At 42.0% G+C, this 282,872-nt stretch overlaps 1 protein-coding gene and 2 long non-coding RNA genes across 15 annotated transcripts; 1 reads left to right on the forward strand and 2 right to left on the reverse strand.

Annotated features, from left to right (window-relative positions):
* Window positions 1-3,943: 3,943 nt before the first annotated feature.
* LOC139745812 (uncharacterized) lies at window positions 3,944-54,577 on the reverse strand. 9 transcript variants are annotated; one of them, XR_011711976.1, is made up of 9 exons: window positions 54,477-54,577; window positions 50,308-50,466; window positions 40,548-40,802; window positions 38,029-40,376; window positions 35,907-36,060; window positions 21,878-22,031; window positions 8,589-8,843; window positions 6,067-8,417; window positions 3,944-4,111 (listed from the first exon to the last, which is right to left on the reverse strand). It is a non-coding gene; the product is annotated as an uncharacterized lncRNA (long non-coding RNA). The 9 variants fall into 9 exon arrangements; XR_011711977.1 differs by lacking the exon at window positions 54,477-54,577 and adding an exon at window positions 53,895-54,014; XR_011711978.1 differs by lacking the exon at window positions 54,477-54,577 and adding an exon at window positions 51,442-51,456.
* On the reverse strand, window positions 25,628-32,648 carry LOC139745813 (uncharacterized). Its single transcript, XR_011711984.1, has 3 exons — window positions 32,490-32,648; window positions 26,510-26,764; window positions 25,628-26,337 (listed from the first exon to the last, which is right to left on the reverse strand). It is a non-coding gene; the product is annotated as an uncharacterized lncRNA (long non-coding RNA).
* A 3,447-nt stretch (window positions 54,578-58,024) lies between the features above and the next one.
* On the forward strand, window positions 58,025-238,038 carry zda (peptidyl-prolyl cis-trans isomerase zonda). 5 transcript variants are annotated; one of them, XM_071656150.1, is made up of 9 exons: window positions 58,035-58,163; window positions 133,965-134,117; window positions 143,412-143,546; window positions 143,725-143,798; window positions 177,996-178,130; window positions 201,583-201,697; window positions 229,060-229,230; window positions 229,348-229,563; window positions 237,627-238,038. In XM_071656150.1, the coding sequence occupies exons 1-9, from the start codon at window positions 58,074-58,076 to the stop codon at window positions 237,720-237,722; spliced, it is 1,185 nt and encodes a 394-aa protein (XP_071512251.1). In that variant the 5' UTR covers window positions 58,035-58,073; the 3' UTR covers window positions 237,723-238,038. The 5 variants fall into 5 exon arrangements, with proteins under 5 accessions (XP_071512250.1, XP_071512251.1, XP_071512248.1 ...); XM_071656147.1 differs by lacking the exon at window positions 58,035-58,163 and adding an exon at window positions 58,260-58,300; XM_071656146.1 differs by lacking the exon at window positions 58,035-58,163 and adding an exon at window positions 58,604-58,760.
* The last annotated feature ends 44,834 nt before the right edge of the window (window positions 238,039-282,872 follow it).

Here is a 282,872-nt window from a genome sequence, read left to right on the forward strand (position 1 = left end):
ATTTCTTTCCCTGGAAACGTGAAGCTTAAAAAAGGACCCGGTGGTCTGTTACTGTTTGTATGTTGGACATCCATAAGAAAAAAAAAAAGTTTTTCAAATGAGTTAAACCGCCAATTTACCAAAACCATGTTAACTGTAATAATGTGATTGGCGGGTTACACATTCCGGGATGAATAATCATAAGCTGTCATCTGAGTGAATAGTAATATACTACGAAGTGTCTGTCTACAGAGTTCATAGGTTTTCTACATTTTCTAGCTGTGCTAATTATACTAAGTACACCTAACTCTAGTTCACCACTCACTCTACATTGGTTACAACCATTAATCTCCAAATGTTACTCATACCTGGCTAGAAATAAGACCTTTGTTTATGCAAACATCATTCAACTCCGAGCCGGGAGCACGAAGCCAGCTGGCAGCTACCGAGCCGGCGACCTGACACCTGTGGCCACATATCCTCATCTTTCCACCACCACAAGACTTGTGTCAGCAAATTGGGTTTTACCCCGAGTATCTCAGTGACCAGTACCTTACCTCTTCTCTAGTCTCCTGAAGTCTCCTCCACCACTACACTTCCCGGAACCCTCACCGCGATATTGTCACTCACCACAACAACCCAGGAAATGAACGCATGAACCAGAAACATAGTAATCTTCGGTTTTGTGAATGACCGCGCTCCTCCGCCATCTCGAAGCAGAAGCGGGGCTTTACTGTATGGCAAGGCGTTGTCTCAATCCAATGAAATGACGTGCATGGCCTTTTATCGTTTTGTAACATTCATTTATGACTATACATTTACTAATATTCCATGTACTCGTGCTACATGCGTGTGTTACTAAAAGTTTATGTAGGAAAATTTCTTTTGCTCTATAATAAAGTATATATTTTGGATGTCAGTCCGACCAATTCAAAGTCAATGTAACAATTCGGATTCAGACGTCGTCCACGTTTATGATATATTCCGACTCTTCTGACGTCAGTCAATTTCTAAACAATGTTTTACTTGTTTGTTTTTTTACGGTAAACCACGACTGAGACAAAATGTGATCTTAAGAATAAATTTTGTCCTCGACGATGGAAATATATTTTTATCGCGATTATAGATAGTACATCTCCGAGGACGGCCATAGCCAGGACTACCAACCTATATCACCATTTACCACACTCACCATAGAATATGGAATTTCACCGATGGTTTCCAATGACCCCATATGTATTTATAGTACTTCCCTAACGTGTAATAATAAATGGACACAGCATCAACAGAAGTGTGTCAACAGACCAGACTAAAACATGAGCAATATGCTCGTCCTGCTTTTAATGTGGTATTTCCCAAAACAACCTTTGTCGACGGGAATTTCCAAGACACGTATGCGAACTGTTGTGGTCTATTTATTTTTCATACGATGTTCGAGGCAGCAGGGGCACCTGAATGCCCTAATCAAGGCATCTTGTTAACGAGTATATATATATATAGTACGTACGTCTTGACGTACGACAGTGCACTACGACGGCTTGTTGTCTGAGAAAATTAAGGTATTCCTTCCCTGTTAAACAAGAACGACTGTACCATCGGAGCCGCTTTTTCCAATGATGTCTCACCAGCTGACATACGTCAGCATCTCACAGCCTGGCGCGTGTTGGTCCGTGTCTTGCTGACACAGGACGTCAGCGCACTCCAAGACTGACAATGAAGCCCGACACATGCCGGCGATTCACTCCCTGACAGTAGGGTGTCAGCCACCACCATCCCCTGCAGTGGCTGTCTCCTTGGGGGACTACGGCAACTCGCTCCCTAACACATAACCTACCGACTAATACCTTAAGCTCATATCACTCCCTAAAAGCTAAATATAATCGCCAGTCATGTACCAAAAATATATAATTCCCAAAGTGAAGCTTATTTTGATGACCTGTGGAGCTCGATAGAACTGCCGAATATCGTTTGGCATTGTTCAGCATAAACTCAGTAAGGCTTTACTTTGATTACCTGTGTTGCCCTCAACAGCAAAATGAAATTGTCTGGCGAAGCCAGAGTAAAGTCACCAACGTGCAGCTTTTCTTTGATGACCCATGTAGCACGCACAAGTGTTAGCCAGAGGAAGCCATTTGAGGAAATTTCCTCAAATAAAACTTTAATTCGACGACTCACATATGTGTCCCATAAAACCTATATAAAACCGTCTACCGTTAGCCAAAATAAAAGACTGAATGTAAAGCTTTACTTTGACGACCCATAAACCATGCAAGTGGAAAATAGTCGTCTGGCATTAGCTATAACAAATGTCCTAAAGGGACGCTTTAGTGTGGCGTCGTTGGTTCATTCCTCGACAATCTACTTCGACTAATTCGTTTATACATACATTGCGGCTTCCTGCCTTACACACTACAAATGTGAAAAGAAAGCGTTACTCACTCTCGACAGGCGTCGGTGGTTCAGTTTGTGATACATGTCGTTAGCTTACTTGAACACACGTTACTTCGACGAACTCAAAAACTTTGCCTACTCTCCAACAGTCATCGATGAGCTTCGTCTCTAACACACGTGTGTCGGTAGCTCACTTCATGGCAAACCAAATTCGATCCTCTCTCTCTGACACGCAACGGTATGGCTTCTTACCTGACACACTAAAAACACTGCTCACTCCCTGATAGACGTCGGTGGCATCGTCTCTGATACACATCGGTAGCTCACTCCCAGATACACTACATGGCCTAACTCCGTTACGATTACTTCCTGCCTGACACACACGCCTTAGAGGCAAAAACACGTCGGTGGTTTTGTCTAACATACGTGGGTAGTTCACACCATGAAACAATACATGACTAACTCCCTGATGCAGAAGGCTGGCTTCCTACCTCACACTATTACAGTGGCGACAAAACAAAACCGCTGCTCACTTCCTAACAAACTCCCGTGGCAAAGAATGGCTGCTCACACTGACAGATTCTCTGGCTCTTTCTCTAGCACACGTTGGCACCTCACTCTAGGACACACTGTTCCCACTAACTCCCTGGTACACAAGGGCGGCTTCCTATCTAACGGTGGAGGAACGCTACTCACTCCCTGACAGAAGTCAGTGGTTTCGATTTGACCACACGTCGTGGGCTCATGCCCCGATGTACGATAGTTTACCACGGCGGTCTGTTGTTATCTGGCACACGACGAGAGGTTCTCTTCCTCAACCCCCCTCAACAATGATAAACAACAACACCCGACTCGTCCTCTAAAATCAAAGCCGTTCAATTTCAAACGACGATCTCACCAACTGACATGCGTCTGCACCTCATATCCTGGCGCATTGGCACGTCCCATCCTGATACACGGCGGCGGATCACTCCAAGACAGACGAAGACGCATGACACATAACGAGCGAGTCATTCGCTAACACGCAACAGTCTTACTGCATCGCGCCGGGTTTGATGTCTCTCTCTCTCCCTCCCTCCCTAGGGTGCTACGGCAACTCACTCTCCGACACAAGATCATGGTCTCCCGGCTAACAATACCATGAGAGTATAGCGCTCCCTGAGGAACCAAATGCTCCCAATCGTGACACAAGTCACAGGGAGGGTCCCAGTCTGCCACATACCGTCATGTCAATCATTTATGTCGGTGGTTGACGCCTCGACTCGACGAAGGTTTACCCCCCTATGAAACTTACACGTGAAGGAGGTACCACCCTCCTTGAATCCACGAAGGTTTACCCCCTATCAAACGTACACGTGAAGGAGGTACCACCCTCCTTGACTCGACGAAGGTTTACCCCTAATCAAACTCACACGTGAAGGAGGTACCACTCTCCTTGACTCGACGAAGGTTTACCCCTAATCAAACTCACACGTGAAGGAGGTACCACTCTCCTCGACTCGATGAAGATTTACCCCCTATCAAACTCGCACGTGGAGGTACCACCCTCCTTGACTCGACGAAGGTTTACCCCACTATCAAACTTACACGTGGAGGAGGTACCACCCTCCTTGAGGCAAGACACTTGATTGCTCTCATGACGGCTTCCTCCCTCTCTCTTGCGACGTCAGCAGGCGACTGAGGGTGGTCCTCGACGGTGGTCGTAGTGTCATCATATCCAACCCGTTGTTTGACTGGAATTCTGGAAATGAACGGTGTCTTAATTTTCCTTTCAGCTTGAACACATTAAGGCATATTTTTCTATTGATATTAAGTTAAATTAAGAAATATTATATGTAACATCTACCAATGTTTGTGTGTGGGTCATGATAGATCTGAAATTATGGGTACATTATAGTTTAATCTATTATCATCCATCTTTAAATATATGCTTCAAATTGGTGGCAACTGCAAGGACAAAAGCCTCTCGCTAGCAATGTTATCCTTACAATTCTTGATCTGTGAAACGTTAGGGTAAACAAGATGCAATTGTATGTCATCATTTACCAGTAAAAGGAGCTTCAAAAGCTGGTCTCTTATTGTTTGTATACTGCAAATACAAAAGGTCATTATTCCCATGTTGAGCTCTACTGCTAATTAAGGCTAACAACCATATAACTGTAATAACCTATTTGGAGGGGTCAGACGTTCCAAAAGGCTGTGAGCAATTAAAAGCTGTTGCCTGAACGAATCGTAACATAAACCAAAGTTCCAGACGAATTGCTTTACTCTACATCTTTCTTGCAGTAGGAACTACAGAGTTGGCCACACTTCCACCATGTTCACCTATAGTTGACCAGTCATTCACCAGTGGTTACAGCCAATGGTCTCCCATGACTCATTAACCTGGCTATAAATAAAACCTCTTTTTCATGGAGCAATCAACTTTGGTGATGAGCCAGGCAGCGATAACGTCCTCGTTTGCTAGTTCCTTCATAATGTCGTCCTCTGACATATCCATGACATCAGTTCAGTAGATGACTCCCCTGCATGAATTTATGGCAACGGGTATCGAGACCACGTCATGAATATGGAACTTCGTCAACTTAAGTAGCTCCGCTACCTGTTTCATCGACTTATCAAATCACCACTAACCAGTTTCCTAATCGTTTCAACATGTCCAAACCAACCATCAATGACGTTTCTGATTAGGAAGAGACTGAGGGAAGCAAGAGTCGTTGCTCTGGTCGTATGGGTCAACACAAAATCAGCGTTTCTTCTTTTTTATGGAAGCGTCCGTTACCACTACCCCCTACGGGGGCAGTGGATGGCTTACCTATGTCCATCCTAAAGGGGCCTAACCTCAAAATCTGGAATGCCAAACCACCCCAGATGGTGGAAAAAAAACTAACTATCCCGAAAAAAGAAAGATCGGGCAATTGTTTTATGCAGAAAAGTTTCAAGGCGGAGCCGGTCGCACAAAGGCCAAGCGGAGTTCTCTTGCGGACAACCGTCAATGAAAGATCGATTTTGCATAGAACAACCTTATAAAAGATATTGATGAACAATAACTTTCAAAAAACTTACAAAACTAAGCAAGGGTAGCAACAACACAGGGAGGAATAGCTACAACCTAGCTCTGAAAGACCGGCAACAGCTCCGTACAGGTCAGTAGCTGGTACGAGACTGTGGTCGGAACAACTACGACTGCACATTGCCCTGCGCAATGTCACTGCGCATGTAGTTATGGCTACCACCGCTAGGGATCAGTGGTGGCTTGCCTGACTGGCGTTTCTCTGTATGTTTATCCTGATCCCAGCCCTGAGCATATGGACAAATAGCAAAATATTGCATTGATTTTTAAAAATCACTTTCTTTATAAACACTGCACCGAGTGAAAAACACCTCTATAAAGACTACAGTTAAAACACGAACGTACAAGGCTACCGGAAGCAGCACTTCACATATAATTAACACTAGTAAACATACATCAAATTTAGATATATGTAAATAATCCGAAGAAAGCAGTGAAGATAGAAAGGCTGAAAGTAGAGAGTTGATCATGGCATTCTAAACGAACCCAAAATGGCATCCTAGCTAGGAGCTGTGTAATCCTTCCTACGTATTGATACGCGGAATAAAAGCTCATGGAAGCCCCACTTGTCAAGGAAAAATGCACAGAAACATTGCCATAGTGGTAAGCAAAGTCTGACTTACCGAAAAGACGAGTAGACGCTACGACAGCAGGCAACACAGACTTTAAATACAGAGCGTAAGAACACGTCCGTCTTGGGAGACGATACAAATAAGACTGCAAATGGCGGCCGAGCTCAGCGATAAACACATACAAATAAGCGCAACTTAAAGACTTTGACATACTGATTTTTGTGATGCTGGCAGTAACGCCATCTGGAGGTCGATTAAGAACTATTAGAAAACGGGAAATATACACCTTAACTACCAAAGAAAACGGGAAACCTAAAGGTAATTGTAAGCTACTCAAATCTGCCATAATTTCTGCAAGGAATAAAGTCCTTTGTTCTACTTTTATGTGGTATAAATGTTATGTTTTGCTTTAGCAATGGGGAAAACTTAATATAAACTTGACGTTTTGTTAAATGACACAGAATTTTCTTCATGGCTCAAGAACATAATTTTCTTTTTTCGTTTTCCTTTCTTGAATTTGTACTGGTAATTTATTGTAATTTAGATTTCCCTAATACTCTTACATTTCACCTCATTCTTAAATATTGTGATAAAAGGAAACAATTGATCATGTGATATTCATTTAGTGCAAAACAGTATTGATTAGTATATATCAGAACACATTTTGTTCTCACCTTATGATAGACTGTATGTACATGTATATTTTCAATTGCTGAAAACGTATGGAAAACTTCTTGTATGAGAAATAAATACTGTTTATATAATAAGAGATGTAGTAAAGTATTTAGTCATCTTTGTATACTTCCTATAAAATATTCTTTTGTATCTCTGAAAAATGTTCAAGATTCTGTATTTCTTTTCTGTTATTACCCTTATTCCACTGAGAATTTGTATGCTTCTCACTGTTGGGAGCAAATAGATCTATCATTGTATCTACATTTCTTCTCAGCAAAATTTCTTAAACATTGGCACACAGTATCCCTCTTATAATCACTGTTTCAACATTATTTGCTTCCAATTCTTTCGTATAATATTTGCTTCCAATTTGCTTCCAATATTTCCTTCCAATCCTTTCGTATAACTTTTGTGTTTTTGGTACGGTAAGAGCAATGATTATCTATAGATATCTGTGGTACATGTATACAACTATACATAGTATCATTATCCTCAGTGGATGAAAGTAGAACTTATCTCTATACCATCAACTTCTACGATGGTCTAGTGACATTCATCCTCATTCATCATCCTAACCATTAAAATGTACCTCAGACATTTCAGTTAGAGAGGGTGTAATATCTATCAAGCTGAAGGTAGGAGAAGGCTGCAAGTGGCTAATGCAAACCACTGAACCAAGTGCTGCTGTAGTACGGTTTAGTATCTGAGCAGCAAGGTGTATACTTAACTGAACACTGCTGATATCATGGAAATAGGTTACAATTATGCCACACGATTTCCCCATTATGATATTCACTTGGATACTCCTATCACTATGAATTTGTCCTTCTCGTAAGCAGGACATGGATACACTCCATCATTCGTCAGCAGTAAAAGTGGCCGATACTCAAATCATTGATTTCTTTCTCTTTACTGACGACTCTTCGATCGTATCACACTGGTGCGTTGCTATGTGTTGGTGGAAGGCTCTGCCTTTAATACAGCTTAAAAACAATAGACATAAAATCAAACAAAAGATCAAATATCTTATTGTAATCGTTATCACTCGATCATAAATTCATACAGCTGGAGAGACAAACAAAAATGTTGGTGGCTGCCATTTAATTCACAACTGGGCAAGAACAACCCTCCATAACGTGAATAAATCACATACACATATTTTCCTCTACATATCGTATAAGTACACATTGTCCTCTGCTTATTATTGACACTAATGTATACTAAGCAATAATAAACTTATCAATTTCCAGAGATAAACAAAACCCAACTTTTAGGTACAATTCAATACCCTGTCCAGCCTGCAGAGTTCCCGAAGGGCGTGGACGTGGTTCAGTAGTTGATGGCTACACTTCTCGTCTCCTGGTGGCCAGGTGTACGCCATTTCTGCCCAAATATGTTCAATGACAATCAGGTCCACTCCTTTGCTGGCCTAGTCCAGGAGCTGTAGGGTGTCTTGTTCCTAGGGAACAGCGTTCAACAACACGAGCAGTGTGGACGGGGAACCTGTCGCTAATAGAAATGACATGCCCGGCAGGGAGAGGTAAACCCCTCGCCCGCAGAGACGGCAAGAAACGTTCCTTCAGCAGTTACTGCGACAGTGGTTGCGGTAAAGCGACCTCCAATGTGGAAAACGTCACCCAGGCCATGTAATGTCACTTTCCTCTAGATGCAGTAGGTAAAGTGACATGTACGGGCCTCCTCGCTCATGTTGGCTCGGTCATTTGTGCCTGTGGAACATTGTATGATTTTAACGTTTATTGTACTGGTTCGGCAGGATTTATATCATTTGTGTTGTATAAACAGTATATGATTAACATTTGGGTATCCGCATGAATTTTTTATTACCATAAATACGACGTTCTAAATTTTTGAACAGCAACAAATCATTAACTTCCTGCCTGGTACAGTTCCTCCTCCAGCAGTGAACCTTGCCATGAGAGTTGGAGACACACACATCACCTCCGTGAACACTGCTTCAGACAAGAATCTGAGTTTCGCTCGGGATGTGTGCTGTTCCCTCAGGAGTTCATTCCTCGCTGGAGTTCTGTGGTGTGTTCCTTTGTCGTGCAATATTCGCCTGTCGCTCAACGGGGAGACGTCTTATGCCCATCACGTTCGCTGGAGGGAGGTCACCTTTGCAGCTCCTGTTCTCTCTGCCAAACAATAAAACACAACCATGTTCACAGGGAATGGATACAATCAGTTGCCTAAATTGAACATTTCAATTTCAATTATCAAGTTTAGATAGTTATAAGCCTAATTTCACAACTTTTACATAATCTACATAATATCTTTAGTATGAAATTGTGGTTACAGTAATGATGATATTTCCAGATATATTGCCTACTTCATTGTTATCAAGGTTTAGCCATACTCAAATACAGTCACCCGAAGTATTTGGCTGCTAATAAACTCTGATGCAGGGACCTCATTCTCTATGCAGCCTTCATTATTGCTGAAATTTCCCCCACTCCTTTTCACAGACACTCATAACTTCCATTAAGTTGTTAAGGTTACTGCTCTCCACCACCCGTATGGACAAAACATTATCAAGGAGAGTGATCATGCGACCTCTGAGCACCAGCCTCTCGTCACTCCGGTTCACCTTAGCCTACCTTATCGCGCGATCCAGTAGACAAGCTGCCGCTCCCTGGCCAGCCGACCCTAACATACCTCAGTGCGATCCAGTAGACAAGCTGCCGCTCCCTGGCCAGCCAACCCTAGCCTACCTCAGTGATCCAGTAGACAAGCTGCCGCTCCCTGGCCAGCCGACCCTAGCGTACGCACAACAAAAAAAACTATCGCGCAGAGGAGGTCTGAAGACGTCTGTAATGATCACTGACCTACCTCTTCTACCATGCCGGTAGGGTTGGTATACGTGCCTGGAAGCCACAGGTTTCCAGAGTCCTATGCTAGACCCATGGAAGTTGCGTGCCACAAGAGCGGCATTATATCATTAACAATAAAATTACATCATACAAGGCAGTACGAACTCCTACTTTTGAATTGGTGTGTGTAATATAGCTGTGAGACACACACAGCTATATGCGGCAACCCCCGTATGTGGTAGCTGCAGCATACCTCAATGTGATGCGAGGTAAACACAATAGCTTCATATTGTATAGGTGTAATTTGGGAAGAAGATGTTTTACTATTGATATTGTATTATTCTATAGCACATCTGGGTTCGTGGCAGTCCATAAAGGTTATCTTACACCGCCATTTCGTGTCCAGCCAGGAAATGTAATGAGACATGCGATATATTTTTGAAACAATGAAACAGCGCGGGTATAGTTCACTGCGAGTCAATGTCGAAAGGTTGTTTTTGTGGCATATCTAATTTTACCATGGAGACCTCACAAGAGACACGTGAAGCTATTCTACAGCTTCAAAATGAGGGCTACAGCGACTCTGAAATTAGGAAACGTCTTGGTATTCACCGGTCAACCGTAGCACGATGGATTCGCCGACAGGCAGAGTTGGGCAACACAGACAACAGGCATCGGCGTGGGCGCCCACGTTGCACAAACCCGGAAGATGATCCGGTAATGATGTTGCATATATAGGTATACTGGACCACTTGATGTTATGTAAACAACCACATCACATGTTATATTTGCAATATGTCATCCTTTCCCTAGGCCATAGCAGCTGTCATTGCTGCTGCCCCCTTCACGCCCGCTAGCAACATTCGGGATACTCTTGGTCTGCAGTGTACCACTCAAACTGTCCGAAACAAACATCACTCTGAGGGGCTACGTGGTCGTATACCAGCAACAAAACCTATGTTAAGTGAGGCAAACATGGAGAGCAGGGTGGAGTATGCGTTGGAGTATGTGGACAAGCCACATCAGTTTTGGGAGAACGTCATCTTTTGTGATGAAAAACCTTCTGCAGCGATGGTCCTCCTGCAACAAACATGTTTGGCGGCATCCTAACACCAGGTTAGCTCTTTCTCTGTCTGTCTGTCTCTCTCTCTCTCAGAAACACACACACACACACACACACACAAGTTATGCTATATAACATATTTTCCATTTTATAATGACAATTTCTGGTGAGGCCAACATGAACAACCGTTCCGGAAGTGCTTTGAGACCAGGGTGCCACGGCCAGCACAGTCGTTTGCTGCTTGAAACGTCCTGTTGTGCTGCAGTATTACATTTTAGTTATACACAGTCATTATTTCTTAAGTGAATAACAGTGATCATGATCACTTTATACGGCATATGTAACTACTGTAGCAATAATCTCCATTTACGATGTGATTTCATAATGAATAACTATTATATATTGTTAGTTGATATTTTTTAATTTACTTAGTTACTATCTTAATCTATATTGCAGCATCAGTTGCACTAATACGAGTAAGACACAATGTCTTATGTAATTTTATACATTTTATATAACCAGATACGAGACACATGTGGTGGGTAGCAGGAGGAGTGGGCGTGTCAGTGCAGGACTATTTGGTTGGATCCATGGTGCTGGTGTCGGTGAATTGGTGGATGTCGGGCCTGGCCAGTTGACCGGACCTAGATACGTTGAGATACTGGAGGAGGTCTTCCTACCTTCAGTGGGGGCTATGCCGTTTCCAGAGCCGCAGCCATTTTACCTCGTCCAAGATAACAGCCTATTTTACACATCCAGGGTTGCAAAGGCGTGGTATGCTCGCCATCCACGTATAACAGTGTTGCCACATCCTGCAAAATCGCCTGATCTCAACCCGATAGAGCACGTATGGGCTGCCATGCAGAAAGGATGCCTGACCGACAACATCGATGTCGTGCTACAGTCGTAAATGATGCTTTACAAGCATGGGAACATCTGCGAAGCCCTTCTGGTAGGAACTTAACGCAGACGTTAGTGGCATCCATGCCTCGAAGGCTCAATGAAGTGTTGGCAACGGGAGAAGGTTATACCAAGTATTGAAATAAAACTTAGTCAAAAATTACTTTCTTAACCTCCAACAACATGTCTATGGTCATGTTAAATAGAAATCTGATTTTCACTGTTAAAGGGAAGTTAACTAATGCAGATCCATGAAAAGAGTCATTACTTTTCATGTTGGTTTACTAAATACTAAGATGTGGTGCCAGGTTTGTGACTTACTGTTATCAGTCACACAGGTGATACTACATATTACGTGAGGTTGGTGATTAAACCAGCAGACAGATAAATCACCGCCGGTATGAAGCAGGGTGTCGTAGTTACCATGTAGTATATTATTTTACACCACGAATTTGACACTTTGCAAGAGATAATGATTACTGCAATATGCATTTCTGTGCAGAATATTACATTCACATGCTCAATTCACGTATCCCATCTACTGTACTACATACGGAAGGATATATCGTTGCCATTAGATAGGTGAGGACACCAACAGGCAGGGACATCAGGGCTACCACCATCTCACAGGAAAATGTTGACTGTTCCATTATTCCACGTCTGGTGCGTCATTTTGTTTCGTACAAAAAACGTGCGATAGTTTTTTTTGCTGTGTGTACCTCAACGTGATCCAGTAGACAAGGTACCGCTCCCTGGTCAGCAGACCTTTGCCTACCTGAACTCTATACAGTAGACGAGCTGCCACACCCTGGCTAGCCGACAATTGCCTACCTCACCGCGATCCAGCAGACAAGCTGCCGCTCTTTGGCCAGCCTACCCTTGCCTACCTCAACGCGATCAAGTAGACGAGCTGCCACTCACTGGCCAGCCGACCCTAGCCTACCTCAATATACTCCAATAGACGAGCTGCCACTCTCTGGCCAGCCGACCTGAGCCTACCTCACCGCGATCCAGTAGACAAGCTGCCGCTCCCTGGCCAGCCGACCCTAGCCTACCTCACCGCGATCCAGTAGACAAGCTGCCGCTCCCTGGACAGCCGACCCTTGCCTACCTCAAAGCGATCCAGTAGACGAGCTGCCACTCCCTGGCCAGCCGACCCTAGCCTACCTCACCGCGATCCAGTAGACAAACTGCCGCTCCCTGGCCAGCCGACCTTAGCCTACCTCGCCGAGATCTAGTAGACAAGCTGCCGCTCCCTGGCCAGCAGACCCTAGCCTACCTCACCGCGATCAAGTAGACAAGTTGCCGCTCCCTGGCCAGCCAACCTTAGCCTACCTCACCGAGATCCAGTAGATAAGCTGCCGCTCACTGGCCAGCCAACCCTTGCCTACCTCAACGTGATCCAGTAGTCGAGCTGCCACTCCCTGGCCAGCCGAGAAGCTGCCGCTTCCTGGACAGCCGACCCTAGCCAACTCAACGCGATCCAGTAGACAAGCTGCTGCTCCCTGGCCAGCCGACCCTTGCCTACCTCACCGCGATCCATTAGACAAGCTGCCGCTCCCTGGCCAGCCGACCCTAGCCTACCTCAACGCGATTCAGTAGACGAGCTGCCACTCCCCGGCCAGCCGACCCTAGCCTACCTCAAAGCAATGCAGTGGACAAGCTGCCGCTCTTTGGCTAACCTACCCTTGCCTCCCTCAACGCGATTCAGTAGACGAGCTGCCACTCCCTGGCCAGCCGACCCTAGTCTACCTCAATATATTCCAATAGATGAGCTGCCACTCCCCGGCCAGACGACCCTGGCCTATATCAATATAATCCAGTAGACGAGCTGCCACTCCCTGGCAGCCGACCCTAGCCTACCTCACCGCGATCCAGTAGACAAGCTGCCGCTCCCTGGCCAGCCGACCCTACCCTACCTCAAAGCGATCCAGTAGACGAGCTGCCAGACCCTAACCAGCCGACCCTAGCCTACCTCACCGCGATCCAGTAGACAAGCTGCCGCTCCCTGGCCAGCCGACCCTACCCTACCTCAAAGCGATCCAGTAGACGAGCTGCCAGACCCTAACCAGCCGACCCTAGCCTACCTCAACGCAATCCAGTAGACAAGCTGCTGCTCCCTGGCCAGCCGATCCTAGCCTACCTCAACGCCATCTAGTAGACGAGCTGCCACTCCCCGGCCAGCCGACACTAGCCTACCTCACCATAACTCAGTAAAGTAGCCACAACTCTCATCGCCCATTTCTGGGCCACCTCACCGTGATCCAGTATACTAGCCACCGCTTCACGGCTGACTGAAGCTACCCTACGTCACCATGATCCAGTACAGAAGCCACCACTCACCCACTTATTCTAGCCTACCTCACTGTGACCCAGTGCAGTAGCTCCCAGCAAAGCCGACCACAGCCTATGAAAATCTTACCTAACATCCCCAGAAGTACATGATCATAATGGAAATGTACCATTATTTTTGTGGTCTGCTGCTGTGATAACGCATGAAGTGGCCCTGTATAAGGGATATTTGGCAGTGGGGCGAACTCTTACTGCAGATTTCTAATTTCTTTCCCTGGAAACATGAAGCTTCAAAAGGACCCGGTGGTCTGCTACTGTTTGTATGTTGGACATCCAAAAGAAAAAAAAAAGTTTTTCAAATGAGCTAAACCGCCAATTTACCAAAACAATGTTAACTGTAATAATGTGAATGGCGGGTTACACATTCCGGGATGAATAATCATAAGCTGTCATCTGAGTGAATAGTAATATACTTCGAAGTGTCTGTCTACAGAGTTCATAGGTTTTCTACATTTTCTAGCTTTGCTAATTATACTAAGTTCACCTAACTCTAGTTCACCACTCACTCTACATTGGTTACAACCATTAATCTCCAAATGTTACTCATACCTGGCTAGAAATAAGACCTTTGTTTATGCAAACATCATTCAACTCCGAGCCGGGAGCACGAAGCCAGCTGGCAGCTACCGAACCGGCGACATGACACCTGTGGCCACATATCCTCACCTTTCCACCACCACAAGACTTGTTTCAGCAAATTGGGTTTTACCCCGAGTATCTCAGTGACCAGTACCTTACCTCTTCTCTAGTCTCCTGAAGTCTCCTCCACCACTACACTTCCCGGAACCCTCAACGCGATATTGTCACTCACCACAACAACCCAGGAAATGAACGTATGAACCAGAAACATAGTAATCTTCGGTTTCTGAATGACCGCGCTCCTCCGCCATCTCGAAGCAGAAGCGGGGCTTTATTGTATGGCAAGGCGTTGTCTCAATCCAATGAAATGACTTGCATGGCCTTTTATCGTTTTGTAACGTTCATTTTTGACTATACACTTACTAATATTCCATGTACTCGTGCTACATGCGTGTGTTACTAAAAGTTTATGTAGGAAAATTTCTTTTGCTCTATAATAAAGTATATATTTTGAATGTCAGTCCGTCCAAGTCAGAGTCAATGTAACAATTCGGATTCAGACGTCGTCCACGTTTATGATATATTCCGACTCTTCTGACGTCAGTCAATTTCTAAACAATGTTTTACTTGTTTGTTTTTTTACGGTAAACCACGACTGAGACAAAATGTGATCTTAAGAATACATTTTGTCCTCGACGATGGAAATATTTATCGCGATTATAGATAGTACATCTCCGAGGACGGCCATAGCCAGGACTACCAACCTATATCACCATTTACCACACTCACCATAGAAAATGGAATTTCGCCGATGGTTTCCAATGACCCCATATGTATTTATAGTACTTCCCTAACGTGTAATAATAAATGGACACAGCATCAACAGAAATGTGTAAACAGACCAGACTAAAACATGAGCAATATGCTCGGCCTGCTTTTAATGTGGTATTTCCCAAAACAACCATTGTCGACGGGAATTTCCAAGACAAGTATGCGAACTGTTGTGGTCGATTCATTTTTCATACGATGTCCGAGGCAGCAGGGGCACCTGAATGCCCTAATCAAGGCATCTTGTTAACGAGTATATATATATATATATATATATATATATATATATATATATATATATATATATATATATATATATACACGTACACACAACAAAAAACTATCGCGCAGAGGGGGTCTGAAGACGTCTGTAATGATCACTGACCTACCTCTTCTACCATACCGGTAGGGTTGGTATACGTGCCTGGAAGCCACAGGTTTCCAGAGTCCTATGCTAGACCCATGTAAGTTAGGTGCCACAAGAGCGGCATTATATAATCAACAATAAAATTACATCATACAAGGCAGTACGAACCCCTACTTTTGAATTGGTGTGTGCAATATAGTTGTGAGACACACACAGCTATATCCGGGAACCTCCGCATGTGGCAGCTGCAGCATACTTCAATGTGATGCGAGGTAAACACAATAGCTTCATATTATACAGGTGTAATTTGGGAAGAATATGTTTTACTATTGATATTGTATTATTTTATAGCACATATGGGTTCGTGGCAGTCCATAAAGGTTATCTTACACCGCCATTTCTTGTCTGGCCAGTTGACCGGACCTAGATACGTTGAGATACTGGAGGAGGTCCTGCTACCTTCAGTGGGGGCTATGCCGTTTCCAGAGCCGGAGCCATTTTACCTCGTCCAAGATAACAGCCCAGTTCACACATCCAGGGTTGCAAAGGCGTGGTATGCTCGCCATCCACGTATAACAGTGTTGCCACATCCTGCAAAATCGCCTGATCTCAACCCGATAAAGCACGTATGGGCGGCCATGCAGAAAGGCATGCCTGACCGACAACATCGATGTCGTGCTACAGTCGTAAATGATGCTTTACAAGCTTGGGAACATCTGCGAAGCCCTTCTGGTAGGAACTTAACGCAGACGTTAGTGGCATACATGCCTCGAAGGCTCAATGAAGTGTTGGCAACGGGAGGAGGTTATACCAAGTATTGAAATAATAAAACTTACAGTCAAAGATTACTTTCTTAACCTCCAACAACATGTCTATGGTCATGTTAAATAGAACTCTGATTTTCACTGTTAAAGGGAAGTTAACTAATGCAGATCCATGAAAAGAGTCATTACTTTTCATGTTGGTTTACTAAATACTATGATGTGGTGCCAGGTTTGTGACATACTGTTATCAGTCACACAGGTGATACTACATATTCCGTGAGGTTGCCGATTAATCTAAACCAGCAGACAGATAAATCACCGCCGGTATGAAGTAGGGTGTCGTAGTTACCATGTAGTATATTCTTTTACACCAGGAATTTGACACTATGCAAGAGATAATGAATACTGCAATATGCATTACTGTGCAGAATATTACATTCACATGCTCACTTTACGTATCCCATCTACTGTACTACATACGGAAGGATATATCGTTGCCATTAGATAGGTAAGGGCACCCACAGGCAGGGATATCAGTGCTACCACCATCTCACAGGAAAATGTTGACTGTTCCATTATTCCACGTCTAGTACGTCATTATGTTTCGTACAAAAAACGCGCGATAGTTTTTTTTGCTGTGTGTACCTCAACGTGATCCAGTAGACAAGGTACCGCTCCCTGGCCATTAGACCTTTGCCTACCTCAACTCGATCCAGTAGACGAGCTGCCACACCCTGGCCAGCCTACCCTTGCCTACCTCAACGCGATACAGTAGACGAGCTGCCACTCACTGGCCAGCCGACCATAGCCTGCCTCAATATAATCCAGTTAACGAGCTGCCACTCCCTGGCCAGCCGACCCAAGCCTACCTCACCGCGATCCAGTAGACAAGCTGCCGCTCCCTGGCCAGCCGACCCTAGCCTTCCTCAAAGCGATCCAATAGACGAGCTGCCAGTCCCTGGCCAGCCGACCCTAGCCTACCTCACCGCGATCCAGTAGACAAGCTGCCACTCCCTGGCCAGCCGACCCTAGCCTTCCTCAAAGCGATCCAGTAGACTAGCTGCCAGTCCCTGGCAGCCGACCCTAGCCTACCTCAACGCAATCCAGTAGACAAGCTGCTGCTCCCTGGCCAGCCGATCCTAGCCTACCTCACCGCGATCCAGTAGACGAGCTGCCACTCCCCGGCCAGCCGACACTAGCCTACCTCACCATAACTCAGTAAAGTAGCCACAACTCTCATCGCCCATTTCTGGGCCACCTCACCGTGGTCCAGTATACTAGCCACCGCTTCACGGCTGACCGAAGCTACCCTACGTCACCATGATCCAGTACAGAAGCCACCACTCACCCACTTATTCTAGCCTACCTCACTGTGACCCAGTGCAGTAGCTCCCCGCAAAGCCGACCACAGCCTATGAAAATCTTACCTAACATCCCCAGAAGTACATGATCATAATGGAAATGTACCATTATTTTTGTGGTCTGCTGCTGTGATAACGCATGAAGTGGCCACGTATAAGGGATATTTGGAAGTGGGGCGAACTCTTACAGCAGATTTCTAATTTCTTTCCCTGGAAACGTGAAGCTTAAAAAAGGACCCGGTGGTCTGTTACTGTTTGTATGTTGGACATCCATAAGAAAAAAAAAAAGTTTTTCAAATGAGTTAAACCGCCAATTTACCAAAACCATGTTAACTGTAATAATGTGATTGGCGGGTTACACATTCCGGGATGAATAATCATAAGCTGTCATCTGAGTGAATAGTAATATACTACGAAGTGTCTGTCTACAGAGTTCATAGGTTTTCTACATTTTCTAGCTGTGCTAATTATACTAAGTACACCTAACTCTAGTTCACCACTCACTCTACATTGGTTACAACCATTAATCTCCAAATGTTACTCATACCTGGCTAGAAATAAGACCTTTGTTTATGCAAACATCATTCAACTCCGAGCCGGGAGCACGAAGCCAGCTGGCAGCTACCGAGCCGGCGACCTGACACCTGTGGCCACATATCCTCATCTTTCCACCACCACAAGACTTGTGTCAGCAAATTGGGTTTTACCCCGAGTATCTCAATGACCAGTACCTTACCTCTTCTCTAGTCTCCTGAAGTCTCCTCCACCACTACACTTCCCGGAACCCTCAACGCGATATTGTCACTCACCAAAACAACCCAGGAAATGAACGTATGAACCAGAAACATAGTAATCTTCGGTTTTGTGAATGACCGCGCTCCTCCGCCATCTCGAAGCAGAAGCGGGGCTTTACTGTATGGCAAGGCGTTGTCTCAATCCAATGAAATGACTTGCATGGCCTTTTATCGTTTTGTAACATTCATTTATGACTATACACTTACTAATATTCCATGTACTCGTGCTACATGCGTGTGTTACTAAAAGTTTATGTAGGAAAATTTCTTTTGCTCTATAATAAAGTATATATTTTGGATGTCAGTCCGACCAAGTCAGAGTCAATGTAACAATTCGGATTCAGACGTCGTCCACGTTTATGATATATTCCGACTCTTCTGACGTCAGTCAATTTCTAAACAATGTTTTACTTGTTTGTTTTTTTACGGTAAGCCACGACTGAGACAAAATGTGATCTTAAGAATAAATTTTGTCCTCGACGATGGAAATATATTTTTATCGCGATTATAGATAGTACATCTCCGAGGACGGCCATAGCCAGGACTACCAACCTATATCACCATTTACCACACTCACCATAGAATATGGAATTTCACCGATGGTTTCCAATGACCCCATATGTATTTATAGTACTTCCCTAACGTGTAATAATAAATGGACACAGCATCAACAGAAGTGTGTCAACAGACCAGACTAAAACATGAGCAATATGCTCGTCCTGCTTTTAATGTGGTATTTCCCAAAACAACCTTTGTCGACGGGAATTTCCAAGACACGTATGCGAACTGTTGTGGTCTATTTATTTTTCATACTATGTTCGAGGCAGCAGGGGCACCTGAATGCCCTAATGAAGGCATCTTGTTAACGAGTATATATATATATATATATATATTACGTACGTCTTGACGTACGACAGTGCACTACAACGGCTTGTTGTCTGAGAAAAGTAAGGTATTCCTTCCCTGTTAAACAAGAACGACTGTACCATCAGAGCCGCTTTTTCCAATGATGTCTCACCAGCTGACATACGTCAGCATCTCACAGCCTGGCGCGTGTTGGTCCGTTTCCTGCTGACACAGGACGTCAGCGCACTCCAAGACTGACAATGAAGCCCGACACATGCCGGCGATTCACTCCCTGACAGTAGGGTGTCAGCCACCACCACCCCCTGCAGTGGCTCTCTCCTTGGGGGACTACGGCAACTCGCTCCCTAACACATAACCTACCGACTAATACCTTAAGCTCATATCACTCCCTAAAAGCTAAATATAATCGCCAGTCATGTACCAAAAATATATAATTCCCAAAGTGAAGCTTATTTTGATGACCTGTGGAGCTCGATAGAACTGCCAAATATCGTTTGGCATTGTTCAGCATAAACTCAAGAGTAAGGCTTTACTTTGATTACCTGTGTTGCCCTCAACAGCAAAATGAAATTGTCTGGCGAAGCCAGAGTAAAGTCACCAACGTGCAGCTTTTCTTTGATGACCCATGTAGCACGCACAAGTGTTAGCCAGAGGAAATTTCCTCAAGTAAAACTTTAATTCGACGACTCACATATGTGTCCCACAAAACCTATATAAAACCGTCTACCGTTAGCCAAAATAAAAGACTGAATGTAAAGCTTTACTTTGACGACCCATAAACCATGCAAGTGGAAAATAGTCGTCTGGCATTAGCTATAACAAATGTCCTAAAGGGACGCTTTAGTGTGGCGTCGTTGGTTCATTCCTCGACAATCTACTTCGACTAATTCGTTTATACATACATTGCGGCTTCCTGCCTTACACACTACAAATGTGAAAAGAAAGCGTTACTCACTCTCGACAGGCGTCGGTGGCTCAGTTTGTGATACACGTCGGTAGCTTACTTGAACACACGTTACTTCGACGAACTCAAAAACTTTGCCTACTCTCCAACAGTCATCGATGAGCTTCGTCTCTAACACACGTGTGTCGGTAGCTCACTTCATGGCAAACCAAATTCGATCCTCTCTCTCTGACACGCAACGGTATGGCTTCTTACCTGACACACTAAAAACACTGCTCACTCCCTGATAGACGTCGGTGGCATCGTCTCTGATACACATCGGTAGCTCACTCCCAGATACACTACATGGCCTAACTCCGTTACGATTACTTCCTGCCTGACACACACGCCTTAGAGGCAAAAACACGTCGGTGGTTTTGTCTAACATACGTGGGTAGTTCACACCATGAAACAATACATGACTAACTCCCTGATGCAGAAGGCTGGCTTCCTACCTCACACTACTACAGTGGCGACAACACAAAACCGCTGCTCACTTCCTAACAAACTCCCGTGGGAAAGAATGCCTGCTCACACTGACAGATTCTCTGGCTCTTTCTCTAGCACATGTTGGCACCTCACTCTAGGACACACTGTTCCCACTAACTCCCTGGCACACAAGGGCGGCTTCCTATGTGACGGTGGAGGAACGCTACTCACTCCCTGACAGAAATCAGCGGCTTCGATTCGACCACACGTAGTAGGCTCATGCCCCGATGTACGATAGTTTACCACGGCGGTCTGTTGTTCTCTGGCACAAGACGAGAGGTTCTCTCCCCCCCCCCCTCAACAATGACAAACAACAACGCCCGACTCGTCCTCTAAAATCAAAGCCGTTCAATTTCAAATGACGATCTCACCAACTGACATGGGTCTGCACCTCATATCCTGGCGCATTGGCACGTCCCATCCTGATACACGGCGGCGGATCACTCCAAGACAGACGAAGACCCATGACACATAACGAGCGAGTCATACGCTAAGACGCAAGTCTTACTGCCACGCGCCGGGTTTAATGTCTCTCTCTCCCTCCCTAGGGTGCTACGGCAGCTCTCTCTCCGACACAAAATTATGATCTCCCGGCTAACAATACCATGAGAGCATAGCGCTCCCTGAGGAACCAAATGCTCCCAATCGTGACACAAGTCACAGGGAGGGTCCCAGTCTGCCACATACCGTCATGTCAATCATTTATGTCGGTGGTTGACGCCTCGACTCGACGAAGGTTTATCCCCCTATGAAACTTACACGTGAAAGAGGTACCACCCTCCTTGAGTCGACGAAGGTTTACCCCCTATCAAACGTACACGTGAAGGAGGTACCACCCTCCTTGACTCGACTAAGGTTTACCCCTAATCAAACTCACACGTGAAGGAGGTACCACTCTCCTTGACTCGACGAAGGTTTACCCCTAATCAAACTCACACGTGAAGGAGGTACCACTCTCCTCGACTCGATGAAGATTTACCCCCTATCAAACTCGCACGTGGAGGTACCACCCTCCTTGACTCGACGAAGGTTTACCCCACTATCAAACTTACACGTGGAGGAGGTACCACACTCCTTGAGGCAAGACACTTGATTGCTCTCATGACGGCTTCCTCCCTCTCTCTTGCGACGTCAGCAGGCGACTGAGGGTGGTCCTCGACGGTGGTCGGAGTGTCATCATATCCAACCCGTTGTTTGACTGGAATTCTGGAAATGAACGGTGTCTTAATTTTCCTTTCAGCTTGAACACATTAAGGCATATTTTTCTATTGATATTAAGTTAAATTAAGAAATATTATATGTAACAGCTACCAATGTTTGTGTGTGGGTCATGATAGATCTGAAATCATGGGTACATTATAGTTTAATCTATTATCATCCATCTTTAAATATATGCTTCAAATTGGTGGCAACTGCAAGGACAAAAGCCTCTCGCTAGCAATGTTATCCTTACAATTCTTGATCTGTGAAACGTTAGGGTAAACAAGATGCAATTGTATGTCATCATTTACCAGTAAAAGGAGCTTCAAAAGCTGGTCTCTTATTCTTTGTATACTGCAAATACAAAAGGTAGGTAGTCATTATTCCCATGTTGAGCTCTACTGCTAATTAAGGCAAACAACCATATAACTGTAATAACCTATTTGGAGGGGTCAGACGTTCCAAAAGGCTGTGAGCAATTAAAAGCTGTTGCCTGAACGAATCGTAACATAAACCAAAGTTCCAGACGAATTACTTTACTCTACATCTTTCTTGCAGTAGGAACTACAGAGTTGGCCACACTTCCACCATGTTCACCTATAGTTGACCAGTCATTCACCAGTGGTTACAGCCAATGGTCTCCCATGACTCATTAACCTGGCTATAAATAAATCCTCTTTTTCATGGAGCAATCAACTTTGGTGATGAGCCAGGCAGCGATAACGTCGTCGTTTGCTAGTTCCTTCACAATGTCGTCCTCTGACATATCCATGACATCAGTTCAGTAGATGACTCCCCTGCATGAATTCATGGCAACGGGTATCGAGACCACGTCATGAATATGGAACTTCGTCAACTTAAGTAGCTCCGCTACCTGTTTCATCGACTTATCAAATCACCACTAACCAGTTTCCTAATCGTTTCAACATGTCCAAACCAACCATCAATGACGTTTCTGATTAGGAAGAGACTGAGGGAAGCAAGAGTCGTTGCTCTGGTCGTATGGGTCAACACAAAATCAGCGTTTCTTTCTTTTTTATGGAAGCGTCCGTTACCTATGTCTATCTTACCTATGTCTATCCTAAAGGGGCCTAACCTCAAAATCTGGAATGCCAAACCACCCCAGATAGTGGAAAAAAAACTAACTATCCCGAAAAAAGAAAGATCGGGCAATTGTTTTATGCAGAAAAGTTTCAAGGCGGAGCCGGTCGCACAAAGGCCAAGCGGAGTTCTCTTGCGGACAACCGTCAATGAAAGATCGATTTTGCATAGAACAACCTTATAAAAGATATTGATGAACAATAACTTTCAAAAAACTTACAAAACTAAGCAAGGGTGGCGACAACACAGGGAGGAATAGCTACAACCTAGCTCTGAAAGACCGGCAACAGCTCCGTACAGGTCAGTAGCTGGTACGAGACTGTGGTCGGAACAACTACGACTGCACATTGCCCTGCGCAATGTCACTGCGCATGTAGTTATGGCTACCACAGCTAGGGAGCAGTGGTGGCTTGCCTGACTGGCGTTTCTCTGTATGTTTATCCTGATCCCAGCCCGGAGCATACGGACAAATAGCAAAATATTGCATTGATTTTTAAAAATCACTTTCTTTATAAACACTGCACCGAGTGAAAAACACCTCTATAAAGACTAGAGTTAAAACACGAACGTACAAGGCTACCGGAAGCAGCACTTCACATATAATTAACACTAGTAAATATACATCAAATTTAGATATATGTAAATAATCCGAAGAAAGCAGTGAAGGGTAACTGAAGATAGAAAGGCTGAAAGTAGAAGGTTGATCATGGCATTCTAAACGAACCCAAAATGGCATCCTAGCTAGTAGCTGTGTAATCCATCCTACGTATTGATACGCGGAATAAAAGCTCATGGAAGCCTCACTTGCCAAGGAAAAATGCACAGAAACATTGTCATAGTGGTAAGCAAAGTCTGACTTACCGAAAAGACGAGTAGACGCTACGACAGCAGGCAACACAGACTTTAAATACAGAGCGTAAGAACACGTCCGTCTTGGGAGACGATACAAATAAGACTGCAAATGGCGGCCGAGCTCAGCGATAAACACATACAAAGAAGCGCAACTTAAAGAGTTTGACATACTGATTTTTGTGATGCTGGCAGTAACGCTATCTGGAGGTCGATTAAGAACTATTAGAAAACGGGAAATATACACCTTAACTACCAAAGAAAACGGGAACCTAAAGGTAATTGTAAGCTACTCAAATCTGCCATAATTTCTGCAAGGAATAAAGTCCTTTGTTCTACTTTTATGTGGTATAAATGTTATGTTTTGCTTTAGCAATGGGGAAAACTTAATATAAACTTGACGTTTTGTTAAATGACACAGAATTTTCTTCATGGCTCAAGAACATAATTTTCTTTTTTCGTTTTCCTTTCTTGAATTTGTACTGGTAATTTATTGTAATTTAGATTTCCCTAATACTCTTACATTTCACCTCATTCTTAAATATTGTGATAAAAGGAAACAATTGATCGTGTGATATTCATTTAGTGCAAAACAGTATTGATTAGTATATATCAGAACACATTTTGTTCTCACCTTATGATAGACTGTACGTACATGCATATTTTGAATTGCTGAAAACGTATGGAAAACTTCTTGTATGAGAAATAGATACTGTTTATATAATAAGAGATGTAGTAAAGTATTTAGTCATCTTTGTATATTTCCTATAAAATATTCTTTTGTATCTCTGAAAAATGTTCAAGATTCTGTATTTCTTTTCTGTTATTACCCTTATTCCACTGAGAATTTGTATGCTTCTCACTGTTGGGAGCACATAGATCTATCATTGTATCTACATTTCTTCTCAGCAAAATTTCTTAAACATTGGCACACAGTATCCCTCTTATAATCACTGTTTCAACATTATTTGCTTCCAATTCTTTCGTATAATATTTGCTTCCAATTTGCTTCCAATATTTCCTTCCAATCCTTTCGTATAACTTTTGTGTTTTTGGTACGGTAAGAGCAATGATTATCTATAGATATCTGTGGTACATGTATACAACTATACATAGTATCATTATCCTCTGTGGATGAAAGTAGAACTTATCTCTATACCATCAACTTCTACGATGGTCTAGTGACATTCATCCTCATTCATCATCCTAACCATTAAAATGTACCTCAGACATTTCAGTTAGAGAGGGTGTAATATCTATCAAGCTGAAGGTAGGAGAAGGCTGCAAGTGGCTAATGCAAACCACTGAACCAAGTGCTGCTGTAGTACGGTTTAGTATCTGAGCAGCAAGGTGTATACTTAACTGAACACTGCTGATATCATGGAAATAGGTTACAATTATGCCACACGATTTCCCCATTATGATATTCACTTGGATACTCCTATCACTATGAATTTGTCCTTCTCGTAAGCAGGACATGGATACACTCCATCATTCGTCAGCAGTAAAAGTGGCCGATACTCAAATCATTGATTTCTTTCTCTTTACTGACGACTCTTCGATCGTATCACACTGGTGCGTTGCTATGTGTTGGTGGAAGGCTCTGCCTTTAATACAGCTTAAAAACAATAGACATAAAATCAAACAAAAGATCAAATATCTTATTGTAATCGTTATCACTCGATCATAAATTCATACAGCTGGAGAGACAAACAAAAATGTTGGTGGCTGCCATTTAATTCACAACTGGGCAAGAACAACCCTCCATAACGTGAATAAATCACATACACATATTTTCCTCTACATATCGTATAAGTACACATTGTCCTCTGCTTATTATTGACACTAATGTATACTAAGCAATAATAAACTTATCAATTTCCAGAGATAAACAAAACCCAACTTTTAGGTACAATTCAATACCCTGTCCAGCCTGCAGAGTTCCCGAAGGGCGTGGACGTGGTTCAGTAGTTGATGGCTACACTTCTCGTCTCCTGGTGGCCAGGTGTAAGCCATTTCTGCCCAAATATGTTCAATGACAATCAGGTCCACTCCTTTGCAGGCCTAGTCCAGGAGCTGTAGGGTGTCTTGTTCCTAGGGACCAGCGTTCAACAACACGAGCAGTGTGGACGGGGAACATGTCGCTAATAGAAATGACATGCCCGGCAGGGAGAGGTAAACCCCTCGCCTGCAGAGACGGCAAGAAACGTTCCTTCAGCAGTTACTGCGACAGTGGTTGCGGTAAAGCGACCTCCAATGTGGAAAACGTCACCCAGGCCATGTAATGTCACTTTCCTCTAGATGTAGTAGGTAAAGTGACATGTACGGGCCTCCTCGCTCATGTTGGCTCGGTCATTTGTGCCTGTGGAACATTGTATGATTTTAACGTTTATTGTACTGGTTCGGCAGGATTTATATCATTTGTGTTGTATAAACAGTATATGATTAACATTTGGGTGTCCGCAGTGAATTTTTTATTACCATAAATACGACGTTCTAAATTTTTGAACAGCAACAAATCATTAACTTCCTGCCTGGTACAGTTCCTCCTCCAGCAGTGAACCTTGCCATGAGAGTTGGAGACACACACATCACCTCCGTGAACACTGCTTCAGACAAGAATCTGAGTTTCGCTCGGGATGTGTGCTGTTCCCTCAGGAGTTCATTCCTCGCTGGAGTTCTGTGGTGTGTTCCTTTGTCGTGCAATATTCGCCTGTCGCTCAACGGGGAGACGTCTTATGCCCATCACGTTCGCTGGAGGGAGGTCACCTTTGCAGCTCCTGTTCTCTCTGCCAAACAATAAAACACAACCATGTTCACAGGGAATGGATACAATCAGTTGCCTAAATTGAACATTTCAATTTCAATTATCAAGTTTAGATAGTTATAAGCCTAATTTCACAACTTTTACATAATCTACATAATATCTTTAGTATGAAATTGTGGTTACAGTAATGATGATAATATTTCCAGATATATTGCCTACTTCATTGTTATCAAGGTTTAGCCATACTCAAATATAGTCACCCGAAGTATTTGGCTGCTAATAAACTCTGATGCAGGGACCTCATTCTCTATGCAGCCTTCATTATTGCTGCCATTTCCCCCACTCCTTTTCACAGACACTCATAACTTCCATTAAGTTGTTAAGGTTACTGCTCTCCACCACCCGTATGGACAAAACATTATCAAGGAGAGTGATCATGCGACCTCTGAGCACCAGCCTCTCGTCACTCCGGTTCACCTTAGCCTACCTTATCGCGCGATCCAGTAGACAAGCTGCCGCTCCCTGGCCAGCCGACCCTAACATACCTCAGTGCGATCCAGTAGACAAGCTGCCGCTCCCTGGCCAGCCGACCCTAGCCTACCTCAGTGATCCAGTAGACAAGCTGCCGCTCCCTGGCCAGCCGACCCTAGCGTACGCACAACAAAAAAAACTATCGCGCAGAGGGGGTCTGAAGACGTCTGTAATGATCACTGACCTACCTGTTGTACCATGCCGGTAAGGTTGGTATACGTGCCTGGAAGCCACAGGTTTCCAGAGTCCTATGCTAGACCCATGGAAGTTGCGTGCCACAAGAGCGGCATTATATCATTAACAATAAAATTACATCATACAAGGCAGTACGAACTCCTACTTTTGAATTGGTGTGTGTAATATAGCTGTGAGACACACACAGCTATATGCGGCAACCCCCGTATGTGGTAGCTGCAGCATACCTCAATGTGATGCGAGGTAAACACAATAGCTTCATATTGTATAGGTGTAATTTGGGAGAAGATGTTTTACTATTGATATTGTATTATTCTATAGCACATCTGGGTTCGTGGCAGTCCATAAAGGTTATCTTACACCGCCATTTCGTGTCCAGCAGGAAATGTAATGAGACATGCGATATATTTTTGAAACAATGAAACAGCGCGGGTATAGTTCACTGCGAGCCGATGTCGAAAGGTTGTTTTTGTGGCATATCTAATTTTACCATGGAGACCTCACAAGAGACACGTGAAGCTATTCTACAGCTTCATAATGAGGGCTACAGCGACTCTGAAATTAGGAAACGTCTTGGTATTCACCGGTCAACCGTAGCACGATGGATTCGCCGACAGGCAGAGTTGGGCAACACAGACAACAGGCATCGGCGTGGGCGCCCACGTTGCACAAACCCGGAAGATGATCAGGTAATGATGTTGCATATATAGGTATACTGGACCACTTGATGTTATGTAAACAACCACATCACATGTTATATTTGCAATATGTCATCCTTTCCCTAGGCCATAGCAGCTGTCATTGCTGCTGCCCCCTTCACGCCCGCTAGCAACATTCGGGATACTCTTGGTCTGCAGTGCACCACTCAAACTGTCCGAAACAGACATCACTCTGATGGGCTACGTGGTCGTATACCAGCAACAAAACCTATGTTAAGTGAGGCAAACATGGAGAGCAGGGTGGAGTATGCGTTGGAGTATGCGGACAAGCCACATCAGTTTTGGGAGAACGTCATCTTTTGTGATGAAAAAACCTTCTGCAGCGATGGTCCTCCTGCAAACAAACATGTTTGGCGACATCCTAACACCAGGTTAGCTCTTTCTCTGTCTGTCTGTCTCTCTCTCTCTCAGAAACACACACACACACACACACACACACACACAGGTTATGCTATATAACATATTTTCCATTTTATAATGACAATTTCTGGTGAGGCCAACATGAACAACCGTTCCGGAAGTGCTTTGAAACCAGGGTGCCACGGCCAGCACAGTCGTTTGCTGCTTGAAACGTCCTGTTGTGCTGCAGTATTACATTTTAGTTATACACAGTCATTATTTTTTAAGTGAATAACAGTGATCATGATCACTTTATACTGCATATGTAACTACTGTAGCAATAATCTCCATTTACGATGTGATTTCACAATAAATATTATATATTGTTAGTTAATATTTTTTAATTTACTAAGTTATCATCTTAATCTATATTGCAGCATCAGTTGCACTAATACGAGTAAGACACAATGTCTTATGTAATTTTATACATTTTATATAACCATATACGAGACACATGTGGTGGGTAGCAGGAGGAGTGGGCGTGTCAGTGCAGGACTATTTGGTTGGATCCATGGTGCTGGTGTCGGTGAATTGGTGGATGTCGGGCCTGGCCAGTTGACCGGACCTAGATACGTTGAGATACTGGAGGAGGTCTTGCTACCTTCAGTGGGGGCTATGCCGTTTCCAGAGCCGCAGCCATTTTACCTCGTCCAACATAACAGCCCATTTTACACATCCAGGGTTGCAAAGGCGTGGTATGCTCGCCATCCACGTATAACAGTGTTGCCACATCCTGCAAAATCGCCTGATCTCAACCCGATAGAGCACGTATGGGCTGCCATGCAGAAAGGATGCCTGACCGACAACATCGATGTCGTGCTACAGTCGTAAATGATGCTTTACAAGCATGGGAACATCTGCGAAGCCCTTCTGGTAGGAACTTAACGCAGACGTTAGTGGCATCCATGCCTCGAAGGCTCAATGAAGTGTTGGCAACGGGAGAAGGTTATACCAAGTATTGAAATAAAACTTACAGTCAAAAATTACTTTCTTAACCTCCAACAACATGTCTATGGTCATGTTAAATAGAAATCTGATTTTCACTGTTAAAGGGAAGTTAACTAATGCAGATCCATGAAAAGAGTCATTACTTTTCATGTTGGTTTACTAAATACTAAGATGTGGTGCCAGGTTTGTGACTTACTGTTATCAGTCACACAGGTGATACTACATATTACGTGAGGTTGGTGATTAAACCAGCAGACAGATAAATCACCGCCGGTATGAAGCAGGGTGTCGTAGTTACCATGTAGTATATTATTTTACACCACGAATTTCACACTTTGCAAGAGATAATGATTACTGCAATATGCATTTCTGTGCAGAATATTACATTCACATGCTCAATTCACGTATCCCATCTACTGTACTACATACGGAAGGATATATCGTTGCCATTAGATAGGTGAGGACACCAACAGGCAGGGACATCAGGGCTACCAACATCTCACAGGAAAATGTTGACTGTTCCATTATTCCACGTCTGGTGCGTCATTTTGTTTCGTACAAAAAACGTGCTATAGTTTTTTTTGCTGTGTGTACCTCAACGTGATCCAGTAGACAAGGTACCGCTCCCTGGTCAGCAGACCTTTGCCTACCTGAACTCTATACAGTAGACGAGCTGCCACACCCTGGCTAGCCGACAATTGCCTACCTCACCGCGATCCAGCAGACAAGCTGCCGCTCTTTGGCCAGCCTACCCTTGCCTACCTCAACGCGATCAAGTAGACGAGCTGCCACTCACTGGCCAGCCGACCCTAGCCTACCTCAATATACTCCAATAGACGAGCTGCCACTCTCTGGCCAGCCGACCTGAGCCTACCTCACCGCGATCCAGTAGACAAGCTGCCGCTCCCTGGCCAGCCGACCCTAGCCTACCTCACCGCGATCCAGTAGACAAACTGCCGCTCCCTGGCCAGCCGACCTTAGCCTACCTCGCCGAGATCTAGTAGATAAGCTGCCGCTCCCTGGCCAGCAGACCCTAGCCTACCTCACCGCGATCAAGTAGACAAGTTGCCGCTCCCTGGCCAGCCAACCTTAGCCTACCTCACCGAGATCCAGTAGATAAGCTGCCGCTCACTGGCCAGCCAACCCTTGCCTACCTCAACGTGATCCAGTAGTCGAGCTGCCACTCCCTGGCCAGCCGAGAAGCTGCCGCTTCCTGGACAGCCGACCCTAGCCAACTCAACGCGATCCAGTAGACAAGCTGCTGCTCCCTGGCCAGCCGACCCTTGCCTACCTCACCGCGATCCATTAGACAAGCTGCCGCTCCCTGGCCAGCCGACCCTAGCCTACCTCAACGCGATTCAGTAGACGAGCTGCCACTCCCCGGCCAGCCGACCCTAGCCTACCTCAATATAATCCAGTAGACGAGCTGCCACTACCTGGCAGCCGACCCTAGGCTACCTCAACGCAATCAAGGAGACAAGCTGCCACTCCCTGGCCAGCCGACTCTAGCCTACCTCAATATAATCCAGTAGACGAGCTGCCACTCCCCGGCCAGCCGACCCTTGCCTACCTCACCGCGATCCAGTAGACAAGCTGGCGCTCCCTGGCCAGCCGACCCTAGCCTACCTCACCGCGATCCAGTAGACAAGCTGCCGCTCCCTGGCCAGCCGACCCTTGCCTACCTCAACGCGATCCAGTAGACGAGCTGCCACTCCCTGGCCAGCCGACCCTAGCCTACCTCACCGCGATCCAGTAGAGAAGCTGCCGCTCCCTGGCCAGCTGCCCTTAGCCTACCTCACCGAGATCCAGTAGACAAGCTGCCGATCCCTGGCCAGCCGACACTAGCCTACCTTACCGCGATCTAGTAGACAAGCTGCCGCTCCCTGGCCAGCCGACCTTACCGATCCAGTAGACGAGCTGCCAGACCCTAACCAGCCAACCCTAGCCTACCTCAAACGCAATCCAGTAGACAAGCTGCTGCTCCCTGGCCAGCCGATCCTAGCCTACCTCAACGCCATCTAGTAGACGAGCTGCCACTCCCCGGCCAGCCGACACTAGCCTACCTCACCATAACTCAGTAAAGTAGCCACAACTCTCATCGCCCATTTCTGGGCCACCTCACCGTGATCCAGTATACTAGCCACCGCTTCACGGCTGACCGAAGCTACCCTACGTCACCATGATCCAGTACAGAAGCCACCACTCACCCACTTATTCTAGCCTACCTCACTGTGACCCAGTGCAGTAGCTCCCAGCAAAGCCGACCACAGCCTATCAAAATCTTACCTGACATCCCCAGAAGTACATGATCATAATGGAAATGTACCATTATTTTTGTGGTCTGCTGCTGTGATAACGCATGAAGTGGCCACGTATAAGGGATATTTGGCAGTGGGGCGAACTCTTACAGCAGATTTCTAATTTCTTTCCCTGGAAACGTGAAGCTTCAAAAGGACCCGGTGGTCTGTTACTGTTTGTATGTTGGACATCCATAAGAAAAAAAAAAAGTTTTTCAAATGAGCTAAACCGCCAATTTACCAAAACCATGTTAACTGTAATAATGTGATTGGCGGGTTACACATTCCGGGATGAATAATCATAAGCTGTCATCTGAGTGAATAGTAATATACTTCGAAGTGTCTGTCTACAGAGTTCATAGGTTTTCTACATTTTCTAGCTGTGCTAATTATACTAAGTACACCTAACTCTAGTTCACCACTCACTCTACATTGGTTACAACCATTAATCTCCAAATGTTACTCATACCTGGCTAGAAATAAGACCTTTGTTTATGCAAACATCATTCAACTCCGAGCCGGGAGCACGAAGCCAGCTGGCAGCTACCGAGCCGGCGACCTGACACCTGTGGCCACATATCCTCACCTTTCCACCACCACAAGACTTGTGTCAGCAAATTGGGTTTTACCCCGAGTATCTCAGTGACCAGTACCTTACCTCTTCTCTAGTCTCCTGAAGTCTCCTCCACCACTACACTTCCCGGAACCCTCAACGCGATATTGTCACTCACCACAACAACCCAGGAAATGAACGTATGAACCAGAAACATAGTAATCTTCGGTTTCTGAATGACCGCGCTCCTCCGCCATCTCGAAGCAGAAGCGGGGCTTTATTGTATGGCAAGGCGTTGTCTCAATCCAATGAAATGACTTGCATGGCCTTTTATCGTTTTGTAACATTCATTTTTGACTATACACTTACTAATATTCCATGTACTCGTGCTACATGCGTGTGTTACTAAAAGTTTATGTAGGAAAATTTCTTTTGCTCTATAATAAAGTATATATTTTGAATGTCAGTCCGACCAAGTCAGAGTCAATGTAACAATTCGGATTCAGACGTCGTCCACGTTTATGATATATTCCGACTCTTCTGACGTCAGTCAATTTCTAAACAATGTTTTACTTGTTTGTTTTTTTACGGTAAACCACGACTGAGACAAAATGTGATCTTAAGAATAAATTTTGTCCTCGACGATGGAAATATATTTTATCGCGATTATAGATAGTACATCTCCGAGGACGGCCATAGCCAGGACTACCAACCTATATCACCATTTACCACACTCACCATAGAATATGGAATTTCCCCGATGGTTTACAATGACCCCATATGTATTTATAGTACTTCCCTAACGTGTAATAATAAATGGACACAGCATCAACAGAAGTGTGTCAACAGACCAGACTAAAACATGAGCAATATGCTCGTCCTGCTTTTAATGTGGTATTTCCCAAAACAACCTTTGTCGACGGGAATTTCCAAGACACGTATGCGAACTGTTGTGGTCGATTTATTTTTCATACGATGTCGAGGCAGCAGGGGCACCTGAATGCCCTAATCAAGGCATCTTGTTAACGAGTATATATATATATATATATATGTACGTACGTCTTGACGTACGACAGTGCACTACGACGGCTTGTTGTCTGAGAAAAGTAAGGTATTCCTTCCCTGTTAAACAAGAACGACTGTACCATCAGAGCCGCTTTTTCCAATGATGTCTCACCAGCTGACATACGTCAGCATATCACAGCCTGAGCGCGTGTTGGTCCGTGTTTTGCTGACACAGGACGTCAGCGCACTCCAAGACTGACAATGAAGCCCGACACATGCCGGCGATTCACTCCCTGACAGTAGGGTGTCAGCCACCACCACCCCCTGCAGTGGCTCTCTCCTTGGGGGACTACGGCAACTCGCTCCCTAACACATAACCTACCGACTAATACCTTAAGCTCATATCACTCCCTAAAAGCTAAATATAATCGCCAGTCATGTACCAAAAATATATAATTCCCAAAGTGAAGCTTATTTTGATGACCTGTGGAGCTCGATAGATCTGCCGAATATCGTTTGGCATTGTTCAGCATAAACTCAGTAAGGCTTTACTTTGATTACCTGTGTTGCCCTCAACAGCAAAATGAAATTGTCTGGCGAAGCCAGAGTAAAGTCACCAACGTGCAGCTTTTCTTAGATGACCCATATAGCACGCACATGTGTTAGCCAGAGGAAATTTCCTCGAGTAAAACTTTAATTCGACGACTCACATATGTGTCCCACAAAACCTATATAAAACCGTCTACCGTTAGCCAAAATAAAAGACTGAATGTAAAGCTTTACTTTGACGACCCATAAACCATGCAAGTGGAAAATAGTCGTCTGGCATTAGCTATAACAAATGCCCTAAAGGGACGCTTTAGTGTGGCGTCGTTGGTTCATTCCTCGACAATCTACTTCGACTAATTCGTTTATACATACATTGCGGCTTCCTGCCTTACACACTACAAATGTGAAAAGAAAGCGTTACTCACTCTCGACAGGCGTCGGTGGCTCAGTTTGTGATACACGTCGGTAGCTTACTTGAACACACGTTACTTCGACGAACTCAAAAACTTTGCCTACTCTCCAACAGTCATCGATGAGCTTCGTCTCTAACACACGTGTGTCGGTAGCTCACTTCATGGCAAACCAAATTCGATCCTCTCTCTCTGACACGCAACGGTATGGCTTCTTACCTGACACACTAAAAACACTGCTTACTCCCTGATAGACGTCGGTGGCATCGTCTCTGATACACATCGGTAGCTCACTCCCAGATACACTACATGGCCTAACTCCGTTACGATTACTTCCTGCCTGACACACACGCCTTAGAGGCAAAAAGACGTCGGTGGTTTTGTCTAACATACGTGGGTATTTCACACCATGAAACAATACATGACTAACTCCCTGATGCAGAAGGCTGGCTTCCTACCTCACACTACTACAGTGGCGACAAAACAAAACCGCTTCTCACTTCCTAACAAACTCCCGTGGCAAAGAATGGCTGCTCACACTGACAGATTCTCTGGCTCTTTCTCTAGCACACGTTGGCACCTCACTCTAGGACAAACTGTTCCCACTAACTCCCTGGTACACAAGGGCGGCTTCCTATCTGACGGTGGAGGAACGCTACACACTCCCTGACAGAAGTCAGTGGTTTCGATTTGACCACACGTCGTGGGCTCATGCCCCGATGTACGATAGTTTACCACGGCGGTCTGTTGTTCTCTGGCACACGACGAGAGGTTCTCTTCCCCCCCCCCCCCCCTTCAACAATGACAAACAACAACACCCGACTCGTCCTCTAAAATCAAAGCCGTTCAATTTCAAACGACGATCTCACCAACTGACATGCGTCTGCACCTCATATCCTGGCGCATTGGCACGTCCCATCCTGATACACGGCGGCGGATCACTCCAAGACAGACGAAGACGCATGACACATAACGAGCGAGTCATTCGCTAACACGCAACAGTCTTACTGCATCGCGCCGGGTTTGATGTCTCTCTCTCTCCCTCCCTCCCTAGGGTGCTACGGCAACTCACTCTCCGACACAAGATCATGGTCTCCCGGCTAACAATACCATGAGAGTATAGCGCTCCTTGAGGAACCAAATGCTCCCAATCGTGACACAAGTCACAGGGAGGGTCCCAGTCTGCCACATACCGTCATGTCAATCATTTATGTCGGTGGTTGACGCCTCGACTCGACGAAGGTTTACCCCCCTATGAAACTTACACGTGAAGGAGGTACCACCCTCCTTGACTCGACGAAGGTTTACCCCCTATCAAACGTACACGTGAAGGAGGTACCACCCTCCTTGACTCGACGAAGGTTTACCCCTAATCAAACTCACACGTGAAGGAGGTACCACTCTCCTTGACTCGACGAAGGTTTACCCCTAATCAAACTCACACGTGAAGGAGGTACCACTCTCCTCGACTCGATGAAGATTTACCCCCTATCAAACTCGCACGTGGAGGTACCACCCTCCTTGACTCGACGAAGGTTTACCCCACTATCAAACTTACACGTGGAGGAGGTACCACCCTCCTTGAGGCAAGACACTTGATTGCTCTCATGACGGCTTCCTCCCTCTCTCTTGCGACGTCAGCAGGCGACTGAGGGTGGTCCTCGTCGGTGGTCGGAGTGTCATCATATCCAACCCGTTGTTTGACTGGAATTCTGGAAATGAACGGTGTCTTAATTTTCCTTTCAGCTTGAACACATTAAGGCATATTTTTCTATTGATATTAAGTTAAATTAAGAAATATTATATGTAACATCTACCAATGTTTGTTTGTGGGTCATGATAGATCTGAAATCATGGGTACATTATAGTTTAATGTATTATCATCCATCTTTAAATATATGCTTCAAATTGGTGGCAACTGCAATGATAAAAGCCTCTCGCTAGCAATGTTATCCTTACAATTCTTGATCTGAGAACCGTTAGGGTAAACAAGATGCAATTGTATGTCATCATTTACCAGTAAAAGGAGCTTCAAAAGCTGGTCTCTTATTGTTTGTATACTGCAAATACAAAAGGTAGGTAGTCATTATTCCCATGTTGAGCTCTACTGCTAATTAAGGCAAACAACCATATAACTGTAATAACCTATTTGGAGGGGTCAGACGTTCCAAAAGGCTGTGAGCAATTAAAAGCTGTTGCCTGAACGAATCGTAACATAAACCAAAGTTCCAGACGAATTACTTTACTCTACATCTTTCTTGCAGTAGGAACTACAGAGTTGGCCACACTTCCACCATGTTCACCTATAGTTGACCAGTCATTCACCAGTGGTTACAGCCAATGGTCTCCCATGACTCATTAACCTGGCTATAAAAAAAACCTCTTTTTCATGGAGCAATCAACTTTGGTGATGAGCCAGGCAGCGATAACGTCATCGTTTGCTAGTTCCTTCACAATGTCGTCCTCTGACATATCCATGACATCAGTTCAGTAGATGACTCCACTGCATGAATTCATGGCAACCGGTATCGAGACCACGTCATGAGTATGTAACTTCGTCAACTTAAGTAGCTCCGCTACCTGTTTCATCGACTTATCAAATCACCACTAACCAGTTTCCTAATCGTTTCAACATGTCCAAACCAACCATCAATGACGTTTCTGATTAGGAAAAGACTGAGGGAAGCAAGAGTCGTTGCTCTGGTCGTATGGGTCAACACAAAATCAGCGTTTCTTCTTTTTTATGGAAGCGTCCGTTACCACTACCCCCTACGGGGGCAGTGGATGGCTTACCTATGTCCATCCTAAAGGGGCCTAACCTCAAAATCTGGAATGCCAAACCACCCCAGATAGTGGAAAAAAAACTAAGTATCCCGAAAAAAGAAAGATCGGGCAACTGTTTTATGCAGAAAAGTTTCAAGGCGGAGCCGGTCGCACAAAGGCCAAGCGGAGTTCTCTTGCGGGCAACCGTCAATGAAAGATCGATTTTGCATAGAACAACCTTATAAAAGATATTGATGAACAATAACTTTCAAAAAAATTACAAAACTAAGCAAGGGTAGCGATAACACAGGGAGGAATAGCTACAACCTAGCTCTGAAAGACCGGCAATAGCTCCGTACAGGTCAGTAGCTGGTACGAGACTGTGGTCGGAACAACTACGACTGCACATTGCCCTGCGCAATGTCACTGCGCATGTAGTTATGGCTACCACCGCTAGGGATCAGTGGTGGCTTGCCTGACTGGCGTTTCTCTGTATGTTTATCCTGATCCCAGCCCTGAGCATACGGACAAATAGCAAAATATTGCATTAATTTTTAAAAATCACTTTATAAACACTGCACCGAGTGAAAAACACCTCTATAAAGACTACAGTTAAAACACGAACGTACAAGGCTACCGGAAGCAGCACTTCACATATAATTAACATTAGTAAACATACATCAAATTTAGATATATGTAAATAATCCGAAGAAAGCAGTGAAGGGTAACTGAAGATAGAAAGGCTGAAAGTAGAGAGTTGATCATGGCATTCTAAACGAACCCAAAATGGCATCCTAGCTAGGAGCTGTGTAATCCTTCCTACGTATTGATACGCGGAATAAAAGCTCATGGAAGCCCACTTGTCAAGGAAAAATGCACAGAAACATTGCCATAGTGGTAAGCAAAGTCTGACTTACCGAAAAGACGAGTAGACGCTACGACATCAGGCAACACAGACTTTAAATACAGAGCGTAAGAACACGTCCGTCTTGGGAGACGATACAAATAAGACTGCAAATGGCGGCCGAGCTCAGCGATAAACACATACAAAGAAGCGCAACTTAAAGACTTTGACATACTGATTTTTGTGATGCTGGCAGTAACGCCATCTGGAGGTCGATTAAAAACTATTAGAAAACGGGAAATATACACCTTAACTACCAAAGAAAACGGGAAACCTAAAGGTAATTGTAAGCTAGTCAAATCTGCCATAATTTCTGCAAGGAATAAAGTCCTTTGTTCTACTTTTATGTGGTATAAATGTTATGTTTTGCTTTAGCAATGGGGAAAACTTAATATAAACTTGACGTTTTGTTAAATGACACAGAATTTTCTTCATGGCTCAAGATCATAATTTTCTTTTTTCGTTTTCCTTTCTTGAATTTGTACTGGTAATTTATTGTAATTTAGATTTCCCTAATACTCTTACATTTCACCTCATTCTTAAATATTGTGATAAAAGGAAACAATTGATCGTGTGATATTCATTTAGTGCAAAACAGTATTGATTAGTATATATCAGAACACATTTTGTTCTCACCTTATGATAGACTGTATGTACATGCATATTTTCAATTGCTGAAAACGTATGGAGAACTTCTTGTATGAGAAATAAATACTGTTTTTATAATAAGAGATGTAGTAAAGTATTTAGTCATCTTTGTATATTTCCTATAAAATATTCTTTTGTATCTCTGAAAAATGTTCAAGATTCTGTATTTCTTTTCTGTTATTACCCTTATTCCACTGAGAATTTGTATGCTTCTCACTGTTGGGAGCACATAGATCCACATTGTATCTACATTTCTTCTCAGCAAAATTTCTTAAACATTAGCACACAGTATCCCTCTTATAATCACTGTTTCAACATTATTTGCTTCCAATTCTTTCGTATAATATTTGCTTCCAATTTGCTTCCAATATTTCCTTCCAATCCTTTCGTATAACTTTTGTGTTTTTGGTACGGTAAGAGCAATGCTTATCTATAGATATCTGTGGTACATGTATACAACTATACATAGTATCATTATCCTCTGTGGATGAAAGTAGAACTTATCTCTATACCATCAACTTCTACGATGGTCTAGTGACATTCATCCTCATTCATCATCCTAACCATTAAAATGTACCTCAGACATTTCAGTTAGAGAGGGTGTAATATCTATCAAGCTGAAGGTAGGAGAAGGCTGCAAGTGGCTAATGCAAACCACTGAACCAAGTGCTGCTGTAGTACGGTTTAGTATCTGAGCAGCAAGGTGTATACTTAACTGAACACTGCTGATATCATGGAAATAGGTTACAATTATGCCGCACGATTTCCCCATTATGATATTCACTTGGATACTCCTATCACTATGAATTTGTCCTTCTCGTAAGCAGGACATGGATACACTCCATCATTCGTCAGCAGTAAAAGTGGCCGATACTCAAATCATTGATTTCTTTCTCTTTACTGACGACTCTTCGATCGTATCACACTGGTGCTTTGCTATGTGTTGGTGGAAGGCTCTGCCTTTAATACAGCTTAAAAACAATAGACATAAAATCAAACAAAAGATCAAATACCTTATTGTAATCGTTATCACTCGATCATAAATTCATACAGCTGGAGAGACAAACAAAAATGTTGGTGGCTGCCATTTAATTCACAACTGGGCAAGAACAACCCTCCATAACGTGAATAAATCACATACACATATTTTCCTCTACATATCGTATAAGTACACATTGTCCTCTGCTTATTATTGACACTAATGTATACTAAGCAATAATAAACATCAATTTCCAGAGATAAATAAAACCCAACTTTTAGGTACAATTCAATACCCTGTCCAGCCTGCAGAGTTCCCGAAGGGCGTGGACGTGGTTCAGTAGTTGATGGCTACACTTCTCGTCTCCTGGTGGCCAGGTGTACGCCATTTCTGCCCAAATATGTTCAATGACAATCAGGTCCACTCCTTTGCTGGCCTAGTCCAGGAGCTGTAGGGTGTCTTGTTCCTAGGGACCAGCGTTCAAGAACACGAGCAGTGTGGACGGGGAACCTGTCGCTAATAGAAATGACATGCCCGGCAGGGAGAGGTAAACCCCTCTCCCGCAGAGACGGCAAGAAACGTTCCTTCAGCAGTTACTACGACAGTGGTTGCAGTAAAGCGACCTCCAATGTGGAAAACGTCACCCAGGCCATGTAATGTCACTTTCCTCTAGATGCAGTAGGTAAAGTGACATGTACGGGCCTCCTCGCTCATGTTGGCTCGGTCATTTGTGCCTGTGGAACATTGTATAATTTTAACGTTTATTGTACTGGTTCGACAGGATTTATATCATTTGTGTTGTATAAACAGTATATCATTAACATTTGGGTATCTGCATGAATTTCTTATTACAATAAATACGAAGTTCGAAATTTTTGAACAGCAACAAATCATTAACTTCCTGCCTGGTACAGTTCCTCCTCCAGAAGTGAACCTTGCCATGAGAGTTGGAGACACACACATCACCTCCGTGAACACTGCTTCAGACCAGAATCTGAGTTTCGCTCGGGATGTGTGCTGTTCCCTCAGGCGTTCATTCCTCGCTGGAGTTCTGTGGTGTGTTCCTTTGTCGTGTAATATTCGCCTGTCGCTCAACGGGGAGACGTCTTATGCCCATCACGTTCGCTGGAGGGAGGTCACCTTTGCAGCTCCTGTTCTCTCTGCCAAACAATAAAACACAACCATGTTCACAGGGAATGGATACAATCGGTTGCCTAAATTGAACATTTCAATTTCAATTATCAATTTGAGATAGTTATAAGCCTAATTTCACAACTTTTACATAATCTACATAATATCTTTAGTATGAAATTGTGGTTACAGTAATGATGATAATATTTCCAGATATATTGCCTACTTCATTGTTATCAAGGTTTAGCCATAATCAAATATAGTCACCCGAAGTATTTGGCTGCTAATAAACTCTGACGCAGGGACCTCATTCTCTATGCAGCCTTCATTATTGCTGCCATTTCCCCCACTCCTTTTCACAGACACTCATAACTTCCATTAAGTTGTTAAGGTTACTGCTCTCCACCACCCGTATGGACAAAACATTATCAAGGAGAGTGATCATGCGACCTCTGAGCACCAGCCTCTCGTCACTCCGGTTCACCTTAGCCTACCTCATCGCGCGATCCAGTAGACAAGCTGCCGCTCCCTGGCCAGCCGACCCTAACATACCTCAGTGCGATCCAGTAGACAAGCTGCCGCTCCCTGGCCAGCCGACCCTAGCCTACCTCAGTGATCCAGTAGACAAGCTGCCGCTCCCTGGCCAGCCGACCCTAGCGTACACACAACAAAAAAAACTATCGCGCAGAGGAGGTCTGAAGACGTCTGTAATGATCACTGACCTACCTGTTGTATCATGCCGGTAGGGTTGGTATACGTGCCTGGAAGCCACAGGTTTCCAGAGTCCTATGCTAGACCCATGGAAGTTGCGTGCCACAAGAGCGGCATTATACCATTAACAATAAAATTACATCATACAAGGCAGTACGAACTCCTACTTTTAAATTGGTGTGTGTAATATAGCTGTGAGACACACACAGCTATATGCGGCAACCCCCGTATGTGGTAGCTGCAGCATACCTCAATGTGATGCGAGGTAAACACAATAGCTTCATATTGTATAGGTGTAATTTGGGAAGAATATGTTTTCCTATTGATATTGTATTATTCTATAGCACACCCGGGTTCGTGGCAGTCCATAAAGGTTATCTTACACCGCCATTTCGTGTCCAGCCAGAAAATGTAATGAGACATGTGATATATTTTTGAAACAATGAAACAGCGCGGGTATAGTTCACTGCGAGCCAATGTCGAAAGGTTGTTTTTGTGGTATATCTAATTTTACCATGGAGACCTCACAAGAGACACGTGAAGCTATTCTACAGCTTCATAATGAGGGCTACAGCGACTCTGAAATTAGGAAACGTCTTGGTATTCACCGGTCAACCGTAGCACGATGGATTCGCCGACAGGCAGAGTTGGGCAACACAGACAACAGGCATCGGCGTGGGCGCCCACGTTGCACAAACCCGGAAGATGATCCGGTAATGATGTTGCATATATAGGTATACTGGACCACTTGATGTTATGTAAACAACCACATCACATGTTATATTTGCAATATGTCATCCTTTCCCTAGGCCATAGCAGCTGTCATTGCTGCTGCCCCCTTCACGCCCGCTAGCAACATTCGGGATACTCTTGGTCTGCAGTGTACCACTCAAACTGTCCGAAACAAACATCACTCTGAGGGGCTACGTGGTCGTATACCAGCAACAAAACCTATGTTAAGTGAGGCAAACATGGAGAGCAGGGTGGAGTATGCGTTGGAGTATGTGGACAAGCCACATCAGTTTTGGGAGAACGTCATCTTTTGTGATGAAAAACCTTCTGCAGCGATGGTCCTCCTGCAACAAACATGTTTGGCGGCATCCTAACACCAGGTTAGCTCTTTCTCTGTCTGTCTGTCTCTCTCTCTCTCAGAAACACACACACACACACACACACACACACAGGTTATGCTATATAACATATTTTCCATTTTATAATGACAATTTCTGGTGAGGCCAACATGAACAACCGTTCCGGAAGTGCTTTGAAACCAGGGTGCCACGGCCAGCACAGTCGTTTGCTGCTTGAAACGTCCTGTTGTGCTGCAGTATTACATTTTAGTTATACAGTCATTATTTTTTAAGTGAATAACAGTGATCATGATCACTTTATACGGCATATGTAACTACTGTAGCAATAATCTCCATTTACGATGTGATTTCATAATGAATAACTATTATATATTGTTAGTTGATATTTTTAATTTACTTAGTTACTATCTTAATCTATATTGCAGCATCAGTTGCACTAATACGAGTAAGACACAATGTCTTATGTAATTTTATACATTTTATATAACCAGATACGAGACACATGTGGTGGGTAGCAGGAGGAGTGGGCGTGTCAGTGCAGGACTATTTGGTTGGATCCATGGTGCTGGTGTCGGTGAATTGGTGGATGTCGGGCCTGGCCAGTTGACCGGACCTAGATACGTTGAGATACTGGAGGAGGTCTTGCTACCTTCAGTGGGGGCTATGCCGTTTCCAGAGCCGCAGCCATTTTACCTCGTCCAAGATAACAGCCCATTTTACACATCCAGGGTTGCAAAGGCGTGGTATGCTCGCCATCCACGTATAACAGTGTTGCCACATCCTGCAAAATCGCCTGATCTCAACCCGATAGAGCACGTATGGGCTGCCATGCAGAAAGGATGCCTGACCGACAACATCGATGTCGTGCTACAGTCGTAAATGATGCTTTACAAGCATGGGAACATCTGCGAAGCCCTTCTGGTAGGAACTTAACGCAGACGTTAGTGGCATCCATGCCTCGAAGGCTCAATGAAGTGTTGGCAACGGGAGAAGGTTATACCAAGTATTGAAATAAAACTTAGTCAAAAATTACTTTCTTAACCTCCAACAACATGTCTATGGTCATGTTAAATAGAAATCTGATTTTCACTGTTAAAGGGAAGTTAACTAATGCAGATCCATGAAAAGAGTCATTACTTTTCATGTTGGTTTACTAAATACTAAGATGTGGTGCCAGGTTTGTGACTTACTGTTATCAGTCACACAGGTGATACTACATATTACGTGAGGTTGGTGATTAAACCAGCAGACAGATAAATCACCGCCGGTATGAAGCAGGGTGTCGTAGTTACCATGTAGTATATTATTTTACACCACGAATTTGACACTTTGCAAGAGATAATGATTACTGCAATATGCATTTCTGTGCAGAATATTACATTCACATGCTCAATTCACGTATCCCATCTACTGTACTACATTTTTTTTTTTTTTTTTTATACTTTGTCGCTGTCTCCCGCGTTTGCGAGGTAGCGCAAGGAAACAGACGAACTACATACGGAAGGATATATCGTTGCCATTAGATAGGTGAGGACACCAACAGGCAGGGACATCAGGGCTACCACCATCTCACAGGAAAATGTTGACTGTTCCATTATTCCACGTCTGGTGCGTCATTTTGTTTCGTACAAAAAACGTGCGATAGTTTTTTTTGCTGTGTGTACCTCAACGTGATCCAGTAGACAAGGTACCGCTCCCTGGTCAGCAGACCTTTGCCTACCTGAACTCTATACAGTAGACGAGCTGCCACACCCTGGCTAGCCGACAATTGCCTACCTCACCGCGATCCAGCAGCCAAGCTGCCGCTCTTTGGCCAGCCTACCCTCGCCTACCTCAACGCGATCAAGTAGACGAGCTGCCACTCACTGGCCTGCCGACCCTAGCCTACCTCAATATACTCCAATAGACGAGCTGCCACTCTCTGGCCAGCCGACCTGAGCCTACCTCACCGCGATCCAGTAGACAAGCTGCCGCTCCCTGGCCAGCCGACCCTAGCCTACCTCACCGCGATCCAGTAGACAAGCTGCCGCTCCCTGGACAGCCGACCCTTGCCTACCTCAAAGCGATCCAGTAGACGAGCTGCCACTCCCTGGCCAGCCGACCCTAGCCTACCTCGCCGAGATCTAGTAGACAAGCTGCCGCTCCCTGGCCAGCAGACCCTAGCCTACCTCACCGCGATCAAGTAGACAAGTTGCCGCTCCCTGGCCAGCCGACCTTAGCCTACCTCACCGAGATCCAGTAGATAAGCTGCCGCTCACTGGCCAGCCAACCCTTGCCTACCTCAACGTGATCCAGTAGTCGAGCTGCCACTCCCTGGCCAGCCGAGAAGCTGCCGCTTCCTGGACAGCCGACGCTAGCCAACTCAACGCGATCCAGTAGACAAGCTGCTGCTCCCTGGCCAGCCGACCCTTGCCTACCTCACCGCGATCCATTAGACAAGCTGCCGCTCCCTGGCCAGCCGACCCTAGCCTACCTCAACGCGATTCAGTAGACGAGCTGCCACTCCCCGGCCAGCCGACCCTAGCCTACCTCAAAGCAATGCAGTAGACAAGTTGCCGCTCTTTGGCTAACGTACCCTTGCCTCCCTCAACGCGATTCAGTAGACGAGCTGCCACTCCCTGGCCAGCCGACCCTAGTCTACCTCAATATATTCCAATAGATGAGCTGCCACTCCCCGGCCAGACGACCCTAGCCTATATCAATATAATCCAGTAGACGAGCTGCCACTCCCTGGCAGCCGACCCTAGCCTACCTCACCGCGATCCAGTAGACAAGCTGCCGCTCCCTGGCCAGCCGACCCTACCCTACCTCAAAGCGATCCAGTAGACGAGCTGCCAGACCCTAACCAGCCGACCCTAGCCTACCTCAACGCAATCCAGTAGACAAGCTGCTGCTCCCTGGCCAGCCGATCCTAGCCTACCTCAATGCCATCTAGTAGACGAGCTGCCACTCCCCGGCCAGCCGACACTAGCCTACCTCACCATAACTCAGTAAAGTAGCCACAACTCTCATCGCCCATTTCTGGGCCACCTCACCGTGATCCAATATACTAGCCACCGCTTCGCGGGTGACCGAAGCTACCCTACATCACCATGATCCAGTACAGAAGCCACCACTCACCCACTTATTCTAGCCTACCTCACTGTGACCCAGTGCAGTAGCTCCCCGCAAAGCCGACCACAGCCTGCCTCAATATAATCCAGTTAACGAGCTGCCACTCCCTGGCCAGCCGACCCAAGCCTACCTCACCGCGATCCAGTAGACAAGCTGCCGCTCCCTGGCCAGCCGACCCTAGCCTTCCTCAAAGCGATCCAATAGACGAGCTGCCAGTCCCTGGCCAGCCGACCCTAGCCTACCTCACCGCGATCCAGTAGACAAGCTGCCACTCCCTGGCCAGCCGACCCTAGCCTTCCTCAAAGCGATCCAGTAGACTAGCTGCCAGTCCCTGGCCAGCTGACACTAGCCTACCTATACGCAATCCAGTAGACAAGCTGCTGCTCCCTGGCTAGCCGACCCTAGCCTATCTCAATGCGATCCAGTAGACTAGCTGCCAGTCCCCGGCCAGCCGACGCTAGCCTACCTCACCATAACTCAGTAAAGTAGCCACAACTCTCATCGCCCATTTCTGGGCCACCTCACCGTGATCCAATATACTAGCCACCGCTTCGCGGGTGACCGAAGCTACCCTACATCACCATGATCCAGTACAGAAGCCACCACTCACCCACTTATTCTAGCCTACCTCACTGTGACCCAGTGCAGTTGCTCCCCGCAAAGCCGACCACAGCCTATGAAAATCTTACCTAACATCCCCAGAAGTACATGATCATAATGGAAATGTACCGTTATTTTTGTGGTCTACTGCTATGGTAACGCATGAAGTGGCCACGTATAAGGGATATTTGGCAGTGGGGCGAACTCTTACAGCAGATTTCTAATTTCTTTCCCTGGAAACATGAAGCTTCAAAAGGACCCGGTGGTCTGTTACTGTTTGTATGTTGGACATCCAAAAGAAAAAAAAAGTTTTTCAAATGAGCTAAACCGCCAATTTACCAAAACCATGTTAACTGTAATAATGTGAATGGCGGGTTACACATTCCGGGATGAATAATCATAAGCTGTCATATGAGTGAATAGTAATATACTTCGAAGTGTCTGTCTACAGAGTTCATAGGTTTTCTACATTTTCTAGCTGTACTAATTATACTAAGTACACGTAACTCTAGTTCACCACTCACTCTACATTGGTTACAACCATTAACCTCCAAATGTTACTCATACCTGGCTAGAAATAAGACCTGTGTTTATGCAAACATCATTTAACTCCGAGCCGTGAGCACGAAGCCAGCTTTCAGCTACCGAGCCGGCGACCTGACACCTGTGGCCACATATCCTCACCTTTCCACCACCACAAGACTTGTGTCAGCAAACTGGGTTTTACCCCGAGTATCTCAGTGACCAGTACCTTACCTCTTCTCTAGTCTCCTGAAGTCTCCTCCACCACTACACTTCCCGGAACCCTCAACGCGATACTGTCACTCACCACAACAACCCAGGAAATGAACATATGAACCAGAAACATAGTAATCTTCGGTTTCGGAATGACCGCGCTCGTGTGGCATCTCGAAGCAGAAGCGGAGCTTTGTTGTATGGCACGGCGTTGTCTCAATCCAATGAAATGACTTGCATGGCCTTTTATCGTTTTGTAACATTCATTTTCGACTATGTACTTACTAATATTCCATGTACTCGTGCTACATGTGTGTGTTACTAAACGTTTATGTAGGAAAATTTCTTTTGCTCTATAGTAAAGTATATATTTTGAATGTCAGTCCGTCCAAGTTAGAGTCAATTTAACAATTCGGATTCAGACGTCGTTCACGTTTATGATATATTCCGACTCTTCTGACGTCAGTCAAATTCTAAACAATGTTTTACTTGTTTGTCTTTTTACAGTAAACCACGACTGAGACAAAATGTGATCTTAAGAATACATTTTGTCCTCGACGATGGAAATATATTTTTATCGCAAATATAGATAATACATCTCTGAGGACGGCCATACCCAGGACTACCAACCTATATCACCATTTACCACACTCGCCATAGAAAAAGGAATTTCGCCGATTGTTTTCAATGACTCCATATGTATTTATAGTACTTCCCTTACGTGTAATAATAATAAGTGGACACAGAATCAATAGAAGTGTGTCAACAGACCAGACTAAAACATGAGCAATATGCTCGTCCTGCTTTTAATGTGGTATTTCCCAAAACAACCTTTGTCGACGGGAATTTCCAAGACACGTATGCGAACTGTTGTGATCGATTTAATTTTCCTACGATGTCCAAGGCAGCAGGGGCACCTGAATGCCCTAATCAAGGCATCTTGTTAACGAGTATACATATATGTACGTACGTCTTGAAGTACGACAGTGCACTACGACGGCTTGTTCTCTGAGAAACGTAAGGTATTCCCTCCCTGTTAAACAAGAACGACTGTAACATCAGAGCCGCTTTTTCCAATGATGTCTCACCAGCTGACATACGTCAGCATCTCACAGCCTGGCGCGTGTTGGTCCGTTTCCTGCTGACACAGGACGTCAGCGCACTCCAAGACTGACAATGAAGCACGACACATGCCGGCGATTCACTCCCTGACAGCTGTGTGTCAGCCACCCCCACCCCAGCAGTGGCTCTCTCCTTGGGAGACTACGGCAACTCGCTCCCTAACACATAACCTCCCGACTAATACCTTAAGCTCATATCACTCCCTAAAAGCTAAATATAATCGCCAGTCATGGACCAAAAATATATAATTCCCAAAGTGAAGCTTATTTTGATGACCTGTGGAGCTCGATAGAGCTGCCAAATATCGTTTGGTATTGTTCAGCATAAACTCAAGAGTAAGGCTTTACATTGATTACCTGTGTTGCCCTCAACAGCAAAATGAAATTGTCTGCCGAAGCCAGAGTAAAGTCACCAACGTGCAGCTTTTCTTTGATGACCCATGTAGCACGCACAAGTGTTAGCCAGAGGAAATTTCCTCAAATAAAACTTTAATTCGACGACTCACATATGTGTCCCACAAAACCTATATAAAACCGTCTACCGTTAGCCTAAATAAAAGACTAAATGTAAAGCTTTACTTTGATGACCCATAAACCATGCAAATGGAAAATAGTCGTCTGGCATTAGCTATAACAAATGTCCTAAAGGGACGCTTTAGTTTGGCGTCGTTGGTTCATTCCTCGACAATCTACTTCGACTAATTCGTTTATACATACATTGCGGCTTCCTACCTTACTCACTACAAATGTGAAAAGAAAACGTTACTCACTTTCAACAGGTGTCGGTGGCTCAGTCTCTGATACATGTTGGTAGCTTCCTTCACCATACATTACTACGACGAACTCAAAAAGAAAAATCTGCTCTCTCCAACAGTCATCGATGGCTTCGTCTCTAAGACATGTGTCGGTAGCTCATTTCATGGCAAACAAATTCGATTTTCTCTCTGAGACACAACGGTGGCTTCCTACCTGACACACTTAAAACACTGCTCACTCTCTGACAGACGTCGGTGGATTCGTGTCTGATACACGTCGGTAGCTCACTCCAAGATATGCTACATTGCCTAGCTCCGTCACGATGGCTTCCTGCCTGACAGTCACGCTTTAGAAGCAAAAACACGCCGGTGGCTTTGTCTGTAACATACGTAGGTAGTTCACACCATGACACAATACATGACTAACTCCCTGATACACAAGACTGGCTTCCTGCCTCACACTACTACAGTGGCGACAACACAAAACCGCTTCTCGCTTCCTAATACACTACTGTGGCAAAGAAAGGCTGCTCACGCTGACAGATTCTCTGGCTTTGTCTATAGCACACGTCGGGTCACCTCACTCTAGGACACACTATTCCCAACAACTCCCTGGCACAAAAGGGTGGCTTCCTGTCTGACGGTGGAGGAACGCTATTCACTCCCTGACAGAAGTCAGTGGCTTCGATTCGACCACACGTCGTGGGTTTATGCCCCGATGTACGATAGTTTACCACGGCGGACTGTTGTTCTCTGGCACAGGACGAGAGGTTCTCTCCCCCCCCCTTCAACAATGACAAACAACAAAGCCCGACGCGTCCCCTAAAATCAAAGCCGTTCAATTTCAAACGACCATCTCACCAGTTGACATGCGTCTGCACCTCATATCCTGGCGCATTAGCACGTCCCTTCCTGATACACGGCGGCAGATCACTCCAAGACAGACGAAGACGCATGACAGGTCATAACAAGCGAGTCATTCCCTAACACACAACAGTGTCTTACGGCCACGCGCTGGGTTAACTCCCCCCCCCCCCCCTCTCTCTCTCTCTCTCTCTCTCTCTCTCTCTCTCTCTCTCTCTCTCTCTCTCTCTAGGGTGCTACGGCAACTCACTCCCTGACACAAAACTATGGCCTCCCAGCTAATAACACCCTGAGGAACCATATGTTCCCTATCGTAACACAAGTCGGAGGGAAGGTCCCAGCCTGCCACATACCGTCATGTCAATCATTTTTGTCGGTGGTTCATGCCTCGGCTCGACGAGGGTTTACTACCTATTAAACTTACACGTGAAGGAGGTACCACCCTCCTTGACTCGACGAAGGTTTACCCCACTATCAAACTTACACGTGATGGAGGTACCACCCTCCTTGACTCGAAGAAGGTTTACCCCCTATCAAACTTACACGTGAAGGAGGTACCACCCTCCTTGAGGCACGACACTTGAGTGCTGTCATGACGGCTTCCTCCCTCCCTCTTGCGATGTCAGCAGGCGACTGAGGGTGACTTGGTCCTCGACGGTGGTCGGAAGGGCATCATATCCAACCCGTTGTTTGACTGGAAGTCTGGAAATGAACTGTGTCTTAATTTCCATTTCAGCCTGAACACATTAAGGTATATTTTTCTAGTAAGTTGAATTACGACGTGTTATATATAACATCTACCAGTGTTTGTGTGTGGGTCATGATAGATGTGAAGTCATGGGTACATTATGGGCTGATCTATTATCATCCATCTTTAAATATATGCTAAAAATAGGTGACAACTGCGAGGACAAAAAACTCTCTCTAGCAATATTATCCTTACTATTCTTGTTCTGGGAAACGTTAGGGTGAACAAGATGCAATTGTATGTTATCATTATCAGCACAAAGAGCTTCAAAAGCTGGTCTCTTATTGTTTGTATACTGCAAATACAAAAAGTAGGTCGTTATTATTCCCATGTTGAGTTAAACTACTAATTGAGGCAAACAACCATATAACTGTAATAACCTATATGGCAAGGTCAGACGTTCCAAAAGACTGTAAACAATTAAAAGCTGTCGCCCGAATGAATCGTAATATAAATCAAAGTTTCAGACGAGTGACTTCAATGTACATTTTCTTGGTGTGGGAACTACAGAGTTGTCCACACCTCCACCATGTGCACCTATAGTTGACCATTCATTCACCAGTGGTTAAAGCCAATGGTCTCCCATGACTCATTAACTTGGCTATAAATAAAACCTCTTTTTATGGAGCAATCAACTCCAAGCGGAGAACACGAACCCGGCTGACTACGTTTGTTATTTTTTGGCTTTTACGGCCATCGACCTATGAGGAAGGTCATTAAGGCCTGCAACCCTATTCAATAAGCGATTAAAGTCACCCCTAAATGCCCATTCTAATAGAAAATGACAGAAAAAAATAGGTTATAATTCCGATATTGTGATAAAGATAAATTATAATTGAAAATAATAGGAAGAAAAGATTTTGTGGGTATTAAGCCAACGTGGCGGCAAACGCAGCCCAGACGGCACCGTAGCCATAGTTGCAGTTTACCCAAGAGAGCGAGGAGATAGGGCAGACTAAAGATAGTTCTCCACCACGTCATGCACATAGATGATGATAATTCATTTGGAGGTCCGCCGGCTCAACCCCATGGCGCAGCTGCTCTGGAATATAACCACCTCCCCTCAAGGCCGACCGTCTAATGTGAGGACATGTCCACCCACCATGCGACCAGCCTAAGTAGGAGCAGCCTCGCACCGAAGCCAAACCCGCCACAGAGAACCACCAACGAACCACCTTACATCATCTGGATCAATTCTGTTTCTCTGAGAACGACCATCAATTTGTCAATAGTACTCGAGTTGTCCCAGAGTACAGTGACAATGTTAAAACAGATGTTTTTCTTGTTGTAATAATCTAATAAGTATATCTGGCGATGACGAGGATAAATCAATTGCCAGTCCGGTCATCTACACGAGTTCCACTACCACCGTCCAGAAGAGTGAGATTGGCATTGATTATAAAATTAACCATTTGTTCCTCCCTGGCGTCTGCCCAGATACTTCCCAACTGATAATGATGAACATTGAAGTATCCTAAAACTACTTTACTGTGAGGTACTAACAAGCCAATTTGACTCATCATTATCAAGTGCGTTTGAACTGGAGCAATATATCCAACATATGGCCAGGTACGTATCATCAAATTTTACTCTACATGCGCCAGCGTCTAGAGTAGAATTTAAAGTCACTCGTGTGTGAGGCAAATTTTGGTGTACATAGATAGCTACCCCACGATTCTCGTCTCTTCTATACGAGTGATAGCTATCTACAAAGGATCAGTCATCGACTGTGTCGTTTAGAAGTGTCTCTTGTAAACAGATCACGGCTGGCCTATACAGTGCAAGCAACAATTGTAGTTGTGCTTGCTGTTGCCTAAGGCCTCTACAATTCCGCTGAATGATATTGAACGTGTTTGGTTTAAGAGTTATTCAACCGACCAGCTTTCTTAGCCCATTTATGTCGGGACTTGGCGAGTCCCAAGGTGACCATACATGGTCCCTGGATGTGGATTGTCTGGCATCCACCAAGTTTATGTCCTCCAACGAAGAAGACCTGTAAACCACAGGCCTCCTAGTTGGAGGTACCGGAACAATGACGTGCCACGTAGTTTTATTCCAAGTTTAGTCATGGTTTAAAGATGAGTTAGTTTTGTTCTTTTTCCTTTCTGTAGGACGGAATCAGGATGTAGTATTTGCATAGGATTTGTTATGGACTGTGGTTGGAGGATTAGGTGTAGGTGTAGGGTTGAATGGAGCTGGATATTTGGAACTGACGGTCGGAGTGTCACAAGGAGTGTGTCGATACAGTTCGCACAACCGGATTACATTTCAAAGCCGACGCGTAGAATTCATTAGGTTTACGGGTTTCGCGAGACTTCTTAACCCTCCTCCCAGCCTCATCATAAGAGATGTTACTTTGTGTCTGACTGCACAGACGGCATTCTCAAACTGGAACTGGGGACAGGCCAGGTTCCAGCTTGGGTGGTTGCCATCGCAGTTAACACATAACATCCTCTTAGCCATACAATCCTCAGCGGTATGACCCTCCTCAGCACACTTTCCTCCCATATTTAGCAGAAAGAGTACAACTCTTTAAGGGGCGGCCAAGTTCCTGGCATTCAGAGCAACGTAAGAGATTCGGAATGTAGGGACGAGCTTGACATCGCATATAACCAATTGAGATATTGTCCGGTAGCCGAGATTTCCCGAAGGAAGGTTAAGTTAATCAGGGGAGTTCTACGCCGTTGGCCATTGACAAATATAGTGATGAACCAGGCAACGATGACGTCCTCGTTTGCTAGTTCCTTCATAATGTCGTCCACTGACATATTCATGACATCAGTGCAGTAGATGACTCCCCTGCATGAATTCATGGCAATTGGTATCGAGACCACAACGTCAACATGAATAGGGAACTTCAACTAAGTAGTTCCGCCACCTGTTTCGTCGACTTATCAGCAAATCACCACTAACCAGTTTCCTGACCGTTTTAACATGCCCAAACCAACCATCAATGATCTTCCTGATTAGGAAGGGACTGAAGGAAGCAAGAGTCGTTGCTCCGGTCGCATGGGCCAAAACAAAATCAGCGTTTCTTTTTTATGGAGGGTCCGTCACCACTACCCCTACGGGAGCAGTGGATGGCTTACCTGGGTCCATCGTAAAGAGGCCTAACCTCAAAATCTGGAATGCCAAACCACCCCAGATAGTGGAAAACTAACTACCCCGAAAAAAAAACTGGCAATCGTTTTATGCAGAAAAGTTTCAAGGCGGAGCCGGTCGCACAAAGGCCAGGCGGAGTTCTCCGGCGGACACCCGTCAATGAAAGATCGATTTTGCATAGAACAACCTTATAAAAGATATTGATGATCAATAATTTTCAAAAAACCTTCAAAACAAAGCAAGGGTAGCGACAACGCAGGGAGGAATAGCAACAACCTACCTCTGAAAGAAAGGCAAAAGCTCCGTACAGGTCAGTGGCTGGTACGAAACTGTGGTCGTACCAGCACGATTGCACGTTGCCCTGCGCAATGTCACTGCGCATGTAGTTATGGGTACCGTCGCTAGGGAGCAGTGGTGGCTTGCCTAACTAGCGTTTCTCAGTATGTTTATCCTGATTCCAGCCCTGAGCATACGAACATATAGCAAAGTATTGCATTAAGTTAAAAAAAAATAAAAAAAACACTTCCTTTGTAAACACTTCACCGAGTGCAAAACACCCCTATAAAAACTACAGTTGAAAAACAACGAACGTACAATGCTACCAGAAGCAGCACTTTACATAAATTCAACACTAATAAACATACACCAAATTTAGATATTTGTGAATAATCCGAAGAAAGCAGTGAAGGTTAACTGAAGATAGAAAGGCTGAAAGTAGAGAGTTGATCATGGCATTCTAAACGAAACAAATCTGGCATCCTAGCTACATATTCATACGCGGAATAAAACCTCAAGGAAGCACCACTTGTCAAGGAAAAATGCACAGAAACATTGCCATAGTGCTAAGCAAAGTCTGACTTACCGAAAAGACGAGCAGACACTACGACATCAGGCAACACAGACTTGAAATACAGAGCGTAAGAACACATTAGTCTTGGGAGACGACACAAATAAGACTACAAATGGCGGCCGTGCTCAGCGAGAAACACGTACAAAGAAGCGCAGTTTAAAACTTTGACATACTAATTTTTGTGATGCTTGCAGTAACGCCATCTGGAGAGCAAATTAAGAACTATTAGAAAACGGGAAATATAGAGCTTAACCACCAGAGAAAACAGGAAACTTAAAGGTAATTCTAAGATATTCAAATCTGCCATAATTTCTGCAGGGAATAAAGTCCTTTGTTCTACTTAGTGTGGTATTAATGTTATGTTATGCTTTAGCAATGGCAAAACTTAATATATGATTTAGCAATGACAAAACTTAATATAAACTGACATTTTGATAACATACAAAATTTTCTCCATGGTTCAAGAACGATATATCTCTTTTCTTTTTTTTTTTTTTTACTAGTGTTGATATGAATTAGTAATAATGTATATGTAGTTCATGATCCTATCTTCGGTTTGTGTTGGCAATTTACCGTAAGTTAGATTTCCTTAATACTCTTACATTTCACCTCATTCTTAAATGATGTGATAAAAGAAAACAAATGATCATGTGATATTCATTTGATGGAATACAGTATTGACAGATATATATCAGAACACATTTCTTTCACCTTATGATAGACTGTATGTACATGCGCAAACACATGCACGCAGTAATACAAAATAGGATATCAAAGTGTAACTGTCTGACATGCAAGCATATTGAAATTCACATGCAACACAAGCAGTCATAATTCTGCTTAAAAGATAAACACAGACAGTGATACACCATAGTCTTTAAAGATTTCAACAGTGTATTGTACATGAATGTAAAATAGTTATCAATCCTTACAAATCAAGAAAGTTTTTTCAAAGTATAACAACCTGATATGCAAGAGTATTTCTATCTACATGGAAATATGATCAATCATACTCGTTGAAAATGAAAACACAGGCAGTACTATGCAGAGTCAATTAATAGTTCACAATTTTTTTTTAAATCGGAGTATAGGATCTTCCAAACAAATGAACAAAGACGAATCAAGGTAGCAGAAATTTAAGGTTTACTTTAAACCCCTTTAGGGGTGTCAAAGGCCAATAGAGTGACATCCAAAAATAAGAGGGAAATAGAAGGTTTATTTAAATCCTCTTTGGTGGCGCCAAAAGCCATTGCAGGGGCACAGCGGCATCCAGAAGGAAAGAGACAAATTGACTGTTTACCTTAAAGCCCCTTTAGGGATGCCAAAGATCAATAGAGTGGCGTGGCGGCATCCAAAAATAAGGGGGAAATAGAAGGTTTAATTCAAATCCTCTTTGGCGGCGCCAAAGGCCATTACAGGGGCATAGCGGCATCCAAAGGGAAAGAGACAAATTGACTCTTTACCTTAAAGCCCCTTAAGGGATGCCAAAGGCCAACAGAGTGGCATGGCAGCATCCAAAAATAGAGAAAAATTGAAGGTTTAATTTAAATCCCCTTTGGCGGCGCCAAAGAGGATTACAGGGGCATAGCGGCATCCAAAGGCAAAGAGACAAATGGAAGGTTTACTGTAAAGCCCATTTGGGGGTGCCAAAGGCCAATAGAGTGGCTTGAAGACATCTAAATATAAAGAGGGAAATTGAAGGTTTAATTTAGATCCCCTTTGACGGCGCCAAAGGCCATTACAGGGGCATAGCGGCGTCCAAGGGGAAAGAAACAGATTGAAGGTTTACCTTAAAGTCCCATTGGAGATGCCAAAGGCCAATAGAGTTGCGTGGCGGCAAACAAAGCCAAAGCGAGAGACTGAAGGTTAAATTTAGATCCAATTTGGCGTCGCCAAAGGACATTACAGGGGAATAGCTGCATCCAGAGGGAGGTAAATTGGATGTTTGTTTTAAAGCCCCTTTGGGGATGCCAAAGGCCAGTAGAGTGGCGTGGCGGCATCCAAAAATAAATAAAGAAATTGAAGGTTTCATTCAACCCCCTTTGGCGGCGCCAAAGGGGATTTAAATCAAACCTTCAGTTTCCCTCTTTATTTTTGGATGCCTTCCAGCAGTTCCATTGGATTTGGCACCCCCAGAGGACCTCTAAAGTACACCTTTCATTTGTCTCTTTGCCTTTGGATTCCGCTATTCCCCTATACTGGCCTTTGGAACAACCAAAGGGGATTTAGATAAAGCCTTCAATTTTTCTCTATATTTTTGGATGCCGCCCTGCCACTATGTTGGCCTTTGGCAGCCCCAAAGGGGCTTTTAAGGGAACTTACATTCTGTTTCTTTCCCTTTGGATGTCGCTATTCCCCTGTAATGGCCTTTGGCACCGACAAAGGAGATTTAAATTAAACCTTCAATTTCTATATCTTTTTTATTCTACCACGCCACTCTACTGGCCTTTGGCATCCCAAAGGGCCTTTAAAACAAACATTCAATTTACCTCTTTCCCTCTGGATGCAGCTATTCCCCTCTAATGGCATTTGGAGATACCAAAGAGGATTTAAATTAAACCTTCAATTTATCTATTTTTGGTTGCCGCCACGCCGCTCTGTTAGCCTTTGACATTCCCAAAGGAACTTTAAGGTAAACCTTCAATGTTTTTTTCCCCCCTTTGGAAGCCGCAATGCCCCTGTAATGGCCTTTGTCGCCGCCAACGGGTATTTATATCAAACCTTCAGTTTCACTCTATTATTGGATGCCGCCACACCACTCTATTGGCCTTTGACATTCCCAAAGGAACTTTAAGGTAAACCTTCAATCCGGTTCTTTCCCTTTGGACGCCGTTGGACCCTTGCAATGGCCTCTTGCACCGCCAAAGGGGATTTATATTAAACCTTCAATTTCCCTCTTTATTTTTGAATGCCGTCAAGCCACTCTATTGGCCTTTTCCACCCTCAAAGGAACTTTAAAGTAAACCTTCAACCTGTTTCTTTCCCTTTGGATGCCACTATGCTCCTTTAATGGCCTTCGGCGCCGCCAAAGGGGATACAAATTAAACCTTCAATTCTGCTCTTTATTTTTGGATGCCTTCAAGCCACTCAATTGGCCTTTGGCACCCTCAGAGGGGCTTTAGAGTAAACCTTCCATTTGTTTCTTTGCTTTTGGATGCCACTATGCCCCTATAATGGCCTTTGGCGCCGCCAAATGGGATTTAAATCAAACCTCTCTGGTGGAGTCGACACGTAAGAGGCCTCACTCCCCAGTGGGGTCTGGACACGTAAAAGGCCTCACTGCCCCCTCTCCAAGACGGGTTTTGGACAAGCGCGAGGCCTCACTCCCCAGCAAAGCCTCACACGTGAGATACCTCATCCCTTCCCCTCCCCAGCGGGTTTTGGACAGGCGCGATGCCTTACTCCCCATGAATCTGGACACGAGCAAGGTGTCACCAGCAGAGTCTGGACACTTGCGATACCTCACTCCCCAGCAGAGCCTGGACACACGGGGTGTCACTACCCAGCAGGGTCTGGATATGCGCGAGGCGGGTACAAGGGTCTGTTATCTATAGCAACAGCCATGTTATCTACTGCCAACAGCAGCAGCCAAGCCATCTACCAACTGCAATGCAACCACGTCTTCTTACGCTGCAGCCACAGCAACATCAACAGCCAAACCATCTACCACTTGAGGCAGTTTCATTCCAGATCCAGTTTGTACGTTTTCTCGTTAACTTTAAAAATTTACATTGTTTTCTTGCGAATGCTCCCGTATCCACCATGTCTTCTGGAACCTTCCTGGGTGTCTGTGATTAGTCATTAGGCTTTATAGCTCAACCACAACAGAAAACAGAGTAAGTTCTTCCTCAATCCAAAATAATTACTTATATATTGTTTATGAAATTAAAAAAAAACTATGAATTCGTGTAAAGTGCGGTCTTGACAAACTTTCTTCAGACAGAGAATTGCACCAGAATGAAATAATCTACAACGCGTAACATAACGGGACTACAAAAGTGATAATTTTGTTTTTGCTTTGAGCCTTATAAGTTTAATATGAAGAAAAAAATACGATAGGCCCTTTAGGCAGTCAGCATAAAATAAAAATCTTGGAGCTACTTTCTTGAGGCGTTAATGGTAATCTTAATAATCAGTGTGTATATGGCCCAGTTATCAAAATGACGACATATATCCGAAGCCGGAGTCAGGTAAAGGTTTGAGATAAGGGAGACAAGCCAGCTGTTGGATGTCAACACACACGCTTTTCATCTCGTGGCTTCTATCACTTTTACATCTTGTATACCTTCAAACTAGGTTAGTACTTGAATTAACGCAATAATTTTCCCAAAGAGAAGAAATTTGATAAATAATTAATTGATGTTTTGTGTAACAAGGGTATGATATCAAACTAATTAGAACTTTCAGGAGTTCAACTAACATCAATTTTCTGTAATATGGACGCGCGTTTTCAAGATGATAGAACGGAACAAAATTAATATGAATGGACTCCTTGTTGAGTGGAGAAGTTTAAGTGTAGTCCCTCCAACTTCATCAGCTGAAAAAAGAAATAGTTCTCAAAGTGGGCTGGGCGTTGAAGTAGAGGGAAACTTTGTGGTAAATATCGGAACATGAACATTTGCGAGTGTAATTAATGCATTCATCACACTTTCGTCCATTTCGGCCAACAGTAAACCATTGGGGTCATGACGTTATTTTCTGATGTCTTCCTTTTATGCCCAAGTACGTTATAAAATCGTGCAGACACCTGACAAAAAAAAATTCACCTGGCGCCTGTTGGGATTCTGTAGAGCTGTTTTAGGTATGTATGTCAATGTACAAACCAAATGAAGCTTTAATAAAAGAGTGCCTGATTTCGTCTTTATTGGTTCATTCACCGACGCCTGCTATGCTTCATAATTTTTGAACCAGACAGAATCTTAGTTTTGCAAATATGTTAGACAAATTGAAATGTCCATATAGCATATCTCTTGTGACAAATAGTGATGCTGTTTTTGGATAGTAACACTGTTGCCATCTATTGGGTTAGAAATGTATGGAATGATAGTTTCTATATTTTTATTTAAAACTATTTTTATTCCATATTTTTTATTTTGCCTTATTATAATAAGTTCATTTTTATAACAGAAGGGTGACCGTTCCAACCCCTTTGACATCTACCATTGCCAAACTCCCAAACTCTTTGAATCCCTTCTCAATCTTTAAATATTCTGAATCTCACAGTCTTCTTTCTTATCACCAGTGCGGCTTCCATAAAAGTAAGGCAGGATTATCTGATTTGATTTGTGCCGGTGTCCATGGCAAATTTATTGTGCACCCCATGCTCATCCTGTGAGAGGTAGCACAAAAGGATTACAGTGGTCACAAAGGGTTTTAGTCAGACCCCAGTAGGTTGATATTACATAAGATGTTACAATTCGTTTTTCACTACATACATTACATAATTTCAAATGGTAAATTTCACTGACTTGGTGCCAAAAGTGGTTACAAACTTAAGATTTCAGGTATGTTGATATTAACAATAATTTGTGACATTTCTTGCAAGGTTTGTTTAGATGTATACCTAAAAGGGTCTATTTTTTCCACATTCTAAGAAATATTGTTCTAGTTTGTGTCCAAATCTTTGACCACAAACTTTACAATTCACATGGTTAACATCTCCAGTTAGCCCAAAGCACCAATAGTACCTATATCCTAGCTTTAGTGTAGCAGTTACAACATCATGTCATCTGCTGATCTTATTACTTTCTCCATATGCATGTTTTGCTTTACAGATTTCACTGTGATGGAAAATATTTCTCCTTATGCTTATCTGAACTTGTCTTTGTGCTTTAAAGTCAGTTAGTTCCTTTCTAATTACAGTTTTGAGGCTTCTAACTGACAAACTGATGTTGTTTTCATCATCTTTACTAAGTGCAAGTTCGGCTAAAGCTTTGTCATGTTCAAGGAAGCCTATATGAGAGAGAATCCATAACAATTATATTTGAATCCCTTGAGCAATGATGTCTGTGTTTATGTGTCTGGCTTTCGACACCAGCAGGTTACATTCTGATCTCAGAGATAATGAAATTGTATGTGGCAGTGATTTCTACCTGCTCAAGAGCGATAGGTATGGTGAACAATTCAGCTTGTAGAGGTAGAGTATATAACATTTTTCTCTGATCTATTGCCATTGGGCTGGATCACAGCGGCAGCACTGCCTGCCTTCCCAGTGGCAGAGTTGTGAGAACTGTCAGTATAGATGCTCTGAGCAATGAAAATGTCAGTCTGGAGTTTCTGTATATGTTCAGGAACACTGGTTCTGGCTAAGTCTTTAAGGTGAAAATTATATGAAATTAGTTTTTTGGTGGATAAGTCGGTGTAGTGATGTCAAAGGGAGGAAGGAAATGCTGCTGCTTCCTAATTTTATGCAAATCGTGTACACCAAACATTGTTATTTGGTTAGGTGTTATTTGGGTCCTTTAAGATTCACTTGTCCCATGGCATATATGGATGTTCACGCAGAAGTTTCAGTCCAATCATAAGACTGATTTCAAGTATTCTGTCTTTAGTGTTGGAAATTATGGTTCAAATATCAGAATTGTTTAAATGATGTTCTTAGCTTATATTCAGGTCTCTAATAGCTTTCTCTGGTGATTTTCTTTCCAATCTTGTTAATGTCTGGTCATCATCCCTGTAAGATTTTGTGTAATCCCATGTAATTTCCCTTGACATATCCAAAGCTTTTGAAAGGGTTTGGCATCAGGGTCTCATCTCTAAGTTTCCTTCATTTGGCTTCCCTTCATCACTTTGCTACATCTCTAGCTTCCTCTCTGGTCAGTCTACCTCTGTTGTTGTTGATGGATCAACCTCCTCAGCTTTCTCTTATCAACAGCAGTGTTCGTCTTGTTTCTGTCCTATCTCCTACACTTTTTCTCCTTTTTATCAAAGATTTGCTCTTTTCCACATATAACTAAATGCACTCATATGACGATTCAACACTGCATAGCTCCACAGCCTTCATTTCTGCCCGTTCTTTTTTCACTCAGTCTGCATCTCATTTTGACACAGTTTCCTCAGTAAACATGGACAGGATATCTCTGTGTAGTAGACAAAATCTGGATAAGTTTATTGCCCTCAATACTCAGTTTCTACTCCTCACATTTGTTATGTTTATTATTTCTTATTATTATACTTTGTCGCTGTCTCCCGCGTTTGCGAGGTAGCGCAAGGAAACAGACGAAAGAAATGGCCCAACCCCCCCCCATACACATGTATATACCTACGTCCACACACGCAAATATACATACCTACACAGCTTTCCATGGTTTACCCCAGACGCTTCACATGCCTTGATTCAATCCACTGACAGCACGTCAACCCCGGTATACCACATCGCTCCAATTCACTCTATTCCTTGCCCTCCTTTCACCCTCCTGCATGTTCAGGCCCCGATCACACAAAATCTTTTTCACTCCATCTTTCCACCTCCAATTTGGTCTCCCTCTTCTCCTTGTTCCCTCCCCCTCCGACACATATATCCTCTTGGTCAATCTTTCCTCACTCATCCTCTCCATGTGCCCAAACCACTTCAAAACACCCTCTTCTGCTCTCTCAACCACGCTCTTTTTATTTCCACACATCTCTCTTACCCTTACGTTACTCACTCGATCAAACCACCTCACACCACACATTGTCCTCAAACATCTCATTTCCAGCACATCCATCCTCCTGCGCACAACTCTATCCATAGCCCACGCCTCGCAACCATACAACATTGTTGGAACCACTATTCCTTCAAACATACCCATTTTTGCTTTCCGAGATAATGTTCTCGACTTCCACACATTCTTCAAGGCCCCCAGGATTTTCGCCCCCTCCCCCACCCTATGATCCACTTCCGCTTCCATGGTTCCATCCGCTGCCAGATCCACTCCCAGATATCTAAAACACTTCACTTCCTCCAGTTTTTCTCCATTCAAACTCACCTCCCAATTGACTTGACCCTCAACCCTACTGTACCTAATAACCTTGCTCTTATTCACATTTACTCTTAACTTTCTTCTTCCACACACTTTTCCAAACTCAGTCACCAGCTTCTGCAGTTTCTCACATGAATCAGCCACCAGCGCTGTATCATCAGCGAACAACAACTGACTCACTTCCCAAGCTCTCTCATCCCTAACAGACTTCATACTTGCCCCTCTTTCCAAAACTCTTGCATTTACCTCCCTAACAACCCCATCCATAAACAAATTAAACAACCATGGAGACATCACACACCCCTGCCGCAAACCTACATTCACTGAGAACCAATCACTTTCCTCTCTTCCTACACGTACACATGCCTTATTGATTCATGTATATTTTTTTTTTTTTTTCCGCTGTCTCCCGCGTTTGCGAGGTAGCGCAAGGAAACAGATGAAAGAAATGGCCCAACTCACCCCCATACACATGTATATACATACACGTCCACACACGCAAATATACGTACCTACACAGCTTTCCATGGTTTACCCCAGACGCTTCACATGCCCTGATTCAATCCACTGACAGCACGTCAACCCGGTATACCACATCGATCCAATTCACTCTATTCCTTGCCCTCCTTTCACCCTCCTGCATGTTCAGGCCCCAATCACACAAAATCTTTTTCACTCCATCTTTCCACCTCCAATTTGGTCTCCCACTTCTCCTCGTTCCCTCCACCTCCGACACATATATCCTCTTGGTCAATCTTTCCTCACTCATTCTCTCCATGTGCCCAAACCATTTCAAAACACCCTCTTCTGCTCTCTCAACCATGCTCTTTTTATTTCCACACATCTCTCTTACCCTTACATTACTTACTCAATCAAACCACCTCACACCACACACACACACACACACACACACACACACACACACACACACACACATATATATATATATATATATATATATATATATATATATATATATATATTTTTGGCTTTCTCGCTGTCTCCCGCGTTTGCGAGGTAGCGCAAGGAAACAGACGAAAGAAATGGCCCAACCCACCCCCATACACATGTATATACATACGTCCACACACGCAAATATACATACCTACACAGCTTTCCATGGTTTACCTCAGACGCTTCACATGCCCTGATTCAATCCACTGACAGCACGTCAACCCCGGTATAATACATCGATCTAATTCACTCTATTCCTTGCCCTCCTTTCACCCTCCTGCATGTTCAGGCCTCGATCACACAAAATCTTTTTCACTCCATCTTTCCACCTCCACTTTGGTCTCCCACTTCTCCTCGTTCCCTCCACCTCCGACACATATATCCTCTTGGTCAATCTTTCCTCACTCATTCTCTCCATGTGCCTAAACCATTTCAAAACACCCTCTTCTGCTCTCTCAACCACGCTCTTTTTATTTCCACACATCTCTCTTACCCTTACGTTACTTACTCGATCAAACCACCTCACACCACACATTGTCCTCAAACATCTCATTTCCAGCACATCCATCCTCCTGCGCACAACTCTATCCATAGCCCACGCCTCGCAACCATACAACATTGTTGGAACCACTATTCCTTCAAACATACCCATTTTTGCTTTCTGAGATAATGTTCTCGACTTCCACACATTCTTCAAGGCTCCCAGGATTTTTGCCCCCTCCCCCACCCTATGATCCACTTCCGCTTCCATGGTTCCATCCACTGCCAGATCCACTCCCAGATATCTAAAACACTTTACTTCCTCCAGTTTTTCTCCATTCAAACTTACCTCCCAACTGACTTGACCCTCAACCCTACTGTACCTAATTACCTTGCTCTTATTCACATTTACTCTTAACTTTCTTCTTTCACACACTTTACCAAACTCAGTCACCAGCTTCTGCAGTTTCTCACATGAATCAGCCACCAGCGCTGTATCATCAGCGAACAACAACTGACTCACTTCCCAAGCTCTCTCATCCACAACAGACTTCATACTTGCCCCTCTTTCCAAAACTCTTGCATTCACCTCCCTAACAACCCCATCCATAAACAAATTAAACAACCATGGAGACATCACACACCCCTGCCGCAAACCTACATTCACTGAGAACCAATCACTTTCCTCTCTTCCTACACGTACACATGCCTTACATCCTCGATAAAAACTTTTCACTGCTTCTAACAACTTGCCTCCCACACCATATATTCTTAATACCGTCCACAGAGCATCTCTATCAACTCTATCATATGCCTTCTCCAGATCCATAAATGCTACATACAAATCCATTTGCTTTTCTAAGTATTTCTCACATACATTCTTCAAAGCAAACACCTGATCCACACATCCTCTACCACTTCTGAAACCACACTGCTCTTCCCCAATCTGATGCTCTGTACATGCCTTCACCCTCTCAATCAATACCCTCCCATATAATTTACCAGGAATACTCAACAAACTTATACCTCTGTAATTTGTGTAAATGAATTATACAAATCTCTTTTCCATAGCCAGAGGTTGAACCATTATGTGACATTCATTCTCTCATTTCATTTCAAGCTAGAAGTTTCAGTTTTCTAAATTATTTCTTACTTTTTTCATATGTATATATATGTATATGTGTGTGTGTATATATGTGCGTGTGTATGTGTGTGTGTATACATATATGTATATATATATATATATATTATCCCTGGGGATAGGGGTGTCGCGTGTCGTAGGCGACTAGAGGCGACGGGAGCGGGGGTCCAGAAATCCTCCCCTCCTTGTATTTTTTTAACTTTCTAAAATGGGAAACAGAAGAAGGAGTCAAGCGGGGAGTGCTCATCCTCCTCGAAGGCTCAGACTGGGGTGGCTAAATGTGTGTGGATGTAACCAAGATGTGAAAAAGGAGAGATAGGTAGTATGTTTGAGGAAAGGAACCTGGATATATATATATATATATATATATATATATATATATATATATATATATATATATATATATATATATATATATTTTTTTTTTTTTTTTTTTTGCCGCTGTCTCCCGCGTTTGCGAGGTAGCGCAAGGAAACAGACGAAAGAAATGGCCCAACCCACCCCCATACACATGTATATACATACGTCCACACACGTAAATATACATACCTACACAGCTTTCCATGGTTTACCCCAGACGCTTCACATGCCTTGATTCAATCCACTGACAGCACGTCAACCCCGGTATACCACATCGCTCCAATTCACTCTATTCCTTGCCCTCGTTTCACCCTCCTGCATGTTCAGGCCCCGATCACACAAAATCTTTTTCACTCCATCTTTCCACCTCCAATTTGGTCTCCCTCTTCTCCTCGTTCCCTCCACCTCCGACACATATATCCTCTTGGTCAATCTTTCCTCACTCATTCTCTCCATGTGACCAAACCATTTCAAAACACCCTCTTCTGCTCTCTCAACCACACTCTTTTTATTACCACACCTCTCTCTTCCCCTATTATTACTTACTCAATCAAACCACCTCACGCCACATATTGTCCTCAAACATCTCATTTCCAGCACATCTACCCTCCTCCGCTTAACTCTATCCATAGCCCACACCTCGCAACCATATAACATTGTTGGAACCACTATTCCTTCAAACATAGCCATTTTTGCTTTCTGAGATAATGTTCTCGACTTTCGCCCCCTCCCCCTCCCTATGATTCACTTCCACTTCCGTGGTTCCATCTGCCACCAAATCCACTCCCAGATATCTAAAACACTTCACTTCCTCCAGTTTTTCTCCATTCAAACTTACCTCCCAGTTGACTTGACCCTCAACCCTACTGTACCTAATAACCTTGCTCTTATTCACATTTACTCTCAGCTTTCTTCTTTCACACACTTTACCAAACTCAGTCACCAGCTTCTGCGGTTTCTCACATGAATCAGTCACCAGCAATGTATCATCAGCGAACAACAACTGACTCACTTCCCAAGTTCTTTCATCCACAACAGACTGCATACTTGCCCCTCTTTCCAAAACTCTTGCATTCACCTCCCTAACATCCCCATCCATAAACAAATTAAACAACCATGGAGACATCACACACCCCTGCCACAAACCTACATTCACTGAGAACCAATCACTTTCCTCTCTTCCTACACGTACACACGCCTTACATCCTCGATAAAAACTTTTCACTGCTTCTAACAACTTGCCTCCCACACCATATATTCTTAATACTTTCCACAGAGCATCTCTATCAACTCTATCATATGCCTTCTCCAGATCCATAAATGCTACATACAAATCCATTTGCTTTTCTAAGTATTTCTCACATACATTCTTCAAAGCAAACACCTGATCCACACATCCTCTACCACTTCTGAAACCACACTGCTCTTCCCCAATGTGATGCTCTGAACATGCCTTCACCCTCTCAATCAATATCTTCCCATATAATTTCGTAGGAATACTCAACAAACTTATACCTCTGTGATTTGAGCACTCACTTTTGTCCCCTTTGCCTTTGTACAATGGCACTATGCAAGCATTTCGCCAATCCACAGGCACCTCACCACAAATCATACATACAGTAAATAATCTTACCAACCAGTCAACAATACAGTTACCCCTCTTTTTAATAAATTCCACTGCAATACCATCCAAACCCACTGCCTTGCCGGCTTTCATCTTCTGTAAAGCTTTTACTACCTCTTCTATGGTTACCAAGTCATTTTCCCTAACCCTCTCACTTTGCACACCACCTCGACCAAAACACCCTATATCTGCCACTCTATCATCAAACACATTCAACAAACCTTCAAAATACTTGCTCCATCTCCTTCTCACATCACCACTACTTGTTATCACCTCCCCATTAGCCCCCTTCACTGAAGTTCCCATTTGTTCCCTTGTCTTAAACACTTTATTTACCTCCTTCCAAAACATCTTTTTATTTTCCCTAAAATTTAATGATACTCTCTCACCCTAACTCTCATTTGCCGCTTTTCACCTCTTGCACCTTTCTCTTCACCTCCTGTCTCTTTCTTTTATACATCTCCCACTCATTTGCATTATTTCCCTGCAAAAATCATCCAAATGCCTCTCTCTTCTCTTTCACTAATACTCTTACTTCTTCATCCCACCACTCACTACCCTTTCTAATCTGCCCACCTTCCACAAGCATCTTTTGCGCAAGCCATCACTGCTTCCCTAAATACATCCCATTCTTCCCCCGCTCCCCTTACGTCCTTTCTTCTCACCTTTTTCCATTCTGTACTCAGTCTCTCCTGGTACTTCCTCACACAAGTCTCCTTCCCAAGCTCACTTACTCTCGCCACTCTTTCCACCCCAACATTCTCTCTTCTTTTCTGAAAACCTCTACAAATCTTCACCTTTGCCTCCACAAGATAATGATCAGACAACCCTCCAGTTGCACCTCTCAGCACATTAACATCCAAAAGTCTCTCTTTCATGTGCCTGTCAATTAACACATAATCTAATAACGCTCTATGGCCATCTCTCCTACTTACATACGTATACTTATGTATATCTCTCTTTTTAAACCAGGTATTCCCAATCACCAGTCCTTTTTCAGCACATAAATCTACAAGCTCTTCACCATTTCCATTTACAACACTGAACACCCCATGTACACCAATTATTCCCTCAACGGCCACATTACTCACCTTTGCATTCAAATCACCCATCACTATAACCCGGTCTCGTGTATCAAAACTACCAACACATTCGCTCAGCTACTCCCAAAACACTTGCCTCTCATGATCTTTCTTCTCATGCCCAGGTGCATATGCACCAATAATCACCCATCTCTCTCCATCCACTTTCAGTTTTACCCATATCAATCTAGAGTTTACTTTCTTACACTGTATCACATACTCCCACCACTCCTGTTTCAGGAGTAGTGCTACTCCTTCCCTTGCTCTTGTCCTCTCACTAACCCCAGACTTTACTCCCACAAGTAGGTACACCTACTGACTGAAAAGTGACAGATGATCCTTATTCCTTATACATTTACATGGTGAACTACAGCAAAACTTGGAAGCTATTGGAGCACAAGAAAAGCAGATCAGCACCTGTAATCCTCCCCTGGCTGTTCAAAAAAAAAGAACTGCTGTCACTTTTCAACTTTGCTTACAGAATCTCTTAGTATCATATATAGATCACAGTCCATAAACTTGATTTAGCTGTTAACAGAATGTAATTTTTGATAACAGTTTCACACTTATTTCTCACATATGAAATATTGCATGTGTCATGTAAAAGGTTTAAAAACCAGATCATGATTGTGTACTTTATTTTTGATGACTGAAAAGCCCATTATCTTATAAAATTTATCATAGATAAGATGAAACAGTAGAATGGAAGCCTTTGTTCACTTAATATTATGAGAATTATGTGGCTGCATGCCAAGATATGCCTTATATATACTGGAATGGAAAGAAGATATAGAAAGACCTCCCTCTTGAAAAATACCATATGGATGATGCTGTCTGACCAAAATAAAACCAAATGTATTATATGATATGAGAAGTGAATTATTACTTCTGTAACATGGGCAAATCTTTTCCACTCCATCCTTCCACCTCCAGTTTTGTCTCCTGCTTCTCCTTGTTCCCTCCACCTTTGACAAATGTACCCTATTTGTCAATCTTTCCTTACTCATTCTCTCTAAATGTCCAAACCATTTCAACATACTCTCTTCTGCTCTCACCACCACACTCTTTTTATTTCCACACATCTCTCTTACCCTTTCATTAATTACTCAATCACACCATCTCACACCACATATTGTCCTCAAACATTTCATTTCCAACACATTCACCCTCCGCATAACCCTATCTATAGCCCACGCCTCAACACAACCACACTCTTTTTATTTCCACACATCTCTCTAACCTTTCATTACTAACCTGATCAAACCACCTCATACCACATATTGTCATCAAACATTTCATTTCGAACACATCCACCCTCCTCCATACAACCCTATAGCCCATGCCTCACAACCATATAACATTGTTGGAACTACTGTTCCTTCAAACATACCCATTTTTGCTTTGTGAGATAACGTTTTCTCCTTCCTCACATTTTTCATCACTCCCAGAACCTCTTCCCCACCGTGTGACTCACTTCTGCTTCCATGGTTCCCTCTGCTGCTAAGTCCACTCCCAGATATCTAATTTATTGATTAGGTGATGAGGGAGGCAATGCATGAGTCTTGGAGGGAGGGGCGAGTATGCAGCCTGTTGAGGATGAGAGGGCCTTGAAAGTGAGTCAGTTGTTGTTCGCTGGTGATACAGCACTGGTGGTTGATTATAGTGAGACACGGCAAAAGTTGGTGGCTGAGTTTGGAAGAGTGTGTGAGAGGAGAAAGTTGAGAGTGTATGTGAGGAAAAGCAAAGTTATTAGGTTCAGCAAGGTTGAGAGACAAGTCAGTTGGGAGGTAAGTTTGAATGGAGAAAAATTGATGAAAGTGAAGTGTTTTAGATATCTGAGAGTGGACTTGGCAGCAAATAGAACCATAGAAGCAAAAGTGAGTCACAAGGTGGAGGAGGGGGTGAAGGTTCTGGGAGTGATGAAGAATGTGTGGAAAAGAGAACATTATCTCGTAGACCAAAAATGAGTGTTTGAATGAATAGTAGTTCCAATAATATTATATGGTTGCAAGGCATGGGCTATAGATAAGGTTGTGCGGAGGAGGGTGGATGTTTTGGAAATGAAACGTTTGAGGACAGTATGTGGTGTGAGGTGGTTTGATCGAGTAAGTAATGAAAGAACAAGAGAGACGTGGAGGGAATGAGGAGAATGGGAGACCAAATTAGAGGTGGAAAGATGGAGTGAAAAAGATTTTGAGCAATCGGGGCCTGAACATGCAGGAGGGTGAAAGGCGTGAACAAAATAGAGCGAATTGGAATGCTGTGGTATGATGGGGTTAACATGCCATCAATGGACTGGAACAGGGCAAGTGAAATGTTTGGGGTAAACTATGGAAAGGTCTTTGGGGCCTGGATGTGGATAAGGAGCTATGGTTTCAGTGCATTACATATGACAGCTCGTGTATGGATGTAAATGGATGTGACCCTTCTTTGTCTGTTTTCTGGCACTAGCTTGCTGATGCTGTTTCCTGTGGGGCCAGATGACACTGGGAATGGATGAAGGCAAGCAAGTATGAACATGCACAGTGGATCAAAAAAGTATCAGTGCTCAGGGGAGTCCAATGCCTGATGAAAACATTTACACAGCCGCTGATGTTGTGGAAGGGTTGGTATGCCTTGTTGTGGCTGGTTTGGAAGGTCCGAACCACTGGGGCAATGTTTCAGAATGCTCTTCCAGAACCCTAACAAAGTCTTCATTGGGCACCAGTATGATGCTTGTGTCATATAATGGACACCTCACAGTCAACATGTGGAGCTATCATAGGTCTCCATGAAGCAGGCCACAGGCTTTGTGATATCGCATGTCATCTTGGTATTCACTGCAACACAGTAGAAAGGTGCTACAGTGACATGCAGACACTGATGCTACATACATGCCATGGATTGTCTGCCCACACTGCACCAGAACCAATGAGGACCAGGTAAATAATGTTATTGACATGGTATAAATGTTGATGGATTATGTTATTGAATATGGTTGCAGGAGGCATAATGGAGAAATATGCTGGTGTGGATATGATGTAAACAATGTTACACTATACCGCTAACCACCAACCATCCGGTTTTTTTTTTGTTTGGTTTTTTCCTAGGCCACAGCAAATGCCATTGCTGATGCTCCAAAAATACCTGCTGTCAGCATACGCACTGACCGAGGTCTACAGTGCAGCAGTGAAACAATCCGGCGTAGGAATCACAGCTGGGGATTGGAAGGTTGCAGGCCAGCGAAAGCCCGGAACTTAACGAGCATAATTTGGAAGACAGGATGGAGTAGGCGCTTGAGTGTGCCGATAAACCTGCTGAATTTTGGGATCATGTCGTCTTTTGTGATGAAAAGACATTCAGCTCAGATGGTAATTTAAAAACACATTATGTTTGGGGCTTGTATAACACCAGGTTAGTCTCTCTCTCTCTCTCTCTCTCTCTCTCTCTCTCTCTCTCTCTCTCTCTCTCTCTCTCTCTCATGGCTGCCTTAACAATTATCCCTAAAAATATGTGCCTCAGCTGCACCCATATCCATAGGTTTGTGTCGTCTGTAGGTTGTACACTACACAGTGCGTTACTGTTGCAATGTAACTAAATGTCAAACAAACTAAAGGGAACTACATTGAAATATCCAACATAGGAAACATTATCTGCAGCCTTTATAGCTTTCTACTGTATGTATGTCACACAGCTGTAACTAGATTAACATATTTACATGATTCGGCAACACCTTCAGAAACATCATTTATCAATAAAACCTCCATGATGTGGTTATGTTTTGGAGATACAATTCAATATCAGTGGTATAGTCATGGCACACGAGTCAGAAGGTTTAGTTAACGTGCCCTGGCAACCTACCGGACGCATTGTTGACCAGTATTTTGCCAGGGAAGGTTGATTAAGCCTTCAGATTCGTGCAGTGCAACTATAGAAGGGTTAAAAACCTGTGGCTACTCTATGATGGACTTTATGTTTCAGATATGAGGCACAACTTGTGGTGGCCATGAGGAGTGGGCACGTTACTGCAGAATTGTTTGGCAGGATTAACACCATTGGTGTTGGCGAGTTGGCTGTTGTTGACTGAGGACAGTTTACCAAAGTAAAATATGTTGAGATCCTGGAGGAGTTTCTACTGCCCATGGTTCAGGCTTGGATGTTCCCTGAAAATGAGCCTTTCTACCTCCTTCATGATAACATTCCAATCTACACGTGCCAGGCTATTAGGGAGTGGTTTGGCCAGCATCCTCACATCACACTGGTGCCACATCCACCCAGATCCCCAGATCTCAGCTCTATAGAGCATGTCTGGGCACAATGCTGCAATATATGCAATGACCCCAGACTTGTGCTGCTGTCATTGCCGGTGCTGTAGAGGCATGGGAACAGCTCTGATGTCCTCCTGGACAACACTTCACTAGTGAGTTTGTAGCACCTATGCCTGGATGGCGGAATGATGTGTTAGCAGCAGGTGGAGGATATACTTATTTTTGATTTATTGATAAAGATGTGAAGCATGTGGTACTTTTGTTTCCCTGAAAATATGACACAATATACTGTAAATATAGTATTATATAGCCATAGTGGATCGTAGTGTAATGATGGCCAGTCAGAGACCAATTCATCAACCATGCATAATTATCACACATTGCATTTCATAGGTGTTGTGTATTAACCTGACACATGAGGTGTGTGGTGTATTGTCACATGATAAGAATCAATGTAGTGTGTGATGGTAGTTAGCATATGACACCATTGATCACATCTTGGCAGTATTGGCACACTAAGATAGGCCTGAATACATAACCACCCATGTGAACCACTTTACCCTCTATATATATCTGTCTCCCATGATATATTTCCAACATCTCATTGTGTCGATGTGCTGTTAGTGGACTGAACCAGGGCATGTGAAACATCTTGGGTAAACTATGGAAAGGGCTGTGGGGCCTGGATATGGATAGGAAGCTGTGGTTTCAGTGCATTACACATGAGAGTTAGAGACAGAGTGAATGAAAGTGGCTTGTTACTTTGTCTATTTTCCTGGTGCTTCCACACTGAAGCAGAGGGTAGCTATGCTGTTTCCTGTAGGTCGGGTAGTGCCAGGAATGGATAAAGACAAGCAAGTATGAATATGTACATGTGTATATATGTATATGTCTGTGTATGTATATGTGTATATATTATCATTTTTCATTTTTATTATACTTAACTGCTGTCTCCCATGTTAGCGAGGTAGCGCAAGGAAACAGATGAAGAATGGCCCAACCCACCCACATACACATGTACATACATAAACGCCCACACACGCTCATATACATACATATACATTTCAACGTATACATACACATGTACATATCCATACTTGCTGCTTTCCTCCATTCCTGTCACCACCCTACCACACACGAAATAGCATCTCCCCCTAGTGAGGCAGCACCAGGAACAGACAAAAAAGGCCACATTCGCTCACACTCAGTCTCTTGCTGTCATGAGTAATGCACCGAAACCACAGCTCCCCTTGCACATCCAGGCCCCACAGACCTCTCCATGGTTTACCCCAGATGCCTCACATGCCCTGGTTCAATCCATTGACAGCACATCAACCCTGGTATACCACATCATTCCAGTTCACTCTTTTCCTTGCATGCCTTTCACCCTTCTGTATGTTTATGATCACTCAGAATCTTTTTCACTCTATCCTTCCACCTCCAGTGTAGTCTCCACTTCTTCTTCCCTCCATCTCTGACACATATATCCTCTTTGTCAATCTTTCCTCACTCGTTTTCTCCATGTGTCCAAACCATTTCAACACAACCTCTTCTGCTCTCTCAACTACTCATCTCTCTAGCTGTCATGTGTAATGCACCGAAAACACAGCTCCCTTTCCACATCCAGGCCCCACAGACCTCTCCATGGTTTACTCCAGATGCTTCACATGCCCTGGTTCAAATTATTGACAGCACATCAACCCCAGTATACCACATCATTCCAGTTCACTCTATTCCTTGCATGCCTTTCACCCTTCTGTATGTTTAGGCCCCGATCACTCAAAATCTTTTTCATTCTATCCATCCACCTCCAGTGTGGTCTCCCACTTCTTCCCTTCATCTCTTGACACATATATCCTCTTTGTCAATCTTTCCTCACTCGTTTTCTCCATGTGTCCAAACCGTTTCAACACACCCTCTTCTGCTCTCTCAACCACTCATCTCTCTAAACTTACCCTCCCATTACTTAATCAAACCACCTCAAATCACATATTGTCCTCAGACATTTCATTTCCAACACATCCACCCTCCTTGGCACAACCCTATCTATAACCCAAGCTTTGCAACTATATAACACTGTTGGAACCACCAATCCTTCAAAACGACCCATTTTTCCTCTCTGAGATGATGTTCTTGCCTTCCATACATTCTTCAACATTCCCAGAACTTTTACCCCTCCCCCACTTCAGCTTCCATGGCTCCATCAGCTGCTGAGTCCACTCCCAGATATCGAAAACACTTCCTCCAGTTTTTCTCCATTCAAACTTACTTCCCAATTAACTTGTCCCTCAACCCTATAGAACCTAATAACCTTGTTCTTATTCACATTTACTCTCAACTCTCTTATTTCACTACAAACTCCATATATACTACCAAACTCAGTCACCAGCTTCTGCAGTTTCTCACTCGAATCAGCCACCAGCACTGTATCATCAGCGAACTGACTCATTTCCCAAGCCCTCTCATCCACAACAGATTGCATACTTGCCCCTCTCTCCAAAACTCCTCCCTAACATCCCCATCCATAAACACATTAAACAACCATGGAGACATCATGCATCCCTGCCACAAACTGACATTCACTGGGAACCAATCACTTTCCTCCCTTCCTATTCGTAGACATACCTTACATCATTGGTAAAAACTTTTCACTCCTTCTAGCAACTTACCACCCACACCATGTACTCTTAAAACCTTCCACAAAGCATCTCTATCATCCCTGTCATATGCCTTCTCCAGATCCATAACTTTTACATACAAATCCAACTGTTTTCCTAAGTATTTTTCACCTACATTCTTCAAAGCAAACACCTGATCCACATATCCTCTACCACTTCTGAAACCACGCTGCTCTTCCCTAGTCTGATGCTCTGTACATTCCTTTACCCTCTCAATCAATACCCTCCCATATAATTTACCAGGAATACTCAACAAACTTATGCCTCTGTAATTTGAACACTCACCTTTGTCCCCTTTGCCTTTCTACAATGGCACTATGCATGCATTCTGCCAATCCTCAGGCATTTCACCTTGGTTCATACATACATTGAATATACTTACCAATCAATCAACAACACAGTCACCTTCTTTTTTGATAAATTCCACTGCAGTACCATCCTAACCCACCGCCTTGCCAGCTTTCATCTTCCGCAAAGCTTTCAATACCTCTTCTCTGTTTACCAAACCATTCTCCCTAACCCTCTCACTTCGCACAACACCCCAACAAAATGCCCTATATTTGCCACTCTCTCATAAAACACATTCAACAAACCTTCATAGTACTCTCTCCATCTCCTTCTCACTTCATCACTACTTGTTATTACCTCCCCATTTGCCCCCTTCACCAATGTTCCCGTTTGTTCTCTTGTCTTATGTACTTTATTTACCTCCTTCCAAAACATCTTTATATTCTCCCTAAAAATTAATGATACTCTCTCACCCCAACTCTCATTTGCCCTTGTTCTCACCTCTTTCACCTTTTTCTTGACCTCCTGCCTCTTTCTTTTATACATCTCCCTCTAAAAATTGTCCAAACTCCTCTCTCTTTTCTTTCTCTAACAATCTTACTTCATCATCCCACCACTCACTACCCTCTCTAATTTGCCCACCTCCCACATTTCTCATGCCACATGCATCTTTTGCATAAGCCATTACTGCTTCACTAAGTACATTCCTTTCCTCCCTCATTCCCCTTATGTCATTTGCTCTCACCTTTTGCTATTCTGCACTCAGTCTCTCCTGGTACTTTCTCACATAAGTCTCCTTTCCAAGCTCACTTACTCTCACCATTCTCTTCACCCCAACATTCTCTCTTCTTTTCTGAAAACCTCTACAAATCTTCACCTTTGCCTCCACAGATTGTGATCAGACATCCCTCCAGCTGCCCCTTGTAGCACATTAACATCCAAAAGTCTCTCTTTCACACGCCTATCAATTAAAACATAATCCAATAACGACCTCTGGCCATCTCTCTTACTCACATACTTGCCTTATAGGTATGTATATATGCGTATGTGGGCATTTATGTATATACGTGTTTATGTGGTTGGTTTAGGCCATTCTTTCCTCTGTTTCTTTGCGCTACCTCGCAAACACGGGAGACAGTGAATAGGTAAAATAAAATGTTTATAGATAAGCACATGAGTATTTATGTATTTATTTATTTTATTATACTTATTCGGTCTTCTGCATTTGCGAGGTAGCACAAGGAAACAGATGAAAGAATGGCCCAACCCACCCACAAACACATGTATATACATAAACGCTCACACACACACATATACATACCTATACATTTCAACATATACATACACAGACTTATACATGTATACACATGTACACACTAATACTTGCTGCCCCCATCCATTCCCGTAGACACCCTGCCACACATGAAACGGCACCCTTCTCCCCCCGCGCACGCAGGAGGTGGTGCCAGGAAAAGACAACAAAGGCCACATTCGTTCACACTCACATTCTCTCTTCTTTTCTGAAAACCTCTACAAATCTTCACCTTCGTCTCCACAAGATAATGATCATACATCTCTCCAGTTGCCCCTCTCAGCACATTAACATCCAAAAGTCTCTCTTTCTTACGCCAATCAATTGACATGTAATCCAATAACACTCTCTGGCCATCTCTCCTACTTACATGCGTACACTTATGTATATTTCTCTTTTTAAACCAGGTATTCCCAATCACCAGTCCTTTTTCAGAACACAAATCTACAAGCTCTTCACCATTAACATGTACAACACTGAACACCCCATGTACACCAATTATACCCTCAACTACCACATTACTCACCTTTGCATTCAAATCACCCATCACTGTAACCTGGTCTCGTGCATCAGAGCTGCTAACACACTTCCTCACCTGCTCCCAAAACACTTGCCTCTCATGATCTTTCATCTCATGACCAGGTGCATAGGTACCAATAGTCACCCATCTCTCTCCATCAACTTTCAATTTTACCCATATCAATCTAGAGTTTATCTTTACAACTCCTGCTTCAGGAGTAGTGCTACTCCTACCTTTGCTCTTGTCCTCTCGCCAGCCCCTGTCTTTACTCCCAAGACATTCCCAAACCACTCTCTTCTTTATCCTTGAGCTTCGTTTCACTTAGAACCAAAACATCCAGGTTCCTTTCCTCAAACATACTACATATCTCTCCTTTTTTCTCATCTTTGTTACATCCACACACAGTTAGACACCCCCAATCTGAGCCTTCGAGGAGGATGAGCACTCCCCGCATGACTCCTTCTTCTGTTTCCCCTTTTAGAAAGTTAAAACACAAGGAGGGGAGGGTTTCTAGCCACCTGCTCCCTTCCCCTTTAGTCACCTTCTATGACATGCGTGGAATGTGTGGGAAGTATTCTTTCTCCCCTATCCCCAGAGATATACTTGTGTATATCTCTCTTTTTAAACCAAGCATTCCCAATCACCAGTCCTTTTTAAGCACACAAATCCACTAGCTCTTCACCATTTCCATTTACAATACTGAACTCCCCATGTACACCAATTATACCTTCAACTGCCACATTACTCACCTTTGCATTCAAATTACCCATCACCATAACCCGGTCTTGTGCACCAAAGCTGCTACCACACTCACTCAGCTGCTCCCAAAAAAGATTGCCTCCTGTGATCTTTCTTCTCATGACCAGGTGCATAGGCACCAGTAATCACCCATCTCTCTCCATCCACTTTCAGTTTTACCCATATCAATGTAGAATTTACTTTCTTACACTCTATCACAAATTCCCACAACTCTTGCTTCAGGAGGAGTGCTACTCCTTCCTTTGCTCTTGTCCTCTCACCAACCCCTGACTTTACTCCCAAGACATTTCCAAACCACTCTACCCCTTTACCCTTGAGCTTCATTTCACTCAGAGCCAAAACATACAGGCTCCTTTCCTCAAACATACTACCTATCCCTCCTTTTTTCTCGTCTTGGTTACATCCGCACACATTTAAACACCCCAATCTGATCCTTCGAGGAGGATGAGCACTCTCCGAATGATTCCTTCTGTTTCCCCTTTTAGAAATTTAAATACAAGGAGAGGGGGTTTCCAGCCCCCCGCTCCCACTCCCTTAGTCACCTTCCACGACATGTGGGGAATATGTAGGAAGTATTCTTTGTCCTCTATCCTCAGGGATAAGGGATAGTTGTGAGGAGTAGAAACTGAGTATTGAAGGCAATAAACTTATCCAGTTTTTGTCTACTACACAGATATTTTGTCCACTTTGTGTTAAAATGAGATGCAGATTATGCAAACTGTGTGAGAAAAGAACAAGCAGAATTGAAGGCTGTAGAGCAATGCAGTTTTGAATCATAATCATACGAGTGCATTTGGTATATGTGGAAAAGAGGAAATCATTGATAAAGAGGAGAAAAAGTGTAGGAGATAGGACAGAGCCTTAATGAACACTGCTGTTGATGGAGAAAGGTGGGGAGGCTGATCCATCAACAACCACAGAGACAGAATGACTAGAGAGGAAGCTAAAGATGGAGCAAAGTGATGGAGGGAAGCCAAATGAAGGAAACTTTGAGATGAGAACCTGATGCCAAACTCTGTCAAAAGCTTTGGATGTGTCAAGGGAAACTACATTTGATTACACAAAATCTTTCAGGGATGATGACCAGACTTTAACAAGATTGGAAAGAAAATCATATTAGAGACCTGAATATAAGCTAAGAACATCATTTAAACAATTCTGATGTTTGCACCATAATTCCCAGCATTAAAGACAGACTACTGAAACTTCTTTGTGGTGATCCAGATAGTGTTGTTTTTAAAGAATTGTTAAATCATGTATGCCACTGCACAGGTGAATCTTAAAGGACCCAGGTAACACCCAACCACATGACAATGTTTGGTGTTTATGATTGTATAAAATTAGGAAGCAGCTGCATTTCCATCCTCCCTGGCAGATAACTCCTTTTGATGTCACTACACCAACTTATCCACCCAAGAAACTGATTTCATATAATCTTAATCTTCAACACTTAACCAGGACCAGTGCTCTTGGACATATATAGAAACTCCAGACTGACAATTTCATAACCCAGTGCATCTATGCTGACTTCTCACAACTCTGCCACATGACAAAGCTGATGCTTTAGTCAAACTTGCACTTAGTAAAGATGATGTTGAAAACAACACTAAGTTGTCAGTTAGAAGCCTCAAAACTGTAATTAGAAAGGAACTAACTGACCACTTTGAAGCACAAAGACAAGTTCAAGTAAGCATAAGTAGAAACATTTTCCATCACAGTGAAATGTGTAAAGCAAAACATGTATATGGAGAAAGTGATAAAATCAGCATCTGACATGCTGTAACTGCTACACTAAGACTAAGATATAGGTACTATTGGTGCTTTGGCCTAACTGGAGATGTTAATCATGTGAATTGTAAAGTTTGTGGTCAAAGATTTGGACACAAACTAGAACACTATGTCTTAGAATGTGAAAAAATTGAGTCTTTTAGGGATAGCTCTAGACAAACCCTGCAAAAAATGTCACAACATATTGTTGACATCAAGATACCTGAAACGGTTATAAACTTATAACCACTTTTTGCTTCTAGTTGGTGAAACTTAACCATTTGAAACTATGTAATGCATGCAGTGAAATACAAATTATAACATCTTGCGTAATATCAACCCACTGGGGTCTGACTTAAACCCTATGGGCTTTTATGAGTGGATGGGCCATTCTTCGTCTGTTTCCTGGTGCTACTTCGTTGGCGCAGGAAACAGCGATTGTGTGTAATTATTATTTATTCATTTATTCATTTATACCTGATCACCATTTCCTACATCAGCAAGATAGTGCCAGGAAAATGATGAAGAATGGCCCATCCACTCACATGTTTGGAAGTCGAGAACATTATTTCGGAAAGCAAAAATGGCTATGTTTGAAGGAATAGTGGTTCCAACAATGCTGTATGGTTGCGAGGCGTGGCCTATGGATAGAGTTGTGTGCAGGAGGGTGGAAATGAGATGTTTGAGGACAATATGTGGTGTGAGGTGGTTTGATCGAGTAAGTAATGTAAGGGTAAGAGAGATGTGTGGAAATAAAAAGAGCGTGGTTGAGAGAGCAGAAGAGGGTGTTTTGAAATGGTTTGGGCACATGGAGAGAATGAGTGAGGAAAGATTGACCAAGAGGATATATGTGTCAGAGGTGGAGGGAACGAGGATGAGTGGGAGACCAAATTGGAGGTGGAAAGATGGAGTGAAAAAGATTTTGAGTGATCGGGGCCTGAACATGCAGGAGGGTGAAAGGAGGGCAAGGAATAGAGTGAATTGGATCAATGTGGTATACTGGGGTCGACGTGCTGTCAGTGGATTGAATCAGGGCATGTGAAGCGTCTGGGGTACACCATGGAAAGTTCTGTGGGGCCTGGATATGGAAAGGGAGCTGAGGTTTCGGGCATTATTACATGACAGCTAGAGACTGAGTGTGAACGAATGGGGGCTTTGTTGTCTTTTCCTAGTGCTACCTCGCACACATGAGGGGGGAGGGGGATGTTATTCCATGTGTGGCGAGGTGGTGATGGGAATAAATAAAGGCAGACAGTATGAATTATGTACATGTGTATATATGTATATGTCTGTGTGTGTATATATATGTGTACATTGAGATGTATAGGTATGTATATTTGCGTGTGTGGATGTGTATGTATATACATGTGTATGGGGGTGGGTTGGGCCATTTCTTTCGTCTGTTTCCTTGCGCTACCTCGCAAACATGGGAGACAGCAACAAAGGAAAATAAAAAATAAATAAATCCTCCCCTCTTGTTTTTTTTTAATTTTCCAAAAGAAGGAACAGAGAAGGGGGCCAGGTGAGGATGTTCCCTCAGAGGCTCAGTCCTCTGTTCTTAACGCTACCTTGCTGATGCGGGAAATGGCGAATAGTTTGAAAAAAAAATATATTTTTTTTTTTTTTGCTTTGTCGCTGTCTCCCGCGTTTGCGAGGTAGCGCAAGGAAACAGACGAAAGAAACGGCCCAACCCACCCCCATACACATGTATATACATACGTCCACACACGCAAATATACATACCTACACAGCTTTCCATGGTTTACCCCAGACGCTTCACATGCCCTGATTCAATCCACTGACAGCACGTCAACCCCGGTATACCACATCGATCCAATTCACTCTATTCCTTGCCCTCCTTTCACCCTCCTGCATGTTCAGGCCCCGATCACACAAAATCTTTTTCACTCCATCTTTCCACCTCCAATTTGGTCTCCCACTTCTCCTCCCTCCACCTCCAACACATATATCCTCTTGGTCAATCTTTCCTCACTCATTCTCTCCATGTGCCCAAACCATTTCAAACACCCTCTTCTGCTTTCTCAACCACGCTCTTTTTATTTCCACACATCTCTCTTACCCTTACGTTACTTACTCGATCAAACCACCTCACACCACACATTGTCCTCAAACATCTCATTTCCAGCACATCCATCCTCCTGTGCACAACTCTATCCATAGCCCACGCCTCGCAACCATACTACATTTTTGGAACCACTATTCCTTCAAACATACCCATTTTTGCTTTCCGAGATAATGTTCTCGACTTCCACACATTCTTCAAGGCTCCCAGGATTTTCGCCCCCTCCCCCACCCTATGATCCACTTCCACTTCCATGGTTCCATCTGCTGCCAGATCCACTCCCAGATATCTAAAACACTTTACTTCCTCCAGTTTTTCTCCATTCAAACTTACCTCCCAATTAACTTGACCCTCAACCCTACTGTATATATATATATATTTTTTTTTTTTTTTGCTTTGTCGCTGTCTCCCACGTTTGCGAGGTAGCGCAAGGAAACAGACGAAAGAAATGGCCCAACCCACCCCCATACACATGTATATACATACGTCCACACACGCAAAGATGCTTGTGGCATGAGAAGAGTGGGAGATGGGTTGATTAGAAAGGGTAGTGAGTGGTGGGATGAAGAAGTAAGAGTATTAGTGAAAGAGAAGAGAGAGGCATTTGCACGATTTTTGCAGGGAAAAAATGCAATTGAGTGGGAGATGTATAAAAGAAAGAGACAGGAGGTCAAGAGAAAGGTGCAAGAGGTGAAAGAAAGGGCAAATGAGAGTTAGGGTGAGAGAGTATCATTAAATTTTAGGGAGAATAAAAAAATGTTCTGGAAGGAGGTAAATAAAGTGCGTAAGACAAGGGAGCAAATGGGAACTTCAGTGAAGGGCACAAATGGGGAGGTGATAACAAGTAGTGGTGATGTGAGAAGTAGATGGAGTGAGTATTTTGAAGGTTTGTTGAATGTGTTTGATGATAGAGTGGCAGATATAGGGTGTTTTGGTCGAGGAGGTATGCAAAGTGAGAGGGTTAGGGAAAATGATTTGGTAAACAAAGAAGAGGTAGTAAAAGCTTTGCGGAAGATGAAAGCCGGCAAGGCAGCAGGTTTGGATGGTATTGCAGTGGAATTTATTAAAAAAGGGGGTGACTGTATTGTTGACTGGTTGGTAAGGTTATTTAATGTATGTATGACTCATGGTGAGGTGCCTGAGGATTGGCGGAATGCGTGCATAGTGCCATTGTACAAAGGCAAAGGGGATAAGAGTGAGTGCTCAAATTACAGAGGTATAAGTTTGTTGAGTATTCCTGGTAAATTATATGGGATGTTACTGATTGAGAGGGTGAAGGCATGTACAGAGCATCAGATTGGGGAAGAGCAGTGTGGTTTCAGAAGTGGTAGAGGATGTGTGGATCAGGTGTTTGCTTTGAAGAATGTATGTGAGAAATACTTAGAAAAGCAAAGGGATTTGTATGTAGCATTTATGGATCTGGAGAAGGCATATGATAGAGTTGATAGAGATGCTCTGTGGAAGGTATTAAGAATATATGGTGTGGGAGGCAAGTTGTTAGAAGCAGTGAAAAGTTTTTATCGAGGATGTAAGGCATGTGTACGTGTAGGAAGAGAGGAAAGTATATATATATATATATTTTTTTTTTTTTTGCCGCTGTCTCCCGCGTTTGCGAGGTAGCGCAAGGAAACAGACGAAAGAAATGGCCCAACCCACCCCCATACACATGTATATACATACGTCCACACACGCAAATATACATACCTACACAGCTTTCCATGGTTCACCCCAGACGCTTCACATGCCCTGATTCAATCCACTGACAGCATGTCAACCCCGGTATACCACATCGATCCAATTCACTCTATTCCTTGCCCTCCTTTCACCCTCCTGCATGTTCAGGCCCCGATCACACAAAATCTTTTTCACTCCATCTTTCCACCTCCAATTTGGTCTCCCACTTCTCCTCGTTCCCTCCACCTCCGACACATATATCCTCTTGGTCAGTCTTTCCTCACTCATTCTCTCCATGTGCCCAAACCATTTCAAAACACCCTCTTCTGCTTTCTCAACCACGCTCTTTTTATTTCCACACATCTCTCTTACCCTTACGTTACTTACTCGATCAAACCACCTCACACCACACATTGTCCTCAAACATCTCACTTCCAGCACATCCATCCTCCTGCGCACAACTCTATCCATAGCCCATGCCTCGCAACCATACAACATTGTTGGAGCCACTATTCCTTCAAACATACCCACTTTTGCTTTCCGAGATAGTGTCCTCGACTTCCACACATTCTCCAAGGCTCCCAGGATTTTCACCCCCTCCCCCACCCTGTGATCCACTTACGCTTCCATGGTTCCATCCGCTGCCAGATCCACTCCCAGATATCTAAAACACTTTACTTCCTCCAGTTTTTCTCCATTCAAACTTACCTCCCAACTGACTTGACCCTCAACCCTACTGTACCTAATTACCTTGCTCTTATTCACATTTACTCTTAACTTTCTTCTTTCACACACTTTACCAAACTCAGTCACCAGCTTCTGCAGTTTCTCACATGAATCAGCCACCAGCGCTGTATCATCAGTGAACAACAACTGACTCACTTCCCAAGCTCTCTCATCCCCAACAGACTTCATACTTGCCCCTCTTTCCAAAACTCTTGCATTCACCTCCCTAACAACCCCATCCATAAACAAATTAAACAACCATGGAGACATCACACACCCCTGCCGCAAACCTACATTCACTGAGAACCAATCACTTTCCTCTCTTCCTACACGTGCACATGCCTTACATCCTCGATAAAAACTTTTCACTGCTTCTAACAACTTGCCTCCCACACTATATATTGTTAATACCTTCCACAGAGCATCTCTATCAACTCTATCATATGCCTTCTCCAGATCCATAAATGCTACATACAAATCCATTTGCTTTTCTAAGTATTTCTCACATACATTCTTCAAAGCAAACACCTGATCCACACATCCTCTACCACTTCTGAAACCACTCTGCTCTTCCCCAATCTGATGCTCTGTACATGCCTTCACCCTCTCAATCAGTAACATCCCATATAATTTACCAGGAATACTCAACAAACTTATACCTCTGTAATTTGAGCACTCACTCTTATCCCCTTTGCCTTTGTACAATGGCACTATGCATGCATTCCGCCAATCCTCAGGCACCTCACCATGAGTCATACATACATTAAATAACCTTACCAACCAGTCAATAATACAGTCACCCCCTTTTTTAATAAATTCCACTGCAATACCATCCAAACCTGCTGTCTTGCCAGCTTTCATCTTCTACAAAGCTTTTACTACCTCTTCTCTGTTTACCAAATCATTTTCCCTAACCCTCTCACTTTGCACACCACCTCGACCAAATCACCCTATATCTGCCACTCCATCATCAAACACATTCAACAAACCTTCAAAATACTCACTCCATCTCCTTCTCACATCACCACTACTTGTTATCACCTCCCCATTTGCGCCCTTTACTGAAGTTCCCATTTGCTCCCTTGTCTTACGCACTTTATTTACCTCCTTCCAGAACATCTTTTTATTCTCCCTAAAATTTAATGACACTCTCTCACCCCAACTCTCATTTGCCCTCTTTTTCATCTCTTGCACCTTTCTCTTGACCTCCTGTCTCTTTCTTTTATACATCTCCCACTCAGTTGCATTTTTTCCCTGCAAAAATCGTCCAAATGCCTCTCTCTTCTCTTTCACTATTAATCTTACTTCCTCATCCCACCACTCACTACCCTTTCTAATCAACCCACCTCCCACTCTTCTCATGCCACAAGCATCTTTTGCACAATCCATCACTGATTCCCTAAATACAACCCATTCCTCCCCCACTCCCCTTCTCACCATTTTTCATTCTGTACTCTGTCTCTCCTGGTACTTCCTCACACAAGTCTCCTTCCCAAGCTCACTTACTCTCACCACCCTCTTCACCCCAACATTCACTCTTCTTTTCTGAAAACCCATACAAATCTTCACCTTAGCCTCCACAAGATAATGATCAGACATCCCTCCAGTTGCACCTCTCAGCACATTAACATCCAAAAGTCTCTCTTTCGCGCGCCTGTCAATTAACACGTAATCCAATAATGCTCTCTGGCCATCTCTCCTACTTACATATGTATACTTATGTATATCTCGCTTTTTAAACCAGGTATTCCCAATCACCAGTCCTTTTTCAGCACATAAATCTACAAGCTCTTCACCATTTCCATTTACAACACTGAACACCCCATGTATACCAATTATTCCCTCAACTGCCACATTACTCACCTTTGCATTCAAATCACCCATCACTATAACCCGGTCTCGTGCATCAAAACCACTAACACACTCATTCAGCTGCTCCCAAAACACTTGCCTCTCATGATCTTTCTTCTCATGCCCAGGTGCATAGGCACCAATAATCACCCATCTCTCTCCATCAACTTTCAGTTTTACCCATATTAATCGAGAATTTACTTTCTTACATTCTGTCTTATACTCCCACAACTCCTGTTTCAGGAGTACTGCTACTCCTTCCCTTGCTCTTGTCCTCTCACTAACCCCTGACTTTACTCCCAAGACATTCCCAAACCACTCTTCCCCTTTACCCTTGAGCTTCGTTTCACTCAGAGCCAAAACATCCAGGTTCCTTTCCTCAAACATACTACCTATCTCTCCTTTTTTCACATCTTGGTTACATCCACACACATTTAGACACCCCAGTCTGAGCCTTCGAGGAGGATGAGCACTCCCCACGTGACTCCTTCTTCTGTTTCCCATTTTAGAAAGTTAAAAAATATAAGGAGGGGAGGATTTCTGGCCCCCGCTCCCGTCCCCTCTAGTCGCCTTCTACGACACGCGAGGAATGCATGGGAAGTATTCTTTCACCCCTATCCCCAGGGATAATATATATATATATACATATACATATACATACACATACACACGCACATATACACACACACACACATATACATATATATACATATGAAAAAAGTAAGAAATAATTTAGAAAACTGAAACTTCTAGCTTGAAATGAAATGAGAAAATGAATGTCACAATGGTTCAACCTCTGGCTATGGAAAAGAGAAATATTATATATTTTTTTTTATTATACTTTGTCGCTGTCTCCCGCGTTTGCGAGGTAGCGCAAGGAAACAGACGAAAGAAATGGCCCAACCCCCCCCCCATACACATGTATATACATACGTCCACACACGCAAATATACACACCTACACAGCTTTCCATGGTTTACCCCAGACGCTTCACATGCCTTGATTCAATCCACTGACAGCACGTCAACCACGGTATACCACATCGCTCCAATTTACTCTATTCCTTGCCCTCCTTTCACCCTCCTGCATGTTCAGGCCCCGATCACACAAAATCTTTTTCACTCCATCTTTCCACCTCCAATTTGGTCTCCCTCTTCTCCTCGTTCCCTCCACCTCCGACACATATATCCTCTTGGTCAATCTTTCCTCACTCATTCTCTCCATGTGCCCAAACCACTTCAAAACACCCTCTTCTGCTCTCTCAACCACGCTCTTTTTATTTCCACACATCTCTCTCACCCTTATGTTACTCACTCGATCAAACCACCTCACACCACACATTGTCCTCAAACATCTCATTTCCAGCACATCCATCCTCCTGCGCACAACTCTATCCATAGCCCACGCCTCGCAACCATACAACATTGTTGGAACTACTATTCCTTCAAACATACCCATTTTTGCTTTCCGAGATAATGTTCTCGACTTCCACACATTCTTAAAGGCCCCCAGAATTTTCGCCCCCTCCCCCACCCTATGATCCACTTCCGCTTCCATGGTTCCATCCGCTGCCAGATCCACTCCCAGATATCTAAAACACTTCACTTCCTCCAGTTTTTCTCCATTCAAACTCACCTCCCAATTGACTTGACCCTCAACCCTACTATACCTAATAACCTTGCTCTTTTTCACATTTACTCTTAACTTTCTTCTTCCACACACTTTACCAAACTCAGTCACCAGCTTCTGCAGTTTCTCACATGAATCAGCCACCAGCGCTGTATCATCAGCGAACAACAACTGACTCACTTCCCAAGCTCTCTCATCCCCGACAGACTTCATACTTGCCCCTCTTTCCAAAACTCTTGCATTTACCTCCCTAACAACCCCATCCATAAACAAATTAAACAACCATGGTGACATCACACACCCCTGCCGCAAACCTACATTCACTGAGAACCAATCACTTTCCTCTCTTCCTACACGTACACATGCCTTACATCCTCGATAAAAACTTTTCACTGCTTCTAGCAACTTTCCTCCCACACCATATATTCTTAATACCTTCCACAGAGCTTCTCTATCAACTCTATCATATGCCTTCTCCAGATCCATAAATGCTACATACAAATCCATTTGCTTTTCTAAGTATTTCTCACATACATTCTTCAAAGCAAACACCTGATCCACACATCCTCTACCACTTCTGAAACCACACTGCTCTTCCCCAATCTGATGCTCTGTATAATTTATTTACACAAACGTCAATAGTAGTTCTCATTAATTTAACCACTGTATCAATAAGCTTCAATGTCTAAGCTACATTTTTTTTTTCCAATTTCACTATTTTCTTGTCAAAGCACTATGTATGAAAACTATCACTCCAGTAACACAACTATAAACATTTACTTCCCCTTTAAAAAAGTTCTGGGGAAGTCTGTCTCGATACACTGCGGGACACTCTACCACCTGGCGAGGTTTGTGTTGCAATGGTTCTTGATTCACAAATGTAGTAGTATCACTGGTGGGCGGAAGAACATTCTTGTAACCACAGCAAGGATCACAGTCCGTGCAACTCCATTATGATGGTTCTCCATTATGATGGTTCTTCTCCGATTTCCAACTGAGGCAGCATCCACAGGTTCATAGTCGCTATGGTGGAGTGTGCTACTGGCTGAAAGGTCTTCTTTCTTTGTATATATATATATATTTTTTTTTTTTTTTTTTTTTTTTTTTTTATACCTCGTCGCTGTCTCCCGCGGTTGCGAGGTAGCGCAAGGAAACAGACGAAAGAAATGGCCCAACCCCCCCATACACATATACATACACACGTCCACACACGCAAATATACATACCTACACAGCTTTCCATGGTTTACCCCGGACGCTTCACATGCCTTGATTCAATCCACTGACAGCACGTCAACCCCTGTATACCACATCGCTCCAATTCACTCTATTCCTTGCCCTCCTTTCACCCTCCTGCATGTTCAGGCCCCGATCACACAAAATCCTTTTCACTCCATCTTTCCACCTCCAATTTGGTCTCCCTCTTCTCCTCGTTCCCTCCACCTCCGACACATATATCCTCTTGGTAAAGCTTTCCTCTCTCATTCTCTCCATGTGCCCAAACCATTTCAAAACACCCTCTTCTGCTCTCTCAACCACGCTCTTTTTATTTCCACACATCTCTCTTACCCTTACGTTACCTACTCGATCAAACCACCTCACACCACACATTGTCCTCAAACATCTCATTTCCAGCACATCCATCCTCCTGCGCACAACTCTATCCATAGCCCACGCCTCGCAACCATACAACATTGTTGGAACCACTATTCCTTCAAACATACCCATTTTTGCTTTCCGAGATAATGTTTTCGACTTCCACACATTTTTCAAGGCTCCCAAAATTTTCGCCCCCTCCCCCACCCTATGATCCACTTCCGCTTCCATGGTTCCATCCGCTGACAGATCCACTCCCAGATATCTAAAACACTTCACTTCCTCCAGTTTTTCTCCATTCAAACTCACCTCCCAATTGACTTGACCCTCAACCCTACTGTACCTAATAACCTTGCTCTTATTCACATTTACTCTTAACTTTCTTCTTCCACACACTTTACCAAACTCCGTCACCAGCTTCTGCAGTTTCTCACATGAATCCGCCACCAGCGCTGTATCATCAGCGAACAACAACTGACTCACTTCCCAAGCTCTCTCATCCCCAACAGACTTCATACTTGCCCCTCTTTCCAAGACTCTTGCATTTACCTCCCTAACAACCCCATCCATAAACAAATTAAACAACCATGGAGACATCACACACCCCTGCCGCAAACCTACATTCACTGAGAACCAATCTCTTTCCTCTCTTCCTACACGTACACATGCCTTACATCCTCGATAAAAACTTTTCACTGCTTCTAACAACTTGCCTCCCACACCATATATTCTTAATACCTTCCACAGAGCATCTCTATCAACTATCATATGCCTTCTCCAGATCCATAAATGCTACATACAAATCCATTTGCTTTTCTAAGTATTTCTCACATAAATTCTTCAAAGCAAACACCTGATCCACACATCCTCTACCACTTCTGAAACCACACTGCTCTTCCCCAATCTGATGCTCTGTACCTGCCTTCACCCTCTCAATCAATACCCTCCCACATAATTTACCAGGAATACTCAACAAACTTATACCTCTGTAATTTGAGCACTCACTCTTATCCCCTTTGCCTTTGTACAATGGCACTATGCACGCATTCCGCCAATCCTCAGGCACCTCACCATGAGTCATACATACATTAAATAACCTTACCAACCAGTCAACAATACAGTCACCCCCTTTTTCAATAAATTCCACTGCAATACCATCCAAACCTGCTGCCTTGCCGGCTTTCATCTTCCGCAAAGCTTTTACTACCTCTTCTCTGTTTACCAAATCATTTTCCCTAACCCTCTCACTTTGCACACCACCTCGACCCAAACACCCTATATCTGCCACTCTGTCATCAGACACATACAACAAACCTTCAAAATACTCATTCCATCTCCTTCTCACATCACCACTACTTGTTATCACCTCCCCATTTACGCTCTTTACTGAAGTTCCCATTTGCTCCCTTGTCTTACGCACCCTATTTACCTCCTTCCAGAACATATATATATATATATATATATATATATATATATATATATATATATATATATATATATGGAAAAAGTTGAGAACAATGAAAGTAAGGGGAGTAGGGGAGGAATGGGATATATTTAGGGAATCAGTGATGGATTGCGCAAAAGGTGCTTGTGGCATGAGAAGAGTGGGAGGTGGGTTGATTAGAAAGGGTAGTGAGTGGTGGGATGAAGAAGTAAGATTATTAGTGAAAGAGAAGCGAGAGGCATTTGGACGATTTTTGCAGGGAAAAAATGCAATTGAGTGGGAGATGTATAAAAGAAAGTGAAAGGTGCAAGAGGTGAAAAAGAGGGCAAATGAGAGTTGGGGTGAGAGATTATCATTAAATTTTAGGGAGAATAAAAAGATGTTCTGGAAGGAGGTAAATAAAGTGCGTAAGACAAGGGAGCAAATGGGAACTTCAGTGAAAGGCACAAATGGGGAGGTGATAACAAGTAGTGGTGATGTGAGAAGGAGATGGAGTGAGTATTTTGAAGGTTTGTTGAATGTGTTTGATGATAGAGTGGCAGATATAGGGTGTTTTGGTCGAGGTGGTGTGCAAAGTGAGAGGGTTAGGGAAAATGATTTGGTAAACAGAGAAGAGGTAGTAAAAGCTTTGCGGAAGATGAAAGCCGGCAAGGCAGCAGGTTTGGATGGTATTGCAGTGGAATTTATTAAAAAAGGGGGTGACTGTATTATTGACTGGTTGGTAAGGTTATTTAATGTATGTATGACTCATGATGAGGTGCCTGAGGATTGGCGGAATGTGTGCATAGTGCCATTGTACAAAGGCAAAGGGGATAAGAGTGAGTGCTCAAATTACAGAGGTATAAGTTTGTTGAGTATTCCTGGTAAATTATATGGGATGTTACTGATTGAGAGGGTGAAGGCATGTACAGAGCATCAGATTGGGGAAGAGCAGTGTGGTTTCAGAAGTGGTAGAGGATGTGTGGATCAGGTGTTTGCTTTGAAGAATGTATGTGAGAAATACTTAGAAAAGCAAATGGATTTGTATGTAGCATTTATGGATCTGGAGAAGGCATATGATAGAGTTGATAGAGATGCTCTGTGGAAGGTATTAAGAATATATGGTGTGGGAGGCAAGTTGTTAGAAGCAGTGAAAAGTTTTTATCGAGGATGTAAGGCATGTGTACGTGTAGGAAGAGAGGAAAGTGATTGGTTCTCAGTGAATGTAGGTTTGCGGCAGGGGTGTGTGATGTCTCCATGGTTGTTTAATTTGTTTATGGATGGGGTTGTTAGGGAGGTGAATGCAAGAGTTTTGGAAAGAGGGGCAAGTATGAAGTCTGTTGGGGATGAGAGAGCTTGGGAAGTGAGTCAGTTGTTGTTCGCTGATGATACAGCGCTGGTGGCTGATTCATGTGAGAAACTGCAGAAGCTGGTGACTGAGTTTGGTAAAGTGTGTGAAAGAAGAAAGTTAAGAGTAAATGTGAATAAGAGCAAGGTTATTAGGTACAGTAGGGTTGAGGGTCAAGTCAATTGGGAGGTAAGTTTGAATGGAGAAAAACTGGAGGAAGTAAAGTGTTTTAGATATCTGGGAGTGGATCTGGAAGTGGATGGAACCATGGAAGCGGAAGTGGATCATAGGGTGGGGGAGGGGGCAAAAATCCTGGGAGCCTTGAAGAATGTGTGGAAGTCGAGAACATTATCTCGGAAAGTAAAAATGGGTATGTTTGAAGGAATAGTGGTTCCAACAATGCTGTATGGTTGCGAGGCATGGGCTATGGATAGAGTTGTGCACAGGAGGATGGATGTGCTGGAAATGAGATGTTTGAGGACAATGTGTGGTGTGAGGTGGTTTGATCGAGTAAGTAACGTAAGGGTAAGAGAGATATTATTATATTTTTATTATACTTTGTCGCTGTCTCCCGCATTTGCGAGGTAGCGCAAGGAAACAGACGAAAGAAATGGCCCAACCCCCCCCATACACATGTATATACATACGTCCACACACGCAAATATACATACCTACACAGCTTTCCATGGTTTACCCCAGACGCCTTGATTCAATCCACTGACAGCACGTCAACCCCGGTATACCACATCGCTCCAATTCACTCTATTCCTTGCCCTCCTTTCACCCTCCTGCATGTTCAGGCCCCGATCACACAAAATCTTTTTCACTCCATCTTTCCACCTCCAATTTGGTCTCCCTCTTCTCCTTGTTCCCTCCACCTCTGACACATATATCCTTTTTTGTCAATCTTTCCTCACTCATCCTCTCCATGTGCCCAAACCACTTCAAAACACCCTCTTCTGCTCTCTCAACCACGCTCTTTTTATTTCCACACATCTCTCTTACCCTTACGTTACTCACTCGATCAAACCACCTCACACCACACATTGTCCTCAAACATCTCATTTCCAGCACATCCATCCTCCTGCGCACAACTCTATCCATAGCCCACGCCTCGCAACCATACAACATTGTTGGAACCACTATTCCTTCAAACATACCCATTTTTGCTTTCCGAGATAATGTTCTCGACTTCCACACATTCTTCAAGGCCCCCAGGATTTTCGCCCCCTCCCCCACCCTATGATCCACTTCTGCTTCCATGGTTCCATCCGCTGCCAGATCCACTCCCAGATATCTAAAACACTTCACTTCCTCCAGTTTTTCTCCATTCAAACTCACCTCCCAATTGACTTGACCGTCAACCCTACTGTACCTAATAACCTTGCTCTTATTCACATTTACTCTTAACTTTCTTCTTCCACACACTTTTCCAAACTCAGTCACCAGCTTCTGCAGTTTCTCACATGAATCAGCCACCAGCGCTGTATCATCAGCGAACAACAACTGACTCACTTCCCAAGCTCTCTCATCCCCAACAGACTTCATACTTGCCCCTCTTTCCAAAACTCTTGCATTTACCTCCCTAACAACACCATCCATAAACAAATTAAACAACCATGGAGACATCACACACCCCTGCCGCAAACCTACATTCACTGAGAACCAATCACTTTCCTCTCTTCCTACACGTACACATGCCTTACATCCTCGATAAAAACTTTTCACTGCTTCTAACAACTTGCCTCCCACACCATATATTCTTAATACCTTCCACAGAGCATCTCTATTATCATATGCCTTCTCCAGATCCATAAATGCTACATACAAATCCATTTGCTTTTCTAAGTATTTCTCACATACATTCTTCAAAGCAAACACCTGATCCACACATCCTCTACCACTTCTGAAACCACACAGCTCTTCCCCAATCTGATGCTCTGTACATGCCTTCACCCTCTCAATCAATACCCTCCCATATAATTTACCAGGAATACTCAACAAACTTATACCTCTGTAATTTGAGCACTCACTCTTATCCCCTTTGCCTTTGTACAATGGCACTATGCACGCATTCCGCCAATCCTCAGGCACCTCACCATGAGTCATACATACATTAAATAACCTTACCAACCAGTCAACAATACAGTCACCCCCTTTTTTAATAAATTCCACTGCAATACCATCCAAACCTGCTGCCTTGCCGGCTTTCATCTTCCGCAAAGCTTTTACTACCTCTTCTCTGTTTACCAAATCATTTTCCCTAACCCTCTGACTTTGCACACCACCTCGACCAAAACACCCTATATCTGCCACTCGATCATCAAACACATTCAACAAACCTTCAAAATACTCACTCCATCTCCTTCTCACATCACCACTACTTGTTATCACCTCCCCATTTACGCCCTTCACTGAAGTTCCCATTTGCTCCCTTGTCTTACGCGCTTTATTTACCTCCTTCCAGAACATCTTTTTATTCTCCCTAAAATTTAATGATACTCTCTCACCCCAACTCTCATTTGCCCTTTTTTTCACCTCTTGCACCTTTCTCTTGACCTCCTGTCTCTTTCTTTTATACATCTCCCACTCAATTGCATTTTTTCCCTGCAAAAATCGTCCAAATGCCTCTCTCTTCTCTTTCACTAATACTCTTACTTCTTCATCCCACCACTCACTACCTTTTCTAATCAACCCACCTCCCACTCTTCTCATGCCACAAGCATCTTTTGCGCAATCCATCACTGATTCCCTAAATACATCCCATTCCTCCCCCACTCCCCTTACTTCCATTGTTCTCACCTTTTTCCATTCTGTACTCAGTCTCTCCTGGTACTTCCTCACACAAGTCTCCCTCCCAAGCTCACTTACTCTCACCACCCTCTTCACCCCAACATTCACTCTTCTTTTCTGAAAACGCATACAAAGCTTCACCTTAGCCTCCACAAGACAATGATCAGACATCCCTCCAGTTGCACCTCTCAGCACATTAACATCCAAAAGTCTCTCTTTCGCGCGTCTGTCAATTAACACGTAATCCAATAACGCTCTCTGGCCATCTCTCCTACTTACATAAGTATACTTATGTATATCTCGCTTTTTAAACCAGGTATTCCCAATCATCAGTCCTTTTTCAGCACATAAATCTACAAGCTCTTCACCATTTCCATTTACAACACTGAACACCCCATGTATACCAATTATTCCCTCAACTGCCACATTACTCACCTTTGCATTCAAATCACCCATCACTATAACCCGGTCTCGTGCATCAAAACCACTAACACACTCATTCAGCTGCTCCCAAAACACTTGCCTCTCATGATCTTTCTTCTCATGCCCAGGTGCATATGCACCAATAATCACCCATCTCTCTCCATCAACTTTCAGTTTTACCCATATTAATCGAGAATTTACTTTCTTACATTCTATCACATACTCCCACAACTCCTGTTTCAGGAGTACTGCTACTCCTTCCCTTGCTCTTGTCCTCTCACTAACCCCTGACTTTACTCCCAAGACATTCCCAAACCACTCTTCCCCTTTACCCTTGAGCTTCGTTTCACTCAGAGCCAAAACATCCAGGTTCCTTTCCTCAAACATACTACCTATCTCTCCTTTTTTCACATCTTGGTTACATCCACACACATTTAGGCACCCCATTCTGAGCCTTCGAGGAGGATGAGCACTCCCCGCGTGACTCCTTCTTCTGTTTCCCATTTTAGAAAGTTAAAAAAATACAAGGAGGCGAAGATTTCTGGCCCCCCGCTCCCGTCCCCTCTAGTCGCTTTCTACGACACGCGAGGAATGCGTGGGAAGTATTCTTTCACCCCTATCCCCAGGGCTGATTCATGTGAGAAACTGCAGAAGCTGGTGACTGAGTTTGGTAAAGTGTGTGAAAGAAGAAAGTTAAGAGTAAATGTGAATAAGAGCAAGGTTATTAGGTACAGTAGGGTTGAGGGTCAATTCAACTGGGAGGTGAGTTTGAATGGAGAAAAACTGGAGGAAGTGAAGTGTTTTAGATATCTGGGAGTGGATCTGGCAGCGGATGGAACCATGGAAGCGGAAGTGGATCATAGGGTGGGGGAGGGGGTGAAAATTCTGGGAGCCTTGAAGAATGTGTGGAAGTCGAGAACATTATCTCGGAAAGCAAAAATGGGTATGTTTGAAGGAATAGTGGTTCCAACAATGTTGTATGGTTGCGAGGCGTGGACTATGGATAGAGTTGTGCGCAGGAGGATGGATGTGCTGGAAATGAGATGTTTGAGGACAATGTGTGGTGTGAGGTGGTTTGATCGAGTAAGTAACGTAAGGGTAAGAGAGATGTGTGGAAATAAAAAGAGCGTGGTTGAGAGAGCAGAAGAGGGTGTTTTGAAATGGTTTGGTCATATGGAGAGAATGAGTGAGGAAAGATTGACCAAGAGGATATATGTGTCGGAGGTGGAGGGAACGAGGAGAAGAGGGAGACCAAATTGGAGGTGGAAAGATGGAGTGAAAAAGATTTGTGTGATCGGGGCCTGAACATGCAGGAGGGTGAAAGGAGGGCAAAGAATAGAGTGAATTGGAGCGATGTGGTATACCGGGGTTGACGTGCTGTCAGTGGATTGAATCAAGGCATGTGTATGGGGGTGGGTTGGGCCATTTCTTTCGTCTGTTTCCTTGCGCTACCTCGCAAACGCGGGAGACAGCGACAAAGCAAAAAAAAAAAAAAAAAAAATATATATATATATGAGTGTGTTAGCGGTTTTGATGCACGAGACCGGGTTATAGTGATGGGTGATTTGAATGCAAAGGTGAGTAATGTGGCAGTTGAGGGAATAATTGGTATGCATGGGGTGTTCAGTGTTGTAAATGGAAATGGTGAAGAGCTTGTAGATTTATGTGCTGAAAAAGGACTGATGATTGGGAATACCTGGTTTAAAAAGCGAGATATACATAAGTATACTTATGTAAGTAGGAGAGATGGCCAGAGAGCGTTATTGGATTACGTATTAATTGACAGGCGTGCGAAAGAGAGACTTTTGGATGTTAATGTGCTGAGAGGTGCAACTGGAGGGATGTCTGATCATTATCTTGTGGAGGCTAAGGTGAAGATTAGTATGGGTTTTCAGAAAAGAGGAGTGAATGTTGGGGTGAAGAAGGTGGTGAGAGTAAGTGAGCTTGGGAAGGAGACCTGTGTGGGGAAGTACCAGGAGAGACTGTGTACAGAATGGAAAAAGGTGAGAACAATGGAAGTAAGGGGAGTGGGGGAGGAATGGGATGTATTTAGGGAATCAGTGATGGATTGCGCAAAAGATGCTTGTGGCATGAGAAGAGTGGGAGGTGGGCTGTTTAGAAAGGGTAGTGAGTGGTGGGATGAAGAAGTAAGAGTATTAGTGAAAGAGAAGAGAGAGGCATTTGGACGATTTTTGCAGGGAAAAAATGAAATTGAGTGGGAGAAGTATAAAAGAAAGAGACAGGAGGTCAAGAGAAAGGTGCAAGAGGTGAAAAAAAGGGCAAATGAGAGTTGGGGTGAGAGACTATCAGTAAATTTTAGGGAGAATAAAAAGATGTTCTGGAAGGAGGTAAATAGGGTGCGTAAGACAAGGGAGCAAATGGGAACTTCAGTGAAGGGCGTAAATGGGGAGGTGATAACAAGTAGTGGTGATGTGAGAAGGAGATGGAATGAGTATTTTGAAGGTTTGTTGAATGTGTCTGATGACAGAGTGGCAGATATAGGGTGTTTTGGTCGAGGTGGTGTGCAAAGTCAGAGGGTTAGGGAAAATGATTTGGTAAACAGAGAAGAGGTAGTAAAAGCTTTGCGGAAGATGAAAGCCGGCAAGGCAGCAGGTTTGGATGGTATTGCAGTGGAATTTATTAAAAAAGGGGGTGACTGTATTGTTGACTGGTTGGTAAGGTTATTTAATGTATGTATGACTCATGGTGAGGTGCCTGAGGATTGGCGGAATGCGTGCATAGTGCCATTGTACAAAGGCAAAGGGGATAAGAGTGAGTGCTCAAATTACAGAGGTATAAGTTTGTTGAGTATTCCTGGTAAATTATATGGGAGGGTATTGATTGAGAGGGTGAAGGCATGTACAGAGCATCAGATTGGGGAAGAGCAGTGCGGTTTCAGAAGTGGTAGAGGATGTGTGGATCAGGTGTTTGCTTTGAAGAATGTATGTGAGAAATACTTAGAAAAGCAAATGGATTTGTATGTAGCATTTATGGATCTGGAGAAGGCATATGATAGAGTTGATAGAGATGCTCTGTGGAAGGTATTAAGAATATATGGTGTGGGAGGCAAGTTGTTAGAAGCAGTGAAAAGTTTTTATCGAGGATGTAAGGCATGTGTACGTGTAGGAAGAGAGGAAAGTGATTGGTTCTCAGTGAATGTAGGTTTGCGGCAGGGGTGTGTGATGTCTCCATGGTTGTTTAATTTGTTTATGGATGGGGTTGTTAGGGAGGTAAATGCAAGAGTCCTGGAAAGAGGGGCAAGTATGAAGTCTGTTGGGGATGAGAGAGCTTGGGAAGTGAGTCAGTTGTTGTTCGCTGATGATACAGCGCTGGTGGCTGATTCATGTGAGAAACTGCAGAAGCTGGTGACTGAGTTTGGTAAAGTGTGTGGAAGAAGAAAGTTAAGAGTAAATGTGAATAAGAGCAAGGTTATTAGGTACAGTAGGGTTGAGGGTCAAGTCAATTGGGAGGTGAGTTTGAATGGAGAAAACCTGGAGGAAGTGAAGTGTTTTAGATATCTGGGAGTGGATCTGTCAGCGGATGGAACCATGGAAGCGGAAGTGGATCATAGGGTGGGGGAGGGGTCGAAAATTTTGGGAGCCTTGAAAAATGTGTGGAAGTCGAGAACATTATCTCGGAAAGCAAAAATGGGTATGTTTGAAGGAATAGTGGTTCCAACAATGTTGTATGGTTGCGAGGCGTGGGCTATGGATAGAGTTGTGCGCAGGAGGATGGATGTGCTGGAAATGAGATGTTTGAGGACAATGTGTGGTGTGAGGTGGTTTGATCGAGTAAGTAACGTAAGGGTAAGAGAGATTTTTTTTTTTTTTTTTTTTTTTATACTTTGTCGCTGTCTCCCGCGTTTGCGAGGTAGCGCAAGGAAACAGACGAAAGAAATGGCCCAACCCCCCCCCCCCATACACATGTACATACACACGTCCACACACGCAAATATACATACCTACACAGCTTTCCATGGTTTACCCCAGACGCTTCACATGCCTTGATTCAATCCACTGACAGCACGTCAACCCCTGTATACCACATGACTCCAATTCACTCTATTCCTTGCCCTCCTTTCACCCTCCTGCATGTTCAGGCCCCGATCACACAAAATCTTTTTCACTCCATCTTTCCACCTCCAATTTGGTCTCCCTCTTCTCCTCGTTCCCTCCACCTCCGACACATATATCCTCTTGGTCAATCTCTCCTCACTCATTCTCTCCATGTGCCCAAACCATTTCAAAACACCCTCTTCTGCTCTCTCAACCACGCTCTTTTTATTTCCACACATCTCTCTTACCCTTACATTACTTACTCGATCAAACCACCTCACACCACACATTGTCCTCAAACATCTCATTTCCAGCACATCCATCCTCCTGCGCACATCTCTATCCATAGCCCACGCCTCGCAACCATACAACATTGTTGGAACCACTATTCCCTCAAACATACCCATTTTTGCTTTCCGAGATAATGTTCTCGACTTCCACACATTTTTCAAGGCTCCCAAAATTTTCGCCCCCTCCCCCACCCTATGATCCACTTCCGCTTCCATGGTTCCATCCGCTGACAGATCCACTCCCAGATATCTAAAACACTTCACTTCCTCCAGTTTTTCTCCATTCAAACTCACCTCCCAATTGACTTGACCCTCACCCCTACTGTACCTAATAACCTTGCTCTTATTCACATTTACTCTCAACTTTCTTCTTCCACACACTTTACCAAACTCAGTCACCAACTTCTGCAGTTTCTCACATGAATCAGCCACCAGCGCTGTATCATCAGCGAACAACAACTGACTCACTTCCCAAGCTCTCTCATCCCCAACAGACTTCATACTTGCCCCTCTTTCCAGGACTCTTGCATTTACCTCCCTTACAACCCCATCCATAAACAAATTAAACAACCATGGAGACATCACACACCCCTGCCGCAAACCTACATTCACTGAGAACCAATCACTTTCCTCTCTTCCTACACGTACACATGCCTTACATCCTCGATAAAAACTTTTCACTGCTTCTAACAACTTGCCTCCCACACCATATATTCTTAATACCTTCCACAGAGCATCTCTATCAACTCTATCATATGCCTTCTCCAGATCCATAAATGCTACATACAAATCCATTTGCTTTTCTAAGTATTTCTCACATACATTCTTCAAAGCAAACACCTGATCCACACATCCTCTACCACTTCTGAAACCGCACTGCTCTTCCCCAATCTGATGCTCTGTACATGCCTTCACCCTCTCAATCAATACCCTCCCATATAATTTACCAGGAATACTCAACAAACTTATACCTCTGTAATTTGAGCACTCACTCTTATCCCCTTTGCCTTTGTACAATGGCACTATGGTTGAGAGAGCAGAAGAGGGTGTTTTGAAATGGTTTGGGCACATGGAGAGAATGAGTGAGGAAAGATTGACCAAGAGGATATATGTGTCGGAGGTGGAGGGAACGAGGAGAAGAGGGAGACCAAATTGGAGGTGGAAAGATGGAGTGAAAAAGATTTTGTGTGATCGGGGCCTGAACATGCAGGAGGGTGAAAGGAGGGCAAGGAATAGAGTGAATTGGAGCGATGTGGTATACAGGGGTTGACGTGCTGTCAGTGGATTGAATCAAGGCATGTGAAGCGTCTGGGGTAAACCATGGAAAGCTGTGTAGGTATGTATATTTGCGTGTGTGGACGTGTGTATGTACATGTGTATGGGGGGGGGGGTTGGGCCATTTCTTTCGTCTGTTTCCTTGCGCTACCTCGCAAACGCGGGAGACAGCGACAAAGTATAAAAAAAAAAAAAAAAATATATATATAGGGGATAGGGGAGAAAGAATACTTCCCACGTATTCCCTGCGTGTCGTAGAAGGCGACTAAAAGGGGAGGGAGCGGGGGGCTGGAAATCCTCCCCTCTCGTTTTTTTTAATTTTCCAAAAGAAGGAACAGAGAATTGGGCCAGGTGAGGGTATTCCCTCAAAGGCCCAGTCCTCTGTTCTTAACGCTACCTCGCTAATGCGGGAAATGGCGAATAGTTTGAAAGAAAGAAAGAAGATATATATATATATATATATATATATATATATATATATATATATATATATACATACACATACATATGCACATATACACACACACACACATATACATATATAAACATGAAAAATGTAAGAAACAATTTAGAAAACTGAAACTTCTAGCTTGAAATGAAATGAAAAAGTGAATGTCACATAATGGTTAAACCTTTGGCTATGGAAAAGGGAAATGTATAATTTATTTACAGAAACGTCAATAGCAGTTCTCATCAATTTAACCACCTGTATTAATAAGCTTCAATGTCTAAGCTACATTTTTTCCAATTTCACAATTTTCTTGTCAAAGCACCATGTATGAAAACTATCACTCCAGTAACACAACTATAAACATTTACTTCCCCTTTAAAAAAGTTCTGGGGAAGTCTGTCTCGATACACTGCGGGACACTCTACCACCTGGCGAGGTTTGTGTTGCAATGGTTCTTGATTCATAAACGTAGTAGCATGACTGGTGGGCGGAAGAACATTCTCCAACGCACGTACGGGCCGCCTGGGATCAAACCCGCACAAGTACGAATCCTGGACGCGGCAGTCGGTCCACAATCCACCCAGCTGTTCATCCTCACCTATTATTTTTTCTCAGGAAAATATGGAGTCCAACGATACCCTCAGCTTGTGCAAACGCTTCCCTAACCATTTCTCTTTCAACATAATCAATGGCCCTCTTATTTCATGTCTATACACTAACTCAAATGGACTAAAACCTGTAGACTCATGTACTGAATCTCTAATGGCAAACAATGTTAAAAGCAGACCCTCATCCCAGTATACTGACAGTTCCTCACAATACATTCTTAAAATATTTTTCAAAGTCTGATGGAATCTCTCCACAACTCCTTGGCTCTGTGGGTGATGAGCACTTGACATCCCATGTGTTATATGTAACCCCTTTAATTCACGTCTTTAACATTCCTGAAGTGAAATTACTTCCCTGGTCTTACTATAATTTCAGGCATACCCACCCAGGAGAAATATTTCACTAACTCACAATATTTTTAGAATGGATGCTACATGATGGTACTGCTTCTGGAAATCTGGTAGGTGCACACATTATTGTTAATGAATACTGATTTCCTTTACATGTTTTAGGTAGAGGACCTACACACTGAATTACAATTCTGCTAAAAGGTTTACAAAAAGTAGAAATTGGCTGCAATGGTGCTGGCTGTATAGTCTGGTTGGGTTTACCTACTCTCTGACATAATTCACAAGTCTTACAATACTTTGACACATCTTTCTTCATATTTGGCCAATAAAGATGAGTTAATATTCTGTCATTTGTCTTCCTAACTCCCAAATGTCCAGACAAACAAGAACTGTGAGACAGCAATTACATGTACCATATAATTCTTTGTAATTACAATTTGCTTTCTGACCTCCCAGTGATCAGATGCTGGAACATGAGCAGGCCTCCATTTTCTCATTATCGCACCATTTTGTACATAAAATCCAACTAACACATCACTCTCATTCCCATTTCTATTAGCTTCACTCAAACATTCTTTCAAACTCATCACCCTTCTGTAACTTTGTCAACTCTTCCTTGTCCACAACAAAATCTAGAAATATTTATTTTATTTTGCTTTGTCGCTGTCTCCCGCGTTAGCGAGGTAGTGCAAGGAAACAGACAAAAGAACGGCCCAACCCACCCACATATACATGTATATACATACACGTCCACACACGCAAATATACATACCTATACATCTCAACATATACATATATATACACAGACAGACATATACATATATATACATGTACATAATTCATACTGTCTGCCTTTATTCATTCCCATTGCCACCCTGCCACACATGAAATAACAACCCCCTCCCCCTCATGTGCGCGAGGTAGCACTAGGTTAAGACAACAAAGACCACTTTCGTTCACACTCAGTCTCTAGCTGTCATGTAATAATCCACTGAAACCACAGCTCCCTTTCCACATCCAGGCCCCACAGAACTTTCCATGGTTTACCCCAGACGCTTCACATGCCCTGGTTCAATCCATTGACAGCACGTCAACCCCGGTATACCACATCGTTCCCATTCACTCTATTCCTTGCACGCCTTTCAACCTCCTGCATGTTCAGGCCCCAATCACTCAATATCTTTTTCACTCCATCTTTCCACCTCCAATTTGGTCTCTCACTTCTCGTTCCCTCCACTTCTGACACATATATCCTCGTGGTCAATCTTTCCTCACTCATTCTCTCCGTGTGACTAAACCATTTCAAAACACCCTCTTCTGCTCTCTCAACCACACTCTTTTTATTACCACACACCTCTCCTACCCTATTATTACTTACTCGATCAAACCACCTCACACCACATATTGTCCTCAAACACCTCATTAGCCCCCTTCACTGAAGTTCCCATTTGTTCCCTTGTCTTACGCACTTTATTTACCTCCTTCCAAAACATCTTTTTATTCTCCCTAAAATTTAATGATACTCTCTCACCCCAACTCTCATTTGCCCTCTTTTTCACCTCTTGCACCTTTCTCTTGACCTCCTGCCTCTTTCTTTTATACATCTCCCACTCATTTGCATTATTTCCCTGCAAAAAGTGTCCAAATGCCTCTCTCTTCTCTTTCGTTAATAATTTTACTTCTTCATCCCACCACTCACTACCCTTTCTAATCTGCCCACCTCCCATGCTTCTCATGCCACAAGCATCTTTTGTGCAAGCCATCACTGCTTCCCTAAATACATCCCATTCCTCCCCCACTCCCCTTACCTCCTTTGTTCTCACCTTTTTCCATTCTGTGTACAGTCTCTCCTGGTACTTCCTCACACAAGTCTCCTTCCCAAGCTCGCTTACTCTCACCACTCTTTTCACCCCAACATTCTCTCTTCTTTTGTGAAAACCTCTACAAATCTTCACCTTTGCCTCCACAAGATAATGATCAGACATCCCTCCAGTTGCACCTCTCTGCACATTAACATCCAAAAGTCCCTCTTTCGTGCGCCGATCAGTTAACACGTAATCCAATAACACTCTCTGGCCATCTCTCCTACTTACATATGTATACTTATGTATATCTCTCTTTTTAAACCAGGTATTCCCAATCACCAGTCCTTTTTCAGCACATAAATCTACAAGCTCTTCACCATTTCCATTTACAACACTGAACACCCCATGTACACCAATTATTCCCTCAACTGCCCAGGTGCATATGCACCAATAATCACCCATCTCTCTCCATCCACTTTCAGTTTTACCCATATCAATCTAGAGTTTACTTTCTTACATTCTATCACATACTCCCACCACTCCTGTTTCAGTAGTGCTACTCCTTCCCTTGCTCTTGTCCTCTCACTAACCCCTGACTTTACTCTCAAGACATTCCCAAACCACTCTTCCCCTTTACCATTGAGCTTCGTTTCACTCAGAGCCAAAACATCCAGGTTCCTTTCCTCAAACATAATACCTATCTCTCCTTTTTTCTCATCTTGATTACATCCACACACATTTAGACACCCCAATCTGAGCCTTCGAGGAAGATGAGCACTCCCCGCATGACTCCTTCTTCCGTTTCCCCTTTTAGAAAGTTAAAATACAAGGAAGGGAGGGTTTCCAGCCTCCTCGCTCCCATCCCCTTTAGTCGCGTTCTACGACACATGAGGAATGCGTGGGAAGTATTCTTTCTCCCTTATCCCCAGGGATTAAAATCTAAAAATACATGAATTTTTAATTCCAAAGTGCTGTTCTCATTTCCAATTTCTATTGTATTATTTCTAGTTACATACTCTCAGTTAAATAATTCACCTAAATCATAATTAACTTCATAATTCACCTAAATCATAATCAACTTCTCTTTAACATTTACCTGGTCACAACACAAGCTGGATAAACAAGTTCACTACACTGAACATTACTATCAGTCTGATTCTCTACAGTTTTATCTGTCATGTGGATCACATTTACAGTAGTATCTACATCAAATGGATTACTGCTCATAATAGGCTCTGGAACTAATTTGTCAGTAAAATCATTCCCAGTTGCATGTGTACTCCAGGCATGGGAAATTCCTCACATATCCCAACCTTTACATGGCCAGTCACAAATCCACTCTCAAGATCTATATAATGCAATGGGATAGGCTTGCCTAACCATAACCCTTTTACATTTATTTTTCCCCAGAGTAAGATTCCTTTGTCCACTCTATCAGAATTATACTCTGACTTGCCCTAGTATCCCTCAATATCAAAATTATCTTCTCAGGACTACTTTTGATTCCAACCTTTCCTTTGACTTGCCCCAGTATCCCTCAATATCAAAATTTTCTTCTCAGGACTACCTTTAATTCCAACCTTTCCTTCAGTAATATATGGCTCATAAATTGCACATTTTGATTTACTCATTACTTCTTACCTCATTAATATCATGTTTCTGTTCCCAAGCAACATTTAATCCTATAGTCTTTGTTTGTTTTTTACACTGATATTTACCATGACCAAAGTCTCCACATCCCAAACATTTCATTGGTGGTTTCTCCTGTCTACTAGCAGAAGAGTTATGACTAAACTGAGGTCTTGAATACCTGTATTGTGTATGTCTTTGGAATCTATTTCCTACATTGTTTTGTGGCTCATAGTTATGTGAACCTTCCACATAATAATGTTGACTAGGCTGTTGAACATTTGAATAGTGTGGATATTTATGAGGTTTTTCATATTTCCTTCTATTACTTTATAGTGAATAATGTGGATATTTATAAGGTTTTTCATAATTTTGTCTATTACTCTGTCTTATCATACTTTGTCTCCATTTTGTTTCTTCCTTACATTATTTGTTAGCTAATTCTAGCTGGTCAGCCATCCTGGCTACTTCCGGCACATTTTTCACTCTTTTTTTTTTTCATACTATTCGCCATTTCCCGCGTTTGCGAGGTAGCGTTAAGAACAGAGGACTGGGCCTTAGAGGGAAAATCCTCACCTGGCCCCCTTCACTGTTCCTTCTTTTGGAAAATTAAAAAATATATTTCGTAATATATTTCAGGTTGTAAGCCACTTTTGAACTGTTCCAACAGGATTAGTTGCCTCTGGTTCTCCATTGTTTTTATTTTTTCTGACTTACACCACCTATCCATAGCCAGAGGTTGAACCATTATGTGACGTTCATTTTATTCATTCATTTCAAGCTAAAAGTTTGTTTTCTAAATTGTTTCTTACATTTTTCATATGTCTTTTTCTTTCTTTCAAACTATTCGCCGTTTCCCGCATTAGCGAGGTAGCGTTAAGAACAGAGGACTGGGCCTTTGAGGGAATACCCTCACCTGGCCCAATTCTCTGTTCCTTCTTTTGGAAAATTGAAAAAAAAAAAAAAAAAAAAAAAAAACGAGAGGGGAGGATTTCCAGCCCCCCGCTCCCTCCCCTTTTAGTCGCCTTCTACGACACGCAGGGAATACGTGGGAAGTATTCTTAATCCCCTATCCCCAGGGATAGGGGATTGTATATATATGTATATATATGTATATATATGTATGTGTGTGTGTGTGTGTGTGTGCGTGTGTGTGTGTGTGTGTGTGTGTGTGTGTGTGTGTGTGTGTGTGTGTGTGTATATATATATGTATATTATCCCTAGGGATAGGGGTGAAAGAATACTTCCCACGTATTCCTCGCGTGTCGTAGAAAGCGACTAGAGGGGACAGGAGCGGGGGGCCGGAAATCCTCCCCTCCTTGTATTAACTTTCTAAAATGGGAAACAGAAGAAGGAGTCACGCGGGGAGTGCTCATCCTCCTCGAAGGCTCAGAGTGGGGTTCCTAAATGTGTGTGGATGTAACCAAGATGTGAAAAAAGGAGAGATAGGTAGTATGTTTGAGGAAAGGAACCTGGATGTTTTGGCTCTGAGTGAAACGAAGCTCAAGGGTAAAGGGGAAGAGTGGTTTGGAAATGTCTGGGGAGTGAAGTCAGGGGTTAGTGAGAGGACAAGAGCAAGGGAAGGAGTAGCAATACTCCTGAAACAGGAGTTGTGGGAGTATGTGATAGAATGTAAGAAAGTAAATTCTCGATTAATATGGGTAAAATTGAAAGTTGATGGAGAGAGGTGGGTGATTATTGGTGCATATGCACCTGGGCATGAGAAGAAAGATCATGAGAGGCAAGTGTTTTGGGAGCAGCTAAATGAGTGTGTTAGCGGTTTTGATGCACGAGACCGGGTTATAGTGATGGGTGATTTGAATGCAAAGGTGAGTAATGTGGCAGTTGAGGGAATAATTGGTATGCATGGGGTGTTCAGTGTTGTAAATGGAAATGGTGAAGAGCTTGTAGATTTATGTGCTGAAAAAGGACTGATGATTGGGAATACCTGGTTTAAAAAGCGAGATATACATAAGTATACTTATGTAAGTAGGAGAGATGGCCAGAGAGCGTTATTGGATTACGTGTTAATTGACAGGCGTGCGAAAGAGAGACTTTTGGATGTCAATGTGCTGAGAGGTGCAACTGGAGGGATGTCTGATCATTATCTTGTGGAGGCTAAGGTGAAGATTAGTATGGGTTTTCAGAAAAGAAGAGTGAATGTTGGGGTGAAGAAGGTGGTGAGAGTAAGTGAGCTTGGGAAGGAGACCTGTGTGAAGAAGTATCAGGAGAGACTGTGTACAGAATGGAAAAAGGTGAGAACAATGGAAGTAAGGGGAGTGGGGGAGGAATGGGATGTATTTAGGGAATCAGTGATGGATTGCGCAAAAGATGCTTGTGGCATGAGAAGAGTGGGAGGTGGGCTGTTTAGAAAGGGTAGTGAGTGGTGGGATGAAGAAGTAAGAGTATTAGTGAAAGAGAAGAGAGAGGCATTTGGACGATTTTTGCAGGGAAAAAATGCAACTGAGTGGGAGAAGTATAAAAGAAAGAGACAGGAGGTCAAGAGAAAGGTGCAAGAGGTGAAAAAAAGGGCAAATGAGAGTTGGGGTGAGAGACTATCAGTAAATTTTAGGGAGAATAAAAAGATGTTCTGGAAGGAGGTAAATAGGGTGCGTAAGACAAGGGAGCAAATGGGAACTTCAGTGAAGGGCGTAAATGGGGAGGTGATAACAAGTAGTGGTGATGTGAGAAGGAGATGGAATGAGTATTTTGAAGGTTTGTTGAATGTGTCTGATGACAGAGTGGCAGATATAGGGTGTTTGGGTCGAGGTGGTGTGCAAAGTGAGAGGGTTAGGGAAAATGATTTGGTAAACAGAGAAGAGGTAGTAAAAGCTTTGCGGAAGATGAAAGCCGGCAAGGCAGCAGGTTTGGATGGTATTGCAGTGGAATTTATTAAAAAAGGGGGTGACTGTATTGTTGACTGGTTGGTAAGGTTATTTAATGTATGTATGACTCATGGTGAGGTGCCTGAGGATTGGCGGAATGCGTGCATAGTGCCATTGTACAAAGGCAAAGGGGATAAGAGTGAGTGCTCAAATTACAGAGGTATAAGTTTGTTGAGTATTCCTGGTAAATTATATGGGAGGGTATTGATTGAGACGGTGAAGGCATGTACAGAGCATCAGATTGGGGAAGAGCAGTGTGGTTTCAGAAGTGGTAGAGGATGTGTGGATCAGGTGTTTGCTTTGAAGAATGTATGTGAGAAATACTTAGAAAAGCAAATGGATTTGTATGTAGCATTTATGGATCTGGAGAAGGCATATGATAATAGAGATGCTCTGTGGAAGGTATTAAGAATATATGGTGTGGGAGGCAAGTTGTTAGAAGCAGTGAAAAGTTTTTATCGAGGATGTAAGGCATGTGTACGTGTAGGAAGAGAGGAAAGTGATTGGTTCTCAGTGAATGTAGGTTTGCGGCAGGGGTGTGTGATGTCTCCATGGTTGTTTAATTTGTTTATGGATGGGGTTGTTAGGGAGGTAAATGCAAGAGTCTTGGAAAGAGGGGCAAGTATGAAGTCTGTTGGGGATGAGAGAGCTTGGGAAGTGAGTCAGTTGTTGTTCGCTGATGATACAGCGCTGGTGGCGGATTCATGTGAGAAACTGCAGAAGCTGGTGACGGAGTTTGGTAAAGTGTGTGGAAGAAGAAAGTTAAGAGTAAATGTGAATAAGAGCAAGGTTATTAGGTACAGTAGGGTTGAGGGTCAAGTCAATTGGGAGGTGAGTTTGAATGGTGAAAAACTGGAGGAAGTAAAGTGTTTTAGATATCTGGGAGTGGATCTGTCAGCGGATGGAACCATGGAAGCGGAAGTGGATCATAGGGTGGGGGAGGGGGCAAAAATTTTGGGAGCCTTGAAAAATGTGTGGAAGTCGAGAACATTATCCCGGAAAGCAAAAATGGGTATGTTTGAAGGAATAGTAGTTCCAACAATGTTGTATGGTTGCGAGGCGTGGGCTATGGATAGAGTTGTGCGCAGGAGGATGGATGTGCTGGAAATGAGATGTTTGAGGACAATGTGTGGTGTGAGGTGGTTTGATCGAGTAAGTAACGTAAGGGTAAGAGAGATGTGTGGAAATAAAAAGAGCGTGGTTGAGAGAGCAGAAGAGGGTGTTTTGAAATGGTTTGGGCACATGGAGAGAATGAGTGAGGAAAGATTGACCAAGAGGATATATGTGTCGGAGGTGGAGGGAACGAGGAGAAGAGGGAGACCAAATTGGAGGTGGAAAGATGGAGTGAAAAGGATATTGTGTGATCGGGGCCTGAACATGCAGGAGGGTGAAAGGAGGGCAAGGAATAGAGTGAATTGGAGCGATGTGGTATACAGGGGTTGACGTGCTGTCAGTGGATTGAATCAAGGCATGTGAAGCGTCCGGGGTAAACCATGGAAAGCTGTGTAGGTATGTATATTTCCGTGTGTGGACGTGTGTATGTACATGTGTATGGGGGGGGTTGGGCCATTTCTTTCGTCTGTTTCCTTGCGCTACCTCGCAAACGCGGGAGACAGCGACAAAGTATAAAAAAAAAAAAAAAAAAAAAAAAACACCTATCAAATGTCATTCCACATTCTCTAGCCATCTGTAGATGAGTTTGTCCGCTAATTTTCTTGACATCCCTAAACCTTCTCCTGCATACTTCTGCATCCAGTTCCACAGTTTTTAATACTGCTTCCTTAACAGCTTTATAATCTATTGATTTCATTAAACTAAGACATGCATATGCCTCTCTTGCCTTACCCTTAAATTTACTCTGCACCAATATAGCCCAGTCAATTTCATCCCATTCTTTAATAGTGGCAAGTTTTTCAAACTGAATAAAGAAGTCCTCATCTTCTTTAATAAACTCAAGTAACTGACTTATTCTATTATCTTTAGCTTCAAATTTCCTCCTTGTGCCCTCAATTTCTAATTGCCTAAGCCTTACTTCTTTATCAGCCTGGATTCTCTCTTTTTCTACTGCTGTTTGTATTTTCTTAAGCTCAGTTGTAATCTTAATCTCTCCATTGCAACTTTTTCACTATTATCAACATCTTGAGATTCCTTCAATATTGATAAGGACACCAACTGGTCAATTCTCCCTGCATGTCACTTTTGACATGTGTCAGCAGAGAAATTCCATAATTAACTGCCACCTGGTTCAGTTCATCTTTATTATACTGGTACAGAAAATGTATATCCTGGGCTTCAATAAACTTTTAAATGTTATCTGCCATGTTTAAACATGCTATATTTACAAGTATGAACGCTTACTTGTTTAGAGAAATCTCCTCCATATATTTCAAAAGAGCACAGTAGAGCACTAAGCCACAACACTTCGGACAGCTTGAATTACATAGTTTTACAATTTCAGCTCACATTTTCATATCCTGGACAGCAGGCTTGCACATATTCAGCTGCCTGACAGCAGGTTTCACAGCTCACAATCCCAGACAGCAGGTTGCACTGTTCAAGATCCCATCCCGGACAGCAGTTTTCACCGTTCATCCTCCTGGTTAGGCCCCCATGCTACGTTCTGCCTCCACCCCTTACATCTTAAAGGGCATATAATCAACTCATAGGCCCATTAAAAGAGATAACTCTGAAATATCGGCTTCTGTTGACAGAGAGATTTGGGCTAGACACAGATTCCCTCACAATCTGGCTAACATCTGACAGCTGACAGCTGTAATGATATCTCTACTGTTCCCTCCTTAAGTTGGTCAAATACCAAACACAGATAAAAATCTATAAAAATATATTTATAATAGCAAAATAAACATGGCTCTCTTGTAACAAATATACCATTCATTCTTGATACATAGATCTCTCTTCATATAACTTTACTTAAGATCACTCTGGCAAATTCACTGGCCTCAATTATATAACATAAGGGTTTGAAATGATTGAGATATGTACAGATTACATTATACATTTACCAACAGCTTTGTATCACATCTTCCTCTTATGGCCATTCCTGAGAGAATGGCTTGGCCTCGGCCATCTTCCAGTTTCTATACAATTTCTCAGAGAAAACTGAATAAGACATAATAGGTAAATATAGCATTTATGGGTAAACAGGGGAGATAACTGTAACAGTAATGACGAAGTGAGAAGGAGATGGAGTGAGTATTTTGAAGGTTTGTTGAATTTATTTGATAAGAGTGGCAGATGTAGGGTGTTTTGGTTGGGGTGGTGTGCGATGTGAAAGGGTCAGGAAGAATGGCTTGATTAAGAGAGAAGAGGTGGTAAAAGCCTTGCAGAAGATGAAATCTGGCAAGGCGGCAGGTTTGGATGATATTGCAGTGTATTTTTTAAAAAAGGGGATTATTGTATTGGTTGGTTGGTAAGGATATTCTTTGTATATATGGATCATGGTGAAGTGCATGAGGATTGTCAGAATGCATACATAGAGCCATTGCACAAAGGCAACAGGGATAAATGTTAAGTGTTCAAACAACAGAGGCATAAGTTTGTTGAGTATTCCCGGGAAATTATATGGGAGGGTCTTGATTGAGAGGGTAAAGGCATGTACAGAACATCAGACTGGGGAAGAGCAGTATGGTTTCAGAAGTGGTAGAGGATGTATGGATCAGGTGTTTGCTTTGAAGAGTGTGTGTAAGAAATATTTAGAAAAACAGATGGATTTGCATGTGGCATTTATGAATCTGGAGTTGGCATATGGTAGGGTTGATAGAGAAGCTTTGTGGAAGGTCTTACGGAAGGTCATACATAGAGCCATTGCACAAAGGCAACAGGGATAAATGTTAAGTGTTCAAACAACAGAGGCATAAGTTTGTTGAGTATTCCCGGGAAATTATATGGGAGGGTCTTGATTGAGAGGGTAAAGGCATGTACAGAACATCAGACTGGGGAAGAGCAGTATGGTTTCAGAAGTGGTAGAGGATGTATGGATCAGGTGTTTGCTTTGAAGAGTGTGTGTAAGAAATATTTAGAAAAACAGATGGATTTGCATGTGGCATTTATGAATCTGGAGTTGGCATATGGTAGGGTTGATAGAGAAGCTTTGTGGAAGGTCTTACGGGGTGTGGGAGGTAAGCTGCTGGAAGCAGTGAAAAGGTTTTATCAAGGATGTAAGGCATATGTAAAAGTAGGAAGAGAGGAGAATGATTGGTTCTCAGTGAAGGTCGGTCTGCTGCAGGGGTGTGTTTATTTGTGTATGGATGGGCTGGTTAGAGAAGTGAATGCAAGACTTTTAGAGAGAGGGATGAGTATGCAGCCTATTGGGGATGAAAGGGACTGGGAAGTCAGTTATTGTTCACCAATTATACAGCATAGGTGGCTGATTCAGGTGAGAAACAGCATACATTGGTGACTGAGTTTGGAAAAATGTGTGAAAGGAGAAAGTTGAGAGTAAATGTGAATAAGAGCAAGCTTTTTTGGTTCAGTAGCGTTGAGGAACAAGTTAGTTGGGATGTAAGTTTGAATGGAGAAAAACTGGAGGAAGAAGTGCTCTAGATATCTGGTAGTTGACTTAGCAGTGAATGGAACCATGGGGGCGAAGGTTCTGGGAGCGATGAATAATGTGTGGAAAGAGAGAAAATTATTTCAGAGAGCAAAAATGGGTATGTTTGAAGGAATAGTAATTCCAACAGTATTATATGGTTGCAAGGCATGGGCTATAGATAGGGTTGTTTGGAGGAGGGTGGATGTGTTGGAAATGAAATATATAAGGACAATATGTGTTGTGAGGTGGCTTGATCGAGTATGTAATGAAAGGGTAAGAGTGCTGTGTGGTAATATGAAGAGTGTGGTTGAGAGAGCAGAAGAGGGTGTGTTAAAATGGTTTGGAAATATGGAAAGAATGAGAGAGGAAAGGTTGACAATGAGGATATATGCGTTAGAGGTGGAAGACCAAATTGGAGACGGAAGGATGGAGTGAAAAAGATTTTGAGTGATCGGGGCCTAAACATAAAGGAGTGTGAGAGACATGCAGGGAATAGAGTGAATTGGAGCGATGTGGTATACTGAGTTCGGTGTGCTGTCAATGGACTGAACCAGGGCATGTGAAACATCTGGGGTAAACCATGGAAAGGTCTGTGGGGCGTGGATGTAGATAGGGAGTTGTGGTTTCGGTGCATTACACACAACAGTTAGAGACTGAGTGTGAATGAATGTGGCCTTTTGTCTGTTTTCCTGGCATTGCTTCGCTGAAGCTGGGGGCAGCAGTGCTGTTTTGTATGTTGGGTAGGGTGGTGTATATATGTATATGTCTGTTTGTGTATGTATATGTTCGTATATGTATGTACATGTATGTGTATGGGCGTTTATGTATATATATGTGTACATTGTACAAAGGCAAAGAGGATAAAGGTGAGTGTTTAAATTACAGAGGTATAAGTTTGTTGAGTATTCCTGGGAAATTACATGGGAGGGTATTGATTGAGAGGATGAAGCCATGTACAGAGCATCAGATTGGGGAAGAGCAGTGTGGTTTCAAAATCATTTGAAGATGTATGGATCAGGTGTTTGCTTTGAAGAATGTATGTGAGAAATACTTAGAAAAACAAATGGATTTGTATGTAGCATTTATGGATCAAGAGAAGGCATATGATAGAGTTGATAGAGATGCTCTGTGGAAAGTATTAAGAGTATATAGGAAGAGAGGAAAGAGAGTGGTGAGAGTAAGTGAGCTTGGGAAGGAGAATTGTGTGAGGAAGTACCAGGAGAGACTGAGTACAGAATGGAAAAAGGTGAGAACAAAGGAGGTAAGGGGAGTGGGGGAGGAATGGGATGTATTTAGGGAAGCAGTGATGGCTCGCACAAAAGATGCTTGTGGCATGAGAAGCGTGGGAGGTGGGCAGATTAGAAAGGATAGTGAGTGGTGGGATGAAGAAGTAAGATTATTAGTGAAAGAGAAGAGAGAGGCATTTAGACGATTTTTGCAGGGAAATAATGCAAATGAGTGGGAGATGTATAAAAGAAAGAGACAGGAGATCAAGAGAAAGGTACAAGAGGTGAAAAAGAGGGCAAGTGAGAGTTGGGGTGAGAGAGTATCATTAAATTTTAGGGAGAATAAAAAGATATTTTGGAAGGAGATAAATAAAGTGAGTAAGACAAGGGAACAAATGGGAACTTCAGTGAAGGGGGCTAATGGGGAGGTGATAACAAGTAGTGGTGATGTGAGAATGAGATGGAGTGAGTATTTTGAAGGTTTGTTGAATGTTTCTGATGATAGAGTGGCAGATGTAGGGTGTTTTTGGTCGAGGTGGTGTGCAAAGTGAGAGGGTTAGGGAGGATCATTTGGTAAACAGAGAAGAGGTAGTAAAAGCTTTGCGGAAGATGAAAGCCGGCAAAGTAGTGCGTTTGGATGGCATTGCAGTGGAATTTATTAAAAAAGGGGGTGACTGTATTGTTGACTGGTTGGTAAGGCTATTTAATGTATGTATGATTCATGGTGAGGTGCCTGAGGATTGGCGGAATGCTTGCATAGTGCCATTGTACAAAGGCAAAGGGGACAAAGGTGAGTGCTCATATTACAGAGGTATAAGTTTGTTGAGTATTCCTATAAATTATATGGGAGGGTATTGATTGAGAGGGTGAAGGCATGTACAGCGCATCAGATTGGGGAAGAGCAGTGTGGTCTCAGAAGTGGTAGAGGACGAGTGGATCAGGTGTTTGCTTTGAAGAATGTATGTGAGAAATACTTAGAAAAGCAAATGGATTTGTATGTAGCATTTATGGATCTGGAGAAGGCATATGATAGAGTTGATAGAGATGCTCCGTGGAAGGTATTAAGAATATGGTGTGGGAGGCAAGCTGTTAGAAGCAGTGAAAAGTTTTTATCGAGGATGTAAGGCATGTGTACGTGTAGGAAGAGAGGAAAGTAATTGGTTCTCAGTGAATGTAGGTTTGCGGCAGGGGTGTGTAATGTCTCCATGGTTGTTTAATTTGTTTATGGATGGGGGTTGTTAGGGAGGTGAATGCAAGGGTTTTGGAAAGAGGGGCAAGTATGCAGTCTGTTGTGGATGAGAGAGCTTGGGAAGTGAGTCAGTTGTTGTTCGCTGATGAAACAGCGCTGGTGGGTGATTCATGTGAGAAACTGCAGAAGCTGGTGACTGAGTTTGGTAAAGTGTGTGAAAGAAGAAAGTTGAGAGTAAATGTGAATAAGAGCAAGGTTATTAGGTACAGTAGGGTTGAGGGTCAAGTCAATTGGGAGGTAAGTTTGAATGGAGAAAAACTGGAGGAAGTGAAGTGTTTTAGATATCTGGGAGTGGATTTGGCAGCGAATGGAACCATGGAAGGGGAAGTGAATCATAGGGTGGGGGAGAGGGTAAAAGTTCTGGGAGCGTTGAAAAATGTGTGGAAGGTGAGAACATTGTCTCGGAAAGCAAAAATGGGTATGTTTGAAGGAATAGTGGTTCCAACAATGTTGTATGGTTTCGAGGCATGGGCTATGGATAGAGTTGTGCGCAGGAGGGTGGATGTGTTGGAAATGAGATGTTTGAGGACAATATGTGGTGTGAGGTGGTTTGATTGAGTAAGTAATGTAAGGGTAAGAGAGATGTGTGGTAATAAAAAGAATGTGGTTGAGAGAGCAGAAGAGGGTGTTTTGAAATGGTTTGGCCACATGGAGAGAATGAGTGAGGAAAGATTGACCAAGAGGATATATGTGTCAGAGGTGGAGGAATGAGAAGTGGGAGACCAAAGTGGAGGTGGAAAGAAGGAGTGAAAAAGATTTTGAGTGATCGGGGCCTGAACATGCAGGAGGGTGAAAGGTGTGCAAGGAATAGAGTGAATTGGAATGATGTGGTATACCGGGGTCGACGTGCTGTCAATGGATTGAACCAAGGCATATGAAGCGTCTGGGGTAAACCATGGAAAGTTCTGTGGGGCCTGGATATGGAAAGGGAGCTGTGGTTTCGATGCATTATTACATGACAGCTAGAGACTAAGTGTGAACAAATGGGGCCTTTGTTGTCTTCGTAGCGCTACCTCGCACACATGAAGAAGGAGGGGGTTGTTATTGCATGTGTGGCGGGGTGGCGATGGGAATGAATAAAGGCAGACTATGAATTATGTACATGTGTATTTATGTATATGTCTGTGTGTGTATATATATATGTATACATTGAGATGTATAGGTATGTATATTTGCGTGTGTGGACGTGTATGTATATACATATGTATGTGGGTGGGGCGGGCCATTCTTTCATCTATTTCCTTGCGCTACCTCACTAATGCGGGAGACAGCGACAAAGCAAAATAGAAATAAAAAAAAAAAAAGGAAAGTGATTGGTTCTCAGTGAATGTCGGTGTTGGCAGGGGTGCGTGATATCTCCATGGTTGTTTAATTTGTTTACGGATATAATCATTAGGGAGGTGAATGCAAGAGTTTTGGAGAGAGGGGCAAGTATGCAGTCTGTTGTGGATGAGAGGGCTTGGGAAGTGAATCAGTTGTTGTTCGCTGATGATACAGAGCTGGTGGCTGATTGGAGTGAGAAACTGCAGAAGCTGGTGACTGAGTTTGGTAAAGTGTGTGAAAGAAGAAAGCTGAGAGTAAATGTGAATAAGAGCAAGGTTATTAGGTACAGTAGGGTTGAGGGACTAGCCAATTGGGAGGTAAGTTTGAATGGAGAAAAACTGAAGGAAGTGAAGTGTTTTAGATATCTGGGAGTGGATTTGGCAGCGGATGGAACCATGGAAGTGGAAGTGAGTCACTGGGTGGGGGAGAGGGCGAAAGTTCTGGGAGCGCTGAAAAATTGTGTGGATGACGAGAACATTGTCTCGGAAAGCAAAATTAGGTATGTATGAACGAATAGTGGTTCCAACAATGTTATATGGTTGCAAGGCTTGGATGTGTTGGAAATGAGATGTTTAAGGGCAATAAGTGGTGTGAGATGGTTTGATCAAGTAAGCAGTGAAAAGGTAAGAGAGATGTGTGGTAACAAAAAGAGTGTTGTTGAGAGAGCAGAAGAGGGTGTATTGAAATGGTTTGGCCACATGGAGAGAATGAGTGTGGAAAGATTGACAAAGAGGATATATGTATCAGAGGTGGAGGGAACGAGAAGTGGGAGACCAAATTGGAGGTGAAAGGATGGAGTGAAAAAGATTTTGAGCAATCGGGGCCTAAACATGCAGGAGGGTGAAAGGTGTGCAAGGAATAGAGTGAATTGGGACGATGTGGTATACCGGGGTCGATGTGCTGTCAATGGATTGAACCAGGGCATGTGAAGTGTCTGGGGTAAACCATGGAAAGTTTTGTGGGGCCTGGATGTGGAAAGGGAGCTGTGGTTTCGGTGCATTATACATGACAGCTAGAGACTGAGTGTGAACGAACATGGCCTCTGTTGTCTTTTCCTAGCACTACCTTGTGCGCGTGCGGGGGGATGGGGTTGTCATTTCATGTGCTGTGGGGTGGCGATGGGAATGAATAAAGGCAGCAAGTATGAAGTATGTACATGTGTATATATATATATATATATATATATATATATGTCTGTGGATGTATGTATATATATATATATATATCTGGCAGCGGATGGAACCATGGAAGCGGAAGTGGATCATAGGGTGGGGGAGGGGGCAAAAATTCTGGGGGCCTTGAAGAATGTGTGGAAATCGAGAACATTATCTCGGAAAGCAAAAATGGGTATGTTTGAAGGAATAGTGGTTCCAACAATGTTGTATGGTTGCGAGGCGTGGGCTATGGATAGAGTTGTGCGCAGGAGGATGGATGTGCTGGAAATGAGATGTTTGAGGACAATGTGTGGTGTGAGGTGGTTTGATCGAGTGAGTAACGTAAGGGTAAGAGAGATGTGTGGAAATAAAAAGAGCGTGGTTGAGAGAGCAGAAGAGGGTGTTTTGAAGTGGTTTGGGCACATGGAGAGGATGAGTGAGGAAAGATTGACCAAGAGGATATATGTGTCGGAGGTGGAGGGAGCAAGGAGAAGAGGGAGACCAAATTGGAGGTGGAAAGATGGAGTGAAAAAGATTTTGTGTGATCGGGGCCTGAACATGCAGGAGGGTGAAAGGAGGGCAAGGAATAGAGTGAATTGGAGCGATGTGGTATACCGGGGTTGACGTGCTGTCAGTGGATTGAATCAAGGCATGTGAAGCGTCTGGGGTAAACCATGGAAAGCTGTGTAGGTATGTATATTTGAGTGTGTGGACGTATGTATATGCATGTGTATGGGGGGGGTTGGGCCATTTCTTTCGTCTGTTTCCTTGCGCTACCTCGCAAACGCGGGAGACAGCGACAAAGTAAAAAAAAAGAAAAAATATATATATATATATATATATATATATATATACGTTGAAATGTATAGATATGTATATGTGTGTCTGTGGACTTGTATGTATATACATGTGTATGTGGGTGGGTTGGGCCATTCTTTCGTCTGTTTCCTTGCGCGACCTCGCTAATGCGGGAGACAGTGACAAAGTATAACAAAAAATAAAGAAAATATGTGTATATGAGTGGATGGGTTGTTCTTCATATGTTTCCAGGCACCACCTCGCTCACACACTCTTCAAAGCAAACATCTGATTGACACATCCTCTACCAGTTATGAATCCACACAGCTCCTCCCCAATCTGATGCTCTGTACATGCCTTCACCCTCTCAATCAATACCCTCCCATAAATTTTTCTTGGAATTCTCAATAGACTTATGCCTGTGTAGTTTGAACACTCACCTTTGCCATTGTACAGTGGCTCTATACATGCATTCTGCCAATGGTCATTTCACCATGATCCATTGATTATCCTTACCAACCAGTCATCAAACATATTCATCAAACCTTTAAAATACTTACTCCATCTCCTTTTCATTTTATCACTACCTGTTATCACCCCCCCCCCCCCCCCCTTCACTGATGTGCCCATTTGTTCTCCTGTCTTCTGCACGTTATTTACCTCTTTCCAAAACATATTTTTATTCTCCCCAAAGTTTAATGATACTCTCTCACCCCAACTCTCAATTGCCTTCTTTTTCAACCATTGCACCTTCCTCTTTACCTCTTGCCACTTCCTTTTGTACATCTCCCAGTCATTTGCACTCCTTCCTTGTAAGTATCATCTTTTCTCTTTCAATGACAATTTTACTTCATCCCATCACTCACTACCCTTTCAAATCTGCCCTCCTCCCACCTTTCTCATGCCACATGCATCTTTTGCACATGCCATCACTGCTTCCCTAAACACATCCCATTCTTCACCCACTCCTCTCACGTCATTTGCTCTCACCTTTTTCCATTCTGCACTCCATCTCTCATTCTCATGGTACTTCCTCACACAAGTATCCTTTCCAAGCTCACTTACTCTCAAAACTCAACATTCTTCTTTTTTGAAAACATCTACAAATCTTCACCTTCGCCTCCACAAGATAGTGATTAGACATCCCTCCAGCTCTTCCTATTAGCACATTAACCTCCAAAAAAAAAAAAGTCTCTCTTTGACATGCCTATCAATTAACATCTAATCTTATAATGCCCTTTGGCCATCTCTCCTACTTACATAAGTATACGTATGTATATCTCTTTTTAAACCAGGTATTCCCAGTCACCAGTCCTTTTTCAGCACACAAATCCACAAACTCTTCGCCATTTCCATTCACAACACTGAATGCCCCATGTACACGAATTATACCTTCAACTGCCACATTACTCACCTTGGCATTTAAATCATCCATCATTAATACCTGGTCTCGTGCACCAAAGCTGCTGACACACTCACTCGGCTGCTCCCAAAACATTTGCCTCATGGTCTTTCTTCTCATGACCAGATGCATCGGCACCAATAATAACCCATTTGTCTCCATCCTCTTTCAGTTTTACCCACATCAGTCTAGAATATAGTCTATCACATACTCCCACAACTCCTGCTTCAGGAATAGTGCATCTCGTTCCATAGCTCCCAAGACTTTCCCAGACCACTCTTCCCCTTTATCCTTGAGCTTCATTACACTCAGAACCAGAACATCCAGGTTTCTTTCCTCAAACATACCACCTATCTCTCCTTTCTTCTCTTCTTGGTTACATCCACACACACATTCAGACACCCAATCTGAGCCTTTGAGAAGGATGAGCACTTCCTGCTTGACTCCTTGTTCCCCTTCTAAAAATTGAAATACAAGGAAGAAAAGGTTTCCTGCTCCTGCCCTCTTTAATCGCCTTCTACGACACGCGGGGAATACAAGGGAAGTATTCATTCGCACTCACTTTAGCTGTCATGTATAATGCACCAAAACCACAGCTCCCTATCCATTGACAGCACACTGACCACAGTATACCACATCATTCCAATTCACTCTATTCCTTGCATGCCTCTCATGGTCATGTATGTTTAGGCCCTGATCGCTTAAAATCTTTTTCACTCCATCCTTCCACCTCCATTTTGGTCTCCCACTTCTCCTTGTTCCCTCTACCTCTGACACATATATCCTCTTTGTCAATCTTGCCTCACTCATTTTCTCCATATGTCCAAACCATTTCAATACATCCTCTTCTGCTCTCTCAACCACTCTCCTTTTATTTCCACACATCTCTCTTACCCTTTCATTACTTACTTGATCAAACCAGCTCACACCACATATTGTCCTCAAACATTTCATTTCCAACACATCCTCACTACTCCGTACGCCCCTATCTATAGCCAATGCCTGACAACTATATAACATTGTTACCCATTTTTGCTCTCTGAGATAACATTCTCTCCTTCCACACATTCTTCACCGCTCCCAGAACCTTCACCCCCTCCCCCCATCCTGTGACTCACTTCCATTTCCATGGTTCCATTTGCTGCTAAGTCCACTCCTAGGTATCTAAAATACTTCACTTCCTCCAAATTTCTCCATTCAAACTTACCTCCCAATTAACTTGTTCCTCAACCCTACTAAACCTAATACCTTGCTTTTTTTCACATTTACTCTCAACTTTCTCCTCTCACACACTTTTTCAGACTGTCACCAACTTCTGCAGTTTCTCACTTGAATCAGCCATCAGCACAGCAAACAATTGACTCACTTCCCAGGCCCTCTCATCCCCAACAGACTGCATGCTTGCCTCTCTTCCCAAAACTCTTGTATTTACCTCTCTAACCACCCCTTCCATAAACAATTAAACATTCATAGGGACATCACACACCCCTGCTGCAGATCAACATTCACTGGGAACCAATCACTCTCCTCTCTTCTTACTCGTACACATGCCTTACATCCTTGGTGAAAAACTTTTCTCTCCATCTAGCAGCTATCCTCTCACACCATATACTCTTAAGACCTTCCACAAAGCGTCTCTATCAACCCTGTTGTATGCCTTCTTCAGATCCATAAATACTGCATACAAATCCATCTGTTTTTCTAAATATTTCACACATACATTCTTCAAAGCAAGCACTTGATCCACCCATCCTCTACCACTTCTGCCACACTGCTCTTCCACAGTCTGATGCTCTGTACATGCCTTCAACTTCTCAATCAATACCCTCCCATATAATTTCCCAGGAATATTCAATAAACTTATGCCTCTGTAGTTTCAACACCCACTTTTATCCCCTTTGCCTTTGTACAATGGCATTATGTATGCATTCTGCCAGTCCTTAGGCATTTCACCATGATGCATACATAAATTGAATATCCTTACCAACCAATCAACAACAGTCACCCCCTTTCTTGATATATTCTACTGCAATATCATCTAAACCCACTGCCTTGCCAGACTTCATCTTCCTCAAAGCCTTTAGTACCTCTTCTCTCTTAACCACACCAGTTTCACTGACCCTCTCACTTTGCACACCACCTCGACCAAAACACCCTACATTTGCCACTCTGTCATCAAGCACATTCAACAAACCTTAATAATACTCACTCCATCTCCTTCTTACTTCATCACTACCTGTTATTACTTCCCCACTTGCCCCCTTCACTGATGTTCCCATTTGTTCTCTTGTCTTATGCACATTATTTACCTCCTTCCAAAACATCTTTTTATTCTTCCTAAAGTTTAATGGTACTCTCTCACCCCAACTCTCATTTGCCCTCTTTTTCAACCCCTGAACATTTCTCTTGACCTCCTACCACTTTCTTTTATACATTTGCACTCCTTCCTTGCAAGTATTTTTCATACACCTCTCTTTCTCTTTCACTAACAACTTTACCTCTTCATCCCGCCACTCACTATCCTTTCTAATCTGCTCAACTCCCACCTTTCTCATGCCACATTATATCTTTTGCACATGCCATCAATGCTTCACTAAATACATCCCATTTCTCACCCACTCCCCTCAGGTCATTTGCTCTCACCTTTTGCCATTCTACACTCAGTCTCTACTGGTACTTTTTCACACAAGTCTCCTTTCCAAGCTCACTTACTCTCACCACTCTATTTTCCCCAACATTATCTCTTTTTTTGGAAACCTCTACACATCTTCAACTTCACTTCCACAAGATAGTGATCAGATATCCCTCAAGCTGCCCCTCTCAGCACATTAACATCCAAAAGTCTCTCGTTTACATGCCTATCAATTAACACATAATCCAATAATGCCCTTTGACCATCTCTCCTACTCATATACACTTATGCATATCCCTCTTTTTAAACTAGGTATTCCCAATCAACAGTCTTTTTTCAGCACACAAATCCACAAGCTTTTCACCATTTCCATTCACAACACTACCCCATGTACACCAATAATACCTTCAACTGCCACATTACTCACCTTCGCACTTAAATCACCCATCACTAAAACCCGGTCTCGTGCATCAAAGCTGCTGACACACTTACTCAGCTGCTCCCAAAACACTTACCTCTAATGATCTTTCTTCTCATGACCTGGGGCATATGCACCAATAATCACCCATCTCTCCATCCACTTACAGTTTTACCCACATCAATCTAGAATTTACTTTCTTACTTTCTATCACATACCCCCACAACTCCTGCTTCAGTAGTAGTGCTACTCCCTCCTTAGCTCTTGTCCTCTCATCAACCCCTGACTTTACTCTCAAGACTTTCCCAAACCACTTTTCTCCTTCCTATATATGATAGGGACTGCTTGATTTTCACAATGATCATTTTCTTGAAAGTGGTCATTTAAAATATGAAATACGTAAATCAAATAATGTAACTAATGGACATAAGGGCAGTTTCTTATTAGTAAGACATTATTGAACAGACCAATGAAAAACTTCAGTATACATGTACCAGGAAATATGAAATACTATAATATGCATAATGTAGAATGAATTTTATTAACCAAAACAGAAAATGAAACTTTTTTGAATCCTGATGCACTCTTTTCTTCACAGGAAATGTACATTCTTGAAGACATTCTTTTCCAAAATAATCCAGTCTACTCTATGTTAAAAATCTTCGTAGGAGAATAAGTGTCTTCCTCAATCATGGTGTTGAGGGTTCCTGGGAAAGTTTCAATAGCAAGAACATCGGCAGAAGCAGCCTCACCAATTGCCTTGATTTTTTTTTTTTTTTTTTTTTTTTTGCTTTGTCGCTGTCTCCCGCGTTTGCGAGGTAGCGCAAGGAAACAGACGAAAGAAATGGCCCAACCCACCCCCATACACATGTATATACATACGTCCACACACGCAAATATACATACCTACACAGCTTTCCATGGTTTACCCCAGACGCTTCACATGCCTTGATTCAATCCACTGACAGCACGTCAACCCCGGTATACCACATCGCTCGAATTCACTCTATTCCTTGCCCTCCTTTCACCCTCCTGCATGTTCAGGCCCCGATCACACAAAATCTTTTTCACTCCATCTTTCCACCTCCAATTTGGTCTCCCTCTTCTCCTCGTTCCCTCCACCTCCGACACATATATCCTCTTGGTCAATCTTTCCTCACTCATTCTCTCCATGTGCCCAAACCATTTCAAAACACCCTCTTCTGCTCTCTCAACCACGCTCTTTTTATTTCCACACATCTCTCTTACCCTTACGTTACTTACTCGGTCAAACCACCTCACACCACACATTGTCCTCAAACATCTCATTTCCAGCACATCCATCCTCCTGCGCACAACTCTATCCATAGCCCACGCCTCGCAACCATACAACATTGTTGGAACCACTATTCCTTCAAACATACCCATTTTTGCTTTCCGAGATAATGTTCTCGACTTCCACACATTCTTCAAGGCTCCCAGAATTTCCGCCCCCTCCCCCACCCCATGATCCACTTCCGCTTCCATGGTTCCATCCGCTGCCAGATCCACTCCCAGATATCTAAAACACTTCACTTCCTCCAGTTTTTCTCCATTCAAACTCACCTCCCAATTGACTTGACCCTCAACCCTACTGTACCTAATAACCTTGCTCTTATTCACATTTACTCTTAACTTTCTTCTTTCACACACTTTACCAAACTCAGTCACCAGCTTCTGCAGTTTCTCACTCCAATCAGCCACCAGCGCTGTATCATCAGCGAACAACAACTGACTCACTTCCCAAGCTCTTTCATCCACCACAGACTTGCCCCTCTTTCCAAAACTCTTGCATTCACCTCCCTAACAACCCCATCCATAAACAATTTAAACAACCTTGATGTTATGGAAATTGTAGCATTAACTAAAATTTGCAAACCAACAAGGACTTGCTTGAAATGTCTTTGCTGCTTACTCTTTTGCTGCCAAGTATTCCCATATAATCTGGGTTTTTGCTTGTACCTCAAACATGCTGGTGGGAGCATTTTCATGAGTTTGATGTTCTATGTTTTTGACATTGTTCCATTTTCTCAATCAAACTTTGGGAGTACTAGATCTTAGAAGCATTGATTAATGTTCCACTCTTAGCACTCTCTTTGATCTTCTCTGCACTATCATGAATAGTACACAAAGTAGATTCACTGAGTCCAAGGGCTTGCTTCATATCACCTGTTCATTCACCCCTCTCACAATGTTTGAGTACATCCATCTTAACCTCATTGGTGATGGCCATATTCTTCTTAGCACTACTCGGATAAGGAGAACTTAAAGGATGCTTCATTGGCTTGATGCAAGGAGTAAAACACATACCATGTACTGAAGCATTAAATACTGTAGCACTACATGACTATAGACCGTATCCTTGCCACAAGTACTTGAGCTTTGTGCATAGTGCTGGCAACACCACACCGTTGCACTACCAGCCTAATGATGATCGCGTTATTCCAGATTTAAGTGCACTAAAAAAGAGTGTAATTGTACTGTGCACATTATTCTAAAAATTGTGGGAATCAAGTTTGCATAAATTGAGAGGTACCTGTATAAATATTATTAAATTGTGAATCATTTCAAGCTTTCAAACAGACATAGAAAAGAAAAGCAAAGTAACTATAAGGAGGTCTGATGATTAATCAGTTTGTTATCACAGGAAAACTGGCTTTGGGAAATGGCTACATATGTTTTAGGTGCTTTATAAAGTTTATTGCATTTACAGTAATACCTGTGAGGATGATTTTGATCATTATTTGTTAGTGAAAGAGAAGAGAGAGGCATTTGGATGATTTTCGCAGGAAAACAGTGAGAGAGTTTCGTTAAATTTTAGGAAGAATAAAAAGATGTTTTGGAAGGAGGTAAATAAAGTGCGTAAGACAAGAGAACAAATGGGAACATTAGTGAAATGGTATGGGGAGGTGATAACAAGTAGTGGTGAAGTGAGAAGATGTAGTGGATATTTTGAAGGTTTGTTGAATGTGTTTGATGGTACAGTGGCAGATATAGGATATTTTGGTCGAGATGGTGTGCGAAGTGAGCGAGTCAGGGAGAATGGTTTGGTAAACAGAGAAGAGGTAGAGAAAGATTTGCAGAAGATGAAAGCCGGCAAGGTGGCGTGTTTAAATGGTATTACAGTGGAATTTATTAAAACGGGGTGACTGTGTTGTTGAATAGTTGTTGAGAATATTCAATGTATGTATGGTTCATGGTGAAGTTCCTGAGGATTGGCGGAATGCATGCATAGCGCCATTGTATAAAAGCAAAAGGGATAAAGGTGAGTGTTCAAATTACAGAGGTATAAGTTTGTTGAGTATTCCTGGGAAATTATATGGGAGGGTATTGATTGAAAGGGTGAAGGCATGTCCAGAGCATCTGATTGCGGAAGAGTAGTGTGGTTTCAGAAGTGGTAGAGGATGTGTGGATCAGGTGTTTGCTTTGAAGAATGTATGTGAGAAATACTTAGAAAAAGAGATGGATATGTATGTAGCATTTATGGATGTGGAGAAGGCATATGATAGAGTTGATAGAGATGCTTTCTGGAAGGTATTAAGAGTATATGGTGTGTGAGGTAAGTTGCTAGAGGCAGTGAAAAGTTTTTATCAAGGATTTAAGGCATGTGTACGAGTAGGAAGAGAGGAAAATGATTGGTTCCCAGTGAATGTTGGTTTGCGGCAGGGATGCGTGATGTCTCCATGGTTGTTTAATTTGTTTATGGATGGGGTTATTAGGGAGGTGAATCCAAGAGTTTTGGAGAGAGGGACACGTATGCTGTCTGTTGTGGATGAGAGAGCTTGGGAAGTGAGTCAGTTATTGTTCGCTGATGATACAGCGCTGGTGGCTGATTGGAGTGAGAAACTGCAGAAGCTGGTGACTGAGTTTGGTAAAGTGTGTGAAAGAAGAAAGCTGTGAATAAGAGCAAGGTTATTAGGTGCAGTAGGGTTGAGGGACAAGCCAATTGGGAGGTAAGTTTGAATGAAGAAAAACTGAAGGAAGTGAAGTGTTTTAGATATCTGGGAGTGGATTTGGCAGCAGATGGAATCATGGAAGCAGAAGTGAGTCACAGGGTGGGGGAGAGGGTAAAACTTCTGGGAGCGTTGAAAAATGTGTGGAAGGTGAGAACATTGTCTCGGAAAGCAAAAATGGGTATGTTTGAAGGAATAGTGGTTCCAACAATGTTATATGGTTGTGAGGCATGGGCTATAGATAGGGTTGTGCAGAGGAGGGTGGATGTGTTGGAAATGAGATGTCTGAGGACAATAAGTGATGTGAGGTGGTTTGATCCAGTAGGTAGTGAAAGGGTAAGAGAGATGTGTGGTAATAAAAAGAGTGTGGTTGAGAAAGTTGAAGAGGGTGTATTGAAATGGTTTGGTCACCTGGAGGGAGTGAGTGAGGAAAGATTGACGAGGAGGATATATGTGTCAGAGGTGGAGGGAACGAGAAGTGGGAGACCAAACTGGAGGTGGAAGGATGGAGTGAAAAAGACTTTAAGCAATCGGGGCCTAAACATGCAGGAGGGTGAAAGGTGTGCAAGGAATAGAGTGAATTGGAACAATGTGGTATACTGGGGTCGACGTGCTGTCACTGGATTGAACCAGGGCATGTGAAGCATCTGGGGTAGACCATGGAAAGTTTTGTGGGGCCTGGATGTAGAAAGGGAGCTGTGGTTTTGGTGCATTACACATGACAGCTAGAGACTGAGTGTGAACGAATGTGACCTTTGTTATCTTTTCCTAGTGCTACCTTGCACATGCGAGGAGGGGGGGTGCCATTTCAAGTGTGGCAGGGTGGCGACGGAAATGGATGAAGGCAGCAAGTATATTATATATGTACATGTGTATATATGTATATGTCTGTGTATGTATATGTATGTATACATTGAAATGTATTGGGTGGTTTGGGCCATTCTTTCATGTGTTTCCTTGCTAACGCAGGAGACAGTGACAAAGCATAATAAATGATAAAAAATATAAGATTAGGTGATAATGGTTATGTTTATCTGGGAAAATGTTGGACTGATTAATCTAAAAGTAAATAATGCATTGTTAAATATCAAAGGAATCTTTAAAAATCTCTTTTAGTAGTGATATGACAGAAGTAAAATCTCTTTTAATAGGGATATGACAGAACTAATGTGTCGGCACTATATCTGTCTCCTGTTGAGGATCATGCTGTATTGTTTGTCTGTTTATATCTGATGTAATTTTGATGTTAATTGATTAATTACCTATTGGCACAGTTTGGGGAAGAGAACTCTACACTTGTGAGTGCCAGACTTATAAGACCCTTGAATTTCAGAAGGCTATTAATTCGTCAACAACTGAATATATCACTTTTAGTCTGACATTGCCATCTCCTAACACCTCTGCCCTCTCCACAGTGCTGATGGAGTTGCTTCATTCTCTTCCCTTGTTTAATGTATAGAGTTTTTTGCCTTCTGATTGTATTCTTTACTCTTCTAAGTGTACATAGGACTCTGTTCATGGGTGGGAAATGTAAGTTATGAAGTATGAAAAAATAATGTCTCTCATATAGCTAGAACCTTACGAGTATTGTTATGTTTTCCCTTCCCTTTCTTTGGGAGGTCTCGGTTCCTGACAGTAAGAGTCCGTAGTCACAAGCACCAGCAAATATCTCTGCCATGATCATAAACCTGTGTATATTGTTGTATTACTGCTCCATGTGTTAAGCCAGTTGAAATTGGTAGTATTGAGCACAGCACTGTATTGTGCATGGATCCATTTTCCCTTGAGAATATGATTTTTTAAGGTGAATGGAATTGAATCTGCCAGCCTCATATATTTTATGGATGTGAGAGAGGTGAATCTTTACAGATGCACCTTAAGGGCCCAAACAAGAAAATGCTCTTGCATGTTCATGAGGTTCTATCTATGGAAGAGAATTTTATTTATTTATTTATTTTGTTTTGTTGCTGTCTCCCACGTTAGCGAGGTTACGCAAGGAAACAGACAAAAGAATGGCCCAACCCACCCACATACACATGTATATACATACACATCCACACGCAAATATACATACCTATACATCTCAATGTATACATATATATATATATATACACACAGACGTATACATAAAAACACAAGTATATAGTTCATACTGTCTGCCTTTATTCATTCCCATCGCCACCCTGCCACACATAAAATAACAACCTCCTTCCCCCTCGTGTGCGCGAGGTAGCGCTAAGAAAAGACAACAAAGGCCACATTCGTTCAAACTCAGTCTGTAGCTGTCATGTAATAATGCACTGAAACCACAGCTCCCTTTCCACATCCATGCCCCACAGAACTTTCCATGGTTTACCCCAGATGCTTCACATGCCCTGGTTCAATCCATTGACAGCATGTCGACCCCGGTATACCACATCGTTCCAATTCACTCTATTCCTTGCACGCCTTGCACCCTCCTGCGTGTTCAGGCCCCAATCACTCAAAATCTTTTTCAATCTATCTTTCCACCTTCAATTTGGTCTCCCACTTCTCATTCTCTCCACCTCTGACACATATATATCCTCTTGGTCAATCTTTCCTCTCTCATTCTCTCCATGTGACCAAACCATTTCAAAACACCCTCTTCTGCTCTCTCAACCACACTCTTTTTATTACCACACATCTCCCTTACCCTATTATTACTTACTTGATCAAACCACCTCACACCACATATTGTCCTCAAACATCTCATTTCCAGCACATCGATCCTCCTCCGCTCAACTCTATCCATAGCCCATGCCTTGCAACCATATAACATTGTTGAAACCACTATTCCTTCAAACGTACCCATTTTTGCTTTCCGAGATACTGTTCTCGACTTCCACACATTCTTCAACGCTCCCAGAACTTTCGCCCCCTCCCCCACCCTATGATTCACTTCTGCTTCCATGGTTCCATCCGCTGCCAAATCAATTCCCAGATATCTAAAACACTTCACTTCCTCCAGTTTTTCTCCAGTCAAACTTACCTCCCAGTTGACTTGACCCTCAACCCTACTGTACCTAATAACCTTGCTCTTATTCACATTTACTCTTAACTTTCTTCTTTCACACACTTTACCAAACTCAGTCACCAGCTTCTGCAGTTTCTCACATGAATCAGCCACCAGCGCTGTATCATCAGCGAACAACAACTGACTCACTTCCCAAGCTCTTTCATCCACCACAGACTTGCCCCTCTTTCCAAAACTCTTGCATTCACCTCCCTAACAACCCCATCCATAAACAAATTAAACAACCATGGAGACATCACACATCCCTGCCACAAACCTACATTCACTGAGAACCAATCACTTTTCTCTCTTCCTACATGTACACATGCCTTACATCTTCGATAAAAACTTTTCACTGCTTCTAACAACTTGCCTCCCACACCATATATTCTTAATACCTTCCACAAAGCATCTCTATCAACTCTATCATATGCCTTCTCCAGGTCCATAAATGCTACATACAAATCCATTTTGTTATTTTTTAAGTATTTCTCACATATATTCTTCAAAGCAAACACCTGATTCACACATCCTCTACCACTTCTGAAACCACACTGCTCTTCCCCAATCTGATGCTCTGTACATGCCTTCACTCTCTCAATCAATACCCTCCCATATAATTTCCCAGGAATACTCAACAAACTTATACCTCTGTAATTTTAGCACTCACTTTTATCCCCTTTGCCTTTGTACAATGGCACTATGCAAGCATTTTGCCAATCCTCAGGCACCTCACCATGAGTCATACATACATTAAATAACCTCACCAACTAGTCAACAATACAGTCACCCCCTTATTTAATAAATTCCACTGCAATACCATCCAAACCTGCTGCCCTGCCGGCTTTCATCTTCTGCAAAGCTTTTACTACCTCTTCTCTGTTTACCAAATCATTTTCCCTAACCCTCTCACTTTGCACACCACCTCGACCAAAAACACCCTATATCTGCCACTATATCATCAAACACATTCAATGAACCTTCAAAATACTCACTCCATCTCATTCTCACATCACCACTACTTGTTATCACCTCCCCATTAGCCCCCTTCACTGAAGTTCCCATTTGTTCCCTTGTCTTATGCACTTTATTTACCTCCTTCCAAAACATCTTTTTATTCTCTCTAAGATTTAATGATACTCTCTCACCCCAACTCTCATTTGCCCTCTTTTTCACCTCTTGCACCTTTCTCTTGACCTCCTGCCTCTTTCTTTTATACATCTCCCACTCCTTTGCATTATTTCCCTGCAAAAATTGTCCAAATGCCTCTCTCTTCTCTTTCACTAATAATCTTACTTCCTCATCCCACCACTCACTACCCTTTCTAATCTGCCCACCTCCCACGCTTCTCATGCCACAAGCATCTTTTGTGCAAGCCATCACTGCTTCCCTAAATACATCCCATTCCTCCCCCATTCCCCTTATGTCCTCTGTTCTCACCTTTTTCCATTCTGTACTCAGTCTTTCCTGGTACTTCCTCACACAAGTTTCCTTCCCAAGCTCACTTACTCTCACAACTCTTTTCACCCCAACATTCTCTCTTCTTTTCTGAAAACCTCTACAAATCTTTACCTTCGCCTCCACAAGATAATGATCAGACATCCCTCCAGTTGCACCTCTCAGCACATTAACATCCAAAAGTCTCTCTTTCGTGCGCCTATCAATTAACACGTAATCCAATAACGCCCTCTGGCCATCTCTCCTACTTACATACGTATACTTATGTATATCTCTCTTTTTAAACCAGGTATTCCCAATCACCAGTCCTTTTTCAGCACATAAATATACAAGCTCTTCACCATTTCCATTTACAACACTGAACACCCCATGTACACCAATTATTCCCTCAACTGCCACATTACTCACCTTTGCATTCAAATCACCCATCACTATAACCCGGTCTCGTGCATCAAAACTACTAACACATTCACTCAGCTGCTTCCAAAACACATGCCTCTCATGATCTTTCTTCTCATGCCCAGGTGCATATGCACCAATAATCACCCATCTCTCTCCATCCAAATTCAGTTTTACCCATATCAATCTAGAGTTTACTTTCTTACGCTCTGTTACATACTCCCACCACTCCTGTTTGAGGAGTAGTGCTACTCCTTTCCTTGCTCTTGTCCTCTCACTAACTTATGACTTTACTCCCAAGAAATTCCCAAACCACTCTTCCCCTTTACCCTTGAGCTTCGTTTCACTCAGAGCCAAAACATCTAGGTTCCTTTCCTCAAACATACTACCGATCTCTCCTTTTTTCCCATCTTGGTTACATCCACACACATTTAGACACCCCAATCTGAGCCGTCGAGGAGGATGAGCACTCCCCGCGTGACCCGTTCTTCTGCTTCCCCTGTTAGAAAGTTAAAATACAGCCCCCCGCTCCTGTCCCCTTTAGTCACCTTCTACGACGTGAGGAATGCGTGGGAAGTATTCTTTCTCCACTATCCCCAGTTTTCTCTCACTTCTTTGATTAAACTTACAGAATTTATTTTCACCAGACAGAATTTTTTCACCTGTGGTAATGTGCTGAATGGTAAGGGTACTAGTATAATAGGGTATTCTCATAGGTTAAATAGTGGCCCTATTACCAATAAAAGATATGTCAATTTTCTCAATTTGTCATGAAAACTTTCCAGCCAGGAACTGTCGTGTAAAACTAGAAATTTTTTTTATTACAAGCATGGTCATCAAAAGTGAAAGTGGACTTAAAGACTTGATTGATGTGAAAATGATCATGAAATGTATCATTGCACAATTTACAAAGAACACATAACTAGAAAATATCAAATTTTTCCAATTTTGTTAGTTTCACCATTCAGGACCCTGAGGCCTTTCTCAAAATACCATGATAAATCCCTGAGTGGTTATTACTAGTGCTGTACAGTTGTAATAGTACACTGATTGTTTAAGTTTTTGTATATGAATTTGCTTGTTCATTATCCAGCCTGTTTTTTATAAACTTTCTAGTTTACATGAAATAGTAATAACCATTCTAAGGCAGTAAAAGTGAAATATGCCCCACTATGAAGTGCTTATATATTAACAAAACCCTACAAAGAAGCTAGATGCAAGATTTTATTGGAAATATTTTAAGTTTAATCTATTAGGTCTTTTGACATCTTTATTTTGAATGATGATCAATATTCAAAATGTATAATCTAGATTTTGCATGTCCCTTGCTCTGAATTTGGGGAATAGGTGACTAAACAGATGTGTTTTATTTAAAGCCATTATTAATTTACAATCCACATAGTGCCATGTTGAAGCTAGAATCATTTATTTTCACATTACTTTGTTTCAAAATTTTATATAAAAAAAATTTGTACTTAATTTTATTGTTTTTTGTGTTTTATCAGTTTGATGCTTTTTATTAGACACAAACCTATTGTTGTAATGATTAACTGTGTTAAGGATAATGGGATTTTTGCTAATATTGACTTACTTGTCAATACCTGCCTCAACTTTGTTCGTAGGTAGGTTACAGTTGTTTTTACTGTTGAGTCTGGAAGAAAATTTTCTCTTTTATTCAAATAAAAGAGCTATACAAAAAAATATCAAAACTTATGTTGCCATAATTAACAGTTTGTAGAATCATTATCCATTTAATAAGTCTTTAAAAGAAGACAGATTTTAAGTCATGGCTAGATGATATAAATGTTGTCTTTCAGACAACAGTTACTAAGACGATGCCTGAAGTAGAGCAGTCTAAGGAAGTAAAGGTGGAGAAGGTGGAGGAGGTCCAGGTGGAAGTGGATTGCAAAACAGAGGTGCCAGATGAGGAATGGATTGATGTACTGGGTAGTGGAGACCTAAGAAAGAAGGTAAGCTGCCTGGTCATATGCTTAAAATCTCACCTTTTGAATAGTGACCTCAAGATTACTGACACAATGTATGATCCAGAACCACACTTTAACTTCTCAACTCCTTGTTTTATTGTTTGTGTAGGTATTCGTGTATTTTTTTTATGTCAGCAAATATGTCATTATAGAGATAAATTTACTTTTGGTTTAGTATGTTGTGCAGGTCACCTCATTTGTACATTTATAGATTCGTCGTGTGCTTTAGCATACTGTACGGATGGGTTTTTTGTGAAGAACATGGTCTTTATGCCACCACCTTTACACTCATTTGTAGATATCTAAGGAAATACTGTATATTTTATCTATTTATAATAAAAAAAAAAAATAATATATTTATAGATAAATGCACATATACATATTAACATACACACATATACATATAAATATACGTATTAACATATAATTATATTATATTAACATATAATAAAAAGAGTCTAGTTGAGAGAGCAGAAGAGGGTGTTCAAATGGTTTGGTCACATGGAGAGAATGAGTGAGGAAAGATTGACCAAGAGGATATATGTGTCAAGAGGTGGAGGGAAGGAGGAGAAGTGGGAGACCAAATTGGAGGTGGAAAGATGGAGTGAAAAAGATTTTGAGTGATTGGGGCCTGAACATGCAGGAGGGTGAAAGGCGTGCAAGGAATAGAGTGAATTGGAACGATGTGGTATACCAGGGTCGACGTGCTGTCATTAGATTGAACCAGGGCATGTGAAGCGTCTGGGGTAAACCATGGAAAGTTCTGTGGGGCCAGGGTGTGGAAGGGGAGCTGTGGTTTTGGTGCATTATTACATGACAGCAAGAGAATGAGTGTGAACGAATGTGGCCTTTGTTGTCTTTTCCTAGCGCTACCTTGTGCACATGAGGGGCGAGGGGGTTGTTATTACATGTGTGGCGAGGTGGCAGTGGGAATAAATAAAGGCAGACAGTATGAATTACGTACACGTGTATATATGTATATGTCTGTGTGTATATATATGTATACATTGAGATGTATAGGTATGTATATTTGCTTGTGTGGATGTGTATGTGGGTGGGTTGGGCCATTCTTTCGTCTGTTCCCTTGCGCTAACTCGCTAGCGCGGGAAACAGCGACAAAGCAAAATAAATATTAAATAAATAAATATTAACATATGCACATATTATTATTATTTTATCATCATACTTTGTTGCTGTCTCCCGCATCAGCGAGGTAGCGCAAGGAAACAGATGAAAGAATGGCCCAACCCACCCACATACACATGTATATACAAGCATGTCAAAACACATGCATATACATACCTGTACATTTCATCGTATACATATATATATACATACTCTGACATATACATATATACACATGTACATAATTCAGATTTTCTGCGTTAATTCATTCCCGTTGCCACCCCACCACACGTGAAATGACAACCCCCTCCCCCCGTATGTGCACGAGGTAGCGCTAGGAAAAGACAACAAAGGCCACATTCGTTCACACTCACTCTCTAGCTGTTATGTATAATGCACCGAAACCACAGCTCCCTTTCCATATCCAGGCCCCACAAAACTTTCTATGGTTTACCCCAGACACTTCACATGTCCTGGTTCAATCCATTGACAGCATATCGACCCCAGTGTACCACATTGTTCCAATTCACTCTATTCCTTGCATGCCTTTCACCCTCCTGCATGTTCAGGCCCCAGTCGCTCAAAATCTTTTTCACTCCATCCTTCCACCTCCAATTTGGTCTCCCACTTCTCCTCGTTCCCTCCACCTCTAACACTTATATCCTCTTTGTCAATCTTTCCTCACTCATTCTCTCCATGTGACCAAACCATTTTAAAACACCCTCTTCTGCTCTCTCAACCACACACTTTTTATTACCACACATCTCTCTTACCCTTTCATTACTTACTCGATCAAACCACCTCACACCACATATCGTCCTCAAATATCTCATTTCCAACACGTCTACCCTCCTCCGCTAAACTCTATCTATAGCCCACACCTCACAACCATATAACATTGTTGGAACCACTATTCCTTCAAACGTATCCATTTTTGCTTTCTAAGATAATGTTCTCACCTTCCACACATTTTCAACGCTCCCAGAACTTTCGCCCTCTCCCCCACCTTGTGACTCACTTCCGCTTCCATGGTTCCATCTGCTGCCAAATCCACTCCCAGATATCTAAAATACTTCACTTCCTCTAGTTTTTCTCCATTCAAACTCACCTCCCAGTTGACTTGTCCCTCAACCCTATTGTACCTAACAACCTTGCTCTTATTCACATTTACTCTCAGCTTTCTTCTTTCACACAGTTTACCAAACTCAGTCACTAGCTTCTGCAGTTTCTTCACCCAAATCAGGCACCAGTGCTGTATCATCAGCAAACAACAACTGACTTACTTCCCAAGCTCTCTCAACCACAACAGACTGCATACTTGCCCCTCTTTCCAAAACTCTTGCATTCACCTTCCTAACAAACCATCCATAAACAAATTAAACAACCATGGAGATATCACGCACCCCTGCCGCAAACCAACATTCACTGAGAACCAATCACTCTCCTCTCTTCCCACTCACACACATTCCTTACATCCTCGATAAAATCTTTTCACTGCTTCTAACAACTTGCCTCCCACACCATATATTCTTAATACCTTCCACAGAGCATCTCTATCAACTCTATCATATGCCTTCTCCAGATCCCTACATACAAATCCATTTGCTTTTCTAAGTATTTCTCACATACATTCTTCAGAGCAAACACCTGATCCATACATCCTCTACCACTTCTGAAACCACACTGCTCTTTCTCAATCTGATGCTCTGTACATGCCTTCACCCCTCTCCATCAATACCCTCCCATATAATTTCCAAGGAATACTCAACAAACTTATACCTTTGTAATTTGAGCACTCACCTTTATCCCCTTTGCCTTTTAACAGTGGCACTATGCATTCATTTCCCCTGTCCTCAGGCACCTCACCATGAGTCAAGCACACATTAAATATCCTCACCAACCAGTCAACAACACAGTCACCCCTTTTTAGTAAATTCCACTGCAATACCATCCAAATCCGCTGCCTTGCCGGCTTTCATCTTCCACAAAGCTTTTACTACCTCTTCGCTGTTTACCAAATCATTCTCCCTAACCCTCTCACTTTGCACACCACCTCGTCCAAAACACCCTATATCTGCCACTCTTATCATCAAACATATTCAACAAATCTTAAAAATACTCACTCCATCTCCTTCTCACATCACCACTACTTGTTATCACCTCCCCTTTAGCCCCCTTCACTGATGTTCCCATTTGTTCTCTTGTTTTATGCACTGTATTTACCTCCTTCCAAAACATCTTTTTATTCTCCCTAAAATTCAATGATACTCTCTCACATCAACTCTCATTTGCCCTCTTTTTCACCTCTTGCACCTTTCTCTTGACCTCCTGCCTCTTTCTCTTATACATCTCTCAGTTATTTGCACTATTTCCCTGCAAAACTCGTCTAAAAGCCTCTCTCTTCTCTTTCACCGATAATCTTATTTCCTCATCCCACCACTCACTACCCTTTCTAATTTGCCCACCTCCCACGCTTCTCATGCCACAAGCATCTTTTGCGCAAGCCATCACTGCTTCCCTAAATACATCTCATTCCTGCCCCACTCCCCTTATGTCCTTTGCTCTCACCTTTTTCCATTCTGCACTCAGTCTCTCCTGGTACTTCCTCACACAAGCCTCCTTCCCAAGCTCACTTACTCTCGTCACTCTCTTCAACCCAACATTCTCTCTTCTTTTCTGAAAAACATATAAATATATATATTAACTTATACATACATGGATTTCTTGTGAAGAACATGGTCTTTATGCCACCACCTTTACACTCATCTGTAGATATCTCAAGGAAATACTTTATATTTTATTTATTCATATATTTATAGATAAATGCGCATATACATATATACATATTTACATATTGGGTAGCAGGGGGCTTGAAACCCTCCCCTCCTTGTATTTTTACTTTCTGAAAGGGGAAACAGAAGGAGTCATACGGAGAGTGCTCATCCTTCTCGAAGGCTCAGATTTGGGTGTCTAAATGTGTGTGGATGTATCCAAGATGAGAAAAAAGGAGAGATAGGTAGTATGTTTGAGGAAAGGAACCTGGATATTTTGGCTCGGAGTGAAACGAAGCTCAAGGGTAAAGGGGAAGAGTGGTTTGGGAATGTTTTGGGAGTAAAGTTAAGGGTTAGTGAGAGGACAAGAGCAAGGGAAGGAGTAGCACTACTCCTGAAACAAAAGTGTTGGGAGTATGTGACAGAGTGTAAGAAAGCAAATTTTACATTGATATGGGTAAAACTGAAAGTGGATGGAGAGAGAAAGGTGATTATTGGTGCATATGCACCTGGGCATGAGAAGAAAGATCATGAGAGGCAAGTGTTTTGGGATCATCTGAGTGAGTGTATTAGTAGTTTTGATGCACGAGATCGGGTTATGGTGATGGATGATTTGAATGCTAAGGTGAGTAATGTGGCAGTTGAGGGAATAACTGGTGTACATGGGGTGTTCAGTATTGTAAATGGAACTGGTGAAGAGGTTGTAGATTTATGTGCTGAAAAAGGACTGGTGATTGGGAGTACCTGGTTTAAAAAGAGAGATATACATAAGTATATGTATGTAAGTAGGAGAGATGGCTAGAGAGCGTTATTGGATTGCGTGTTAATTGATGTTATTTGGATGTTAATGTGCTGAGAGGTGCAACTGGGGGGATGTCTGATCATTATCTTGTGGAGGCATAGGTGAAGATTTGTAGAGGTATTCAGAAAAGAAAAGAGAATGTGTGGTGAAGAGAGTGGTGAGAGTAAGTGAGCTTGGGAAGGAGTCATGTGTGAGGAAGTACCAGGAGAGACTGAGTACAGAATGGAAATAGGTGAGAACAAAGGACATAAGGGGAGTGGGGGAAGAATGGGATATATTTAGGGAAGCAGTGATGGATTGCGCAAAAGATGCTTGTGGCATGAGAAGCATGGGAGGTGGGCAGATTAGAAGGGTAGTGAGTGGTGGGATGAAGAAGCAAGATTATTAGTGAAAGAGAAGAGAGGGGCATTTGGACGATTTTTGCAGGGAAATAATGCAAATGACAGGGAGATGTATAAAAGAAAGAGGCAGGAGGTCGAGAAAGGTGCAAGAGGTGAAAACAAGGCAAATGAGAGTTGGGGTGAGAGAGTATCATTAAATTTTAGGGAGAATAAAAAGGCAAAGGGGATAAGAGTGAGTGCTCAAATTACAGAGGTATAAGTTTGTTGAGTATTCCTGCCAAATTATATGGGAGGGTATTGATTGAGAGGGTGAAGGCATGTACAGAGCATCAGATTGGGGAAGAGCAGTGTGGTTTCAGAAGTGGTAGAGGATGTGTGGATCAGGTGTTTGCTTTGAAGAATGTATGTGAGAAATACTTAGAAAAGCAAATGGATTTGTATGTAGCATTTATGGATCTGGAGAAGGCATATGATAATAGAGATGCTCTGTGGAAGGTATTAAGAATATATGGTGTGGGAGGCAAGTTGTTAGAAGCAGTGAAAAGTTTTTATCGAGGATGTAAGGCATGTGTACGTGCAGGAAGAGAGGAAAGTGATTGGTTCTCAGTGAATGTAGGTTTGCGGCAGGGGTGTGTGATGTCTCCATGGTTGTTTAATTTGTTTATGGATGGGGTTGTTAGGGAGGTGAATGCAAGAGTTTTGGAAAGAGGGGCAAGTATGAAGTCTGTTGGGGATGAGAGAGCTTGGGAAGTGAGTCAGTTGTTGTTCGCTGATGATACAACGCTGGTTGCTGATTCATGTGAGAAACTACAGAAGCTGGTGACTGAGTTTGGTAAAGTGTGTGAAAGAAGAAAGTTAAGAGTAAATGTGAATAAGAGCAAGGTTATTAGGTACAGTAGGGTTGAGGGTCAAGTCAATTGGGAGGTGAGTTTGAATGGAGAAAAACTGGAGGAAGTGAAGTGTTTTAGATATCTGGGAGTGGATCTGGCAGCGGATGGAACCATGGAAGCGGAAGTGGATCATAGGGTGGGGGAGGGGGCGAAAATTCTGGGAGCCTTGAAGAATGTGTGGAAGTCGAGAACATTATCTCGGAAAGCAAAAATGGGTATGTTTGAAGGAATAGTGGTTCCAACAATGTTGTATGGTTGCGAGGCGTGGACTATGGATAGAGTTGTGCGCAGGAGGATGGATGTGCTGGAAATGAGATGTTTGAGGACAATGTGTGGTGTGAGGTGGTTTGATCGAGTAAGTAACGTAAGGGTAAGAGAGATGTGTGGAAATAAAAAGAGCGTGGTTGAGAGAGCAGAAGAGGGTGTTTTGAAATGGTTTGGTCACATGGAGAGAATGAGTGAGGAAAGATTGACCAAGAGGATATATGTGTCGGAGGTGGAGGGAACGAGGAGAAGAGGGAGACCAAATTGGAGGTGGAAAGATGGAGTGAAAAAGATTTTGTGTGATCGGGGCCTGAACATGCAGGAGGGTGAAAGGAGGGCAAGGAATAGAGTGAATTGGAGCGATGTGGTATACCGGGGTTGACGTGCTGTCAGTGGATTGAATCAAGGCATGTGAAGCGTCTGGGGTAAACCATGGAAAGCTGTGTAGGTATGTATATTTGCGTGTGTGGACGTATGTATATACATGTGTATGGGGGTGGGTTGGGCCATTTCTTTCGTCTGTTTCCTTGCGCTACCTCGCAAACGCGGGAGACAGCGACAAAGCAAAAAAAAAAAAAAAAAAAAGATGTTTTGGAAGGAGGTAAATAAAGTGCATAATACAAGGGAACAAATGGGAACATCAGTGAAGGGGGCTAATGGGGAGGTGATAACATGTAGTGGTGATGTGAGAAGGAGATGGAGTGAGTATTTTGAAGGTTTGTTGAATGTGTTTGATGATAGAGTGGCAGATATAGGGTGTTTTGGTCAAGGTGATGTGCAGAGTGAGAGGGTTAGGGAGAATGATTTGGTAAACAGAGAAGAGGTAGTAAAAGCTTTGCGGAAGATGAAAGCCAGCAAGGCAGCGGGTTTGGATGGTATTGCAGGGGAATTTATTAAAAATGGGGGTGACTATATTGTTGACTGGTTGGTAAGGATATGTAATGTATGTATGACTCATGGTGAGGTGCCTGAGGATTGGGGGAATGCTTGCATAGTGCCATCGTACAAAGGCAAAGGGGATAAAGGTGAGTGCTCAAATTACATAGGCATAACTTTGTCGAGTATTCCTTGGAAATTATATGGAAGGGTATTGATGGAGAGGGTGAAGGCATGTACAGAGCATCAGATTGGGGAAGAGCAGTGTGGTTTCAGAAGTGGTAGAGGATGTATGGATCAGGTGTTTGCTCTGAAGAATGTATGTGAGAAATACTTAGAAAAGCAAATGGATTTGTATGTAGGGATCTGGAGAAGGCATATGATAGAGTTGATAGAGATGCTCTGTGGAAGGTATTAAGAATATATGGTGTGGGAGGCAAGTTGTTAGAAGCAGTGAAAAGTTTTTATCGAGGATGTAAGGCATATGTACGAGTAGGAAGAGAGGAAAGTGATTGGTTCTCAGTGAATGTTGGTGTGCGGCAGGGGTGCGTGATATCTCCATGGTTGTTTAATTTGTTGATTGATGGGGTTGTTAGGGAGGTGAATGAAAGGGTTTTGGAAAAAGGGGCAAGTATGCAGTCTGTTGTGGATGAGAGAGCTTGGGAAGTGGGTCAGTTGTTGTTTGCTGATGGAGGCTGATTCGGGTGAGAAACTGCAGAAGCTGGTGACTGAGTTTTGTAAAGTGTATGAAAGGAGAAAGCTGATAGTAAATGTGAATAAGAGCAAGGTTATTAAGAACAGTAGGGCTGAGGGACAAGTCAATTGGAAGGTAAGTTTGAATGGAGAAAAACTGGAGGAAGTGAAATGTTTTAGATATCTGGGAGTGGATTTGGCACCAGATGGAACCATGGAAGAGGAAGCGAATCATACGGTGGGGGAGGGGGCGAAAGTTCTGGGAGCGTTGAAAAATGTATGGATGTCGAGAACGTTACCTTGGAAAGCAAAAATGGGTATGTTTGAAGGAATAGTAGTTCTAACAATGTTATATGGTTACAAGGCGTGGGCTATAGATAGAGTTGTGCGGAGGAGGGTGGATGTGCTGGAAATGAGATGTTTGATGACAACATCTGGTGTGAGGTGGCTTGATCGAGTAAGTAATGAAAAGGTAAGAGAGATGCGTGGTAATAAAAAGAGTGTTGTTGAGAGAGCAGATGGTGTTTTGAAATGGTTTGGTCACATGGAGAGAATGAGTGAGGAAAGATTGACAAAGAGGATATATGTGTGGAGGGAATGGGGAGAAGTGAGGAACCAAATTGGAGGTGGAAAGATGGAGTGAAAAAGATTTTGAGTGATAGGGGCCTGAACATGCAGGAGGGTGAAAGGCGTGCAAGGAATAATGTGAATTGGAACAATGCGGTATACCGGAGTCAACGTGCTGTCAATGGATTGAACCAGGATATGTGAAGCGTCTGGGGTAAACCACGGAAAGTTCTGTGGGGCCTGGATGTGGAAAGGGAGCTGTGGTTTCGGTGCATTATACATGACAGCTAGAGACTGAGTGTGAACAAATGGGGCCTTTGTTGTCTTTTCCTAGTGCTACCTCATGCACATGCGGGGGGGAGGGGGTTTTTATTTGATGTGTGGCAGGGTGGCGACGGGAATGAATAAGGGCAGACAGTATGAATTATGTACATATGTATATGAATGTGTGTGTATATATATACGTATGTGTTGAGATGTATAGGTATGTATATGTGCGTGTGGACGTGTATGTATATACATACATGTGTATGTGGTTGGGTTGGGCCATTCTTTTGTCTGTTTCCTTGCACTACCTCACTAACACGGGAGACACCAACAAAGTATAATAAATATGAATAATAATACTTATGTGTAAGTCTCTTTTTAAATCAGGTATTCCCAATCACCAGTCCTTTTTCAGCACTTAAATCTACAAGCTCTTCACCATTTCCATTTACAACACTGAACACCCCATGTACACCAGTTATTCCTTTAGCTGCCACAGTACTCACCTTTGCATTCAAATCACCCATTACTATAACCCGATCTCGTGCATCAAAACTACTAACACACTCACTTAGTTAAAGAAAAGCCAATCTTCATATGGTGAAACTGATAAACAACTTCCATAAGATAACTGTGGATATGTGCATGATTTATAATTCAAAGCTGTCATTTGATATTTACAGGTGGTTAAATGTGGCATAGTTGAGTCACGACCATATAAGGGAAGCACAGTTGTAATTCGTGCCACTGGTAAATTAGATGATGGTAAGGAAGTGGACATACATGAGGAGCTAATGTTTACTGTTGGAGATGGTGAGGTAAGGTTGAATGCCAAATTTTCTGTCATAGACACATATTTTCTATGTATATGACCTATTTTTAAGACCAAGTAAATATAAACAACTTTTGTTATTGGAATGATTTATAGTATGCTAGATTAGTAGACAATTTTGACACAAATTTCCACTTGTGCAAGTTGATGTCTCTGGTTTACAGGTAATTCTTGGTTTGGATATGATTGTGCCGCTGATGGATAAAGGAGAAATTGCAGATGTTTATATGGCATCCAGGTAGGTAAAAGTAATTTCTCTGTATGATTTTATATGGCATCTGGATAGGCTAAAGTATTTTCCTTGTATGATAATGTTAATGTGTTACTGATGTCAAAAGGAAGACCTTTGTATATTTTCCCTAGTTGATGTCCTGTTGATGTCCTTTCTTTGCAGTATTAATTTCTAACACCATTTTTTCTTATTGCCTGTCTCATGAATTCAAGAAAATCTATCTATCCACACATCTATGCTTTCTTCAATTGGAACTCCCTCAAGGGGAATGGCATGGGAATAGAGTCTCCATAACTAGAGAGCTTCAGCGCTGCTTTTTAGCCTTTCATGCCTTGCTCTTAACAGGCCCCTGGCATAGGGCAACTCTATCACAGTGTTTGTAGAGGCTCCTACCTAATTGTACATTCTGACTACTGCCTAATGCTCCTAACTACCACTTCTACTTAATGTTCCTACCTAATGCTCCTACCATTTAGCCGAAAGGCAGGGCTAGAGCATAGTGCTTATCTCAGGAAAATCTAGAGTTACAAAGAATGAGCTATTTGAGTTGAGTGTTGTCAAGCATTTTATATGACAAGGAGAGATTGTTTGTGGAGAGAATGCCGGTAGTCCACGTGTGGATGAGGTTGAGGCAGAAAGAAAAGACAGCTACCTGGGTCAGAGGAATGTAACATGATGACCCCTGAAGTACTAGCTTACTAAGCACCTGTCATTAACCCTCCAGATATCCAGGTGGATAATGCTAGTAATATACCTCCCTTGTTATTGGTATATATGTCAAGAAAGTGTAACTTAAATATTTGCTCATTGTCTGTTTCCCCTTTTGTTTCCTTTTTTCCTAATGTACCTTTGATTATCTTTCCTTTCAAGGCATAATATATTGCCCCTCATTTTAGTACATGAGTTTTGGAACAACAGCAGAAGGCTATTTCATTAGCTGTCCCAGCTGTTATCTGTAAGTAGGATTCTTTAAGAAATGAAAGAAATATTGATATTAATTATGTGAAATATCTATTCATGAAGGTTTAGAACAATGTAGTTCTTTGAAGACCCTGCATGCATCACTCAATTTCTTTTTCATACTATTCCACAATTTCCTGTTGGAGGTTGTGCCAGGAACAGACAAAGAAAGGTCGCATTTGTTCACATCCATTCTCTAGCTTTCATGTGCAATGCATTGAAACCATGATACTGTATGGTAGTATTATGTAACTTCTTGTATTTAAAACTTAGTAAAATTGGCCTGGTCATCCTTCCTGTCAAAAACAATTATAACAAAGCTAGAAACCACATTAGACTAATCGCTCAAAACAGTCACTGGTTGCTTACCAAAAACAAACATTCAGTGCCTGCACAACATAACAATAATACTTCCTGTACAGTCTCACTTCAATATGTGTGCTGTTCTGGTCTATGCAAAAGCAAAAGACTCTTCTTAACCAAGCCACTTCATAGCCATTCTCCCTTCCCCCATGAAGAAATGAAAAGCTGCTCCCTGCTTCACATTTCAGCAACTTATACTCTCAAACAGGTCCTTCTTCCTCCAACAAACATAATGACAAAATATAAATATGCTCCCAACTGAGCCATTATACACAAGACATACACCCATCTGAAATTATACTTTCCAGACATGTATAAATTTATCTTTTCTTCTCCACATGTTGGACAACTCATCTTTCCAACATTAAAAACACTTTCTCAGCATATCTAAGATGCAACTTTTACACTGAAGTTACTGAACATTTATTCTTCAATTCATCTGTGCACACACACACACACGCATATGTGCGCACGTACACACACTCACACACACATGTATTTGAGCTGTGGTCCCTCCTGGTGGATGTGGCTGGCTTCCAGAATGATGTGGGACTCCATAAAAGGGGCTCTGAAGCAGGATGAAAAGGGGTATACCATTATGTTACCTTAACTTTTTGTTCCAGGAGTCTCTCCTGTCTCCTCTGGCTCCTGTAATTCACAGAAAGCCACCCATATCCACTGGGTGGGACCACGGTGTAGTAATCTTATATGTGTAGCTATGTGTAGATAATGTAGGACAATTGAGCTGTAAGCATTCAGTGTCTTCATTGTGGTTGTTGCACCATGAGCATGAAGGGTCTTGAAATATGTTCAGTCTGTGTTTGCACAGTTATAGGGATGGGTGATGTCCTGAGTTTAGACAAGAAAGTGTAACTTGTATATGTCTGGGGAGTATGGTTTCAGTTGGTTGTATTTTTGGTGGAATGATATTTGAGACTGATTTGAGAGGGTTGTTGTTTAGTGCATGTCACATCATTCGGTGAGTATATATCTTGTTAATGTTTTCTTTCTTGGGAGATGGAAGGATATCTGAGTATAGATACCTGAAGTGTGAATCAAGAGCAAGCTTTTTGTTTTTGTTTGGAGGTTGGTGGTTAGTTATGGAATGATTTGGATGTGGGAAGGGTCTCGTGCTGTTGAGCATACTGAGGTGGGATTGTACTGGGAGAATTTTTGTTTCATTGTGTAGGTGATGAGTGTTTGAGGTTCTTAGGCAACTGGTGACTGTTATGAATACTCTGAGTAGTTTGCATTGTAACTTTGTTATATCTGCTTTGACAGAGTGGATGATAAGGCAGGTGAAGTGTAGTTTAGGATGAGTAGATGAGTCATTTACAGACACTAAGGGGATCTTTTTCTTGTCCATCTCTGGTACTAGTTAGTGTTCCATGGTATTTAGCTGTTTGTTATTTTTGTGGTGATGTTTATGGTGTGGGTAGTGAATGTTTTGTGTCTTGAATGTGGTGCCCTGAATAGTTAGTGTTTTGTTGGGAGGATTGAATGGCCATTTAGGGTAATGAAATGGTGTAGATTGGATTCATGACCATCTGGAATTAAAGGATGATTAAAGAATTCTTTGGAGTTGCATTCTCTTCTGTTTTAGTTTAGTCCAGTTGCAATCCAAGAATATACTACTCCACTCTTGGATACACAACAAAATACCTAACAAATGGAAGCTGGCCAACATGTTACAAGTCTCAAAGCCTTTTAAAACACTCAACTCCTTTTCCTCCTACTGACTTAAATATCTTCTGTCTTTAGTATTGAAACACTATGAAAAAATGATCCTCAACAGAACCAAGGAATTTTAGACACAACCACTCTACTACCACTCTACACATTAACCTCACACAAACGTATCCTAGATGGTTTCATCCATCCATAGCACCCACTCTGCAAAACACTGGTGACAATAACATCAGCATAGCATTAGACACTGTTGCCTGACACATCTCCACACAAAAGGCACTTGACATCACCCTCTACAACAATAGCAAAAATTCATTGGCCAGTTTCATAACCAGCCACCAAACCAGAGTCACTCACAATGGTTTCACAACTGAAACCCTTAAACATTACAAGGGAGATCCCAAGGAGTGGTTCTTTCTGCAACTATCTTCAGTCTTTACCTAGATGATCTCCCATTGCCTTCAGGAAACCACAAGGTCCTCTCTTGCATGGATGACCTCTCAGACACATCACAATGCCCTTACACCACAATAATATCATAATTAGAATAATGGCTTCCCCAGAACAGGATAACTTCATCTCCACAGAAGACTTCAATCATTCTTTCAATCCTAGAGAGACATGACTCGATCTCACACCCTCCAGCACCTTGAATGGACAATCATGCCAAGTAAACAAAATCATTCTTAGCAGCTTGTACAACACACAGACATGACATTTATTCTACACCAAAAACATCAACAAAAAAAAGTAACCCATTAAGTAAATACCCCACAGAAACCTAAATGGCACCAGATGAGGGAAAAAAATAGTATCCTCCAAAAACAATTCATCTCCACTCTATACTACTCGCTTGCCTGTTATTTCAACCTTACAAAAACAAATATAACAAAGCTTTAAACCACACAAAATAGAGCATTCAAAGTAATCACTGGCTGCCTAGCAAGAGAAATACTCAACACTTTGAAACATACATCTTCCCAATCCAATCCCATCTAAACATACTTGGCATTCAGTTCTCTGCAACTCCTCCCACCCAATCTACTTCATAACCAATCACCAGTTCCCAGATAGAAATAGAAAACCTGCCTTCTCACACTTAAGCATGAGGAAGCATGCTGCGCAAAAAAATATTAGTTGCGACATACGATTCCTATATTTGTGACATTTGAAGCCTATGACTGGTTTTCTGCTGCAGCTGGGTTGGTCTGGTTCCACCGTGATGAACACTGTTGTTGAATCTGATATATTTATTGATCATAAAGAATTAAAGGAAACCAAAGTTTTGTAACCAATGGAGTGCCAGTGCCAGCTGACTAGGGGAATCTTTAGAATGGCTTGACTTGTTGTCTACCGAAAAAATATTTCTACTCCCAGGTTTTCAAGTTATAGTACAAGGAAAGAAAACGTTTGAAGCAATAGTGCTTTTTAAGCTAAAGTTGAATGAAATAGTACAGTTGTTTTACAGAAATGGTGAACGAGTTGATAAAATATATCTGTTGGCAACAGTCTACCACAGATGAGCCATGAACTCAAATACCTACAGCACACAGGACAAGACACTAGTACCTACAACAAGTATTTTTCAGTAAATATGAATGTTAAGCCATCAGTACACAGGTTTGATGAATTAGTTGGTTTTTCAAATAACCAAATGGGAAGAAGTGTAAAATGTATGCAGATAGAATATTTTCTTTAATATACTGTTTGCTGAAGACAAAGCATATTCAACACCCACTAGCTTTCTGTTAGTTTTTTCAGTGTTTCCTGCCACACATTTTGCTTCATAAGATAAAATGTGAATTTTGTCCTATATTCATTTTCACTTTATTCTTGAAATACACAATAAGTTTTGGGCACACAAACACTGCCCATTTTCAGTCAAATTGATTATAAAGGATGCAGCAAAACATTATAAAAACAAAACTGGAATGAATCACATCTTGAAGTGTTACAAATGAGAGCTGTGATGTAGATAATATGTTAATTGGTGGACCATGTTCCTTAAGAGTTTGTATGTGGTATACCCTGTTCACTCAGATCTGATAACTAGAGCTAGGTAACATGAATTAAGGATGCTCATTGATTAATGCAACACTGAGGAGCATGGTAAATCTACATACATATTTATATTTGCAAATTGCTTCCAATATAAGCAGACAGTTTTAATATGGAATAATTTCTGAAATGTGTGTGGATGTAACCAAGATGTGAAAAAAGGAGAGATAGGTAGTATGTTTGAAGAAAGGAACCTGGATGTTTTGGCTCTGAGTGAAACGAAGCTCAAGGGTAAAGGGGAAGAGTGGTTTGGGAATGTTTTGGGAGTAAAGTCAGGGGTTAGTGAGAGGACAAGAGCAAGGGAAGGAGTAGCAGTACTCCTGAAACAGGAGTTGTGGGAGTATGTGATAGAATGTAAGAAAGTAAATTCTCGATTAATATGGGTAAAACTGAAAGTTGATGGAGAGAGATTGGTGATTATTGGTGCATATGCACCTGGGCATGAGAAGAAAGATCATGAGAGGCAAGTGTTTTGGGAGCAGCTGAATGAGTGTGTTAGTGGTTTTGATGCACGAGACCGGGTTATAGTGATGGGTGATTTGAATGCAAAGGTGAGTAATGTGGCAGTTGAGGGAATAATTGGTATACATGGGGTGTTCAGTGTTGTAAATGGAAATGGTGAAGAGCTTGTAGATTTATGTGCTGAAAAAGGACTAATGATTGGGAATACCTGGTTTAAAAAGCGAGATATACATAAGTATACTTATGTAAGTAGGAGAGATGGCCAGAGAGCGTTATTGGATTACGTGTTAATGGACAGGCGCGCGAAAGAGAGACTTTTGGATGTTAATGTGCTGAGAGGTGCAACTGGAGGGATGTCTGATCATTATCTTGTGGAGGCTAAGGTGAAGATTTGTATGGGTTTTCAGAAAAGAAGAGTGAATGTTGGGGTGAAGAGGGTGGTGAGAGTAAGTGAGCTTGGGAAGGAGACTTGTGTGAGGAAGTACCAGGAAAGACTGAGTACAGAATAGAAAAAGGTGAGAACAATGGAAGTAAGGGGAGTGGGGGAGGAATGGGATGTATTTAGGGAATCAGTGATGGATTGCGCAAAAGATGCTTGTGGCATGGGTTGATTAGAAAGGGTAGTGAGTGGTGGGATGAAGAAGTAAGAGTATTAGTGAAAGAGAAGAGAGAGGCATTTGGACGATTTTTGCAGGGAAAAAATGCAATTGAGTGGGAGATGTATAAAAGAAAGACAGGAGGTCAAGAGAAAGGTGCAAGAGGTGAAAAAAAGGGCAAATGAGAGTTGGGGTGAGAGAGTATCATTAAATTTTAGGGAGAATAAAAAGATGTTCTGGAAGGAGGTAAATAAAGTGTGTAAGACAAGGGAGCAAATGGGAACTTCAGTGAAGGGTGCAAATGGGGAGGTGATAACAAGTAGTGGTGATGTGAGAAGGAGATGGAGTGAGTATTTTGAAGGTTTGTTGAATGTGTTTGATGATAGAGTGGCAGATATAGGGTGTTTTGGTCGAGGTGGTGTGCAAAGTGAGAGGGTTAGGGAAAATGATTTGGTAAACAGAGAAGAGGTAGTAAAAGCTTTGCGGAAGATGAAAGCCGGCAAGGCAGCAGGTTTGGATGGTATTGCAGTGGAATCTATTAAAAAAGGGGGTGACTGTATTGTTGACTGGTTGGTAAGGTTATTTAATGTATGTATGACTCATGGTGAGGTGCCTGAGGATTGGCGGAATGCGTGCATAGTGCCTTTGTACAAAGGCAAAGGGGATAAGAGTGAGTGCTCAAATTACAGAGGTATAAGTTTGTTGAGTATTCCTGGTAAATTATATGGGAGGGTATTGATTGAGAGGGTGAAGGCATGTACAGAGCATCAGATTGGGGAAGAGCAGTGTGGTTTCAGAAGTGGTAGAGGATGTGTGGATCAGGTGTTTGCTTTGAAGAATGTATGTGAGAAATACTTAGAAAAGCAAATGGATTTGTATGTAGCATTTATGGATCTGGAGAAGGCATATGATAATAGAGATGCTCTGTGGAAGGTATTAAGAATATATGGTGTGGGAGGCAAGTTGGTAGAAGCAGTGAAAAGTTTTTATCGAGGATGTAAGGCATGTGTACGTGTAGGAAGAGAGGAAAGTGATTGGTTCTCAGTGAATGTAGGTTTGCGGCAGGGGTGTGTGATGTCTCCATGGTTGTTTAATTTGTTTATGGATGGGGTTGTTAGGGAGGTGAATGCAAGAGTTTTGGAAAGAGGGGCAAGTATGAAGTCTGTTGGGGATGAGAGAGCTTGGGAAGTGAGTCAGTTGTTGTTCGCTGATGATACAGCGCTGGTGGCTGATTCATGTGAGAAACTGCAGAAGCTGGTGACTGAGTTTGGTAAAGTGTGTGAAAGAAGAAAGTTAAGAGTAAATGTGAATAAGAGCAAGGTTATTAGGTACAGTAGGGTTGAGGGTCAAGTCAATTGGGAGGTGAGTTTGAATGGAGAAAAACTGGAGGAAGTGAAGTGTTTTAGATATCTGGGAGTGGATCTGGCAGCGGATGGAACCATGGAAGCGGAAGTGGATCATAGGGTGGGGGAGGGGGGCGAAAATTCTGGGAGCTTTGAAGAATGTGTGGAAGTCGAGAACATTATCTTGGAAAGCAAAAATGGGTATGTTTGAAGGAATAGTGGTTCCAACAATGTTGTATGGTTGCGAGGCGTGGGCTATGGATAGAGTTGTGCGCAGGAGGATGGATGTGCTGGAAATGAGATGTTTGAGGACAATGTGTGGTGTGAGGTGGTTTGATCGAGTAAGTAACGTAAGGGTAAGAGAGATGTGTGGAAATAAAAAGAGCGTGGTTGAGAGAGCAGAAGAGGGTGTTTTGAAATGGTTTGGGCACATGGAGAGAATGAGTGAGGAAAGATTGACCAAGAGGATATATGTGTCGGAGGTGGAGGGAACGAGGAGAAGAGGGAGACCAAATTGGAGGTGGAAAGATGGAGTGAAAAAGATTTTGTGTGATCGGGGCCTGAACATGCAGGAGGGTGAAAGGAGGGCAAGGAATAGAGTGAATTCGAGCGATGTGGTATACCGGGGTTGACGTGCTGTCAGTGGATTGAATCAAGGCATGTGAAGCGTCTGGGGTAAACCATGGAAAGCTGTGTAGGTATGTATATTTGCGTGTGTGGACGTATGTATATACATGTGTATGGGGGTGGGTTGGGCCATTTCTTTCGTCTGTTTCCTTGCACTACCTCGCAAATGCGGGAGACCGGAAAAAAAAAAAAATCTGAAATTAAAGAGGTAAGAATTAGCTTAAAAAGTTAAAGTTGATTATAAAGTTATATAAAATGAATGACGTTTGAAGTAAGTGCTGGCATGTAGGTGTTTTCAATCAACAAGGTTATGTGCTTTGTTTCATAATGCAATAATGCCAACTGTATGGGCTCATACTATGAATATTGGTTATCTGCCAGTTTTCATTATTTGGTTTGGATGTGAGTCTAAGCCTTGAATGCAAAAGATGGGAAAAGGTAAATATGTTGGAAATTAGATGCCTTTGTCTCTCTCTCTCTCTCTCTCTCTCTCTCTCTCTCTCTCTCTCTCTCTCTCTCTCTCTCTCTCTCTCTCTGTGTGTGTGTGTGTGTGTGTGTGTGTGTGTGTGGGGGGGGGGGGGGGGGGGTTATCATGAAGAGAGTGACAGTGTAGGAGAAAAGTTCAGTAGTGAGGGCAGTCTGGTTGATAGGGCTGATCAGGGTTTGCTGAAATGATTCAGACATATGGAAATGATTGACAAAAATGTACTGTGGGTCAGAAATGGAGGGAACAAGTTGGAAGGAGAGGCTAAGAAGGAATTGGAGGGATGGAGTGGAGTCTTTGGGATACCAGGGCGTGAACCTTCTGGAGGTCTAATAGCACTAGGTAGAATGAATTGAAGTGATGTCCTTTGGGGAGCAATGTTCTGTCAGTGGCCTCTACCAGGATGTATGAGGTGTTCAAGGTAAACCATAGAGCTCGTGGGACTTGGCTTTGGATGGTATACATGGTATATCACTAGTATTCCCTGCCTAGGTATCAGGAGGGTTAGTGACGACCATGTAGTGAACCACCACATAAGTGGTTGTCAAGTTGCTCTCCTCTTACCCAGACAGCTGTCTTTTCTCTCTACCTCACCCACATTGGTCTTTTGGCATTCTGTCCACAACCACACAGTCTCTACCTGTCAAACATCATGCTTGATAATGCTTAACCCACACAATTTACTCTTTGTAACTCTAGATATACTTACGGTGAGTGCTGTGCACTTGTACTGCTTTTTAGCAAAATGATAGGCCTTTGAAAACACTGTGCTGTAGTTACCATTTACCAGTGGCCTGTTAAGGGTGAGATAAAGGGTATGAAGTGGCACTAAAGTTAACCAGTTATGGAGACTTTTGCTGTGGCCACCCCCTTCAGGGAGTTCCTGAAGAAAATGAGCATCAGAGATATAGATAGATGGATTTTGGTACTTGATACATTATAGCCAGAGAATCCATGTGTGTAGTTGAGGCCATTTCATCTTTGCTAGTTCAGGGAAGGCAGTTAGGTTTAGGAATATTTTGTGCGATCATAATTTTTCTTTTATAACCTTAGAACACCATTTATCAGGAGGCTTCAGCAGCTTCATGGCCTCACTACAGTCACTAGGAAGAAAATGGAACTCTCTGAGAATGAGAAATTCTGCTATGAGATTATACTTCTCTTTGACAATGATACGACCTCACTAAAGGTGACTTTTGATTTATAACGTAACTTCATGCAGGCAAGGTATGGCTAATGCCTGTATATATGTGTTGGAAATGTTTGAAGATTGTATATGGTATGAAGAGGTTTGATCAAGTAAAAATATTATGGGATAAGAGAGCTGAAAAATTATATGCTAAAATTATTTAGACATATGGAAAGGGTGTTTGTGCAAGAAGTTTAGGGGACAAGGAGAAAGAACCAAATTGGAGATGAAAGGATAGAGTGAAAGAGGTTTTAAGGGATTGGAGCGTGAACATGTGGGAAGGTGTGAGGCATCCACAGAATGGAGTGAACTGGAGTGATTTGGTTCACAGAGGGGCAATGTGCTGTCAGTGGACTGTACCAAGGCCTATGATGCAGTTGGTGGAAACTGCAGAAAGGTCTATGGGATCTCACTCTGGATGATAGGGCTTAGAAGAAGAAGAAAAAAGTGGAGGGAACAAGTAGAGGGGATAGAGCAAATTGGAGACATAAAGATAGATAGTATAAGATTTTGAGTGATCGGGGACTGAACATGCATGTAAAGCAGTTGGAGTAAACCATGGAAAAATGTGTGGGGCTGTGGTTGTGGTGAATTTTTCTTGACAGCTAGAGAATGGAAGTGAGTGGGTGTGGCCTTTCTTTGTATATTTCCTGGAGATACCTTGTTGATGCAGAGGGTAATGATGCTGTTTCATGTGTGGTGGGGTGGTGCTGGGAATGGATAAAGATGAGCTTGTACGAATATATGTATTTATTTATTTATTTATTTATTTTGCTTTGTCACTGTCTCCCGCATTAGCGAGGTAGCGCAAGGAAACAGACGAAAAAATGGCCAAACCCGCCCACATACACATGTATATACATACACATCCACACACGCAAATATACATACCTATACATCTCAATGTACACATATATATACACACACAGACATATACATATATACACATGTACATAACTCATACTGTCTGACTTTATTTGTTCCCATCGCCACCTCGCCACACATGGAATAACAACCCCCTCCCCCCTCATGTGTGCGAGGTAGCGCTAGGAAAAGACACCAAAGGCCCCATTCGTTCACACTCAATCTCTAGCTGTCATGTAATAATGCACCGAAACCACAGCTCCCTTTCCACATCCAGGCCCCACACAACTTTCCATGGTTTACCCCAGACGCTTCACATACCCTGGTTCAATCCATTGACAGCACGTTGACCCCGGTATACCACATCGTTCCAATTCACTCTATTCCTTGCACGCCTTTCACCCTCCTGCAAGTTCAGGCCCCGATCACTCATAATCTTTTTCACTCCATCTTTCCACCTCCAATTTGGTCTCCCACTTCTTCTCGTTCCCTCCACCTCTGACACATATATCCTCTTGGTCAATCTTTCCTCACTCATTCTCTCCATGTGACCAAACCATTTCAAAACACCCTCTTCTGCTCTCTCAACCACACTCTTTTTATTTCCACACATCTCTCTCACCCTTATATTACTTACTCGATCAAACCACCTCACACCACATATTGTCCTCAAACATCTCATTTCCAGCACATCCACCCTCCTGCGCACAGCTCTATCCATAGCCCACGCCTCGCAACCATACAACATTGTTGGAACCACTATTCCTTCAAACATAGCCATTTTTGCTTTCCGAGGTAATGTTCTCAACTTCCAAACATTCTTCAAGGGTCCCAGAATTTTCGCCCCCTCCCCCACCCTATGATTCACTTCCATTTCCATGGTTCCGCTGCCAGATCCACTTCCAGATATCTGAAACACTTTACTTCCTCCAGTTTTTCTCCATTCAAACTTACCTCCCAATTGACTTGACCCTCAACCCTACTGTACCTAATAACCTTGCTCTTATTCACATTTACTCTTAACTTTCTTCTTTCACACACTTTACCAAACTCAGTCACCAGCTTCTGCAGTTTCTTACATGAATCAGCCACCAGCACTGTATCATCAGCAAACAACAACTGACTCACTTCCCAAGCTCTCTCATCCAAAACAGACTGCATACTTGCCCCTCTTTCCAGAACTCTTGCATTCACCTCCCTAACAACCCCATCCATAAACAAATTAAACAACCATGTAGACATCACACACCCCTGCCGCAAACCCACATTCACTAAGAACCAATCACTTTCCTCTCTTCCTACACGTACACATGCCTTACATCCTCGATAAAAACTTTTCACTGCTTCTAACAACTTTCCTCCCACACCATATATTCTTAAAACCTTCCACAGAGCATCTCTATCAACTCTATCATTTGCCTTCTCCACATCCATAAATGCTACATACAAATCCATTTGTTTTTCTAAGTATTTCTCACATACATTCTTCAAAGCAAACACCTGATCCACACATCCTCTACCACTTCTGAAACCACACTGCTCTTCCCCAATCTGATGCTCTGTACATGCCTTCACCCTCTCAATCAATATCCTCCCATATAACTTACCAGGAATACTCAACAAACTTATACCTCTGTAATTTGAGCACTCACTCTTATCCCCTTTGCCTTTGTACAATGGCACTATGCAAGCATTCCGCCAATCCTCAGGCACTTCACCATGAATCATACATACATTAAATAACCTTACCAACCAGTCAACAATACAGTCACCCCTTTTTTAATAAATTCCACTACAATACCATCCAAACATGCTGCCTTGCCGGCTTTCATCTTCCGTAAAGCTTTTACTACCTCTTCTCCATTTCCCAAATCATTTTCCCTAACCCTCTCACTTTGCACACCACCTCGACCAAAACACCCTATATCTGCCACTCTATCATCAAACACATTCAACAAACCTTCATAATACTCACTCCATCTCCTTCTCACATCACCACTACTTGTTATCACCTCCCCATTAGCCCCCTTCACTGAAGTTCCCATTTGCTCCCTTGTCTGACGCACTGTATTTACCTCCTTCCAAAACATCTTTTTATTCTCCCTAAAATTTAATGATACTCTCTCACCCCAACTCTCATTTGCCCTCTTTTTCACCTCTTGCACCTTTCTCTTGACCTCCTGCCTCTTTCTTTTATACCTCTCCCACTCATTTGCATTTTTTTCCTGCAAAAATTCTCCAAATGCCTCTCTCTTCTCTTTCACTAATAATCTTACTTCTTCATCCCACCACTCACTACCTTTAGAAATGAATATATGTATACATATATATATATTTTTTTTTTTTTTTTTTTTATACTTTGTCGCTGTCTCCCGCGTTTGCGAGGTAGCGCAAGGAAACAGACGAAAGAAATGGCCCAACCCCCCCCCCCATACACATGTACATACACACGTCCACACACGCAAATATACATACCTACACAGCTTTCCATGGTTTACCCCAGACGCTTCACATGCCTTGATTCAATCCACTGACAGCACGTCAACCCCTGTATACCACATCGCTCCAATTCACTCTATTCCTTGCCCTCCTTTCACCCTCCTGCATGTTCAGGCCCCGATCACACAAAATCTTTTTCACTCCATCTTTCCACCTCCAATTTGGTCTCCCTCTTCTCCTCGTTCCCTCCACCTCCGACACATATATCCTCTTGGTCAATCTTTCCTCACTCATTCTCTCCATGTGCCCAAACCATTTCAAAACACCCTCTTCTGCTCTCTCAACCACGCTCTTTTTATTTCCACACATCTCTCTTACCCTTACGTTACTTACTCGATCAAACCACCTCACACCACACATTTTCCTCAAACATCTCATTTCCAGCACATCCATCCTCCTGCGCACATCTCTATCCATAGCCCACGCCTCGCAACCATACAACATTGTTGGAACCACTATTCCTTCAAACATACCCATTTTTGCTTTCCGAGATAATGTTCTCGACTTCCACACATTTTTCAAGGCTCCCAAAATTTTCGCCCCCTCCCCCACCCTATGATCCACTTCCGCTTCCATGGTTCCATCCGCTGACAGATCCACTCCCAGATATCTAAAACACTTCACTTCCTCCAGTTTTTCTCCATTCAAACTCACCTCCCAACTGACTTGACCCTCACCCCTACTGTACCTAATAACCTTGCTCTTATTCACATTTACTCTTAACTTTCCTCTTCCACACACTTTACCAAACTCAGTCACCAGCTTCTAAAGTTTCTCACATGAATCAGCCACCAGCGCTGTATCATCAGCGAACAACAACTGACTCACTTCCCAAGCTCTCTCATCCCCAACAGACTTCATACTTGCCCCTCTTTCCAGGACTCTTGCATTTACCTCCCTAACAACCCCATCCATAAACAAATTAAACAACCATGGAGACATCACACACCCCTGCCGCAAACCTACATTCACTGAGAACCAATCACTTTCCTCTCTTCCTACACGTACACATGCCTTACATCCTCGATAAAAACTTTTCCCTGCTTCTAACAACTTGCCTCCCACACCATATATTCTTAATACCTTCCACAGAGCATCTCTATCAACTCTATCATATGCCTTCTCCAGATCCATAAATGCTACATACAAATCCATTTGCTTTTCTAAGTATTTCTCACATACATTCTTCAAAGCAAACACCTGATCCACACATCCTCTACCACTTCTGAAACCGCACTGCTCTTCCCCAATCTGATGCTCTGTACATGCAATCAATACCCTCCCATATAATTTACCAGGAATACTCAACAAACTTATACCTCTGTAATTTGAGCACTCACTCTTATCCCCTTTGCCTTTGTACAATGGCACTATGCACGCATTCCGCCACTCCTCAGGCACCTCACCATGAGTCATACATACATTAAATAACCTTACCAACCAGTCAACAATACAGTCACCCCCTTTTTTAATAAATTCCACTGCAATACCATCCAAACCTGCTGCCTTGCCGGCTTTTATCTTCAGCAAAGCTTTTACTACCTCTTCTCTGTTTACCAAATCATTTTCCCTAACCCTCTCACTTTGCACACCACCTCGACCAAAACACCCTATATCTGCCACTCTGTCATCAGACACATTCAACAAACCTTCAAAATACTCATTCCATCTCCTTCTCACATCACCGCTACTTGTTATCACCTCCCTATTTACGCCCTTCACTGAAGTTCCCATTTGCTCCCTTGTCTTACGCACCCTATTTACCTCCTTCCAGAACATCTTTTTATTCTCCCTAAAATTTACTGATAGTCTCTCACCCCAACTCTCATTTGCCCTTTTTTTCACCTCTTGCACCTTTCTCTTGACTTCCTGTCTCTTTCTTTTATACTTCTCCCACTCAATTGCATTTTTTCCCTGCAAAAATCGTCCAAATGCCTCTCTCTTCTCTTTCACTAATACTCTTACTTCTTCATCCCACCACTCACTACCCTTTCTAAACAGCCCACCTCCCACTCTTCTCATGCCACAAGCATCTTTTGCGCAATCCATCACTGATTCCCTAAATACATCCCATTCCTCCCCCACTCCCCTTACTTCCATTGTTCTCACCTTTTTCCATTCTGTACACAGTCTCTCCTGGTACTTCCCCACACAGGTCTCCTTCCCAAGCTCACTTATATATATATATATATATATATATATATATATATATATATATAGAGAGAGAGAGAGAGAGAGAGAGAGAGAGAGAGAGAGAGGTAAGAGGTAGTAAAAGCTTTACGGAAGATGAAAGGTGGCAAGGCAGCAAGTTTGGATGGTATTGTAGTGAAATTTATTAAAAAAGGGGGTGACTGTATTGTTGACTGGTTGGTAAGATTATTTAATGTATGTATGATTCATGGTGAGGTGCCTGAGGATTGGCAGAATTCATGCATAGTGCCATTGTACAAAGGCAAAGGGGATAAGAGTGAGTGCTCAAATTACAGAGGTATAAGGTGTGGGAGGCAAGTTGTTAGAAGCAGTGAAAAGTTTTTATCGAGGATGTAAGGCATGTGTACGTGTAGGAAGAGAGGAAAGTGATTGGTTCTCAGTGAATGTAGGTTTGCGGCAGGGGTGTGTGATGTCTCCATGGTTGTTTAATTTGTTTATGGATGGGGTTGTTAGGGAGGTAAATGCAAGAGTTTTGGAAAGAGGGGCAAGTATGAAGTCTGTTGGGGATGAGAGAGCTTGGGAAGTGAGTCAGTTGTTGTTCGCTGATGATACAGCGCTGGTGGCGGATTCATGTGAGAAACTGCAGAAGCTGGTGACGGAGTTTGGTAAAGTGTGTGGAAGAAGAAAGTTAAGAGTAAATGTGAATAAGAGCAAGGTTATTAGGTACAGTAGGGTTGAGGGTCAAGTCAATTGGGAGGTGAGTTTGAATGGAGAAAAACTGGAGGAAGTGAAGTGTTTTAGATATCTGGGAGTGGATCTGTCAGCGGATGGAACCATGGAAGCGGAAGTGGATCATAGGGTGGGGGAGGGGGCGAAAATTTTGGGAGCCTTGAAAAATGTGTGGAAGTCGAGAACATTATCCCGGAAAGCAAAAATGGGTATGTTTGAAGGAATAGTGGTTCCAACAATGTTGTATGGTTGCGAGGCGTGGGCTATGGATAGAGTTGTGCGCAGGAGGATGGATGTGCTGGAAATGAGATGTTTGAGGACAATGTGTGGTGTGAGGTGGTTTGATCAAGTAAGTAACGTAAGGGTAAGAGAGATGTGTGGAAATAAAAAGAGCGTGGTTGAGAGAGCAGAAGAGGGTGTTTTGAAGTGGTTTGGGCACATGGAGAGAATGAGTGAGGAAAGATTGACCAAGAGGATATATGTGTCGGAGGTGGAGGGAACGAGGAGAAGAGGGAGACCAAATTGGAGGTGGAAAGATGGAGTGAAAAGGATTTTGTGTGATCGGGGCCTGAACATGCAGGAGGGTGAAAGGAGGGCAAGGAATAGAGTGAATTGGAGCGATGTGGTATACAGGGGTTGACGTGCTGTCAGTGGATTGAATCAAGGCATGTGAAGCGTCCGGGGTAAACCATGGAAAGCTGTGTAGGTATGTATATTTGCGTGTGTGGACGTGTGTATGTACATGTGTATGGGGGGGGTTGGGCCATTTCTTTCGTCTGTTTCCTTGCGCTACCTCGCAAACGCGGGAGACAGCGACGAGGTATAAAAAAAAAAAAAAAAAAGTTTGTTGAGTCTTCCTGGTAAATTATATGGGAGGGTATTGATTGAGAGGGTGAAGGCATGTACAGCAGCATCAGATTGGGGAAGAGCAGTGTGGTTTCAGAAGTGGTAGAGGATGTGTGGATTAGGTGTTTGAAGAATGTATGTGAGAAATACTTAGAAAAACAAATGGATTTGCATGTAGCATTTATGGATCTGGAGAAGGCATATGATAGAGTTGATACAGATGCTCTGTGGAAGGTTTTAAGAATATATGGTGTGGGAGGCAAGTTGTTAGAAGCAGTGAAAAGTTTTTATCGAGGATGTAAGGCATGTACGGTAGGAAGAGAGGAAAGTGATTGGTTCTCAGTGAATGTAGGTTTGCGGCAGGGGTGTGTGATGTCTCCATGGTTGTTTAATTTGTTTATGGATGGGGTTGTTAGGGAGGTGAATGCAAGAGTTTTGGAAAGAGGGGCAAGTATGCAGTCTGTTCTGGATGAGAAAGCTTGGGAAGTGAGTCAGTTGGTGTTCGCTGATGATACAGTGCTGGTGGCTGATTCATGTAAGAAACTGCAGAAGCTGGTGACTGAGTTTGGTAAAGTGTGTGAAAGAAGAAAGTTAAGAGTAAATGTGAATAAGAGCAAGGTTATTAGGTACAGTAGGGTTGAGGGTCAAGTCAATTGGGAGGTAAGTTTGAATGGAGAAAAACTGGAGGAAGTAAAGTGTTTTAGATATCTGGGAGTGGATCTGGCAGCGGATGGAACCATGGAAGCGGAAGCGAATCATAGGGTGGGGGAGGGGGCGAAAATTCTGAGAGCCTTGAAGAATGTTAGGAAGTCGAGAAAATTATCTCGATGAAACCACCTCACACCACACATTGTCCTCAAACATCTCATTTCAAGCACATCCATCCTCCTGCGCACAACTCTATCCATAGCCCATGCCTCGCAACCATACAACATTGTTGGAACCATTATTCCTTCAAACATACCATTTTTGCTTTCCGAGATAATGTTCTCGACTTCCACACATTCTTCAAGGCTCCCAGGATTTTCGCCCCCTCCCCCACCCTATGATCCACTTCTGCTTCCATGGTTCCATCCGCTGCCAGATCCACTCCCAGATATCTAAAACACTTTACTTCCTCCATGTTTTTCTCCATTCAAACTTACCTCCCAATTGACTTGACCATCAACCCTACTGTACCTAATTACCTTGCTCTTATTCACATTTACTCTTAACTTTCTTCTTTCACACACTTTACCAAACTCAGTCACCAGCTTCTGCAGTTTCTCACATGAATCAGCCACCAGCGCTGTATCATCAGCGAACAACAACTGACACTTCCCAAGCTCTCTCATCCCCAACAGACTTTATACTTGCCCCTCTTTCCAAAACTCTTGCATTCACCTCCCTAACAACCCCATCCATAAACAAATTAAACAACCATGGAGACATCACACACCCCTGCCGCAAACCTACATTCACTGAGAACCAATCACTTTCCTCTCTTCCTACACGTACACATGCCTTACATCCTCGATAAAAACTTTTCACTGCTTCTAACAACTTGCCTCCCACACCACATATTCTTAATACCTTCCACAGAGCATCTCTATCAACTCTATCATATGCCTTCTCCAGATCCATAAATGCTACATACAAATCCATGTGCTTTTCTAAGTATTTCTCACATACATTCTTCAAAGCAAACACCTGATCCACACATCCTCTACCACTTCTGAAACCACACTGCTCTTCCCCAATCTGATGCTCTGTACATGCCTTCACCATCTCAATCAATACCCTCCCATATAATTTACCAGGAATACTCAACAAACTTATACCTCTGTAATTTGAGCACTCACTCTTATCCCCTTTGCCTTTGTACAGTGGCACTATGCACGCATTCCGCCAATCCTCAGGCACCTCACCATGAGTCATACATACATTAAACATATATATATATATATATATATATATATATATATATATATATATATATATATATATATATATACATATATATATATTTGAAGCTTATTAATACAGTGGTTAAATTGATGAGAACTGCTATTGACGTTTGTGTAAATAAATTATACATTTACTTTTTTCCATAGCCAGAGGTTGAACCATTATGTGACATTCATTTTTTTCATTCATTTCAAGCTAGAAGTTTCAGTTTTCTAAATTGTTTCTTACATTTTTCATATGTATATATATGTATGTGTGTGTGTGTGTATATGTGCGTATGTATGTGTATGTGTGTGTATGTGAATATGTATATATATATGTATATTATCCCTGGGGATAGGGGTGAAAGAATACTTCCCACGTATTCCTCGCGTGTCGTAGAAAGCGACTTGAGGGGACGGGAGCGGGGGGCCAGAAATCCTCCCCTCCTTGTATTAACTTTCTAAAATGGGAAACAGAAGAAGGAGTCACGCGGGGAGTGCTCATCCTCCTCGAAGGCTCAGAGTGGGGTGCCTAAATGTGTGTGGATGTAACCAAGATGTGAAAAAAGGAGAGATAGGTAGTATGTTTGAGGAAAGGAACCTGGATGTTTTGGCTCTGAGTGAAACGAAGCTCAAGGGTAAAGGGGAAGAGTGGTTTGGGAATGTCTGGGGAGTAAAGTCAAGGGTTAGTGAGAGAACAAGAGCAAGGGAAGGAGTAGCAATACTCCTGAAACAGGAGTTGTGGGAGTATGTGTTAGAGTGTAAGAAAGTAAATTCTCGATTAATATGGGTAAAACTGAAAGTTGATGAAGAGAGGTGGGTGATTATTGGTGCATATGCACCTGGGCATAAGAAGAAAGATCAAGAGAGGCAAGTGTTTTGGGAGCAGCTGAATGAGTGTATTAGTGGTTTTGATGCACGAGACCGTGTTATAGTGATGGGTGATTTGAATGCAAAGGTGAGTAATGTGGCAGTTGAGGGAATAATTGGTATACATGGGGTGTTCAGTGTTGTAAATGGAAATGGTGAAGAGCTTGTAGATTTATGTGCTGAAAAAGGACTGATGATTGGGAATACCTGGTTTAAAAAGCGAGATATACATAAGTATACTTATGTAAGTAGGAGAGATGGCCAGAGAGCGTTATTGGATTACGTGTTAATTGACAGGCGTGCGGAAGAGAGACTTTTGGATGTTAATGTGTTGAGAGGTGCAACTGGAGGGATGTCTGATCATTATCTTGTGGAGGCTAAGGTGAAGATTTGTATGGGTTTTCAGAAAAGAAGAGTGAATGTTGGGGTGAAGAGGGTGGTGAGAGTAAGTGAGCTTGAGAAGGAGACCTGTGTGAGGAAGTACCAGGAGAGACTGAGTACAGAATGGAAAAAGGTGAGAACAATGGAAGCAAGGGGAGTGGGGGAGGAATGGGATGTATTTAGGGAATCAGTGATGGATTGCGCAAAAGATGCTTGTGGCATGAGAAGCATAGGAGGTGGGTTGATTAGAAAGGGTAGTGAGTGGTGGGATGAAGAAGTAAGAGTATTAGTGAAAGAGAAGAGAGAGGCATTTGGACGATTTTTGCAGGGAAAAAATGCAATTGAGTGGGAGATGTATAAAAGAAAGAGACAGGAGGTCAAGAGAAAGGTGCAAGAGGTGAAAAAAAGGGCAAATGAGAGTTGGGGTGAGAGAGTATCATTAAATTTTAGGGAGAATAAAAAGATGTTCTGGAAGGAGGTAAATAAAGTGCGTAAGACAAGGAAGCAAATGGGAACTTCAGTGAAGGGCGCAAATGGGGAGGTGATAACAAGTAGTGGTGATGTGAGAAGGAGATGGAGTGAGTATTTTGAAGGTTTGTTGAATGTGTTTGATGATAGAGTGGCAGATATAGGGTGTTTTGGTCGAGGTGGTGTGCAAAGTGAGAGGGTTAGGGAAAATGATTTGGTAAACAGAGAAGAGGTAGTGAAAGCTTTGTGGAAGATGAAAGCCGGCAAGGCAGCGGGTTTGGATGGTATTGCAGTGGAATTTATTAAAAAAGGGGGTGACTGTATTGTTGACTGGTTGGTAAGGTTATTTAATGTATGTATGACTCATGGTGGGGTGCCTGAGGATTGACGGAATGCGTGGATAGTGCCATTGTACAAAGGCAAGGGGGATAAGAGTGAGTGCTCAAATTACAGAGGTATAAGTTTGTTGAGTATTCCTGGTAAATTATATGGGAGGGTATTGATTGAGAGGGTGAAGGCATGTACAGAGCATCAGATTGGGGAAGAGCAGTGTGGTTTCAGAAGTGGTAGAGGATGTGTGGATCAGGTGTTTGCTTTGAAGAATGTATGTGGGAAATACTTAGAAAAGGAAATGGATTTGTATGTAGCATTTATGGATCTGGAGAAGGCATATGATAGAGTTGATAGAGATGCTCTGTGAAAGGTATTAAGAATATATGGTTGGGAGGAAAGTTGTTAGAAGCAGTGAAAAGTTTTTATCGAGGATGTAAGGCATGTGTACGTGTAGGAAAAGAGGAAAGTAATTGGTTCTCAGTGAATGTAGGTTTGCGGCAGGGGTGTGTGATGTCTCCATTGTTGTTTAATTTGTTTATGGATGGGGTTGTTAGGGAGGTAAATGCAAGAGTTTTGGAAAGAGGGGCAAGTATGAAGTCTGTTGGGGATGAGAGAGCTTGGGAAGTGAGTCAGTTGTTTTTCACTGATGATACAGCGCTGGTGGCTGATTCATGTGAGAAACTGCAGAAGCAGGTGACTGAGTTTGGTAAAGTGTGTGGAAGAAGAAAGTTAAGAGTAAATGTGAATAAGAGCAAGGTTATTAGGTACAGTAGGGTTGAGGGTCAAGTCAATTGGGAGGTGAGTTTGAATGGAGAAAAACTGGAGGAAGTGAAGTGTTTTAGATATCTGGGAGTGGATCTGGCAGCGGATGGAACCATGGAAGCGGAAGTGGATCATAGGGTGGGGGAGGGGGCGAAAATTCTGGGGGCCTTGAAGAATGTGTGGAAGTCGAGAACATTATCTCGGAAAGCAAAAATGGGTATGTTTGAAGGAATAGTGGTTCCAACAATGTTGTATGGTTGCGAGTCGTGGGCTATGGATAGAGTTGTGCGCAGGAGGGTGGATGTGCTGGAAATGAGATGTTTGAGGACAATGTGTGGTGTGAGGTGGTTTCATCGAGTGAGTAACGTAAGGGTAAGAGAGATGTGTGGAAATAAAAAGAGCGTGGTTGAGAGAGCAGAAGAGGGTGTTTTGAAGTGGTTTGGGCACATGGAGAGGATGAGTGAGGAAAGATTGACCAAGAGGATATATGTGTCGGAGGTGGAGGGAACAAGGAGAAGAGGGAGACCAAATTGGAGGTGGAGGGATGGAGTTAAAAAGATTTTGTGTGATCGGGGCCTGAACATGCAGGAGGATGAAAGGAGGGCAAGGAATAGAGTGAATTGGAGCGATGTGGTATACCGGGGTTGACGTGCTGTCAGTGGATTGAATCAAGGCATGTGAAGCGTCTGGGGTAAACCATGGAAAGCTGTGTAGGTATGTATATTTGCGTGTGTGGACGTATGTATATACATGTGTATGGGGGGGGTTGGGCCATTTCTTTCGTCTGTTTCCTTGCGTCTGTTTTTTCCAAAAGAAGGAACAGAGAAGAGGTCCAGGTGAGGATAATCCCTCAAAGGCCCAGTCCTCTGTTCTTAACGCTACCTCGCTATCGCGGGAAATAGCGAATAGTATGAAAAAAAAAAAAAAAAAAAATATATATATATATATATATATATATATATATATTATCCCTGGGGATAGGGGATTAAGAATACTTCCCACGTATTCCCTGCGTGTCGTAGAAGGCGACTAAAAGGGGAGGGAGCGGGAGGCTGGAAATCCTCCCCTCTCGTATTTTTTTTTAATTTTCCAAAAGAAGGAACAGAGGGGGGTCAGGTGAGGATATTCCACCAAGGCCCAGTCCTCTGTTCTTAACGCTACCTCGCTAATGCGGGAAATGGCGAATAGTTTAAAAGAAAGAAAGAATATATATATATATATATATATATATATATATATATATATATATATATATATATATATATATATATATATATATAGCCCATGCCTCTGTGTCACTCTGTGGCTGAGATGTGGCACAGCGCACGGGGTCCGCCCGATACGTGATGTTGCGTCATGCGGGGTCAAGGGTTCGATCCTGGGATTTGTATGTGATGGTGAGGTGGGTATGTATATATGTGTATATATATATATATATATATATATATTTTTTTTTTTTTTATACTTTGTCGCTGTCTCCCGCGTTTGCGAGGTAGCGCAAGGAAACAGACGAAAGAAATGGCCCCCCCCCCCCATACACATGTATATACATACATCCACACACGCAAATATACATACCTACACAGCTTTCCATGGTTTACCCCAGACGCTTCACATGCCTTGATTCAATCCACTGACAGCACGTCAACCCCGGTATACCACATCGCTCCAATTCACTCTATTCCTTGCCCTCCTTTCACCCTCCTGCATGTTCAGGCCCCGATCACACAGAATCTTTTTCACTCCATCTTTCCACCTCCAATTTGGTCTCCCTCTTCTCCTCGTTTCCTCCACCTCCGACACATATATCCTCTTGGTCAATCTTTCCTCACTCATTCTCTCCATGTGCCCAAACCACTTCAAAACACCCTCTTCTGCTCTCTCAACCACGCTCTTTTTATTTCCACACATCTCTCTTACCCTTACATTACTCACTCGATCAAACCACCTCACACCACACATTGTCCTCAAACATCTCATTTCCAGCACATCCATCCTCCTGCGCACAACTCTATTCATAGCCCACGCCTCGCAACCATACAACATTGTTGGAACCACTATTCCTTCAAACATACCCATTTTTGCTTTCCGAGATAATGTTCTCGACTCCCACACATTCTTCAAGGCCCCCAGAATTTTCACCCCCTCCCCCACCCTATGCTCCACTTCCGCTTCCATGGTTCCATCCGCTGCCAGATCCACTCCCAGATATCTAAAACACTTCACTTCCTCCAGTTTTTCTCCATTCAAACTCACCTCCCAATTGACTTGACCCTCAACCCTACTGTACCTAATAACCTTGCTCTTATTCACATTTACTCTTAACTTTCTTCTTCCACACACTTTACCAAACTCAGTCACCAGCTTCTGCAGTTTCTCACATGAATCAGCCACCAGCGCTGTATCATCAGCGAACAACAACTAACTCACTTCCCAAGCTCTCTCATCCCCAACAGACTTCATACTTGCCCCTCTTTCCAAAACTCTTGCATTTACCTCCCTAACAACCCCATCCATAAACAAATTAAACAACCATGGAGACATCACACACCCCTGCCGCAAACCTACATTCACTGAGAACCAATCACTTTCCTCTCTTCCTACACGTACACATGCCTTACATCCTCGATAAAAACTTTTCACTGCTTCGAACAACCACCCTCCCACACCATATATTCTTAATACCTTCCACAGAGCATCTCTATCAACTCTATCATATGCCTTCTCCAGATCCATAAATGCTACATACAAATCCATTTGCTTTTCTAAGTATTTCTCACATACATTCTTCAAAGCAAACACCTGATCCACACATCCTCTACCACTTCTGAAACCACACTGCTCTTCCCCAATCTGATGCTCTGTACATGCCTTCACCCTCTCAATCAATACCCTCCCATATAATTTACCAGGAATACTCAACAAACTTATACCTCTGTAATTTGAGCACTCACTCTTATCCCCTTTGCCTTTGTACAATGGCACTATGCACGCATTCCGCCAATCCTCAGGCACCTCACCATGAGTCATACATACATTAAATAACCTTACCAACCAGTCAACAATACAGTCACCCCCTTTTTTAATAAATTCCACTGCAATACCATCCAAACCTGCTGCCTTGCCGGCTTTCATCTTCCGCAAAGCTTTCACTACCTCTTCTCTGTTTACCAAATCATTTTCCCTAACCCTCTCACTTTGCACACCACCTCGACCAAAACACCCTATATCTGCCACTCTATCATCAAACACATTCAACAAACCTTCAAAATACTCACTCCATCTCCTTCTCACATCACCACTACTTGTTATCACCTCCCCATTTGCGCCCTTCACTGAAGTTCCCATTTGCTCCCTTGCCTTACGCACTTTATTTACCTCCTTCCAGAACATCTTTTTATTCTCCCTAAAATTTACTGATAGTCTCTCACCCCAACTCTCATTTGCCCTTTTTTTCACCTCTTGCACCTTTCTCTTGACCTCCTGTCTCTTTCTTTTATACATCTCCCACTCAATTGCATTTTTTCCCTGCAAAAATCGTCCAAATGCCTCTCTCTTCTCTTTCACTAATACTCTTACTTCTTCATCCCACCACTCACTACCCTTTCTAATCAACCCACCTCCCACTCTTCTCATGCCACAAGCATCTTTTGTGCAATCCGTCACTGATTCCCTAAATACATCCCATTCCTCCCCCACTCCCCTTGCTTCCATTGTTCTCACCTTTTTCCATTCTGTACTCAGTCTCTCCTGGTATTTCCTCACACAGGTCTCCTTCTCAAGCTCACTTACTCTCACCACCCTCTTCACCCCAACATTCACTCTTCTTTTCTGAAAACCCATACAGATCTTCACCTTAGCCTCCTCAAGATAATGATCAGACATCCCTCCAGTTGCACCTCTCAGCACATTAACATCCAAAAGTCTCTCTTTCGCACGCCTGTCAATTAACACGTAATCCAATAACGCTCTCTGGCCATCTCTCCTACTTACATAAGTATACTTATGTATATCTCGCTTTTTAAACCAGGTATTCCCAATCATCAGTCCTTTTTCAGCACATAAATCTACAAGCTCTTCACCATTTCCATTTACAACACTGAACACCCCATGTATACCAATTATTCCCTCAACTGCCACATTATATATATATATATATATATATATATATATATATATATATATATATATATTATCCCTGGGGATAGGGGAGAGAGAATACTTCCCACGTATTCCCTGCGTGTCGTAGAAGGCGACTAAAAGGGGAGGGAGCGGGGTGCTGGAAATCCTCCCCTCTCATTATTTTTTTTTTAATTTTCCAAAAGAAGGAACAGAGAAGGGGACCAGGTGAGGATATTCCCTCCAAGGGCCTGTTCTCTGTTCTTAACGCTACCTCGCTAACGCGGGAAATGGCGAATAGTTTGAAAAAAAATATATATATATATATATATATATATATATATATATATATATATATATATATATATATATATATATATGGAGACATCACACAAAGACATCACACAAAGTATAATAAATAAAATAATATATATATATATATATATATATATATATATATATATATATATATATATATATATATATATTTTTTTTTTTTTTTTTGCTTTGTCGCTGTCTCCCGCATTTGCGAGGTAGCGCAAGGAAACAGACGAAAGAAATGGCCCAACCCACCCCCATACACATGTATATACATACGTCCACACACGCAAATATACATAACAACACAGCTTTCCATGGATTACCCCAGACGCTTCACATGCCTTGATTCAATCCACTGACAGCACGTCAACCCCGGTATACCACATCGCTCCAATTCACTCTATTCCTTGCCCTCCTTTCACCCTCCTGCATGTTCAGGCCCCGATCACACAAAATCTTTTTCACTCCATCTTTCCACCTCCAATTTGGTCTCCCTCTTCTCCTCGTTCCCTCCACCTCCGACACGTAAGTCCTCTTGGTCAATCTTTCCTCACTCATCCTCTCCATGTGACCAAACCATTTCAAAACACTCTCTTCTGCTCTCTCAATCACGCTCTTTTTATTTCCACACATCTCTCTTACCCTTACGTTACTTACTCGATCAAACCACCTCACACCACACATATTCCTCAAACATCTCATTTCCAGCACATCCATCCTCCTGCGCACAACTCTATCCATAGTCCACGCCTCGCAACCATACAACATTGTTGGAACCACTATTCCTTCAAACATACCCATTTTTGCTTTCCGAGATAATGTTCTCGACTTCCACACATTCTTCCATGCTCCCAGAATTTTCGCCCCCTCCCCCACCCTATGATCCACTTCCGCTTCCATGGTTCCATCCGCTGCCAGATCCACTCCCAGATATCTAAAACACTTTATTTCCACCAGTTTTTCTCCATTCAAACTTACCTCCCAATTGACTTGACCCTAAACCCTACTTTACCTAATAACCTTGCTCTTATTCACATTTATTCTTAACTTTCTTCTTTCACACACTTTACCAAACTCAGTCACCAGCTTCTGCAGTTTCTCACATGAATCAGCCACCAGCACTGTATCATCAGCGAACAACAACTGACTCACTTCCCAAGCTCTCTCATCCCCAACAGACTTCATACTTGCCCTTCTTTCCAAAACTCTTGCATTCACCTCCCTAACAACCCCATCCATAAACAAATTAAACAACCATATATATATATATATATATATATATATATATATATATATATATTTTTTTTTTTTTTTTTTTTTTTTTTTTTTTATACTTTGTCACTGTCTCCCGCGTTTGCGAGGTAGCATATATATATATATATATATATATATATCCCTGGGGATAGGGGAGAAAGAATACTTCCCACGTATTCCCTGCGTGTCGTAGAAGGCGACTAAAAGGGAAGGGAGCGGGGGCTGGAAATCCTTCCCTCGTTTTTTTTTTTAATTTTCCAAAAGAAGGAACAGAGAAGGGGGCCAGGTGAGGGTATTCCCTCAAAGGCCCAGTCCTCTGTTCTTAACGCTACCTCGTTATCGCGGGAAATGGCGAATAGTATGAAAAAAAAAAAAAAATATATATATATATATATATATATATATATATATATATATATATATATATATATATATATATATATATGAAAAATATATATATATATATATATATATATATATATATATATATTTTTATTCTATTTATTTTGCTTTGTCGCTGTCTCCCGCATTTGCGAGGTAGCGCAAGGAAACAGACAAAAGAAATGGCCCAACCCACCCCCATACACATGTATATACATACACGTCCACACACGCAAATATACATACCAATACATCCCAACGTACACACATACACACACACACACACACACACATATACACACATGCACGCAACTCACACTGTCTGCCCCCATTCATTCCCATCGCCACCCCACCAAACATGGAACAACATCCCCCTCCCCCACCATGTGCGCGAGGTAGCGCCAGGAAAAGACAACAAAGGCCCCATTCGTTCACACTCAGTCTCCAGCTGTCATGCAACAATGCCCGAAACCACAGCTCCCTTTCCACATCCAGGCCCCACACAACTTTCCATTGATTACCCCAGACGCTTCACATGCCCTGATTCAATCCATTGAGAGAATGTCGACCCCAGTATACCACATCGATCCAATTCACTCTATTCCTTGCCTGCCTTTCACCCTCCTGCATGTTCAGGCCCCGATCACTCAAAATCTTTTTCACTCCATCTTTCCACCTCCAGTTTGGTCTTCCACTTCTCCTCTTTCCCTCCACCTCCGACACATATATCCTCTTGGTCAATCTTTCCTCACTCATTCTCTCCATGTGCCCAAACCATTTCAAAACACCCTCTTCTGCTCTCTCAACCACGCTCTTTTTATTTCCACACATCTCTCTTACCCTTACATTACTTACTCGATCAAACCACCTCACACCACACATTGTCCTCAAACACCTCATTCCCAGCACATCCAGACTCCTTTGCACAACTCTATCCGTAGCCCACGCCTCGCAACCATACAACATTGTTGGAACCAGTATTCCTTCAAACATACCCATTTTTGCTCTCCGAGATCATGTTCTCGACTTCCACACATTCTTCAAGGCTCCCAGAATTTTCACCCCCTCCCCCACTCTATGATTCACATTCGCTTCCATGGTTCCATCCGCTGCCAAATCCACTCCCAGATATTTAAAACATTTCACTTCCTCCAGTTTTTCTCCATTCAAACTTACCTCCCAATTCACTTGACCCTCAACCCTACTGTACCTAATAACCTTACTCTTATTCACATTTACTCTCAACTTTCTTCTTTCACACACTTTACCAAACTCAGTCACTAGCTTCTGCAGTTTCTCACATGAATCACCCACCAGCGCTGTATCATCAGCGAACAACAACTGATTCACTTCCTAAGCTCTCTCATCCACAACAGACTGCATACTTGCCTCTCTTTCCAAAACTCTTGCATTCACCTCCCAAACAACCCCATCCATAAACAAATTAAACAACCATGGAGATATCACACACCCCTGCCACAAACCTACATTCACTGAGAACCAATCCTTTCCTCTCTTCCTACACGTAAACATGCCTTACATCCTCGATAAAAACTTTTCACTGCTTCTAACAACTTGCCTCCCACACCATATATTCTTAATACCTTCCACGTATATATATATATATTTTTTTTCTTTGCTTTGTCGCTGTCTCCCACATTTGCGAGGTAGCGCAAGGAAACAGATGAAAGAAATGGCCCAATCCACCCCCATACACATGTATATACATACGTCCACACACGCAAATATACATACCTACACAGCTTTCCATGGTTTACCCCAGACGCTTCACATGCCCTGATTCAATCCACTGACAGCAGGTCAACCCCGGTATACCACATCGATCCAATTCACTCTATTCCTTGCCCTCCTTTCACCCTCCTGCATGTTCAGGCCCTGATCACACAAAATCTTTTTCACTCCATCTTTCCACCTCCAATTTGGTCTCCCACTTCTCCTCGTTCCCTCCACCTCTGACACATATATCCTCTTGGTCAATCTTTCCTCACTCATTCTCTCCATGTGACCAAACAATTTCAAAACACCCTCTTCTGCTTTCTCAACCACACCCTTTTACTACCACACATCTCTCTTACCCTTTCATTCCTTACTTGATCAAACCACCTCACACCACATATTGTCCTCAAACATCTCATTTCCAGCACATCCACCCTCCTCCGCACAACTCTATCTATAGCACACGCCTCGCAACCATATAACATTGTTGGAACCACTATTCCTTCAAACATACCCATTTTTGCTTTCCGAGATAATGTTCTCGACTTCCACACATTCTTCAACGCTCCCAGAACGTTCGCCCCGTCCCCCACCCTATGATTCACTTCTGCTCCCATGGTTCCATCCGCTGCCAAATCCACTCCCAGATATCTAAAACACTTCACTTCCTCCAGTTTTTCTCCATTTAAACTTACCTCCAAATTGACTTGTCCGTTAACCCTACTCTACCTAATAACCTTGCTCTTATTCACATTTACTTTCAGCTTTCTTCTTTCACACACTATACCAAACTCAGTCACCAGCTTCTGCAGTTTCTCACACGAATCAGCCACCAGCACTGTATCATCAGCGAACAACAACTGATTCACTTCCCAAGCACTCTCATCCATAAAAGACTGCATACTTGCCCCTCTTTCCAAAACTCGTACATTCACCTCCCTAACAACCCCGTCCATAAACAAATTAAACAACCATGGAGACATCACACACCCCAGCCGCAAACCAACATTCACTGAGAACCAATCACTTTCTTCTCTTCCTTCATGTATACATGCCTTACATCCTCGATAAAAACTTTTCACTGCTTCTAGCAACTTGCCTCCCACACCATATATTCCTAATACCTTCCACAGAGCATCTCTATCAACTCATCATAATGCCATCTCCAGATCCATAAATGCTATATACAAAGCCATTTGCTTTTCTAAGTATTTTTCACATACATTCTTCAAAACAAATACCTGGTCCGCACATCCTCTACCACTTCTGAAACCACACTGCTCTTCCCCAATCTGATGCTGTGTACATGCCTTCACCCTCTCAATCAATACCCTGTAATTTGAGCATTCACTCTTATCCCCTTTGCCTTTGTACAATGGCACTATGCAAGCATTCCCCTATCCTCAGGCGCCTCACCATGAGTCATACATACATTAAATAACCTTACCAACCAGTTAACACTACAGTCACCCCTTTTTCACTAAATTCCACTGCAATACCATCCAAACCTGCTGCCTTGCCGGCTTTCATCTTCCACAAAGCTTTTACTACCTCTTCTCTGTTTACCAAATCATTCTCCCTAACTCTATCACTTTGCACACCACCTCGACCAAAACACCCTATATCTGCCACTCTATCATCAAACACATTCAACAAACCTTCAAAATACTCACTGCATCTCCTCACATCACCACTACTTGTTATCACCTCCCCATTAGCCCCCTTCACTGAAGTTCCCATTGATTCCCTTGTCTTACACACTTTATTTACCTCCTTCCAAAACATCTTTTAATTCTCCCTAAAATTTAATGATACTCTCTTACCCCAACTCTCATTTGCCCTCTTTTTCACCTCTTGCACCTTTCTCTTGACCTCCTGCCTCTTTCTTTTATACATCTCCCACTCATTTGCATTATTTCCCTGCAAAAATCGTCCAAATGCCTCTCTATTCTCTTTCACTAACAATCTTACTTCTTCATTCCACCACTCACTACCCTTTCTAATCAACCCACCTCCCACGCTTCTCACGCCACAAGCATCTTTTGCTCAAGCCATCACTGCTTCCCTAAATACATTCCATTCCTCCCCCACTCCCCTTATGTCTTTTGTTCCCACCTTTTTCCATTCTGTTCTCATTCTCTCCTGGTACTTCCCCACACAAGCCTCCTTACCAAGCTCACTTACTCTCACCACTCTCTTCACCCCATATTCTCTCTTCTTTTCTGAAAACCTCTACAAATCTTCACTTTCATTTCCACAAGATAATGATCAGACATCCCTCCAGTTGCACTTCTCAGCACATTAACATCCAAAAGTCTCTCTTTCACGCACCTATCAATTGACAGATAATCCAATAACGCTCTCTGGCCATCTCTCCTACTTACATACGTATACTTATGTATATCTCTCTTTTTAAACCAGGTATTCCCAATCACCAGTCCTTTTTCAGCACATAAATCTACAAGCTCTTCACCATTTCCATTTACAACACTGAGCACCCCATGTACACCAATTATTCCCTCAACTGCCACATTATTCACCTTTGCATTCAAATCACCCATCTTTATAACTCGGTATCGTGCATCAAAACTACTAACACACTCACTCAGCTGCTCCCAAAACACTTGCCTCTCATGATCTTTTTTCTCATGCCCAGGTGCATATGCACCAATAATCACCCATCTCTCTTCCATCCACTTTCAGTTTTACTTTCTTACACTGTATCACATACTCCCACCACTCCTGTTTCAGGAGTAGTGCTACTCCTTCCCATGCTCTTGTCCTTTCACTAACCCCTGACTTTTTACTCCCAAGACATTCCCAAACCACTCTTCCTCTTTACCCTTGAGCTTCGTTTCTCTCGGAGCCAAAACATCCAGGTTCCTTTTCTCAAACATACTACCTATCTCTCCTTTTTTCTCATCTTGGTTACATCCACACCCCATTTAGACACCCCAATCTGACCCTTCGAGGAGGATGAGCACTCCTCGCGTGACTTCTTCTTCTGTTTCCCCTTTTAGAAAGTTAAAATACAAGGAGGGTAGGGTTTCCAGACCCCTGCTCCCGTCCCTTTTAGTCGCCTTCTACGACATGAGGAATGCGTGGGAAGTATGTATTTGTATGTCGCATAAATGCTACATACAAATCCATTTGTTTTTCTAAGTATTTCTCACATACATTCTTCAAATCAAACACCTGATCCACACATCCTCTACCACTTCTGAAACCACACTGCTCCTCCCTAATCTGATGCTCTGTACATGCTTTCACCCTTTCAATCAATACTCTACCATATAGTTTCCCAGGAATACACAACAAACTTATGCTTCTGTAATTTGAGCACTCACCTTTATCCCCTTTGCCTTTGTACAGTGGCACTATGCATGCATTCCACCAATCCTCAGGCACCTCACCATGAGTCATACATACATTAAATATCCTTACCAACCAGTCAACAATACAGTCACCCCCTTTTTTAATAAATTCCACTGCAATACCATCCAAACCAGCTGCCTTGCCTGCTTTCATCTTTCACAAAGCTTTTACTACCTCTTCCCTGTTTACCAAATCATTCTCCCTAACCCTCTCACTTCGCACACCACCTCGACAAAACACCCTATATCTGCCACTATATCATCTAACACATTCAACAACCCTTCAAAATACTCATTCCATCTCCTTCTCACATCACCACTACTTGTTATTACCTCCTCATTAGCCCTCTTCACTGATGTTCCCATTCGTTTTCTTGTCTTACACACTCTATTTACCTCCTTACAAAACATCTTTATATTCTCCCTATAATTTAATGTTACTCTCTCACCCCAACTCTCATTTGCCCTCTTTTTCACCTCTTGCACCCGTCTCTTGACCTCCTGCCGCTTTCTTTTATACATCTCCCTGTCATTTGCATTATTTCGCTGCAAAAATCGTCCGAATGCCTCTTTCTTCTCTTTCACTAATGATCTTATTTATTCATCCCACCACTCTACCCTTTCTAATCTGCCCACCTCCCATGCTTCTCATGCCACAAGCATCTTTTGTGCAAGCCATCACTGCTTCCCTAAATACATCCCATTCCTCCCCCACTCCCCTAATGTCCTTTACTCTCACCTTTTTCCATTCTGCACTCAGTCTCTCCTGGTACTTCCTCACACAAGTCTCCTTCCCAAGCTCACTTACTCTCACCACTCTCTTCACCCCAACTTTCTCCCTTCTTTTCTGAGAACCTTTACAAATCTTCACCTTTGCCTCCACAAGATAATGATCAGACATCCCTCCAGTTGCACCTCTCAGCACATTAACATCCAAAAATCTCTTTCACGTGCCTATCAATTAACGCGTAATCCAATAACGCTCTCTGGCCATCTCTCCTACTTACATACGTATACTTATGTATATCTCTCTTTTGAAACCAGGTATTCCCAATCACCAGTCCTTTTTCAGCACATAAATCTACAAGCTCTTCACCATTTCCATTTACAACACTGAACACCCATGTACACCAATTATTCCCTCAACTGCCATATTACTCACCTTTGCATTAAAATCACCCATCACTACAACCCGGTCTCATGCATCAATATTACTAACACACTCACTCAGCTGCTCTTAAAACACTTGCCTCTCATGATCTTTCTTCTCATGCCCAGGTGCACAGGCACCAATAATCACCAATATCTGTTAGTTAAATATACTAATACAAAATATTTTAACATCCGCATAATCCATACAAAAAAGAATACCCTCAGACTGACATTTGTAAGTTTTAATAAATTATTTTCTCTAGATTTGCATATGGAACCAAGGGTCTACCACCAGACATCCTTCCAGAGAGCAGTGTCACCTACAGGGTGGAACTTGTTGATTTTGCACCAGATGAGGATCCTTGTTCTCTACCTATAGCTAAACGTATGGTTATTGGGTAAGTTTTTAGATATTCATCTGACTAACTGGATGTTTGTGACTATGTTGTATTTTCAAGTATGAATATCTGTTATCCTTGGAGATGTCCTAAAAAGAGCACTACTTATATAATTCCTGCATGTCATAGAAGTTTACTAAGAAGGATAAGAGTGGAAAGGAGCTGCAATTCCTTTTCTCCTGCATTATCTCCCTTTTACATAGGGGATGAAGGAAGGATCAAGCTAGAACTTTTCCTTAAAGGTTAGGTCTGGATGTATGAATGTCTGTGGTTATGACTAGAGGGAAAAGAATGAAGAGATAGGTGCCATGCTTGATGGGATATGCTTAGGTGTGCTGGCTCTAAGTCAAACAAAGGTGAAGGATTAGGGGCAAGAACGGATACGGGTTGTTCAGGGGTAAAGTCAAAAGTATTATGAGCTGTGGGGCTGTGTATAAGTTTGCAAGGAACTAAGTTCAAAATGGGTGTGGGTTAGCTTGTAAGCAGATAATGAGAGGTTGTTGATTATTATTGCTCTTTACCTGGAAGTGAGAAGAGTAAAGAAATGAGGAAGGCATTTTTTTTAATACATGAGTGAGTGCTTTGACAGTTTTGATGCAAGGGATTGAATCATAGTGCTAAGGATCTGAATGCAAGGATGGTTAATTTGGCATTTAAGGAGTATTGGATCTATGTAAATGAAATTGGAAAAAAGCTTGTTGAGTTTTGTGCTGAAATTTTAATGGTGACCAAGAATACATGGATATTCTTGGGTGAGTGGGGTTTGGGCATCAGTGGGCATAAATCGATCAGGTGCTAATTTACAAGTGTGCAGAGGGGATGTTGGTTAATGTGAACATGCTCAGGGAGGCAGCAAATGGAATGTTTGGTCATCTCTAGGAAGAGGGGGAAAGTGAAAGTCGGTTGGTTTAAAGGATAGATGGTGTGTGTGAAAGAAATGGTGAAGATGAGCTTGGAAAAGTGGCTTGTGTTTAATGATATCAGGAGAGATTATTAAATAATGGTTAAGCAAGAGAGTAAATGATACGAGGGAAGTGCATGAGGAGTAAAAGTTATGTAGGGAAGCAGTAGATAATTGTGCAGGTGAAGTGAAGGGCATGTGAAAGATGGGATGTGGATGTACAGAAAAGGATTGTGAGGGTTGGAATAACAAAGTCAAGTTGCTAATGAAAGTGAAAAGGTAGGTGTATGGATTATATCTGAGGGGAAGGAGTTTCAGTAATTAGGAGGAATACAGAAGAATGTGACTGGAGGTTTGTATAGTTATAGAAGCTGAAAGAGAAGGTAAATGGGAAATGGGGGATAAAGAGAATCACTGAATTTTTGGAGAAAATAAGAAAATATTTGTGGAGGATAAATGATAAAAAGAATGACTGAATGAATATGGGTGACAGAACAGATGGGGAATTGTTAAAAGGTGGAGAAGGTTTGTAAAGAACATGAAGTGAATCCTTTGAAGGACTGCTTAATGTGTTGGGTGCCAGGGAGGTAAATGTCTTTTGTTTGAGATGAGATGAAATGTAGAGTAATAAAACCATGGTGAATGGGATTGTGAGAGGTAGTGAAAGCCTTGTGAAATGAAGTATAGAGCTAGGAGTGGTTGGAATTGCAGGTGACTGATTAATCAAGCTGTTAAGTGTATGTATTACCCAAGATGAGGTGAAGTATAAAAGCAAGAGGGACAAAAAATTAATTTGTGAATTGGTATAAATTATAAGTATTTTGAGTGTACCTGCTAAAGTGTGTTGGGGAGTGGTGATTAAGAAGGGAGTGTCATATACAGAGCAGCTAATTTGGGAAGAGCACATGGTTTCAGGACTGGTAGAGGATGTGTGTACCAGATGTTTACCTCAGAATATGTGTGAAAATTACTTGGAGATAGAAAGTGACACGTATGTGGCATTTGTGGGTTTAGTAACAGCATATGTTAGGATTAGCAGAATCATTATGGTAGGTGCTGCAGTTATAAGAGTAATAAGGGAGAGGGTGAGTTGCATCCAGTGAAGGTTGGCATGTGTCAAGGATGTGTGATCTAGACCAGGAGCTTAAGTTTTTTCAGTGTGCAAGTGATTATTTCAGCTGCCCCAAGTGGACAGAAAATAGCACAATTATTTTTTTTCTTATATGTGAAAAGATGCACAAAAAGTAATGTCAAAGAATTAGGACATGACTGTTGCTAGTTTGGGAAAAAGACATTATCTTCCAGATATGCCACTCTGATGTATGCAAGTTACATCCACTTATTTTGTAAGTTTTTGTTTATATCACTAGGTATAGAAAAGGTATCAAAACCATCTTTTTTCTCATGAATTAAGAGTTAATCATTTTAAGTTTAGGAAGAATACATTGTTTATTGGGCTGGCCATTCCTAAGAAAGGATAGCGAGGGTGTTGAAGGGTTGCAGCTGAGGGTGCAACAGGTGGGTTTGGGTACTACAGATTCAGCGAGTCCCTAGAAAAGGCTCTCATCCACCCACCATGATCACTAGCAGGTTTCTGAGACCTCCAGGCAGATCCAGTGACTCATCCTTCATTTGTGTTGCCACTTATGGCTAGCCAACAGAGTAGACAATTTGATGCAGAAAAATAATTTGTAGATTGACATTCATGGCATCATGTTACATAAAAGATTGATGTCCTTAGCACCAAAAGGCTTAAGGAAAGAATTGTCACATGCTGGAAGAGAGAACCAAAGTTTGTCCACTTATTATATAGACCCTCTATAACAAGTTGTCCGAGTCAAGCAAAGATCAAGGATTTCCAGTGAAGTAGCATAAGGTAGCTGCATACTCACTACTTGTATGTATGTAATTGTGATTTATCTATATACATGAAGGTGAAATCACAATTCAGTAGGAGTTCAAATACTTTTATTTAACATGTAATTTTTTCTATACATGCAGCACTACATGTTTTATGGAGACAGTGTGCCTCATCAGGAGAAACAATTCATTAAGGTTTTAAATCTCAACACCACCTTACAAATCCCATCTTCCAAGTGCCATGCTTGATGATACACTGGGCTGACCATTAAAGGGAAAGTGGAGGGTGCCTTGTGGTTGGGGGGGTTGGCCTGAGTGACGAGATATGTGTTCAGCTATTTTTCTCACGTCATTGTTTCTTGATAATTCTTTCATAATGATTTGGTTGATAATAGGATGTGCTTTAAAGTTACGTGGGGACAAGTTAAAGTTCTTAGTATTAGCAATCAAGACAGATTCAATGACGTTATGGGTAGCGTGATCAATTGAGGGGTACAGTGTGACTGGGTTGTTGAGGTGTACAGGTTGATCATTTTCTTGCCAGTGTTTAGTGATTGCATTTCTGTGGTCATCCCTGTGTACTGAATGACTATGCCAATAGCATCTCTCAGTTACTGTTTTTTGGCCCGGCCAATGTATACATCTTTACATGCCTTACATTTGATGGCATTAGCACCAGGGGCGTATCTAAGGGAAATAGTGCCTATGGCAAGCACTGAAATTGCGCACCTGGCTTGATTAAAAATGAACATACAGTGGATGAATATGAAAATATCTTTATTCATTATACTATGTTGCTGTCTCCTGCATTAGCGAGGCAGCACAAGGAAACAGACGAAAGAATGGCACAGTGTAATTATAAACTGTTGAAGAGTTAGGCCAAACTTGAATTTATATAAACTCTTAAAGACTTAAAGTTAAAGACTTATTTGATCAAAATTGTAACGTAGAAGCAGTAATGCAACTGATAGTAGCAAAATATTTCTACAGTTGAAAAGTACGCGAGTTTGTTTTTTTATCTCACAAACCAAACCATTAAAAAGTCAAGTGGGCTGCATATTTCAAAAAACAAACCTATCGAGTGGCACCCAGGGTACCTGCCCTAACCTACATACGCCACTGTAACTATTACCTTCAGTTTTTGGTATTTTTCTCAGAAAATAAGGCTTCCTTTAAAAACTCATTATAAGAAGTATTTTTCATGCTAAATACAAATCTGGTGTTAAAATAACATTTAATCCTCTTAATGACACCTAATTAAGCTGTTAAATGAAGTCAATTTTAAAATGTTTTTGTTCCTTTGCATCTTATTTAATGAGTATATATTGGTAAATGGGAGCATTATGACATATTTTTCATGATTATTTAAAGAACAGAAGTGTTTGAATATCTTATCTCAATTTTGAAACAAAAAGTTTTTTGAGCTAAAAAATACCCTGAATTTTTGGCATTTTTGTCAGAAAAACAGATTTCCTTTAAAATGTCATTATAAGAAGTACTTTTCATGCTGAATAAAAATCTGGTGTTAAAATATAATTTAGTTACCTTTATGACATTCAATTAAGCTGTTAAATGAAGTCAAATTAAAAATATTTTGTTCTCTGCATCGTATTTATTGGTAACTGGAAGCATTATGATATATTTTCCATGATTATTTCAAGTATAGAATTGGTTGAATATCTTATCTTTCAGTTTTGAAAGAAAAAGTTTTTAGAGCTAAAATAGATTTCGTTTAAAAACTCATTATAAGAAGTATATTTTTTGGTGAATGCAAATCTGGTATTAGAATATCATTTTGTCGGCTTTATGACATTCAATTAAGCTGTTGAATGAAGTTAATTTCAAAATATTTTGTGCTCGTTTGCATTGTATTTACTAGGTATGTCTCGGTAACTAAGAGCGTTATGATATATTTTCTATGATTATTTCAAGTATAGAAGTGCTTGAATATATTATCTTTCAATTATATTCAAAGAGTTTTATGAGCTAAAAAATACCCTGAACCTTCAATTTTTTGTATTTTTCTCAGAAAAATAGATTTCCTTTAAAAACTCAATATAAGAAGTATTTTTCTTGATGGATACAAACCTGGTGTTTAAATAATGTTTAGTCATCTCTATGACATTCAGTTAAGCTGTTAAATGAAGTCAATTTCAAAATATTTTCTGCTTTGCATCATATTTACTGGGTATGTATTGGTAAGTGAGAGCATTATATTTTCCATGATTATTTCAAGTATATAAGTGTTTGAATATTTTATCTTTCAATTTTGAAACAAAAAGTTTTTGGAGCCAAAAATACCCTGAACTGTTACTACCTTCAATTTTTGGCATTTTTCCCAGAAAAATAGATTTTCTTTAAAAACTCATAAGAAGTATTTTTCATGCTGAATATAAATCTGGTATTAAATTACGTTTAGTCATCTTTATGACATTCAGTTAAGCTGTTAAACCAAGTAAATTTTTTTATATTTTCTGATCCTTTGCATCGTATTCACTGGGTATGAATCAGTAACTGAGAGGATTATGATATATGTTCCATGATTATTTCAAGTTTAGAAATGTTTGAATATCTTGTTTTTAAATTATGTAACAAGTTTTTCAGCTAAAAAATCTCCTGACCTATTAACTGCAATTTTTGGTATTTCTCTCAGAAAAATAGATTTCCTTGAAAGACTCAATATATAAAGTATCTGGTGTTAAAATATCATTTAGTCGTCTTTATGACATTAAGCTATTAAATGGAGTCAATTTTAAAATATTTTCTATTCCTTTGTATCGTATTTACTGAGTATATATCGGGTACCGAGAGCATTATGATAGGAGTTTCCATGATTATTTGAAGTATAGAAGTGTTTGAATATTTTATCTTACAATTTTGAAACAAAATGTTTTTGGAGCTACAAAATACCCTTCAATTTTTGGTACTTTTCTCAGCAAAATAGATTTCTTTTAAAATGTCATTATAAGTAGTATTTTTCATGCTGAATACAAATCTGGTGTTAAGATATCGTTTAGTCATCTTTATGACATTCAATTAAGCTGTTAAATGAAGTCAATTTCAAAATATTTTCTGCTCCTTTGCATCGTATTTACTGGGTATGTATTGGTAACTGAGAGTATTATGATATATTTTCCATGATTATTTCAAATATAGAAGTGTTTGAATATTTTATCTTTCAGTTTTGAAACAAAAAGTTTTTGGAACCAAAAAATTCCCCGAAGTATTTCCTTCAATTTTTGGCATTTTTCTCAGAAAAAATAGATTTTCTTTAAAAACTCATTGTAAGAAGTATTTTTCATGCTGAATACAAATATGGGGTTAAAACAACATTTAGTCGTCTTTATAACATTCAGTTAAGATGTTAAATGAAGTCAATTTTAAAATATTTCTGTTCCTTTGTATCGTATTTACTGAGTATGTATCGGATACTGAGAGCATTATGATAGATTTGCCATGATTATTTCAAGTATAGAAGTGTTTGAATAGCTTGTTACAGTTTTGAAACAAAATAGCTTGTTACAGTTTTGAAGCAAAAAGTTTTTGGAGCTAAAAAATACCCATCAATTTATGGTACTTTTCTGAGTAAAATAGATTTCCTTTAAAAACTCATTATGAGAAGTATTTTTCATGCTGAATACAAATCTGGTGTTAAAATAACCTTTAGTCCTTTTAAATGTCACTCAGTTAAGCTGTTAAATGAAGTCAGTTTTAAAATATTTCTGTTCCTTTGCATAGTATTTACTGTGTATGTATCGCTGACTGAGAGCATTATGATATATTTTCCATGATTATTTCAAGTATAGAAGTGTCTGAATATTTTATCTTTCAATTTTGAAACAAGAAATTTTTTGAGCTAAAAATACCCTGAACCATTACCTTCAGTTTTTGGCACTTTTGTCAGGAAAATAGATTTCCTTTAAAAACTCATTATTAGAAGTACTTTTCATGCTGAATACAAATCGGGTGTTGAAATATCGTTTAGTCATCTTTATGACATTCATTTAAGCTGTTAAATGAAGTCAGTTTCAAAATATTTTCTGCACCTTTACATCGTATTTACTGGGTATGTATCAGTAACTGAGAGCATTATGATGTATTTTCCATGATTATTTCAAGTATAGAAGTATTTGAATATTTTATCTTTCAATTTTGAAAGAAAAAGGTTTTGGAGACAAACAAAAAAATCTTCAATTTTTGGCATTTTTCTCAGAAAAAGATTTCCTTTAAAAACTCATTATGAGAAGTATATTTACTGCTGAATACAAATCTGGTGCTAGAATGCCATTTAGTCATCTTTATGACATTCTGTTAAGCTATTAAATGAATTCAATTTTAAATATTTTTTGATCCTTTGTATCATATTTACTGGGTATATATTGGTGAGTAAGAGCATTGTGATATATTTTCTATGATTATTTCAAGTATAGAAGTGTTTCAATATCTTATTTATTTATTCACTCACTTTGTCGCTGTCTCCTGCATTAGCGAGGTAGCGCAAGGAAATATGTACATACATATACATACAAAGACATAATATACACATGTACATATTCATACTTGCTGCCCTCATCCATTCCCTTTGATACCCCGCCACACATGAAATGGCACCCCCTCCCACGCACACGTGCGAGGTAGCTTTGGGAAAAGACAACAAAGGCCACATTCGATCTCACTCAGTCTCTAGCTGTCATTTGTAATGCACCAAAACCACACCTCCCTTTCCACATCTAGGCCCCACAAAACTTTCCATGGTTTACCCCAGACGCTTCACATGCCCTGGTTTAATCCATTTTCAGCATGTCGACCCCAGTATACCACATCATTCCAATTCACTGTATTCCTTGCACGCCATTCACCCTCCTGCATATTCAGTCCCCAGTCACTCAAAATCTTTTTCACTCCATCCTTCCACCTCCATTTTGGTCTCCCACTTCTCGTTCCCTCCACCTCTGACACATATATCCCCTTTGTCAGTCTTTCCTCACTCATTCTTTCCATGTGACTAAACCATTTCAATACGCCCTCTTCTGCTCTCTCAACCACACTTTTCTTTATTACCACACTCTCTCTTACCCTTTCATTCCTTACTCAATCAAACCACTTCACACCACACATTGTCCTCAAACATCTCATTTCCTACACATTCACGCTTCTCTGCACAATCCTATCTATAGCCACACCTCGCAACCATATAACATTGGTAGAACCACTATTCCTTCAAACATACCCATTTTTGGTTTCTGAGATAATGTTCTCGCCTTCCACACATTCTTCAATACTCCCAGAACCTTCGCCCGCTACCCCACCCTGTGACTCACTTCTGCATCCATGGTTCCATCTGCTGCTAAATCCACTCCCAGATATCTAAACACTTCACTTCCTGCAGTTTTTCTCCATTCAAACTTACCTCCCAATTGACTTGTCCCTTAACCCTACTGAATCTAATAACCTTGCTCTTATTCACATTTTCTCTCAGCTTTCTTCTTTCACACACTTTATGAAACTCAGTCTCCAGTTTCTGTAGTTTCTCACCCGAATCAGCCACTAGTGCTGTATCATCAGCGAACAACAACTGACTCACTTCCCAAGCCCCTTTATCCACAACAGACTGCATACTTGCCCCTCTCTCCAAACTTGTATACACCTCCCTGACCACCCTATCCATAAACAAATTAAACCCTGAATTATTTATTATCTTCAATTTTTGGCATTTTTCTCAGAAAAAGAGATTTCCTTTAAAACTCATTATGAGAAGTATATTTTATGCTGAATACAAATCTGTTTTTAGAAGATCATTTAGTCGTCTTTATGACATTCAATTAAGATGTTAAATGAATTCAATTTCTGATCCTTTGCATAGGTGACTAAGAGCATTCTGATATATTTTCCATGATTATTTCAAGTATAGAACTGTTTCAGTTTAAAAAAAAAAATGATCTTTGAGCTGAAAAATACCCTGAACTGTTACCTTCAAATTTTGGCATTTTTCTCAGAAAAATAGATTTCCTTTAAAAACTCATTATAAGAATTATTTTTCGTGCTGAATACAAATCTGGTGTTAAAATATCGTTTAGTAATCTTTATGACACTCAATTAAGCTGTTAAATGAAGTCAGTTCTAAAATATTTTCTGATCCTTTGCATCATATTTACTGAGTATGCATGTATTGGTAACTGAGAGAGCATTATGATATATGTTCCATGATTATTTCAAGTATAGAAATGTTTGAATATCTTATCTTTCAAATTTGAAACAAAAAGTTTTTGGAGCCAAAAATGCCCTTCAATTTTTTGTATTTTTCTCAGAAAAATGAATTTCCTTTAAAAACTCATTATAAGAAGTATTTTTCATTCTGAATACAAATCTGGTGTTAGATTAATGTTTAGTCCTCATAATGACCTCTCAGTTAAACTGTTTTACATGAAGTCAATTTTGAAATATTTCCGTTACTTTGCATCCTATCTACCGAGTATGTATCAGTAACTGATAGCGTTATGATATATTTTTCATGATTATTTTGAGTATAAAAGTGTTTGAATATTCTATCTTTCAATTCTGAAACAAAACATTTTTGTGTCAAAAAATACCTTGAACTATTTTTTACCTTCAAATTCTTGTATTTTTCTCAGAAAAAAAGATTTCCTTTACACTCGTTATAAGAATTATATTTAATGCTGAATACAAATATGGTGTTAAAATAACATTTAGTCCTCTTAATGACACATAATTTAGCTGTTAAATGAAGTCAATTTTAAAATATATCTGCTCCATTGCATCGTGTTTAATGAGTATGCATCAGTAAATGAGAGCATTATGATAAATTTTCTATGATTATTTCAAGTATAGAAGTGTTTGAATATCTTATCTTTCAATTTTGAAACAAAAAGTATTATGAGCTAAATAATACCACTAATTATTCAGGGGCATATCTAGGGGGAATAGCACCTATGGAAAGCACTGAAATTGTTCCCCTGGCTTGATTAAAAATGTACATAAAGTGGATGTATATAAAAATATATACAGTGTAATTATAAACTGTTGAAGAGCTAGGCCAAACTTAAATTTATATAAACTCTTAAAGATTTATTTGATCAAAATTTTAATGTAGAAGCAGTAACGCAACTGATAGTAGCAAAATATTTCTATAGTTGAAAAATAGGCGTTTCTTTTATTTATATATTTTTTTCATTTTGCTTTGTCGCTGTCTCCCGCGTTTGCGAGGTAGCGCAAGGAAACAGACGAAAGAAATGGCCCAACCCACCCCCATACACAATGTAGATACATACACGTCCACACACACAAATATACATCTCAATGTACACATATATATACACACACAGACACATGCATATATACCCATGCACACAATTCACACTGTCTGCCCCCATTCACTCCCATCGCCACCTCGCCACACATGGAATACCATCCCCCTCCCCCCTCATGTGTGCGAGGTAGCACTAGGAAAAGACAACAAAGGCCCCATTCGTTCACACTCAGTCTCTAGCTGTCATGCAATAATGCCCGAAACCACAGCTCCCTTTCCACATCCAGGCCCCACACAACTTTCTATGGTTTACCCCAGACGCTTCACATGCCCTGATTCAATCCACTGACAGCACGTCAACCCCGGTATACCACATCGATCCAATTTACTCTATTCCTTGCCCTCCTTTCACCCTCCTGCATGTTCAGGCCCCGATCACACAAAATCTTTCTCACTCCATCTTTCCACCTCCAATTTGGTCTCCCACTTCTCCTCTTTCCCTCCACCTCCGACACATATATCCTCTTGGTCAATCTTTCCTCACTCATTCTCTCCATGTGCCCAAACCATTTCAAAACACCCTCTTCTGCTCTCTCAACCACGCTCTTTTTATTTTAACACATCTCTCTTACCCTTACATTACTTACTCGATCAAACCACCTCACACCACACATTGTCCTCAAACATCTCATTTCCAGCACATCCACCCTCCTGCGCACAACTCTATCCATAGCCCACGCCTTGCCACCATACAACATTGTTGGAACCACTATTCCTTCAAACATACCAATTTTTGCTTTCCAAGATAATGTTCTCGACTTCCACACATTCTTCAAGGCTCCCAGGATTTTCGCCCCCTCCCCCACCCTATGATTCACTTCCGCTTCCATGGTTCCATCCGCTGCCAGATCCACTCCCAGATATCTAAAACACTTTACTTCCTCCAGTTTTTCTCCATTCAAACTTACCTCCCAATTGACTTGACCCTCAACCCTACTGTACCTATTAACCTTGCTCTTATTCACATTTACTCTTAACTTTCTTCTTTGACACACTTTACCAAACTCAGTCACCAGCTTCTGCAGTTTCTCACATGAATCAGCCACCAGCGCTGTATCATCAGCGAACAACAACTGACTCACTTCCCAAGCTCTCTCATCCACAACAGACTTCATACTTGCCCCTCTTTCCAAAACTCTTGCATTCACCTCCCTAACAACCCCATCCATAAACAAATTAAACAACCATGGAGACATCACACACCCCTGCCACAAACCTACATTCACTGAGAACCAATCACTTTCCTCTCTTCCTACACGTACACATGCCTTACATCCTCGATAAAAACTTTTCACTGCTTCTAACAACTTGCCTCCCACACCATATATTCTTAATACCTTCCACAGAGCATCTCTATCAACTCTATCATATGCCTTCTCCAGATCCATAAATGCTACATACAAATCCATTTGCTTTTCTAAGTATTTCTCACATACATTCTTCAAAGCAAACACCTGATCCACACATCCTCTACCACTTCTGAAACCACACTGCTCTTCCTCAATCTGATGCTCTGTACATTCCTTCACCCTCTCAATCAATACCCTCCCATATAATTTACCAGGAATACTCAACAAACTTATACCTCTGTAATTTGAGCACTCACTCTTATTCCCTTTGCCTTTGTACAATGGCACTATGCACACATTCCGCCAATCCTCAGGCACCTCTTATATCTCACAAAACCAAACTGTTAAAAATGTTAATCGGGTAGCACATGTCAAAAAACAAATCTGCTGAGTGGCGTTCTCCCTTCAAGTGGTGCCCAGGGCACCTGCCCTGCCTGCCTTACCCTAGATATGCCATTTATTAGCACTCCTAATTTTCTGATAATTTGGCTTACTTTTGATTAAGGTCATGCTGACAGTGTTATTGTATTGGAAGGCAACATTAAAATCACTGTTTTTAGTACCTGTTTTGCATTAGCTAGTTTAGGAAAATAAGGTGACATCAAATATTTGGACCTATGATCCTTTTCCACATTTTTGTTACTAGATTCATAAAATGTTTTCCTAGCTTTCCAGTAAGCATTGTTCACAAACCACTTTGGATAACATTTATGCCTAAAGATACATCTATCAGACATATGGGATCACATACTTGCAATGCTCTTAAACATAACTACAGACATTTTTACAGAAGGATCAACTACTGAAAAATAATGAATACTGCTCTCAGCTTCCTGTAGATCTTGAAGGATAAGTGATCGGACTCCTTGTTTATAAACACATCAAGAAATGGCAATTTTCATTTTTTTCCCATTCAATCTTGAATTTGATGGTGTGGTTAATTTCATTAAATTCATTAAAGAAAACATCACAGTCTTGGGAAGATGTCCATCAGAACCATGCATCATCAACATATCTGACCCAGATTTTTGGATGATTACTGATTGAAGTTAGGACCTCAGTCTCAAACAATAAGTTAATGAGGATAGGACTGTCTCCATGAAATATATAGTGCTGCATATATGGAAAAAATTGCATGTTAAATAAGATTATCTGAAATCTTACTGAATTGCAATTTCACCTTAATAGCTATCATCACGGACTAGTGTGATCAACATATCAACATTTTTGTATATATCTGTCTATATCTCTGATGCCTGTTCCCTCCAGGAACTCCTATTTATTCCTATCCTTACGTGCCTTCTTCGCATACACCTCCATACATTCCTCCACCAATTCTCTCTCTTGGTACTCTTCCACTCAGTTCCGTATGTCACACATGGTCTTTCTCTCACACCAACCCCTTTAATTGTACTCTCATACACAATTTATGTCTCCAACACCTGTTCCCTTTAGGAACCTCCATTAAGGGGTGGTCACGGCAAAAGAGTCCACTTATACCTGTGCTTCCATTCCTCCCTCGCATACACCATTCCATGCATTCTTTCTCTGTTTCTTTCCCTCCAGTATTCTTCCACCCTATTTGCCCATGTCACAGGTGGTCTTCCACTCTCACCAACCCCTTTAATTGTACTATCATACACTCTCCTTGTAAACTCTCAGTCTTGCATTCTTTCCACACACCCAAATCATCTCAGTGTTACATTTCACCCACTATACTATGCCACAATTCATTCCCTTCATACATCCCTGCCATACCACATCTCTTATACACCCCCACATTTTTTTCATCATTCTAACTAATATCGCATACTCCTCTCAAACACCTCATTTCTGTTAGAACCTGGATTCTAGACCCCTTCAACTCATTCCATGTCAGTGTTTCATCTGTATAGTTGGGAGGACTATGCTGACCCTCAGCCCTTTCCTCACTTCCATACTTACACCTCTACCCTTCATTATTCTAATAAGGAACCCAGTGACTCCTCTACCTTGTACTACTTTCTCTCTTATCTCTCCTCCCATATCATACACACAAACTTACCCAGGACAGCTCTTGAATATTCAAATTTCTTTCATGTCTTTCACCATATCTAATGCAATTTAGTAACAGTTTAGTACACTTTCTTCTTTCACTCTATAGGGTTTTGCAAAATTCACTTCCACTCTGTTTCCTTTTAAAAACCATTACTTTTCTTTTACTCATATTTACCTTCAGTTGGCTATGTTTACACACATCATAAAACATACTTACAACCTTTTTCAAATCGTCTTCACTCTCAGCAAACAATACAGTATTGTCTGCAAACAGGCTTGTCATTAGCCTCCATACCTTACCACAACTCTATCTCTACACTCGCCTTCCCTAGTTTGCTTTCACCTCTCTTATCACTCCATCCATATATATATGTTGACAAGCCATGGTCACATCACAGCCCTCCCTCACACCTACATATATACCAAAACTTTTGATCAACTCTCCATCCACTCTTACACATGTATTTGCTACTCTGTAGAACTTTCTCACCATCCAACAGTTGTCCCAACATATTTTTAACTCATCCTATAAAGCATTTCATTCAACTCCTCATTTATTCTGCTTTCATTAACTTCCGTCATTCTATCAGTCAACATTCTTATATACACTTTTTCTGTTATACTTAAGAGACTTATTCTTCTATAATTGCTATATACATCCTTAGCACCTTTTCCTTTGAATAAAGGAACAATTAAAGCTTTCATCCAATCTTCTGGCACAATCTTTTGTTTCCACATTAAATTATATATCAAATGCATCCACTCTAACACACTTTCTCCTCCATACTTCAGCCATAATCCCATCCACACCAGGTGCCTTTCCTACCTTCGACCTCATTATCACCCTTTTTACCTTCTTTCTTGCTATAGGCCCCTGCACTTGTATTCTTTCCTTTCCTCCTCCATAATCATGCATGTAACAACTACTGCATCACATTGCCACGTTTGTCAGTTCTTCAAAATACTCTTTCCATCTTCCTTTCACTTCATCTTTTTAATTCTGCAACTCCTCTTCCTTGCTTTACACTTTAACATTTCCACTTTTGCATCCACCTCTCCATTTTCACCTCCTAATAGTACAATTTCTTGTTTGCTGTAACCTTTTCGCTCAACTTTCTTCCAAAATCATCATCTTCTCTTTCTCTGTTTTCCCCTATCAGCTTCTTATCATTCCACTTACACATATTCTTTCTTCCTCCTTAACTGGACTTCCACAGATAAATTCCCTTCAAGCAATCTATCATATGCCTTTTTCTTCTCTTCCACACTATTTTTAATCTAGTACGTCAACCATGAATTTCCCTTTTTATTCGTATATCTCACAACTTTGTTTCCAGCTACCAATACTACAACCTTCAACAGTCTTTCTGTAAACATTTGAGATACCTCAACCAGCTACCAATACTACAACCTTCAACAGTCTTTCTGTAAACATTTGAGATACCTCAACCACACATGACTGCACCCTACATTTACTGCACTTCCATCTGAACTTTTGGTCACCTTCCATTCATACTCTTCCTTGCATTCTTTCTGATTCATCTTCTTGCTTGTCAACACTTTTACCTCTCCATTCATCTGTACACCATACCTCCATTTCTCCCTGATCATTACACCAACAAGAACACAAAATGGTCAATCTCCATAAAATCCTTTTACAACTAAAGCATTCAGCAGAGTTCTTAGCCTTTCAACCAGTGCCACATAATCAAACCATTTTGTTCTCCTCCATCATTTCTCATCCATTTATGGATGTGGATCATCTTGTGATGAAAGAAAAAAAAATGTTTACAAGGAATATACCTTCTCAGCACAGACATATATAAGATAACTTCGATTCACATTTACTCCAGGCACTCCTCAATTTCCAATTTTTTTATCATTATTGTACTTCATTGCCATCTCCCACATCAGTGAGGTAGGACGAAGAAACAAACGAGGAACGGCCCAACCCACCCACATACACATGTGTATACACAAATGCCCATACATGCACATATGCATACATATACATTTCAACATATACATACACAGACATATACACATATACATATTCATGCTTGCCTTCATCCATTCCTGTCGTCACCCCTCCACACATGAAATAGCATCCCCCCACCCCAGCAAAGTAACACCAGGAAAATACAAAAAAGGCCACATCCATTCACAGAGTCTCTAGCTGTCATATGTAATGCACTGAAACCACAGCTCCCTTTCCACATCCAGGCCATGCAGACCTTTCCATGGTTTACCCCAGACACTTCACATGTCCTGGTTCAATCTACTGACAGCACGTCAACCCCAGTATACCACGTCGTTCTAATTCATTCTATTCCTTGCACACCTTTCACCCTCTTGTATGTTCAAGCCCTGATTGCTCAAAATCTGTTTCACTCCATCCTACCACCTCCAGTTTGGTTTCCTGCTTCTCCTTTTTCCCTACACCTCTGACTCATATATCCTTTTTTTTACCACACATCTCTCATACCCTTTCATTACTTACTCGATTGAACCACCTCCACCACATATTGTCCTCAAACATTTCATTTCCAACAAATCCACCCTCCTCCGCACAACCCTATCTATAGCCCATGCCTCGCAACCATATAACATTGTTGGAACCACTATTCCTGTAAACATACCCATTTTTGCTCTCCGAGATAACTTTTCGCCTTCCACACATTCTTCAACGCTCCCAGAACCTTTGCCCCCTCCCCCACCCTGTGACTCACTTTCGCTTCCAGATATCTAATACACTTCACTTCCTCCAGTTTATCTCCATTCACACTTACCTCCCATGTAACTTGTCCCTTCACATTTACTCTTAACTTTCTTCTTTCACACACTTTACCAAACTCAGTCACCAACTTCTGCAGTTTCTCACTCGAATCAGCCACCAATGCTTTATCATCAGCGAACAACAACTGACTAACTTCCCAAGCCCTCTCATCCACAACAGACTGCATACCTGCCCCCCCTCTCCAAAACTCTTGCATTCACCTCCCTAACTACCCCATCCATAAACAAATTACACACCACAAACCAACATTCACTGGGAACCAATCACTTTCCTTTCTTCCTATTCGCACACATGCCTTACATCCTTGATAAAAACTTTTCACTGCTTTTAGCAACTTACCTTCCACACCATATACTCTTGAAACCTTCCACAAAGCATCTCTATCAACCCTATCATATGCCTTCTCCAGATCCATAAATGCTACATACAAATCTATCTGTTTTCCTAGGTATTTCTCACGTATATTCTTCAAAGCAAACAACTGATCCACACATCTTCTGCCACTTCTGAAACCACACTACTGCTCTTCCCCAATCTGATGCTCTGCACATGCCTTTACCCTCTCAATCAGTACCCTCCAATATAATTTCCAAGGAATACTCAATAAACTTATGCCTCTGTAATTTGAACACTCACTTTTATCCCCTTTGCCTTTGTACAATGGCACTATGTATGCATTCTGCCAATCCTCAGGCACTTCACCATGGTCCATACATACACTGATTATCCTTACCATCCAGTCAACAACACAGTCACCCCCTTTTTAATAGATTCCACTGCAATACCATCCAAACCTGCCGCCTTGCCGGCTTTCATCTTCTGCAAAGCTTTCACTATCTCTTCTGTATTTACCAAACCATTCTCCCTGACCCCTCTCTCTTCACACACCTCCCCGACCAAAACACCCTATATCTGCCACTCTGTCATCAAACACATTCAACAAACCTTCATAATACTCACTCCACCTCCTCACTTCATCACTACTTGCTATTACCTCCCCAGTAGCCCCCTTCACCGATGTTCCCATTTGTTCTCTTGTCTTACACACTTTATTTACCTCCTTACAAAACATCTTTTTATCCTCCCAAAAATTTAATGATATGCTTTCTCCCCAATTCTCATTTACCCTCTTTTTCACCTCTTGCACCTTTCTCTTGACCTCTTGCCTCTTTCTTTTATACATCTCCCAGTCATTTCCAGTACTTCCCTGCAAAAATCACTCAAATGCCTCTGTCTTCCCTTTCACTAACAATCTTACTTCTTCATCCCACCACTCACTACCCTTTCTAATCTTCCCACCTCCCACCTTTCTCATGCCACATGCGCCTTTTGTGTAAGCCATAACTGCTTCTCTAAATATATCCCATTCCTCCCCCACTCCCCTTATGTCATTTGCTCTCACCTTTTTCCATTCTGCACTCAATCTCTCATGGTACTTCCTCACACAAGTCTCCTTTCTAAGCTCACTTACTTTCACCACTATCTTCTCCCCAACATTTTCTCTTCTTTTCTGAAAACCTCTACAAATCTTCACCTTCACCTCCACAAGACAGTGATCAGACATCCCTCCAGCTGCCCCTCTCAGCACATTAATACCCAAAGGTATTTCTTTTACATGCCTATCAATTAACACGTAACCCATTAATGCCCTCTAGCCATCTCTCCTACTGACATACATATACTTATGTATATCTCTCTTTTTAAGCCAGGTATTCCCAATCACCCGTCCTTTTTTAGCACACAAATCCAGAAGCTCTTCACCATTTCCATTTACAACTCTGAACACCCCATGTACATCAATTATACCCTCAACTGCCACATTACTCACCTTTGCATTCAAATCACCCATCACTATAACCTGGTCTCATGCATCAAAACTGCTAACACATTCACTCACTTGCTCCCAAAACACTTGCCACTCATGATCTTTCTTCTCGTGACCATTTGCTTAGGCACTAATAGTCACCCATCTCTCTCCATCCACTTTCAGTTTTACCCATATCAATCTAAGTTTATTTTCTTACACTCTATCACATACTTCCACAACTCCTGCTTCAGGAGGAGTGCTACTCCCTCCTTTGCTCTTGTCCACTCACCAACCCCTGACTTTACTCCCAAGACATTCCCAAATCACTCTTTCCCTTCATCCTTGAACTTCATTTCACTCAAAGCCAAAACTTCCAGGTTCCTTTCCTCAAACATACTACCTATCTCTCCTTTTTCTCATCTTGGTCACATCTATACACATTTAGACACCCCAATCTGAACCTTTGAGGAGGATGAGCACTCCCCGCATGACCCCTTTTAGAAAATTAAAAACAAGGAGGGAGGGGGGTTTCCAGTCCCCCACTTCCGCCCCCTTTAGTCGCCTTCTATGACACGCAGGGAATACATTGGAAGCACTCTTTCTCCCATATCTCCAGGGCCAATTTCATCACATCCCACCTTCACATTCATATCACCCATTAAAACCACCTTTCTCACTTTCTCAGAACTATTAATACAGTAATTATTTCACCAGAAATTATTTATTTTATCTTTTTCCTCGCATAGTCTTCACGTTTACAGGCACATATACCCATGCATACTTCAGAATTCCAATCTTTCCTTTCAACCACACTGTTCTTGATCCATTCCATCCATTCTCTATAAAACCCTCCCATATGTTCGGTGATGCACAGTTGCACATCCTACTTTCGTTTTTCCCTGATAATTTTCATTAATTTCTGTCCAAACCACTCATTTTACCATGCCCTCCCACCACTTGCATTCATCGTTTCCATTCAACATTTCCACTTTTACCCTGTACACCCTGCCTAAGGATATGGGTTTCCCCAATCCCTAGCACTTCTAAACTATAACTTTCAAAATTCTGTACAAGCTCCCAGTATGTTTAGGGAAGATATAAAAGTAATTTTTAATATTTAGAAAATGTTTTTTGTACTCTGATTATCCATTTATAATGCTTGCTGTAAAGAATGTATGTAAGAATTACGTAGAGAATCTGAAGGATTTTTTTAGTGGTATTTATGGATCTGAGAAATCACATGATAGGGTTGATAGAGATGCCTTGTGGAGGGTCTGAAGGATATATTGTGTAGGAGGAAAGCTTTTAGAAGAAGCAAGATGTTTTGATCAAGGGTGTGAGGCATGTATAAGAGTGGAAGGAGAGGAGAATGAGTGGTTCAAAATGAAGTTCTGTGTGCGGAAGGGGTGTGTAATTTCTCCCTGGCTGTTTAATTCATTTACTGAAGGGCTGGTGTAGGAGGTAAATGCAAGCCTTGGAGAGAGGATCAAGTATGCAGGGGGCTTCGAAAATGAGTCAGTTGTTATTATGTTATTTGTTGATGATTTTACACTGGGGCAAATTTGAATGAGAGACTAAAGAAGTTGGTGGCTGAGTTTGGAAGGGTGTGTGAAAGGAGGACGTTGAGCATAAATGTAAATAAAAACAAGCTATAAGGTTTATCAGGGTTGAAGGGTCAGGTAAGTTAGGGTGAGTCTGAATGGAGAAAACTTGGAGAAAGTGAAGTTTTATAGATACCTGGAAGTAGACATGGCAGTAATCATAACCATGGAAGCTGACATGAGTCATAGGATGGGCAAAGGGGGTGAAGTTTCTGGGAGCATTGAAGAATGTATGGAAAGAGGTCATTGTCTGGGGGGGGGGGCAAAACTGGGTATGTTTGAAGTGAATTAGGTCCAGAAATATTATAGATATGAATGTGCAGACGAGGTTGGAATTAATGGAAATGTGTTGTGAGGTGGTTTGATTGGTACCCAAAAGAATAAATGGGCGAGCAAGAGGTGTAGTAATAAAAAGTGTGAATTGGAACGATATGTGTTGTGAGGTGGTTTGATTGGTACCCAAAAGAATAAATGGGCGAGCAAGAGGTGTAGTAATAAAAAGTGTGTGGTTGAGAGAGCTGAAGAAGGTGTACTGAAATAGTTTGGACATATGGAGAGAGTGAGTGATGAGAGGTTAACAAAGAGGATGTATGCATCAAAAAGTGGAGGGAATAAGGAGAAGGGAAAGACCAATTAAAAGGTGGAGGGATGGAATGATAAAGATTTTAAGTGAGTAGAGCCTGGATATGCAGGAGAGTGAAAGACATAAGTGGGATAGAATGAACTGGAATGATATGGTAAGCAGTGGGTGGAACATAATACTTTGAGGTGGTTTGCAAATGTGGAAAGAATGCAAGATGGGGAGTTTACAAGGAGAGTGTATGATAGTACAGATGCTCCTGACTTATGATTTGACTTATGACTTTGCGACTTTACAATGGTACAATATTCAACACTTTGTTATAAAACAGGCTTTGTGTTAAGTAATTTTGTCCAACTGTGGGCGAATGTAAATGTTCTGAAAACATTTAATGTAGGCTAGGCTAAGCTATGATGTTCAGTAGGTTAGATGTACAGTATTGAATGTACATATTAAATGCATTTTCAACATGATATTCATCCTACAATGGGTTTATTTTAACATAACCCCATCGTAAGTTGAGGAGTATCTGTACAATGAAAGGGGTTCGTGATATTTATTTATATTTATTTTGCTTTGTCGCTGTCTCCTGTGTTTGTGAGGTAGCGCAAGGAAACAGACGAAAGAAATGGTCCAACCCACCCCCATACATATGTATATACATACACATCCACACACGCAAATATACGTACCCATACATCTCAATGTACACATATATATACACACACAGCCACATACATATATACACATACACACAATTCACACTGTCTGCCTTTATTCATTTCCATCGCCACCTCGCCACACATGGAATAACATCCCCCTCCCCCCTCATGTGTGCGAGGTAGTGCTAGGAAAAGATAACAAAGGCCCCATTCGTTCACACTCAGTCTCTAGCTGTCATGCAATAATGCCCGAAACCACAGCTCCCTTTCCACATCCAGGCCCCACAGAACTTTCCATGGTTTACCCCAGACGCTTCACATGCCCTGATTCACTCCATTGACAGCACGTCAACCCCGGTATACCACATCGATCCAATTCACTCTATATCTTGCCCGCCTTTCACCCTCCTGAATGTTCAGGCCCCGATCACTCAAAATCTTTTTCACTCCATCTTTCCATCTCCAATTTGGTCTCCCACTTCTCGTTCCCTCCATCTCCGACACATATATCCTCTTGGTCAATCTTTCCTCACTCATTCTCTCCATGTGCCCAAACCATTTCAAAACACCCTCTTCTGCTCTCTCAACCATGCTCTTTTTATTTCCACACATCTCTCTTACCCTTACATTACTTACTCAATCAAACCACCTCACACCACATATTGTCCTCAAACATCTCATTTCCAGCACATCTACCCTCCTGCGCACAACTCTATCCATAGCCCACGCCTCACAACCATACAACGTTGTTGGAACCACTATTCCATCAAACAGCCATTTTTGCTTTCCAAGATAATGTTCTTGACTTCCACACGTTCTTCAAGGCTCCCAGGATTTTCGCCCCCTGCCCCACCCTATGATTCACTTCCGCTTCCATGGTTCCATCCGCTGCCAGATCCATTCCCAGATATCTAAAACACTTTACTTCCTCCAGTTTTTCGCCATTCAAACTTACCTCCCAATTGACTAGACCCTCAACCCTACTGTACCTAATAACCTTGCTCTTATTCACATTTACTCTTAACTTTCTTTTTTCTCACACTTTACCAAACTCAGTCACCAGCTTCTGCAGTTTCTCACATGAATCAGCCACCAGCACTGTATCATCAGCGAACAACAACTGACTCAATTCCCAAGCTCTCTCATCCCCAACAGACTGCATACTTGCCCCTCTTTCCAAAACTCTTGCATTCACCTCCCTAACAACCCCATCCATAAACAAATTAAACAACCATGGAGACATCACGCACCCCTGCCGCAAACCTACATTCACTGAGAACCAGTCACTTTCCTCTCTTCCTACACGTACACATGCCTTACATCCTCGATAAAAACTTTTCACTGCTTCTAACAACTTGCCTCCCACACCATATATTCTTAGTACCTTCCACAGAGTATCTGTATCAACTCTATCATATGCCTTCTCCAGATCCATAAATGCTACATACAAATCCATTTGCTTTTCTAAGTATTTCTAAGTATTAAAGGGGTTGGCGATGTGCTAATATATTTTGTTCTGCAGTATACTGTATATGGCACGTGTTTTGCCCTTTGCATCATGCCATCAAAGTTTCTTTTAAGTTCTCCGGGTACCAGTGGCACTAAGAAGTGTAAGGCCATCACCACTGACATTATGATGGATGTGCTCAAAAATTATGAGAGAGTTGAACAAACAGCTGATATTAAGTGTGCCTTTGGACTAACTGAATCTACTTTATGTACTATTGGTGATAGTTCAGGGATGATCAAGGAGAAAGCCTAGAGTGGAACATTAATTACTGCATCTAAGACCTCGTTTTCCTTATGTTTGATAATGGAGAGTGTGGAGCAAATGTTGATACAAGCAAAGGCCTGGATTATATATTGTGACTTGATAGCAGAAGAAAAAGCACTGGAAAACACCCTTCAAGCAAGTCCTGGTTGGTTCATGAATTTTAGAAAATGCCAATGTTATTGCTGCCAAAAATTTCCTGGAAACCCTCAAGGCCATTACTAAGGAAGGCAGTTATTCTCCTAAGCAGCGTTTGATGTGGACAAGTGGATTATTTTGGAACAGAAAGCCTTTGAGAACAAGCATTTTCCATCAACAGAAACCTGCACCAGGATTCAAAGTTTGTTCTTTCCTGTTTTTAGTAGTAGAATTCATTGTACAGTATGTTAAAGTTTTTACATTTCTTAGTACATATATATAGTGTAGTTTTTCACTGGTATGATATTTGGTACTACCTTATTAATAATGAAATCCCAGTTCACCATTACCTATATTATTTGATCTATGTGACCATTTTCAAGAACACAAATACCGCATAAATCAAGAGGTTTCTGTAAGTTGATATTTATTCATTTGCAGTCTTGTAATGAAGTAAGCATACATGTGAGTAGTTTCATAATTTTGGGGCCTTTTCTCATAAGTTGTGACACTTTCCAAGGGGTAACCTGAACAAATTTATATGTATTGTAGTACTAATGAATTATGCTAGATCAGCAGATAAAGTAGTTAGGTACTATATCTTAAAATGTTCCTCTGTTAGGAATCGTAAACGTGAAAGGGGAAATTGGTGGTTCAACAGGGAGGAGTATTCTATGGCCATCCAGTGTTACAGTGCAGCTGTTGACTTCCTTGACGATGCTGAGGAGGAGTATGGGGTAAGAACTCAAATACTTAGTGAATTTTGGTATTATGTTTGTGAATGGCCAAATATTTTCCTCAAAATGATAAGTGAAGAATGACTTTGTGTCTGGGCAGTATAAAGCATTTTTTCTTAAAATTTTGATAAATGGTTAGTAACTACTAGTTTCTTTTGAATTTTGGGCCTGGTTTTGAATTAATTAAAATTTCCAAAACACATTTAATAAACTGCTTTTTGTAAATATTGTTTTGGAAAATAAATGTATATATATATATGAGCTTGGAAAGGAGACTTGTGTGAGAAAGTACCTGGAGAGATTGAGTGCAGAATGGAGAAAGGTGAAAGCAAATGACGTAAGGAGAGTGGGGGAGGAATGGGATGTATTTAGAGAAGCATTTAAGGCTTGTGCAAAAGCTGCGTGTGGTATGAGAAAGGTGGGAGGTGGGCAGATTAGAAAAGGTAGTGAGTGGTGGGATGAAGAAGTAAGATTGTTAGTGAAAGAGAAGAGAGAGGCGTTTAGACGATTTTTGCAAGGAAGTAGTCCGAATGACTGGGAGATGTACAAAAGAAAGAGGCAGGAGGTCAAGAGAAAGGTGCAAGAGGTGAAAAAGAGGGGAAATGAGAGCTGGGTGAGAGAGTATCATTAAATTTTAGGGAGAATAAAAAGATGTTTTGGAAGGAGGTAAATAAAGTGCATAAGACAAGAGAACAAATGGGAACATCGGTGAGGGGGCTAATGGGGAGGTAATAACAAGAAGTGGTGAAGTGAGAAGGAGATGGAGTGAGTATTTTGAAGGTTTGTTGAATGTGCTTGATGATAGAGTGGCAGATATAGGGTGTTTTCGTCGAGGTGGTGTGCGAAGTGAGAGGGTCAGAAAGAATGGTTTAGTAAACAGAGAAGAGGTAGTGAAAGCTTTGCATAAGATTAAAGCTGGCAAGGTAGCGGGTTTGGATGGTATTGCAGTGGAATTTATTAAAATAGGGGGTGACTATGTTGTTGATTGGATGGTAAAGTTATTCATTGTGTGTATGGTTCATGGTGAAGTGCCTGAGGATTGGCAGAATGCATGTATAGTGCCATCGTACAAAGGCAAAGGGGATAAAGGTGAGTGTTTAAATTACAGAGGTATAAGTTTGTTGAGTATTCTTGGGAAATTATATGGGAGGGTAATGACTGAGAGGATAAGGGGATGTACAGAGCATCAGATTGGGAAGAACAGTTTGGTTTCAGAAGTGGTAGAGGATGTGTGGATCAGGTGTTTGCTTTGAAGAATGTATGTGAGAAATACTTAGAAAAACAGATGGATTTGTATGTAGCATTTACGGATCTGGGGAAGGTATATGATAGGGATGATTGAGATGCTTTGTAGGTGGTATTAAGAGTATATGGTGTGGGAGGTAAGTTGCTAGAAGCAGTGAAAAGTTTTTATCCAAGGATGTAAGGCATTTGTATGAGTAGGAAGAGAGGAAAGTGATTGGTTCCCAGTGAATGTCGGTTTGCAGCAGGGGTGCATGATGTCTTCATGGTTGTTTAATTTATTTATGGATGGGGTTGTTAGGGAGGTGAATGCAAGAGTTTTGGAGAGAGGGGCAAGTATGCAGTCTGTTGTGGATGAGAGGGCTTGGGAAGTGAGTCAGTTGTTGTTCACTGATGATACAGTGCTGTTGGCTGATTCAGGTGAGAAACTGCAGAAGTTGGTGACTGTGTTTGGTAAAGTGTGTGAAAGAAGAAAGCTCAGAGTAAATGTAAATAAGAGCAAGGTTATTAGGTTCAGAAGGGTTGAGAGACAAGTTGATTGGGAGGTAAGTTTGAATGGAGAAAAACTGGTGGAAGTGAAGTGTTTTAGATATCTGGGAGTGGATTTAACAGTGGATGGAACCATGGAAGTGTAAGTGAGTCACAGGGGTGGGGGAGGGGTGAAGGTTCTGGGAGCATTGAAGAATGTGTGGAAGATGATAACGTTACTTCCTAGAGCAAAAATGGGTATGTCTGAAGGAATAATGGTTCCAACAATGTAATATGGTTGCGAGGCATGGGTTATAGATAGGATTGTGAGGAGGATGGTGCATGTGTTGGAAATGAAATGTTTGAGAACAATATGTGGTGTGAGGTGGTTTGATCATATAAGTAATAATAGGGTAAGAGAGATGTGTGGTAATAAAAAGAGTGTGGTTGAGAGAGCAGAAGAGGGCATGTTGAAATGGTTTGGTCACATGGAGAGAATGAGTGAAGAAAGATTGGAAAGGGATATATGTGTCAAAGGTAGAGGGAACGAGTAGAAGCGGGAGACCAAATTGGAAGTGGAAAGATGGAGCGGAAAAGATTTTGAGCGACTGGGGCCTGAACTTACAGGAGGGTGAAAGGCCTGTAAGGAATACAGTGAATTGCAATAATGTGGTATACTGTGGTCAACTTGCTGTCAAAGGATTGAACCAGGGAATGTGAAGCGTCTTGGGTAAACCATGGAAAATTTTGTGGGGCCTGGATGTGGAAAGGGAGCTATGGTTACACATGACAGCTAGAGATTGTGTGTAAACGAATGTGGCCTTTTCGTCTTTTCCTAGTGCTATCTCATGTGTATGTGTGTGTGTGTGTGTGTGTGTGTGTGTGTGTGTGTGTGTGTGTGTGTGTTTGGAGGTGCTATTTTATGTGTGGTGGGGTGGCAATAGGAATGAATGAAGGCAGCAAGTATGAATATGAATTTGTTTATTTTGTTTATTTTGCTTTGTCGCTGCCTCCCACATTAGCAAGGTAGCGCAATGAAACAGACGAAAGAATGGCCCAACCCACCCACATACACATGTATATACATATATACACATGAACATAATTCATACTGTCTGCCTTTATTCATTCCCATCACCACCTCACCACACATGAAATAACAATCCCCCCTCCCTCATGTGTGCAAGGTAGCGCTAGGAAAAGACAACAAAGGCCACATTCATTCACACTCAGTCTCTAGCTGTCATGTAATAATGCACTGAAACCACAGCTCCCTTTCTACATCCAGACCCCACAGAACCTTCCATGGTTTACCCCAGATGCTTCACAGGACCTGGTTCAATCCAGTGACAGCACGTCGACCCCGGTATACCACATCGTACCAATTCACTCAATTCCTTGCACGCTTTTCACCCTCCTGCATGTTCAGGCCCCGATCACTCAAAATCCTTTTCACCCCATCTTTCCACCTCCAATTTGGTCTCCCACTTCTCCTCGTTCCCTCCACCTCCGACACATATATCCTCTTGGTCAATCTTTCCTCACTCATTCTCTCCATGTGACCAAACCATTTCAAAACCCCCTCTTCTGCTCTCTCAACCACACTCTTCTTATTACCACACATCTCTCTTACCCTTACATTACTTACTCGATCAAACCACCTCACACCACATATTGTCCTCAAACATCTCATTTCCAGCACATCCACCCTCTTGCGCACAACTCTATCCATAGCCCACGCCTTGCAACCATATAACATTGTTGGAACCCCTATTCCTTCAAACATACCCATTTTTGCTTTCCGATATAATGTTCTCGCCTTCCACACATCCTTCAACACTCCCAGAACTTCGCTCCCTCCTCCACCCTATGATTCACTTCCGCTTCCATGGTTCCATCCGCTGCCAAATCCACTCCCAGATATCTAAAACACTTCACTCCTTCCATTCAAACTTACCTCCCAACTGACTTGTCCCTCAACCCTACTGTACCTAATAACCTTGCTCTTATTCACATTTACTCTCAGCTTTCTTCTTTCACACACTTTACCAAACTCAGTCACCAGCTTCTGCAGTTTCTCACACGAATCAGCCACCAGCACTGCATCATCAGCAAACAACAACTGACTCACTTCCCAAGCTCTTTCATCCACAATAGACTGTATACTTGCCCTTCTTTCCAAAACTCTTGCATTCACCTCCCTAACAACCCCATCCATAAACAAATTAAACAACCATGGAGACATCACACACCCCTGCCACAAACCTACATTCACTAAGAACCAATCACTTTCCTCTCTTCCTACACGTACACATGCCTTACATCCTCGATAAAAACTTTTCACTGCTTCTAACAACTTGCCTCCCACACCATATATTCGTAGTATCTTCCACAGAGCATCTCTATCAACTCTATCATATGCCTTCTCCAGATCCATAAATGCTACATACAAATCCATTTGCTTTTCTAAGTATTTCTCACATACATTCTTCAAAGCAAACACCTGATCCACACATCCTCTACCACTTCTGAAACCACACTGCTCTTCCCCAATCTGATGCTCTGTACATGCGTTCACCCTCTCAATCAATACCCTCCCATATAATTTCCAAGGAATACTCAACAAACTTATACCTCTGTAATTTGAGTACTCACTTTTATCCCCTTTGCCTTTGTACAACGGCACTGTGCAAACATGCAGGAGGGTGAAAGGCGTGCAAGGAATAGAGTGAATTGGAACGATTGAACCAGGGCATGTGAAGTGTCTGGGGTAAACTGTGAAAAGTTCTGTGGGGCCTGGATGTGGAAAGAGAGCTGTGGTTTCGGTGCATTATTACAAGACAGCTAGAGACTGAATGTGAATGAATGTGGCCTTTGTTGTCCTTTCCTAGCGCTACCTCGCACACATGAAGGGGGAGGGGGTTGTTATTTACTGTGTGGCGGGTTGGCGATGGGAATGAATAAAGGCAGCCAGTATGAATTATGTACATGTGTATATATGTCTGTGTCTGTGTTTGTATATATATATGTATACGTTGAGATGTATAGGTATGTATATTTCCGTGTGTGGACGTGTATGTATATACATGGGTATGTGGGTGGGTTGAGCCATATCTTTTGTCTGTTTCCTTGTGCTACCTCGCTAACGCGGGAGACAGCGACAAAGCAAAATGAATGAAATAAAATAAACCAATAATATATCACAAAAGCAACAAACTAAATGCCCTCACATTACTTAAATATAACCAGATTTGGATACGAAAAAAGAATCCCTTCCTGTACAAAAAATTCATTCAATCCACTTTAAACTATGTCTCACCTGCCCAGTCTTCCACTTTTATCAAAAGCAAATACATAACAAAGCTGCAAACCACACAAATTAGTGCACTCAAAACAATCATTTGTCTATCAACCACAAACACTCAACACCTTCACAATGAAATAAAGAAACACATACATAGTGAAATAATACAACAAGAATTAAACATCTAACCTCCCAACTCGGCCTCAACTTCAACACTCCAGACATACATCCATTAGAAACCACAATCTCCAGACAATCACAAGTCACAGTCTCCCATTTACACTGTGGACATCACCCATCATGACACTTCTCACCCGAATCAGCCACCAGTGCTGTATTGTCAGCGAACAACAACTGACCCACTTTTGGGAGCAGCTGAATGAGTGTGTTAGTGGTTTTGATGCACAAGACCGGTTTATAGTGATGGGTGATTTGAATGCAAAGGTGAGTAGTGAGTAATGTGGCAGTTGAGGGAATAATTGGTATACATGGGGTGTTCAATGTTGTAAATGGAAATGGTGAAGAGCTTGTGGATTTGTGTGCTGAGAAAGGACTGGTGATTGGGAATACCTGGTTTAAAAAGCGAGATATACATAAGTATACGTATGTAAGTAGGAGAGATTGCCAGAGAGTGTTATTGGATTATGTGTTAATTGATAGGCGCTGCGAAAGAGAGACTTTTGGATGTTAATGTGCTGAGAGGTTTAACTGGAGGGATGTCTGATCATTATCTTGTGGAGGCGAAGGTGAAGATTTGTAGGCGTTTTCAGAAAAGAAGAGAGAATGTTGGGGTGAAGAGAGTGGTGAGAGTAAGTGAGCTTGAGAAGGAGACTTGTGTGAGGAAGTACCAGGAGAGACTGAATAAAGAATGGAAAAAGGTGAGAACAAAGGAGGTAAGGGGAGTGGGGGAGGAATGCGATGTATATAGGGAAGTGGTGATGGCTTGCGCAAAAGATGCTTGTGGCATGAGAAGCGTGGGAGGTGGGTTGATTAGAAAGGGTAGTGAGTGGTGGGATGAAGAAGTAAGATTATTAGTGAAAGAGAAGAGAGGGGCATTTGGAAACAGATGAAAGAATGGAAAGGCAAGGAAACAGACAAAAGAATGGCCCAACCCACCCATATACATATGTATATACATACACGTCCACCCACGCAAATATACATACCTATACATCTCAATGTACACATATATATATACACACGCAGACATATACATATATACACATGTACATAATTCATACTGTCTGCCTTTATTCATTCCCATCACCACCCCGCCACACATGGAATAAGAACCCCCCTCCCCCCTATGTGTGCAAGGTAGCGCTAGGAAAAGACAACAAAGGCCACATTCATTCACACTCAGTCTCTAGCTGTCATGTAATAATGCACTGAAACCACAGCTCCCTTTCTACATCCAGACCCCACAGAACCTTCCATGGTTTACCCCAGATGCTTCACAGGACCTGGTTCAATCCAGTGACAGCACGTCGACCCCGGTATACCACATCGTACCAATTCACTCTATTCCTTGCACGCTTTTCACCCTCCTGCATGTTCAGGCCCCGATCACTCAAAATCCTTTTCACCCCATCTTTCCACCTCCAATTTGGTCTCCCACTTCTCCTCGTTCCCTCCACCTCCGACACATATATCCTCTTGGTCAATCTTTCCTCACTCATTCTCTCCATGTGACCAAACCATTTCAAAACCCCCTCTTCTGCTCTCTCAACCACACTCTTCTTATTACCACACATCTCTCTTACCCTTACATTACTTACTCGATCAAACCACCTCACACCACATATTGTCCTCAAACATCTCATTTCCAGCACATCCACCCTCCTGCGCACAACTCTATCCATAGCCCACGCCTTGCAACCATATAACATTGTTGGAACCCCTATTCCTTCAAACATACCCATTTTTGCTTTCCGATATAATGTTCTCGCCTTCCACACATCCTTCAACACTCCCAGAACTTCGCTCCCTCCTCCACCCTATGATTCACTTCCGCTTCCATGGTTCCATCCGCTGCCAAATCCACTCCCAGATATCTAAAACACTTCACTCCTTCCATTCAAACTTACCTCCCAACTGACTTGTCCCTCAACCCTACTGTACCTAATAACCTTGCTCTTATTCACATTTACTCTCAGCTTTCTTCTTTCACACACTTTACCAAACTCAGTCACCAGCTTCTGCAGTTTCTCACACGAATCAGCCACCAGCACTGCATCATCAGCAAACAACAACTGACTCACTTCCCAAGCTCTTTCATCCACAATAGACTGTATACTTGCCCTTCTTTCCAAAACTCTTGCATTCACCTCCCTAACAACCCCATCCATAAACAAATTAAACAACCATGGAGACATCACACACCCCTGCCACAAACCTACATTCACTAAGAACCAATCACTTTCCTCTCTTCCTACACGTACACATGCCTTACATCCTCGATAAAAACTTTTCACTGCTTCTAACAACTTGCCTCCCACACCATATATTCTTAGTATCTTCCACAGAGCATCTCTATCAACTCTATCATATGCCTTCTCCAGATCCATAAATGCTACATACAAATCCATTTGCTTTTCTAAGTATTTCTCACATACATTCTTCAAAGCAAACACCTGATCCACACATCCTCTACCACTTCTGAAACCACACTGCTCTTCCCCAATCTGATGCTCTGTACATGCGTTCACCCTCTCAATCAATACCCTCCCATATAATTTCCAAGGAATACTCAACAAACTTATACCTCTGTAATTTGAGTACTCACTTTTATCCCCTTTGCCTTTGTACAACGGCACTGTGCAAACATGCAGGAGGGTGAAAGGCGTGCAAGGAATAGAGTGAATTGGAACGATTGAACCAGGGCATGTGAAGTGTCTGGGGTAAACTGTGAAAAGTTCTGTGGGGCCTGGATGTGGAAAGAGAGCTGTGGTTTCGGTGCATTATTACAAGACAGCTAGAGACTGAATGTGAATGAATGTGGCCTTTGTTGTCCTTTCCTAGCGCTACCTCGCACACATGAAGGGGGAGGGGGTTGTTATTTACTGTGTGGCGGGTTGGCGATGGGAATGAATAAAGGCAGCCAGTATGAATTATGTACATGTGTATATATGTCTGTGTCTGTGTTTGTATATATATATGTATACGTTGAGATGTATAGGTATGTATATTTCCGTGTGTGGACGTGTATGTATATACATGGGTATGTGGGTGGGTTGAGCCATATCTTTTGTCTGTTTCCTTGTGCTACCTCGCTAACGCGGGAGACAGCGACAAAGCAAAATGAATGAAATAAAATAAACCAATAATATATCACAAAAGCAACAAACTAAATGCCCTCACATTACTTAAATATAACCAGATTTGGATACGAAAAAAGAATCCCTTCCTGTACAAAAAATTCATTCAATCCACTTTAAACTATGTCTCACCTGCCCAGTCTTCCACTTTTATCAAAAGCAAATACATAACAAAGCTGCAAACCACACAAATTAGTGCACTCAAAACAATCATTTGTCTATCAACCACAAACACTCAACACCTTCACAATGAAATAAAGAAACACATACATAGTGAAATAATACAACAAGAATTAAACATCTAACCTCCCAACTCGGCCTCAACTTCAACACTCCAGACATACATCCATTAGAAACCACAATCTCCAGACAATCACAAGTCACAGTCTCCCATTTACACTGTGGACATCACCCATCATGACACTTCTCACCCGAATCAGCCACCAGTGCTGTATTGTCAGCGAACAACAACTGACCCACTTTTGGGAGCAGCTGAATGAGTGTGTTAGTGGTTTTGATGCACAAGACCGGTTTATAGTGATGGGTGATTTGAATGCAAAGGTGAGTAGTGAGTAATGTGGCAGTTGAGGGAATAATTGGTATACATGGGGTGTTCAATGTTGTAAATGGAAATGGTGAAGAGCTTGTGGATTTGTGTGCTGAGAAAGGACTGGTGATTGGGAATACCTGGTTTAAAAAGCGAGATATACATAAGTATACGTATGTAAGTAGGAGAGATTGCCAGAGAGTGTTATTGGATTATGTGTTAATTGATAGGCGTGCGAAAGAGAGACTTTTGGATGTTAATGTGCTGAGAGGTTTAACTGGAGGGATGTCTGATCATTATCTTGTGGAGGCGAAGGTGAAGATTTGTAGGCGTTTTCAGAAAAGAAGAGAGAATGTTGGGGTGAAGAGAGTGGTGAGAGTAAGTGAGCTTGAGAAGGAGACTTGTGTGAGGAAGTACCAGGAGAGACTGAATAAAGAATGGAAAAAGGTGAGAACAAAGGAGGTAAGGGGAGTGGGGGAGGAATGCGATGTATATAGGGAAGTGGTGATGGCTTGCGCAAAAGATGCTTGTGGCATGAGAAGCGTGGGAGGTGGGTTGATTAGAAAGGGTAGTGAGTGGTGGGATGAAGAAGTAAGATTATTAGTGAAAGAGAAGAGAGGGGCATTTGGAAACAGATGAAAGAATGGAAAGGCAAGGAAACAGACAAAAGAATGGCCCAACCCACCCATATACATATGTATATACATACACGTCCACCCACGCAAATATACATACCTATACATCTCAATGTACACATATATATATACACACGCAGACATATACATATATACACATGTACATAATTCATACTGTCTGCCTTTATTCATTCCCATCGCCACCCCGCCACACATGGAATAAGAACCCCCCTCCCCCCTTATGTGTGCGAGGTAGCGCTAGGGAAAGACAACAAAGGCCCCATTCATTCACACTCAGTCTCTAGCTGTCATGTAATAATGCACCGAAACCACAGCTCCCTTTCCACATCCAAGCCCCACAGAACTTTCCATGGTTTACCCAAGACGCTTCACATGCCCTGGTTCAATCCATTGACAGCACGTCGACCCCAGTATACCACATCGTTCCAATTCACTCTATTCCTTGCACGCCTTTCACCCTCCTGCATGTTCAGGCCCCAATCACTCAAAATCTTTTTCACTCCATCTTTCCAACTCCAATTTGGTCTCCCACTTCTCCTCGTTCCCTTCACCTCTGACACATATACCCTCTTAGTCAATCTTTCCTCACTCATTCTCTCCATGTGACCAAACCATTTCAAAACACCCTCTTCTGCTCTCTCAACCATAATCTTTTTATTTCCACACATCTCTCTTACCCTTACATTACTTACTCAATCAAACCACCTCACACCAAATATTGTCCTCAAACATCTCATTTCCAGCACATCCACCCTCCTGCGCACAACTCTATCCATAGCCCACGCCTCGCAACCATACAACATTGTTGGAACCACCATTTCTTCAAACAGACCCATTTTTGCTTTCCGAGATAATGTTCTCGACTTCCACACATTCTTCAAGGCTCCCAGAATTTTCGCCCCCTCCCCCACCCTATGATTCCCTTCTGCTTCCATGGTTCCATCCGCTGCCAAATCCACTCCCAGATATCTAAAACACTTTACTTCCTCCAGTTTTTCTCCATTCAAACATACCTCCCAATTGACTTGACCCTCAACCCTACTGTACCTAATAACCTTGCTCTTATTCACATTTATTCTTAACTTTCTTCTTTCACGCACTTTACCAAACTCAGTCACCAGCTTCTGCAGTTTCTCCCATAAATCAGCCACCAGCGCTGTATCATCAGCGAACAACAATTGACTCACTTCTCAAGCGCTCTCATCCACAACAGACTGCATACTTGCCCCTCTTTCCAAAACTCTTGCATTCACCTCCCTAACAACCCCATCCATAAACAAATTAAACAACCATGGAGACATCACACACCCCTGCCGCAAACCTACATTCACTGAGAACCAATCACTTTCCTCTCTTCCTACACGTACACATCCCTTACATCCTCGATAAAAACTTTTCGCTGTTTCTAACAACTTGCCTCCCACACCATATATTCTTAATACCTTCCACAGAGCATCTCTATCAACTCTATCATATGCCTTCTCCAGATCCATAAATGCTACATACAAATCCATTTGCTTTTCTAAGTATTTCTCACATACATTCTTTAAAGCAAACACCTGATCCATACATCCTCTACCACTTCTAAAACCACACTGCTCTTCCCCAACCTGATGCTCTGTACATGCGTTCACCCTCTCAATCAATACCCTCCCATATAATTTACCAGAAATACTCAACAAACTTATAGGTCTGTAATTTGAGCACTCACTCTCATCCCCTTTGCCTTTGTACAATGGCACTATGCACGCATTTCACCAATCCTCAGGCACCTCACCGTGAATCATACATACATTAAATAACCTTACCAACCAGTCAACAATACAGTCACCCTTTTTTAATAAATTCCACTGCAATACCATCCAAACCTGCTGCCTTGCTGGCTTTCATCTTCCACAAAGCTTTTACTACCTCTTCTCTGTTTACCAAATCATTTTCCCCAACCCTCTCACTTTGCACACCACCTCGACCAAAACACCCTATATCTGCCACTCTATCATCAAAGACATTCAACAAACCTTCAAAATACTCACTCCACCTCCTTCTTACATCACCACTACTTGTTATCACCTCCCCATTAGCCCTCTTCACTGAAGTTCCCATTTGCTCCCTTGTCTTACGCACTTTATTTACCTCCTTCCAAAACATCTTTTTATTCTCCCTGAAATTTAATGATACTCTCACCCCAACTCTCATTTGCCCTCTTTTTCACCTCTTGTACCTTTCTCTTGACCTCTTGCCTCTTTCTTTTATACATCTCCCACTCATTTGCCCTTTTTCCCTGCAAAAATCGTCCAAATGCCTCTCTCTTCTGTTTCACTATTAATCTTACTTCTTCATCCCACCTCTCGCTAACCTCTCTAATCAACCCACCTCCCACGCTTCTCATGCCACAAGCATCTTTTACGCAAGCCATCACTGCTTCCCTAAATACATCCCATTCCTCCCCCACTCCCCTAATGTCCTTTACTCTCACCTTTTTCCATTCTCTACTCAGTCTCTCCTGGTACTTCCTCACACAAGTCTCCTTCCCAAGCTCACTTACTCTCACCACTCTCTTCACCCTAACATTCTCCCTTCTTTTCTGAAAACCTCTACAAATCTTCACCTTTGCCTCCACAAGATAATGATCAGACTTCCCTCCAGTTGCACCTCTCAGCACATTAACATCCAAAAGTCTCTCTTTCGTTCGCCTATCAATTAACACGTAATCCAATAACGCTCTCTGGCCATCTCTCCTACTTACATACATATACTTATGTATATCTCGCTTTTTAAACCAGGTATTCCCAGTCACCAGTCCTTTCTCAGCACACAAATCCACAAGCTCTTCACCATTTCCATTTACAACATTGAACACCCCATGTATACCAATTATTCCCTCAACTGCCACATTACTCACCTTTGCATTCAAATCACCCATCACTATAAACCGGTCTTGTGCATCAAAACCACTAACACACTCATTCAGCTGCTCCCAAAACACTTGCTTCTCATGATCTTTCTTCTCATGCCCAGGTGCATATGCACCAATAATCACCTATCTCTCTCCATCAACTTTCACTTTTACCCATATCAATCTAGAATTTACTTTCTTACACACTATCACATACTCCCACAACTCCTGTTTCAGGAGTAGTGCTACTCCTTCCCTTGCTCTTGTCCTCTCACTAACCCCTGACTTTACTCCCAAGACGTTCCCAAACCACTCTTCCCCTTTATCTTGAGCTTCGTTTCACTCAGAGCCAAAACATCCAGGTTCCTTTCCTCAAACATACTTCCTATCTCTCCTTTTTTCTCATCTTGGTTACATCCACACACATTTAGACGCCCCAGTATATATATATATATACATATTTATTTATTTTATATTTATTATACTTTGTCGCTGTCTCCCGCGTTTGCGAGGTAGCGCAAGGAAACAGACGAAAGAAATGGCCCAACCCCCCCCCCATACACATGTATATACATACGTCCACACACGCAAATATACATACCTACACAGCTTTCCATGGTTTACCCCAGACGCTTCACATGCCTTGATTCAATCCACTGACAGCACGTCAACCCCGGTATACCACCTCGCTCCAATTCACTCTATTCCTTGCCCTCCTTTCACCCTCCTGCATGTTCAGGCCCCAATCACACAAAATCTTTTTCACTCCATCTTTCCACCTCCAATTTGGTCTCCCTCTTCTCCTCGTTCCCTCCACCTCCGACACATATATCCTCTTGGTCAATCTTTCCTCACTCATTCTCTCCATGTGCCAAAACCACTTCAAAACACCCTCTTCTGCTCTCTCAACCACGCTCTTTTTATTTCCACACATCTCTCTTACCCTTACGTTACTCACTCGATCAAACCACCTCACACCACACATTGTCCTCAAACATCTCATTTCCAGCACATCCATCCTCCTGCGCACAACTCTATCCATAGCCCACGCCTCGCAACCATACAACATTGTTGGAACCACTATTCCTTCAAACATACCCATTTTTGCTTTCCGAGATAATGTTCTCGACTTCCACACATTCTTCAAGGCCCCCAGAATTTTCGCCCCCTCCCCCACCCTATGATCCACTTCCGCTTCCATGGTTCCATCCGCTGCCAGATCCACTCCCAGATATCTAAAACACTTCACTTCCTCCAGTTTTTCTCCATTCAAACTCACCTCCCAATTGACTTGACCCTCAACCCTACTGTACCTAATAACCTTGCTCTTATTCACATTTACTCTTAACTTTCTTCTTCCACACACTTTACCAAACTCAGTCACCAGCTTCTGCAGTTTCTCACATGAATCAGCCACCAGCGCTGTATCATCAGCGAACAACAACTGACTCACTTCCCAAGCTCTCTCATCCCCAACAGACTTCATACTTGCCCCTCTTTCCAAAACTCTTGCATTTACCTCCCTAACAACCCCATCCATAAACAAATTAAACAACCATGGAGACATCACACACCCCTGCCGCAAACCTACATTCACTGAGAACCAATCACTTTCCTCTCTTCCTACACGTACACATGCCTTACATCCTCGATAAAAACTTTTCACTGCTTCTAACAACTTTCCTCCCACACCATATATTCTTAATACCTTCCACAGAGCATCTCTATCAACTCTATCATATGCCTTCTCCAGATCCATAAATGCTACATACAAATCCATTTGCTTTTCTAAGTATTTCTCACATACATTCTTCAAAGCAAACACCTGATCCACACATCCTCTACCACTTCTGAAACCACACTGCTCTTCCCGAATCTGATGCTCTGTACATGCCTTCACCCTCTCAATCAATACCCTCCCATATAATTTACCAGGAATACTCAACAAACTTATACCTCTGTAATTTGAGCACTCACTCTTATGCCCTTTGCCTTTGTACAATGGCACTATGCATGCATTCCGCCAATCCTCAGGCACCTCACCATGAGTCATACATACATTAAATAACCTTACCAACCAGTCAACAATACAGTCACCCCCTTTTTTAATAAATTCCACTGCAATACCATCCAAACCTGCTGCCTTGCCGGCTTTCATCTTCCGCAAAGCTTTCACTACCTCTTCTCTGTTTACCAAATCATTTTCCCTAACCCTCTCACTTTGCACACCACCTCGACCAAAACGCCCTATATCTGCCACTCTATCATCAAACACATTCAACAAACCTTCAAAATACTCACTCCATCTCCTTCTCACATCACCACTACTTGTTATCACCTCCCCATTTGCGCCCTTCACTGAAGTTCCCATTTGCTTCCTTGTCTTACGCACTTTATTTACCTCCTTCCAGAACATCTTTTTATTCTCCCCAAAATTTAATGATACTCTCTCACCCCAACTCTCATATATATATATATATATATATATATATATATATATATTTTTTTTTTTAATTTTCCAAAAGAAGGAACAGAGGGGGGCCAGGTGAGGATATTCCACAAAGGCCCAGTCCTCTGTTCTTAAACGCTACCTCGCTAACGCAGGAAATGGCGAATAATTTAAAAGAAAAAAAAGATGTATATATATTGTATATATATATATATATATATATATATATATATATATATATATATATATATATATATATATCGCTACCTCGCAAACGCGGGAGACAGCGACAAAGTATAATAAAAAAAAAAAATAATATATATATATATATATATATATATATATATATATATATATATATATATATATATATATATATATATATATATATATGGATCTGGAGAAGGCATATGATAGAGTTGATAGAGATGCTCTGTGGAAGGTATTAAGAATATATGGTGTGGGAGGCAAGTTGTTAGAAGCAGTGAAAAGTTTTTATCGAGGATGTAAGGCATGTGTACGTGTAGGAAGAGAGGAAAGTGATTGGTTCTCAGTGAATGTAGGTTTGCGGCAGGGGTGTGTGATGTCTCCATGGTTGTTTAATTTGTTTATGGATGGGGTTGTAAGGGAGGTAAATGCAAGAGTCCTGGAAAGAGGGGCAAGTATGAAGTCTGTTGGGGATGAGAGAGCTTGGGAAGTGAGTCAGTTGTTGTTCGCTGATGATACAGCGCTGGTGGCTGATTCATGTGAGAAACTGCAGAAGCTGGTGACTGAGTTTGGTAAAGTGTGTGGAAGAAGAAAGTTGAGAGTAAATGTGAATAAGAGCAAGGTTATTAGGTACAGTAGGGGTGAGGGTCAAGTCAATTGGGAGGTGAGTTTGAATGGAGAAAAACTGGAGGAAGTGAAGTGTTTTAGATATCTGGGAGTGGATCTGTCAGCGGATGGAACCATGGAAGCGGAAGTGGATCATAGGGTGGGGGAGGGGGCGAAAATTTTGGGAGCCTTGAAAAATGTGTGGAAGTCGAGAACATTATCTCGGAAAGCAAAAATGGGTATGTTTGAAGGAATAGTGGTTCCAACAATGTTGTATGGTTGCGAGGCGTGGGCTATGGATAGAGATGTGCGCAGGAGGATGGATGTGCTGGAAATGAGATGTTTGAGGACAATGTGTGGTGTGAGGTGGTTTGATCGAGTAAGTAACGTAAGGGTAAGAGAGATGTGTGGAAATAAAAAGAGCGTGGTTGAGAGAGCAGAAGAGGGTGTTTTGAAATGGTTTGGGCACATGGAGAGAATGAGTGAGGAGAGATTGACCAAGAGGATATATGTGTCGGAGGTGGAGGGAACGAGGAGAAGAGGGAGACCAAATTGGAGGTGGAAAGATGGAGTGAAAAAGATTTTGTGTGATCGGGGCCTGAACATGCAGGAGGGTGAAAGGAGGGCAAGAAATAGAGTGAATTGGAGTCATGTGGTATACAGGGGTTGACGTGCTGTCAGTGGATTGAAGCAAGGCATGTGAAGCGTCCGGGGTAAACCATGGAAAGCTGTGTAGGTATGTATATTTGCGTGTGTGGACGTGTGTATGTACATGTGTATGGGGGGGGGGGTTGGGCCATTTCTTTCGTCTGTTTCCTTGCGCTACCTCGCAAACGCGGGAGACAGCGACAAAGTATAAAAAAAAAAAAAAAAAAATATATATATATATATATATATATATATATATATATATATATATATATATATATATATATATATATATATATATATATATATATATATATATATATATTTATTCATTTATTTTGCTTTGTCGCTGTCTCCCGCATTTGCGAGGTAGCGCAAGGAAACAGACGAAAGAAATGGCCCAACCCACCCCCATACACATGTATATACATACACGTCCACACCCGCAATTATACATACCTATACATCTCAATGTACACATATATATACACACACAGACACATACATATATACCCATGCACACAATTCATACTGTCTGCCTTTATTCATTCCCATCGCCACTTTGCCACACATGGAATACCATCCCCCTCCCCCCTCATGTGTGCGAGGTAGCACTAGGAAAAGACAACAAAGGCCCCATTCGTTCACACTCAGTCTCTAGCTGTCATGCAATAATGCATGAAACCACAGCTCCCTTTCCACATCCAGGCCCCACACAACTTTCCATGGTTTACCCCAGATGCTTCACATGCCCTGATTCAATCCACTGACAGCACATCAACCCCGGTATACCACATCGATCCAATTCACTCTATTCCTTGCCCGCCTTTCACCCTCCTGCATGTTCAGGCCCCGATCACTCAAAATCTTTTTCACTCCATCTTTCCACCTCCAATTTGGTCTCCCACTTCTCCTCGTTCCCTCTACCTCCGACACACATATCCTCTTGGTCAATCTTTCCTCACTCATTCTCTCCATGTGCCCAAACCATTTCAAAACACCCTCTTCTGCTCTCTCAACCACGCTCTTTTTATTTCCACACATCTCTCTTACCCTTACATTACTTACTCCATACATTACTTACTCAATCAAACCACCTCACACCACATATTGTCTTCAAACATCTCATTTCCAGCACATCCACCCTCCTGCGCACAACTCTATCCATAGCCCACGCCTCGCAACCATACAACATTGTTGGAACCACTATTCCTTCAAACATACCCATTTTTGCTTTCCGAGATAATGTTCTCGACTTCCACACATTCTTCAAGGCTTCCAGGATTTTTGCCCCCTCCCCCACCCCATGATTCACTTCCGCTTCCATGGTTCCATCCGCTGCCAGATCCACTCTAAAACACTTTACTTCCTCCAGTTTTTCTCCAGTCAAACTTACCTCCCAATTGACTTGACCCTCAACCCTACTGTACCTAATAACCTTGCTCTTATTCACATTTACTCTTAACTTTCTTCTTTCACACACTTTACCAAACTCAGTCACCAGCTTCTGCAGTTTCTCACATGAATCAGCCACCAGCGCTGTATCATCAGCGAACAACAACTGACTCAGTTCCCAAGCTCTCTCATCCAGAACAGACTTCATACTTGCCCCTCTTTCCAAAACTCTTGCATTCACCTCCCTAACAACCCCATCCATAAACAAATTAAACTACCATGGAGACATCACACACCCCTGCCGCAAACCTACATTCACTGAGAACCACTTTCCTCTCTTCCTACACGTACACATGCCTTACATCCTCGATAAAAACTTTTCACTGCTTCTAACAACTTGCCTCCCACACCATATATTCTTAATACCTTCCATGGAGTATCTCTATCAACTCTATCATATGCCTTCTCCAGATCCATAAATGCTACATACAAATCCATTTGTTTTTCTAAGTATTTCTCACATACATTCTTCAAAGCAAACACCTGATCCACACATCCTCTACCACTTCTGAAACCACACTGCTCTTCCCCAATCTGATGCTCTGTACATGCCTTCACCCTCTCAATCAATACCCTCCCATATAATTTACCAGGAATACTGAACAAACTGATACCTCTATAATATGAGCACTCACTCTTATCCCCTTTGCCTTTGTACAATGGCACTATGCACGCATTCTGCCAATCCTCACCATGAGTCATACATACATTAAATAACCTTACCAACCAGTCAACAATACAGTCACCCCCTTTTTTAATAGATTCCACTGCAATACCATCCAAACCTGCTGCCTTGCCGGCTTTCATCTTCCGCAAAGCTTTTACTACCTCTTCTCTGTTTACCAAATAATTTTCCCTAACCCTCTCACTTTGCACACCACCTCGACCAAAACACCCTATATCTGCCACTCTATCATCAAACACATTCAACAAACCTTCAAAATACTCACTCCATCTCCTTCTCACATCATCCCATTTGCGCCCTTTACTGAAGTTCCCATTTGTTCCCTTGTCTTACGCACTTTATTTACCTCCCTCCAGAACATCTTTTTATTCTCCCTAAAATTTAATGGTACTCTCTCACCCCAACTCTCATTTGCCCTCTTTTTCACCTCTTGCACCTTTCTCTTGGCCTCCTGTCTCTTTCTTTTATACATCTCCCACTCAATTGCATTTTTTCCCTGCAAAAATCGTCCAAATGCCTCTCTCTTCTCTTTCACTAATAATCTTACTTCTTCATCCCACCACTCACTACCCTTTCTAATCAACCCACCTCCCACTCTTCTCATGCCACAAGCATCTTTTGCGCAATCCATCACTGATTCCCTAAATACATCCCATTCCTCCCCCACTCCCCTTACTTCCGTTGTTCTCACCTTTTTCCATTCTCTACTCAGTCTCTCCTGGTACTTCCTCACACAAGTCTCCTTCCCAAGCTCACTTACTCTCACCACCCTCTTCACCCCAACATTCACTCTTCTTTTCTGAAAACCCATACAAATCTTCACCTTAGCCTCCACAAGATAATGATCAGACATCCCTCCAGTTGCACCTCTCAGCACATTAACACCCAAAGTCTCTCTTTCACGCGCCTGTCAATTAACACGTAATCCAATAACGCTCTCTGGCAATCTCTCCTACTTACATACGTATACTTATGTATATCTCGCTTTTTAAACCAGGTATTCCCAATCACCAGTCCTTTTTCAGCACATAAATCTACAAGCTCTTCACCTTTTCCATTTACAACACTGAACACCCCATGTATACTAATTATTCCCTCAACTGCCACATTACTCACCTTTGCATTCAAATCACCCATCACTATAACCCGGTCTCGTGCATCAAAACCACTAACACACTCATTCAGCTGCTCCCAAAACACTTGCCTCTCATGATCTTTCTTCTCATGCCCAGGTGCATAGGCACCAATAATCACCTGTCTCTCTCCATCAACTTTCAGTTTTACCCATATTAATCGAGTATTTACTTTCTTACATTCTATCACATACTCTCACAACTCCTGTTTCAGGAGTACTGCTACTCCTTCCCTTGCTCTTGTCCCCTCACTAACCCCTGACTTTACTCCCAAGACATTCCCAAACCACTCTTCCCCTTTACCCTTGAGCTTCGTTTCACTCAGAGCCAAAACATCCAAGTTCCCTTCCTCAAACATACTACCTATATTTATATATATATTTATTTATTTATTTTGCTTTGTTGCTGTCTCCTGCATTAGCGAGGTAGCGCAAGGAAACAGATGAAAGAATGGCCCAACACACCCACATACACATGTATATACATACACATCCACTCATGCAAATAAACATATCTATACATCTCAACGTATACATATATATACACACACAGACATATACATATATACACATGTACATAATTCATACTGTTTGCCCTTATTCATTCCCATCGCCACCCTGCCACACATGAAATAATAATCCCCTGCCCCCTCATGTGCGAGGTCGCGCTAGGAAGACAACAAAGGCCCCATTCATTCACACTCAGTCTCTAGCTGTTATGTAATAATGCACCGAAAACCACAGCTCCCTTTCCACATCCAGGCCCTACAGAACTTTCCATGGTTTACCCCAGACGCTTTACATGCCCTGGTTCAATCCATTGACAGCACGTCGACCCCGGTATACCACATCGTTCCTTTTTTCTTTCATACTATTCGCCATTTCCCGCGATAGCGAGGTAGCGTCAAGAACAGAGGACTGGGCCTTTGAGGGAATATTCTCACCTGACCCACTTCTCTGTTACTTCTTTTGGAAAAAAAAAAAAAAAGAAAAATGAGAGGGGAGGATTTCCAGCCCCCCGCTCCCTTCCCTTTTAGTCGCCTTCTACGACACGCAGGGAATACGTGGGAAGTATTCTTTCTCCCCTATCCCCAGGGATATCCACATCGTTCTAATTCACTCTATTCATTGCATGCTTTTCACCGTCCTGCATGTTCAGGCCCCGATCACTTAAAATCTTTTTCACTCCATCATTCCACCTCCAATTTGGTCTCCCACTTCTCCTCATTCCCTCCACCTCTGACACATATATCCTCTTTGTCAATCTTTCCTCACTCATTCTCTCCATTTGAACATATCATTTCAAAACACCCTCTTCTGCTCTCTCAACCACACACTTTTTATTACCACACATCTCTCTTACCCTATTATTACTTACTCAATCATACCACCTCACACCACATATTGTCCTCAAACACCTCATTTCCAGCACATCTACCCTCCTGCGCACAACTCTGTCCATATATATATCCATAAATATATCATCATTATTATTATAATTATTATACATTGTTGCTGTCTCCTGCGTTAGCGAGGTAGTGCAAGGAAACAGACGAAAGAATGGCCCAACCCACCCACATACACATGTATATACATACACGTCCACACACGTACATATACATTTGCACATATACATATATATACACACAGACATATGCATATATCCACATGTACATAATTCATTCCTGTCACCACCCCACCACACATGAAATGAGAACCCCCTCCCCCAGCATGTGTGCGAGGTAGCACTAGGAAAAGACAACAAAGGCCACATTTGTTCACACTCAGTCTCTAGCTCCCTTTCCACATCCAGGCCCCATAAAACTTTCCATGGTTTACCGCAGATGCTTCACATGCCATAGTTCAATACATTGACAGAATGTTGTCCCCGGTATACCACATCGTTCTAATTCACTCTATTCCTGGCACGCCTTTCACCCTCCTTTATGTTCAGGCCCCGATCACTCAAAATCTTTTTCACTCCATCTTTCCACCTCCAATTTGGTCTCCCACTTTTCCTCGTTCCCTCCACCTCTGACACATATATCCTCTTTGTCAATCTTTCCTCACTCATTCTCTTCATGTGACCAAACCATTTCAAAGCACCCTCTTCTGCTCTCTTAACCACACTTTTTTTATTACCACACATCTCTTACCCTTTCATTACTTACTCGATCAAACCACCTCACACCACATACTGTCCTCAAACATCTCATTTCCAGAACATCCACCCTCCTCCACACAACTCTATCTATGGCCCATGCCTCACAACCATATAACATTGTTGAAACCACTATTCCATCAAACATACCCATTTTTGCTTTCCAAGGTGCAAGCTTTAGACTGACTAACTACATCCTGCTGACTAGAAAAATCTCTAACCCTGTTCACTCTTTTGCTGATGAATCAACAGTACATACTTCAACTCAGTTTTTCTCTCCACCTCACTTTGATCCTCTTGCACTGAACACATCTCTCTTACTTCAAATTTCTGCAATGCTAAAGACTGGAGAAGAAGCAACCTTCATAAATTCAACAGTCTAAAACAATTCCTCTTGTATCAGTAAATCTTTGTCATTTCCTGCCATTAAATATCAAGAGTGAACCCTGCAGTGACATTAACATGGGGATAACCATATCCTTCACTTGCTCTTAGAAACATCATTTAATGAACATTACAGGAAACAGTAGTCCATGGCCTATTTAGACAGTAAGACATAATGGGAAGGTTAACTGTAGGAATGAAGTGCATAGTTGTGTTGATAATATCTGATCCTCCAAAGAATCTTAACAATTTAGAACAAATATATAAATAACAACACTAAAGGATCATAGGGTGGGGGAGGGGGCGAAAATTTTGGGAGCCTTGAAAAATGTGTGGAAGTCGAGAACATTATCTCGGAAAGCAAAAATGGGTATGTTTGAAGGAATAGTGGTTCCAATAATGTTGTATGGTTGCGAGGCGTGGGCTATGGATAGAGATGTGCGCAGGAGGATGGATGTGCTGGAAATGAGATGTTTGAGGAAAATGTGTGGTGTGAGGTGGTTTGATCGAGTAACGTAAGGGTAAGAGAGATGTGTGGAAATAAAAAGAGCGTGGTTGAGAGAGCAGAAGAGGGTGTTTTGAAATGGTTTGGGCACATGGAGAGAATGAGTGAGGAAAGATTGACCAAGAGGATATATGTGTCGGAGGTGGAGGGAACGAGGAGAAGAGGGAGACCAAATTGGAGGTGGAAAGATGGAGTGAAAAAGATTTTGTGTGATCGGGGCCTGAACATGCAGGAGGGTGAAAGGAGGGCAAGGAATAGAGTGAATTGGAGCGATGTGGTATACAGGGGTTGACGTGCTGTCAGTGGATTGAATCAAGGCATGTGAAGCGTCTGGGGTAAACCATGGAAAGCTGTGTAGGTATGTATATTTGCGTGTGTGGACGTGTGTATGTACATGTGTATGGGGGGGGGTTGGGCCATTTCTTTCGTCTGTTTCCTTGCGCTACCTCGCAAACGCGGGAGACAGCGACAAAGTATAAAAAAAAAAAAAAAAAAAACTAAAGGAACAATCAGGATGACAAATGAAGCAGTAAATCATGTACTTCTCAGAGAAGGTAAAGTATTGATAATGAGGGCTTTCAATCATAAGGAGGTGGACTGACTGGATTTGGATTTCCATGGTAACAGGGTATCACCAGGACACAAGTTCTTAGAGTGTATACAGGAAAATTTCATGTACCAGCATTTCAGTGAACACCAAGGATGAGAGGAACTGATTCACCTTCATTACTAGATCATATACTTAGACAGACTATCATGGATATTGAAAATATCAAAAAATATGCCATTTGGGAAAAGTGAACATAGAATGCTTAAATTTGATAATATGGCAAACGAGCAAGTTAAAAGAACAGAGACAAGACAGGACTTGAGGAGGAGATACAATCATGAAACTGCACAGAACTAAACAATTTCTGTGGTGGCATAAATGGGGATTTTGAGTTCAGTGGCCAGGAACCTGGGTACTGTGGTGAACATTTCTGTGAAATTTACAGTGAAGGAGTGAGAACGTGTGTACTTCTAGCCTCTAATGTCAAGAAAAAGGGAAGAAAGTTTTAATCAAAGATGTCAAAAAGCAAGGGAACTTAAGATGTGCAAATGTGGAGATGTAGGTGACACTCCATCCAGCCAAGTTATGCAAATTATAAGAGAGCAAGGAATGAGTACAGCAGGATAAGAGGAAAAGGGAAATTTTGAAAAGAATATTGTCATTACGACAGATGAAAATGCAAACTTTTCCACAGATTCATCAGAAGTAAATTGTCGGTTACAAAGCAGCTAATCAGTTTAAGGGACCTGGAAGGAAAAATAGTAGAGGATGATGTAAGGCTATGAGAGGAAATGAATAACATGTTCAAAAGCATTTTCACAGTGGAAGACACTGTAACCCCCTCACTAGTGAGATGGAATGGGGAAGAGGCTTTAGAAAATGTTGAGATAAATAGAAAAGACATTAACAAAATACTAAGAGGTCTTGACCAATACAAAGCTCATGGAAAAGGGTAAATGTCATACCCATCTCTAAGAAACAAAACTGGGATGAGGTACTAAAGTACTGATCAGTCATCTTGATAAGTAAGGTCTGTAAGGTACTGGAAAATAAGTCAGAAAGCAAATGGATGACTTTCTATAAAAGAGAAATTATCTAAGTGAGAGGCAAAACAGTTTTAGGGAAAGGTCATATGTACTGAACCTCTTAGAGAGTGATCTCTGTCTTAGACAAAAGGGAAGACTGGGTAGACTCCATATGTCTTGAGTGACAGAAAGCACTTGACACAGTACCATATGAGTAGAAGGAGGAGACTCCTCTGATGAATAGATTATTTTAGTGGAAAGAAACAAACAATGCATATCACAGGAGTCTTCACCAAATGGGGGAAGGTCACCAGTGGAGTGCCCAGGATTTCTTCTGTTGCTTTTACTCTTCTTGATCTATGTTGATGACTTGCCTGAAGGTATGGGCTCCTAACTTAATATGTTTGCAGGTGATTAAAAAATCAGGAGGGAAATGAAAAGCAAGGAGGATTGCATCAGCTTACATAGGGATGTGAGCAGACTCCTTACATAGGGATGTGAGCAGACTCCAAATTTGGTCTGATGCGTGGCTTATGAAATTCAACTCTAGCAAATGTAATGAGGATGGGACAAAGTGAAAGAAGGCCTTGGCATGATTATCATCTGGCTGGCAATAGGCTTCAAAATTCTTGGGAGTGAGATGGACTTGGGGGTTAGAATCACCCCTAACCTTTCACCAAAGTACCACATAAGGAGAACAGAAAGGAGACAAACTCTCTTCTGGTAAATATCAGAATAGCTTTCAAGTTATTTAGCAAGCTGTTCACATCATACATAAGGCTAAAACTAGAACATGCTTCACAAGTTCACCTTACCTAACAGAATGAAGAGCTAACAGAGAATGGCAACAAAGATTGTACCAGAATTAAGAGACTTAAGATAGAGATGCTCTGTGGAAGGTATTAAGAATATATGTGGGAGGCAAGTTGTTAGAAGCAGTGAAAAGTTTTTATCGAGGATGTAAGGCATGTGTACGTGTAGGAAGAGAGGAAAGTGATTGGTTCTCAGTGAATGTAGGTTTGCGGCAGGGGTGTGTGATGTCTCCATGGTTGTTTAATTTGTTTATGGATGGGGTTGTTAGGGAGGTGAATGCAAGAGTTTTGGAAAGAGGGGCAAGTATGAAGTCTGTTGGGGATGAGAGAGCTTTGGAAGTGTCAGTTGTTGTTCGCTGATGATACAGCGCTGGTGGCTGATTCATGTGAGAAACTGCAGAAGCTGGTGACTGAGTTTGGTAAAGTGTGTGAAAGAAGAAAGTTAAGAGTAAATGTGAATAAGAGCAAGGTTATTAGGTACAGTAGGGTTGAGGGTCAAGTCAATTGGGAGGTGAGTTTGAATGGAGAAAAACTGGAGGAAGTGAAGTGTTTTAGATATCTGGGAGTGGATCTGGCAGCGGATGGAACCATGGAAGCGGAAGTGGATCATAGGGTGGGGGAGGGGGCGAAAATTCTGGGAGCCTTGAAGAATGTGTGGAAGTCGAGAACATTATCTCGGAAAGCAAAAATGGGTATGTTTGAAGGAATAGTGGTTCCAACAATGTTGTATGGCTGCGAGGCGTGGGCTATGGATAGAGTTGTGCGCAGGAGGATGGATGTGCTGGAAATGAGATGTTTGAGGACAATGTGTGGTGTGAGGTGGTTTGATCGAGTAAGTAACGTAAGGGTAAGAGAGATGTGTGGAAATAAAAAGAGCGTGGTTGAGAGAGCAGAAGAGGGTGTTTTGAAATGGTTTGGGCACATGGAGAGAATGAGTGAGGAAAGATTGACCAAGAGGATATATGTGTCGCAGGTGGAGGGAACGAGGAGAAGAGGGAGACCAAATTGGAGGTGGAAAGATGGAGTGAAAAAGATTTTGTGTGATCGGGGCCTGAACATGCAGGAGGGTGAAAGGAGGGCAAGGAATAGAGTGAATTGGAGCGATGTGGTATACCGGGGTTGACGTGCTGTCAGTGGATTGAATCATGGCATGTGAAGCGTCTGGGGTAAACCATGGAAAGCTGTGTAGGTATGTATATTTGCGTGTGTGGACGTATGTATATACATGTGTATGGGGGTGGGTTGGGCCATTTCTTTCGTCTGTTTCCTGGCGCTACCTCGCAAACGCGGGAGACAGCGACAAAGCAAAAAAAAAAAAAAAAAAAAGATACAAGGAAAGACAAAAAGCTTTAAAGGCACCAACCTTCAAAGAAAGAGGAGTAGGGGGTGAGGTGACCTGATCACAGCCTTTAGGTTTTTAAAACTTCGATAGTGTGGTCAGTGAACAGTTCTTCAAGAGATGTAGTTATAGGGCAATCACGGGACATAACATGAAAACAAGCATTAAACTTGTTGGAAAAGATATAAAGAAGTGTTTTTATAGTAAAAGAGTGGTGGGTGAATGGAATAAAATGACAGGACATGGTTAATACAGGCAGTATACATGAACTGGAGAAGGGTATGACAGCAGTGAATGTTAAGAGATGGGGCTCCTTAAGTGTAAAACTCTTTCCCCATACAGTAAAGGTAGGTAATTATGTAATCAGCTATCCAAGAGCTGGGGGTGCAGTATAAGTGTAGCAGATTTTTTTCTTGCAAGCAGCTGATCCACACTGATGGAGACCTCATGCAACCAGTATGAAGTACAGCTTGCATATCTGGGACGGCTCTTCTTCCTACTTCTTAGCCAGAGTGGAATCAAAAACATATTGCTTTATTAACTCATCTTTTTTTAACTATCTCTCTCTGTCATGATATTGTTTCCAGCTTCCTATTCTACGTTTTTTCCTGGCCATAGTTTTCATGAGCTGAGTGTGTGTGTGTGTGTGTGTGTGTGTGTCCCAGCCCTAAGACCTAGGCCCTCAGCATGTAACTGATTGCTGTTTCTCATAGTTTCTGTGTGGGTTGACTTATGATACTTCCTTTTCATGTACAGTACAGTAAAGCTAAGCTGTGGAATATTCCCATTTCTTTTGCCTTTTCATCTTTAATAGTCAGGTCTACATACAGCTAAACTAAAAGTAATCCTTGCTGTATATTATTCTTACACCTATTTCACCCCTCTTCCTCCATCTAAGTTGGCCTTGACTGAGGCATGATCTTGCTTGGGCCATATCAGCTACTACAAAGAAATTGATGTGATTACCTTCTCAGGAGAATGTCAGACCTGAAGTCAAGGATATACTGGTTGAACGACTAAAGGCCTTGAATAACATGGGAGCAGCACAGATGAAAATTGAAGCATATGATGTAGCCTTGAAATCTCTTGATGCTGTGTTGAAATGCCAACCAAACAACGTAAAGGCATTGTTCAGGAAAGGAAAGGTAAGTGTTTAAATCTTGTGACATACTTTACACATTCAGTGATCATGTGCAGTTAGTACAAAAGATGAGTTTTGGCTTTTGATTATTTCAATTAAATTTTCATTATCTAAATGACAGGTTTTGGGTCTTCAAGGGAACATAAAAGAATCCATCTATTTTCTGAAGAAGGCCCTTGAGCTTGAACCAGAATCACGTCTCATACACCAAGAGTTGGCAAAGATGCGGGAGAAAGCCCGCACTGAGGCAGACTCTGAGAAGAGTCTTTACAGACGTATGTTGGGCTTAACAAAGGATAAAACGCAATCTGATACAAGGTATCCAGTTATTAAAGATGTAAGTATTGAAAGTTTCATTGCTGTTCACTTCTGCCAGACTTCTTGTAAATGATTTGTCATAAAACTTTCTAGTTATAGAAAAAATGTAAGAAGAGTGCTGTCCAAGGGAGGAAGGTTATTGGAACATTGGATTTAATTATGAATATCATGAATTTGGAAACGGTCTTAGAACTGCATACTGGTGGTTCTGTCAACCTTAACCTATGGGTGAAACATAAACATGGACATGGAGTGGAGCTGACACTTCTCTGAGTTAAGCTGTGGAAATAAGCTTTTGAAAGGGTTATTTCTGTAATAGCAGAAAGGATGGAGCAAGTAATTCTGAAGTATATAGGAAGTGTGGGATGTCAGTGAGAAGAAAAGATATGATTTTTGGTGTTACAGAACTGGTTAAGAAAAATACCTTGAAATGGTTTGGTCATTTGGTAAGGATGCTTGATGATAGGTGGAAGGTGATAGAGTGAAGAATAAACATTAGGCATCTTTGGAGGGAACATGAGGGGATATGAAGGGAAGAGAACCCAGAAAGGTGTGAGGAGATGGAACATGTTAGGGAAATGAGTTTGGATTAGGCAGCCTGGAATTTTTGCTAACATGGCCAACTCTTCCAAGGAATTTCATGGGGGGTACAAAGCATCAAGTATATAGGCAGATACATAGACCTCGCAAACGCGGGAGACAGCAATAAAGCAAAATAAATAAAAATAAATACATAGACTATACACATTTTTTGAGAGAAACTTTCTAATGTTGTCATGAAAAAGGTCTTATGTATGGCCATGAAATGATACATGTATTATTACCACAGCATTGTGTGTTTAAGCATATATAAATGTACATGGTTTGGGCATGTAAAAAAGAATGCAAGATGGGGAGTTTACAAGGAGAGTGTGTGATAGCACAGTTAAAGGGGGTGGTGTGAGAGGAAGACAACCTGTGATATATGGAAATAGAGTTGGAGAGTACTGAAGATAGAGAAATGGTGGAAGGATGCTTGGAATGGCATATGTGAGGGAGGCATGTAAGGATAAGTGGAGACTTCTGCCGTGACCACCCCTTCAATGGGAATTCCTGGAGGGTACAGGCATCAGAGCTATAGATAGATCGAAAGTACATGGTTGTAACGACGGTGAAAAGAAGGGAGACATAGGTGCTATGTTTATGTGAGAAACTTTGATGGATTTTCTAGCTCTGACAAATTTTCATGAAGGACAAGATGGTAGAATTGTTTGGAAATGGTCAGGCTGTTAAAGTCTGGGGTTTCTGAGGACAAGAATGAAAGGAGTGGCATTTCTCTTATGAAACTGGCTAAAGGACTGTGTTAAAGAGTGCTAGGAAGTGAGTTTAAGGCTGATGTAAGTTGAAATGAAAGTTTACACTGAAATATGGGTATTTATTAATGCTTATGCACAAGAAAGCAAGGAGTGAATAGGAAAGAAATGCATTTTAGGAAAAGGTGAGTAATTGTTTTTGCAGAATCATGGTGCTAAGGGATAGGAATGCAAAGGTGTACATTGTAACAGCTGAGGGTATAATTAGAAAGCATCAAGTCCCCAGTAAAGGTGAAAATGGGAAAAGGTTTGTGGGGTTGTGATCTGAAAGAGGAATGGTGTCTAGTAATACATACTTTGTTAAAGTATGCATATATAAGTATGTATAGGAGAGTTAGGTTAGATATTAGTGGACTATGTGTTAACTGAGAGACTGATAGGTGCACAGGAGAGGCTATTGGGAGCGAGTGTGCTGAGAGAGGGTGACAGTTGCAATATTTGATCATTTCCCAGTTGAGATAAGAGTGATAGTAGTGGATTTAGAGAATGAGAAAATGACACATGAAAGAAGCAGAGGAGCAGTCCTGCTCTTTGTTGAAGCTCATCTAGATTCCATAGAAAAAGGTGTTGTAGCCAATTAGAATGTTAACTTCGAGCGTTCTAGTAGAAATTAAAGGTAAACCATGTGAGAAAATAAGTCAGACTATTGGGTGTGAATGTGCTGAGAAAGGGTGACAGTTGGAATGTTTGATCATTTCTCAGTTGAACAAAAGTGATAGTTGTGGATTTAGAGGATGAGAAAATGACACATGAAAGAAGCAGTGGAGCAGTCATGCTCTTTGTTGAAGCTCATCTAGATTCCGTAGAAAAAGGTGTTGTAGCCAATTAGAATGTTGACTTCAAGCATTCTAGTAGAAATTAAAAGTAAACCATGTGAGAAAATAACAGTAAGACTTGTTTTACAGCTCCCCCCCCCCCCCCCACACACACACACACACACACACACACACACACACACACACAGATATCAGAGATAGACAAAAGATTTTATGATTTTATGATCAGTTAGCAGAAATCTGTAATGAACAAGTTTCTATCATTAGTAGGAGATTTTAACATACTAGTATCTAAAAAGGTAGAATCCCTTTCCAGTTCGTCTTTGCTTGATAGTGCCTTAATCTAATTAGTCAAGAAACCTATTTGTGAATAGAATATATTAGATTTAGTTCTGACTACGTATGAGGATCTTAATAAAGTTGAAGATGGAGAGGTCACTTTTAACACTGCAAAAATATACCCAATTTTAAACAAACAAAAAATTTTATGATTTTCTCAGTGCTCTTGACATGCAAAGCTGGGATGACATAGTCAATGAAAATGACATGAATGTAGCTTTGAAAAGCTTCAGGTAAACCTTTAAAGCAGCAAAGGGAATATAGGTACTAATGTGTAGTAGAAGGTCTATTTCTAAAATGAAAACAAGCTGGTGGAATGATGAAATAAAAAAGTGCTTGTTGTCTAAGAAAGTAACCATCATGATAAATTATGTAAATTTGTGTAGAGAAACTAAGAGTATTATATGACAGAGTAAACATCTATATGAAGTGTATATTGCTGAAAATAGTAAAGAAATCCTTTGGAGAATTACAGTTGTTATATTAGAAAAGGGGAAACAGAAGAAGGAGTCATGCGGGGAGTGCTCATCCTCCTCAAAGGCTCAGATTGGGGTGTCTAAATGTGTGTGGATGTAACCAAGATGAGAAAAAAGGAGAGATAGGTAGTATGTTTGAGGAAAGGAACCTGGATGTTTTGGCTCTGAGTGAAACGAAGCTCAAGGGTAAAGGGGAAGAGTGGTTTGGGAATGTCTTGGGAGTAAAGTCAGGGGTTAGTGAGAGAACAAGAGCAAGGGAAGGAGTAGCACTACTCCTGAAACAGAAGTGGTGGGAGTATGTGATAGAATGTAAGAAAGTAAATTCTAGATTGATATGGGTAAAACTGAAAGTTGATGGAGAGAGATGGGTGATTATTGGTGCATATGCACCTGGGCATGAGAAGAAAGATCATGAGAGGCAAGTGTTTTGGGAGCAGCTGAATGAGTGTGTTAGTGGTTTTGATGCACGAGACTGGGTTATAGTGATGGGTGATTTGAATGTAAAGGTGAGTAATGTGGCAGTTGAAGGAATAATTGGTATACATGGGGTGTTCAGTGTTGTAAATGGAAATGGTGAAGAGCTTGTAGATTTATGTGCAGAAAAAGGACTGGTGATTGGGAATACCTGGTTTAAAAAGAGAGATATACATAAGTATACGTATATAAGTAGGAGAGATGGCCAGAGAGCGTTATTGGATTATGTGTTGATAGGCGCGCGAAAGACAGACTTTTGGATGTTAATGTGCTGAGAGGTGCAACTGTAGGGTTGTCTGATCATTATCTTGTGGAGGCGAGGGTGAAGATTTGTAGAGGTTTTCAGAAAAGAAGAGAGAATGTTGGGGTGAAGAGAGTGGTGAGAGTAAGTGAGCTTGAGAAGGAGACTTGTGTGAGGAAGTACCAGGAGAGACTAAATACAGAATGGAAAAAGGTGAGAACAAAGGAGGTAAGGGGAGTGGGGGAAGAATGGGATGTATTTAGGGAAGCAGTGATGGCTTGCGCAAAAGATGCTTGTGGCATGAGAAGCATAGGAGGTGGGCAGATTAGAAAGGGTAGTGAGTGGTGGGATGAAGAAGTAAGATTATTAGTGAAAGAGAAGAGAGAGGCATTTGGACGATTTTTGCAGGGAAATAATGCAAATGAGTGGGAGATGTATAAAAGAAAGAGGCAGAAGGTCAAGAGAAAGGTGCAAGAGGTGAAAAAGAGGGCAAATGAGAGTTGGGATGAGAGAGTATCATCAAATTTTAGGGAGAATAAAAAGATGTTTTGGAAGGAGGTAAGTGCATAAGAAAAGGGAGCAAATGGGAACTTCAGTGAAGGGGGCTAATGGGGAGGTGATAATAAGTAGTGGTGATGTGAGAAGGAGATGGAGTGAGTATTTTGAAGGTTTGTTGAATGCATTTGATGATAGAGTGACAGATGTAGGGTGTTTTGGTCGAGGTGGTGTGCAAAGTGAGAGGGAGAGGGAAAATGATTTGGTAAACAAAGAAGAGGTAGTAAATGCTTTGCGGAAGATGAAAGCCGGCAAGGCAGCAGGTTTGGATGGTATTGCAGTGGAATTTATTAAAAAAGGGGGGTGACTGTATTGTTGACTGGTTGGTAAGGTTATTTAATGTATGTATGATTTATGGTGAGGTGCCTGAGGATTGATGGAATGCTTTGATAGTGCCATTGTACAAAGGCAAAGGGGGATAAGAGTGAGTGCTCAAATTACAGAGGTATAAGTTTGTTGAGTATTCCTGGTAAATTATATGGGAGGGTATTGATTGAGAGGGTGACGGCTTGTACAGAGCATCAGATTGGGGAAGAGCAGTGTGGTTTCAGAAGTGGTAGAGGATGTGTGGATCAGGTGTTTGCTTTGAAGGATGTATGTGAGAAATACTTAGAAAAGCAAATGGATTTGTATGTAGCATTTATGGATCTGGAGAAGGCATATGATAGAGTTGATAGAGATGCTCTGTGGAAGGTATTAAGAATATATGGTGTGGGAGGCAAGTTGTTAGAAGCAGTGAAAAGTATTTATTGAGGATGTAAGGCATGTGTATGTGTAGGAAGAGAGGAAAGTGATTGGTTCTCAGTGAATGTAGGTTTGCGGCAGGGGTGTGGGATGTCTCCATGGTTGTTTGATTTGTATATGGATGGGGTTATTAGGGAGGTGAATGCAAGAGTTTTGGAAAGAGGGGCAAGTATGTGGTCTGTTGTGGATGTGAGAGCTTGGGAAGTAAGTTAATTGTTGTTTGCTGATGATACAGCGCTGGTGGCTGATTCATGTGAGAAACTGCAGAAGCTGGTGACTGAGTATGGTAAAGTGTGTGAAAGAAGAAAGTTGAGAGTATATGTAAATTAGAGCAAGGTTATTAGGTACAGTAAGGCTGAGGTTCAAGTCAATTGGGAGGTAAGTTTGAATGGAGAAAAACTGGAGGAAGTGAAGTGTTTTAGATATCTGGGAGTGGATTTGGCAGTGGATGGAACCATGGAAGCGGAAGTGAATCATAGGGTGGGTGAGGGGGCGAAAATTCTGGGAGCCTTGAAGAATGTGTGGAAGTTGAGAACATTATCTCGGAGGGTAAAAAATGGGTATGTTTGAAGGAATAGTGGTTCCAACAATGTTGTATGGTTGCGAGGCATGGGCTATGGATAGAGTTGTGCGCAGGAGGGTGGATATGCTGGAAATGAGATGTTTGAAGACATTATGTGGTGTGAGGTGGTTTGATCGAGTAAGTAATAATAGGGTAAGAGAGATGTGTGGTAATAAAAAGAGTGTAGTTGAGAGAGCAGAAGAGGGTGTTTTGAAATGGTTTGGCCACATGGAGAGAATGAGTGAGGATAGATTGACCAAGAGGATATATGTGTCAGAGGTGGAGGGAACGAGGAGAAATGGGAGACCAAATTGGAGGTGGAAGGATGGAGTGAAAAAGATTTTTGAGTGATCAGGGCCTGAACATGCAGGAGGGTGAAAGCCACGCAAGGAATAGAGTGAATTGGAACGATGTGGTATACCGGGGTCGACGTGCTGTCAATGGATTGAATCAGGGCCTGTGAAGCATCTGGGAGTAAACCATGGAAAGTTCTGTGGAAAGGGAGCTGTGGTTTCGGTGCATTATTACATGAAAGCTAGAGACTAAGTGTGAACGAATGTGGCCTTTGTTGTCTTTTCCTAGCGCGACCTCGCACACATGAGGGGGAGGGGGTTGTTATTTCATGTGTGGCGAGGTAGCGATGGGAATGAATAAAGGCAGATAGTATGAATTTCGTACATGTGTATATATGTATATGTCTGTGTGTGTGTATATATATATGTATACGTTGAGATGTATGGGTAAGTATATTTGTGTGTGTGGACGCATATGTATATACATGTGTATGTGGGTGGGTTGGGCCATTCTTTGGTCTGTTTCCTTGCGCTACCTCACTAACGCGGGAGACAGCGACAAAGCCCAATAAATAAATATAAATATTCTGTTTCCCCTTTTAGAATGTCAAAATACAAGGAGGGGAGGGTTTCTGGCCCCTTGCTCCAGTCCCCTTTAGTCGCCCTCTACGACACGTGAGGAATGCGTGGGATGTATTCTTTCTCCCCTATCCCCAGGGCATAGCTGTCATGTAATAATGCACCGAAACCACAGCTCCCTTTCCACATCCAGGCCCCACAGAACTTTCCGTAGTTTACCCCAGACGCTTCACATGCCCTGGTTCAATCCATTGACAGCACGTCGACCCCGGTATACAACATCGTTCCAATGCACTCTATTCCTTGCACGCCTTTCACCCTCCTGCATGTTCAGGCCGTGATCACTCAAAATCTTTTTCACTCCATCTTTCCACCACCAATTTAGTCTCCCACTTCTCATTCCCTCCACCTCTGACACATATATCCTCTTGGTCAATCTTTCCTCACTCATTCTCTCCATGTGACCAAACCATTTCAAAACACCCTCTTCTCCTCTCTCAACCACACTCTTTTTATTACCATACATCTCTCTTACCCTATTATTACTTACTCAATCAAACCACCTCACACCACATATTGTCCTCAAACATCTCATTTCCATCACATCCACCCTCCTCTGCACAACTTCATCCATAGCCCACGCCTCGCAACCATACAACATTGTTGGAACCACTATTCCTTCAAACATACCCATTTTTGCTTTCCGAGATAATATTCTTGACTTCCACACATTCTTCAAGGCTCCCAGAATTTTCGCCCCCTCCCCCACCCTATGATTCACTTCTGCTTCCATGGTTCCATCCACTGCCAAATCCACTCCCAGATATCTAAAACACTTCACTTCCTCCAGTTTTTCTCCATTCAAACTTACCTCCCAATTCACTTGACTCTCAACCCTACTGTACCTTATAACCTTGCTCTTTTTCACATTTACTCTCAACTTTCTTCTTTCACACACTTTACCAAACTCAGTCACCAGCTTCTGCAGTTTCTCACATGAATCAGCCACCAGCGCTGTATCATACCAAACTCAGTCACCAGCTTCTGCAGTTTCTCACATGAATCAGCCACCAGCGCTGTATCATCAGTGAACAACAACTGACTGACTTCCCAAGCTCTTTCATCTACAACAGACTGCATACTTGCCCCTCTCTCCAAAACTCTTGCATTCACCTCCCAAACAACCCCATCCATAAACAAATTAAACAACCATGGAGACATCACACATCCCTGTCGCAAACCTACATTCACCGAGAACCAATCACTTTCCTCTCTTCCTACACGTACACATGCCTTACATCCTCGATAAAAACTTTTCAATGCTTCTAACAACTTGCCTCCCACACCATATATTCTTAATACCTTCCACAGAGCATCTCTATCAACTCTATCATATGCCTTCTCCAGATCCATAAATGCTACATACAAATCCATTTGCTTTTCTAAGTATTTCTCACATACATTCTTCAAAGCAAACACCTGATCCACACATCCTCTACCACTTCTGAAACCACACTGCTCTTCCCCAATCTGATGCTATGTACATGCCTTCACCCTCTCAATCAATACCCTCCCATATAATTTACCAGGAATACTCAACAAACTTATACCTCTGTATATAATAAGTCCAGCAGTTAAGAAGACTATAACTTTTTTTCCCGTACCTCTAATGAACTATATTTTCTTTCCAGTTTCCCTGGAAGACCTGGTTTATAACCTTTGTGACTCTGCTGGTGGCCTTAGTAGCTTATAGATATCAATCACTTTTGTACAAACTCTTACTGTAATGTTACAAAGAAATAAAGGCAAGGTCCTTCATTCATGTCAGGTCATATGTTGCTAAATTGACTTTAAACAAATAGTCATTTGCTTGAATCACTTTTAAATATCAAAGTATATACTTCTATTGTGAGATGATACTGATAAAAGTTTGGAATAATTCTAATGCTTTCCTTTTTAAATAAGTAAGTTTTACGAGGATTTTTTTTTTTGCATATTTATATTTTAATTAAGGAGAGTATGTTTAAGTACTTATTTCATTAATTTTTCAATTAGTCTTACTGTATGACAAAATTAAACTAATAAAGATATTAACTTTACAAAGCTGTTTATTCAGAATTCTTACAAATCATGCACTTATGATTATGATGACTTACACTTTTTTCTGTTCATGAACGGAATGACAGGATGAATAGAAGCCTTTTCTTTACCCAAATGTATGGTGGAATGTAACCCAACAAAAATAGGAGCTACAACAATAATTTAAGATGTAGAGAATGTGGTTCCCTGAGATCAAATAAACAAAGCCAGTAAGTAATTCAAACTTCAGATTAATATCTTCTTGAAGAAGGGAGAATCAATAAACAAATTTCTCCATGAGGAAGTTAATATGAAAGGGATAATAAATGTTAACTCTTGAGGAAAGATGCTGCACACCCTAAACTTTTAACCTTCATTTATGAAAGTCCTTCAGCATATTTTATCCTTATACACCTAGAATGAGTGAGGTGAGGTTGAAAAAATGGACATACATGTTAAAGTGGAAGAGACAAGGGGATGGGGAGACAAAAATGGAGACAGAAGGATGGAATGAAAAAGATTTTAAGTGCTCAAGGGTGATGTGCAGTCAGTGGGGGAGAATTAAGGTATAAAAAACATCCAGAAGAATCCTTGGAAAGTCCGTAAGTTTTGATTGTGGATAGGGGGCTGTGATTTCAGTGCATTACACATGACAGCAAGAGAAAAGGAGTGAGCAAATGAGGCCTTTTCTTTGTCTGTTCATGGTCCTACCTTATTAACACAGGAAGCAGCAAACAAGTATTAAAGAAAAAAATATATATATATAATTTTCCAAACCTGACCTTGTTTGCTAATTATTTTTCTTGAATCATTTCAGAAAGCAATGTATGAGTGTACTATTTACATGCCATGTAAAATTGTGCTTAATTTACTAATTTTCTACCAAGCAGTAAGATAACTTAATACTAATATTGCTATCATAAATATTTGCTTCAGTATGTTTCTGCTTACAGTGGTTTACATTTTAGTTCAGAGACATGCTTACATTAATGTATGATACACTGAAAAATGTTACCCTGTTGATGGCAGTAATTTGGATGTTTTATTAGCTTTCCACCCCTTTGTTTGTTAATCACTTGGATGCATCAGTGAAGGAAGGAAATTAGTATGATACATGTGAGTAAAGGTTAGAAGCATAATCTTGACTTGTAATGTGATTGGCATGAGACATGAGTGCATGGTTTATATGAATTTCCATTACATCTATGCAGACCTAGTCATTGGAGGTATGGTAATACTTCATGTGTCTTTTGATGTATACATCATGTTTTAAAAGTTGTGATATTATTAAGAAGCGTTGAGGTATGAAAATCAACTTTAGTGAAAGGAGAACTCACATTCTTGAATTACTCGGTTTCTAACATTTTTATCACAATTAGAAGGACATGTGGGGGGCTTTAGAGCTGTTAGTTATTGTTTCCTGATGATGTGGCACTGGTGGCAGGTTCAAATAAGAAACTGCAGAAGCTGGTTCCTGAGTATGGAGGTATGTGTAAAAGGAGAAAGTTGAAAGTAAATGTGAATGAAAGCAAGATGGAGTTGAAAGTAAATTTGAATGAAAGCAAGATTATCGGTTTATTAGTGAAAACAGGGAGGTTGTTTGGAGTGAAAGTTTGACTGGAGAGAACTTGGAGGTAGGGGTGTTTTAGGCATCTGAAAGTGGATATGACAATGAATGTAACCATGGGAGATGAAGTGAGCTAATGGATGGGCGAGGGGGCAAAGCTTGTGGGTGCACTGAGGAATGTATAAAAATAGAGGTCACTTTTTCAGAGGGCAACAATGGGTATGTTTGATGGTATAGTAGTCCTGTTGGTACTATTTAGATGTAAGGCATGGGCCTCTGACAAAATTAGATGTATGAGTACATGTGGTGTGAGGGAGTTTGATCAAATAAGAAACAAAAGGGCAAGAGAGAGGTGTGAAAGGAAGAGAAGTATGTATGAGAGTTGAAGAGGGTGTGATGAAATGTTTTGTATATATGGGGAGGATGACTGAGAGGGCAAACATGCCAGAGGTGGAGGGAACATGGAAAATGGGTAACCAAGAAGGAGGTGGAAGGATAGAAAGAAAGATGGTTTGAAGGCTAAGGGACTGTACATTAAGGAGGGTGCAAAGTGTACAAAGGGAAGAGCAATTGGAAAGATGAGGTTTACAGGGTACAGGGCTGAGCTAAGGCATGTGAAGCATTTCAAGGGAAACTGCAGAAAGGTTAGTGGGGCCTGACTGTGAATAGTGTGCTCTGGTTTTGATGCATTTCACATTCCATGTTACATGTGCTGGGGCTATAGTGTTTCCCACTGTGAAAACTCTTTTGAAATTGTTTTTCAGTTCCTCAAATATCCTTACATCATCCTTGACAATTCTTCCTACTGAATTTCTTAAGCTGATTAGTTATTCTTTACTGACAACTGACACCTGGTAAATTTTTGAAAAATGTCTCTTGCCTCTCCATTACATTCTTTCACACTTTCTTTCCTCCTTTATACTGGTATACTAATATTTTGCTCTCTTATACCTCACAAATGCTGGCAATGTGGAAGTGCCTTTTATATCTTTGCCATTTCACCTCTTAAAGCCCCTTTGATTTTTAACTTTTTTATTTAACTATTCTTTCCTATTTCTTACCATTCCATAAGTATTTAAGGGAAGAGGTAACCATGTTCGGACCCCATTGTTGTAAATTTCATATAATTTCTCACCACAAAAAACCCAGGTTTGTAGCTACTGAACATTTCTCAATCATTGTTACCAAAATTGTTGAAGTTTGTGTAGATTCCGCAATTATTTCTCCTCTTCATGTCTTGCCTCACCTCTGCTCTTTTAATGTTCTTATTTAATGCACAGTTAAACTTTAGCATTACATGATCACTTTTTCCAAATGCTGTATTATACATAACATTCTCAATATGTACGTGTGAAGATAAAATCTAACAATAGTGGTGAATTAGTCTCTCATCTTCATGTCCTAAGATCTAGCAATGATGCTGTATCAATCCCTGTCATCTCAGTGTGTTCGCTGACATGTTAGTGTAGGATATTTTCCTTCTTAGTGTGCTCACTGACATGTTAGTGTAGGATATTTTCCTATGTACAATTTCCCTCATTCTATCTCATTATATACCTGAAATCCCCCATAATCAGTACTTTGCCATCTGTAAGTGATTGTTTTACAGCTTCATGTACCATCCTGATTGTTTCTAAATTGTCATCATTGTAAATTTGTTTTGGATAGTTACAGTTTTTTGGAAGAATATATAATATGCACTTTTCTGCAGTTACACCTCCCTTTACATATTGTCTGAATGGACCATCCTTCACTGTTTTTTGAAACTTAAGGTTCTTTTGTTAAAAGGGCCAATCCTTCCCCTTCTTTGCCTTTGTTTTCCCTCTTCCTATCATGTAACCCTTTGGCCAATACAGAAGGGGACAGTGGTTAATATAATGTGAAAAACAAAACAAATGGGAACACTGGTGAAGGAGGCAAATGAGGAAATGGGTACAGGAAGAGATGAATTTGAAGTATTCTGTATTTGATGAAAGTGTGGCATTTGTGAGGTGTCTGTGTAAGAGAGGAATTCAAAGTGAGAGAGTCATGGCAAGTGGTTTGGTCCTTGGGTATGATGAAATGTGGCAAGGTGGCTAGAGTGAATGGTATTGCAGTTGAATTTTTGAAGGAAAGGGGTGACAGTGTTGTTGACTGGTTAGCCAATGTAAGTATGAATCATGGTAAATGCCTGAAGATTGGCATAATACCTATTTAGTGTTGTATAAAGGCAAAGGGGACAAAGGTGAGTATAAGAGGTACAAGTTTATTGAGTACAACTGGTATGCTGTATGGGAGAGTGGTGAATGATAGGTTAATGGCATGCACACAGCATTACACTGGAGAGGAACAATGTGGTTCCAAGAATGGTGGAGGATGTGTGGATCAGGTGTTTACTTTAAGAATGTGTGAAAAATACTTAGAGAAAGAAGGATTTCTATGTGGCTTTGAAAGATCTTGAGAAAGCATATGACTGGGTTGACAGAGATGCTTTGTGGAAGGTAGTACAAATGCATGGTGTGGGAGGAAAAATATTAGAAGCAGTGAGGAGTTTTTATCAAGAGAGAAGTACATCATGTGTGTGAGTTGGTAGAGAAGAAGGTGATTAGTTCCAGTGGTTGGGGGGGCGTGATATCACCATGGCTGTTTAATCTTTTTGTCGATAGGGTGGTGAGGGAGGTAAATGTATGGGTCTTGGAAAGAGAGGCAGATATGCAGTTTGTTAAGGGTGGGGTGCCTAGGAACTGGGCCAGTTGTTGTTTAATGATATCATGTCACTGATGGCACATCCAAGCAGCAACTTCATAAGCTGATGTCTGAGTTAGGGATGTGGAGGAGGATAGATGTGTTGGCAATTAAATGTTTGAGAAGTGTGATGTGAGGTTGTTTGATCCAGTAAGGATAAGAGAGAGGTGTGGTAATAAGAAGAATGTGGTAGAGAGAGCCGAAGAGGATGTGTTGAAATGGTATGGGCATATGGAGAGAATGAGTGAGGAGGGGTTGAAAGAGAGGATATATGTGTCAGAGGCAGAGGGAAGGAGAAGGGGTTGACAAAATTGGAGATAGAAGGATGGTCAAAAAACATTTTATGTGCTCAGGGCCTGAACATGAAGGAGACTGAAAGGCATGCATGGGAAAGAGAAGAAGTAATATGGTTTACATAGAAAAAACATGCTGTAAACGGACTGAACCAGAGCATGTGAAGCAGCCCAGGAATACTACTGAAAGGTTTGTGGGGTGCTGTGGATAGGGAACTGTAGCTTAGGTGCATTACACATGGCAGTTAAAGAATGGATGTGAGCAAATATGGCTTTTTCTTCATCTAATCCTATTGTTACCTAATACAGAAAATAGTGAACAAATATGAAGATGCCTGATGTCTCCATGGTTGTTTAATGTGATGGGGTGGTTCAGGAGGTGAATGCAAGAGTTTTGAATAGAGGGACAAGTCTGTTGTGGAAGAGAGAGCTTGGGAAGTGAGTCAGTTGTTGTTCACTGATGATACAGCTTTGGTGGCTCATTCGGGTGAGAAACTGATGAAGTTGGTGACTGAGTTTGGTAAAATGTGTGAAAGAAGAAATTGAAGAGTAAATGTAAATACAAGCAAGGTAATTGGCTTCAGTAGGGTTGAGGGACAAGTTAACTGGGAGTTAAGTTTGAATGATGAAAAATTGGAGGAAGTGAAGTGATTTAGATATCTGGGAGTTGACTTGCCAGCAGATGGAACCATGGAAGTGGAAGTGAGTCACAGGATGGGGGAGGGAGCGAAGGTTCTGTGAGCGTTGAAGAATGTGTGGACGATGAGAACGTTACCTCAGAGAGCAAAAATGGGTATGTTTAAAGGAATAGTGGTTCCAACAATTTTATATGGTTGCGAGGCATGGACTATAGATAGGGTTGTGCGAAGGAGGGTGGAGGTGTTGGAAATGAAATGGTTGAGGACAATAAGTGGTATGAGGTGGTTTGATGAAGTAATAAATAGGTAAGAGAGATATGTGGTAATAAAAAGAGTGTGGTTGAGAGAGTAGAAAAGGGTGTGTTTAAATGGTTAGGACACATGGAGAAAATGAGTGAGGAAGATTGACAAAGAGGATATATGTGTCAGAGGTGGAGGGAACAAGAAGTGGGAGACCAAATTGGAGGTGGAAAGATGGAGTGAAAAAGATTTTGAGTGATCGGGGCCTGAACATGCAGGAGGGTGAAAGGCATGCAACGAATAGAGTGAATTGGAACAATGTGGTATACTGGGGTCAACGTGCTGTCAATGGATTGAACCAGGGCATGTGAAGCATCTGGGGTAAACCATGGAAAGTTCTATGGGGCCTGGATGTGGAAAGGGAGCTGTGATTTCGGTGCATTATACAGGACAGCTAGAGACTCAGTGTGAACGAATGTGGCCTTGGTTGTTTTTTCCTAGCGCTACCTCGCGCACATGCGGGGGGAGGGGTGGGATGCTGTTTCATGTGTGGCGGGGTGGCGACGGGAATGAATAAGGGCAGACAGTATGAATTATGTACATGTGTATAGGTGTATATATGTATATGTCTGTGTGTGTATATATATGTATATGTTAAGATGTATAGGTATGTATATGTGCGTGTGTGGACGTGTATGTATATACATGTGTACGTGGGTGGGTTGGGCCATTCTTTCATCTATATATATATATATATATATATATATATGTACACATCTCAACGTATACATATATGTACACACACACAGACATATATACACAATTCATACTATCTGCCTTTATTCATTGCCATCACCACCCAGCCACACATGAAATAACAACCCCCTCCCCCCTCATGTGTGCGAGGTATCGCTAGGAAAAGACAACAAAGGCCACATTCATTCAAACTCAGTCTCTAGCTGTCATGTAATAATGCACCGAAACCACAGCTCTCTTTCCACATCCAGGCCCCGCAGAACTTTCCATGGTTTATCCCAGACGCTTCACATGTCCTGGTTCAATCCATTGACAGCACGTCAACCCCGGTATACCACATCGTTCTAATTCACACTATTCCTTGCACGCCTTTCACCCTCCTGCATGTTCAGGCCCCGCTCACTTAAAATCTTTTTCACTCTATCTTTCCACCTCCAATTTGGTCTCCTACTTCTCCTCGTTCCCTCCCAAAACACTTGCCTCTCATGATCTTTCTTCTCATGCCCAGGTGCATATGCACCAATAATCACCCATCTCTCTCCATCCACTTTCAATTTTACCCATATCATCTAGAGTTTACTTTCTTATACTCTATCCAATTCTCCCACCACTCCTGTTTCAGGAGTAGTGCCACTCCTTCCCTTGCTCTTGTCCTCTAACTAACCTCTGACTTTACTCCCAAAACATTCCCAAACTACTCTTCCCCTCTACCCTTGAGCTTCGTTTCACTCAGAGCCAAAACATCCAGGTTCCTTTCCTCAAACATACTATCTATCTCTCCTTTTTTCTCATCTTGGTTACATCCTCACACATTTAGCCACCCCAATCTCAGCCTTCGAGGAGGATGAGCACTCCCCACATGACTCCTTCTGTTTCCCCTTTTAGAAAGTTAAAATACAAGGAGGGGAGGGTTTCCAGCCCCCTTGCTCCCGTCCCCTTTAGTCGCCTTCTACGACACGTGAGGAATGCGTGGGAAGTATTCTTTCTCCCCTATCCCCAGGGATAGGGGAGATGAGAGATTGGGAAGTGAGTCAGTTGTTCTTCGCTAATGATACAGCGCTGGTGGCTGATTCAGGTGAGTGACTGCAGAAGCTGGTGATTGAGTTTGGGAAAGTGTGTGAAAGAAGAAACCTGATAGTAAATGTGAATAAGAGCAAGGTTACAGTAGGGTTGAAGGACAAGTCGATTGGGAGGTAAGTTTGAACGGAGAAAAACTGGAGGAAGTTGAGCGTTTTAGATATCTGGGAGTGGATTTGGCAGCGGATAGAACCATGGAAGCGGAAGTGACCCATAGGGTGTGGGAGGGGGCGAAAGTTCTGGGAGCATTGAAGAGTGTGTGGAAGTTGAGAATGTTATCTTGGAAAGCAAAAATGGGTATGGTTGAAGGAATAGTGGTTCCATCAATGATATATGGTTGCGAGGCGTGGGCTATAGACAGAGTTGTGCGGAGGAGGGTGGATGTGCTGGAATTGAGATGTTTGAGGACAATATGTGGTGTGAGGTGGTTTGATTAAGTAATGAAAGGGTAAGAGAAATGTGTGGTGGTAAAAAGAGTGTAGTTGAGAGAGCAGAAGAGGGTGTTTTGAAATGGTTTGGTCACATGGAATGAGTGAAGAAAGACTGACAATGAGGATATATGTGTCAGAGGTGGAGGGAACGAGAAGTGGGAGACCAAATTGGAGGTGGAAAGATGGAGTGAAAAAGATATTGAGTGATCGGGGCCTGAACATGCAGGAGGGTCAAGGGTGTGCAAGGAATAGAGTGAATTGGAACGATGTAATATACTGGGGTCGATGTGTTGTCAATGGATTGAACCAAGGCATGTGAAGCGTCTGGGGTAAACCAGGCAAAGTTCTGTGGGGCCTGGATGTGGAAAGGGAGCTGTGGTTTTGGTGCATTATTACATGACAGCTAGAGACTGAGTGTGAACGAATGGGGCCTTTGTTGTCTTTTCCTAGCGCTACCTCTCACACATGAGGGGGGAGGGGATTGTTATTTCATGTGTGGTGAGGTGGCGATGGGAATGAATAAAGGCAGACAGTAAGAATTATGTACGTGTGTATATATGTATATATCTGTGTGTGTATATATATGTATACGTTGAGATGTATAGGTATGTATATTTACGTGTGTGGACGTGTATGTATATACATGTGTATGTGGGTGGGTTGGGCCATTCTTTCGTCTGTTTCCTTATGCATGTTCAGGCCCCGATCACTCAAAATCTTTTTCACTCCATCTTTCCACCTCCAATTTGGTCTCCCACTTCTCCTCATTCCCTCCAACTCTGACACATATATCCTCTAGGTCAATCTTTCCTCACTCATTCTCTCCATGTGACCAAACCATTTCAAAACACCCTCTTCTGCTCTCTCAACCACGCTCTTTTTATTACCAAACATCTCTCTTACCCTAATATTACTTACTCGATCAAACCACCTCACACCACATATTGTCCTCAAATATCTCATTTCCAGCACATCAACCCTCCTCCGCACAACTCGATCCATAGCCCCTGCTTCGCAACCATACAACATTGTTAGAACCACTATTCCTTCAAACATACCCATTTTCGCTTTCCGAGATAATGTTCTCGACTTCCACACATTCTTCAAGGCTCCCAGAATTTTTGCCCCCTCCCCTACCCTATGATTCACTTCCACTTCCATGGTTCCATCCATTGCCAAATCCACTCCCAGATATCTAAAACTCTTCACTTCTTCCAGTTTTTCTCCATTCAAACTTACCTCCCAATTGACTTGACCCTCAACCCTACTGTACCTAATAACCTTGCTCTTATTTACATTTACTCTCAACTTTCTTCTTTCACACACCTTACCAAACTCAGTCACCAGCTTCTGCAGTTTCTCACATGAATCAGCCACCAGCGCTGTATCATCAGCGAACAACAACTGACGCTTCCCAAGCTCTCTTATCCACAACAGACTGCATACTTGCCACTCTTTCCAAAACTCTTGCATTCACCTCCCTAACAACCCCATCCATAAACAAATTAAACAACCATGGAGACATCACACACCCCTGCCGCAAACCTACATTCACTGAGAATCAATCACTTTCCTCTCTTCCTTCACGTACACATGCCTTACATCCCCGATAAAAACTTTTCACTGCTTATAACAACTTGCCTCCCACACCATATATTCTTAATACCTTCCACAGAGTATCTCTATCAACTCTTATCATATGCCTTCTTCAGATCCATAAATGCTACATACAAATCCATGTGCTTTTCTAAGTATGTCTCACATACATTCTTCAAAGCAAACACCTGATCCACACATCCTCTACCACTTCTAAAACCACACTGCTCTTCCCCAATCTGATGCTCTGTACATGCCTTCACCCTCTCAATCAATACCCTCCCATATAATTTACCAAGAACACTCAACAAACTTATACCTCTGTAATTTAAGCACTCACTCTTATCCTCTTTGCCTTTGTACAATGGCATTAAGCAAGAATTCCGCCAATCCTCAGGCACCTCACCATGAATCATACATACATTAAATAACCTTACCAACCAGTCAACAATACAGTCACCCCCTTTTTTAATAAATTCCACTGCAATATCATCCAAACCCGCTGCCTTGCCAGCTTTCATCTTCCGCAAAGCTTTTACTACCTCTTCTCTGTTTACCAAATCATTTTCCCTAACCCTCTCACTTTGCACACCACCTCGACCTAAACACCATATATCTGCCACTCTATCATCAAACACATTCAACAGACCTTCAAAATACTCACTCCATCTCCTTCTCACATCACCACTACTTGTTATCACCTCCCCATTAGCCCCCTTCACTGAAGTTCCCATTTGTTCCCTTGTCTTACGCACTTTATTTACCTCCTTCCAAAACATCTTTTTATTTTCCCTAAAATTTAATGATACTTTCTGAGCCCAACTCTCATTTGCCCTCTTTTTCACCTCTTGCACCTTTCTCTTAACCTCCTGCCTCTTTCTTTTATACATCTCCCACTCATTTGCATTTTTTCCCTACAAAAATCGTCCAAATGACTCTCTCTTCTCTTTCACTAATAATCTTACTTCTTCTTCCCACCACTCACTACCTTTTCTAATCAACCCACCTCCCACACTTCTCATGCCACAAGCATCTTTTGCGCAAGCCATCACTGCTTCCCTAAATACATCCCATTCCTCCCCCACTCCCCTTACCTCCTTTGTTCTCACCTTTTTCCATTCTGTACTCAGTCTCTCCTGGTACTTCCTCACACAAGTCTCCTTCCCAAGCTCACTTACTCTCACCACTCTCTTCACCCCAACATTCTCTCTTCTTTTCTGAAAACCCCCACAAATCTTCACCTTTGCTTTCACAAAATAATGATCAGACATCCCTCCAGTTGCACCTCTCAGCACATTAACATCCAAAAGTCTCTCTTTCTTGCGCCTATCAATTAACACGTAATCTAATAACGCTCTCTGGCCATCTCTCCTACTTACATACATATACTTATGTATATCTCGCTTTTTAAACCAGGTATTCCCAATCACCAGTCGTTTTTCAGCACATAAATCTACAAGCTCTTCACCATTTCCATTGACAACACTGAACACTCCATGTATACCAATTATTCCTTCAACTGCCACATTACTCACCTTTGCATTCAAATTACCCATCATTATAACCCGGTCTTGTGCATCAAAACCACTAACACACTCATTCAGCTGCTCCCAAAACACTTGCCTCTCATGATCTTTCTTCTCATGCCCAGGTGCATATGCACCAATAATCACCCATCTCTTGCCATCAACTTTCAGTTTTACCCATATCAATCTAGAATTTACTTTCTTACACTCTATCACATACTCCCACAACTCCTGATTCAGGAGTAGTGCTACTCCCTCCCTTGCTCTTGTCCTCTCACTAACCCCTGACTTTACTCCCAAGAAATTCCCAAACCACTCTTCCCCTTTACCCTTTAGCTTCCTTTCACTCAGAGCCAAAACATCCAGGTTCCTTTCCTCCAACATACTACCTATCTCTCCTTTTTTCTCATCTTGGTTACATCCAAACACATTTAGACACCCCAATCTGAGCCTTCGAGGAGGATGAGCACTCCTCGCGTGACTCCTTCTTCTGTTTCCCCTTTCCCCTCGCGTTTGCGAGGTATATATATATATATATATATATATATATATATATATATATATATATATTCTTTTTTCTTTTAAACTATTCGCCATTTCCCACGTTAGCGAGGTAGCGTTAAGAACAGAGGACTGGGCCTTTGTGGAATATCCTCACCTGGTCCCCCTCTGTTCCTTCTTTTGGAAAAAAAAAAAAAAAAACGAGAGGGGAGGATTTCCAGCCTCCTGCTCCCTCCCCTTTTAGTCGCCTTCTACGATACGCAGGGAATACGTGGGAAGTATTCTTAATCCCCTATCCTCAGGGATATATATATATATATATATATATATATATATATATATATATATATATATATATAATATATATATATATATATATATATATATATATTTATTTTTTCTATTATACTTTGTCGCTGTCTCCCGCGTTTGCGAGGTAGCGCAAGGAAACAGACGAAAGAAATGACCCAACCCCCCCATACACATGTATATACATACGTCCACACACGCAAATATACATACCTACACAGCTTTCCATGGTTTACCCCAGACGCTTCACATGCCTTGATTCAATCCACTGACAGCATGTCAACCCCGATATACCACATCGCTCCAATTCACTCTATTCCTTGCCCTCCTTTAACCCTCCTGCATGTTCAGGCCCCGATCACACAAAATCTTTTTCACTCCATCTTTCCACCTCCAATTTGGTCTCCCTCTTCTCCTCGTTCCCTCCACCTCCGACACATATATCCTCTTGGTCAATCTTTCCTCACTCATTCTCTCCATGTGCCCAAACCACTTCAAAACACCCTCTTCTGCTCTCTCAACCACGCTCTTTTTATTTCCACACATCTCTCTTACCCTTACATTACTCACTCGATCAAACCACCTCACACCACACATTGTTCTCAAACATCTCATTTCCAGCACATCCATCCTCCTGCGCACAACTCTATCCATAGCCCACGCCTCGCAACCATACAACATTGTTGGAACCACTATTCCTTCAAACATACCCATTTTTGCTTTCCGAGATAATGTTCTCGACTTCCACACATTCTTCAAGGCCCCCAGAATTTTCGCCCCCTCCCCCACCCTATGATCCACTTCCGCTTCCATGGTTCCATCCGCTGCCAGATCCACTCCCAGATATCTAAAACACTTCACTTCCTCCAGTTTTTCTCCATTCAAACTCACCTCCCAATTGACTTGACCCTCAACCCTACTGTACCTAATAACCTTGCTCTTATTCACATTTACTCTTAACTTTCTTCTTCCACACACTTTACCAAACTCAGTCACCAGCTTCTGCAGTTTCTCACATGAATCAGCCACCAGTGCTGTATCATCAGCGAACAACAACTGACTCACTTCCCAAGCTCTCTCATCCCCAACAGACTTCATACTTGCCCCTCTTTCCAAAACTCTTGCATTTACCTCCCTAACAACCCCATCCATAAACAAATTAAACAACCATGGAGACATCACACACCCCTGCCGCAAACCTACATTCATCGAGAACCAATCACTCTCCTCTCTTCCTTCACGTACACATGCCTTACATCCTCGATAAAAACTTTTCACTGCTTCTAACAACTTTCCTCCCACACCATATATTCTTAATACCTTCCACAGAGCATCTCTATCAACTCTATCATATGCCTTCTCCAGATCCATAAATGCTACATACAAATCCATTTGCTTTTCTAAGTATTTCTCACATACATTCTTCAAAGCAAACACCTGATCCACACATCATCTACCACTTCTGAAACCACACTGCTCTTCCCCAATCTGATGCTCTGTACATGCCTTCACCCTCTCAATCAATACCCTCCCATATAATTTACCAGGAATACTCAACAAACTTATACCTCTGTAATTTGAGCACTCACTCTTATCCCCTTTGCCTTTGTACAATGGCACTATGCACGCATTCCGCCAATCCTCAGGCACCTCACCATGAGTCATACATACATTACATAACCTTACCAACCAGTCAACAATACAGTCACCCCCTTTTTTAATAAATTCCACTGCAATACCATCCAAACCTGCTGCCTTGCCGGCTTTCATCTTCCGCAAAGCTTTCACTACCTCTTCTCTGTTTACCAAATCATTTTCCCCAACCCTCTCACTTTTCACACCACCTCGACCAAAACACCCTATATCTGCCACTCTATCATCAAACACATTCAACAAACCTTCAAAATACTCACTCCATCTCCTTCTCACATCACCACTACTTGTTATCACCTCCCCATTTGCGCCCTTCACTGAAGTTCCCATTTGCTCCCTTGTCTTACGCACTTTATTTACCTCCTTCCAGAACATCTTTTTATTCTCCCTAAAATTTAATGATACTCTCTTACCCCAACTCTCATTTGCCCTTTTTTTCACCTCTTGCACCTTTCTCTTGACCTCCTGTCTCTTTCTGGAGGGATGTCTGATCATTATCTTGTGGAGGCTAAGGTGAAGATTTGTATGGGTTTTCAGAAAAGAAGAGTGAATGTTGGGGTGAAGAGGGTGGTGAGAGTAAGTGAGCTTGGGAAGGAGACCTGTGTGAGGAAGTACCAGGAGAGACTGAGTACAGAATGGAAAAAGGTGAGAACAATGGAAGTAAGGGGAGTGGGGGAGGAATGGGATGTATTTAGGGAATCAGTGATGGATTGCGCAAAAGATGCTTGTGGCATGAGAAGAGTGGGAGGTGGGTTGATTAGAAAGGGTAGTGAGTGGTGGGATGAAGAAGTAAGAGTATTAGTGAAAGAGAAGAGAGAGGCATTTGGACGATTTTTGCAGGGAAAAAATGCAATTGAGTGGGAGATATATATATATATATATATATATATATATATATATATATATATATATATATATATATATATATATATATCTTTTTACTATTCGCTATTTCCCGCATTAGCGAGGTAGAGTTAAGAACAGAGGACTGAGCCTTTGAGGGAACATCCTCACTAGGCATCCTTCTCTGTTCTTTCTTTTGGAAAATGAAAGATGAGAGGGGACGATTTCCAGCCCCCCGCTCCCTTCCCTTGTAGTCGCCTTCTATGACACGTTGGGAATACATGGGAAGAATTCTTTCTCCCCTATCCCCAGGGATAATGTATATGTATTTATATATAAAAGGGGAAACATAAGGAGTCACGCGGGGAGTGCTCATCCTCCTCAAAGGCTCAGATTGGGGTGTCTAAATGTGTGTGGATGTAACCAAGATGAGAAAAAAAGGAGAGATAGGTTGTATGTTTGAGAAGAGGAACCTGGCTGTTTTGGCTCTGAGTGAAACGAAGCTCAAAGTTAAAGGGGAAGAGCGGTTTGGGAATGTCTTGGGAGTAAAGTCAGGTGTTGGTGAGAGGACAAGAGCACGGGAAAGAGTAGCACTACTCCTGAAACAGGAATGGTGGGAGTATGTGATAGAGTGTAAGAAAGTAAACTCTAGATTGATATGGGTAAAACTGAAAGTTGATGGAGAGAGATGGGTGAATATTGGTGCATATGCACCTGGGCATGAGAAGAAAGATCATGAGAGGCAAGTGTTTTGGGAGCAGCTGAGTGAGTGTGTTAGTAGTTTTGATGCATGGGACCGGGTTATATTGATGGGTGGTTTGAATGCAAAGGTTAGTAATATGGCAGTTGAAGGAATAATTGGTATACATGGGGTGTTCAGTGTTGTAAATGGAAATGGTGAAGAGCTTGTAGATTTGTGTGCTGAAAAAGGACTGATGATTGAGAATACCTGGTTTAAAAAGAGAGATATACATAAGTATACATATGTAAGTAGGAGAGATGGCCGCCAGAGAGCGTTATAGGATTACGTGTTAATTGATAGGCGTGCGAAAGAGAGACTTTTGGATGTTAATGTACTGAGAGGTGCAACTGGAGGGATGTCTGATCATTATCTTGTGGAGGCGGTGAAGATTTGTAAAGGTTTTCAGAAAGGAAGAATGTTGGGGTGAAGAGAGTAGTGAGAGTAAGTGAGCTTGGGAAGGAGACTTGTGTGAGGAAGTACCAGGAGAGACTGAGTACAAAATGGAAAAAGGTGAGAACAAAGGATGTAAGGGGAGTGGGGGAGGAATGGGATGTATTTAGGGAAGCAGTGATGGCTTGCACAAAAGATGCTTGTGGCATGAGAAGCATGGGAGATGGGCAGATTAGAAAGGGTAGTGAGTGGTGGGATGAAGAAGTAAGATTATTAGTGAAAGAGAAGAGAGAGGCATTTGGACGATTTTTGCAGGAAAATAATGCAAATGAGTGGGAGATGTATAAAGGAAAGAGGCAGGAGGTCAACAGAAAGGTGCAAGAAGTGAAAAAGAGGGCAAATGAGAGTTGGGGTGAGAGTATCACTAAATTTTAGGGAGAATAAAAAGATGTTTTGGAAGGAGGTAAATAAAGTGCGTAAGACAAGGAAACAAATAGGAACTTCAGTGAAGGGGGCAAATGGGGAGGTGATAACAAGTAGTGGTGATGTGAGAAGGAGATGGAATCAGTATTTTGAAGGTTTGTTGAATGTGTTTGATGATAGAGTTGCAGATATAGGGTGTTTGTTGAGGTGGTGTGCAAAGTGAGAGGGTTAGGGATAATGATTTGGTAAACAGAAAAGAGGTAGTAAAAGCTTTGCGGAAGATGAAAGCCGGCAAGGCAGCGGGTTTGGATGGTATTGCAGTGGAATTTATAAAAAAAGGGGTGACTGTATTGTTGACTGGTTGGTAAGGTTATTCAATGTATGTATGATTCATGGTGAGGTGCCTGAGGATTGGCAGAATGCTTGCATAGTGCCATTGAACAAAGGCAAAGGGGATAAGAGTGAGTGCTCAAATTACAGAGGTATAAGTTTTTTGAGTATTCTTGGGAAATTATATGGGAGGGTACTGATTAAGAGGGTGAAGGCATGTACAGAGCATCAGATTGGGGAAGAGCAGTGTGGTTTCAGAAGTGGTAGAGGATGTGTGGATCAGGTGTTTGCTTTGAAGAATGTATGTGAGAAATACTTAGAAAAACAAATGGATTTGTATGCAGCATTTATGGACCTGGAGAAGGCATATGATAGAGTCGATAGAGATGCTCTGTGGAAGGTATTAAGAATATATGGTGTGGGAGGCAAGTTGTCAGAAGCAGGGAAAAGTTTTTATTGAGGATGTAAGGCATGTGTACGTGTAGGAAGAGAGGAAAGTGATTGGTTCTCAGTGAATATAGGTTTTGCGGCAGGGGTGTGCGATGTCTCCATGGTTGTTTAATTTGTTTATGGATGGGGTTGTTAGGGAGGTGAAGGCAAGAGTTTTGGAAAGAGGGGCAAGTATGCAGTCTGTGTGGATGAGAGAGCTTGGGAAGTGAGTCAGTTGTTGTTTGCTGATCATACAGTGCTGGTGGCTGATTCATGTGAGAAACTGCAGAAGCTAGTGACTGAGTTTGGTAAAGTGTGTGAAAGAAGAAAGTTGAGAGTAAATGTGAATAAGAGCAAGGTTATTAGGGACAGTAGGGTTGAGGGTCAAGTCAATTGGGAGGTAAGTTTGAATGGAGAAAAACTGAAGTAAGTGAAGTGTTTGATATCTGGGAGTGGATTTGGCAGTAGATGGAACCATGGAGGCGGAAGTGAATAATAGGATGGGGGAGGGGGCGAAAATTCTGGGAGCCTTGAAGAATGTGTGAAGTCGAGAACATTATCTCGGAAAGCAAAAATGGGTATGTTTGAAGAAATAGTGGTTCCAACAATGTTGTATGGTTGCGAGGCTTGGGCTATGGATAGAGTTGTGAGGAGTACGGGGGATGCGCTGGAAATGACATGTTTGAGGACAATATGTGGTGTGAGGTGGTTTGATCGAGTAAGTAATAACAGGGTTAGAGAGATGAGTGTGGTTGAGGGAGCAGAAGAGGGTGTTTTGAAATGGTTTAGCCACATGGAGAGAATGAGTGAAGAAGGATTGACCAAGAGGATATATGTGTCAGAGGTGGAGGGAACGAGGAGAAGTGGGAGACCAAAGTGGAGGTGGAAAGATGGAGTGAAAAAGATTTTGAGTGATCGGGGCCTGAACATGCAGGAGGGTGAAAGGCGTGCAAGGAATAGAGTGAATTGGAACAATGTGGTATACCGGGGTCGATGTGCTGTCAATGGATTGAACCAGGGCATATGAAGTGTCTGGGGTAAACCATGGAAAGTTCTGTGGGGCCTGGATGTGGAAAGGGAGCTGTGGTTTCGGTGCATTATTACATGACACCTAGAGACTGAGTGTGAATGAATGTGGCTTTTGTTGTCTTTTCCTAGCGCGACCTCGCACACGAGGGGAGGGGGTTGTTATTTCATGTGTGGCGAGGTGGCAGTGGGAATGAATAAAGGCAGACAGTATGAATTATGTACATGTGTATATATGTATATGTCTGTGTGTGTATATATATGTATACATTGAGTTGTATAGGTATGTATATTGTGTGTGTGGATGTGTATGTATATACATGTGTATGTGGGTGGGTTGGGCCATTCTTTCGTGTGTTTCCTTGCGCTACCTCGCTAACACGGGAGACAGCGATAAAGGAAAATAAATAAATAAATAAATAAATAATATATATACATATATATTGGAAAGGATCACAATTTTGCGCGTGATCAAGATATTCCTATGAGTCCACGAGGAAAATGAAACACGAAAAGTTCCCAAGTGCACTTTCGTGTAATAATCACATCATCAGGGGAGACACAAGAGAGGAATATAACAGTCAGTTGATATACATCGAAGAGACGAAGCTAGGACGCCATTTGGTAAACATGTGATTGTCCAAAACATACAACGAGCGTTCATAAACTTATCATTTTACAAATCTTATCAACAATAAAGTTATCTAATTTGTACAGACCATCACTAATATTAAGATTATAATTCTTTGTGTATTTAATAATAGAAGATTCAATGATATTTCTCTTGGTGATAGAGTTAGAGTTAACAACTGAGATGGCGTTACTCCAGTCAATACAATGATCATAGTTTTTAACATGATTAAACAAGGCATTTGATTCCTGTCCCTTTCTTATACTATATTTATGTTGCTTAAGTCTAACAGAAAGATCCTTACCAGTCTGACCAACATAAAATTTATCACAGTTTCCACAAGGAACTTTATAGATGCAACCAAGAGAATTTTCTGGTGAATTCCTGATTAAGATATTCTTTATAGTATTATTGTTGCTAAAGGCAACATTTACATTAAAGGATTTAAGCAACATGGGAAGCAAAGTGAAATTATTATTAAAAGGGAGAACTAAAAGATTCTTGGTGTTAATGGGAGGTTTGGGCTCAACTCTATAAAATGATTTCTTTGCTAACTTAAGGGATTTATCAATGAAAGATCTAGGGTACTTTAACTCAGATCCAATAGAATATATCTTCTCAAACTCATCATCAATAAACTCTGGATTGCAAATACGTGATGCCCTTAGGAACATAGATTGAAATGATAATTTAACTCTGTCATGTTGAGATGAGTAATAATGGATATATGAGCATACATTGGTGGGTTTTCTGTATATGCTAAACTTAAACTTGTTTCCTTGTCTATGGATCATGCAATCTAAAAATGGTAACATACCATTATTTTCATTTTCTACAGTAAATTTGATGGAAGGTGATTATTACACGAAAGTGCACTTGGGAACTTTTCGTGTTTCATTTTCCTCGTGGACTCATAGGAATACATATATATATTTTATTTCATTTATTATACTTTGTCGCCGTCTCCCACATTAGTGAGGTAGCGCAAGGAAACAGACGAAAGAATGGCCCAACCCACCCACATACACATGTATATACATACACATCCACACATGCACATATACATACTTATACATCTCAATGTATACATATATGTACACACACAGACATATACATATATACACATGTACATAATTCATCCTGTCTCCCCTTATTCATTCCCGTGGCCCCCCACCACATAATGAAATACCAACCCCCCCCATGTTTGCGAGGTAGCACTAGGAAAAGACAAAAAGGTTACATTCGCTCACGCTCAGTCTCTAGCTGTCATGTATAATGCACCGAAACCACAGCTCCCTTTCCATTGGTGCATAGGCACCAATAATCACTCATCTCTCTCCATTCACTTTCAGTTTTACCTATATCAGTCTAAAGTTTACTTTCTTACACTCTATCACATACTCCCACATCTCCTGTTTCAGGAGTAGTGCTACTCCTTCCTTTGCTCTTGTCCTCTCTCCAACCCCTGACTTTACTCCCAAAACATTCCCAAACCACTCTTCCCCTTTACCCTTGAGCTTCACTTCACTCAGAGCCAAAACACCCAGGTTCCTTTCCTGAAACATACTACATTAAATACATACATTAAATAACCTTACCAACCAGTCTACAATATAGTCACCCCCCTTTTTTAATAAATTCCACTGCAATACTATCCAAACTCGCTGCCTTGCCAGCTTTCATCTTCCGCAAAGCTTTTACTACCTCTTCTCTGTTTACCAAATCATTCTCCCTAACCCTCTCACTCTGCACAACACCTCGACCAAAACACCCTATATCTGCCACTCTATCATCAAACAAATCAACAAACCTTCAAAATACTCACTCCATCTCCTTCTCACATCACCATTACTTGTTATCACCTCCCCATTAGCCCCCTTCAATGAAGTTTCCATTTGTTCCCTTGTCTTATACACTTTATTTACCTTCTTCCAAAACATCTTTTTATTCTCCCTAAAATTTAATGATACTCTCTCACCTCAACTCTTATTTGCCCTCTTTTTCACCTTTTGTAGGTTTCGCTTCACCTCCTGCCTCTTTCTTTTATACATCTCCCACTCATTTGCATTATTTCCCTGCAAAAATGGTCCAAATACCTCTCTCCTCTCTTTCATGAATAATCTTACTTCATCCCACCACTCACTACCCCCTATCTAATCTGCCCACCTCCCACGCTTCTCATGCCACAAGCATCTTTTGCGCAAGCCATCACTGCTTTCCTAAATACATTCCATTCCTCCCCCACTCCCCTTATGTCCTTTGTTCTCACCTTTTTCCATTCTGCTCTCAGTCTCTCCTGGTACTCTCTCACACAAGTCTCCTCCAAAGCTCACTTACTCTCACCACTCTTTTCACCCCAACATTCTCTCTTCTTTTCTGAAAACCTCTACAAATCTTCACCTTCACCTCCACAAGATAATGATCAGACATCCCTCCAGTTGTACCTCTCAGCACATTAACATCCAAAAGTCTCTCTTTTGCACGCCTATCAATTAACACATAATCCAATAACACTCTCTGCATCTCTCCTACTTACATATGTATACTTATGTATATCTCTCTTTTTAAACCAGGCATTCCCAATCACCAGTCCTTTTTCAGCACATAAATCTACAAGCTCTTCACCATTTCCATATACAACATTGAACACCCCATGTATACCAATTATTCCCTCAACTGCCACATTACTCACCTTTGCATTCAAATCACCCATCACTATAACCTGGTCTCGTCCATCAAAACCACTAACACACTCATTCAGCTGTTCCCAAAACACTTGCCTCTCATGATCTTTCTTCTCATGCCCAGGTGCATATGCACCAATAATCACTCATCTCTCTCCATCCACTTTCAGTTTTACCCATATCAATCTAGAGTTTACTTTCTTACACGTTATCACATCCTCCCACCACTTTACTCCCAAGACATTCCCAAACCACTCTTCCCCTTTACCCTTGAGATCTGTTTCACTCAGAGCCAAAACATCCAGGTTCCTTTCCTCAAACATACTACCTATCTCTTCTTTTTTCTCATCTTGGTTACATCCACACACATTTAGACACCCCAATCTGAGCCTTTGAGAAGGATGAGCACTCCCCGTGTGACTCCTTCTTCTGTTTGAGAGGGTAAAGGCATGTACAGAGGATCAGATTGGGGAAGAGTAGTTTGGTTTCAGAAGTGGTAGAGGATGTGTGAATCATGTGTTTGCTTTGAAGAATGTATATGAGAAATACTTAGAAAAACAGATTAATTTGTATGTGGCATTTATGGATCTGTAGAAGGCATATGATAGGGTGTATAGAGATGCTTTGTAGAAGGTTTTAAGAGTATATAGTGTGGGAGGTAAGTTGCTAGAAGCAGTGAAAAGTTTTTACCAAGGATGTAAGGCATGTGTACGAGTAGCAAGAGAGGAAAGAAAGTGGTTACCAGTGAATGTCGGTTTGCGGCAGGGGTGCATGATGTCTCCATGGTTAATTTGTTTAAGGATGGGGTGGTTAGGGAAGTGAATGCAAAACCTTTGGAGAGAGGGGTAAGTATGCTGTCTCTTGTGGATGAGAGGGCTTGGGAAGTGAGTCAGTTGTTGTTTGCTGATCATACAGTGCTGGTGGCTGATTCAGGTGAGGAACTGCAGAAGTTGGTGACTGAGTTTAGTAAAGTGTGGGAAAGGATAAAGTTGAGAGTAAATGTGAATAAGAGCAAGGTGTTGGGTTCAATAGGGTTGAGGGACAAGTTAATTGGGATGTAAGTGTGTATGGTGAAAAACTGGAGGAAGTGAAGTGTTTTAGGTATCTGGGAGTTGACTTGGCAGCGGATGGAACTATGGAAGCGGAAGTGAGTCATAGGATGTGGGAGGGGGAGAAGGTTCTGGGAGTGTGGAAGGCGAGAACGTTATCTCGGAGAGCAAAAATGGGTATGTTTGAAGGAATAGTGGTGCCAACAATGTTATATGGCTGTGAGGCATGGGCTATAGATTGGGTTGTATGGAGGAGGGTGGATGTGTTGGAAATTAAATGTTTGAGGACAATATGTGGTGAGAGGTGGTTTGATCGAGTAAGTAATGAAAGGGTAAGAGAGATGTGTGGTAATAAAAAGAGTGTATTGAAATGGTTTGGTTACATGGAGAGAAGGAGTGAGGAAAGATTGACAAAGAGGATATATGTGTCAGAGGTGGAGGGAACAAGAAGTGGGAGACCAAATTGGAGGTGGAAGGAAAATGTGAAAAAGATTTTGAGTGATCAGGGCCTGAACATACAGGAGGGTGAAAGGCGTGCAAGGAAAAGAGTGACTTAGAATGGTGTGGTATACTGGGGTCGACGTACTTTTAATGGATTGAACCAGGGCATGTGAAGAGTCTGGGGTATACTATGGAAGGTTTTGTGGGGCCTGGATGTGGAAAGGGAGCTATGGTTTCGGTGCATTACATGACAGCTAGAGACTGAGTGTGAAAAAAACATGGCCTTTGTTGTCTTTTCCTAGTGCGACCTTGTGTGCTCATAGGGTGTGTGTGTGTGTGTGTGTGTGTGTGTGCCATTTCACGGGCACGGTGGCAACAGGAATGGATGAAGGCGGCAAGTATGGATATGTATATATATATATATATATATATATATATATATATATATATATATATATATATATATATATATATTAATATCACATACTCCCACAACTCCTGTTTCAGGAGTATTGCTACTCCTTCCCTTGCTCTTGTCCTCTCACTAACCCCTGACTTTACTCCCCAGACATTCCCAAACCACTCTTCCCCTTTACCCTTGAGCTTCGTTTCACTCAGAGCCAAAACATCCAGGTTCCTTTCCTCAAACATACTACCTATCTCTCCTTTTTTCACATCTTGGTTACATCCACACACATTTAGGCACCCCACTCTGAGCCTTCGAGGAGGCTGAGCACTCCCCGCGTGACTCCTTCTTCTGTTTCCCATTTTAGAAAGTTAATACAAGGAGGGGAGGATTTCTGGCCCCCCGCTCCCGTCCCCTCTAGTCGCTTTCTACGACACGCGAGGAATACATGGGAAGTATTCTTTCACCCCTATCCCCAGGGATAATATACATATATATATATATACATATACACATACACACACATACATATATATACATATGAAAAATGTAAGAAACAATTTAGAAAACTGAAACTTCTAGCTTGAAATGAATGGAAAAAAATGAATGTCACATAATGGTTCAACCTCTGGCTATGGAAAAAAGGAAATGTATAATTTATTTACACAAACGTCAATAGCAGTTCTCATCAATTTAACCACTGTATCAATAAGCTTCAATGTCTAAGCTACATTTTTTTTTCCAATTTCACTATTTTCCTTCACATTTTCAATTGTGTCTGAAGGTTCTACTTCAAGAGTGAGTGTTTTTCCAGTAAGGGTCTTCACATCTTGGTTACATCCACACACATCCATTTTTTTGCTGGGTTGTGGTGGTGAGTGACGGTCATGCGATAAGGGTTCCAGCAAGTGAAGTGGTGGAGCCATATATATCCCAGAACACTTTTCAAGTGTTCTCTGATGAAAGATGATAAACTGTGTGTACTGCATGATGAAGCTCTCCCAGGTCTCCCACACCCCCACCTCACCTCATGCTTGAAGATTAATGGCCTGCATTCCCTGTAATGTCGTCCTCCAGGGCCGTGTGACGTGTGAACCCGCCCACCTCATGGCAACAGTATCCTGTCAGTGCTGTGTTTCATTTCTTGGTTACTGCATGAGTGAAAGAGCACCATCCATGGATGGACAAGGTAAGATTAGGCTCAGCAGGTACGGAATTTCTGAGCGAGGCTCAAGCAGTTGGAGGACCTGTTGCAGCAGTTTGGTGCCCCAAGCGTTAAAGAAGATACTTGTGTTCTTGTACACACTAAACCACATACTTCTGACCCCTACAAAAGTGTAAGAAAGTAAATTCTCGATTGATATGGGTAAAACTGAAAGTTGATGGAGAGAGGTGGGTGATTATTGGTGCATATGCACCTGGGCATGAGAAGAAAGATCAAGAGAGGCAAGTGTTTTGGGAGCAGCTGAATGAGTGTGTTAGTGGTTTTGATGCACGAGACCGGGTTATAGTGATGGGTGATTTGAATGCAAAGGTGAGTAATGTGGCAGTTGAGGGAATAATTGGTATACATGGGGTGTTCAGTGTTGTAAATGGAAATGGTGAAGAGCTTGTAGATTTATGTGCTGAAAAAGGACTGATGATTGGGAATACCTGGTTTAAAAAGCGAGATATACATAAGTATACTTATGTAAGTAGGAGAGATGGCCAGAGAGCGTTATTGGATTACGTGTTAATTGACAGGCGTGCGAAAGAGAGACTTTTGGATGTTAATGTGCTGAGAGGTGCAACTGGAGGGATGTCTGATCATTATCTTGTGGAGGCTAAGGTGAAGATCTGTATGGGTTTTCAGAAAAGAAGAGTGAATGTTGGGGTGAAGAGGGTGGTGAGAGTAAGTGAGCTTGAGAAGGAGACCTGTGTGAGGAAGTACCAGGAGAGACTGAGTACAGAATGGAAAAAGGTGAGAACAATGGAAGCAAGGGGAGTGGGGGAGGAATGGGATGTATTTAGGGAATCAGTGATGGATTGCGCAAAAGATGCTTGTGGCATGAGAAGAGTGGGAGGTGGGTTGATTAGAAAGGGTAGTGAGTGGTGGGATGAAGAAGTAAGAGTATTAGTGAAAGAGAAGAGAGAGGCATTTGGACGATTTTTGCAGGGAAAAAATGCAATTGAGTGGGAGATGTATAAAAGAAAGAGACAGGAGGTCAAGAGAAAGGTGCAAGAGGTGAAAAAAAGGGCAAATGAGAGTTGGGGTGAGAGAGTATCATTAAATTTTAGGGAGAATAAAAAGATGTTCCGGAAGGAGGTAAATAAAGTGCGTAAGACAAGGGAGCAAATGGGAACTTCAGTGAAGGGCGCAAATGGGGAGGTGATAACAAGTAGTGGTGATGTGAGAAGGAGATGGAGTGAGTATTTTGAAGGTTTGTTGAATGTGTTTGATGATAGAGTGGCAGATATAGGGTGTTTTGGTCGAGGTGGTGTGCAAAGTGAGAGGGTTAGGGAAAACGATTTGGTAAACAGAGAAGAGGTAGTGAAAGCTTTGCAGAAGATGAAAGCCGGCAAGGCAGCAGGTTTGGATGGTATTGCAGTGGAATTTATTAAAAAAGGGGGTGACTGTATTGTTGACTGGTTGGTAAGGTTATTTAATGTATGTATGACTCATGGTGAGGTGCCTGAGGATTGGCGGAATGCGTGCACAGTGCCATTGTACAAAGGCAAAGGGGATAAGAGTGAGTGCTCAAATTACAGAGGTATAAGTTTGTTGAGTATTCCTGGTAAATTATATGGGAGGGTATTGATTGAGAGGGTGAAGATGTACAGAGAGCATTTGGGGAAGAGCATGTGGTTCAGAATGTAAGAGATGTGTGATCAGTTTTCTTTGAAGAATGTATGTGAATACTAGAAAGCAAATGGATTGTATGTACTTTATGGATTGGAGAAGGCATATGATAGAGTTGTAGATCTGAAGGTATTAAGATTATGGTGAGGAGGAAAGTTGTTAGAAGCAGTGACAAGTTTTATCAGGATGTAGATGGGTGTAGAGAGAGTAAGTGATTGGTTTCAGGAATGTAGGTTGGCAGGATGTGTGGATGTCAGGTGTTTATTGTATGGTGGTGGAGGAAATGAAGTTTGAAGAAAGTTAAGTCTGTGATGAGAGAGCAAAGTGGTAGTTTGTCATGTACATGTGGTAGTGATTCTGTGAGAAATGAAGGCAGTGATGATTTAAGGTGTGAAAGAATATAGTATGATAAGGGAAGGTACATAGGTGAGGTCAAGAATTGGAGGTGAGTTTGATGGAGAATGAGAATGGGTAATATTGAAGCAGTGGTTTATCAGGCATGTGATGTGACGAGGAAGGGGAAGTGGATCATAGTAGGTGGCGGAGGGGTGGAATGTTCTGGTGAATGCTTTGAGAATGGTGGTTGTTGGAGGTAAATCAAGTTTTGGAAAGCAATAAAGTGGGATAGTTTGGGAATGAGTCAGTGTGTTCGCTGATGAAAAAGCCGTGTTGTATGAGAATGCAGAGCTGTGACTGATTTGGTAAGTGTGTGCGAGGAGAGAATGATGTAGAGTAAATGTGATAGAAGGGTTTAGGTACATAGTGAGGTAGTTTGGGAGGTGGTTTGATGGAGAAAACTGAGGAGTGAAGTAGATATTGGGATGGAAATGGAGCGATGAAAGAAGCGATGGATATAGGGGGGAGAGGGGGTTTGAGGGGCCTTGAAGAATGTGTGGAAGTCGAGAACATTATCTCGGAAAGCAAAAATGGGTATGTTTGAAGGAATAGTGGTTCCAACAATGTTGTATGGTTGCGAGGCGTGGGCTATGGATAGAGTTGTGCGCAGGAGGATGGATGTGCTGGAAATGAGATGTTTGAGGACAATGTGTGGTGTGGGGTGGTTTGATCGAGTGAGTAACATAAGGGTAAGAGAGATGTGTGGAAATAAAAAGAGCGTGGTTGAGAGAGCAGAAGAGGGTGTTTTGAAGTGGTTTGGGCACATGGAGAGAATGAGTGAGGAAAGATTGACCAAGAGGATATATGTGTTGGAGGTGGAGGGAACGAGGAGAAGAGGGAGACCAAATTGGAGGTGGAAAGATGGAGTGAAAAAGATTTTGTGTGATCGGGGCCTGAACATGCAGGAGGGTGAAAGGAGGGCAAGGAGTAGAGTGAATTGGAGCGATGTGGTATACCGGGGTTGACGTGCTGTCAGTGGATTGAATCAAGGCATGTGAAGCATCTGGGGTAAACCATGGAAAGCTGTGTAGGTATGTATATTTGCGTGTGTGGATGTATGTATATACATGTGTATGGGGGGGGGTTGGGCCATTTCTTTCGTCTGTTTCCTTGCACTAACTCGCAAACGCGGGAGACAGCGACAAAGTATTAAAAAAAAAAAAAAAAAAAAAAAAAAAAAAAAAAAAAAAAATATTGATATGGGTAAAACTGAAAGTTGATGGAGAGAGGTGGGTGATTATTGGTGCATATGCACCTGGGCATGAGAAGAAAGATCATGAGAGGCAAGTGTTTTGGGAGCAGCTGAATGAGTGTGTTAGTGGTTTTGATGCACGAGACCGGGTTATAGTGATGGGTGATTTGAATGCAAAGGTGAGTAATGTGGCAGTTGAGGGAATAATTGGTATACATGGGGTGTTCAGTGTTGTAAATGGAAATGATGAAGAGCTTGTAGATTTATGTGCTGAAAAAGGATTGATGATTGGGAATACCTGGTTTAAAAAGCGAGATATACATGGAAGCGGAAGTGGATCATAGGGTGGGGGAGGGGGCGAAAATTTTGGGAGCCTTGAAAAATGTGTGGAAGTCGAGAGCATTATCTCGGAAAGCAAAAATGGGTATGTTTGAAGGAATAGTGGTTCCAACAATGTTGTATGGTTGCGAGGCGTGGGCTGTGGATGGAGTTGTGCGCAGGAGGATGGATGTGCTGGAAATGAGATGTTTGAGGACAATGTGTGGTGTGAGGTGGTTTGATCGAGTAAGTAACGTAAGGGTAAGAGAGATGTGTGGAAATAAAAAGAGCGTGGTTGAGAGAGCAGAAGAGGGTGTTTTGAAATGGTTTGGGCACATGGAGAGAATGAGTGAGGAAAGATTGACCAAGAGGATATATGTGTCGGAGGTTGAGGGAACGAGGAGAAGAGGGAGACCAAATTGGAGGTGGAAAGATGGAGTGAAAAAGATTTTGTGTGATCGGGGCCTGAACATGCAGGAGGGTGTAAGGAGGGCAAGGAATAGAGTGAATTGGAGCGATGTGGTATACAGGGGTTGACGTGCTGTCAGTGGAGTGAATCAAGGCATGTGAAGCATCTGGGGTAAACCATGGAAAGCTGTGTAGGTATGTATATTTGCGTGTGTGGACGTGTGTATGTACATGTGTATGGGGAGGGGGGGGGGAGTTGGGCCATTTCTTTCGTCTGTTTCCTTGCGCTACCTCGCAAACGCGGGAGACAGCGACAAAGTATAAAAAAAAAAAAAAAAAAAAAACTTATGTAAGTAGGAGAGATGGCCAGAGAGCGTTATTGGATTACGTGTTAATTGACAGGCGTGCGAAAGAGAGACTTTTGGATGTTAATATGCTGAGAGGTGCAACTGGAGGGATGTCTGATCATTATCTTGTGGAGGCTAAGGTGAAGATTTGTATGGGTTTTCAGAAAAGAAGAGTGAATGTTGGGGTGAAGAGGGTGGTGAGAGTGGGTGAGCTTGGGAAGGAGACCTGTGTGAGGAAGTACCAGGAGAGACTGTGTACAGAATGGAAAAAGGTGAGAACAATGGAAGTAAGGGGAGTGGGGGAGGAATGGGATGTATTTAAGGAATCAGTGATGGATTGCGCAAAAGATGCTTGTGGCATGAGAAGAGTGGGAGGTGGGTTGATTAGAAAGGGTAGTGAGTGGTGGGATGAAGAAGTAAGATTATTAGTGAAACAGAAGAGAGAGGCATTTGGACGATTTTTGCAGGGAAAAAATGAAATTGAGTGGGAGATGTATAAAAGAATGAGACAGGAGGTCAAGAGAAAGGTGCAAGAGGTGAAAAAAAGGGCAAATGAGAGTTGGGGTGAGAGAGTATCATTAAATTTTAGGGAGAATAAAAAGATGTTCTGGAAGGAGGTAAATAAAGTGCGTAAGACAAGGGAGCAAATGGGAACTTCAGTGAAGGGCGCAAATGGGGAGGTGATAACAAGTAGTGGTGATGTGAGAAGGAGATGGAGTGAGTATTTTGAAGGTTTGTTGAATGTGTCTGATGATAGAGTGGCAGATATAGGGTGTTTTGGTCGAGGTGGTGTGCAAAGTGAGAGGGTTAGGGAAAATGATTTGGTAAACAGAGAAGAGGTAGTAAAAGCTTTGCGGAAGATGAAAGCCGGCAAGGCAGCAGGTTTGGATGGTATTGCAGTGGAATTTATTAAAAAAGGGGGTGACTGTATTGTTGACTGGTTGGTAAGGTTATTTAATGTATGTATGACTCATGGTGAGGTGCCTGAGGATTGGCGGAATGCGTGCATAGTGCCATTGTACAAAGGCAAAGGGGATAAGAGTGAGTGCTCAAATTACAGAGGTATAAGTTTGTTTAGTATTCCTGGTAAACTATATGGGAGGGTATTGATTGAGAGGGTGAAGGCATGTACAGAGCATCAGATTGGGGAAGAGCAGTGTGGTTTCAGAAGTGGTAGAGGATGTGTGGATCAGGTGTTTGCTTTGAAGAATGTATGTGAGAAATACTTAGAAAAGCAAATGGATTTGTATGTAGCATTTATGGATCTGGAGAAGGCATATGATAGAGTTGATAGAGATGCTCTGTGGAAGGTATTAAGAATATATGGTGTGGGAGGCAAGTTGTTGGAAGCAGTGAAAAGTTTTTATCGAGGATGTAAGGCATGTGTACGTGTAGGAAGAGAGGAAAGTGATTGGTTCTCAGTGAATGTAGGTTTGCGGCAGGGGTGTCTGATGTCTCCATGGTTGTTTAATTTGTTTATGGATGGGGTTGTTAGGGAGGTAAATGCAAGAGTTTTGGAAAGAGGGGCAAGTATGAAGTCTGTTGGGGATGAGAGAGCTTGGGAAGTGAGTCAGTTGTTGTTCGCTGATGATACAGCGCTGGTGGCTGATTCATGTGAGAAACTGCAGAAGCTGGTGACTGAGTTTGGTAAAGTGTGTGGAAGAAGAAAGTTAAGAGTAAATGTGAATAAGAGCAAGGTTATTAGGTACAGTAGGGTTGAGGGTCAAGTCAATTGGGAGGTGAGTTTGAATGGAGAAAAACTGGAGGAAGTGAAGTGTTTTAGATATCTGGGAGTGGATCTGGCAGCGGATGGAACCATGGAAGCGGAAGTGGACCATAGGGTGGGGGAGGGAGCGAAAATTCTGGGAGCCTTGAAGAATGTGTGGAAGTCGAGAACATTATCTCGGAAAGCAAAAATGGGTATGTTTGAAGGAATAGTGGTTCCAACAATGTTGTATGGTTGCGAGGCGTGGGCTATGGATAGAGTTGTGCGCAGGAGGATGGATGTGCTGGAAATGAGATGTCTGAGGACAATGTGTGGTGTGAGGTGGTTTGATCGAGTAAGTAACGTAAGGGTAAGAGAGATGTGTGGAAATAAAAAGAGCGTGGTTGAGAGAGCAGAAGAGGGTGTTTTGAAATGGTTTGGGCACATGGAGAGAATGAGTGAGGAAAGGTTGACTAAGAGGATATATGTGTCGGAGGTGGAGGGAACGAGGAGAAGAGGGAGACCAAATTGGAGGTGGAAAGATGGAGTGAAAAAGATTTTGTGTGATCGGGGCCTGAACATGCAGGAGGGTGAAAGGAGGGCAAGGAATAGAGTGAATTGGAGCGATGTGGTATACCGGGGTTGACGTGCTGTCAGTGGATTGAATCAAGACATGTGAAGCGTCTGGGGTAAACCATGGAAAGCTGTGTAGGTATGTATATTTGCGTGTGTGAACGTATGTATATACATGTGTATGGGGGGGGGGTTGGGCCATTTCTTTCGTCTGTTTCCTTGCGCTACCTCGCAAACGCGGGAGACAGCGACAAAGTATAAAAAAAAAAAAATTATATATATATGTGTGTGTGTATGGATATGTATGTATACGTTGAAATGTATAGGTATGTATATGTGCGTGTGTGGGCATTTATGTATAAACATGTGTAGTATGAGGGTGGATTTGGCCATTCTCTCATGTGTTTCCTGGTGCTATCTCGCTAATGCGGGAAACAGCGACTAATTATAATAAATGAATATATAAATTAATAAATATATATATTTTCTTCACTTATTCACTTTCCCGCGTTAGCAAGGTAGCGTTAAGAACAGAGGACTAAGCCTTAGAGGAAATATACTCACTTGGCCCCCTTCTCTGTTCCTTCTTTTGGAAAATTAAAAAAAATGGGAAATAATGATTTCCAAACCCCTCCCTCCCCTTTTACTCGCCTTCTATGACGCAGGGAATACATGGGAAGAACTCTTTCTCCCCTATATAGGGTTAATGGGATGGACTTGATTAGGGCCTCAGCTACCCATGACATCTCAGCTGACATAAAAAATAATTTTTCAATCCATTTTCTGATAGAATGGTGACAGGTTTTCCTAAAATTCTCTGTAGTTATCAGCCTTGATATTTCCTAGAAAAATTAGTTGCTACCAACTGGAAAGCATTCCATTCTGTCTTCTTATTGAACTGCTCATATCTGAAGAACTTGCAGATCTGTTGACCAACTTAAAACTCCCTCTTGATTTTTTACTTACTGTGCCAAATGTGGGCCCATTTTTATCCACAGCCTTAATGAAGTTCTTCATGAGGCCCAATTTGATGTGCAGTGGCGGCAGCAAAATCTTGCTGGATTCTGCCAACAGTAGGTGCTGTATGTTCTTTGTTCCTGGTCCCAGTGACTGTTGGAAAGTCCAGTCTCTCTAGTTGTACTAGAAAGTTTTTGCTTAACTATCCCATTCAAATAGGAAACAGCAAAATCTTGTGTACCCCTGCTACAGTCCAAGTAAGATAACCCCAAAGCTGTAGTTGGTAGTTCTTGTACTTTATCAAATTAATATGATGCTTAATGTTGGTACATGATTCCTTCATATGGACTGTATGACTAACTGAAAATGACAACTTGTTGCCATCATGCAGCAGAACAGCTTTTACACTATGACAAGTCTATGAACAGTCTCCTTTCCTCAGTGTTATGATTAATATTGATGGCTACCAACAGAGCATCTACAACGTTGCAGGCAGAATCATTTTTGGCAGGCATGAAACAGACATTGTCACATTTTCATCAAGGTGATTCCACTGTTGCAGTCTTCAGCCCAACAGTTCTGCCTTAAGCTTCAACAGTTCCAGATCTCAGAAGAGGTCAATGAATTCATTCCGTGTGATCCTGTTTTGTTTAGATGTGAAATAAGGATCTCTTGATGATGGCTTGTGTGTTTCACAAATTTCATCATGCTCATCCTCTGATTCCAGGGAAAGTGAATCTAGGGGTTCCAGAACAGGAGGTCCTTAACTGCTGGGTACCAGGCACATAGTATGTATTTCATTTATTATCCTTTACTGCCATCTCCCGCGTTAGTGAGGTAGAGCAAGGAAACAGACGAGGAATGGCCCAACCCACCCACATACACATGTATATACATAAACACCCACACACGCACATATACATTTCATCGTATACATACATATACATACACAGACATATACATATATACACAGAATGGCCCAACCCACCCACATACACATGTATATACATAAACACCCACACATGCCCATATACATTTCACTGTATACATACATATACATACACAGACATATACATATATAAACATGTACATATTCATACTTGCTGCCTTCATCCATTCCCGTCGCCACTCCGCTACACATGAAATAGCATCCGCCCCTCCCTTCCCCTCCCTCCAGTGAGGTAGCGCCAGGAAAAGATAAAAGAGGCCACATTCGTTCACATTCAGTCTCTAGCTGTCATGTCTAATGCACTGAAACCACAGTTCCCTTTCCACATCCAGGCCCCCTTAAACCTTTCCATGCTTTACCCCAGATGCTTAACATGCCCTGGTTCAATACACTGATAGCACATTTACCCCATTATACCACATTGTTCCAATTCACTCTATTTCTTGCACGTCTTTCATCCTCCTGTATGTTCAGGCTCCGATCACTCAAAATCTTTTTCATTCCATCCTTCCACCTCCAATTTGGTCTCCTACTTCTCCTTCTTCCCTCCACCTCTGACACATATATCCTCTTTGTCAATCTTCACTCATTCTCTCCCTGTGTCCAAACCATTTCAACACACCCTCTTCTACTCTCTCAACTACTCTCTTTTTATTACCACACATCTCTCTTACCCTTTCATTACTTACTTAATCAAACCACCTCACACCACATATTGTCCTGAAACATTTAATTTCCAACAAATGCACCCTTCTCTGCACAAAGCTATCTACATCCCATGCCTCACAACCATATAACATTGTTGGAACCTTCTTAACTTTCTAAAAGGGGAAACAGAAGAAGGCACTTAGTAAATGATATATTTTTCTTCATATAAGTACCTTACCGGACTAGGGAGTACCATGCAGCTGTAACAGTCCCCACCAGGATCTGTTGGCTCCATCCACACCATGAGTACAGCAAAAGGCATCATTTACCTTTTGCAATTCAATCAGCTACAAAGGTTTGTTGTTCAGGAATTACAGCATGTGGGGCCCAACTCATGCCCTGGTCCCCAACCTTGCAGCCAAGGTAAAGAATTTGGGCTTTCCTGGTGACTGGAGTTAAGGCATGCTTCTGTATTGTAAATGTCACCTCTCTAAAAACATAATGAAAGTTATATGCACTGTTCATGCACTTATGAGCCATCCTTGTTGATGTTTGGCAAAAAGTCACTCATCGGTCAATCACACTTGCATTTTGCACAAGTGGATTAGTAGACTTTGCAGAAAGATAGAAATCAACACAATGCACTGGAAGAAGCAAGTATTGTATTGTATTGTATTATATTATATTGTATCTATAAAAGGAAACTCCTCATTAACAACCCCATCCATAAACAAATTAAACAACCTTGGAGACATCACGCACCCCTGCTGCAAACCAACATTCACTGAGAACCAATCACTTTCCTCTCCTCCTACACATATGCATGCCTTACATCCTTGATAAAAACTTTTCACTGCTTCTAACAACTTGCCTCCCTCACCATATATTCCTAATACCTTCCACAGAGCGTCTCTATCAACTCTATCATATGCCTTCTCCAAATCCATAAATGCTACATACAAATCCATTTGCTTTTCTAAGTATGGATAGGGTTGTTAGGGAGGTGAATGCAAAAGTTTTGGAAAGAGAGGCAAGTATGCAGTCTGTTGTGGATGAGAGAGCTTGGGAAGTGAGTCAGTTGTTATTCGGTGATGATACAGCGCTGGTGGCTGGTTCAAGTGAGAAACTGCAGAAGCTGGTGATTGAGTATGGTAAAGTGTGTGAAAGAAGAAAGCTGAGAGTAAATATGAATAAGAGCAAGGTTAATAGGTACAGTAGGGTTGAGGGACAAGTCAATTGGGAGGTAAGTTTGAATGGAGAAAAACTGGAGGAAGTGAAGTGTTTTAGATATCTGGGAGTGGATTTGGCAGCGGATGGAACCATGGAAGCGAAAGTGAATCATAGGGTGAGGGAGGGGGTGAAAGTTCTGGGAGCATTGAAGAATGTGTGGAAGTCGAGAACGTTATCTTGGAAAGCAAAAATGGGTATGTTTGAAGGAATAGTGGTTCCAACAGTGTTATATGCACATGTGCATATATGTATATGACTGTGTGTGTATATATATGTATACGTTGAGATGTATAGGTATGTATATGTGCGTGTGTTGATGTGTATGTATATACATGTGTATGTGGGTGGGTTGGGCCATTCTTTCGTCTGTTTCCTTGCACTACCTCGCTAACGCGGGAAACAACGACAAAGTATAATAAATAAATAAATAAATCAAAGGAAACTGGCTTGCACTCTTGACTATAATATTTAGGCCAGCTCCAACTTGAATATAGACTTAGAGATGTGAAACAACAACTCTATGACATGAGCAGAAATGTTGGGGTTACAAAAAGACTTTAGGAAATGAGTATGACACCTGTGCCTTCGGTGACTCCCAGGAAAGAAATGATAAACAGTAAGTCAGGTAGCGTAACACCTGGGTGCTGATTACATCATCCACTTCCTGCACTCAGGGTTACCAGATCTTGCTTCACAGCTACACATTGTCAAAACCAATTTAAACTGCATACATTGGTACCAACCCGTACCTTCAAACCTAGAGCCAAATAACTCTTTTAACCATCATATTCATGCTGTGCCCCTATATCAGTAAAGACCAGCTACCTTCATTTTCAACACATTTTTGGCTATTGATCAATGTTAAGTGTAACTCATATCAATGAACTGAATATACATATAAATAGTAGTTTCAGTAAATCATCTGAAGATGCAAAGTTATTATTTTCTAATAAAAGATACAACAGCTCTTCTAGAAGACCTTTCAGATGAAAAAACAAACTAATATAAGACTTTTGTGCATGGATGTTTCAATATGCATCCTCCAGGATACTTATGCTAACACACAATGGTCACAGCAGGCATCCAAATGTTTAGGAATTCTCTAAAAAAATCATTTATGGGCATACAGTTACAGTTTATGGTTTTAGGTGCATACCAACATTTTGCAGAATTTTTTTCATATTGTTTGTCATTTCCCACTATAGTAAGGTAGTGCCAGGAACAGATGAATAAAAGGCCTCATTTGCTTATATCTTTTATCTAGTAGCTGTTATGAGTAATGCACCAAAACCAAAGACCCCTTATCCTAAACCAGGCCCCACAGACACACACACCTTTCCATGGTTTCTCTCAACTGCTTCATATACCCTGGTTCAGTTCACTGACAGCACATAAACCTCTGTATACCAGAGTGTTCCAAATTACTCTATCTCAGTCACACCTTCCATCCTTCTACATGTTCAGGTCTTGGACACTCAAAATCCTTTACCCTCCATCTCAAATTTAGTCTGCCCCTGCTTCTCCCGTCCACTTTCAGCACTTATGTCCTCTACTTAATCTCTCCTCACTTATTCTCTCCATATGTTGAAACCACTTCAGCACACCCTTTCCAGTCCTCTCAACAAACTCCTCAAATTACCAAACCTCTCTCTCTCTCATACTTTTATTACTTAATCAAACCACCTACTGTCCTCAAACATTTCATTTCGAACATCTACCCTACTCCACACATCTTCCTCTATAGCCAATGCCTTGCATCCATACAACCTTCAAACACAACCATTTTTGACCTTCCAAATTACAGAGATGGAATTATTATTATAATCATTATTTTCAGGCACACCTGATCAACACATCCTCTACCACTTTAGAAACCACACTGCTCTTCCCTAATCTGATGCTCTGTACATGCCTTCACCCTCTCAATCAATACCCTAACATATAATTTCCCAGAAATACTCAACAAACTTATGCCTCTGTAATTTGAAGACACCTTTACCCTCTTGGCCTTTGTACAATGGTACTATGCATGCATTCTGCCAATCCTCAGGCACTTCACCATGGTCCATACATACATTAAATATCCTTACCAACCAATCAACAACATAGTCACCCCCTTTTTTTTAATAAATTCCACTGCAATACCATCCAACCCTGCCGCCTTGCCAGATTTCATCTTTCGCAAAGCTTTCAATACCTCTTCTCTCTTAACCAAACCATTCTCCCTGACCCTCTCACTTCGCACACCACCCCGACCAAAACATCCTACATCTGTCACTCTGTCATCAAACACATTTAACAAACCTTCAAAATACTCACTCAATCTCCTTCTCACTTCATCACTACCTGTTATTTCTTCCCCACTTGCCCCCTTTACCGATGTTCCCATTTGTTATTTACCTCCTTCCAAAACATCTTTTTATTCTCTCCCTAAACCTCAATGATACTCTCTAACCCCAACTCTCATTTGCCCTCTTTTTCAACCCTTGCCCTTCATCTTGACTTCCTGCCACTTTCTCTTATACATCTCCCACTCATATGCACCCCTTCCTTGTAAGTAATGTCCTAATGCCTCTCTTTTCTCTTTCAATAATAATCTTAGTTCATCCCAACACTCACTACCCTTTCTAATCTGCCTAACTCCAAACTTTCTCATGCCACATGCATCTTTTGCACACGCCATCATTGCTTCTCTAAATACATCCCATTGATCATGAACTCCCCTCATGTCATTTGCTCTCCATCCGTTCTTACACATGCATCTCCTCCTCTGTAGAAGGCCTTCACACCATCCAGCAGTTGTACCTGTACCCCATATATCCTTAACACATCCCATTAACTATTCCACTCAACTCTGTCATATACTTTCTCCAGATCCATAAAAAGCTGAGTACATCTTCTCACCTTTCACTTAATACTTTTCCAGAGTCATCTTTACTACAAAAATCTGATCTAAATATCCCCTACCTTTCCTAAACCTCCCTTGCTCATCACTTCTGCATTCAGTCACTTCCTTCACTATCAATGAACATTCTTGTATACACTTTTCCTGGTATACTTAACACTTATTCCCCTATATTTAAAACACTTCATTTCCTCCAACATTTTCTCCTTTCAGATTCACACCTCAACTAACCTGTCCTTCAACCATGCTGAATCTAATAACCTGGCTTTTATTCAGATTCACTTTCAACTTTTTCCTTTCACACACTCTTACAAACTCATTCACCAATTTCTGCAGGTTCTCACTTGAATCTACCACCAGTGCATTGTCATCAGCACAGGACTGACACTTCCCAAGCCCTTTCATTCCCCACAGACTGTAAACTCACCCATCTCTCCAAGACTCGCACAGGGTCTCATCACACACCCCTGGCGCAGGCAAGCCTTCGCTTGGAACAATTCACTCTCCTCTCTTCTTACTCTTACACAAGCCATGCACCGTTGATAAAAACATTTTACTACTTTTAGTGGCTTTCCTCCCACATTGTATATACTTAAGACCTTCCAGGAAGTATCTCTACCAACCTTATCATGTGCCTTCTCCAGAACCATAAATGCTACACATAAATCCATGTTTTTCTAAGTATTTCTCACACGTATTCTTTAAAGCAAACACTTGATCCACACATCCTCTACCACTTCTGAAACCTCACTGCTCCTCCCCAGTACATGCTCTGTACATGCCTTCACCTTCTCAATCACTACCCTCCCATATACCCTACTAGCTACACTCAACAAACCTATACCTCTATTGTCTGAATACTCACCTTTATCCCCTTTTCCTTTATACAGTGGCACTATACATGCAATTTTGCCAATAGTTAGGCACCTCATTACCCACTTTCTTAATATATTCAACTGCAATGCCATCCACTCTAGCAGCCATGCTGCATTTAATCATTCACAAGGCTTTCACCAGCTCTTTTCCCCAAACCACTCTACATGACTCTCTCGCTTCACATACCACTGTAACCAAAACACCATGCATCTGCCACTCTATTACCAAATACTTACTCCATCTCCTCCTCACTTCACTGCTGTTATCACACCTCCTTATGTCTCCACTGATATTCCTATTGTTCTCTTGTCTTTTGTACATTATTTACCTCCTTCTAAAACATATTCTTATTCTTCCTAAAGTTTAATGATACTCGTTCCCCCAACCCTCATTTCCCCTCTTTTTCAACCTCTGCACCTTCCTCTTGACCTCCTTCTGTTTATTCTTGTACTTCTCCTAATCATTGGCATTCCTTCTCTGTAAGCACCGCCCAAACAACTATCTTTTTTCCTTCACAAGGAACTATAATTCTTCATCCCAGCACCCACTACCCTTTCTAATCTGCTCATCTCTCGTCTTTCACATGCCACATGCATCTTTTGCACATGCCATCACAGCTTCCCTAAATACATCCTATTCCTCACCCACTCCACTCACTTCATTTTCTCTCGCTTATTGCCATTCTACACTCAAGCTCTCCTAAATTTCTTCATACAAGTCTCTCTTCCAGGCTCACTTACTCTCACCACTCTCTTCTCCCCAACACTGTTTCGTCTTTTTCAAAAACCTTTACAAATCTTCACCCTCACCTCCACAAGATAACAATAAGACATCCCACCAGCTGCCCCTCTCAGCACATTTACATCCAAAAAAGTCTCTCTTTTTACACATCTGTCAATTAATATGCAATCCAATAACACCTACAGACCATCTCTCCTAAATATATACTTGCTTACATCACTCTTTAAACCTGGTATACCCAATTCTAGTCCTTTTTCAGCACACAACTTCACAAGCTATTCACCATTTCCATTCATAACACTGAATACCCCATGAGCCCCAATTACACCTTTAACTGCCACATTACTTACCTTCACATTTATATGACCCATCGCTAATACCCAGTCCCTTACATCTAAACTGCTGACACACTCACTCATCTGCTCCCAAAACATGTGCCTCTCATGATTTTTCTTCTCATGACCAAGTGCATAAGCACCAATAATCATCCATCTTTCACCTTCCACTTCCAGTTCTGTCCATATCAATCTAGAATTTACTTCCTTACACTCTATCACACACTTCCACTTCTGGAGTGGTGCTACTCCTCATTAGCTCTTGTCCTCTCATCTACCCGAAACTTTACTCCTAAAACATCTCCAAACCATTCTTCCCCTTTACCCTTGAGCTTTGTTTCACTCAGAGTCAGAACATCCAGGATTCTTTCCTCAAACATACTGTCTCCCCTCTCTTCTTATTTTGGTTACATCCACAAACATTTAGACACCCCAGCCTGAGCCTTTGAGGAGAATGCGCACTCCCTGCTGGTTCCTTCTTCTGTTCCCTCTTTTAGAAATTGAAATAAAAGGAGGGGGTTTCCAGCCCCCCCATTCCCACCCTCTTCAGTCACCTTCTCCAACATGCAGGGATTATGGAGGTAGAATTTTTACCCTCCTACTCAGGGATTAGAGTTATTTAATATGAGTAAAAACAAGCACATGCTCTGGATGCAGCTGAATAATTCTGCCAGCAGTTTTGATGCAAGAGCCCAAGTATGGGTATGGGTTAGGGGTGATGTCAGTATGAAAATGAGTAATGTTGCGGCTGGCAGCACAACTGGGGAGCATGGGGTATTCAGTAAGGGGAATGGAAATGGTGAACACTTTGTGGACTTGTGTACTGAAAAAAAAAAAAAAAAAGGCTGGTGATTAGGAATACCTGGTGTAAAAAGATGGACTTTCACAAGTATATATACAACAATAGGAAAGATGGTAAGAGCACATTACTGGATTACATACTACTTGATAGGAATGCAAAAGAGAAATTCTTGGTTGAGAATAAGCTGTGAGAGGCAGATGGTAGAAAGTCTGATCACTATCTGTGGAGGCAAGGGTGAAGTTTTTTAGAGGTTTTCAGTAAAGAGGGGACAATATGAGTGAGAAGAGGGTGGTTAAAGTGTTCAAGCCTGGAAAGAGACTTTTTTTTTCTTTTTTTTTATACCTCGTCGCTGTCTCCCGCGTTTGCGAGGTAGCGCAAGGAAACAGACGAAAGAAATGGCCCAACCCCCCCCCATACACATGTACATACACACGTCCACACACGCAAATATACATACCTACACAGCTTTCCATGGTTTACCCTGGACGCTTCACATGCCTTGATTCAATCCACTGACAGCACGTCAACCCCTGTATACCACATCGCTCCAATTCACTCTATTCCTTGCCCTCCTTTCACCCTCCTGCATGTTCAGGCCCCGATCACACAAAATCCTTTTCACTCCATCTTTCCACCTCCAATTTGGTCTCCCTCTTCTCCTCGTTCCCTCCACCTCCGACACATATATCCTCTTGGTCAATCTTTCCTCACTCATTCTCTCCATGTGCCCAAACCATTTCAAAACACCCTCTTCTGCTCTCTCAACCACGCTCTTTTTATTTCCACACATCTCTCTTACCCTTACGTTACTTACTCGATCAAACCACCTCACACCACACATTGTCCTCAAACATCTCATTTCCAGCACATCCATCCTCCTGCGAACAACTCTATCCATAGCCCACGCCTCGCAACCATACAACATTGTTGGAACCACTATTCCTTCAAACATACCCATTTTTGCTTTCCGGGATAATGTTCTCGACTTCCACACATTTTTCAAGGCTCCCAAAATTTTCGCCCCCTCCCCCACCCTATGATCCACTTCCGCTTCCATGGTTCCATCCGCTGACAGATCCACTCCCAGATATCTAAAACACTTCACTTCCTCCAGTTTTTCTCCATTCAAACTCACCTCCCAATTGACTTGACCCTCAACCCTACTGTACCTAATAACCTTGCTCTTATTCACATTTACTCTTAACTTTCTTCTTCCACACACTTTACCAAACTCCGTCACCAGCTTCTGCAGTTTCTCACATGAATCCGCCACCAGCACTGTATCATCAGCGAACAACAACTGACTCACTTCCCAAGCTCTCTCATCCCCAACAGACTTCATACTTGCCCCTCTTTCCAAGACTCTTGCATTTACCTCCCTAACAACCCCATCCATAAACAAATTAAACAACCATGGAGACATTACACACCCCTGCCGCAAACCTACATTCACTGAGAACCAATCACTTTCCTCTCTTCCTACACGTACACATGCCTTACATCCTCGATAAAAACCTTTCACTGCTTCTAACAACTTGCTTCCCACACCATATATTCTTAATACCTTCCACAGAGCATCTCTATCAACTCTATCATATGCCTTCTCCAGATCCATAAATGCTACATACAAATCCATTTGCTTTTCTAAGTATTTCTCACATACATTCTTCAAAGCAAACACCTGATCCACACATCCTCTACCACTTCTGAAACCACACTGCTCTTCCCCAATCTGATGCTCTGTACATGCCTTCACCCTCTCAATCAATACCCTCCCATATAATTTACCAGGAATACTCAACAAACTTATACCTCTGTAATTTGAGCACTCACTCTTATCCCCTTTGCCTTTGTACAATGGCACTATGCACGCATTCCGCCAATCCTCAGGCACCTCACCATGAGTCATACACACATTAAATAACCTTACCAACCAGTCAACAACACAGTCACCCCCTTTTTTAATAAATTCCACTGCAATACCATCCAAACCTGCTGCCTTGCCGGCTTTCATCTTCCGCAAAGCTTTTACTACCTCTTCTCTGTTTACCAAATCATTTTCCCTAACCCTCTCACTTTGCACACCACCTCGACCCAAACACCCTATATCTGCCACTCTGTCATCAGACACATTCAACAAACCTTCAAAATACTCATTCCATCTCCTTGTATGAAGAAATACCAGCAGAGATTGAATACAGAATGGAAGCTAGGGTAGTGGTTGAGGAATGAGTTATTTAAGATAGCAGTGCTAGTATGTGCATGAAAAGTGTGTGAAAAGTGGAAAGTGGGAGGCAGGCAGGTGAAAAAGGGTAGTGATGGTAAGATGACAGTAAAGTTGCTAGTGAAAGAAAGAAAAGCTGTATAGGTTGTACTTACAAGAAAGGAATGCAAATGACTGGGAGATGTATATTACAAAAGAAAGTGGCACGAGGTCACAAGGAAGGCGTAGGAGCTGAAAAAGAAAGAAAATGAGAATTTGGGTAAGTAAGGATCAGTAAACCTCAGGAAGAATAAGATGTTCTGGAAGGAAGTTAACATTAGGAAAAACAAAAGAGTGAAGGGATCAAATGAGGATGTGGAAACGAGTGATAACATGAGGAGGAGATAAAGTGGGCATTACAAAGGATTGCTGAATTTTTTTGATAGTATAGCAGATGGGGGTGATTGTACTGGGGAGCTATGAAAAGTGATAAGGTCATGGAAAATGGTTTGGTGAAGAGAGAAGTGATGAAAGCCTCATGCAAAATGAAACATGGCAAGATGGCTGGAGTAGATGGTACTATAGTTAAATTTCTTAAGAGGGTGACTGTTGTTGTTGATATGTTAATAAGGATTTTCAGTGTATGTATGGATCAAAGTGAGATGCCTAAAGATTGGTAGAATGCATGTATATTGCCACTATATAAAGGCAAGGGGGACAAAGGTGAGTGTTTGAACAATAGATCTATAAGTTTATGGAGTGTACCTAGTGAGTTATATGGGAGAGAGGTGATTGGGAGGGTCAAGGCATGTACAGAACATCAGACTGGGAGGAGTGAAAGAGAATGTGTGGATCAGGTGTTTGCTTTAAAGAACGTGTGTAAAAAATATATACTCTGAGAAACAGAAGGATTTGTAAGTGGCAATTATAAATCTATAGAATGCACAAGACAGGTTTGATAGAGATGCCTTGTGGAAGGTCTTATGAATACATGGTGCAAGAGGAAAGCAACCAGAAGTTTTGTTGATAGTGCTGATGGTATTGTTGTTATCAGGTAACAATCAATGCTGCTGGTATTCAGTAGCAGTAGTCAGTAGTGGGTGGAAGGAAACCATCAACCAGCAAGGTACTATCATCTGGGTCTCAGGAGGGGTTAGGGCTGCAGTGACCACAGCCAGCATTATGGCATTTGTTATGTACCCCCTTTCTGGCCCAGATTGTGGGCTTTTTTCCCCCCCCTAGCTTCAACCACATGAGGGTTGCTGGCATCAAACCCCAATCCCACACAATCTTTTTCTCACCCACGAACTAGACAACACATTATTCATACATATCACTATCTCTTTTCCTAATTTTTTTTCTTTTTACTCAGCATACTGTTGTTTATGCAGAAAAATCATCATCGACTTCTCCAGAGCTGATTTAGAGGAATACTAACCTGTCTGCCATTTCATGCATGACTAGCCTTGTATACTACATTGTTCCAATTCACTCTATCTTGTGCATGTCTTTCATCCTCCTGCATTTTCAAGTCCCAGTCACTCAAAATCTTTTACACTCCATTCCTCCATCTACAATTTGCTCTTCTCCTTCTCCTTGTCCTCTAAACTTCTGCCATATATCTTCTCTGTCAATCTCTCCTCACTCATTCTCTCCATGTCTAAACCATTTCATCACATCCTCATCAGTTCTCTCAACCTCACTCTTCTTATTACACCTCTCTCTTAACTTTTCATTACTTATCCAATCAAACCACTTCACATCACATTCCGTCATCAGACATTTCACTTTCAACACATCTAGCCTACTCCACACATCGTTATGTATAGCCCATGCCTTGCATCCACACAAAATCATTGTCAAACATACCCAAATTTGCCCTCCCAGATAACAGCTTCTCTTTCCACATATTCTTCAATGCTCCCAAAACCTTTGCCCATCTCACCCACCCATAGTTCTCTTTGCTGCCATGTTTACAAACCAATAAGTACTGTAAATATTTACACACTTGGGGTAGTGTGCATGTCATCAGACTTGAAGCACTGGTGACCATAATGTTTGTATTAGATTCAATATCTGGTGTACAGAATATTACAATCATTTATGAACAAAAGTATGTAACATTTACATACTAGAAGGACAGTGCAGCCCAACAAACTTGCTATAATATTGTTAGTTTAAAGATTTACTACTTGGGTATAATATTATAGAGCCACTGTTTACAAACAAAAGCAGTTACAAATATATAAGACCTCCCATAAACATTTATGTGTGGCTGATTGTAAGATGTTTGTATGAATATTTTTCTATGTAATGATGTAAAATATGTATGATAAAAAAGTCACAAATTATCAAGTACCATAACATTTACATACAATTGATTGATAGATGTATGTAACTCATCTACCTCATAGGTATCAAAAGAGCTCATCTTCTTGTGCACAAAAGCATTGACAGGAAGAATGTAAAGTACTGAGCATAAGTAAGGCTAAAACAGTATCATGTATATGGTATCTCACAGCAAAAACAGTATTGCATACATAATATTTCAGCACTATCATATTTTTTATTATTATTTATTATACTTTGTCGCTGTCTCCCGCGTTTGCGAGGTAGCGCAAGGAAACAGACGAAAGAAATGGCCCAACCCCCCCCCATACACATGTATATACATACGTCCACACACGCAAATATACATACCTACACAGCTTTCCATGGTTTACCCCAGA

Source organism: Panulirus ornatus, chromosome 62 (genome assembly GCF_036320965.1).
Source record: "Panulirus ornatus isolate Po-2019 chromosome 62, ASM3632096v1, whole genome shotgun sequence".
Classification (NCBI taxonomy): domain Eukaryota; kingdom Metazoa; phylum Arthropoda; class Malacostraca; order Decapoda; family Palinuridae; genus Panulirus; species Panulirus ornatus.

What these genes read in the sequence shown, in the direction of transcription:
- zda (XM_071656150.1), top strand. Translation starts at nt 58,074, where the DNA reads ATGCAACCACGTCTTCTTACGCTGCAGCCACAGCAACATCAACAGCCA. An exon ending in TTTCATTCCAGATCCAGTTT is followed by an intron (nt 58,164 to 133,964) that starts GTACGTTTTCTC and finishes GTTGTCTTTCAG; the next exon opens with ACAACAGTTACTAAGACGAT. An exon ending in GTGGAGACCTAAGAAAGAAG is followed by an intron (nt 134,118 to 143,411) that starts GTAAGCTGCCTG and finishes TGATATTTACAG; the next exon opens with GTGGTTAAATGTGGCATAGT.